Source organism: Pristis pectinata, chromosome 15, assembly GCF_009764475.1.
Source record: "Pristis pectinata isolate sPriPec2 chromosome 15, sPriPec2.1.pri, whole genome shotgun sequence".
In the NCBI taxonomy this organism is placed as follows: Eukaryota; Metazoa; Chordata; class Chondrichthyes; order Rhinopristiformes; family Pristidae; genus Pristis; species Pristis pectinata.
This window is the reverse complement of record NC_067419.1, coordinates 40294320-40576927: the sequence shown is the minus strand read 5'-3', so window position 1 is coordinate 40576927 and position 282608 is coordinate 40294320. Positions and strand designations below refer to the sequence as shown.

The 282608-nt window shown below is 42.2% G+C and overlaps 1 protein-coding gene across 1 annotated transcript; it reads left to right on the top strand.

Moving 5' to 3' along the window:
- Positions 1 to 80831: 80831 nt before the first annotated feature.
- LOC127578419 (chemokine-like protein TAFA-2) lies at positions 80832 to 273038 on the top strand. Its single transcript, XM_052030427.1, has 5 exons — positions 80832 to 80925; positions 154196 to 154278; positions 241061 to 241213; positions 242959 to 243083; positions 271772 to 273038. The coding sequence occupies exons 2-5, from the start codon at positions 154197 to 154199 to the stop codon at positions 271781 to 271783; spliced, it is 372 nt and encodes a 123-aa protein (XP_051886387.1). The 5' UTR covers positions 80832 to 80925; position 154196; the 3' UTR covers positions 271784 to 273038.
- Positions 273039 to 282608: the final 9570 nt, after the last annotated feature.

Below are 282608 nucleotides of genomic sequence, written 5' to 3'. Positions count from 1 at the left end.
GGACTTGGAACTTGGAGCATTGGTCCCATAGGAAGTAAGTATGGAGGATTAATAAAAAGATGCATTTCACTGTGTGTTCCAATCGTACATGTGACTAATAAATAAATATCTTTTATCTTATAAATAAGGAGATGGCAGATGAATTAAACATGTATTTTGCGCCAGTCTCTACTTCAGGGGAGGCAAGTAACAGCCCAAAAGTGGCTATAAATTGGGAATTGGAAGGGAGGGAGGAACCCCTGGAAAGTTACAGTCACAGCAGTGGCACTGAGCAAATAGTTGGAGCTGGGGGCAGATGTTCTTAGGTCTTCATAGACTTCATCCTAGGGTCTTGAAAGAAAAGACTAGTGAGACATGGTTTTAATTTTCCTAGATTTAGCGAAGATTCAATTAGATTGGAAAATAGCAAACGTAACCCCCTTACTCAAAATGGAGGACAGAAAACTGTAGACTACAGACCCTGCTGGGAATGTCTTCCTGCTCTGTGTGTTGCAACCGTCACACTCTTTTTGTCTCTGTTCTCACTCCCTAACTGCTCCTAGTCACTCGCTGACCAGATAACCTTGTTTACAGCTGGTCACCCTAGTGTTACCCTCCCCCCTCCCTGCAGCTTAACAAGCTTTTTTTGCTTTTTTAGTTTTTTTTGTTTTAATTGTTTTTTTCTTGTAAAAATTGTGGATAATTTATGTTTTTCTTGTGAATGCTGCTCATATGATGCTACGTACCTGTGATGCTGCTGCAAGTAAGTTTTTTCATTGCACCTGTGCACACATGTACTTGACAAGACAGTAAACTCGACTTTGACTTTGGTTACAATATATAGAAAATATTGCTGATCATGGGATGAAGTTATATGAGCATGTATAAATGTTATGTAGCAAGTGGCCTTGCCAAATGTATAAGCAGCTTCAAGCTACTTAATGACTATGTTCAATGCAAGATCATCAAATTAGTCAAGGAAGGGGTGAAGGAGGCTGATGTGGTCGAGTTGATTGAATCACATGGGGAAGAATGTTGAATGAATATTTACAGCAACCAGAAATACTACAAGTTGAGGAAGAAAAAAAAAGTTGAAACAACACCATGTTAACAATAAGCACTGTACTGCTGCTGCAAAACAACAAATTTCACATCATCTAAGTCAGTGATAAAAAAATCTGATTCTGATTCTATTTCTGAATAAAAGATTGTCCAAAGCTTTTCAATGTATTGAAGAAGCAATGGAAATCTTCATCAAGGACAATCTGAACAGATAATGCAGTTCCAAAGTGAACAGGACAATCAATTATGGCATTAACTGTGACAAGGAGCTGTACCAGAGAAATGAAAATCTGTCCAATAGTCTTTTGATAATTCTTTAAGGTCACTGTATGGTAGTGTAGCAGTTAGTGTAAAGCTTTTACAGCGCCAGCGACCCAGGTTTAATTCCGAGCACTGTCTGTAAGGAGTTTGTACGTTCTCCCTGTGTCTGCGAGGGTTTCCTCCTGGTGCTCCGGTTTCCTCCCGCATTCCAAAGATGTACGGGTTAGGAAGTTGTGGGCGTGCTATGTTGGTGCCGGAAGCGTGGCGACACTTGTGGGCTGCCCCCAGAACACTCTACGCAAAAGATGCATTTCACTGTATGTTTCGATCTAAATGTGACTAATAAAGATACCTTATCTAGAAGCAGGAAAAGAGGCCGATGTGGCTGTAGTTTCAACTTAAGATGAAATGAACATAGAACATAGAGCATGGAACAGTACAGCGCAGATGTAGACCCTTTCAGCCCACGGTGTCTGAGCCGACCATGATGCCAATCCGAACTAATCCCATCTGCCTGCGCGTGGTCTATATCCCTCCACTCCCTGCCTGTTCATGTGCCTGTGTAAATGCCTTTTAAACATTGCTGTCGTATCTGCTTCCACCGCTTCCTCTGGCAGCGCGTTCCAGACACCTACCTCTCTCTGTGTAAAAAAAACTTGCCTCATAATCTGTCCCCCTCTCACCTTAAAACTACGTCCTCTAGTATTTGACATTTGCACCCTGGGAAAAAGGCTCTATCTCCCCTATCTATGCTGTCATAATTTTATATACTAATATCAGGTTGACAACCTACCTCTGATGCTGCAGGAAAAACATCCAAGTTTGTCCAACCTCACCTTATAACTGATACTTTCTAATCCAGGCAACATCCTGGTGAACCTCTTCTGCACCCTCTCCAAAGCCTCCACATTCTTCCTATAATGCGGCAACCAGAACTACACACAATACCCCAAATATGGCCTCCCCAAAGTTTTATACAACTGCAACGTGACTTCCCAATTTCTATATTCAACATCCTATCCAATGAAGACAAGTATGTTGTATACATTCTTTACCACCGTATCTACTTGTGTTGCTACTCTCAGGGAGCTATGGACTTGTACCCCACCTTGAACCTCTGTACTTCAATATTCCTAAGGCTCCTGCCATTTACTGTATACTTTCCTGTCGTATTTGATCTCCCGAAGTGTAACACCTTACACGTGTTGATTAAACTTCATCTGCCATTTCTCTGCCCACATTTCCAACTGGTTTATATCCTGCCAAATCCTTTAACAACCTTCTTCACTGTCCACAGCTCTGCCAACTTTTGTGTCGTCTGCAAAAAGGCAGATGATCCAGTAAGCATGGAAGTGTAGCGGTTAGCGTGACGCTATTACAGCGCCAGCGACCCAGGTTCAATTCCGGCTGCTGTCTGTAAGAAGTTTATACATTCTCCCCGTGTATCTGCGTGGGTTTCCTCTGGGTGCTCCGGTTTCCTCCCACATTCCAGAGGCATACAGGGTAGGAAGTTGTGGGCATGCTATGTTGGCGCCTGAAGCGAGGCGACACTTGCGGGCTGCCCCCAGAACACGACGCAAAAGATGCATTTCACTATGTGTTTGGATGTACCTGTGACTAATAAAGATATTTTATCTTAACCCCATCACTCACCCCACTATCCCACCTCACCTTTACAAACAAACTCCGCAATCATTACTGCTGAGTGGTATTCTATTTAAATTTGTATTTGGGAACTTATTTTTCTTAGAAGTCTTTTCATTTGGGAATGTTCTGTACTATATAGTATTTCAACTTATTATGTCTATTTTTCTGATGAGGACGATCCAAAGGAACCAAACCGCAGTTAATGCATTCACTCTTAGGGAAAAAATAGATTTGCTTAACATTGTTTCACTTAAAGTTGAAGTTTTCAAGAAAGCAATTACAACATTAAGTGAGGAATTGTTGTAAAGTGTGTTGCAGGAGAACAATGCAGTCTGATTGCAGAAATGGCAAGTCCAATGAATGAAACATGCATAGCATCCTAAACACCACCACTTAAAACAAGGAAGGAGGTGGCTGAGAATTGGATAATATACAGATGGAGCTAAAACATACTTGTTGCTTTAGTAGACACCAAGGCTGCGATCGAGCCTCTCAGGTGGATGGATATAAAAGATAACACACCACTTATTTTGAAGAGCTGGGGGTTGTCAATGACAATCTGGCCAATATTTATCGCCCAACCACAGCTAAAACAGATGAGTCTTTGTTTGCTGTGCATAAATTGGCTTACACGTTTCTTCTACATTATAGCAATAACTACAGTTAAAAAGACATTCACTGATTGTACTCAGGTCACTCAAGGTGCTATTGGAATCATGTGCTCAGTGGTTCCACCAGCCAGGAATGGAGTGGTACTGCAGTTCTAAAAGAAAAGCAGGTGACAAGTAGAAATGTCTCCATTGAATAGTTTATTTATTATCCAACAATAAATTCTTCCTTGCTCCAAATCTAATTGATCGTAATAGACTTCACTCGTGGTACTTATCACTTATTTACAATCATTCTATTTGACAATATTTGTACAGTTTAAACAACTCAGCAACCTTTGTGTTCTATAGAATATTTGGTCACTCTTTTGCCCGCTTGCATTTACAATTTAATCATGTCCTGGAAGTCAGCTTAAGGGCTTCTGATTACAAGCCAAAATAAAGCAGTCTAAGCTTGCATAGATTGCTGGTGAAATCCAATTTGGACTAATGTGCATACTTTTCTCTACCTTCTGAAGGGTATTTATGGATGTAACAGAGTAGCTTCAATGGGGAGCAGCAAAATGTTTCTGGGTCTATAATCAATTCAGCCTGAAAGAAATGGACTTGTTTCTAATAAGTAGTAAGTCAGAGATGGAGCACTTTAGAGGGGAAGAGAACAGAAGCAGAGGCTCTCCAGCCTTATATACTTCTTGTAATCTTGAGGTCATCCAAAACTCATAACAAATACCGTGACTTGCACCCTACTCCCTCAACCTGTCCACCACATGTCACCTACACTGGTCGCCAGTTTAACAATGCCTCAGTTTTAACTTTGTCACCTTTGTATTCATGTCCCGCCATGGCCTTGTCCTTCCTTTTCTCTGCAATCTTCTCTAGCCGTTTTACGCAGTGAGATATCATCACTCTTCAAATTCTAGTCTCTTGACTATCCCCAAATCGTGCTACCTTCATCCACCAATCCATCAACTCTGACGTTTCCTCTCTAAACCTCTCCAACTTTGTAGCTCGCTCTCCACCTTTAGAATGCTGTATGAAATCTAAATCCCTGATTAATCTTTTGATCATCTGCCTTAGTATCTCCTAATATAGCTCTGTGTAAGTTTTTCTTTGACCTCTTTCTAGGACTTGAGATGTTCAGCTCCATTGAAGTTTCTCAGTAAACGGAGTGGTAGAGATGGAATTTTTTAATTTGGGTTTTTTTTGTTGTGTGCATTAACCTTTTCATGCAACTGACACAACAAAAGCAGCAGCCTTTTGAGTGGTTTATCTATTGAAAGTGAATGGAGCAGATCTGCTGTTGACCTAAAGTTTGGGCCATGATGTTTCTTCCAGTATGGATCCAACCCCCTCTTCCATTGGGAGACCAGCTCTCTAATTTCCTTCAGGGAGAGAAAACTGCCGTCCTTACCTGGTCTGACTTATCTGTACCTCCAGTTCTGCTGCAATGTGGTTGACTCTTAAGTTCCCTTGCAAACAATTCAGTTGTACAATGACTGCTACACAAATGCAGGAAAAAAAATAACACCAGCCGCTACCTGGCATCGACCAAGTCACTGAATTTAGTCATAGTAAAGTTGCTCCCAGCCCAGTCAACTTTACAAAATCTTGCTAACAAATATCTGGGGACAGATGTCTAAATTGAGAGCCCTGTTCCACAGGCTAATCAACCAACCTAGTTGCACTGAGAATCAACTGCCACGCTCATCCATTACATCCCTGGGTTCCTCCAGTTCCACCAGCAGTACGTCCAATATTGGTGCAGCGCAGTGAAAGGAGCAACCCTGAAAGGAGTAGCCTTTGGAGTACTTATTAGTGGCTCCGTACCAATGAAGTCACAGGGCTTCAGGGTCAAAGATGGGTAAGGAAGCCTCCTCCTATTTTCCCTTAGGAAACGCTGAGTTTAACCTTGATGAAGCCGGCTTTTAACCTGGAGATCCAGGCCACCATATTGTACCATGATAAAATCCCATCGTTAAATAAATGAAGCAGACACAATTGCGATGGGTTCCATGAGATTTTCCTTTCTTGTTATAATCATGCTTTTGTAAAGCAATTGGCAGAAAGTGTGATGAGGAGAAATGATCTTATGCAGTGAGTTGTGATCTGTGACACAGATTGGTGGAACTAGCTTCACCAGAAACTGGTAAAAAATAAGGTACTTGCAGCAGAATTATCTGTAGAAGGATGGGGAAAGAGAAAGAATGGGGCGGCATGGTAGCATAGTGGTTAACGTAATGCTATTACAATGCCAGTGACCTGGGTTCAATTCCCACTGCTGTCTGTAAGGAGTCTGTACGTTCTCCCCGTGTCTGCGTGGGTTTCCTCCATATGCTCCGGTTTCCTCCCACATTCCAAAGACGTATGGGTTAGGAAGTTGTGGGCATGCTATGCTGGCACCGGAAGAGCGGCGACACTTGCGGGCTGCCCCCAGCACATTCTTAGCAACGCAGGAAGATGTATTTCACTGTGTGTTTTGATGTACATGTGACTAATACATAAATATCTAATTGGATTGGCTTTTCAAAGAGCGGACATGGGTAAGAAAGGCCAAGTGTCCTTCTCTGCTCTGTCATTCATAGTCATAGCACCATACAGCACAGAAAGAGGTCCTTCAGCCCATCAAGACTGTGCTGACTATCAACCACAAATTTACACTATCCTCTGTTAATCCCATTTTTTTTAATATTCTCCCTGCATTCTTCCTCAAATTCTTCTGCAAATTCTTTACCACTCACCAATACACTAGGGGCAATTTACAATGGCCAGTTAACCTACTAATGGACATGTGTTTGGGATCTGGGAGGAAACTGAAGCATCTGGAAGAAATGCACACAATCACAGGGAGAATGTAAGATATAAGATATCTTTATCAGTCACATGTACATCGAAACACACAGTGGAATGCATCTTTTGCGTAGAGTGTTCTGGGGGCAGCCCGCAAGTGTCGCCACGCTTCCGGTGCCAGCATAGCATGCCCACAACTTCCTAACCCGTACGTCTTTGGAATGTGGGAGGAAACCGGAGCACCCGGAGGAAACCCATGCAGTCACAGGGAGAACGTACAAACTCCTTACAGACAGTGGCTGGAATTGAACCCAGGTCACTGGCACTGTAATAGCATTACGCTAACCACTACACTACCATGCCTGCCCACACAGTGTGCAAACTCCACACAGACAGTACCCGAGGTTAGGATTGAATCTGGGTCTCTTGTACTGTAAGGCTCTAGTAGTTGCATCCTAAAATCATTTCATGATTCTATCTAATTTTTATTCTAATTTCTATCCTAATTTCAGATTCTGCTCTAACTCCATTTACAAGTTTGCAGATGACACCACCATAGTGGGCCGGATCCCAAATATTAATGAGTCGGAGTACAGGAAGTAGATAGAGAGCCTAGTGACATGGTGTCATGACAACGACCTTTCCCTCAATGTCAGCAAAACAAAAGAGCTGGTCATTGACTTCAGGAAAGGGGGCGGTACACACGCTCCTGTTTACATCAACGGCACTGAGGTCGAGAGGGTTGAGAGCTTCAAGTTCCTAGAAGTGAACATCACCAATAGCCTGTCCTGGTCCAACCATGTAGATGCCACAGCCAAGAAAGCTCACCAGCACCTTTACATCCTCAGGAGGCCAAAGCAACTTGGCATGTTCCCTTTGACCCTCACCAATTTTTATTGATGCACCATAGCAAGTGTCCTATCCGGATGGATCACAGCTTGGTATGGCAGCTGCTCCGCCCAGGACCACAAGAAACTGCAGAGAGTTGTGGACACAGCCCAGTGCGTCACAGAAACCAGCCTCCCCTCCATGGTCTCTGCTTCTCATTGCTTCGGTAAAACAGCCAACATAATGAAAGACCCCACCCACCCAGGACATTCTCTCTTCTCCCCTCTCCCATCGGGCAGAAGATACAAAAGCCTGAAAGCATGTGCCACCAGGCTCAAGGACAGTTTCTATCCCGCTGTTGTAAGACTACTGAATGGCCCCCTAGTACGATAAGGTGGACTCTTGACCTCACAATCTACGTTATGACCTTGCACCTTATTGTCTGCCTTCACTGCACTTTCTCTGCAGCTGTTACACTTTATTTTGCATTCTGTTATTGTTTTCCCTTGTACTACCTCAATGCACTGATGTGATGGAACGACCTGTATGGTTGGCATGCAAAACAAAGTTTTTCACTGTTGCTCGGTACATGTGACAATAATAAACTAATTTACCTATTGTTTTCATCTTGAGCATTAAAATCATATTCATTCCTTCCTAATGGTCCCTACATTCATCTTGCTGGGTCATATTTTTCTTTGTGTCACTTTTGTGTTAACATGTAATTTTTCAGTATCTCGACACGATGTTTCCTGCTTTCAAATGACATTTACAGACCTTAACATTGTCCGTGGTGAATCCCTTTCCTGAACCCTTTTTAACCTATCTCCCTGCTACCCAGTCTCCACTTGTTAGTCACAGTTCTGCAGAGTGCTCAGAGTCGGACATGAGCAGCACTCTGGTATAATGCATGTTTATTACATTTAAGAGCTGTATTCCTGCAGAAATAAAAATAAAACGTTTCAATGCAAATCAGTCCCTTCTGCTCTAATGCGCGCATGCAAATGAGCTGATCTGTGGTTTGACACTTCCTCAGCAACTCAAACTGGAGGACATACACAATCCTTTAACTAAATTTGCAGTGGCATAAGTGATATTTGCATTGCAAATGAAAGCAGTCAGACTTCATTTGTATTTTCAAATTAACTTAATTGTAACTGCAGTATCTTGAAGGTGGAATTGGACGGGACCTACTTCTCAATCAGGGAGCTATTAAATATACTGATTGGTGCTGAGGCACAGATGAAGTCATTTTGAAGCCTTCACTGAAACCAATGGCAGTCAAATATGCCCTTAATATTGAAATGTCTTCCCAGATGCATTGAGGCACAGAATATACATTCAATATATGTTCTAACGAGTAATGATTTATTTGTAAGATAGCACATCTTAGCTATTTACATGCGGAGACTGCAAGCTATCGGAGTGAATGTTACAATACTGCAAGGAAGCACACTGCATAACTCTGCTGTCCAATAAGATCTGACTGCAAATACTCAAGTGAATGCAGAGAGGACACCATGTTCATGTTTAATGATACATTACACATATTGAAACTTTAGGCTGCAAATATTTGTGAGTAATACACACAAAGTGCTGGAGGAACTCAGCAGGTCAGGCAGCATCCATGGAGGGAAATAAACAGTCGACGTTTTGGGCCGAGACCCTTCATCAGGACTGGAAAGGAAGAGGGCAGAAGCCAGAATAAGAAGGTGGGGGGAGGGGGAGGAGCACACGCAGGAAGGGGATAGGTGAGTCCAGGTGATAGGGAGATGGTAGGTGGGTGGGGGAGGGGGAGAAGATGTAAGAAGCTGAGAGGTGATAGGTAGAAGAGGCAAAGGGCTGAAGAAGAAGGAATCCAGTAGGAGAGGGCAGTGGACCATGGAATAAAGGATGGGGGAGGGGAGGAGAGGAGTTGGGCAGATCATCAAGGTGGGGGAAGGGAGCCACAGGAATAAGGGAGGACAAAGGAGTTGGGGGGGGGGGAGAAAAAGAAAGCGGGGGGTTACCGGAAGTTCGAGAAATCGATGTTGAGGCCATCAGGTTGGAGACTCCCAAGGCGGAATATGAGGTGTTGTTCCTCCAACCTGTGTCTGGCCTCAACGTGGCAGTAGAGGAGGCCGTGGACGGACATGTCAGTGTGGGAGTGGGATGTGGAGTCTTCCTTCCCCCGCCATGATGACCTGCCCATCTCTTCTCCCCTCCCCCATCCTTTATTCCATGGTCCACTGCCCTCCCCTACTGGATTCCTTCTCCTTCAGCCCTTTGCCTCTTCTACCTGTCACCTCAGCTTATTACATCTTCTCCCCCTCCCCCACCCACCTACCATCCCCCTCTCACCTGGACTCACCTGCCCCTGCCTGCGTGTGCTCCTCCCCCTCCCCCTCACCTTCTTATTCCGGCTTCTGCCCTCTTCCTTTCCAGTCCTGACAAAGGGTCTCGGCCCGAAACGTCAACTGTTTATTTCCCTCCAAGGATGTTGCCCGACCTGCTGAGTTCCTCCAGCATTTTCTGTATATTGCTCCAGATTCCAGCATCTACAGAACATTTTGTGTCAAATATTTGTGAGTACTGGTTTGAACAACCTTGAAGAATAATAACATCAAGGTAATGGATATAGAATCTGCCTTAAATTCCTTTTCAAGTCACATGTTATTATAATTTGCACATAAATCATTACCCCGCCACTGATGATAGGTTGAAATCCTAGAATGCCTTATCTCAATCCCAGAGGGAATGTCGGCATCAGTCAGACTGCAGTTGTCCGAAAAGGTTCAGCATTTCCACCTGGGGTGGATCAAGAGGAGGATGATAAAAACGATCATAGTCAGAACATCCAAGTACCAAGAGCATTGTGTAAAAATGGTATTGGCATTGGCATTGGTTTATTATTGTCACATGTACTGAGATACAGTGAAAAAATTTAGTTTTGCAAGCTATCCATACAGATCATTTCAAAACACGTACATTGAGGTAGTACAAGTGTAAAGCATAAATGGAATGTTGAATACAGAGTTACAGTTACAGAGAAAGTGCAGTGCAGGTAGACAATAAGGAGCAAAGGCAATTGTGAGGTCAAGAGTTCATCTTTAACATACAAGAAGTCCGTTCAAGAGTCTTATAACAGCGGGATGGAAGCTGTCCTTGGTCCTGGTGGTACATGTTTTCAAGCTTTTGAATCTACTGCCCAATGGAAGGGGAGGGGAAGAGAGAATGTCCAGGTTGGGTGGGGTCTTTGATGCTGTTGGCTGGTTTACCGAGGCAGCAAGAAGTGTAGACAGAGTCCATGGAGTGGAGGCTGGTTTTCGTGATGTGCTGAGCTGTGTCCACAACTCCCTGCAGTTTCTTGCAGTCTTGGACAAAGCAGTTGCCGTACCAAACAGTGATGCATCAGGATCGGATGCCTTCTATGCTGCATCTATAAAGATTGTTGAGGGTCAATGGGAACACACCGAATCTCCCTAGCCTTCCAAGGAGGTAGAGGCGCTGGGGTGCTTCTTGGCCACAGTTAGGAAGTAAGTACGTTATCTTCACTCTCAGCAGTGAATAGGAAGAGCAATTGGTCACCGGCAGTGGAAACTGTTTGATTTTCACTTTGAAAATCAACTCTGGCAATTAATCTGCTCCAACAGTTGACAGCAACTTATAGCACACCATTTAAATTAGTTGAATATCCTAGAGCACTGATGCTGAAAAATACCCCACCACATACACGTTTGCTAATCAGCTGTATTCTTCCATAGATCCAGTACGCCTTTTCTAAAACCACCAACAAAGAGATAGAGAGTTGCCTTAATTGAAAGTCATCTGACAGCTTGACAAATGAAAGGAGACATGGCAAACCTGGAGCAGAAGGAGATCTGGTTGCATGAGCAACAAAATTCTTCCCACAGTGGCTACTGGGCCACTAGCCAGATGGAGGATAACGAATACTCAACCTCCTGGCTCACACCCGAGCCTCATCCTGAGCTCCCTGGTAGATGCCTGTAGTGACAACACCAGCCTGCATCAGACTTCTCCATACTGAGCAATTGTGAGCAGGTTTGTCAGTGAGATTATTGAACCCTTTGACTCTTTGCTTCACCTTGTTACTGCCTCAAAGCTTTGACACCTTTTGTTCCTCAAGTCAATTAAACAAATATGTCCCTTTCTGTAAAGGAGCACAGCTAATAAAATTGCAACATCTGGAAAGTGTGGTAGATATCTGAGTATTTATTTAATTTCCTTAGTTCCCTTTTCCCTTTAGAATTCTTCACCTCGTGCAGATGTTTTGAGAGGTACTTGTCATATTGCTGTGGGAGATCATTTTTGCTGATTTATTGTGCAACAGCTGGGTGGCTTTCTATCTGGATGTACCACAGCTGCAGAGAAAATTGTGACAATCTTAGAGCGTCCCAAAGGCCAATAAAACATATTTTAGATTTCTCAAAGAGAAGCAGGTAAATGAATTCCAAAGAATATTGGAATAAGTTAACGGGTCAAAAGGTGCAAGTTGACGTTTCTGGTTAACACCCTGCTGAGAGGGAAGAGGGAACATTTCCAGGATAAAGTAGGTACGAGGTTGGCAGGGGAGAGGTGGTGGTACAGATGCCAGTTGGTGATAGGTGGAACCAGACTGGGGGGGCGGGGGGGGGTGTGGTGGGGCTGATGGGCAGGTGGCCCAGGTGGGGGCGAAGGAGGTGGAAAAGGTAAATAAAGGGAGAAGAACACTAGGTGGACAGATGAGTGTGTGTGGAAACAGAACACCCAGAAGTGTGGGTTACCTGAAATTGGATGAAAATTCAACGTTCATCGCATTGGTTTGTAAGCCACCCAAGTGCAATACGAGACATTATTTTTCTAACCTGTGCTTGGCCTCTCCGTAGCAACGGACAAGGGCGGAGGACAGATAGGCCGGTGTGGGAGTGGGAAAGCCCACACCTCCGGTGTTCTCTTCCTGTACACACTCACCTGCTCACCTAGTTTTCTTCTTCCTTTATTCACCTTTTCCCCCACCTGGCTCCATCTACCCATCATACCCATCCCATCTGGTTCCACCTATCACCTACCAGCTTCTATTCTACCTCCCCCATCCCCCCCCCACCTTGTACCGCTATACACCGTCAATCTTTCCTCTTCTCTCTCAGCCCTGATGCACGGTCTTGTCCCGAAACGAAAACTTACATCTTTTGCCTCCACAGGTGCTGCTTGACCTGCTGAGTTCTTCCGGCGTTCTTTTTGTTCCAGCTTCAGCAGTATCTTTTGTCTTCTTGGAATAAATTCGATCAGATTGTTTTCAATTCCCGATAATACTGGGTAAAAATTAAAACTGTCACTCCCATAATGACTCAGTGAATCAGTGCAAACATGCAGTGTCTCATCACGTCTTCTTTATCTGGCATGTCCTAAGGCGAGCAACCTGATTCAAACCTGATGTCATGTACACGTGCTGAAGTCAATCAATCCATTCCTTCCACCCTCTATGTTTGACTGAGGATTATCATGAAAAATACTCCCCTTGGGAACCAGATTGGAAATTATTCGCAAATAATGGCTGTGCACTGAAAATGTCAAACGTGTTGTTCCCAATGATTGTTTTAACATTTGATCAATGATATTTGCATCCAAAATGTAGATTAACTCCCTGTCTTGCTGTTCAGGCTTTTGCAAACACATTGCTAACTGCAGGTTATCATAAACAGTCACAGAAAATTCCTGAAAAAATGTCACATTGCTTCAGTAATGAAAAGGACTGAGTAACTTGAAATGGAAGTGAACAGCCACCTATTCCTACCTTCTATGAAGAGCAATTTCTGCATCCTTAAAAATGGCTTTCATTGACAATACTTTATTCAAAAACCAACCAATATAAAAGTTACTAGTAAGTTCAATTTACTTTTTTCCCCTGTATTACAATTGATTTTTTTTTAGAATGTATTTATTTTGATGGTGAGTAGTGATGACAAAGGGAGAAGAATTGACTTGGAGGAGTTACTGAGTCTGACAGCTTAAGAAACCTGAATTAATGCCGGCAGATAGAGTCATTAATCCAGATGTCCTCTGTGATATTGGCATTTCAACTTTGCATGTGGATACAGTTCCACCACATTTTCAGGCTCAGCAGTTCTTCCCAGACAGTGATCTTCCCATGCAGTGACTTCTCACCGTAACATATCGCATGCAGCTGGCAATAACGTATATTCTGATAAGTTCTGTAGGACAGTGAAATGTGTCAAGGTGCCTTCACAGTTGGTGGCCAGACTTCAGTGCCAGCAGAAAGGAATCAAGCCAATACAAACTGGACCTTTGTTTTTATTTCAGCATTGCAGTTCCTTTTCTTTATGTTCCTTCAGCTGTGAATTCCTCGGCATCATTGCTGAATTAAAGCGAACATTTTACTTATTGACCAGATAACATCAGCCTATGAATTGGTGGGATGTGCGACTCATAGCAAGCGGTCTATTACAGGGTATACCATCTTCAATTGACTCAGAAAATTAAAGACCAGAGGGGACAGAAACCATGGCAACTTCCCACAGTGGAAACAGGGGGATTTCTCCAGAAAATTAGTACTATGCCTGCTTGTATGCCCACCTGAGAGGGCAAGAGTCCTCAGTTTAACATCTTATCAAAAAAAGATGGCATCTCTGACAGTGCAAAATTCCCTCAATGCTGCACTGCGGTGACATTTTAGATCTTTGTGCTCAGAGTTCAATCCACAGCCTTTTGGCTCATTTGGGAGAGAGCTGCACTTTGAATCACAGTTGACACCAACACACACTGCAGATTAATCATAAAATCATGGACATTTATGCCACAGTAGAAAGCCAGTTGACCCATCTTGCTCTTGGCAGCCATAAAAGTGCTATTGTGACTAATCCCAGCCTTCAGTCCATAACCATGTAGAATAGCTCTTCAAGTGTTTATCCAGGTACCTTTTGAGTGTTAGAAAGGCTTCACCTCCATCAGTGAGTTCCAGCCTCCCACCGCTCTTGGGCATGCTCTTTTGTCTTCAACCCCTCTCAAACCTGGCTACCTGTTATCTTAAATCTAAGTCGTCTAACTTGTATTGCACACTACCTTTGTCCTCAATAGTTTTCTTTCTTTCTTTTTCAATCTTTTTATTAGTTTTCAAATTAATACAGATTAATATATCAATGTTTATACATGTAATACAAAGAGATCAGGAGAGCAATCATGACATGGATAATCATAAAGAACAATAAAGTATAAAAAAATTCTGTAGATCCAACAATCTGTTAGTGAATGAATATAATATAAAAGAAAAAGATTTATTATAAAATTTAAAAGAGAGATAAAAAATCCCCAAAACAATAAGAACAATTATAAACAATATATCAAACCAAACTAAGCTAAAGAAAAAAAAAATTAAAAAACAGAAAAAAAACAGGACTAAAATTTCTCAATAGAAACAGAGCAATATTATGTCGTCAACTCCGTTCCTCTAAATTGAAAGGTTATTATAAGGGGATCTATATCATGTGAAAATATTGAAGAAATGGACTCCAAACTTCCTCAAATTTAAGCGAAGGATCAACAGTACCACTCCTAATTTTTTCCAAGTTTAAACATGATATAGTTTGAGAGAACCATTGAAAAGTAGTAGGGGGTATTGGATCCTTCCATTTAAGCAAAATGGATCATTTGGCCATTAATGTAACAAAGGCCATCGTACGGTTAGCGGAGGCAGATAGATGGCCAGATTCTATCCTTGGTAAACCAAAAATTGCAGCGATAGGATGAGGTTGTAAATCAATCTTCAATACATTTGAAATAATGTTAAAAATATCTTTCCAATATTTTTCCAAAAGAGGACAGGACCAAAATATATGTGTCAAAGAAACCACATTCGACTTACATCTGTCACATATAGGATTTATATGTTGATAAAAATGAGCTAGCTTATCTTCTGACATATGGGTCCTGTGAACTACCTTAAACTGTATCAAAGAATGTCTGGCACACATTGAAGATGTATTAACTAAATGAAGAATTTTCTTCCAAGGTCAATAGTTTTGATGGATGGTAGAATACTGTAATAATGCACCATGTTAAACCCCTCATTGCTTATAGTGGGCAAATGATGTTTGTACAAATGGTCCCACTAGATGCGGCAGGATCCTGGATCAGATCTCCTAAGCCAATACTAAACAACAGTCACAGTGCACTGTTAATCTTGACTGCCACTTTAAGACCACTGTTACCGATAGGTAAATCCACATAATTGCAGTTACTTGTATTTGGGATCAGTTGTAATTGTTGGAAACTAAACCAAAGCTGTTATTAAAGCAGATATGTACTCAATGTTAGTTCAGGCAGTGGCACAGAGAGCAGAGCCAATATAATTATTATTCAATTTTGTTTTCCAGGAAGCATTCACAAAATACTTAATATTGATAATGATTGTTTGGGTGTGTACCACTGCCATCCTGGGACCCTTACCTCACAAGACTGGTCTGACCCTTCCCTCCAAGAACAGGGTTTCAACAGAGGGTGGTGAGTATATGGAACGAGCTGCCAGGGGAAGTGGTTGAGGCAGGTACAATAGTGTCATTTAAGAAGGACTTGAATAGGCACATGGAGGGGTGGGGCTTCGAATGCAAGAAATTGGGACTAGCTGGGTGGGCACCAGGGTCGGCATGGACTGGTTGGGCCGAAGGGCCTGTATCTGTGCTGTATTGCTCTATGACTCTAACCAAACCTCACCTTTAAATTCTCAGTTCTGCCAAGCTTTACTTCTTCCTCCAGTGGCCTCCCGGGCCACAGCCCACCATCACACCCCTCACCTCTTCCCACCAGTCATTGCCATCAGACTTTCACTCTTCAATGGTCCAGAATGGGTGACAATGGAAGGGCAGCACTATGGCGTAACAGGTAGTGCTACTACCTCACAGCTCCAGCGACCCAGGTTTTGATCCTGACCTTGGATGCCGTCCATGTGGAGTTTGCACTGCTTTGGTTTTCTCCTGGCCCACTCACGTTCCACATACCTACTGCTTGACAGATTGGTCGGCTGGTGTGAAGTACCCCTGGTGCAGGTGGATGGTGGATGGGAGGAGAATCAGGGCGGTGTTGACGAGCATGTGAGAGAGAATAAATTACAGGAAAATAATTGGGGGAGTAGGATTGATCTGAGAGCTGGCATAGACTTGATCAGTCGAATGTCCTTCTATGTCATGAGAAAACATTACACATGATAAACCTTGGACTGCTAGAACTTAGTTCTGCTACATTGAAGGACCAGCTAGGTAGTGTGACCTGTGGTGCCATACATTCTACCTTCAGTTCACAATAAAAGTAAGGGTGAATAATTTAAACAAAAGGTAATTATAATATATGGATTGTCAATAAAGTTTGTTCTTTAATAAATTTCACAATATATCAGACAGTTATTGAACTTATGTCAATGAAACTGAAATTTGACTAATAATTCTGAAAATAAGATATCTTTATTAGTCACATGTACATCGAAACACACAGTGAAATGCATCTTTTGCGTAGAGTGTTCTGGGGACAGCCCGCAAGTGTTGCCACACTTCCGGCGCCAACATAGCATGCCCACAACTTCCTAACCTGTACGTCTTTGGAATGTGGGAGGAAACCGGAGCACCCGGAGGAAACCCACACAGTCACGGGGAGAACGTACAAACTCCTTACAGACAGTGGCCGGCTCTTTTGCAATACATGTTATAGCAGTTTAAGCAATGAGTTTAACCATTCTATCTACTCAGTCTTCTGTCCCTTCCCCCCACCAACCCCCCCCAACAGCTGTTTGCATCTGCCCAGCATCCCTCTCCTATCTGGTTTGACTCATCACCTTCCTTTCTCATCAGATTCCATAATCTGCAGCCCTTTGTTGTCTCCACTGATCACCTCTGTTGCCACCTCCACCTCTCCTTGCCCCATCTGCCCATCAACCCCTCCTCACCTGGATCCACCTATCACTTGCCCACTCCTGCCTCACCCCTCTCCCTCACCTCTTTATACTGGCTATCTTCCCTTTACATTCTCAGCCCTTATACAAGGTCTTGACCCAAAACGTCGACTATCCCTTTGCCTCCACAGATACTGTTTGACCTGCTGAGTTCCTCCAGAAGTAGTTTTTTTGGTCCAGATCCCAGCATCTGCAGTCTCTTGTGTCTCCTGTAAGCAATGAGTGCTATAGAACAGCCTATACTGTGATATATCATAAGATAAGATATCTTTATTAGGCACATATACATCGAAACACACAGTGAAATGCATCCTTTTGTGTAGAGTGTTCTGGGGGCAGCCCGCAAGTATCACCACGCTTCCGGCGCCAACATAGCACGCCCACAACTTCCTAACCCGTACGTCTTTGGAATGTGGGAGGAAACCGGACCACCCGGAGGAAACCCACGCAGACACGGGTAGAACGTACAAACTCCTTACAGACAGTGGCCGGAATTGAAGCCGGGTGACTGATGCTGTAATAGTGTTACGCTAACCACTACACTACCGTGCCTGCCTCTACACATGCTCATCGTCCACACCATGGGAAATATTGAACATGTATTTACATATAACTGGGATACAGGATCTACTATTGTCTTGATGAGTTAAACACCCTCTTTACCTGAATGACTGGAATAAATGACCTAATTATACATTATATAGCATAGATAGGTTGAATGCACAGTCTTTTTTCCCAGGGAAAGGGAATCAAAAACTAGAGGGCACAGGTTTAAGGTGAGAGGGGAGAGATTTAAAAGGGATCTGAGGGGCAATTTCTTCACACAGAGGGTGGTGCAGATATGGAATGAGCTGCCGGGGAAGTGGTTGATGCAGATAAAATAATAATATTTAAAAGACATTTGGACAGGTACATGGATAGGGGTCTAGAGGGAAGTGGGCCAAACATGGGCAAATGGGGCTAGCTTAGAAGGGCATTTTGGTCAGCAAGGACGAGTTGAGCCTGTTTCCATGCTGTATTACTCTATTATGCCAGAGGGTGTCTGTAAATGGCTGAATCAGTTAGTCTGGGTCCCCTTTGTTCACTGTCTCTTCAGTTTCTGTTCCCTAATACATCTTGTCTGTAGTTAAAGTGTTCTCCAATTTACCTGCTGAAATGTCCACACCTTGAAATTACTGGCACCTTTACACACTGTGAGTTTACCTTCTCTAGTTTTCACCTGACATACTAATATAAAGGAACTGATCGACATTATTCAAAACCTGATCAGATCTGTTTAATGAAGCTTGCCTGACTTGATGGCATCTTTCACATGCGTTGCTCTGAATAACTGACAGTACCAGCAGTCTCTCAATTACTGATGAGATCCTAACATTCGATCACAAAAATATAATAAATCACATCATAGGATCTGTGTGGTAGACTACATCCTTTGTATGCAGGTCAGATACCCATGATGACTGCCAAAAATTGGATGTTGCCAGGATTAAATTCTGAACCACAATTTAATACACTTTAAGAATCTAAGAGCTTTCATATACCATCACCAAGAGGACTCAAGATTCTCCAGACTTGAAGTTCAATTGCCCCAAATCATTGATCACGCTCCTCAAAAGTCCTCTTCAATTTTTCTTTTACAATAATTAATTTATCCTTTATTCATGAGCCAGGTCAGGCACAACGTTAACAGTGATTCCACCCATTTTATTGTGTTTCAACGTCACGCGCACAATTGAATAGGAAGCATTTTAACTCAAAAGATCTATTTTTTACGATCACTTGCGTGATCAGAAAGCCTTTTCATCGACTAGTTGGAGATTGGAACTCAGCACACTCTATTTATTGGTTGTTTAGATGGATATTTAAGGCTGGGATTTATGCTGCAGCTCTTCTTCCTCTCAGGCAGCCTCTGGTATTACTTCGTGTTATGCAGAGTAGTCAGCACAATAACCAGTCTGCCCAATTTGGTCAATGCATCTAACCTCATCATCATATCTTTCTGTTTCTTTCCCCCTCATGAGCTTGTTCAACTTGCCTTTAAATATCTGGTGGAAATGCACTCTTTATTTTATTATTTTTTGTGTAAAAATCTTTCTCCTAAATTCCCTTTTGGATTTATTGGTGACTATCATTTTGTTATGACTTCTAGTTTTGTATTATCTACAAATGGATACATTTCTCCATACGTTCACCTCTCAGCCTTCTATTTTCCATAGAAAAGCAGCCTTTTCAAATGTTCTTTTCAAAAGTTCTGTTATCAAGAATTCTTTCAGCATTTTGTTGAGTATTTAGTGCATCAGCCAACTGAGTTGGAGGTAGGGCAATAACTAAGATTAAGCAACTTATGTTGCAGTAAACAAATTCAATTTACAGCACAGACAAAGTCTATTAAAGATCAGAGATAACAGAAACTGCAGCAACTTCTCCCAGTAAAAGCAGGGCAATTTCTTCACAGAAGTGCTGAGAGTGGAGAATAGGTCCATTCAGATTAAATGCTGTAAATCAGCCTCAGTATCCACATCAATGTAAGATAAGATAAGATAAGATTTCTTTATTAGCCACATGTACATTGAAACACACAGTGAAATGCATCTTTTGTGTTGAGTGTTCTGAGGGCAGCCCACAAGTGTTGCCACGCTTCCAGCGCCAACATAACATGCCCACAGCTTCCTAACCCATAGGTCTTTGGAATGTGGGAGGAGACTGGAGCACCCAGAGGAAACCCACGCAGTCACGGGGAGAACGTACAAACTCCTTACAGACAGTGGCCAGAATTGAATCCGGGTCACTGGCACTGTAATAGCATTACGCTAACTGCTACACTACCGTGCCTGTGGTTGACAAGTTTTACAACTTGGAAATTACTAATCCTTTCCACTTTAGCTGGGTATAATTTTATTACTGTATGCTGCTTTTCATAATACAGATATCAGAACGAAGCACAACATTCAGGGACGTGACATCCAGATTCAGGATCTCGACCCGAAATGTCCACCATCCCATTGCCTGCAGAGATGCTGTCTGACCTGCTGAGTCCTTCCAGCAGTTTACTTTTGGCTCTTCAGATGCCAGCATCAACAGTCTCTTGTGTCTCCAGCATGAAGTCTGAAGCAGCTTCATTTAACGTTATAAGATGTGTGAGTAGGGAATCAGCACCTAACTTGACCCCAGTATGAAGTAAGGGTGAACTATATCCTCTGGTCAGTCTTAGTCTTAATGCCAAACATAATGTTAATGTTTGAACTTAAGATGAACTGCTTCACACTAAATCTGTTCCTGAACATCTAATTAGTTATGAAGACTCAGCCCTTTTGCTGTTAGTACCAAACATCATAGGTATCGAAGCACTGCTCACTTAAGCCAATGCGCAGGATCGCAATGGACAGGATTGCAAGAAGCTGCAGAGGGTTGTAGACTCAGCCAGCTCCACAGTGGACACAACTCTCCCCACCATCGAGGACATCTTCAGGAGGCCGTGCCTCAAGAAGGCAGCATCCATCATTAAGGACCCTCACCATCTGGGATATGCCCTTGTTACTACTGTCAGGGAGGAAGTACAGGAGCCTGAAGACCCACACTCAACGATTCAGGAACAGCCTCTTCCCCTCCGCCATCAGATTTCTGAATGGTCCATGAACTCATGAACCTCATTATTCCTTTTTTTTACTCTATTTATTTATTTTGTAATTTATAGTAATTTTATGTCTTTGCACTGTACTGCTGCTGCAAAACAACAAACTTCATGTCATATAGCAAGTGAACTACAGGCCAGTGAGCCTAACCTCAGTGGTGGGTAAGTTACTGGAAGGGATTCTGTGAGACAGGATCTATCTGCATTTGGAAGAGCAAGGATTGATTAGAATTAGTCAGCATGGCTTTGTGTGTGGGAAATCACGTCTCATGAATTTAATTGTGTTTTTTGAAGTGGCGACCAAGAGGGTTGAAAAGGGCAGGGTTGTAGACATTGTCTACATGGTCTTTAACAAGGCTCTTGAAAAGGTCCCGCATGGTAGACTAGGCTGGAAGGTGAGGTCACCTGGGAGCCACGGTGAGCGAGCCAATTGGTTACAAAATTGGCTTGGTGGAAGGAATTAGAGGGTGGTAGTGGATGGTCATTTTTCAGATTGGAGGCCTGTGACCTGTGGTGTGCTGCAGAGATCGCTGCTGGGTCCCCTGTTGTTTGTCATCTGTATTAGTGGCTTGGCCTCAACAACACTTTGTGGTAGCAAAAATCTTTTTTTATTATGTTTTAATATCACGTGCATAACTGAGTGATGAAGTATCTCCTTATCCCAGTCCTAAATTTCTTATCCTAGATCCCCCAGCCAGCAGAAACATCTGTCTGTCTAGCCCCATCAGAATTTTGTGGGTATCAATTAGATCACCTCTCATTCACATGAGACCACAAGAAAATAGGTGCAGGAGTAGGCCACTTGGCTCCTCAAGCCTGCTCTGCCATTCAGTATGATCATGGCTGATCTATGCTGGCCTCAATTCCTCTTTTGTGTCGGTTCCCCTTAATCCTCCATCTTTCAAATAGTTATCTATCTGATCTCCACTGCCTTTGGATGCAGTGAGTTCCAAGCTTCACAACCCTTTTCTAAACTTAGTAATATAAACCTAGAGGACCTAATTACTCGTCATATGACAGTTCCACCAGCTCAGGAACCAGTCTGGTATTTTTTTCTAGTGTTCCTATGGTGGACCAGCGCATGAAAAATGACAACTCAACCATTGTAGTCACTGCACTACTGGAATGAGGTTAAAGTATTAAAAAAAGTGCAGTGGATAATTACTGGAATTTTATCATTGAATTCTAGCTATGAGGGGAGGTTGTCTGCACTTGGGTTGTTTTCTTTGGAATGAATAGACTTAAGGGAGATTTAATTGAGGGGTATAATATCATGATAGGCTTAGACATGGTAAACTGAATTGATGGATTTCCTTTGGCAGAAAGGTCAGTGATTAGTGAGTGTAACTTGAAACTAAATGGTAGGATTAGAGAGAAGCTGAAAGAAAAAAAAGCAGGTGGTAGAGGTCTTGAAAGAATGGCAGAGGTATAAACTTTTCATCATATGTTAGAAGAAGATTAAAGAGCCATGAACTGCAGGGCTGTGTATTCAAAATGGATACACAGCCCTGCAGTCTAGATGAGGGATGTGGGAGATAGGATTAAACTAAAATCTATTTATGGCCAACATTGATGTAGAGGGCAGATTGGCCTTCTTCTAGGCTGTAATGTTCTGTGATTCTCTAATTCTAACCAAGGCTGGGGTCTGGAGGGTGAGAACAGTCTACATGTGTGAACCTACCATTTTGCTTAATATTCATTCTCGTGGGGAGGAGAGATAACGTAATTATAATTGAAGACAAAAATAAAAAAATAATTCTTCTTCAACTGAGTAAATCAAAAGAGAAAGTGTTTGGACCTGTGTTTATTTAAAAATGGTATCTATAAGAACATTTTAATAAGTTCCTCTTGATTTCAGACTTAAAAATGCACAAAACTAAAATGAGTAAAGAATTAAAGGCAATTATGTTGGAATAAGCAACTGTAATCAAGTTTTAAGTATGGCTTATTACATGTAGATTATAACAATCCCTCTGTTAACTATTTTTATTCTCGGGGTATATTCATTAAGGTTTCATACTGGTTCAGAAATACTTTTGTTCATTTAGTTTTTGTGCTGCTATAAAATTTAATTTGAACTATGGGGCCAACTCTGATTTGTTAAAAAGAGGAAATGTTAGAAATGTCTTTAATGTAGATTTAATGAATATGAAAGAAATTTTCAAGAAAGGATAACAAGTGATAGCTAGTGGGAACATAAGGTTGATAAAAGAGAGGCTTGAACAGTTTTAATCATTCTATTTTCAGTGTTCCTCCATTATAAAGGAGAAAAAGGAAAAGATGATTACAATGCAATGAAACTGGTCTTTATCACTGATACATTCACTGACTTATTCTTTATTCTGTTAGTGACTTCTCTGCAAATGAATGTTGGGTTTGAAGATTTATTCTTGGTCCTTTAAATGAACAGAAAGCTCAGAAGATTCACATGGATGGGATTATTACAGGAAAAATTGTGTGCATGGATAAACTAATTATCTGGGATGAGAGGTATGAAACATTCTTTCTTATATACACTTAAGTTTCAATTTCCCTTTAATTGATGAACCTGTGAGAATTAATTTGGCAGTTTGGGAGAGAGCGAATTGGAGCCTAAACAGGGTAAAGAAGGTGAAATAAAATGTCTGCGAATAACTAAATACATTTAATATTTGTACATCACATTAATCCCTCTGTTAAATATTTATGCACTGTCATCATCTCCGTTAAGATGCTGTATTTTAATTGCTTGTAGAATAATTGTGCCAATAGCAGGTAAATCAAAAATGGGTGAATGTACAGATAAAGACTCTTAGGATAATAAATTATAAACAAGAAATTCTGGAAACATTCAGCAGGTCAGGCAGCATCTATGGAAAGAGAAACAGAGTTATCATTTCAGATGCTGCCTGACCTGCTGAGTCTTTTCAGCAGTTTTATTTCAAATTTCCAACATCTGGGGTTTTAAAAAAATTTTCATTCACCGTTTAGTGTGCTAATTGTACCAGAATAATATCAGAACCAATGGGTCTGGAGAGCTCAGGATGGATTGAACAGATTGGCCAACTATTTTTCAAGAAAGGATTAATGGCTGACCTGTCAGAGGCCTTCAAGATTATGAAAGGGCTTGATAGGGTGGATATATAGAAAATATTTTACTTTTGGTTGAGGCCAAAAGAAAAAGCAATAAATAGTACACGATCACTCATAAATTCAATTGGGATTTCAAGAGAAACTTCTGCACCCAGACGGTGGTTTGAAGGTGAAACCCACTCCCATAGGGATCAACTGGGGTGAATGGTATAGATATATTCAAGAGGAAACTGGCAAAGCACATGATAAAGGAAATGATGGGGTTAGATCAGAACCAGAATCAAATTGATCATCACTGCCTTAAATGATGTGAAATTGGTTGTTTTACGTAGCAATACAGATGCTGGAGGCACATGAAGAGGGTATCGACACTGACACACACTTGATCTGAATGATCTGCTCCTGTTCTGTAAATATTTTGTCAATTCAACATTTGGAGCAATTGCCTCAGCTAACTTCAGAGAGCAGTTCTGATGAAAGATCACTAGCCTGAGATATCAACCCCATTACTCTTTCCATAGATAGCATCTTCCATTTGCACAAAAGAAGTCTAAGTCAAACACGGCCCATTCTAATGTGGTTGATGGCTGTTCAGAACCTCCATGAGAGAGAAACCTGGGAGCTTGGTCACAAGGCAGATAGAGCACAAACAAAGGGAAGTCTTGTCACAGCTGGGAAGGGTGTTGGATGAGATTACAGCTGGAATAATACATACAGCATTGTTCTCCTTGTTAAAGAAGGGATATATTTGTAAAGGAAGCAGTTTAGAGAAGATTCACTGGATTGACTCCTGGGATGAGGGACAATTCAGTAGTTTGGGTCTTTACTCACTGGAGTTTAGAAGAATAAGAGGTGATCTTATTTTATTGTTTCTTTATTCATCTTATGGGACCTGGATAACACTGGCAAGGCCAGCGTTTATTGCCCATCCCTGAATGCTCTTGAAGTTGATTGGCTTACCAGGACATTTCAAAGAGCATTTCAGAGTCACCATGATGGTGGGTCTGAAGTCACATTTAGGCCAGATCAAGTAAGGATGGCAGTTCTGCTTCCTTGAAGGACATCTTATTAAAATGTGTAAATTTGAGAAGGGGCTTTGCATAAGAACATAAAAACATAATAAACAGGAGCAGCTGTAGGCGATCTGGTCCTCTGAGCCTGCTCTGCCATTCATTAAGATCACAGCTGATCTTCTACCTCTTGTGCCATTTTCCAGCACTATTCCCATAATCCTTGATTCCAGGCTATTTCCCTTCATGGTGGAACCTAGAATCAGGAGACAGTTTCAGAGTAACGGATTGCCCATTTAAACTGGAGATAAGGAAGCAATTCTCCCAGCAGAACATGAATTCTCAGAATTCTCTACTCCAGAGAGCTGAGGAGGCCAAGTCATTGAATACATTCAAGGCCAAGACAGATTTTTGGATCGTTAAGGCATTAAGAGTTATGGGGAACAGATAGTAGAGTTGAAGTCAAAATGAGATCAATCTTGATCTTTCTGAATAGCCAAGCAGCTTGAATGGTCTCCTTCTGCTCCTATTTCTAATGTTCTTGTTTTCTTGGCTTGGTTACTGGTCTGCATTTGAGATATGTCTCTCGTCCAACCACTCCTTCCTTCCTTTGTCTGTTGGGATAAGATCTTGAGTCAACAGTGATGAAGACACTAAGTTAGACACAGGGATTTTTACAAAGGCTTGGTCATGACATGCATTGATCTATCTGGTGGTCGCCAAACATGGGATTAAGGATACAAAGATTATAAAGTAACCAATTTCTATATGGCTTACTTTTTTAAATGGCATTACCGAGTCAGGCCAGCTTATCATTACATAGTATGAACATCGGGAGTACTGATTTTATTGAAATTGGAACAATTGCAAGGTTTTACAGAATGCTTTCCCTTCTTTTGTAATCAAAGTCACGAACACAAAATAACAAGGAAATGCTACATGAGATTAAAAAAAGATTGCAGTGAGCCCTCTCTCATGAGATGCTATACCATGTTTTTTGCCCCTTGTCTTTCTTTGTTCTTATTACAAATTGCTGCCTTATTTTCAGAGTATCCCTTCCCATTCTATCAACTGGAATATTTACTTTCTCATTTAGTCTCTAAGCTTTCTCTGTATTTCTTTAATTTCTGAAGAAAATGTCTCATTTTCTCTGTCTCCCTTGTTATGCTTCCCTTTTGAAAATGTTGGTATCTCGTCGAAGGAGCTAGCACCTTTGGCTGGCAAAGGGTAAGCAGATTTAGAATGATATAGAGTTTAATATATTTTTATGTGTATAAACCACCTATAAACCTCAATATTTATTTTTATTGTGTGATATATCAGGCTAGAAATTGCTACATGCTATTCTGAGCTACGTGATGCGTGACTAACGATTTTTGAGAGTGCTTGAGAGCCTTAGACTTCTGATGCTACTATTGAGAGTCACAGAGTCATACAGCATGGAAACAGGCCCTTTGGCCCAACTCGTCCATGCCGACTGTGTTGTTCAGCGAGCTAGTCAAATCTGCCCACATTTGGCCCGTAGCCCTCTAAAGCTCTCCCAACCATGTACTCATCTAGATGGCTTTTAAAATGTTCTAATGTGCCCACTTCAACCATTATTTCTGGCAGCTGGTTCCAAATACGTACCACCCTTTGCATGAAGAAACTTCCCCTGACGTCCCTTTTAAATCTCTCACCTCTGATCTTAAGTCTATGCCTTGTTATTTTTAGCACCCCCTCCCTGGGAAAAAGTCTGTGTGCTTTCACCCTGTCTATGCCCCTCATGATGTTATATACACCTGTCAGGTCACCGCTCAATCTTCTACGTTCCATGGAATAAAGTCCTAGTCTACACAACTTATAACTCAGGCCCCAAAGTCCAGGCAACATGTCCTGGTAAATCTTTTCTGCACTCTTTCTAGTTTAATAACATCTTTCCTATAATAGGGTGACCAAAACCATAGATAATACTCCAAGTGCGGCCTTACCCATGTCTTATATAACTACAACATAACTTCCCAACTCCTATACTCAGTGCCCCGATTGATGAAGGCCAGCGTGCCAAATGCCTTCTTCACCACCCTATCTACCTGTGACCCTGCTTTCAACGAACTATGCACTTGCACTATGCATTTTGAGAAGCATGTAAAATCTACATGAGTTCTGCTCCACAATATGATGGCCAGTGGATGTCTGTACCAATTAGATAAACAAGAAGCAATTAAATTGCTTAGCAACCATTTTAATTTTGCCACAAGGCAAGTGAATGCTGACCATAATTTGCACAAAATACCCTATACATTCCAGGTTAGAATGAGTGGCCCACCAGCTGTATCTGTACGATTATGGTTGAATGATTGTCTGTGGTATTGTGTAACATTTACCATATGATCATTTCAAAGATTTGTCCACCAGTGACCTTGACGATACAAGATTATTTTTTGAAAATGCTTGGACTAAATTTTATACAGAATTACATGAAGTACACAACAAAGAAGAAGGTCATCTGACCCACTCACCCCATGGCACTGTTTATGCTTCACTTCCATCCTTTCACACCTAACGTGACCAGATTAACTGTCCATTACTCTCTCCCTCATGTGTTTATCAAGCCTCCCCCTAAATGCATCCAGACATGGGATTATACTTGGTTTGCATGTCTCAGTTTCCTCCCTCAACTTAAGTTTAGTTATATAATTTCTACACTCGCCTTCCAATGTTATATTGTTAGGTCCAACTGAACTACAGCCTGAAAAAATAATGAAGCAAGCTATTGCTACACAAAATATGCTCGAGGAACTCAACGGGTCAGGCAGCATCTATGGAGGAAAATGGACAGTGGATGTTTTGGGTCAAGACACTTTGTCTGGACTAGATGAAGGTCTCAACCTGAAACATTGACTGTCCATTTCCCCCCACAGATGCTGCCTGACCTGCTGAGTCCCTCCAGTGCTGTGTTGCTCCAGATTCCAATGTGTGTGCAGTCTCTCGTGTCTCCGTTAAGCAAACTACCTCTGCATTTTTGTCTGTGATTCAATCCTTTAGTGGTCCTGTTCCCTTATATTTTGTGCCTAATAGAATATCCTACCATCTTGGTTTATCTGGAAAATTTAGTCTTTTAGTTGGAGACACAAAAGTTCAAGTTTATTGTTATGGGCATACATACCCAGGGTATAGATCCCATGAAAATTAGCTTTTTTTTTGCAGCAGCAGCACAGGACAATACAAACAAGACAGATATAAATTACACAAACTTAAATTAACATAAAATTATACATAACTTACAAGACAAAGTAAAGAAAAATAAACATAACATTAGTGCAAGTTGAAGGAAATATAGTCCAAGGTAGAATTAGGGATTTTCAGGTCGGTTCAAGAACCTGATGGGAGTGGGGAAGAAGCTGTTGTTGAACTGTAAGGTATGGGTCTTCAGGCTCCTGTACCTCCTGCCTGACGGCAGCATCGAGAAGAGGGCATGGCCCGGATGGTGGGGGTCCATAATGATGGATGTCGCCTTCCTGAGACATCACCTCTTGTACATGTCCTCGATAGTGGGGAGAGTCGTACCTGTGATGGCACTGGCTGAGTCCCGCCACTCTCTGTAGTCTCTTGCATTCCTGTGCATTGGAGTTTCCATACTGGACCAAAAGACTGCAGATACTAGAGTGTGGAACAGCAAACAATCTGCTGGAGGAACTCAACGGGTCGAGCAGCATCTATGGAGGCAAGGTGGGGAAGGAATTGTCGACATTTTGGGTTGAAGCCCTGCATCAAGACTTTGCCTCCTTAATGATATTTTGACTTTGCTTCCAGTTTCTTTGGCTTTCTCCTTGACATACTCTCTCCCAATGTTATAGAGATGTTGGACTCGATCCACAAGATAGAGAGGGATTGGATTAAGCGGGTGTTTCAGATGGGGTTAAATTTTGAAGTTACTGCTTCCCTGAAGGCAACTCAATGATCTGCCTTATGGCATTTCTTCTTAATTCAATCACAGAATGCAGGCATCACAGGCAAAGTCAATACTTGTTGCCTGTTCAATAATTACCTCTGAACTGTCCAGGTCATACAAGAATTGATCATGTTGTTAGGGCCTAGAGTCACCCAAAGAATGATACAGTTCCGTTCCTGAGGATACTCAGATGTTAGCGAACCAAAGGATTTTTAAACATAGCTTCGCCACCTCCATTACTAATACTAGCTGTCTAATTCTATATTTAGCTCTTGAATTTACACGACAGGATTTGAATTTGTCTCTCTGAACCGATAGTCCGTATGTAAGTCCTGTAACTTGATCACTTTGTTACCATCCCCTATAAATGGGTTGAGGCTTGTTTTCCTCTTGAGATCCTGTGACCCTCTATCTCCTGTGCAAGTGACAGGAGATGGGAAGGAAAATGTGGAGGACCAGTCGTTCATGGTGGCAGGAGACATGGCTGAATCATCCACCGTCGCCACCTCAGGAATAGCAAACAATTACAGCATCATTCAGATCCCAACAGGCTTTGACCGAATCCTGCCGCCAGTCATAACACTTCATCCTTTCATGAGGGAACTGCTCAGTAGGAGTCGCAAGATAACGATTAGATGCACATCATGGAGCAGTATCATGCTGCTGTCGTCTATATTTCACTCACTGAAGACTGTAGATGAGATGCAATGTACAAGAGTTTTGCAGGGACATAGTAACAATATGTTAAGTTGGGGCATAAGTATCCGGAGTCTTGGATTTGAATTTGACCAATAAACTGGCAGATTTAAATCCAAGTACTTAAATAAAATGCAGTGGTGGCCATCAAACTTGCAGATGGAGTAAAAGTCTATCTTATTCACTAATGTCTTACATGGAAAGAAATCTACCATTTGTACCTGGCACATGTGACTTACTGTTTATTCTTTACTGTTCTTTGTAATGGCTTTGTAAGTCTCTCAGTTCAGAGTACAACTAGGAGGCACAGTAAATATTGGCCTTGCCAATGCTGTCCATGTGCTGTGCCTGAGTAAATTGAAAGGATTAATAAATTTGTGGAATGAAGTATCAACACAGCATTAAGTGGACATTGATGGTGTAAAGAACAATGTTGGATAACACTTTAAAACTACCTTTTTGACTGAGGTTTTCATCACTTGTGCTAATATCTCATGTGGGACAGACTCATATTTGATTGCTGTTTGAAGCTCTTGGGAAGCTTTACTATAGTAAGGGTGCTACATTAATGCAAGTTGATATTTGTTGTGTATTCTGCAGGGCCCTTTCCCTATTATTTTCTGTCAGTTCCTATTTTCTTTAAAAATGTCCACGTAAAAGAATAGCTGGGAGTTTGCCCGGTGTCCTTCATTCTCAGAACATGGGTGACTCTGACACAGATGCAGACAGAGTGAATTCCTGGCTTTGTAGGCAGGCACGGTAGAGTAGCGGTTAGTTTAACGCTATTACAGCCAGCGACCCGGGTTCAATTCCCGCTGCTGTCTGTAAGGAGTTTGTACGTTCTCCCCGTGTCTGCGTGGGTTTCCTCCGGGTGCTCCGGCTTCCTCCCCCATTCCAAAGATGTACGGGTTAGGAAGTTGTGGGCATGCTATGTTGGCGCCGGAAGCGTGGCGACACTTGCGGGCTGCCCCCAGAACACTACGCAAAAGATGCATTTCACTGTGTTTCGATGTACATGTGACTAATAAAGATATCTTATCTTATGAAAAAAAGATTAAACCATAAGAAGTGGGTGCAGAAATTGGCCAAGCAGTCCCTCGTCACTGCTCCGTCATTCAATAAGGTGTAGTTGACCCCAAAGCCCTTACTGTTTGTTTAATATATACATATATACTAATGACTTAGATGCTAATGGATGAGGTATGATTAATAAGTTTGCAGATGTCATGAAAATTGGCGGTGTTGTTGATAGTGCGGAGGGTAGTCTTAGACTACAGAATGATATTGATCAGCTAGTAAGTTGGCCAGATGAAAAGTAACCTTGACACGTGTGAGGTGACGCTCTCACACAATGTAAGAACCATCTGGATGAGGTTTTGAATCACCAAGGCATGACAGGCTACAGAACAAGTGCTGGTGGATGGGATTCATATGGTGGGGTACTTGATAGCTAGCACAGACATGATGGACTGAAGGGCCTGTTTCTGTGCTGTATGACTTTAACTCTAAAACTTTTCTTCAGACATCATTTCTCAATTTTCTTATTTTAACCTAAGTCCCTTTATTCTTGTATCCCAGCGTGTCGTGGGGTAGTGCTAAACTTTATTTATGGCTTTTTAAAAATATTAAGATTCTTATGCTTGTTTTCAAATCCTTACTTTGTCTCATCTCTCCCTGTCTCTAAACTCCCTCCAACTCTACAGTCGTGCAAGACCTCTGTACTCCTCCATTTCTAAACTTAATCACTACTGGAGGCCACACTTTAACCTGCTTGTTCCCTGGAATCCCTTCCCTAAATCTTTCTACTTCTAAACCCCTCTCTTCCTTTAAAACACTATTTTAAACTACCTTCTTGACTGAGATTTCTATCACTTGTGTTAATATCTCTTGTGCAACAGACTCAAATTTTGATTGATCGTGGGAAGTTTTACTACAGGTGCAGGTAATTAATGCAATTTGGTACGTTGTCTATTCTGCAGGGCCCTTCCCTTTTGTTTTCTGCCACATCCGAGTTTATTTAAACATTTCTTTATAAACGAACAGCTGGGAGTTTACATGGTATCCCAGCCCATATTCCCCCCCCCAAAAAAAAGCTATAGAAACAGATTAACTGACATTTGTAGAATAATTATCATTTATGGGATCTTTCTGTGTACAAAGTGGATGAACATGTGCAAACAACAATAGTTCCTGCACTTCACTGTGTGTGAAAACCTTTGAGGTGTTTCACAGAATCAGAATAAGGGACCTCATAAATGTAAATGTTCCTTCTTCATTCCTTGCTTGTGTTCAAAGTAATCTGTGGATCTTGGTGAGATTCCAGTATTTACAATGTGATCTAACCTTTCCCATCTCACCAATTTTCTCTGCTTTTTAAAAATTCTATTTTCTCTGCCCTTATGGCTGCCCTCATGCTGAGCTTATTAGCTTCTTTCTATGCCCCTCTTTTATGTAAGAGAGGATTACATCAGCTGACTCAGTGGTTCCAGTCCCTTCTGTGCACTCTCGGTACATTAAGTGCAAGTGAGCTTCTTTGCTTGTGCTTAATCCATTTGCAAGACTGTGTGACTTCATTGATCTTGGATACATTATAAATGAAGCTCGTCAGAATGCCTCATAATAACACCACTGAAGCATCCATTAACCATCACTATAGGCATGTGAACATAACAACTAATGTATCAATCTAATGACAGCATTTGTTTGAGTGTTCACATACAGGGCAAGATGTTTTCTCCTCCGTAGAGAATCTTACGATTGTTATGGATGGTGTGAGGTGTTGGTGAAGTGCCCCATCTACACAGAAGTTCAAGCCCTCAGTAAAGTGAAGGCCCAGCAAGTGGCATGTCGGAAGGTGTTGAACATTGTCATACACTAGCTGCATTTGCAAGATTGCGAGCAGAAAATAGTCAATCAGAAAGGTCCTAAAATAAGCAGGAAAGATGAAGGTCAGCTATCTTAACAGTAAGATTTCCAGTTGTCAAGAATTCAATGATATAGGACAGCAAAAAAATCACTTGGCTCATCCCCTCTCGTTGTTAGAACTTTTCAGTTAATTCCACTTTAATTTTCTTTTTCCATGGCCCTATGTTTTTTTTATATCAAGTATTGATCCGATTCTCTATTGAATGTTACTAGAGTTAAAATGCTTTGACCGTTCAGGAAGTGCATTGGAGAATACAAGTTCTCATTGCATTATGAAATGTTTAGCCTGGATTTCATTGGCTTATGTCAATGGTTCTAAACAGCGCTGATCACGTTTAGACATTTAAAAGTCCATAAGTCTGGGACTTCCTGTCAAGTGTGAAAATGCCAGACTTACGGACAGATTCAGAACACCAAAAGCTAGGGGATTTTGCTCTCAGAATTGTGTCATGTTAGGTGCTGAATCCAACAGCCTATTGATTTCAGTGAAGATTTGGAGGCAAAGTAGAAGGTCAGTTTTTAAAATTCTATTGACTTAGCTTAACATTAATTATTTTTAAATATTTGGGGTGATTTTAGTTAGCTCTTTAAAATTAAAAAAAGTTGTTTAATAATTTACCTCAAAGATATTTTACATGTCTTTGAATGTCATTAAATTAAATTAATAGATTAATAGGTACCAATAAATTACCCTCAGATCTTCGACAGTTGGCAAAGCTGGGGATGGGGCTTTGCTGGCCTTCAAAGCTTTCAGGGGTGTTTTGTGGTTAATACCTCCTCATTGCACCACTGTAGAACTTACCACAAAGGAGCTTGGATGAACAGGACCGGACTTCTATATCTGGACAAGGTAAGTACATGCATGGGAAGACTACAGGTAAGAATTCCAGATTGGGAAAGTGAACTCACGTCAAATCTCCTCAGATTCTTTTTCCAGTCACTTCAAATCTGCGTTGTTTGATTGTAGCCTCTTCTGCTATTGGGAACTGTCTATATTTATTTATTCTCATCAAAAGAATGTCCTCTTAAGCTTCACCCCACCAAGAATTTTTCTAATGACTGCCAACATATACTGGAGTCAGCAAGTTCCCTCTTTTCAGCAAACTTCCTTTCCATATAACCAACACTTCTTTCCAGAAAAATATCCTGTCGCCAAAAGATGCCTTAAGGTGAGAGTAGCAGATTTAAAAGGGGCAGACACTGAGGGGCAATTTTTTTTTACACAGAGTGGTTGACATCTAGAACATGCTGCCAGAAGAGGTGGTGAAATTGGATACAAATGCTATGTTTAAGAGACACTTAGACAGACACTTAAATAGATAAGGCCAGAAGGAAAATGGTTCAAATGCAGGTCAATGGAATTAGTGTAGATGGGCAAAAAGGAGACACAAGAGACTGCAGATGCTGGAATCTGGAGCAATACATGAGATACTGGAGGAACTCAATGGGTCAGGCAGCATCTATGGAGGGAAATGGAAAGCTGGTATTGACATGGTGGGCTGAAGAGCCTGTTTCTGTGCTGTACGACCCCATAACACGGAGGAACTCATGTGCTCTCAACAGTTAGGATTTCCTGCTCACGGAGCAAAGCTGGAAAATTATCCTTCACGTGCTGGCTTCCATTTATCCATAAGAAGTTGATAAACTTAGCATCTAGAAATGACTACTGTTGGATTCAAGATCTCACTGGATTATTCTCCATAACCCCTGCCACTTGGAGAAAATCAGATGCAGACTCTTCAAAGGATGTTTGTGAGTTTGAGGAAAGAACATGTATTGGGACAGTGATTACCAGTCAAGAAAGAACTGAAGTAGGGGTGAAGGAGGTTTGATCCTATTGCATCAAATGAGTTCAGTTGCTTTCGTCATTGCTGGACTACAGATGAAATAGAACACACCTTATGGAATTGAACTGATCTGGAGACTGTTGCCAATCTCCCCACCTGTTTGATCAAGATACCTCAGTAAATTATTTGCCCTGTGTGCTACTAGTAGCCCATAAGACTATAAGATATAGGAGCAGAATTAGGCCATTCAGCCCATCCAGTCTGCTCCACCATACAATCATGGCTGATTTTCTTTTTCAACCCCATTCTCCTGCCTTCTCCCTGTAACTCTTAACCCCTTTACCAATCAAGAACTTTAAATACAGCCAATGACTTGGCCTCCACAGCTCTCTGTGGCAATGAATTCCACAGATTCACCACCCTCAGGCTGAAGAAGTTCCTCCTCGTCTAAGTTTTAAAGGGGCGTCCCTTTGTTCTGAGGCTGTGCCCTCGGATCCGAGACTCTCCCACTACTGGAAACATCCTCTCTATGCCCACTCTATCCAGACCATTCAGTATCCAGTAGTTTTCAATGAGATCCCCCCTCATCCTTCTGAACTCGATCGAGTATAGGCCCAGAAACAGTAATTTAATATTTAAATTTTCATATTTTCTTATGAAATTGAAAACCCATTTGATCCTATCGAGTCTATGTTGACTCTCAGAGCATTTCCATCAGTCCCGTTCCCCCACTTACTTCCCTGTAACCCTTTCTCTCTCACTTGTCTACCTACTGCCCCCTGTTCTCCTGCCAGCCAATAATATCAATGGAGACCCTTCAGGACACCAAAGGAACTGGATGGAAGCAAGACATTGCCAGCCAGTAAGGGTATCTCCAGCTTACTGCCCAACAACTGGTGACTGAAAAAGATATAGTTGCTTTTTGGATAATGGACTCTTTAACTTCAGTATGAATATTTATGAAAGAAATTCATGGGACAAGCCCATCGATATTATTTGATGATAAGATATCACAATGTGAATTTAATAAAGGCAAAAAGAAATTGAAAGCTAGGATTCATTTGTCTATTTCCAATAATGTAAACACTCACTTCATTGCATTATAAAGCCAACTTGTACTCATACTGTGCTTTTAATGTTGCAAAACCTCCCAAGACACTTCACAGGAGTGCTAACAAACAATACTTGATGAAGAGATGTTACTGCGGATGAGTTTAAGTTGATCAAAGAGGAATTCAGTGAAGAGGCATGTAAAAGGAAAAAACAATGGTAAATATATAATATAATAATATAATATATCTTTATTAGTCACATGCACATCGAAACACACAGTGAAATGCATCTTTTGTGTAGAGTGTTCTGGGGGCAGCCCACAAGTGTCGCCACGCTTCCGGCACCAACACAGCATGTCCACAACTTCCTAACCCGTACATCTTTGGAATGTGGGAGGAAACCGGAGCACCTGAAGGAAACCCACACAGACACAGGGAGAACGTACAAACTCCTTACAGACAACGGCGGGAATCGAACCCAGGTTGCTGGCGCTGTAAAGTGTTACACTAACCGCTGCACTATGGGACTTCAGGAGGGAATTCCAGAGATTAGGAAGGCATGACTGATAATGGAGGAACAATTACATTTGGAGATGATCGACAGATCAAAGTTGGAGGAGCACAGACATCTCAAGGTCATAGGCTTAAAGGAGATGGTGGAGATGGGGAGAGGACAAGGCTGTGGGAGAATGTGAAAGCAAGGATGACAATTTTGAAATCAAGGTAATGATAAAGTAGGAGTCAGTGTGGGCCAGTGAGAACAGAGGTGTTGGATGAAAGAAACTTGGTTTGAATTAGGACATGGGCAACAGGGTTTGGATGACCTTGGGTTTATTGCAGGTAAAATGGGTGAAGTCAGCCAGGACTGTATTAGAGTTGACAAGTATTGAGATAACCAAGGCATGGATGAGGGATTCAATAGCATCCATGGCAGGGCAAAATCGGGGGAAATAGGCAGTCTTATTCATGGCATGGATATGTGGATAAGAAGGTCAGGTTTGGCACTCTCTTTGAAAATTGTTTAGCAGGGAGAAACTTTGGAATCTGAGGGTAGGGAATGGCAGTATTGGTATTGGTTTATTACCATGGATACCATGGGTAAGTGGTTTTGATCCTTCTGCTATGTGGTTAATAGCCTTAGCGAAACACATCCTGGAATAAAGTGCATATAATATTGTAAACTAAGTGTATTGACAATGACAAACAGAAAAATTTGAACTTATTTGATTGAATTGTCATATCTCAAGGTAGCTGAACCTTGGCCTGGAAACATTATTGATCATGAGCCTGAATCGACTGATAAATTTGAGATGCCAGGTGTAATATTTTTCCTTGTAATTCACTGAAGGACCTGTTCTGCTAAATAGGAAGAGGGGTTGTCAAACTCCCCGCTCAGCAAGACTTTTACACATTGTTCCTTTGGAGAAGAGGGAGCTTACATTACTGTGGTTACAATGGATACATTCCCTCCACAGAAAATATCTCATTGAGACAGCCAAGAATCTGAGAAGGATTAGTAAAATAGTGAGAGGCTGTTTCCTCTCATGGTGAGTCTAGAATTAACAGGCATCGAATAAGGGACACGTGAGTGAGATTGGAGACATTTCTTTCTGCAGAGAGTTGTGAATCTTTGGAATATTCAAGGACCATGGATAGGCAATCACTGGATATACTCAAGATGGAGATATAGTGAATTTTGAACTACTGAAATCGAGAACATGGGGAAAGTACGAAGCATAGGATTAGGAAATTCGGCATGTCCCCGTTGACCCTCACCAATTTTTACAGATGCACCAGAGAAGGCATCCTATCCAGATGCATCACGGCTTGCTATGGCAACTGTTCTGCCTAAGACTGCAAGAAACTGCAGAGAGTTGCGGACACAGCTCAGTTCATCATGGAAACAACTCTCCCCTCCATGGGCTCTGTCTACACTTGCCGCTGCCACGGAAAAGCAACCAGCACAGTCAAAAACCCCTCCCACCCCTGTCATTCTCTCTTCTCCCCCTTCCATCCGACAGATGATACAAAAGCTTGAGAACATGTACCACCAGGCTCAAGGACAGCCTCTATCCACTGTTATAAGACTCTTGAATGGACCTCTTGTATAATAAAGATGAACTCTTGACCTCACAATCTACCTTGTCATGGCTCTAGCACTTTATTGTCTCCCTGCAATGCACTTTCTCTGTAATCTTAACACTATATTCTGCATTTTGTCATTGCTCTTCCCTTTGTATATTCTCTATGTCCAGATATTCTGAAACGATCTGTACGGATGGCATGCAAGACAAAGTTTTTCACTTTATTTTGGTACCTGTGACAATAATAAACCAATTACCAATAATGAATGATGGAGAAAGCTCAAGGGTGAACCTAACCTACTCCTGCTTCTATTTCTCATGGTCCTACATCCTTATGTTGCTATTCAGTGTGTGAGGTAAAATTGTGACAAAATTGGTTCTCAATGGCTAAGAAATGCAGAGCTTGGTGTTATAGGGGAGGGTGATTTCCCCATCAGCCGACGCCATGCAATTCCTATTGGCAAATTTCACTGCCACTGATCTTTATATTGAGTGAAACAAATGGCCCATCCAAGCTGTTCTTTTTCCAAGTAATGCACCAAGAATTCAAAACATCTTTTACTTTGGTACTCAAAAAAAAACATCTTTTACTTTGGTACTCTGCAACGGGAGTTGTTGACGATATCAAGCGACACAAGCCCATTGATTAATCCAATAGATATAAATCTGGCCGCTTGCCTTCTGTCAGTCAGTCCAATTACATTTTTTGCTTTGTCTGTGTTTGCACATCATGGACATGTTGTCTTCTCCAGAAGAAATTCTCATTTTCCTCCTATCCTTGTATAATTTGGGGAATTGATGATTGTGTGATATTAATATTTAAGCATTTTAAAGAAAAATAGACAGAGAAATCTGAATTGTTAAGTTTTGAATATTCATTTTATTGTTTTGTAGTACATAAAAGAACTGCCAAGGAAGGCAAACAAAAATGTCTCCAACATAACAACTGTTAACAAGTACATGAGATTTCTGTAAGTGCCGACACAGGCAGACAAAGTCGTGGAGAAGGTAAATGACACGCGTGCCTCTATTGGACGAGGCACTGAATGCAAGAGTTGGGGTGTCATGTTACAGCTGTATAGGATGTTGGTGAGACTACATCTGGAATATTTCATGCAGTTCTGGTTGCCATACTATAGGAAGGATGTGATTAGGATAGAGAGGGTGCTGAGAAGATTCACAAGGATGTTCTCAGGACTGGAGGGCTTGAGTTATGAGGAGAGACTGGAAAGGCTGGGGCTGTTTGCCCTGGGGCAAAGGAGGCTGAGTGGTGACCTTATGGAGGTATATCAAATCATGAGGGGCATTGATAAGGTGGCTGGTTGCAGTCTTTTCCCCAGGCTAGTGGTATTTAGAGGGCATAGGTTTAAGATGAGAGGGGAAAGATTTAAAGGGGACCTGAGAGGCAAGTTCTTCACACAGAGGGTGGTGAGTATATGGAACGAGCTGCCAGAGGAAGTGGTAGAGGCAGGGACAATTACAACTTTTAATAGACATTTGGACAAGTACATGGATAGGAAAAATTCGGGGGGATATGGGCCAAACTCAGCCAGGTGGGACTATCTCAGGTAGACAGCTTGGTCAGCATGGGCTGAAGGGCCTGTTTCTGTGCTGTATAACTCTATGACTCTAATTAGTACTCAGCACCCGTCAATGCACGGCACAAATATTTCCACTCTCTGAGTTAATGAGAGATCTCGTGTTGTGCTTGAATGGTTTGCTCACAAGAGAATGAAAACTTCAGCAGGTCTCTAAGAGAAATGAGGTGGCTCTTGGGTAACCAAAACTCTGAAAATGAAGAGCTGAAGAAATATGCTGTATCTGACAAAAAGCTACTGGTGCTGTGTCTGTGGAGGTTAATCCTTTCATGTTGTCAAGCATCATTATTGATTGTGTAAGAACTATATAACCACAGTTGACAGCAGTCCTTCAAAGGTGAGAGGACCTTAAATTCAATGACCCCATCTCCAGGGTGGGATAGTTCAAATGTGACATACGTTCTGGTCTGAAGTTGCAAGCATTGCTGTTTGTTCTGCAATACATCTCCAGATTTAAGCCCAGTAAGGAGAACGTTATTCGTCCAAGGTCTCCTTTCTTCTCTGCGGCATGCCCTAGGTCAGTAACTTCTACCTTGCTGTTGCTGCATTGTTGTTTTGTTTTTCTCCTTCAGCCAATATCAAGGTCCAGTCCTGTGCTTCAATATCGTTCAAATTATGTTGTCAGTGAGAATGTCCTTCCCTTCCGCAAGATTCGGTGTTGAATGGTCTCTCCTCCACATGTAATTGGTTTATTATTGTCACATGTACCGAGATACAGTGAAAAGCATTTGTTTGCGTGCCCTCCAGACAGATCATTCCACACAGAAGTATATTGAGGTAGTACAAAAGGAAAACAAAACAGAGTTCAGAATATAGTGTTACCGAAAAAGCGCAGTGAAGGTAGGCAAATAAAGTGCAAGGGCCATGAAGAGCTAGATTCAGAGATCAAGAGTTCACCTTTATTGTATATTGGGATAGAAGCTGTCTTTGGGTCTGCTGGTATGTGTTCTCAAGCTTTTGTATCTTCTGCCTGATAAACGGAGGGGAGAAGAGAGAACAACTGGGGTAGGAGGGGTCCTTGAATATGTTGGCTGCTTTCCCAAAGCAGTGGGAAGTGCAGACAGAATCAATAGAGGGGAGGCTGGTTTTCATGATGGACCGAGCTGTGTCCACAACTCTGCAATTTCTTGCAGTCTTGAGCATTTGCCATACCAAGCTGTGAGACATCCGATAGGATGTTTTCTATGGTACATCTGGAAAGATTGGTGAGGGGCATCGGGGACATGCGGAGTTTCCTTAGCCTTCTGAGGAACTAGAGGTGTTGGTGTGCGTTCTTGACCACAGTGTCCATGTGGCTGGACCAGTTGTTGGTCATGTTTGTACCTCGGAACTTGAAGCTTTCAACCATCTCAGCAAGTACATGGGCAACCTCTCTCTCTTACACACCCATAGAACTCCATAACCCAGTCCAATGTACATATATGCATTGCCTCTCTCTCTTCCAAATGCCCTGCCCTTGCCTTCCAGCTCTCGAGAAAATACAGTTTTGTAAATGTTTAATTAATATTGCTTCACAGAATATTGAAACATTCCTGCTCCAGAACATGGTCTCCAGAGCATGCCCTCTTCTCGTTACTACCATAGGGAAGGAGGTACAGGAGCCTGAAGACCCACATTCAACAATTTAGGAACAGCTTCTTCCCCTCCGCCATCAGATTTCTGACTGGTCCATGAACCCATGAACACTACCTCGTTATTCTTCTTTTGCACTATTTATTTATTTTTGTAATTTATAGTAATTTTATGCCTTTGCACTGTACTGCTGTTGCAAACCAACAAATTTCACATCATCTAACTCAGTGATAATAAATCTGATTCTGATTCTGATTCGCTACATCAAGGAGATTGATCGAGGTGTAGCCTACAAGCATCAAGTAAACAAGCTTGCTGTTAGTCATAAAAAATATCAAAATGCTACTTCAGATAAACGTGGCAAGATTCATGCATGTGCATTGACCTCAATCGAAATAAAATTCATGGGAGATGTAATTTATGTCCATTTTACACAACGGTGCAAAGTTAAAATTATCTCCATTGATTGATAGCTCTGGGTCAAAATAGCAACACTGAGCCTGGCTTCTGAAGGAGACTAAAACACTCTAATAAAAAAAACATTAATGGATCTACAGATTAACAAAAAGAAAACATAATAGCTTAATTATGCTGTTTGAAAATATGATTATTTTATTGTTTTATTACAAACCTCATTCTGCATTAAAGAGGCAGGCAGCAGAAAAAATACCTATTAAATCACTTTCAAAAAAATATATGCACAATATTCCTGCACATTTATTTTCCATTCAGATATTTACAGATGATTGAATTACAAGCAATCACTCTCAATGAATTCAAATCATATAGCTTTGTATTTCAGCCAATTGGATGAAAGGCATACAACTTAAATATTAATAAAATAATGTGTTTTCATGTGATCTTTTCTGATGGAGGATATTTAATTGTGGTAGAAGAAATTACAAATATAACCTAAGAATTTAGTGTAGAAGGTTGTTGTTGTTACAACAGGATCTTGACAGGATGCAGAGTTGGGTGGAGAAGTGGCAGATGGAGTTCAGTCGGAAAAGTATGAAGTGATACACTTTGGAAGAACGAACATGAAGGCAGAGTACAAAGTTAATGGCAGGACTCTTGAGCAGTGTGGAGGAAACAGAGGGATCTTGGGGTCCAAGTCTATAGATCCCTCAAAGTTGCCGCACAAGTTGATAGGGTGGTTAAGGCAGTGTATGGTGTGCTGGCCTTCATTAGTCAGGGGATTGAGCTCAAGAGCCATGAGGTAATGTTGCAGCTCTATAAAACTCTGGTTAGACCACACTTAGAGTATTATGTTCATTATTGGTCACCTCATTATAGGAAGGATGTGGAAGCAGAGGAGATTTACCAGGATACTGCCTGGATTGGAGAACATGTCTTATGAGGAAAGGTTGAGCAAGCTAGGGTTTTTCTCTTTAGGGCGATGCAGGATGAGAGGCGACTTTATAGAGGTGTTTAAAATTATGAGGGGCATAGACAGAGTGGACACCCAGCACCTTTTCCCCAGGGCGGCAATGGCCAATACCAGAGGACATCAGTTTAAGGTCAGAGGACGAAAGTTCAGGTGAGATGTCAGAGGTAGGTTTTTTACACAGAGAGTGGTGGGTGCCTGGAACACACTGCCGGGGGTGGTTGTATTGGTATTGGTTTATTATTGTCACTTGTACCGAGGTACAGTGAAAAACTTCTCTTGCCACAATACAATACAATTTGCTGATACAATAAGGACATTTAAAAGGCTCTTAGATAGGCACATGGAAGTAAGAAAAATGGAAGGTTACAGGCTGTGCGGGAGGGAATGGTTAGATTGATCATGGAGGAGGTGTTCAGCACAACATTGTGGGCTGAAGGGCCCGTACTGTGCTGTACTGCCCTGTGTTCTATGTTCTATGAATGTGTATGACACTAAAGGACAAGTGTGGTGTCTGAATTATGGTGAACAGTAATTGCATGCCTGATATACTGGTTTACATACGTACACTGGTACCTTGCATAGGGCTACCTTGCAGAGCACTGATTTGGAATAGGGCTCCAGGTCTTCCTGTCTGGAACGTTCACAAGGTACGAACACCCTGTGCTTTAGAAGGACACCTGCTTGGGTTGCTGGCAGCAGTGTCAGCTGGCTGGCCTGAACCCCTGCCTTGTGCTGGTACTCTTGCAGCAATGAATTGCCCGCGGTTCAGTGCACGAAGGCTGGTGCTGGGTGGGCTGAGGTGAGTGGCTTGGTATTGGTATCGGTATTGGTTTATTACTGTCACTTGTACCGAGGTACAGTGAAAAGCTTGTCTTACAAACCGATCGTACAGGTCAATTCATTACACAGTGTAGTTACAGTTGGTACAGAGTGCATTGAGGTAGTACAGGTAAAAACAATAACAGTACAGAGTAAAGTGTCACAGCTACAGAGAAAGTGCAGTGCAATAAGGTGCAAGGCCACAACAAGGTAGATCGTGAAGTCATAGTCCATCTCATCATATAAAGGAACCGTTCAATAGTCTTATCACAGTGGGGTAGCCATAGAGTGCCGAGATGCAACACGGGGAGCTCATCAGGTCAGGCAGCATCTGCAGATGGAAATGGACAGTTCACATTTCTGATCAAGACCCTGCATCAGGACTGAAAGAAAGAGGGGAGGTAGCCAGCATAAAAAGGGTGAAGGGAAGGAGTGGAGCAAGAGCTGGCAGGTGACAGGTGGATCCAGGTGAAGGGGTGGGGGTGGTAGGCGAGTGAGGGAGGGGGGAGAGTGGGAATGATGTCAGAAGCTGGGAGGTGATAGGTGGAAGTGACAAAGGGCTGAAGAAGGTGGATCAAGGAATAACGGGTGGGATGGGGAACCGGCGGGAGGAGTGTGTGGGCAATGGGCAGATGCAGAGGGTGGGGGGGAGGAAAGAGAGAGGGTGATGGGGACCAGGTGGGTCAGGAGGAGAGAGAAGAGAGAAAGGGGATAAAAGGCAGAGGGGGGGGAGCAGTTACCGGATGTTTGAGAATTCGATGTTCATGCCGTCAGGTCGGAGGCTGCCCAGGAGGAATACGAGGTGCTGTTCCTCTAATTTGCGTTTAGCTTCGACCTGGCAGTGGAGGAGGCTGTGGACAGATGTGTGGGTGTGGGAACAGGACGTGGAATTAAAATGGCTGGCCACCGGGAGATGGCGGCTCACGGGACATGGAGCAAAGGTGCTCGGCGTCCGGTCTCGCCGACATAGAGGAGGCCGCAGTGGGAGCGCCGGATGCAATAGATAACACCATGGGATTCGCGTGTGAAAGGCTGCCTCGCATGGAAGGACTGCTTAGGGCCCTGGATGGTGGGGAGGGAGGAGGGGCAGGGGCAGGTACAACGCTTCTTGCAGTTATCAGGGAGAATACCTGGGGAGGGACGGGGATCGGTGGGGAGGCATGAACGGACAAGAGAGTCACAGAGAGAGTGATCCCTGTGGAAAGCAGAGAGGAGAGGGGAGGGTAAGATAAGATTTCTTTATTAGTCACATGTACATCAAAACACACAGTGAAATGCATCTGTTGCGTAGAGTGTTCTGGGGGCAGCCCGCAAGTGTCGCCACGCTTCCGGCACCAACACAGCACGCCCACAACTTCCTGACCCGTACATCTTTGGAATGTGGGAGGAAACCAGAGCAACTGGAGGAGACCCACGCAGATACGGGGAGAACGTACAAACTCCTTACAGACGGCGGCCGGAATTGACCCCAGGTCACTGGCGCTGTAAAACGTTACGCTAACCGTGACACTAGCCTGCGCCTGGTGGTGGGATCCCATTGTAGATGGTGGTAGTTGTGAAGAATGATGTGTAGGCTGGTGGGGTGGTAGGTGAGGACAAGGGGAACTCTATCCCTGTTCTACCTCGGGAGGGGGGGGATTGATCTGTTCTACCTCGGGAGGGGGGGGAATGATCTGTTCTACCTCGGGAGGGGGGGCTTTGATCTGTTCTACCTTGGGAGGGGGGGAATGATGAGGCAAAAGCAGAGAGATCAGAGGAGATGCAGGTGAGGTCTCCATCGATAGCACTGGGGGAGGGAGACACCCGTTTTCTGAAAAAGGAGTACGCCTCGGATATCCTGAAGTGGAAGGACTCATCATGAGAAGAGATGCAGCGGAGACAGAGGAAATGAGAAAAGGGGATGGCGTCCTTACAAGTGACAGGGTGGGAGGAGGTGTAGTTGGGGTAGCAGTGGGAGTCAGTGGGTTTTTTAGTGGACGTCAGTGGATAACCTGAGATGGAGACGGAGAGATCAAGAAAGGGAGGGAGGTGTTGGAGACGGACCAAGTGAATCTGAGGGCAGGGTAGAAATGCTCAGCAGTGCTGAAGTGCAGCCCATTGCCGGGGTTATGCAGCAGCAGTTCCATCTGTTGACGGACCTGCTGGATCTTACAGTGACTGTTGGATATAACGGCTTCTCCCACATCAAGCTGTGGGTGATTCATTGCTGGATTTGGATCAGCACTAAGTTTCCCAGCACAGCGCTGAGCAGATGCCAGGAGGGCAGGGGTTCAAGTCAGTTCCCAGCAGAGCTATGGGATGGCCAAGAGTTTTGGTCATGTTCCCAAAACAGCAGCATCGTCAACAACACAACTCTGTATGTAAAATGCTATAAGGATCACATTTAGTGACAATTCCATTAGCACTCCTGTTCCTGGGAATGCATCCTACACAAGGCAAGTGTAGAATTGAAACATCTAAACAAAATGCGGAATCTGAATCAGATTTATCATCACTGACGTGACGTGAAATTTGTTGTTTTGCGGCAACAGTATGGTGCAAGACATAAAATTGCCATAAATTACGAAGATAAATAAACAGTACAAACAAAAGAAGAATAATGAGGTAGTGTTCATGGGTTCATGGACCGTTCAGAAATCTGATGGTGGAGGGGAGGAAGCTATTTCTGAATCGTTTAGTGTGTGTCTTCAGGCTCCTGTACCTCCTCACCGGTGCTAGTAACGAGAAGAAGGCATGCATATTCAAAAACAATGCATGTGTATTGGCTAGCATAGAATTAGGACTTTATGAATACCTTGCATTACAGAGGGCACATTTGAGATCTGGATACTCAAGAATGCTTGAGTAATAAATTAATTTGGAATATCTGAACCAGTTATCTTTACCTACTGATTTATGAAAGCTAGTGATTCCACTGCACTTTTACTCTCTTGCTGCAAGACACAAATCCCATCACAAAAAGAATCACATCACAGGATTCAAACTCTGCTAACCTGTTGTAAGGATTCCTGAGTCCAGAGTAATGTTAGAACTAAAATATCTTATCCAAGATCCATCAAAAAAGGATCCTGGCTTTGACCACACAGAGGGACAGCCTTAAATCGTTCTCACACTGGGCAATTGAGAAAAGCAAACGTAGCACACAACTGTTTTTTCATTTATTCATATTTTTGGGGATTTGCCAAGGCTCTCATTTATTGGTATTCCCCAAATTCCTGTCCAGAAAGTTGTGATGACAACTGTGGAGACATTCTAGGAGGCAAACCACATGGAGTGGGTATGTGGTCATATGGAAGCCAGACTAAGTAAGGATGGTAGATTTGAAGGCCATTAGTGAACAAGCTTGACTTTGACTACAATCCAGTGGTTTTTGTCATCATTGTTACTAACTGCTGCTATTTCTCCCCTCCGCAGATTCTAGGAGAGACTTGAGAGGCTAGGTCTGTTTCCCCTGGAGTGGAGGAGATTTAGGAGGGGATATCTGTCAGAATCGGATTTATTATCACTGTCTTAGATGATGTGAAATTTGTTGTTTTGCAGCAGCAGTATAGTGCCAAGACATAAAATTACTATAAATTACAAAATAAATAAATGGTGCAAAAAAAAAAGGAATAATGAGGTAGTGTTCATGGGTTCATGGATTGTTCAGAAATCTGATGGCAGAGGGGAAGAAGCTGTTTCTGAATTGTTGAGTGTGGGTCTTCAGGCTCCTGTACCTTCTCCTTGATGGTAGTAATGAGAAGAGGGCATGTCCTGGGTGGTGAGGGTCCTTAACGATGGATGCCGCCTTCTTGAGGCACCGCCTCTTGAAGATGTCCTCGATGGTGGGGAGGGTTGTGCCCATGATGAAGCTGGCTGAGTCTACAACCCTCCGCAGCCTCTTGCGATACTGTGCATTGGAGCCTCCATACCAGGCTGTGATGCAGCCAGTCAGTATGCTCTCCACCGTACATCTACAGAAATTTGCAAGACTCTTTGGTGACATACCAAATCTCCTCAAACTCCTAATGAAGCAGAGCCACTGGCATGCCTTATTTGTGATGGAATCAATGTGTTGAGCCCAGGACAGATTCTCCAAGATGTTGAGGTACATAAAATAACAAGGGGTGTGGAGAGGGTAGACTGCAGGAAACTTTACCCCATAGCAGAGGAGAACAAAACTAGAGGACACAGATTTAGGGTAAGGGGCAAGAGATTTAGAAGGATCTTTTCCCACCCAGGGAATGGTGAGTACTTGGAATGCTGCGGGAGAGAGTGGTGGAAACAGAGTGGCTGACTGCAGTAGTGTCCAGACAAGTCAAAGGAGGCCAGAGGCCAAGTGTTGGAAAATGGGATTAACATAAATGGGTGCCCAATGATCAGCATGGACGTCGTGGGCCGAATGGCCTGTTCCCCTGGTGTATTTTGCTATGACTCCAGTTCCAGAGCTGTGGTATGGGATTTGAATCTGGGTCTCAGGGTTACCAGTTGAGATAATTTAATTGCTTCACCACAACTGTAGGTAAAGGGAAAACGGCCCCACCCCATGTGACTGTTGAATCCAACACCAACAAATGCCTCTCGTTTGGAGCTTCCTTCATCTGGTGGCTCCCTGCACCATCAATTGGATCTCAAACCACCATGCCCGAATCGGATTTGCACTGTTAATAGCTCATAAAAGAACATACACAACACATTCCACTGCATTGTAATGGTTGTGAGGTGAGATAGTCCACCTGAGGAGGTAGTTGTGTCGAGGGGAAGTCTTCCTGAGTGCACAGAATTCCAACAATTTCAATAAAGGACTGTGACTCCGCGCTTGTCCTCTTGAGGGAGACAGAGACCTTGTTTTAGTTTCACCAACCTCCCGTCTCACCGTAAACCCTTTCACCCACCTTGTCACCTCGACTCGCCGATACCTGGCCGCATTGTTAACAATACAGAACTAAAAAAAATGCAAGATGACAAAATAATGGTGAGAACATTGGTCATTGTTCTTGCCTTGTGACTGTGTTGCAGAAGTCCAGTGTCCGAAACACGGCTCCAATTTTTACATAGGGAATCTGATCAGATAATTAAATCTAGAAAAATAAAATCAGAAAGCACTCCCGTATTGAAAAAAAGAATCAGGTTTATTATATGGACCGATATCTCAATATATATTTTTCACGCCCAGTCACTTTTGGGAACGGGCGCAGTAGTCTGTTCGTGTTGTATAGTTTTGTTCGGACTAGGTTTAGTTTCACGCGTTTACTTCTGAACCGGTGTTAAACTGTGAGGCTGGGATACGACACCTCCCCCATTAACATCCCTAAGGCGGGGTGACAAGCCGGTGAAGCGCGAGTGACACCCACCAGGACCCCGGTGTATTCAGAAAGGTATCACCTTAATTAATTGATCCACTGTAGATAAGAAACGGGGAGGTGTGACGGCGGGGAGATCAGCCACTGTACAGTTCCTGACCAACCTACACACACACGCGGCAGAGAGAAACTGGCCACATTACTTGTAACCACCGTATCACAGTTGATAGAAGACCTCCACATCGCTGTGACAGGACAGTTGGAAATTGGTGAGCGAGAGGAGGAGGACGCGATATTTCGCGTTGGCTGTCCTTTCACACAAAAAAAAGAATTGAGATCTACATGGATACAGATTTTCTGGAGGTGAATCGATCTGCCCAATCGGCTTTCCCAAGAGAGAGAGCGGGGGTGGGGGGGGGGGGGGGTGGGGGGGTGTGGGTGGGGGAAACTACAGCAAGAAAGCAAACACATCAGATATGGAATGCGATAGGTAATAGCTGCGACATGTACTTGATTTCAGATGTTGGGGCCAAGACTCCTCCATGCGTTCGCTGAAATCTCAGTAAGAATTGGCTGTTCGGGGACTGGTTGTGGGGGGGGGGGGGGGGGATATTGACCAGGGTTTGTGTGTGTGTGTGTGTGTGTGTGTGTGTGTGTGTGTGTGTGTGTGTGACAGAGAGAGAGAGAGAGAGAGAGTGTTCTTCCTCAGTTTGTGTGCAGAAGCAAAGGAGGATTAGAGAGAGAGAGAGGGAGGCAGGAGTGAGGCGAAACAGACAGCGCTGGAGTGAGGCGTTTTTGGAAAACGGTTTGCACTTTGGTGATATTGGAACGGAGGAGATTTCCCCCTCCTTTTCTTCCTTTCCAGAATGCAGCGAGGAGCTGAGACTTCTTTAACGTAAAGGTGGATGATAGGTAACTCTCCAGGAAGGAGAGGCTGCAGGTAGGTGAACACAGTGATGTTGTATTGAGAAGGGATTGTTGAGCCATTTTCTTTTAACTGCATTTTACTAAGCCGTCACGGGAGCACGGATAGCTTCATGCAACGTAACCGTAGTCATCAAATTGAAAAAAAATCCAAGACATTGTGCTCACACCGAAGGAAAACTGGTTGAACGGAAGGAACGGTGAAAAGACAGGACTGAAATCGACATTGCATTAAGTCAGAAAGCTGACAATGTGAAGCTCGTCACCGTTTGACGTTCCCCCTTAACACCTGGGAAATGTTTCTTGCGATTCAATTTTAAACAGGATTTATCTTGTTCCCCCCCCCCTGGATTATTGGGATTTATGTGGTTAACTAATTCCTGAGACCCGGCAGCCAGTGTCCCGTGTGAGGTTTGATATGTGTGAGCGCTTTTGCGTTTGGCTCTATGTTGGCGGGACAAGTAGAGGGAACTGTGTGTGTGCTGGTGAAAATGTTTGCGGGCGATCGTTATTTTTTTGGGTCCATGGGAAAGTACAGGAGTGTACATTTGTGAAAGGTGTACGTGTGTGTGAGTGAGAGAGGCTATCTTGGATTATGTGGTGTTTGTTGGTGAGAGAGAGACTGTCTTGGATTATGTGGTGTTTGTGTGTGTGAGAGAGAGACTGTCTGGGTTATGTGGTGTGTGTGTGAGAGAGAGACTGTCTTGGATTATGTGGTGTTTGTGTGTGTGTGAGAGAGACTGTCTTGGGTTCTGTGGTGTGCGTATGTGCGCGCGAATGAGTATCCCGACTGTTTGAAGGGTTTACACCATTCTGCCGGTATCTGCAGCAAAATGCGAGCTTTTGATGATCATGCGTGCACTTGTGTGTGCTATACATGTGTGTGACAATACGCGAATGTTTAGTTCTATGAATGTGTGAATGGTTTTGTGTGTATAAGCAAGAAGTGTGCAAGGTATGTCTGGAGCTGTGTTTGCAGAGGGGTGTTTGTATCAGTGTGCTTTAGTGTGTGAGACCGTGTACATGTTAGAAAGTGCGTATAAGGGCGTGTGTAGAAAGCTCGTGTGTGTGTGTGTGTGTGAGAGAGAGAGTTTACAAGATTGTTAGATGTTTGGGAGTGAATGAGTCTGTGTGTGAGAGCGAGTTAACGAGCAGTCAGATTCAAGCAGAAGATATTCACTTGCACATTGCACCGTCGCGCTCCGGCGGTTTGGTATCAGCGGGGCGAGTAGTTGTGAATCAAATCTTCAGATTCCTGCTCACTCATCTTGCTCGAGCGCATTGCTGGATTCATTCAGAAGCAACAATCACCTAAAGCCCGCCGGCCCTTCTGCATGTGGGAGGTAGATGATCTGGGTGGGGGGGGGGGGGGGGGGGGGGTGGAAACGGAAGCAACGAGCTGAAAAGTAATAAACGTTTGCTAAAAAAAAGCGCGTTACCCTCTACAGAGAACTGGACGATTTCACCACGTTCCTCCTCAAGCCACTCTTTTGTTTATTCACTTGGTATCTTACTTCATTGAATCTTTTATTTTTATAAAGGAAAAGGCCGTTTGACCCGTAATGTTGGCACTGGTTCCTTGAAAGGGTTGTTCAGTTAAACTGCTCCCCATCTCCTTAATCATTGCCCCGAAGTTAACGTTTTGCCTCTTGTCTAATTCCGGGGCATTTTTCGAATGGGCAACATGCTTGGGTCAAACCGGCGCCTCCCACACACACCATCGCCTCAACCCCTTAAGAACGAGGCTCCTACAGGTTTTATATTTCTTAGAGACCAGGATCAAGAGCTCTGGCAGTCCAGGGGCGGAATGTGGGGGATGTTTCAGGTCTGACCTGACCAGATTGACTTGATGCATTGGCCTTCAGTTGTAACTTTGCGGTGCACTCTCACTCCCATCGTCTTTGCCCCTGTTTTGCTGTTCATTCGCCGGGATACAGCTTTGGATCCTTTCCCTCCTCCCCCCAGCTCTTACCCCTTTCCCCGAGTGATATTCCTTTGTTCCCCCACGGCACTTAGGGGGGAAAACCGAAAAAGGAAAATATGTGGAAATATGAAGAATGCTTGCATCTTATCTCCCTTGGTTTCAGCTGGCGATGTCCTCTATGTTAGCACCTTCCTGTCGAACAGATCGTGTGGCTCCGGAGTTCACACTGTTGTCTGGTAAAAAGCCTTTCCGTTCAGGGATTAATATTTCCCTACTTTCGTTCCAAGGCAACCTACCTTCAATAATTTGGGTTATTTTGCACTATTGATCTGTACATTCCCATGCAAGAGGTTCACTGCCGAGAGGGAGGGAGGGAGAGAGAGGGAGAGACAGAGAGAGAGAGAGACAGAGAGAGAATGAGGGTCGGCAATCGAATTGAATCTGAATCCCAGCAAGAAGTCGGGGGTCCTTTGAGCAGGGGTATGACTCCTTGCTTCGTGAGAAGCCAGTTCCAGATCTTACCCCGCGCTCGATCGTGGCTTAGAAATCAACTTTAATGTACAACCAACTTTAGAATTATCAGCGAAATCCGGGAGAGTAAATATCGCCCACGACAAGGGGAGACTCACGGATTTCATTTTAGAATCAGCGGGTAAATTAGTTCCTTACTATTTATTTTCAAGTTTAAATTATATATTTTGTCAACGTCAATAATGCGATTAAAGCGGTTTTAAAGTGTAGGCAGCGACCCATTGATTAGGAAAGCTGACAGTTTAGAAAGCAATTTTAACGTCTCGCTAAAATTGAATCGCTTTGAGGCGAGTATCTCCCTGATCCTTTACAAGGAATAACTTTTAGAATTGGCTTTGACTACACAGCAACTGACGCCCGCGCTTCATTCATCCAGTTTATCTATTTGTGCTCTAACCGGCGTGAGTTGTTAGTTTTGAACTTGGGTCGCGTTTGGAATGCGTGCTTGGAACTGCGTTGTGTCGCATTGAAGGATGCGATTGACCACAGGAATTCATCATACGTGGAGGCGCTGCCTTTGCAGATGTTGCCGCTGACATTGGAAATCATGGACCTAACATCAGAAAGTCTATGTTGTTGTTGTTGTTGTTGTTGTTGTTGCACTTTTGGCTTTGAATATGGCAAGATTCTGTGATGGTGTGAGATTCACCAAGTAGTGAGGGAGTCGTCAACACCACGATAACTCGTCTCCGCTTGGCGTCTTGTCACACCGGGCCCTTCTCCGAGAATAAATCTCGCCAGATATGAATCGATTATATCTGCTTAAAGTCTTCCCACTTTACCCTCGAACCCTCCCACGCCACCAGCCGTTTGTCCGACTTTACATTGCAGACCCATTGCTTCCAATTGAAGGTGGTCAGTAGAACGCGAATGCAGTTGTCAAATGGATAACGCAGACCAGTCTTGGCAAAAAACAAATCGTTGGGGCAAAATGTATATTAAAGGCGCATCGTGCCTTTACGGCATCTAACTCTGGTCCCCTTTAGAACCGATTCTAGTTTATCTAATCGCCAAATGAAAACGTCACAGGTAAGGCCGGTTCTCTGCAGTAGCGGATAGCATTTACGTTTGTAAGATCCCAGCAATTCTAATTCTTTATTCTTAAAGTTACTAAAATCATTATTTTCCACGTTTCACATTTCAATCCCTCATTTACAAGCTGGTGAGGATTCACTGCTTCCCTGCCCCGGCTCCAAGGTTGTTCCCCTGATTGATTGGGTATTGATGCTTCAGGACACTTTATGGATCACCTTTACGTTCTCTGGCTGACTCAGAAAGTATTCTTGGGAGCGGGTCCAAAGTACGTAGGCGCTGCCTGGGTGGATGATTGGGTTAATTTGGTACAATGCCGAGATGATTTGGGTTAATTCTTCAGCAAGAAACATAGAACATAGAACAGTACAGCGCAGGAACAGGCCCTTTGGCCCACAATGTCTGTGCCAAACATGATGCCAAATTAAGCTAAATCCCTCCAGCCTGTGCATGACCCATGTCCCAGCACATTCACCTATCTATCCAATAGCCTCTCAAAGTCAAAGTCGAGTTTATCGTCATATACACAAGTACATGTGTGCACAGGTGCAATGAAAAACTTATTAACGGCAGCATCACAGGCACAGAACATCATATAAGCAGCATTCACAAGAAAAGCATAAATTAAACAACTTTTACAAGAATAACGCAATTAGAACAACAAAAAAGTCCATTTTAGTGCAAAGTAGTCAAATGGTCATAGTGTTGCTAAACTGTAGTGATTGGGGTTGTGTCGGTTGGTTTAAGAACCAAATGGTTGAAGGGACGTCACTGTTCTTGAACCTGGTGGTGTGGGACTTCAGGCTTCTGTACCTCCTGCCCGATGGTAGCTGCGAGAAGATGGCGTAGCCCGGATGATGATAAGTGCCACTATCGTATCTGCTTCCACCTCTACCCCTGGCAGCTCATTCCAGGCACCCAACACACTCCGTGTAAAAAAACCTGCCCTGCAAATCTCCTTTAAACTTTCCCCCTCTCACCTTAAATGCATGTTCTCTAGCATTTGACATTTCCACCCTGGGAAAAAGATTCTGACTGTCTATCCTATCTATGCCCCAAACACTTGCAGTTGAGAGTTTCCACCCAGGTGCCAGGCACAGGCCATTGTGAAAGTGAAGGCAGTTTCCTGATTGTGAACAAAGAGTTTGAGCTAAGTTGCTAAACAGGCAGGACATGTAATGTCTCTATGCACCGTCACCCTATTACTTCTCCCCCTTATTTCACCTTCCAGACCTCTCTGGCCTTTAGGCTGAAATCTTCTAAGGTCATGTCAAAAGGCCACTGCCAGGCCTTGTGGTGGAGGCACTTTTTGTCTGCAGCTGCTGGGAGAGAATTGAAGCCTCTTAATACTGTCTGGCTGGAGGTTCAGTTAGGCTGCTGAAGAGAAAGCTCTGCACACAGTATTAGATCGTAGCTCTCAGCACTACTCTCATTCCAGGCAGCGGCATGCTCTGTCAGTGTGGCCAAAACATCAGAGTCAGAGTCAGATTTATTATCACCGATTTATATCATGTGAAATGTGTTGTTTTGTGGCAGCAGTAGAGTGCAATTGTGTTATTCTTGTAAAAATTACTATAAATTACAAAAATCAACAAATAGTGCAAATAAAAGGAATAACAAGATCGTGTTCATGGGTTCATGGACTCTCTTTGTAAGGGCACTCTGGGAAGACTATCAATAGAAGGACTGCAGCGGTTCAAGGAGGTAGTTCACCATCGCCATCTGGGGCAATGGAAGATGGGCAATAAATGCTGTGTCAGTAATATTCACTTTCCAGAAAAATAGAATTAATTTTTTTTCTATGTAGGTTTTAGAATTATCCAGGAATTATCTGAAAGGCACCTTTTACACCAAGGTTACCAACATGAGGGGCTAACACACTTTTTGGTTTTAAACCAAAGGGGCTGGAAGATTCCTTATCTTGGAATCTCACTCCATTTCACCGACAGGGCATTGATTACACTGCAACTTCAGTGTTGTTTGGTAGAGGAAACCACTTTACTTAGACGCTGATGTGTAAGAATATGCCAATTCTCCATTTAACATTGATAATTATGACGCACTGTATATATCTCATATTCATATTTCCTTAGGACATAGAAGGACATCATTCAGCCCATCAAGTCTATGCCAGCTCTCAGAGCAATCATGTCAAACCCCATTCCCCAATTAATTCCTGCAACCTGTTCTCCTTCATGTGTCCATCATCTTGCCACCCACCTGCACTTGGGTAATTTTTTAACAGTAGTCTATTAACCTACTAGTATGGCTTTGGGATGTGGGAGGAAATCGGAGCACCCAGCAGAAATCCAAGCGGTCACGGGGAGAATGTGCAAACTCTGTGCAGACACATTCAAGGTCAGGATCGAACCCGAATCACTGGAGTGTGAGGCAGTAGCATTACTTGCTATACCACTGTACTGCTGGTATTGTAAGAAAAAATACAATCAATCTTTGGTGTATAATAAACACTAGCTTTAAATACACTGAGTATAATGTAGTTATATGAATATAAATATAAAGACACAGTAGTTAAATGAATAGATTAATAATCTAGAGGCTGAACAAATGATCTTGAGACAGGCGTTCACGTAAAACCTAGTTTCAGCAAAGGTGACCAAAGCAGGGAAGAAATTTGAATTGTGAGAACACTCCTGGACTAAAATGTGCATCTCAGAAATGTTGGGGTTACTAGGTCATTGATACCCAGAAACCACTCAAGGGTGAAGCTTACACCAGTTTATAGTGAGTCTGAAATGTTAAATTCGTGATATTTATGAAACAGAATGATAACATCTTAAAACCCTTTGAAAAGTGAATGGTCAGAAAAATCAGTCTTGACTTTTGAGGTGCACATTGATTTATTTTGCAGCAATTTAAGGTTCATTGAAAGAATATAATGACTCACGACAAATGTATTCAATTTCCAAATGGTGCATGAAGTTTAAGAAGTGCCAGTGGTGGATGAGGATTTACTTCAGATTTGAAAGGAGTTAGTTAGACGTCAGTCCATAAATGAAGCTAATGGTGCAACCTTTGCTCATTGTAATCCAATAATGATGTAGCAAATAGCAGATAGCTCGGAGTGAATTAAGTCTTACGGGCTGGGTGCCTGATCATGTACTGTCTATGAATTCAGATCCAAAGTATATATTCATAGTAAGTTGGGAGATCATGTGAGACTTAGCCTTGAACTATTCTAATAAAGCTATAAACTCAGAGGGCAGTGAGAATATGGGGAAGCAAGAAATGTACAGAACATTTCTATTGTTTTATTGAAAGGGTGAAATGATTTGGGGATGGGAGAAAGCCAATGGCTGAGTTGTCTTTTCTTGTGCTAGATGCAGTGTTTTTCTAAGCATTACAATATTATAAAAATTACACGTTTGTAATGTACATGTATGAAATCCATCCATTCAAAGTTTTCTTCTGATTGTAAATTTATGAATGCTCTAAGTTTATTAAATGGTTGTGTAACTGATCCGCATCCGCATGTGTCTGTGTCTGATGTGCCAAAGGCTGGAAAGCTGACATCGGTGTTGTGCATGCCTATAACAGACTTTTGCTCTAGACATTTGGATATTTCCTGTAGATGGTTGCAAATTAAGCAATTAATCAGCAGTTTCTTTAATACAAAAGTTTATTTTAAGTGCATACTGCAATGCTTCAACTGAAATGGTAATGATAGGTGAGCATCACTTTGCCAAAATTGCAAATCTGATTGACAGTGATTTATTAATTACTTACTGTCATGTAATGTAAAGGATGTACTGTGAAGTTTTCAGGGGCAGGTTCTCTTTTGAGCTTAGTTGTACATAATTGTGTGGGTGAAGTGGAGGAAAATCATCTGGATAGAACTTCATACATGTATCATCAGCTTTCATTTGTTAAGCATATTTAGCATATAAAGGTCCTTCACAGGAGTGTTGTAAGAAGAAGGATGACAATTCAAATGATTAGAAACTTGGACAGATTCTGACATTGACATGCCAACTTTTCCTCTCTGCAATATACCCGGAGGTTATTCACAGCCAAGTTGTTGGTATGCTTTGTGGGCTGATGTGAATTAGCTGGCTTACTAACTTTATTGTGTATATATATATATGTGTGTGTGTGTGTGTGTGTGTGTGTGTGTGTGTGTGTGTGTGTGTGTGTGTGTGTGTGTGTGTGTGTGTGTGTGTGTGTGTGTGTGTGTGTGTGTGTGTGTGAGAGAGAGAGAGATGGGTGTAGGGATGGTAGAGAGAGTTATTTTATTCTGTCATACTCTAAGTAGTTACCAAATATAGGAACAGAATTGTGGAAGCACTCAGCTGAAGAAAGGTCATCAATCTGAAGTCTTAACTCTGGTTCTTTTTCCACAAATGTTGCCTGACCCACTGAGTATTTCTTGCATTTTTATGTTAGGAAATGCAGTTCTTGGCTTTTAGACTCCAAGTACTACTGGTGTTAGAGAGATTGCTGATTGCTGAGAGAATATTGGATGATACTTTTAATACTGGAGTATAAAACATTGATTTGTTTTCATTAATCTGAATGTTCCCTTTAACAATGTTATTTTAATATATGTTAATTGTGATATTGCATTATTGCATGAATAATGAAGGGCATAGAATCCTAAAACATTACACTGTAACCAAAGGTTGACTATTTACGGTATTTTTCAGAAAAGTCCATGCAGCATTTCTCCTGTGCACAAGTCATTTAATTATCAGACACAAGAAAACAGGAGCAGGAGTAGGCCACCAGGATCCTCAAGCCTGCCCCCTCATTCAATATGACTATGGCTGATCTACACTGGCCTCCTCTCCTCTTCTGTGCCGGTTCCCCACTGTCCTTAATTCCCTGATCTTTAAAAAATGTATCTACCTCTGCCTTAAGTACCTCTAAGGATCCAGCCTCCATAATCCTCTGGGGCAGAGAATTCCGGATATTCACCACATTCTGAGAGAAGACATTTCGACACACCTCCATTTTAAATGACCAGCCCCTTATCTTGTAACTACGTCCCCTTGTTCAAGACTCTCCCACTAGTAAAAAATCTCAACATCTACCCTGCCAAACACCCTCAGGTGTCTCAATAAGGTCGCCCGTCATTCTCCTAAACTCCAAAGAACACAGATCCAAACTCTTTAGCCCCCTTGAGAGGGCAACCCTCTCATCCCAGGAACTAGCCCAGTCAATCTCCCTTGGACTGCCTCCAATGCTACTGTAGTAACACACGCAAAATGCTGGAGTACCTGATGAAGGATTTCGACCTGAAATGTCGACTGTTTATTTCCCTCCAATAGATGCTGCCTGACCTGCTGAGTTCCTCCAGCATTTTGTGTGTGTTACTCCAGATTCCAGCATCTGCAGAATCTCTTGTGTCTCCAACACTCGTGTATCCTCTTTAAGAGAAGGGGATACAGACTGTGTGCAGTGCACAACACATATTCTTGAATTTTTAATTTTTTTTTTAATTAAAGAAAATTTAAAAGTTATCTAAATTCATTTAAAAGTTGACACCGAGCAGCTAAATAAGTAATTTAAACTAACACAATGTATTATGACCTCATAAACCTGGTCAATATTAGTACTTGATATTTACCTCTTTCCCAGTGTTATCATAAGGAGCCTTAGACAAGTATATTCATATTATATATTTTGTGGCACTCATACATAATAACGCAGAAGGAAGCCATTCAGCCCCTCTGCTTACTTCCTGTACCTCTGCAACTTTTTCTCACACATGTGCCCATCAACTCCCCTTTGATTCTTTTTTGCCACTAACTTACACTGAGGGGTAATTTAACCTGCTGCCATATCTTAGGGATGTGGGAGGAAACTGGAGCCTCCAGAAGGAAACCCCATGTGGTTGCAGTGAAAGGGTATGAAGTCTGCACAGACAGTACCTCTTACCAGGATTGAACCCAGGACCCTGGAGACTTGAGGTAGTAGCAGCACTAACTACTGCTCCGCCCTGCTTCCGTTATACATTGTGAATTATTTTGCATAAGATTATAAAATACTTGCAGGAGGACGTATAAACCATATATGTTTACTACTAGAGGGCATGCATTTAAGGTGGGGGGGGGCAAGTTCAAAAGAGATGTGCAGGGCAGGATTTTCACAGAGAGAGGTGGGTGCCTGGAATGCTCTGCCTGGGGTGGAGGTGGAGGCAGATACGATAGAGGTGTTTAAGGAGCTTGTAGACAGGCACATGAATTTGCAGAGAATGGCAAGATATGGACCATGAGACTGAGGGCATGTACCACCAGCCTCAAGGACAGCTTCTATCCCATCATTATAAGACTATTGAATGGTTCCCTTATACGATGAGATGGACTTTTGACCTCACAATCTACCTTGTTATGGCCTTGCACCTTATTGTCTACCTGCAATGCACTTCCCTGTAGCTGTAACACTTTACTCTGTATTCTGTTATTGTTTTTACCTGTACTACCTCAATGCACGTGTAATGAATTGATCTGTACGAACGGTATGCGAGACAAGTTTTTCACTGTACCTTGGTATAATTGACAATAATAAACCAATAACAATACCAATGTGCAGGCAGAAGGGATTAGGTATCATTAACTTAATTAGTTCAGCAAAACATCATGGGCCGAAGGGCCTGTTCCTGTGCTGTAGTGTTCTTTTCTATGTTCTAAACCAAATCGGTGTTAATATATCTCAAATTGGGCTATTATAAGTTTCATTGTAAAAGGCTTAATTAGGTCCCACTGTAACAATTATGGAATATGATGGGGGAAGTCTAGTGATGCACATGTCCAGTAGCATGAACATGATTTCCATGGCTCCAAAGCACCATATTGCATATGAATCAATGAGTTTTTGCCACCTACAGCTTTAACCAAATCAATATAACTTGACAGAAGTATTGCACTCTGACCAGCCTGCTGATTTATTTGGGAGAATCCATCTAGTGTGTGCCCTTTCTCAGTAAGATGAAAATGTGAGTTAATGGTGTGAGAATATTTGTTCACTCCCAGGTGGAACATCATATACATGTGGCCGAGTAGTTGTGTACATGTTGGATCATGAATAAAATCATGCCTTGTTCTAAGCTTTATTGGTCAAGGTAGTACATCTTGTGATAGCTAGTGTCCTGGTGAAAATATATCCACACCAGTTCTGAGAATTCAAGGGGTAAAGATATGGAATAAAAAATTATAGGATTATGGCAATAATGCTCTTGTTAATCCCTTGATAGACTAATGGAGCTTCCTAGCAGTCTTACTTGGAGTGAGCCAGTATTGGGTATACTGCAGGAGTTTACATTCAGATGATCAATGGAACAGGATTCAAAATTATGGCAGATACCAGATTCAGATTTTCCTTCTTCAGTATTTAATTTTTATACTTTCAAAGAGACTTTGAACCTAAAGTTACGTAGATCCTACATCACAAAACATGTTGTTCATTTCATTTAGTCTTTGCCAGTATTTGAGTACCACATATGCCTCTCCCACTTTAATCACCCTTCCCATCATGTCTGCATCCCCCCCTCTCTTCCCTTCCCTAGAAAGTAAGCTTCAGCTCCATGAAGATACATCAATGTTACCAGCTTCATGTGACACCAACAATGCAAAGAAATTCCTCCTAAAATTTTTATTTGTTCTGTTAATGGATTTAATATATATTTATGCCCTGTCTCGTCCCCATTCTGGATTCAATAAATAGGCGGAAACATTCTCCGTAGCCACTCTATTGAAGTTTAACCAGGCCTTCCCTTATTCTTTTCAATAGAGAAAATTCTTGATAATTCAGTTGTAGTTCTTGAAAAAACATTTGCATGTTTCCTAGTTTACCAATATTTTCATAATACGGGAAACAAAACCACTCACAGGACTCAAAGTGTAGTGCGAAGATGTTTCTACATAAATTTAATGTTCCCTCCCTGTGTTTCTATTCTATTCTTTGTGTTTTATTCTGCTTTGTTTCATTCCTTCTGCCCTTAACAACTTGTGTTCCCATATTCTTGGATTTCAACATTCTTCTATTTATTCTTTTTATTCTCTTTATACCTTCTGCCAGAATTAACACAGAACTGTACTGTATTTCATTTGCTGTGCATCCTGTTTGGAAAATTGAATTCTCCTAATCGCTTGTGACATTTACAATAGCTTATTACTGAGGACCCAGGATATAGCAAGATTACCACTGGTGTGATATGCATTTCTGCCCTGTTCCTCATCTTCCTCCTCTGTGTGGTAATAAAACCCTCCTTGGCAACTTCCTTTATCACTGGCATCAAACGCGAATGAGGGAAGGGGATTCTGAACCTTGTCCCATCACGGCATATAAAGGAAGGAAGTTATGTCTAGTGAATGTGTCAAGATGTGTTGCTTTAAAAGATGCATGCTTGACTTGGGCTGTGCATTCAATTTGAAGCTAAATGTTGAGAAATAAGAAAGCAAACTTATTCCATTCTGTGCTTTATATTGGTATTGGTATTGGTTTATTATTGTCACTTGTACCGAGGTACAGTGAAAAACTTGTCTGGCATACCGATCGTACAGGTCAATTCATTACACAGTGCAGTTACATTGAGTTAGTACAGAGTGCATTGAGGTAGTACAGGTAAAAACAATAACAGTACAGAGTAAAGTGTCACAGCTACAGAGATAGTGTAGTGCAATAAGGTGCAAGGTCACAACACGGTAGATCGTGAGGTCATAGTCCATCTCATTGTATAAGGGAACGTTCAATAGTCTTATCACAGTTGGGTAGAAGCTGTCCTTAAGTCTGGTGGTACGTGCCCTCAGGCTCCTATATCTTCTACCCGATGGGAGAGGAGAGAAGAGAGAATGACCCGTGTGGGTGGGGTCTTTGATTATGCTGGCTGCTTCACCAAGGCAACGAGAGGTAAAGACAGATATGAGCATCTTAAAAAGCAATAGGCTAGAGGTTCCCAAGCCATGGTATGGTTTATCCTGGAGGCATACAGGAGAAACTGTGCAATGATTAGTGGAAGGGTTGATGGGTGTGTTGGAGACACTGGTTTGGGGGTGGGGGTTTCACAGAAAGGATCAGAGGATTAGGGAAAATGGTCAGGTAGATGACAGAGGGAGGTGTTGGGCAGCTGGTTGGAGAGGTGTCGGGCAGATAGTCAAAGAGTTGGTTATGTCGTTAATCGGAGGAAGGTGTCAGGTTGTTATGGGATTGTACGGGATGATCAGGGGATAGAACAGATATTTTTGGGGGTTAGACAGGTGCTGGGGAAAGGGTGTGGATAAATGATCAGAGGGCTTGTCGGCAAGTGATTGGAAGTGGGATTCAGGCAGATGCTTGTTTGGATTGAGGAAATGATCTGGGATGTCAGAAAATGGTCGCAAGGAGGGTTCAGAAGGAAGTTCAGGCAAATGGATGGAAGGTCATGAAGATAATAATAGGCATTTAAGGGGTTAACATGTAAACCACTGGTTGGTGGTGGTATACCAACCACTGGTAATTCTGGTGGGAGGTACACAATAGTGAAATGTTGCGATCCTTGCAACAGGCAATCATCCAGTCTTTCATTGTATGACCACTTAAACTGACTCATATTGATCTGTACCTTGCTGAATTCCCTGGTAATATAATCAGTGGTTACGGGTGAAGGGTAATCCTTCTGTTGCTAGTCAGGGGATTAGATTTTCTAGCTAGAGTTTAACAGTGATTTGGCAAACTGGATTTGGCTGAGTGGTTCTGAAGAATGCATTGGTTGCTACCAATTAAAAAAAGGTCAATAAATTCTAAAATTGCTCTTTTCAATCTCCTTCGCTGATAGGCTTTCATGGTTGGTGCTCTCTTTGATCTGATGCTCAGAATGTAATGTTCAAATACATCAATGGTCATTTAAAAAAATAATCACATCACTCATATCTTATGCAGTTAACTGTAGATTTGTCCCAGCCTTTGTAAGCTTACTAATCTCTCCTTCTATGAAACTGATCCTAACCATAAAGCCCAGTTTTTAAGTAAACCCATCGAAACAGATTGTCATGATCAAGGTCAATAAATTATCCACTTGGAACATATGTGGACTTAAAAATGATGATTCGGATAGATTTCACTTTTGCCTCTTGTGTCATTGAAGCAGGATGCTGTGTCTGATAGCTGCTTGAGAAAGGGAAATATCAAAGAGGATGGGGAGCGTGCTGGAGACAGAGATCAGATTAGTTGGGTTATATACAGGGAAACACCAATGCTGATTTGATGAGATAAAACAGTTTGCTCTGCAGTTGTAACGTTCTAGGATGTTTAGGGCAGAATGTCCCCAATGGCTGGCAGTCACATTGCCTAAGGCTTAACTTACAAAAGGAACATGACTGCACCTGGTCATATTGATATTGGTATTGGTATTGGTTTATTATTGTCACTTGTACCGAGGTACAGTGAAAAACTTGTCTTGCATACCGATCATACAGGTCAATTCATTACACAGTGCAGTTACATTGAGTTAGTACAGAGTGCATTGAGGTGGTACAGGTAAAAACAATAACAGTGCCGAGTAAAGTGTCACAGCTACAGAGGAAGTGCATTGCAGGTAGACAATGAGGTGCAAGGTCACAGCAAGGTAGATTGTGAGGTCAAAAGTCCATCTCATCGTATAAGGGTTCAATAGTCTTATCATCGTGGGATAGAAGCTGTCCTTGAGCCTGGTGGTACGTGCCCTCAGGCTCCTGTATCTTCTGCCTGATGGGGGAGGAGAGAAGAGAGAATGACCCGGGTGGGTGGGGTCTTTGATTATGATATATTAACCCATCACCCACATTTCTCCTGGCCTATATTGTCTCCTGGTCCAGCAATACCTCAGGTTTAAAGTTCTTGCCCTTCCTCTTAAATCTCTTCAATGGCCTTGCCTCTCCTGTACTTCATAAACTCCCACAGGCTTCATAGGTCGCTGGCCTCCTTTGCTTCTGGCCTCATATGTGCCCCCACATGTAACTGGTGCACCATTGAAAGGGACCTCTGCTCTGGGACTGCTTCCCTAATTCTCTCTGCCTCCTTCCTCCCAGTCCTTCCAATCTAAGTCTCCTTTGAATTTCTAGTTTATTGGTCAACATTGTCCAAATTTTGTTTGATAATGTTCCTGTGAAGTGCCTCAGGACATTTTATTATGTTAAAAATGATATGTAAATCACCTTTGTTATTAAGAGCTGTTCAGCACATGCCTTTGTGACCTGCTGTCCTACATGATTTGATGATTAATTTATATAAGAACTGTCTTGCTCTCACAGTCTCACAGCCAATGAAGTGCTTCTGAGTAAAAACAAAGCAAGAAAACTGCAGATGCCGGAAATCTGAAATAAAAACAAAAAATGCTGGAACCTGCAGAGTTTCTCCATAATTTTCCATTTTTACTTCAGTGGTTCTGAGATTGTCTGGAAAAGCACATTAAGGCTTAACAAAGAGTGAGTGCTTTTAGCTGCTATTTATGGAGGCAGGGGCTTTCAAAGAAGGATGTAGGCTGGTGTTTTGGGTTCCATGTGCCGCCTCATACATTTTCAGAGAGCTCATTTAAACATGAGTTAAAATTTCTGAGTCAGTGTTACACCACCATGAGCAATGGTTGGAGGCTGTGTATTCATCTGTGAATATAAGATGTGCCAACACACTGCTAGTGGAATGAATTCCTCATCGCAGCATCTTAACAACAAGCATAAACATTCACAGAAGCTCCCCAGGTTACTGGCTTGATACAAAAAATGTGTAAAGTCTTTTGAATATTAATATGTGCTTAATCTGGTTCAGAAAGCTTGACCCCTTTTCTGAAATTAACAGGATTTGTTACAGGGATCTGGGTTGAACAGAAAATGCAGGAAATATATATATAAGGTCTATTGGCATCCAAAGAGATGCAGCAGGTTAATGTTTTGTGTCATTACCTTTAAAATGTCAGGCGCTCTTTTATCATCTTAGGTGCTGTGTCTTTCCTGCATTTGCGTCTTTTGCAGTGTTAAATTTTGTTGGTGAAGCATAGAGTGATGTTTTACCACGTTACAGGTGTTATATAAATGCAAATTATTATTGTTGTCGTCACCACCTTCAGAGGCATTGCATAACTTTTCTATATTGTAGAAGTAAATTTGACAAACACTGAATAGAATTCAGAAAACTGGTGGTATTAAACAGCAGATGATATTTATCTCAATTTCCGATAAATGCTAATGCAGGATGATTATGGCAGTAGATGCTGACACATCAGGAAAATACTGACAAGTATTGAGATACAGGTAAAGCTGTATTGCATTTTGTGTTACATTGTAATTCTGAGTATTGCTTGTAATGTAACCAAAATGCCCATTCAGAAGGTGACATCCCTGAAGATGTGATTGCAGTTAAAAGCAGCACTCGGTTGAGGGTCGGATAAGTAGTTTAATAGAATGGTTAACATAATTACATTTATCTACAAAGAACTAAAAGTCAAATATTTGCAGTGTTGCAGAGGGTGGGAATGAAAGACCATTCCAGTTTGGGCCATTGATAGTGGGTGTAGAATGAGGTCAACTGAAAATATTAACAGAAACCTTTTGATATGGAAGGTAAGCTTGCAGAAAGGGAACACTAGTTGTCTCTTATTCACCCAGAGTTGCCTTTTCCTGTATGAAAAATTAGTCTTTTGATGTGATTTTATGTCACGATTATTCCAAGAGACAAGTCAGGGTTTGTATGAGTATGTCCCTGTGCACTTATTAATAGATTATATTGACTGAAGTGCAGTTTCAGTTTGTGATCCCTTGGCCTCACCAGAAATAACCTTGCCATTAATAATCCTTCTTGATGATCCAGTGCATTAATTTCAGGTAATTTTGGCTGTTCATGCCACACTTCAAATAACCTATTAAGCTGAGGCCCCTGTCTGTTTGAGTGGAAGTTGAAGAGCCCACGGTGTTACTTCAAGTATAACAAAGTAATTCTCCCAGTGTCCTTTTCTAGTGTTTTAAGCAGTAGTCATGTAAGAGGAATAGATTAAAGGGATGAGCTTTACAACGCGCTCTTTGGTGTAACGCCTCGCTTATTCCCAGAGCACATCGAGAATCCCAGGAGACCTACCCCATGACTTTACACCATCGCAACACCGTGAGAAGTGTGCTGTGATTTCCTCCTATAAGCTCCCAGCTGGTACAGTTCCCCATCTCAAGGATGGTTTTAGGCACATTATATTCAGTCCTTCACTTGCCACTCATCCCATTGCTGCCTGCGGAATCTTGCCACGAGCAAAACGTTATTACCTCCACCCACGCAGCGATGGTTGGTGCATTTCATTAACTTGGAGGGCTATGAGTGGCAACTGTAATGCAAGGTTCTAGTTTGAAAAAAAAGTATTTGAGGGAGTGCTTCACAGCATCTAAATTGTCAAAACACTTCTCTGGCAACCAGCAGTAGAAATTTCCTTCAAGATTGAAGCCATTCCTTTGGTTCCCAGCACAACCTCAGTTCCCTACCACAGCCTCCATTCCTCTCCCAGGCAACTGTCAGAGGATGGACCTGATGGTTCTCAATCTTCATGATGTATTTGACCCCCCCCCCCCCACCCATATAAGCCACTGACCACAAACTTGTGCTATTACTATGTAGTGTTACCTGATTATGCCCCTGTCTTTGCTGCTGAGATCCTCAGCATCCATTGTCCTTATGAACTGAGCAGCTTGGAGACCATTTAAGAGGGCAATTAAGAGGCATCCATATTGCCGTGGATAAGGGGTGGGGGAGTCACATGTATGAACCAGACAAGGCAAAGATGTCAAGTTTTCTTTCCTGGAAGACTTCACTGAACTGGTGTCGCTGATTCACACTGGCACAAGGCCTCCGATTCTGAAATTCTAATTCTTGTGTTCAAATCCCTCTACAGCCTTGCCCATCACTATGTCTGTAACTTCCTCCTGTTCTATGTTCCTCAGAGGTCCCTGATCTCCCATGGTTAATGGCCTTTTGCACATTAACAGTGTTAATTACTCATCACTGGTGGCCATACCTTCACTTGCTAAGGTCCTAAGCTCTGGAATTCCCTCCATTAACCTCGCTGCGTCATCACCTCTCTCTCTTCCTTTAAGACATACCACTTTGGCCCTGGTTTTTGTGATTTGCCCTGGTATCTCCTTCTGTGATTTGGTGTCAAATTTTATTTGATGATGGTCCTGTGAAACAACTTGGGGTATTTTACTATGTTAAATGAACCGAGCAGATTGGAGACCATTTAAGAGTGCAACTAAGAGGCATCCATATTGCTGTGGACAAGGGGTGGGGAAGTCACAGAGATGAACCAGACAAGGCAAGGATGGCAAGTTTTCTTTTTTCCTGGAAGACTTCACTGAACCGGTGTCGCTAATTCACACCGGCACACGGCCTCCGATTCTGAAATTCTAATTCTTGTGTTCAAATCCCTCTGCAGCCTTGCCTGTCACTATGTCTGTAATGTTAAAGGTACAATGTAAATGTTGTTGAAATGTTGTTGTAAAATGTAAATGTAAATGTAAAAGGTACATGTTGTTGCTATTGTGATGAGGATTATGTAAGTGAATCAGAGGAGGGAAAAACTGGGTCAGCACATTTTTGTCCCATCAGAAGGAACGAGAGAAACATTACGAGCCATCAACCCTGGGGCAAGATGGATTTCTGTGACAAAAACTCAAACATGTTTCCACTTATTTTGTGGACAAATGCATAGTGCCCTTCACCTCTGCATTAATCACAGATTTTGTCATGGGCTTTGTTACTTGAGTTCTATTAGAACCAATACATGAAGATTCCTGCATATTTACAGTGGGGTGGACTTGCACTCCAGAAATAGCACAGAAATGTTTAGGATTTCAATAGAAAATGTGCAAAGGTTGCTTTGCAAGCACTTGTGAAGAAATGCATAAATTCTCTGTGTTTGCTGTATTGGTAATGGCTCACAATCCATTGTGTCATTTAGACTGTGCAATTCGGGTGATCGTTGGCTTCCTTGATAAGATCTACTTGCTGCAGTAATGCATGTGCAATGCAATGAAAATGTAACACAGAAAATAGGAGCAGGAGTAGACCATTCAACCCTTTAAGCCTACTCCACCACTCAATAGGATCATGTTTGATCATCCAGGTTCAGGGTCCTGATCCAGCTTGCTCCCCATATCCCTTGATCCCTCTAGCTCCACCTTCAATGTAAGCGCCCACTTTCTGTCCTCCTTGAGAAGGCAGGGCACTTACATCGAAAGGGGATCTCCCGAGGCTGTGAGGTGTAAGTTAAGATCTGGGGCCAAATCAAAGTGACTGACAGCTAATGGTTCCAGGTAAAGTCTGAGACGGAGACACAAGAGACTACGGATGGTGGAATCTGGAGCAAAGAGCAAACTGCTGGAGGAACTCAGTGGGTTAGGCAGCATCTGTAGAGGGAAATGGACTGTTGATGTTTCGGGTCAAGACCTTTCATCTGGATTTAGTCTGAGATGAACTGGAGGTCAGATACTGTCACATGTGATCTCCCACTCTATCACTGGACTCAATATAGAGCCCAATGGAGCAGCACTAATGTATTGAGGAGATGTGCGGATCAATTTTGGATCTGGTCCTGAAGTGCGGATGGAAGGGATATAAATGGGGTCTGTAGAGAAAAGTAAGTGTAGGTAAGTGTTTACAGTAGTTTACTTTAATCTTTTAATATTTGTTAGTATTTTACAGAGTTTTTAAAATATTTGTTTAGGTTGAGTCGAATAGTTTTAAATATCTCAATTAGACACATTGAAAACAGTTCAAGTACCTTTGACAATGGATACACTGTCAAAGGCTGTCAGGATGTTCTGTGGATCCAACACCTGAGGCCTACTCACCTCTTGGAGATCATTCCACCTCACCCTTGGGTGTGGAAGGTGAGATCCTTCACGAATGGAGAAAGCAATCAGGATGGACAGACAGCATGGTAAGGACACCCCAGAGTGACCCTCATGAATTGACAGAGGAGTTATAATGTCTGGAATTGGTAATAGTAATATCCTTAGGCCTTAAGTTGCATGAATTAGTGAGGCTATGAAGAACTAAAGGGCATACTGATCAGACACATTGGGTTTGAAGATCTAATGCAGCCATCATCTAATTGATGAATGGAAGAAGCTTGAGAGGCTTTCAAATCTGAATTGGAAAATTAGTGTGAATTAAACACAACATTGAACCTTTAACATGTTGCTCAGGTCATGTCAGTGAACAGCTAATATTTCAGAGGTTTTACTAGATTCTAGCCTTTTTATCCATTTAAGAAAACATGTGATGTTCGGTGATCCAAATTAATTCTGCTTGTACCATCACCATAACTGCCTGGTATCCATTGGATTTTCCTCAATACACCTGCCTCCAGTTGATACTTGATCTCGTTCCTGACCTTTCTGTCAGCTCTCAGCAGACTGGATTTCATTCCTGCACATTTTCAGTGAGTCTTGTGGATTAAGCTAGGATTAGCTCTAATGTTAAGAACTACCACTAAGCCCTCTCTTTTAACATTATGCTATACTATATAAAAATGAAAATCCATGAGTGTAAAGAACAAACCAAAGAGGTATCACAAGATCACAAGACAAGGGAGCAGAAGCAGGCCATTCGGCCCATCGAGTCTGCTCCAAGGAAAGGGAAATAGAAATGAGAAATGGGGAATGGGGGAAGAAGAAGAAGAAAAAAACTATTCTAATCCCAATTACCGGCCTTATCCCCATATCCCTTGATATCCTGACTATTTAGATATCTATCTATCTCCTCCTTGAACACCCCCACTGATCTGGCTTCCACTGCTGTACGTGGCAAGGAGTTCCACAAATTCACCACCCTCTGGCTAAAGAAATTTTTCCTCATCTCTGTTTTGAAACTGTACCCTCTAATTCTAAGATTGTGCCCTCTGGTCCTGGACTCACCCACCAAGGGAAACAGCCTAGCCACATCTACTCTGTCCTTTCCTATCAATATTTTAAATGTCGCTATGAGGTCCCCTCTCATTCTTCTGTACTCCAGCGAGTACAGTCCAAGAGCCGACAAACGCTCCTCATACTTAAGCCCTTTCATTCCTGGAATCATCCTCGTAAATCTCCTCTGAACCCTCTCCAACGTCAACACATCCTTCCTAAAATGTGGGGCCCAAAACGGCGCACAATATGGAGGGGTACCAGGAATTTAGGACCAAGAAGGAGATAACATGGATGAGAAGCAAGGGTAGCAGGAAAGACAGTGGGAAAATTTACTAGATGTAAGCTAATTTTAATGATATAGTTGACTGTTTCTGCCACTTAATTGCAAACATTGAGTTTATAATCTCAATGGAAAAATAGATCATGTACATATTGAATAGAATAAGAGATGGCTTCACTGCATCAAAGAATAAACTGGTGAGAGGGAGGGGTTGTGACTCACAGCAAAGAGCCTATTGTGCAGCAAGTATTGCTAATTTACTCAAAAACAAAAGACTATTTAAAGAGGGGAGTTAATGGAAACTGCAGCAACTTCTCTCAATAACAGCAGAGTAATTGATCTGAAAAAGTGCAGTGAGTAGAGCCTTTGACATTACATATAAATTATGTGCATAAAATCAATCTCAATCACCAAGCATGATTGACAAGGAAATTTCCCAATCATCTCCGCACATAGCCTATATTAAGATACTTGCCTTACTACATGGACAAACACATTTTCTGCTTTTGCTATCTCTTGAGCCTCTCATGTCTTCACTCATTCATCTTTTACTAATCCGAAAGCAAAATAATGCTGAATCTGAGAAATAAAAGTAACTGTTGGAAATACTCAGCAGGTCAGGCAGTGCTTTTGGAGAGAGATGTTTCAGGCTAATGACCTTTTATCAGAACTGTCTGTCTTCTGGTGAAAGGCCACAGACCTGAAATACTAATTCTGTTTCTCTCTTCACAGATGCCCTCTCACTATTTTCAGCATTTTCTGTTATTTTATATCTTTTCCCAAGGTTCAGAGACAGTGAGTGTCTGCAGGCTGTTTGATTTCTTGGGACTTAATGCCAGAGCGTGATTCAGTACTCAGTGGCTATCTTTACAATGGAGAGGATATACTTGATGCTGGATAGAGTAGGTTGTGTATTGAAGGGTGGGGGTTGGGGGGGGGGCTGCAGTGTTGGGTGGGGAGGTGTTGGAAGGTTGCAGATCCTCATTAGTTTGGCCATCTTTGTCCATGGGCTGACTTTTAATGCCCCTTTTAGCTCGGGTAAAATCACTTAACTCTGGACAGAATATAACTTGCTCAGTCTTAAGATTGATTCATTTATCTATGCAGCCTTCTAAGGAGCTACTAAAACAATATCACTGAATTGTCAAAGGCTATGGTCCAAATGAGGGTAAATGGTTCCAGCATAAATAAGTACAATGGTCAGCATCGACATGATGGGTTGAAGGGCCTGTGCCGTTGCTATACAATTCTATGACTATCTATGACTCTACATCACTTACATTGTCATCATTTAACATTCGCTCAGGTATATTCTTTGCACGCAGACTTTCCTTTAAGTGGGGTTAAAGATAACCCTGGTTAGTGGGTATACTGAAGATATCTATACCACAGCAGTCTCCTTGACTAAAACTGAGAAAAGAAAGCTTTTGTTCTCCTGAAGGTGGGGTATAAACAAGTGATGGAATACTGATATGTACAGATTTGTTTTCTAATGACAAGCATCTGGTTCAATTCCACTATCGAATCAGTAGGAGCGTAACAGCTATTATGGCTAATGTGCTTCAAAAGGTGACCATGCCAACTTCTCAGTGCTGATGTCCTCTTACAATGGTGCCATCTGCTTACAGGGGTGTGATAATTCTTTCCATCAATTTTGGGGGAGTCAAGAGGAATATTTTACAGTGAGCATGGACTTTATTTGACAAATCACTTAAGATTTTTCCGTCGAATATTCTGACTTGGAGGACGAATCACATGTCTAACTGTGGCAAGCAGATAGCGTTTCCCAGCTCCAGCAAGTTGGATTTGATCCGGTCTTCTGCTGTTGTCTGTGTGGAGTTTACAAGTTCTCGCTGTGACTGCATGGCTTTCCCTCCTGCATCCCAAAGACATGCTGGTTGGTGGGTTAATTGGCTGCTGTAACTTATCCCTACTGTAAGTGGTTGGTGGGAAATGAGGAGGGGGGCTGGGAGTTGGTGCGCATGTGAGAGAGAGTAGGTTATCAGGATATAGTGGGGGAATGGGGTTGATGGGCATGCTTTGAGAGCTGGCATAGCCTCAAAGGACTGAATGGTCTCCTTCTATGTTGTAAGAAAATATAAAATATAAGCTGGAGAACTTGACTAGAACCCTATCCACAGAAGAAAGACTCACTATTTTTACCGATGGCACAGTAGTGTAGCGGTTAGCGTAACACTATTACAGCGCCATCGACCCGGGTTCAATTCTGGCCACCGCCTGTAAGGAGTTTGTACGTTCTCCCCGTGTGTCCGCGTGGGTTTCCTCCGGGTGCTCCGGCTTCCTCCCACATTCCAAAGACGTACGGGTTAGGAAGCTGTGGCCATGCTACGTTGGCGCCGGAAGCGTGGCGACACTTGCAGGCTGCCCCCAGAACACTCTACGCAGAAGATGCATTTCACTGTGTGTTTCGATATTCATGTGACTAATAAAGAAATCTTAAAATCTTAATGGCTGAAGACTAACAAGGCTTATTGACTTAAAAAAGGCACAAATAGAGATTAGCACTGACATAAGCAAGATTCTAATTAAGAGCAACAATAACAACAGAAAATGCTGGAAGCACTCAGCATATGAGTTAGCCTCTGTGGAAAGAGAACCAGGGTTGATGGTTCAGATCTGATGATAGGTCTTTGACCTAAAACGTTGACTCTCTTTCTCTTCACAGATGCTGCTTGACCTGCTGAGTGTTTTCAGCATTTTCCACTTTTATTACAGACTTCCAGCATTTGTAGTTTTCTTTTTGACTTTCATTTAATTAACAGCAACTTAGACATTAATGGAAGTATTAAAGATGAATAGCTGGAAGCTGGACTCCACCATTGGCTCAGATGGAATAAGAGATTCTTTTTAACACTGTTGACAAGAGGAATCTTCCATAGTTTGCCCATGTCACGAGGACCAGCAGCTTCTTAAAAGCAGTAATGCAGCAAGTTGTTGAAAGGTTTGGAGGGATATGGGCCAAATGCAGGCAAATGGGATTATCTTCAATGGAAATCTTGGTCAGCATGGACCAGTGGGGCTGAAGGGCCTGTTTCCATGCTGTATGAATCTATGACTCTAAAAGAGGCATTGGTTAGAAAATATCAAACAGTGTGGACTGGAGGTCCAAGAACCAATCAGGTTGGATGCTACTAATGTAAGAGGCAGCTCAACAATCAAATTGGTCATGGGAATAGTCGCAATCAATGCCTTTCATACTGCAGAGTGCTTAACCAGTTCATTAGTGTGACACAGATTATATTTTCAACTTTCTTGGCTTTAATTTGAGTAAATGATTGACATGATTGCTTTAGGTTAAAGAAAGAATATTGTGTTAATATTGTACCTTTCAAATCACTTTCAGGGTGTCCCCAAAGGGGTTTACAGCCAATGATCTGTCTAAAGCTCAGTCACCTAAGGAATGTAGGAAACGTGGGTGCCAATTTTTGTCCAGCAAGTTCCGTTAATAGCAGCTTGATAATGACCAGATCATTAGTTTTATTCATCTGTCTATAGCTGCTCAATATTCTCTCCATCCCCTCTGTCCAAGATAGTTTTATGTACCTAACTGTATCTACCCAATCCTTAATACCATTGATCTTTACTATCTATTTATATATCTGTGCCTCTTTGCATCAATCTACTTGTTGAAACTACATCTCTGGTTACCTCTATTGAATTATCTAGTTTCCAATCTATATCACAATCTATCTATATTACTATTTGTCTGTTTATATCTATGTCTATGCTTCAGTGTGGCTAATTCTATCTCTATTTATATCCTCACCTCACTGCCTACATTTCCAATTCATTTTTCCCTCTGCCTAATTCAATTTATCTATGTATATGGCTACAATGGATTGCTTGCTGTCTGGCATTTGCTTTAACCATTCTATGCAGAGAGAGAAATTCAGGTTGGTTTGTGCAATTCTCAGTGCACTGAGGAAACCTCCCTAATATCTACCCTCATGTAATACAGATGGATACACATAAAACCTGTTGCAGAGTCTTACAATCCATAAATCCAGGTTGTGAAAGAATACTTTATCTATGCATGAATTTTTATTCTGTCTGAAGTAAACATAAAATCTAAAAACAAACACATGCATTGGTGTAACATCATCCCCCACTTTCTGAACATTTCAAAATCGAGGTGAAGGGTCTCGACCTGAGACATCGACCATCCATTTCCCTCCACAAATACTGAGTTCCTCCAGCAGTTTGTTTATTGCTCCGGATTCCAGTATCTGAAGCCTCTTGTGTCTCCATCTCAAGAGTAGTTTTGAAATGTAGTCATTTTTGTGGAGTAGGCTGCATTGCAGCTGGTGTTTGCTCTCACAGATCAGATTATGAGCAGATAATCTGTTTAAAGAATGTTGGGTGAGGGATAATTAGTGGCAAGGATGCTAAGGCTAACTCCCCTGATTTTCTTTTTAATAATGCCATCGGATATTTTGCATCCATTGGAAAGAATGCCTGTTCTCTTACCTTAACATATGCTTTAACATCCAGCTCTTCGGACAGTCTACAGCACTCTCTCACTGCTATGAATGGAAATATAGAAAAATGAGTAAAACCACTGATCTGAGTTGCTACTAATGGAATTTGGGGGACAATAATTGGCTGCCATGTTTTGCACATTCCATAGGTGACTGCATTCCAATGGGATCATTGACTGTAAAAGACTTTGAAACATCCTGAAAGGGACATGAAAGGTGCTATAGTTTGCTGCATGTCGTTAGATGCAGTTTTTTGTTGGTGTACAGAATGTGCACAGAGGCAAATCTTCTACTGTGATCTGCTTCTGATCATTTCTACAAGTAGAGCACAATGAATGTGGTGTCGTGTTCAGATCTGCCACCGGATATGCCAGTAAATGGGCAACTCTGGATTGTAGACTATGACACACCCACCAGCACCACAGAATCCTGGGTCTGGGACATCTGTGCTATCTGACTGGAGAGAAATACAGCACGGATACTGGCCTTTTGGCCCAATGAGTCTATGCTGACCATCAACTCTCCCCCCACTTTCATTTTCACTAATCCTACAAGAATCCCATTTATTTATTCTCCCATATTCTCATTAATCACCTACCTAAGATAAGATATTTATTTATTAGTCACATGTACATCGAAGCACACAGTGAAATGCATCTTTTTGCGTTACTGAGAATGTGCTGGGGGCAGCCCGCAAGTGTCGCCACTCTTCCGGCGCCAACATAGCATGTCCACAGCTCCTAACCCGTACATCTTTGGAAGGTGGGAGGAAACCGGAACACCCGGAGGAAACCCACGCAGACACACGGGCAGAGCGCACAAACTCCTTACAGACAGCACAGTGGCTAATTAACTTACCAACCTGCGCACTTCTGGGACATGGGAAGAAACCAGATCACTCTGTCACAGGGAGAACGTGCAAACTCCACATAGACAGTACCCGAGGTTAGGACTGAACCTGGGTCTCTGGCGCTGCGAGGCAGGAGCTCTACTAGCTGTGTCACCGTGTGGACAGTTGGACTCCTTATGGAATTAAATTTAGATGATGGCAAAACTCACATCCTGATAGTTACTAACAAAATACAACACACATTGACAAAATATCCTGTGGCGATATTAAAGAACAAAATAGTTTACATTTTAGCTGATAACGTATGAGCAAATTCCTGAATATATGTTTGCTAAATAGACAATTTTTGTAAGTGCAATTTAAATTATTTGCAACTGGTTATCTTTCAGCAGTCTATTTTCACAAGCCTGAATTTTGTTGTCCGGATTTCACACCATGCAACATTTTGGTTTCCAGTCATTGCTTGTCTAACACTTCATGATAACTTCTCAGCTGCTGGCACATTGATCACTTAAATAGCTGGTGAATGTAAATGTGTTTTGAAAGTCTGAAAGTGACTAAGAACATTCTGTTATAGAGTTAGTGATGTTTTTTGCTGACCAGTTTAAGAAGTATCTTTTTAATTTTTCAAGGTGCAGCCTATTGTGGTAAGGCCAGCATTGATTCCTCATGTCTACTTCCCTGAGCAGAGTGACTTGCTTGGCCATTTAAGAGTCAATCTTATTAGTGTGGGGTCACATATAGAGCAGATTTCCTCCCCTGAAGGGAATAAAAGAGCCAGGTAGGTGTTTACACCCACTTAGTAGAGTTATGGTCAACACTTTAAATACCAGATAAGCAATTTGCATTAAGAGGCCACAGATGTTCTTATGGGATTTGAACTCAGGTCACTGGATCACTTGCCATTATCATTGTGGCTTTACCATACCCCACTAGAATGTTGGAGGCAAAGTAAGATCAAGGCAATAACTAATTTTCTTAACCCAATTTTCTCTGAATCTCAATTATAACATTTTAGCTACTAATTTCCAATGTGTATTTTGTTCCTTATGTTGCTTAATTCAAGTGACTGGATGGTTGAAAAAAAAAGCACTCAAAATGCTAAAATAAGTTAAGTAATTTATTAATAAATATATTGGTTGGACCACTTTAAGAATTGTAGCATGTAATGTAGCTGCTGTCTGTTGTTGGTACATTGGTTTAATGAAGAATATGACAGAAACTAGCACACTACAGAAGTCTTGTCCCAGCTCTCTGCAAGTTCCATTGTTCATTAAGTTCTTTATTAGTTTAATTTACAGACTATACTCTGTTATCTTAGCAAGTGAATGAGAGAAGAATACTAAGACATGATATCTGGATTCCTGGTTGATGAAACCATAAAAATTTATACTCTGCGTTTAAATCAGAACACCAAATACCAGGCTCGATTCCTTCCCAACTGAGCTAACACATGGATGTGGGCTGGGAAATGATGAGCTCTGGGTTCCATTGGGATGATGCATAATGGAACGAGTACAGATATCTGAGCTCTGGACTTCTAAGCATGTATAAAGAATGCAGGCAAAGGAGAGAAGAGTTAACACTCCATATTTAAAGTTTATTATGGCAGATAAACCAGAATAGATGAAAGTATGCTGCTTTTGTATCTCATTGGTCACACGCAGAGGAAATTTTATCAGACCATAAATCCCTTAAATGAGATCCTGGAGAATATTAGAAATATTTCAAATGCATCATACCCTACCTAGAAATGAAATATTTCACTGTAACCAATTCTTCACACACCATCAGGAGCAGGGAGCATCCTTTGACACTTTCTTAAACAAAGCTAAGTTTATTAGCGAATACAGTAAAATTCTGTTAATCCACTTGCTTGGGTCTTTGTACTCTGGACTAGTAGATTTTCTGGACTATTGGATATTATTCTTACCAATGCTCCAACACACTTCAAATTCACTTTTTTAGAGGTAGACAGTGCAATTTACCAGTGAATCCAGTAAGTTTAAAAGGAGTGTGGGAAACAAGTTCCCATTTAGTTACAAGGGAACGTGGAAAACAGGATCAGGTGTGTTTCAAGGGAATGCGGGAACCAGGGTCGTGATGAGTTTAAAGGGGCAGTGGGAATCAGGGGACCTGGTCAGTTAAAGGGAGCACTGGGAACCTGGCCCCAGTGTGAGGGAACAGGTTGCTATGGGTGAATATCCCTTTAAGACATAGTACAGTAGTGTGTGTGTGTGTGTGTGTGTGTGTGTGTGTGTGTGTGTGTGGCATCATTACAACAACAGGAGATAACGACGTGCTGACGTTTTGATTTAGTCAGGAAAGAGAGAGAGGAAGAGACACACTGCTTGCTGGTCTCTGTACGGATGGATGAAAAACAGTAACTGTGTCTGTCACTACAATCCACGTATGGATTTTTGGAATAATCCAGTGGAGTCCACTTTGTCGTTAACCTGTAGAAGGAAACAGGTATTTGTGTGGACGGCCATGTCTTGAATGCCTTTCGGGGTGGCAGATACTTCGGAACAAAGCAGTGGAGATCATCAGTGATTGAGGTGTCGTATGGGTTCCATCGTGGAACATTTGGATTTTGTAACTTCTCTCTATTCTCTCTTTACATTTTCTCTTCAGTCAACAGTGGTTTTGCAGAAGCTTTTGCTCATGTTTCACCTTATGGCTTGCTGAACTGAACTTTGAGAACTATTCCTGGACTTGGAGTTTGGGAATTTGCCACACACACACACACAACTCGAGTTTAGATTTTGGGGGTTAATGTTTAATATCTAACATTTTTATTTTTCTTATTATCATAAGTAGTTATTAATAACATAGTTTCTAACACTTATACATGACTTGGTGTGTTTCTTTTGTTGCTGCTACGTAATAACAGCAAGTGAAAGGAAATACAGGAACTGAGGCCCCGATGTGTTAAAGGGAGTATTGGAACCAGCACCCGATGAGCTGATGTTGAACCATTGGAATTTCCAAGCAGTTTGAATAGCAGATTGTCAGAGTTTATTGCAATTGAATTTTGCCATACTGGAAGGACTTGCTGGTCAACGATCGGACAGTGACGGCATGAAAACAAATTCTTGAGAAATGCATACAGACAGGCATACTTACAAAGCTACACCAAAAGAAATGTTGATGACAAAAGGAAGATGTGCATGTAGGATGCATGGGACAAAAAGCTGACCAGGCAGGGTATAGCCAAGGTGGTATAGATGATTCAAGTATTTTGGACAACAGGTGGCTGAGGAAGAAATATCTTGCTTTTGGGGAAAAAAGTGTGTGCAAAGTGGATTGAGAATCATTTTGACAATTAGTGTATAATGAAGTGGACATTGAAAGTCAATGGGATGAGCAGTGAGAGGAGCAGATTCAGAGAATCAGTTGAATGTAATGTACCTGGTGTGTTATTATGTAGTTATAATAAGGAACTACAATTCCCAGTAGGCAATGCAAGGGGTCACATGGGGAACAGGAAGTGGCTGTAAAAAGAGAGGGAAAGTAAGCCAGGCTGGTGTTGGTTAATAAAAATGTTCAGATGTTAAACCCATGCGAAGTTTGTCTCTTAATGAAGAAGAAACATAAAACCTGGTGCCAAATAAAATCAATTTTGTGGTGGGGGGTATTCACTAGATGAATGTATGTCAGGATGATGGTACAAAGGAAGCCAATGAAATCTTAACAATGCAGGAGCACCTATAATGTCCTCCCAAAGCCATGAATCTCAGAAAGCAGCAGTTAAAACCAATGAGTCGTGAACAACAAGCTTACACCAAAGCTGGCTGGGAGATTCTCTCTAAAGTGGTGAACCTAATGAAGAAAGAGAGCTATGATGTTGATTTCATTGCAGTAGCTCAGGAAGGTGTTCACCTATGCTTGGAAATATTACTGTACAGTAGGTGAGACTGATAATGGTGCACCATGACAAGATCATGAAGACTACTTCATATATGCATATATACTTCATATGTGCAGCTCATAGATGTAACCGGAGATGTTCATGGAACAGGGAAACCAGAAGTGTAAAGAGCACAGAAAGACAAATTCACAGGCACACCACTTCCACAATGGTGGCAATGGTATCATGGCAACAGATACTACTGATGGAGACACAGTGGAGATGAAGACCATATCAGAAAGCGGTGGTGACTTATCATACACCTACACCCCAGATGATATGAGGTTGTGATGGAGGAGAGTGCCTCAAATCAAAGAAACAGGCCTAGGGCTGGATCTGAAATGTGTGGAGGTAGTTGTGCTTAACTTTTGATCTGTAGAGAACTATCAGTGACACAACATGCTTCAACAGTAGTGAGACTAAACAGTAAGATCAAACTGTATGAATAAATAACAACACTCAAAACGCTGGAGGAACTCAGCGGGTCAGGCAGCATCTACGGAGGGAAATGGTCAGGAGATGTTTTGTGTCCAGATGAAGGGTTTCGACTATACGAATAAGTGCTGTGCTTTACACAGATAGTAAGGATGTTTGATTTATTCATTCACCTTCATGAAGATTTTGTAAAGATCGGAAAATGAAACATTCCTAACAGGCCACAGAAAGACCTGGATTCAAACTGGAATGACATAAAACTGCAGAGAATATTTTTATATAGAATCATTCATGGGGTGTGGTCTTTGCTGGTAAAGCCAGCATTTAATACTTGTCAGTGATTCCCTTGTAAAGGTGCCTTCTTGAATCACCTTGGGCCATATGATGATGATGATTGTCCTGCACTGTTTTCAACTAGGGAATGCGAGGATTTTAGCTTAACAATGATGAAAGAATGGCAATATTTTTCCAAGTTAGGATGACGTACGAGTTAGAACAAAACTACACATGGTGATGTTCCTATTCACCTGAATGAAAAACACTCTGGTGTTGGAGGAACTCAGCAGGTCAGGCAGCATCCATGGAGAAAAGCAGGTGGTCAACGTTTCAGCTCAGGGCCCTTCTTCAGGACTGAAGATAGGAAATGGGGAAGCCCACTATATAGGAGGGAAAAGCAGAGCAGAGATAGGTGGACAAAAGAGGGGAGGCAGGATGGGCACAAAGTGGCTTCCCCTTTTCCTATCTTTTTTCTGCAGTCACAGTGGTAGAGAGAGTGAATGTTTGGGATGGTGGATAAGTTGTGTGGAGCACTAAAGTGGTATTGGGCAAAATTCATGCTGCTTGGAACCTCCTGTCCGTCCTTTATCTAACTCTCCAATTATGTCTCAAGTTTAAGAGTCGGGAAATTATGTTGCAGCTTTATAAAACTCCAGTGAGGCTGCATCTGGAGTATTGCACTCAATTCTGGTCAGCCCATTATAGGAAGGATGTGGAGGCTTTGGAGAGGGTGCAGAAGAGGTTTATCAGGATTAGAGGGCTTGTGCTATACGGGGAGGTTGGACAAACTTGGTTTGTTTTCTCTGGAGCGGTGGAGGCTGAGGGGAGACCTGATAGAGGTTATAAAATTATGAGAGGCATAGATAGGGTAGACTGTCGGTATCATTTTCTCAGGGTTGAAATGTCTAGTACTAGAGGGCATGCATTTAAGGTGAGGGGGTAAGTTCAAAGGAGATGTGTGGGGCAAGTTTTTTTTACACACAGAGTGGTGGGTGCCTGGAATGAGCTGCCAGGGATGGTGGTGGAGACAAATACAATAGACGTGTTTTAGAGGCTATTAGATAGGCACATGAATGTGCAGAGAATGGAGGGACATGCACGTTGTGTAGGCAGAAGGGATTTGTTTAGTTAAGTGTTTAATTAAAAATTTAAAATGCACAACATGGTGGGCCGAAGGGCCTGTTCCTGTGCTGTACTATTCTATGTTCTATGTCTCCCTCATATAGTCTCCCCTTAAATGCAGCAATGCTATTTACCTCAACAACTCAAACTCTTGTATTTTCCACACTCTCTGAATTACATGGGAAAAGTGATCTAGAAAAGAACACTCTCTAAATTTATTTTTATTTTTCTCATAGATGCATCATGCTGCCTCTTTCTTCTGTCTGGTAGAGAATTCTATGGAGAGCGGCTAATGAACATAAGAATCCTACCGAAATCTGAACAAAAGGTACCATAAGTTTCTTTGTATTACACAGCTCTCAAATAAATGTCAAGGAACTGCAGAAGTTAGAATCATTGGCTTTGGTCGGCTCTTGCAACGCTGATCAGAAATTATTGTTAAATTGAAATATATGCTTGAAGCAGAATTCACTTAAGAGTTAAGAAATAAGAGATAATCTACCGCAGACTCAACCAAACATTTCAGAGCTTTTTGGACTAAAAATGTTTCTTTTTATTTCTGCACTAGCTGGGAAGAAGCTAACAGTTTTTATGTCTTTCTGCGGGGGAAAATTACTAGTGTTTTAGTCGCCCTGTGCAAATATTAAAATACTGAATGGTTCTGTCAGAGCAAGTGTGTGGGCCAACAGATTGGTATATTGTTGTTTTAACTTTGGCAGTATGAAATAAGATGGTATTAAAGCAGGTGTATTAAAAACCTCAGCAATACACATGGCAATATTAAACATGACAGTAGTAAATGCAACAGTACCAAATAGGGGAGTATTAAATGCCTTAATATTAAATGCAGCAGTATTACTAAGAACATTATTAAGCAGAGCAGTATTAGTTAAAGGCAGCAGTATTAAACACAGCAGAACTAAAGGCTATACTATTAAATGAAGCATAACAAATGCAGCAATTTTCAATATGTAAGTGTAAATATTATATCATTACAATCTTTAATATATTATTATAGTAATGTGCCAGTATTAAGTAAGGTAGTCTGCCATAGTACGAGACAGGGCAGAATAAATATGGCTGTATTAAATGCAACAGTATTAATTGTGCAGAATAGATTAAGTGTTAAATATGGTGTTAAGATTATATGAGGCAGTATTGAATAAACAGTGTTAAATAAGGCAGAGTAAATGCACAATGTTAAATGCAGCAGTATATAGTAAATGTGGCATTAAATGCAGCAGAATAAATGCAGCAGTATTAAATGCCTCCTTTTGATTGCATTCATAATAGCATTAATTTTAATATGACAATATTGAGAAAAATATTGAAAACCAACTGCAATCTGTTCATCTGAAAATGTTTAAGCAGAGGTGTTGCAAACAGGCTAAGTAATGAATATTTAATAAGATAACATTCCAGAAATTTATTCATATCATGGCCCAGAAATTTTGCTGAAGGCTCATGTGTAATTGACATCTGGAAAATAGGATGGATCCCCACATTGATGGTATTGAATGTGTTGTTGTGCAAATTCAGAATTGATGAATGTTCCAAGTATTCTCCTTAATGCAAGTGGATTGTATCCACGGGAGTTCCTGGACCATCCCACATTTTTCCTTGGTAGGCCTCCATAGAACTCTTACCAGCTGACTAGTTCTCTTCAGAAGATCCAGAGGTGTCTGTGAAAAATCACTCCCTAATGGAATTGATTACAGTTGGATAAGGCTTCTCTCCATCTTTTACTGCGTGTCAGAAGAGTGTACGATGGCTTACTGCTTTATAGGTGATCAACATCAAAGTGCCATCACTGACACTAGCTACCCTTTTGGAATAGGAAGCTAATGCCTGCATTAGTGGAGCTGCCATTTTTCGTTTGAGGCATCAAGTGGCCATAAACATTCAGCGCAATGTTGAGGAAGACCTGGGAGTACTCTGTGAAGTCCTGCCAGAAATGCATTCCTCAATTCAAAATCTAAATATCTGGTTGTTATCACCTTTTAGTTATCATGACTAGCTTTGGGCAACTTGTCTTCCACGCTAATGAATTCACAACTGTGACTCTACTTCAAAAGTACTTCATTTGCGGTAAAACGCATTGGGATATTCTGAAAGATGCTATATAAATTCTATTTTTCTATTCTGCAAAATGAAACAGGTCAATGACTTCTTTTGCTGTTGGCTTATGACCTGTTCTGACCACTGAAGTATTAATGACAATTAAGTTTCAGCCTTTTTGGTTCCTCCTGTCATTAAGCAGGAAAGAGTGCAGAAAGATTCACAAGGATGTTACTGGGACTGGAGGGCTTGAGTTATAAGGAGAGACTGGATAGGCTGGGGCTTTTTTCCCTGGAGCGTGGCCAGATTCTGCTCGAACTCCATCTACAAGTTTGCAGATGATACCACCTTTGTAGGCCGTATCTCAAACAGTGATGAGGTGGAGTACAGGAAGGAGATAGAGAGCTTAGTGGAATGATGTCATGACAACAACCTTTCCCTCAATGTTAATAAAACAAAGAAGCTGGTCATTGACTTCAGGAAAGGGGGCAGTGTACATGCACCTGTCTACATCAATGGTGCTGAGGTCAAGAGGGCTGAGAGCTTCAAGTTCCTGGGAGTGAACTTCAGCAACAGCCTGCCCTGGTCAAATCATGTAGATGCCATGGCCAAGAAAGCTCACCAGTGCCTCTACTTCCCCAGGAGGCTAAAGAAATTTGGTTTGTCCCCTTTGACTCTCACTAACTTTTACCGATGCACCATAGAAAGCATCCTATCTGGATGTATCACGGCTTGGTACGGCAACTGCTCTGCCCAGGACCGCAAGAAGCTGCAGAGAGTTGTGGACACAGCCCAGCACATCACAGACACCAGCTTCCCCTCCTTAGACTCTGTCTTTACTTCTCGTTGTCTTGGCGAAGCAGCCAGCATAATCAAAGACCCCACCCACCCAGGACATTCTCTCTTCTCTGCTCTTCCATTGGGTAGAAGATACAGGAGCCTGAGGGCATGTACCACCAGACTTAAGGACAGCTTCTACTCCACTGTGATAACACTATTGAATGGTTCCCTTATACAATGAGATGGACTATGATTTCATGATCTACCTTGTTGTGACCTTGCACCTTATTGCCCTGCACTTTCTCTGTAGCTATGACACTTTACTCTGTACTGTTATTGTTTTTACCTGTACTACCTCAATGCACTCTGTACTAACTCAATATAACTGCACTGTGTAATGAATTGACCTGTACGATCGGTATGATGGACAAGTTTTACACTGTACCTCGGTTCAAGTGATAATAATAAACCAATACCAATACCTTCTGGATGTACGTAAAATCATGAAGGGCATAGATAAGGTGGATGGTCACAGTCTTTCTCCCAGGGGAGGGGGGTCTGAAACTAGGGAGCATAGGTTTAAGATGAGAGGGGAAAGATTTCAAAGTGACTTGAGGGGCAACTGTTTCACACAGAGGGCAGTGTGTATGACTCCTAACTGGTAGGAATGCTACTGAATATTGTAGCGAGACATCACTTCCAGTCATAGTACTGTGAACTTGGGGAGTCTAGAACAAGGGGCACGCTGTCTAAAAATTAGAGCCAGACTTTTCAGAAGTGGTTTGGAAATGATTCTACACGGAAAGCTTGATAAACTATTGTTACTCTCCTCCAATTTGAGACTGGTAGATTTTAGTCAACTAAAGGTATGAAAGGATGTTGGACAAAACTGGGTGTGCAGAATTAGGTCACAGATTAGCCACGATTGTATTGAACGGCAGAACATGCTGGGCTTGGGTGGGGAGTTCCTGCTGATATATCCCCGGATTTATCCACTGAAGCAAGACTTCTAATGTTCTGGAGAGGGGGAACTGTGATGAGGGAATTCCCAGGATATGTCTTGGTGACAGAGCATTACTAATCAAGAAGCAAGATACAAAGACAGCCCATTGACCAAGTCCATCCAACACCTGAGACTCCTAGGACAGATCTTGACTGTGTAAGATGGGTAATAGTGAAATAACAATGGCTTTTGTGTAAATCTAAAATGCTAGAAATCTGAAATAAAAATGGAAAATGCTGGAAACACTCACCAGGTCAAGCAGCTTCAGTGGAAAGAGAAGTTAACATTTCAGGTCTGTGATTCTTCAACAGAACTCATGAAGAACCCTGGACCTGATATCTCTCTGCTGATTTTCCTTTCCATTGAAGTCAATGAGAGATCTGTTAGATGGTCTGCTGACTCACTATCACCCATTTTGCGTGGTCACACAAACTTAAAATGCACCCTTTGTGAAGAGTTTGTACTGATAGATAAGCCATGGGTTATTTTTAATACCTGGCTGCCTATTGACAAGATCAACTAACTTTGAAAATCAGAAGTACTGCAGATAAGATATCTTTATTAGTCATATGTACATCGAAACACACAGTGAGATGCATCTTTTGCATAGAGTGCTCTTGGGGCAGCCCGCAAGTGTCGCCATGCATGCCCACAACTTCCTAACCCGTACGTCTTTGGAATGTGGGAGGAAACCAGAGCACTTGGAGGAAACCCACACAGACAAGGGGAGAACATATAAACTCCTTACAGACAGTGGCCAGAATTGAACCCGGGTCGCTGGCGCTATAATAGCATTATGCTAATTGCTACACTGCCATGCCTGACCTGGATACTGGAAGTCTGGGATAAAAACAAAAAATGCTGGAAAATCTCAGCAGGTCAGGCAGCATCAGTGGAAAGAGAAGCAGTTAATATTTTAGGTCTGGGACCCTTCATTAGAAGATTCTGATCATTCTGATGAAAGGTTACAAACCTGAAACGTTATCTGTTTCCCCGACATCTCTACCTGAGTAGTGGTGGGAAGGCAGAGCACACTGCCGCACAAAGTAGTTGAGGCAAATAATGTAGATACTTTTAAGGGGAGGCTGGACAGCAGGAGGGAGAAGGGAATAGAGGGTGAGAGTGATAGGTTTGGATAGGAGGAGGCTTAAATGTAGAATGAATGACAGCGTGGGCTGGTTTGGTCAAATGGCCTGTGCCTGTACCCTATATAATCCTATATAACTTCTCTGTTTTATCAAAGCTGTTGAGACAATTGCAGCTCTGAAACTTTTTTCCTCCTTTCTTCTGAGCTCTTTGACTGCTCTTCTACACAATGCTCCTCCCTTGAAAAACTTCATGTAGGTTCCTCACACTACCTCCTACTCAAAACTGTTGTAACTCCTTGCTTCCCATCCTCTCTCCAGTCCTTCTGGTTTTCTGCACCTTGACTTTTCCATGGATCACAAAGTGCTTGTGTCACTGGATGAGTAACCAAGAGGCCTCAACTGATGATATTAAGGTATGGGTTCAGCTCCCACCATGACAGTTACAGAAGTTAATTAAATAAACCTGGCATTAAAAAGCTAGCATCAGTGACAGTAAGCATGCAGCTATGGGTTGTTGTTCAAACCCTTCTGGTTCCCAAGGGTCCTTTAAATGAAGGAAATCTTCTGGATGTGACCTTTATGTGACCCCAGACCAAAAGTAATGTTGTTGACTCTTAACAGACTTCTGGAATTGCTGAGCAAGCAACTCAGTTCAAGGGCAACCAATGCTGGCCTTGACAATGATGCCACATCCCGTGAATGAATTAAAAATAAAACAACTTGGCATCCTTTCCTCAGCTGACCCCAGCTCACCTTTAATCTTCTCCCCCTCCGTGATGTTCTACACTGGTGCCCATAGCTACTGACACCATGATTTTTTTTTAAATAGGGAAAGGTCCCCTTTAACATTCTGAATTAACAGTCCTTTTGATGCCTCTCTGCGCTGAGCAATTTGTCTGCATAAGGAATTAGAGTTTATGAATAATTTAAATCCCAGTCACCAAGTGGGTCTAATAATCATGTGTCCCATCGAGCTTTAAATGCATTCTGTTACATGTATTGTTGGAGAGACTGCTTGTTCCTCAGTGGCAACTCTGTTATTACGGCATGAATTGTGGTTTTAATTTGCCATCATATTTGAAAGAACATCCAATTACATTTAACAAAAAGCTTTTTAAATTATGCTCTTTAAATCCTTATTTGAAGAACATTTCAGTGTTGCCACTGCTGATTAAATATATTGTTATTCACTGCACTTGGCTCCTTTGCTCCCAACCTGGATCCAAATTTCCATGTTTTAAAAACGAACAGCTGGCCGGCCTCTGCTGCAAGTTGCAGCTCAGCCCGAACGCCCGATGGTCTCCGTATTAAGACGGACAACCAGAATGTGACCTTCATTGAGCCGTTTATCCAAACAATTTACCTAAATCTATCAAGTTGTGCTACCCTTATCGGCCGTGTGTCTTGTTAAATGTGCTGCAGAACCAACCTTGGAGTGTAGTATTAGTTTCAGCTGCTGAGCTAGACATAAATAAAAGAGAAAGGGATGGAATCATGCCACCTTTTTGGGAGCGTAATATTCAGTGTAATGTTCCATTAGGATATTTACCACCTCTATTGCTAACTATGTCTGCATCACTGACTCTATTTTTATTGATCTTTGCATGAGCTTATTTTTAACACAAACATTTTTAATACAAACATAGAAAAGGTCGGTAGTGGATATGGATAGTAAGAAACTTTTCCTCATAGTAGAGGTGTCTAAAACTAGGCTTAGGGTAAGAGGTAAGAGAGGATTGGAGGTACCCTCACAATATTTACATATCATTTGAAAGAGCACTTGAATTGCCATGGCCTAGAAGGCTGTGGACCAAGTGCTGGTGTATGGGATTAGTATAGATGAGTACTTGATGGTCTGTATGGACATGGTGGGTTGAGAGGCCAGTTTCTGTGATGTATGTCTCTCTGTGACTCTATTGTGTGTATGCCAGCATGTGAGAAGTGAAAGAGATGGTTAAATGTCGCATTGGGATCTTGAGAGGAGAAATTTGTCACCATTGTGTCTCTGGGCAGACACGCAGGCAAACACTTCCCAATCTGTCCTGGAGGTGTGCCAGGTGCCAGACTCAGAGCAGGAGCAGGTGTTAGGTACACAATCACAAATCAGAATCCTGATGCCATCTGTAGGACCCAGTCACAGTGAAACTGCTCTCATGAATTATATCAAAGATCTCCCATTTTGTCGGATTGGATGCGGTACCATCCAGTGCTATGCAAGTGAGGTAATTGAAGACCTGATTTTATCAAGCAATTCTCCAGAGATACTTTAAGTATTAACCAGCAGCACCAGCAGAGTTAGCTGTCATTTTTCTACATTAGTAGTTTCTTAGTTCATTGTCTGAGTTTTGCTATTTGTGTGCCTACCATCAATTTTGAGTAAACGTCTATAGGAAGGACTATAACTGCATTATCTCACGTCCTTTGACAGAAGATGGCAATGTTCCGAGAGTCGAACTGGCAAGGGTAGCGGAATGTTACTGCTGTTCTAAAGAACATTGCTTGTTTGTGACAGTAGGAAGATAGGACATAAAGTCATAGAAGAATACAGCACAGAAAGAATGGACAGAATGGCCTCTTTCTTTAGAGCAATACAGTTGGTTTCATTCCATATCTTTTTCTCCATCTCCCTTCAATACTTTTTTCTTTCAATTATTTATCCAATTCTCTTTTAAAAGCAACACCTGAATCTACAGCTTCCATCCTTTCAGTCATTGGATTCCAAAACCCTAACATTTGTTGCAGAATGAAGATTTTACTACTGTTGTCTCTGATTTTTTTTTGAGTCACCTTAGATATTTGCCCTCTGGTTATCAACCCTTCAGTCAGTGGAAACAGTTTTTTCCTCTCTATTTATTCTACATAAAAGCTTTGTGATTATGAATGATGCTATTGAAACTCCTGCAGGCTTTCTGTGCTGCAGGGAAAAGCCTTCCAGCCTCTCCAGTCTATCCATTTAACTGCAACTGCACGTCCCCAGAACCATTCTGGTCACGTTGCTCTGCATCCGTTCAACAATCTTCACATCCTTCTGGGTGTGATGCCCAGGAGTGGACAACATGGGTGGAATTTTAATATTGGCATGTATATGGGTGTGACTCCAGGTTGTGGTGGGGGGATGGTGAAATTCAGGATAGTTCTAATGCTCTACTGATAGGATAAGATTTCCTTATTAGTCACATGTACATTGAAACACACAGTGAAATACATCTTTTGCGTAGAGTGTTCTGAGGGAAGCCCACAAGTGTCGTCACACTCCTGGCACCAACATAGCATGCCGACAACTTCCTAACCCGTACGTCTCTGGAATGTGGGAGGAAACTGTCGCACCCAGAGGAAACCCACGCAGACACGGGGAGAACGTACAGACTCCTTACAGACAGCAGCCGGAATTGAACCTGGGTTGCTGGCGCTGTAAAGCGTTACGCTAACCGCTACACTACCCAATGAGATCCACTGATTTCCACAATTCAGTCCATCCATTAGGCTGTGTATGTGTTGCCCCTTGGGGGAGGTGTGCGATTTCCATGTTCAAATAGTCACTGCAAAGTTAGATTATTATTAATGTGTATCTTTCCTCTACTTTTGCTCCCACATTTTCTGGAACTTGTTAATGAAAGGGGAGACAAGTAGATGATGGGTTACGACCCCCAACAAGCAAATATACCAAAGTACTGAATAACCTCTCAGTTGATTTCTGACTCACTGTGTGAAAGGGCTTGTTCACAATACGTGTGCAGAGACATTACTTTGTACATGACTTCCTCAAAGCTGACAATGCTTTGGAAGTCTGATATTCTTGGTATTGGTTTATTATTGTCACTTGTACCAAGGTACAGTGAAAAACTTGTCTTGCATACCATTCGTACAGATCAATTCATTACACAGGGCAGATATATTGAGTTAGTACAGAGTGCATTGAGGTAGTACAGGGTAAAAACAATAACAGAGTACAGAGTAAAGTGTCACAGCTACAGGGAAGTGCATTGCAGGTAGACAATAAGGTGCAAGGTCACAACAAGATAGATTGTGAGTTCAAGAGTCCATCTCATCGTATAAGGGAACCATTCAATAGTCTTATCACAGTGGGATAGAAGCTGTCCTTGAGCCTGGTGGTATGTGCCCTCAGGCTCCTGAATCTTCTGCCTGATGGGAGAGAGGAGAAGAGAGAATGACCCGGGTGGGTGGGGTCTTTGTTTATGCTGGCTGCTTCACCAAGGCAGCGAGAGATATAGACAGAGTCTATGGAGGGGAGTCTAGTTTCTGTGATGCGCTGGGCTGTGTCCACAACTCTCTGCAGTTTTTTGCAGTCCCAGGCAGAGCAGTTGCCATACCAGGCCATGATGCATCCGTGGTGTATCGATGAAAGTTGGTGAGTGTCAAGGGGGATATGCCCCGATTCTGATTTGGAATTTGGTATGTCTACCCATTAGATCGGTGTGGGTACCATTTTGCTGCTTTGCCTGAGTTCTCAGGTGAGGACCTAAAGCAGCAGATGCAGCCACAGTAGGAATTATGATGAGATGTATTCCTTGATGGCAAAGTCCTTGAACGAATCACTTGAGTACTAATCCAATCCAGAGGGCAATAAAGGCTCTACCACATTGTTTTGGGTCTGAGATTTCCTTCAGACCAGATGGGATCTGGAAGTCTGACTTTCTTGATGCAAGGTCTCGATAGGAAACATTGACAATCCTTTCCCCCAGTAGATGTTGCTTAACCTGCTGAGTTCCTCCAGCAGATTGTTTGTTGAGTCAGACTTTTCATACTTGAAGGAGATTAGTGAGTGAGAATCAGGTTTCTAAACAATCAATCTTCTGGATTCAGGAACATCATTAGCATGACTGATTTTGAAATTTCATGTTTATTTAATTAGCTGATCAGTTATTTAGTTAGTTACAGTGGTTGGAATCTCATTCACGTCTCTGAATTAAAAGCCGGGTCCTTGGACCGAGAATCAACCATTATGTCCCAATCCACATGCTTCTCAGTGGTCTGTAGCTTCACGTAAGCAGAAACATCTACAGAGTGGTGGCCACAAGACTTGCCTAGGACATAGGGGTCTGCAGTCAGTGGATAAGCTTTCCCACCAGGCCAGAGGAAACTCTTTTAAGTTGCTACTCACAGTCAATTCTGGCAGGCTACCTCTGCAGACCAGAGTGGCAACTATCTTTTCCTGTGTTTCTATGTCTATTGTAGAATCTCTTGAGGTTCACTGACCTTTGTGAGTGCGGAACAGTGGGCAGCAAAGACATCCAGGAGTCAGGACTCCTGCTCTTGATATGTGTTGACCCATGTTCGGAGTACTCAGGGGAGTGTTGGATGAGGGCAGGCTTGGCTTGAGCCCTGGTGCCCTCTGCAGCAGGATAACCTCTGAGCTCTTTAGGGTCGTGGCTCAAACATGGTGAATAGGCGCTTGAAAGATCTACCGGGCCTGTGGGTCAAATCACAATAAAGGAGTCGAGAGAGAAGAGAAGATGAGGGGTAAATTAGGGAGAATATAAAATAAATAACACAACCTCAGAATATTCTAAAGTGCCTTAAAGCCAATGAATTACTTTTGAGGAGAGGCCACTGTTGTAGAAATGCAAAAAAAGGTAAACTAAATCTCATTAATTTCCTCTTGTTTGAATCTACAATTTAATCTAAACTTAACATTGCAAGTCTACACTCTCACTGTAGACACAAGAGACTGCAGCTGCTGGAAATCTGGAGCAACACACAAAAGAGCTGGAGGAACTCAGCGGGTCAGGCAGCATCTGTGGAGGGAAATGGACAGTTGAATTTGCCCAGATGAAGGGTCTTGACCCGAAACATACAGTGTGCATTGTTTCTCTGGTGTAGCTCTTACTCTTTAGAATCAAGTGCCTACAAATTCATCCCTGGTTTCAAGCCTCTTAAAAATGCTGTACCATGGTGGCGCCATGCTCTGCTCCATTTTGAAATTTTATTCCATTGGAAGCATGGAACTGAACTTAGGAAATATAAACCAACACAATGTATATTGCACATGTTGGATGTCTTTCTGAGCAAAGCTGACTGTGTGGTCAGACATATCACCTGGAATGAAGGGGTTATCTTTGAAGAAAGATAGAGCAGGTTGAGCCTTTACTCTTTGTAGCTCAGAAGAATGAGACATGATCTTATATGAAGTGTATAAGAATCCAAGAGGACTTGTCAGGGTGGATGTTGAGAGGATGGCTCCCCTTCTGCGGAAATCTAGAACATGGGGCATTGTCTCAGAATGAGGGACTGCCTACTTAAAATGGCGATGAGGAAGAACATCTTCTCTCAGAGCGTGGTGAATCTTCAGAATTTGTTATCCCAGAGACCTGTGTAGGCTGAATCAATAAGTACATTTAAAGCTGAGAAAGATAGATTTTTGGTCAATAGAGGAGTCAAAGGTTATGGAGAACAGGCAGGAAAATGTAGTTGAAGCTAAGATCAGATCTTTATGAATGGTGAAGCAGGCTCAGGGGCTTGTATGTTCTATTCCTATTTCTTATGTACTTATGAATGGCTGTGACCTATAGCAACATTGACCAAGCTGGGAAGTGGGATTACTCTTCTTTAGCCATTCATTAAAATGATTAGATTCTGTTCCATAAATTTCTAAGATTCTAAATGCAAGAAATCACCATTTTAACAGACAACCATTAACTCTACAAAAGCACGTTATTAACCCCTTTGATGGAAAAGAGGGAAATATACCAAATGCTCTCCAAAATAGTGGCCAAAGTTGTTAATGTTGTCATCTCCCTGGAAACACACAAACAACATCGCACTTGGAATATATAAATACGCTCAAGTGCATACTTCATTTAAAAAAAGAGTAAGCTCTTTTTGATAGTGAAGTAACTCTCATTTGGCATAACAGCTCTCTAAAAGTTGACTTATGACTGAATAGATCACTTTAAATGAAGGCCATTTAAAGTGTAGATGGTGAAAAAAAGCAACAGATAAATAATATTTGGGATAATTAAAACTGACTTCAAGCCTAGTGATAAGTAAATATAGAGCATGTGTTTCCAAGATTAAATTACAATTTAAAACTTATTGCTAGTATTTATCAGCTTTATAATGTACTCTGAAGCATCAATAAAATTAAAACATTGCTAATATATTTGTGAAGCTCTGAGATTTTCTGGAGATTACTCTATGTGAGAATCAAACAGGATTTTGTCACTCAAACACAGGATATATTACCTCTCCAATACCAACCCTCTAATCACCTGGAAAGCAAAAAAAAAGTCTATATATGACAGTCTTCAGAACAAGACGTTCCAAAGTGATTTAAACTCAGCAAATAACTTTTGGGTTGTGACGACTTTTGCAGATAAGACAGTCATAATAAGGTCCCAGGATTAACAAGGAGATGGTGACCAGTTTAACTTCTTTTTTAATAACATTGAATGAGGGATAAGATTAATCAGGTGTAACACTCTATTTCTACCCCACAGCTCTACTTCATATTATTGTCATGGGATCTTTTATATCCACCTGTCAGTGTAGACGAGGCACCAGTTTAAACCCTTGTTATTTCTTTGTTGCCTCATATTTATCTCTGCTTTACTGCTGTATTTTTCTCTTAAAAGACTTCAAACATTGCAAACTTCAGTAGGTGATTGTGTAAAGATTTTTGTTCCTAATCTGTTGCCTTAGTCTCTGCTGCTATTTTAAAATGGTGATGTCCAGTCAGTGATTGGCTAACCAGAGAAAACAGCTTATCCCTGCTCTTCCACTCAAAATCATAGTCTTAAAAACCTTAAATAAATCTTCTGTATTAACTCTGGCCCCAGGTTCCTGGTCCTAGTATTGCAGGTCTCTCTTTATAAACAGGTCTCACCAGGACATAAGTTACAGTAGCATAAAACATTGGTCAGACTGCACAGGGAATAATGTATGCATTTCTGGTCACCACACGATGGCAAGGATGGGAATGAGCTGGAAAGGGTGCAGAAAACATTCGCAAGGATGTTGCCTGGATTGGGGGGCTTGAGTTATCAGGAGAGATTCAATAGACTGGGTCAGGTTTCCCTGGAGTGAAGGAGGCTGAGAGGTGACATGATAGAGGTATGTAAGATTATGAGAGGCATAGAAGGAGTAGATAGCCAGTGTCTGTTTCCCATGGTAGGGGTGTCTAAAACTTGAGGGCATAGGTTTAAGGTGAGATGCAGGAGGTTTAAAGCGGATCTGAAGGGGTAATTTTTTTTTACAAAAGAATAGTTTTTCACAAAAGGAGTAGATCTGGAATGAGCTGCCAGAGGAGGTGGTGGAGGCAGGAACAGTAACAACATTTAAGAGGCATCTGGACAGGTACTTGAACGAGAAGGGCATAGTGGGATATGGAATTAATGCAGGCAAGTAAGATTAGTACAGATAGACCGATGATCAGCGTAGATGTGGTGGGCCGAAGGGCGTGTTTCTATACTGTACAACTCTGTGACGCTATGGGTTAATACGATGAGATCTCTGGCAGACTGTGGAAGTGTCTGTGAGGCAGTGGAGGGATTTAAAATCGAGGTGTTATCGAACCAGCACACAACTAAAGAGCACGGGGGTGATGGTTCACTGATACTCAGTGAGAGTTAGGGTCTGCAGTAAATTATTCTTTGGCATTCAATTTAAGGAGGGGATATCGACAGGCGCTGGCTGCGGGTGTACTGAGATTGGTAACTTGCACACTTTGAAAATTTGAAAAAGGTAACGGGGGGGATGTTGAGAATTGGACCCACATTCAGATTGTTTACACTATAATTGCAGAGCGTTACATCTTGAAATGTTGACATATAAAAATGAAATTACTCCTTCAGACTCCTTTTTAATGAATTTTTACACAATTTGTTGGTTGTAGATAAATATCAGTGACTACTCTCGCACTTATGGATTTTTTTCATTAAGCATAATAAATTAAAAAAAGCATGTCTTTCTTATGTACTAAATGCATCTCAATTTGAGTTTCGACTACATATCTACACTATCAGTAAGCTGTTTCCACCTCAGCTACATCACTCAACTTAGCTGCTACTTCATTTCATCCATTGTTAAAACCCTCATCTGTACTTTTGTTACCACTGGACTTGACAATCTCAACACAGTCCTGACCAGTATTTCTCAATTTCCCCTCCATAAACTTAAGGCCATATAAAATTTTGCTGTGTGTGTTCTTTTACTGGCTCATCACCCCCGTGTCTGCTTGTTGGACGCTGGTGAGGCAACACTTAGACTTTAACCTTTTCATCTTTAATTTTAGATCCCTCCACTGCCTCACCAACCCCTCTTATCATCTGTTCGTAGTGCCTCAGCTGAGATCTGATCTTATTAATTGATGTTAAAGTTGAATTAGGATAACTGCACAATAAGTCTGTTAAATCAAACCCTGTGATGTTTTCTCCCTAATGTAGGTTATGAATAATAACGTTTATAGAACTTGGTTAACCAGACTTACACTCTACTCACCCCAGTGACCAACTGAGCTAGGCTTTCATGTATTTAGGCAATTGGCTCTGTCTGTGTCCTTTTGTAAGTGGTAACCTCATCCCCTAAACAAGCATCATGCACACTCCTAAAAATGGTCCATTTCTTCATTTCTTCATCCAATCATATACAGGTACATCCCATGCCTTCTTCTAGATTGTCCACATATAGAACATAGAACAGTACAGCACAGGAATAGGCCCTTTGGCCCATAATGTCTGCATTGAATACAATGCCAAATTAAACTAAATCTCTTCTGCCTGTACATGATCCATATCCCTGCATTTTCATGTGTCTATCTAAAAGCCTCTTAAAAGTCATTATCATATCTGCTTCCATCACTATGCCTGGCAGCCCGTTCCAGGCACCCACCACTCTGTGTGTAAAAAAAATTGTCCTGCACATCTCCTTTAAACCTTCCCCTTCTCACAAATGCATATCCTCTAGTATTAGACATTTCAACTCTGGGTAAAAGATTCTGTCTATGCCCCTCATAATTTTCGGAACTTCTATCAGGTCTGCCCTCAGCCTCCGATACTCCACAGAAAACAACCCAAGTTTGTCCAACCTCTCGTTATAGCTCATACCCTCTAATCCAGGCAGTATCCTGGTAAATCTCTTTTGCACCCTCTCCAAAGTGTCTACATCCTTCCTGTAATGGGGCAAACAGAACTGAACACAGTACTCCAAGTGTGGCCTAAGCAAAGTTTTATACAGCTGCAACATGACTCCCTTACTCTGAAACTCAGTGCCCTGACTAATGAAGGCAAGCATGCCATACACCTTTGCTACCACCCTCTCCACTTGTATGACTGCTATCAGTGAGCTATGGACTTGGACCCCAAGATCCCTCTGCACATCAACGCTGTTAAGGGTTCTGCCATCAAATGCATACTTTCCCTTACATTTGGCCTCCGAAAAGTGTAACACCCCGCACTTGCTTGGATTAAACTCCATCTGCCATTTCTCTGCCCATATCTGTAAGTGATCTATATGTCACTGTATTCTTTGACATCCCTCTACACTGTCCACAACCCCACCAACCTTAGTCTGCATCCATCTACATTTTTGTCCACAAACAACAGATGTCCCAGCACTGATCTCTGAGGAACACCACCAGTCACAGGCTTCCAGCCAGAATAACAACCTTCTACCACTACCTGTGGTTAGGGGTGGAACATTACCAGATAATCACACGATGGTTCACAACTGCTGAGCTGCTGAATGGTCCTTTGGTCCTCCTTTGTCAATACTTTTGACTCCTTTTGGTGCCTGGGCTGCCAAATCACATGTCCTTTCGAGGTTCAGGTAGCTGTGTGAAGTTGCTCTGTCCTTTGTTCAGGCAATAACCTCCAAGGTGTATCAGCTGTGTTTTATCTGTAAGGGGGAAAAAAAACATGCTTGCAGCAGCAGGAATGTAAATATTGAGCAGTAATGTTCATTTTAAAACCTGCTTGGCTTTACAAAGCATTTCGGTCAACTTACAGAAATCCCATTTTACTGGCTTTGCAGCCGTATGTTCCAACGGTCTCAGAATCTTAGGCTTTTGGCTAATTAAGTCACAGCAGGCTGGCAGAGAGAGGTTTTCAATTACAACAGCTTTCTACTGAAGTGTAATGTGTTTCTTTCTGCTGGTTTGGGGACGGTCTGTAATCTGCCCCAGTGCTGTAAACCTCTGGAAATATTCACACTCCTCCAATCCTGTTTTATTTTTATTATCCCTAACTTAATCCCACCCCCCCCCCCCCCCGACTTCTGTCAGCCTTGTTATCGTCCACCATGGTACTATCTGGAATTCCATCCTTAAAGTAGTGTTGTTTCTTTGCCACTTAGAACCCGTCTCTCTGACCAAGCCAAAGCAAAATGTTGCAGGTGCTGGGAGTCTGAGATAAAAAAACGGAGAGTGCTGAAAACACACAGCAGGACAGACAGCATCTGCGAAGAAGGAAACAGAGTTGCCATTTAATGTTGACTGTTTCAGCTTGACCTGACATGTTGGCTCTATTTCTCTCTCCACAGATGCTGCCAGGCCTGCTAAGTATTTTCAGCATTTTCTGTTTTTATTCCTCTGACCAAGTCTCTGGCCATCTGCCTCCATATCTCCTCCTTTGGCTCAGTGTCAAACTTTGCTGGATAACACTTCTGTGATTCACCTTGCGGCATTCTGTCATGTTAAGGGTGCAATATAAATACAAGATGATGTTAAATATAGGCTCGCCTTGTAGAAAATAACAGATGCAAGTCAAGATGTAAGATGTGTTACATTTTGTTTCTGAGTAATTAACATCTGTTCTAATTGCCAATGATGCGTTCCAGTTTCAGCAGTGAGATCTGCACCCTTGTCTGCTAACAGGACAGAGTTCCATTGCTGAACCAAGGCTACAGCTTGTGGTGAGACAGAAAATCTTAGCAACTCCAGAACATGCAGAGTCACAGAGCTGTAACGAACAGATATAAACCCTTTGACCAACCAAGTCCACACCAACCATCAAGCACCAATCCACACTGATCCCATTTTATTCTCCCTACATTCCCATCAGCTCTTTCAAGGTTCTACCACTCCCCCTCCACACTAAATGCAATTTACTGTGGCTGATTAACCTACCGACCTGTACGCCTTTGGGATGTGGGTGGAAACCAGAGCACCCAGAGACAACCCATGAATTCACAGGGAGAACATGCAAACTCTGCTCAGGCAGCACTGGAGGTCAGGATTGAAGCCAGCTGAGAGGCAGCAGCTCTGCTAACTCTGCCACCATGCCACACCATCATTAAAAGTGGAAAGTCAAGTTGATAAAGCTATAAAAAAGGAATGTGTGATGTTATAAATGGAGCCATTCAGTAGAAGACCAAAGAGGTAACTATTTAGGTTGTCATTCTCTTCCATGGTGTTGGCACCTCTGGCATGATCAACATTGGTAGCCCAGCATTAAATGGCCGAGAGAGGGAGCATCTTAAACTGAATCAGAATCAGGTTTATTATCACTGACATATGTTGTGAAATTTGTTGTTTTGTGGCAGCAGTACAGTGCAAGGCATAAAAATTGCTATAACCACAAAATAAATAAATAGATCGTGCAAAAGACCTGCAGTTTGTATGCTGAAGGTCACAGCAATGTGGCATGACTGAGTAACTTGCCAAGCCATTTCAGAGGACGTCTGACAATCAATCACTTTGCAGTGGATCAGGGTTTGCATGCAGGGCAGATCAGGTGAGGGGAGCAGATTTCCTTCCCGACTTGAGAATCTGGCAGCTTCGTGATCATTCTTTCTGATACCAGCTATTTAATGCCAGGTTTATTTAATTAGCTGAATTTAAAGTTCTTAAACTGCCTTGGTGGGATTTGGTCTAGGATTAGTAGCCTGGCGATTTAACCATCATGCTAATATATCCTTTATGTACATGTGCGTGGGTGTATGGTGTGTGTGTGGGGGAGGTGGGAGGTAATGTGTGTGTTTGTGTGTGGGTGCAGGCACGGCAGTGTAGTGGTTAGCGTAACGCTATTACAGCACCAGCAACCCGGGTACAATTTCCGCCGCTGCCTGTAATGAGTTTGCATATTCTCCCCGTGTCTGCGTGGGTTTCTTCCAGGTGCTCCGGTTTCCTCCCACATTCCAAAGACGTACAGGTTAGGAGCTGTGGGCATGCTATGTTGGCGCCGGAGGCGTGGCGACACTTGCGGGCTGCCCCCAGAACACTCTATGCAAAAGGTGCATTTCACTGTGTGTTTCGATGTACATGTGACTAATAAAGATTTCTTGTCTTGTGTTGTATGGTGTGTGTCTATGTGTGTGGGTATGATGTGTGTGAGCATGTGTGTGGTGTGTATGTGGCTGTGAGTGTGTGTGTGCATGCATACATATTTTTAGAAAGCAGTTGGAATATTGTCCTTAGTTTTGAGTATATTGGGGTGGATAACACTTGACCCGGCCTTCACCTTATGTTAGCCTTTCATGGGTTGACTGTGTGCAGTTGCACCTAACTTTAGTGGCTGCAGGGATCCCAGTATCCTGGAGGTGTTGCTATGGTGATTGTCTAGAGAAGGGGAGTAGTCCATGACTGAAGAGTAGGCCTCCTGCAGCCTGTGCCGATGGCCCTCCAACAGTCCATGCCCAGAGGACATTTACCACTATTTTTAATCTTTCAATAATTAAATAATTAAAATTTCATCAATAATTAAATATTCATGAATTTATTTTAAATGCCTCATGTAAATTAAATCATCAATTTTAATTTACCCAAGGAAATGACAAAGCACTTACCTTCACCATCTCAAATCCCTGCCTCATCTTCACCATAGACGTCCATTCCCCATCAGGAAGGCCTCAGGGCCCCCTGTTTCTTTCTAGAACTTAGATTCAAGCAGTTCCCCTCGACTAACACTCTCCTCCACCTGACTCAACTTGTTTTTGCCCTGAACGACTGCTCTTTTGATTCCTCTCACTTTCTACAATTCCCTCTCTCACTTACTTTCGCTTGCTTGTTCTAATGAAGGTTGGCAACCCGATTCAAATAAGTGGTACCACGTTAAATGTGCCAGGCATCTGGCATTAAACTGGTTCCAGTGGAAGAGCAGGAGGTCAGGTGAACAGTCACCTGATCTCTGGTATATTCTTTATCTATTGTTGGAGTGCTAAAAATCAGCACGGTCTGGCCCATTACTTTAGAAATCATGTCGAGGCAATGGGAAATATAGCCAAGAGGATGTGAAGTTTTAGTGATAAAGAGAAAATAGAAAACTGGAATACTTCGGCACAACATAGAAGGTTGCCAGGATATCTGGAGGTGTTTAAATAATATTTGCATGGGGAATTCAAATTGTAAAATAAATCTGGAATGAAAGAGCTAGCATTGATAATGGCGACCATGAAACCACCAGACTGCTGTAAAAAGCCATCTGGTTTACTAATAACCTTCACCGAAGGAAATCTTCCTGTCTGTTCTTAGTGTGTCTCCAGTCCCAAGCCGCATAGTTAATCCTTTCAAGCCAGTTCAGTCCTATTAGAGATGATCTTGCCTGCGACATCCACGGATAAATGGAAAACACCTCCTTTTGTGGTTCCCAGTCAAACTTTGTCAGGTGATTCTTCTATAAAGTGCTTTGGGATGTTTGTAAACATGCTATATAAATGCATGTTGTCCTGTAGCATGGGAATAATTGGATAGCTCTTACATGGAACTTCCATGCCTATAAAGACTCCCGTGATTAAGAAGTATTATGAATTTACAAACCTTAGACCAAATACTTAAGTCTTAGTGCACACGGCATAATCATTATGATGTTCACTTTTTATCAAAGCTTGACGGCATCTGTGCAAAATTTGGAACAAATATTCCCTGGAAATCAATGACAACGATTATGCTGCGTGTTTTGTCCTGCTCATTAGACATTATTATAATATCAGTTTGATAATAGTTTGACAAACTTACTGGAGTTCTTTGAGGATATAATGAGCACAGTGGATAGAGGGGAACAGGTGGATGTTGTATACTTGGATTTCCAGAAGGCGTTCGATAAGGTGCCGCATAAAATACTTATCCATAAGATAAGGATGCATGGAGATGGGGCTAATGTATTGGCATGGATAGAGGATTGGTTAACCAATAGAAGACAGAGAGTTGGGATAAATGGGTGTTTCTCTGGTTGGTAATCAGTGGTGAGCGGGGTGCCGCAGGGGTCGGTGCTGGGCCCACAACTGTTCACGATATACATTAACAATTTGGAAGAGGGGACTGGGTGTAGCGTATCTAAGTTTCCTGATGACACTAAATTGAGTAGAAAAGCAAATGTGCAGAGGATGCAGAGAGTCTGCAGAGAGATATAGATAGGTTAAGTGATTGGGCAAGGGTCTGGCAGATGGAGTACAATGTTGATAAATGTGAGGTCATCCACTTTGGAAGGAAAACTAGAAGATCAGATTATTATTTAAATGGTGAAAGATTGCAGCATGCTGTTGTGCAGAGGGACTTGGGAGTGCTTGTGCATGAATCACAAAAGGTTGGTTTGCAGGTCCAACAGGTTATCAAGAAGGCAAATGGAATGTTAGCTAGAGGAATTGAATTTAAGAGCAGGGAGATTATGTTGCAACTGTACAGGGTACTGGTGAGGCCTCACCTGGAGTACTGCATGCACTTCTGGTCTCCTTACTTGAGGAAAGATATCCTGACTATGGAGGCGGTGCAGAGAAGGTTCACCAGGTTGATTCTGGAGATGAGGGGGTTAGCCTATGAGGAGAGATTGAGTCGCCTGCGACTATACTCGCTTGAATTCAGAAGAGTGAGAGAGGATCTTATAGAAATATAAAATTATGAAAGGGATAGATAAGATAGAGGCAGGAAGGTTGTTTCCACTGGTAGGTGAGACTAGAACTAGGGGATATAGGCTCAATATTTGGGGGAATAGATTTAGGACGGAGATGAGGAGAAACTGCTTTTCCCAGAGAGTAGTGAATCTGTGGAATTCTCTGCCCACAGAAGCAGTGGACGCTGCCTCATTAAATGTATCTAAGACACAGTTAGATTGATTTTTGCATAGTAGGGGAATTAAGGGTTATGGGAAAAAGACAGATAGGTGGATCTGAGTCCACGGCCAGATCAGCCATGATCTTATTGAACGGTGGAACAGGCTCGACGGGCTAGATGGCTGACTCCTGCTCCCATTTCTTATGTTTATTATCAGTTGCATTAAATTGCAGATTTGATAGAGTGCTGCGTGTAGTAATGTAAAATTAAGGTAAACTAGTGCTTAGCAGCATGCAGCTGCCTACCTTTTCAGAAGTATGTATGTAAATAGTTTGTGTATTTTACAAGAGCATAAAGCAAAGTGAAGCACTAAACATACAATGAAATTCATCTTTAGTTATCTTCACTGCTTCATAAGATATCAAAATGCCTCTGTTCTGGGACCATGTTTCCAGGACACTAGGCCTTTGATTTTATGTTGGGTGTTGATATCTCAGGGTAGATTTTCTGCTCCTGATCCAGTGGATGATGCAGGCACAAAATTGCAGACCTGAGCTTTCTGAAGCTTCTTGATTTATTCCAACAAAGATAAGAATATGTGTGCTCTCTACTGGGAATGGGGTTTGTCTTCTGTGCTTGTACCTTCTGAGTTTTAAATATTCAGACATTAAAAGGGATCTTATGTATTATTCTGAACTGGGAATGAATGGCACGTCTTCAAGAGAAAGGCATGCATGTTGTTTTTTCCTTTCCACAGTGGACTAGAGTTTGGCTTGCTTGTTCTTCTGCTTACAGAGTAAGTCCTTTAACATTGGCAAAACTGATGGGAAGAAGTCACCTATGTTTCAGACTCGCATTGAGTTCATTTTCAGCGCAACCTGGGGCTTCATGAACTTTTGTACTGGTGGCTCCTCCCACCATACTGGTGGAGCTCTCAGGAGGAATTAATTGCTATTGGAAACTTATAACGTTTTAAAACATTTGCAAGTTAATGCAAGGGATTCAAAAACTATCTTGCAACTTTTGGGCTTAGGAAAATTACACAAGGAGATATTAGTGCAGATGACTTAAATTTTTTTTAAATTATGAGAGGCATAGATAGGGTAGACAGTCAGAATCTTTTCCCCAGGGTAGAAATGTCAAACACCAGAGGACATGCTTTTAAGATTAGAGGGGGGAAGTTTAAAGGCAACGTGAGGGGCAAGTTTTTTACGCAGATAGTGATAGGTGCTTGGAATGGGTTACCAGGGGTAGAAGTGGAAGCAGGCAGTTTGGTGGAGTTTAAGGTTTTTGTATAGACACATGAATATGAAGGGAATGGAGGGATATGGATGAAAAGGACATTTAGTGTAAATTGGCATCAAGATTGGCACAACATCTTGGGCAGAATGGCCTGTCCAGTGCTGTACTGTTCTATGTTCTAAAGCTTGATCAAAGTAGATTTTAAGGACTAAAATCAAGGAGACAAGAAAGAAGCATAGGAAGGAAATTCTTGAGCTTATGGTGTTGGCAGTAGAAGGCTAAAAAGTACTTCTGGATATTTTTAAAAAGTTATTTCCAGTAATTAAAAATGGGTTTACTTACAGGTGTCGATTAAATATGATTAAAAATACATATGTTTTTGAACTAAACCAATTTTCAGCAGTTTTAGATAAATCACAGCGAGGTCTCAGTTATAAATATATGGATACATTCAGAAGCAAAATTCTTAAATAAAGTGCTTTAAAATTATTGTATTGGCTCAAGGCAGGTTTTGCAATTGGCAATATGCTGATGAGTTTGAGCAGAAACCAATTTTTTAAAAAAATACTTTTAACTTTCTGGCAATTTTGCCCAGAGTAGAAAGGCAGTCATGAAATATCAGCACCAACCCTAACACCAAAATGTCAGCATACCGTAAATGAAAATCAAAAGAAAAACTACAGATGCTGGAACTTTGAAACAGTAGGTATAAAATGCTGGAAAAACTCAGCAGGTCAGGCTGCAATAGTGGAAAGGGAAACAGTCAATGTTTCAGGTCTGCGAACTGAGAGAGAGATACAGGTAAGTTTACTCAAGGAGAGAAGGTGGGGAGGCATGTGCAGAACAAAGGGAATGTCTATGATAGGATGAGACTAAATGGCATAATAGCAGTAGATATCGGCACATTACTCGTTTTGGTCTGTGTAATGAGTTGTTAATAGTCACACGGCGGGACCTGCTCAGCAGGCCAGACTTATAGGAAAAAAGATAAGAAAAACTGAGCCAACATAATATGAAAAAAGAATATGAATTTGCCATTTTGTTACTGGAATAACAGTTGCATCAACTGAGTCAAGAACTTTTATTTGTGAAGTACCTAAAGAGATTTTGGGAATTCATAAGAAAATGAAGCTGAATGCTGTTTTGTAACGGATCAGAGTTGGATGTGTTGGGGGCTCCAGCAGTGTTAACTAATTAGTTCAACTTGTGCTTGCATCTTTCAACTTAAAGTTGCCGATAATGGCACAATGAGCGAATCAGAGCACTATACAAGTGACTAGGGCAGTCATGAACTATCCCCTTGACCTATGAGAATTAGGAAATAAGCACAGAAGGACTGAGGAGAAGAATGAATTAAAGGTTGTGCGTTCACTTTCAAATCAGGTAAAGGAAGAGAAGTAAGCGGAGAGAAAGATGGACAGATATAATAGAGAGAAATGAGCGATATTAAAGAAAATATACCAAAATAATTGGCCCAGTATAATGGAAATTTGAAGGGATATGGAGCAGAAGACATTTGACCAATCACGCCTGTTCCAATAACTTGAATAAGCTAGCTAGTCCAATGTCCTGTCTCCAAATTGTAACAATGTTTTTCACTTCAGTTATAAAGCTTCCCAAAAAAGGTATCAAAACGTGAAGCAATGAGACTCCACGCTTGTAATAGTTAATTTTGGGTGCTAGGGCAGATGATTGACAGTTGCTCATGCTCATCTTATCATTAAAAGGGTACTTGCATGCAAAGGACAAGACTTAACATTTCTGTGGCATGGTAAACAGCCAATTAGTGGACATTAGACAATAAAGAGAGTTGCCACTTAACAATGCAGCTTTTGGATATTCACATTAATGTAAGTACCTGCTATGTGCTTTTAACCCATACATAAAGAAGGGTACCATTATCCTGTTGATATCTTGGCTGCAAATGCTAGTTGAATTTAGATTCTAATACAGACAGATTAATAATGAATTGATCCAGTCAGAAAAATATTCCAGATTAATTATCCATAAGAACCCTATAGATTGCTAACATTAAATAGATCAGAGACCTTAGAAAAGTCTTCCATCATGAAAATGGATTCAGGCTGTTGGGAACATCAACACATTTTTTTGAATTTTATTGTACATATTCAATGCTTCTTTAAGCTCTATTGAATCATTATGCTTTTATGCAAACTGAATTTATATATTTATGAATCATTTGACATTCAGCAGTAATAAATTGCCCTTACTTTTGTCTGTCGTCAGTTGATACATTACTTTTTTTAACATACAAGATCGTAATTCAATTGGGTCAGAATCCTTAGAACCTAATACCAAGGTGCTGCCCAGTGTTCAGACCCTGCACTAGAATGTGACTGTTGACATAGCAAAATTGTGTAGCTAATGCAGAAATGATAGTTTAGATATTGTGGTGAAGGGGAGTGAGGAGAATTCCTTTGCAAACAACACTTGATGCCAGATTAATTTCTCCTTTTACATTTGACATTTATAGATTTTTGTCAACAGAAGGATTAAGAAATAGAAAGAAAAGAGATATTTCACAATGAGCCTGGATGTTATTGAAAGGCACTGCAGGGTCCTGAGGCTAAATGATCTCCTATTCATTCATTCATTCATTCCCATAATACGGGACTGCAATGAAGATATCTGAAATAATGTATACAATATGTGGATATGTAATCTTTATCCTATACCATTTTATAGATGATATTATAAATATAATTCTTTGTTGTTTCTGTCAGCATTATTAGTTTTGATTATTTTAGACACTGTTAAATGTTCCGATATTTTAGACACTAGACCTTATGTGTTTGAACCAACTCTCAAGCCTAAGCAATTATCACCAAATTCATGTATCCTTTTTGCTCTCCTAATTCTAAATTTATACTTAAACAAGAGCATAACATTTTGACAATAATGTTATATCATTAAGTGAAATTAAAACCAGCTCTGTAGTATAACAGAGCTAATTTAATGCTGACCTCTTAAAGGGCAAGGAATTGGTGAATCATTAACAAAGCACTAATGAGGGCGTTACTTGAACTTCGTACTATTATTGAAATATAAACTGTGGCTCTGCAAGACTCTGGCAAAGTCATATAAAGGAGGAAACTTCATCTTGCACAAGGTCTCGAAGAACAAGTTAGGAAGCAGCAGGGGTGAAAGAAAGGTACATTTCTTTCCAGCATGGTCGTATTGTAAACATAATGTTGGCTACTTTCTTATCAGTAAGCTGTATTAACCTTTTCTGATTTGCTTTCAGCACTGGGAAGCAGAGATTTGTATTTTTGAAAGAGACAACCAAATCATTAAAGTAGGAGGCAATGTTGGGGAGAAAATACAGATAATAAAACAGGCTTGCATTGAATGCTATCTTTCATATCCCCTTTGGCATGTTTCAAAGCTCTTTACATCCAATGAAATACTTTTGATGAGTTGTCATTTCTGCAGTGTGTGAAATCAGACAGCCAATGTGTACACAGCAAACTCCCACATTCAGCAATGTGATACAGACCAGGTAAAGGTGAACAAAGGGAAAATATGAACTGAACATTTTGGAAAAGACAGAGGAGCCTTCAAGAAATAAAGCATGGAAACAGGCCCTTTGGCCCAACTTGTCCATTCTGATCAAGATGCCCATCTGAGCTTGTCCCATTTGGCTCATATCCCCGTAAACCTTTTCTATCCATGTACTTGTCCAAGTGTCTTTTAAGTGTTGACATTGTACCTGCCTCAACCACTTCCTCTGGCAGCTCGTTCCATATATGCACCACCCTCTGCATGAAGAAGTTTCTCCTCTGGTCCCTTTCAAATCTATCACCTCTCACTTTAAACCTATGCCTTCTAGTTTTTGATTCCCTTTCCTTGGGGAACAGACTGTGTGCAGTCACCCTATCTATGCCCCTCATGATTTTATGCACCTCTGTAAGATCACCCCTCGGTCTCATACACTCCAAGGAATGAGGTCCTAGCCTACCCAACCTCTCCCTATAATTCAGGCCCTCAAGTCCTGACAACATTCTCATAAATCTTCTTTGCACTCTTTCCAGCTTAATGATGTCTTTCCTGTAACAGGGTAACCAAAATTGTACACAGTCTGCTAGATAATTGTCTGTCAGTTATATAAACCTCAGTCCTGTCTGATTCAGTCTGGACTGAGGTTATATAACCTACCTGAGTTTCTTTCAATTGATAAGGGACACATAACCTTCTTCACCAGGTGATCAAGATTAAAATGTATTTCATAAATTCCTGCTAACATTGAATTTGGCTAAGCTCATGTCTGTAGGGCAGGCAAAGAAAGCATTGCCTTTTCTTTGAAAACATCTAAACCAGTCTTCTCTTTAGTGGCCAAGAGCCTGGGTGCAATAATTCCCTCTGTTAATCTCTCTATCTCTCCTTTCTCCTTACACACCACTCTTAAAATCCACCTGTTTGATCACTCACCAGAATAGTTTCTTCTACAGCTCAGCTGATGGGTGAATGGGACTTGGTGTTACTTAGGACATTGGCAGGTGAGAAGGATTTTGGGCATAACCTTCAAGCAAATACAGGGGATTGGAAAGACCCTGGATGTTGGGATTGATCTGGAACATAAGATGCAAGAGGGTGACAAGGAGTCCCTCGACTCTGCTCCATCATTCAGGAATATCTTGGCTGATCCAGTCTTGGCCTCAATACCATTTTTCCATTTTCTCCTCATACCCATTGACCCTCTTACAGCTTAGATGATTGTCAGAATCTGCTATGCATATATTCAATGAATCTGGTTTTACAGCGGTGTGGGGTAGAGCATTCCATAGATATCCCACCCTCCACAGAAGGAATTCCTTCTCAATGGGTGACTGCCTATTCCAAAACAAATCCCTTAATTCTGGATACCCACACTAGCATCCATCTTAGCATCCACCCTATTAAAAGTCTTCAGAATCTTAAATGTTCTGATAAGATCACCTCTCATTTTTCTGAACTCCAATGAGCACAGGCCCAATCTGCTCAACTTTTCTTCATATGTAATCCACATCATCTGACGAATCAACTCAGTGAATCTTCTCTATCATATCTTCAATGCGAGTATGTTCGTCCTGAAATATGCAGACTGAAACTAGATGTGGTATTTCATGTGACTTCATCAATACCCTGTAAAGTTGCATCAAAGCTTCTCTACTTTTATACTCTATACTCTTGTAATAAAGGCCAACATTTCATTAACCTTCCTAATTAATTGCCCTAAAGCTCTTGTTACTCATCACACTGGGAAACTTCACTGTTCTGTAACACCGTTCCAGCTGGAGTCGGGTTGTCCTCTTTAACGAGAAACGATCTCTCGGAGCAAAGAGCTGCGGATGTGGGAAATCTGAAACTGAAATCGAAAATGCTAGAAGTGTTCAGCAGGTCAAGTAGCATCAGTGAGAAGAGAAAGAGATGGCATTTCAGGTCAAGGATCCTTCACTGCAGCTGGAAAAGAGAAAAAAAACAAGTAGAGAATGGAGCGGTAAAGACAACAGAAGGATTGAGGGACCTGACCTAAGTTGTTGAGTTAACAACTACTTTAAAAATGCATGTTTGGAAGCAGGAGAGAAAAGAAATGTGCAGTCATATCTGTGGAGTGAGAGAAGAGAGGGAGAAAAAGTGGTGTTATCTTCAATCATTAAATTCAGTATTAAGTCCCAAGGGTATACTATCTCCAGATGGAAGATGAAATACTGTTCCTTAGGCTTACACTGGAGAATTTTGGAGCAATGTATGAGGCAGAAATCGGTGAGATCAGTGTGGGAGTGGGACAGAGAGTCGAAGCGACAGGTAACTGGAAGCTCAGGGTCACTCCTGTGGGCTGAACGCAGGTGTTCTGCAAAGTGGTCACCCAATCTGCGTTCGGTTTCTCCGATGTAGAAGAGATCACGGTCTCTTGGACCTACACTTAGCCTGACTCAGAGCTTGGTGAGGAAGCACTGTGGCAAAATGTACACTGTAAAGCTGCAGCTGGTCTTCATGCCCGAAACAAAATATGACACTGGCGCTGATTGTTTCTGGTTCTTTCTGTGATGGGTGAGGTGCTAGTACCTGTGAAGCTGCCCTCCGAACTTCAAAGCAAATCAAGCAACTTCCACAAAACCGTCAATGAAGCATCGCACTCTATCTCCTGTACTGGTGGAACTCTCTCCTAATGGCATTGCCTGCTACTGTATCTATAACATAGGTGGGAAGTGCCAGCAAAACAGCTCGTCATCTGGGACAGAACCAGGGTTAATCTTTCAGGTCTCAGAGGCTTTCAACACCTTGATGTTACAACCCATTCCAACTCTCTGCAGATGTCACCTGGACTACTGAGTTATTTTCAGCATCTTATTTCAGTTTTGCAACATTCACAGTATCATCTACTTGTTTGACAGCAATCAGTTCAAATTTAGTTAGCTGTCAGCTTCTGAATCAGAGATATTATTGGAATACTCCACAGAGCTGGTACAATTTTGCCACAAGCAAGCAGCAAAAGTCTTTCCTACCTTTGTGCTTTTATTGCTAACAAATTTATGAGGTACTTACAATGTAATCATAGACAGGGCAGTTGTCCCCAATGTTATGGCCAATGATTATCTACCAATCAACATAACAAAAAAACAACGTTCTGGTGATTATCATATTGCTGGCTGTGGGAGCTTGCTGTGCACAAACTGGCCTCCACATTTCTCACACTGCAACTGTTTTCTGAACTGATGCCACAAAGACAACCATATACATGCAAATCTTTTTTTTGGAGACACAAGACTGGAATCTGAAGATGAGGGGTCTTGACCTGAAACGTTGACTGTCCGTTTCACTCTGCAGATGCTCCCTGACCTGCTGAGCTCCTCTAGCAGTTTGTTTTGTGCTCAAGTCTTTCTTTTTTTGAGTTCCACTTTGTTAAGTGTATCTAAGTGTATAAAATGAAACAGGCTCTGTTAGCTTCTATTTGATAACTCCACTCCCTTTGCTGAAACTATACAGACAGGACAATTTTCTATTTGCCAGTGCAATATCCTAACTTGATTCTAATTAAATTTTAAATGAGAGAAAGCAAATAACTGTCAAAGGAAAAATAACTGAATGATTTAGCTCAGAATGACTGAAGCTATTATTAAGGCAAAATTAATCAGAAATGCATTGCACAAAATGAGGACGTTCAGCTGATTGTGACCATACTGGCTGATAAAGGATGATTCACCCTAATGCTGCTTCCTATCTCTTGGCCCATAGCCCTGTAGGATATGGCACATCAAATGTGCAAGGATTGTATAAATCTGGTGAGTTTCTCCCCCTTGTTTGCTATTACCAATTGACAATGTTACCCCCAACCTCCAGTAAATCTACCATTTTTTAAAATTTCCTGACCGCAGAGTGGTACTGCCGGTCGATCTGCTGTCTCACAGCTCCAGAGACCCGGGTTCGATCCTGACCTCGGGTGCCGTTTGTGTGGAGCTTGCACACTTTCCCCGAGACTGTGTGAGTTTCCTTCGGGTGCTCCAGTTTCCCCCCACTTCCAAAAAAAAGGCTGGTTTATTTGTCTGATGTAAACATAGAACATAGAACACGACAGCACAGTACAGGCCCTTCGGCCCACAATGTTGTGCTGACATTTTATTCTGCTCTAAGATCTATCTAACCCTTCCCTCCCACATAGCCCCCTACTTCTCTTTCATTCATGTGTCGATCTAAGAGTCTCTTAAATGTTCCTAATGTATCTGCCCCCAAACCTCTGCAGGCAGTGCGTTCCATGCAAATACCACTCTCTGTGTAAAAAACTTACCCCTGACGTCCCCCTTATACCTTCCTCCAATCAGCTTAAAATTATGTCCCCTCATGTTAGCCATTGTCACCCTGGGAAAAAGTCTCTGACTGTCCACTCGATCTATGCCTCTTATCATCTTGTACACCTCTATCAAGTCACCTCTCATCCTCCTCCTCTCCAAAGAGAACAGCCCTCGCTATGCGAGCTATGCCTTAGTGTAGGTGAATGGCAGAAAGGTGATGTCTGAGGGAGGGGAGTTGATGAGCACATGAAGTTACAAGGTATTATGGGGAAATAGGACTGATGGGATTGTTCTGAGAACCAGCATAGACCTAATGGGCCAAATAGCCTTCCATGTCAAACAAAGTATGAAAACTATGCCTTTAGATACCGATCTCTCTCATAATGAAAATATGTTTATTCTACCTAGACCTTTCATAACTTTATACATCATCATTAATTCTTGACTCAAAGGGTGCCAAATATAGAAAGAAAGAATGGATCAGAAGAGGAGCGAATGGCCAGAGTAGAATCATCTGGTGTGGTGGAACTGTTAGCTTTATTTCATTTGCAGGACTGAAAGATGTCATAGAGAATGTGATTTATAGTCATGTGGAATGTTTGGCCATTCTGTGGGCGATTCTAGTGTGGCTTCAGGAGATGAAGCACATGCCTCAATAATCTAATTGGCAACCTTAAGGCAGTGATGCATTTCTCCCCAGACATTCTTAATAGTTGTAAGAATCTCGGTTGTGAGGCTTTCGAGGGTGATTCTGTCTTGGACTCAGATTTGATATTCCAGGACCTTGAAAAGGAGGATATGGAACAAGTGGAGACACCAGAATGAAGATATTCCTCCTCCGTGTGATCGCCCTGTCTTAAGGTGACGCAGAACGATTCTTAGTCAGTATTGTGGAAGGCACAAATATATCCTTCCACAAACAATGTGCAGTTAATAAGCCCATTGACTCTATAAAACATCCATTTGATTGAAAGCTCTTAAAAGAACTTAATTGAAAAGAGATCTGGATTAAACCATCAACTTGTTTGGAAAATTTGTTTGCATTATTGAAAACCATCTGTGTCCCATTTTTGCCTTTTTATTCTTTTAACTGGAAACTACTGGCAAATATAACAGTAGTGTTAAATCATTAGATCATTGATGAGGATTCTAGATTCAATCACTTTAATGCAGGTTCCTGTAACAAGAGCAGCAGATGCTGTGAAAACCCATAAGAAACTATGGGGGTAACTGTGGATTCATTAGGGACCATAGATCAGAGAATTGCAGTATATTTTGCGGAATGCATTCTTTAGCTTAGTCTCTCTTTGAAGGCAGTGAGTGTAGATCTTGACCTTGAATAACTTGATTTCGAATTCAATGGAAATAAAATTTGTGATCAATGGAAAATAGATTGCTGGTCTGCTATCTCCCATATTACATCATCACACCAAGTTAGGATCTGCCTTGGGATTTCAGAATTACTCATTGAGAGCTTGCAGGATGCAATACATCCCCAAATCCTTCAGAAGATGGATGGTGTCTCCGTTAAAGTTTATAAGAGCTCATTCAGTATCAGAACTCCACTTGAGAATTTGGAAATGGGAAAAAAATACACCAGTATTCATTGTAAAAGGAAATGAAATGTGGAATTATCAAGAGAGTAGCCAAAGTGGTGGAGAGGTGTTGACTGGTATTTTCAGAACAGGAGAAGGGATTTAGAAGCAACGTATTTTGCATGTTGGCCCTTTCTGAGGAGGGCACAAAGTTAGTAGTGTAGGTTATCCAGAGGATTATTGCTAATTTTAATTTTCACTAGGCATTAGGTGAAAGTTCTCCACATAAGGCTTTCAAACAACCTTCTTGGTTTAGCTGTTGGGATTGAAATAGGTCCTGAAAATAGAAAGCAGAAGTTGTTGCTAAGTGGGAAGCAGTGAAGAGGAAGGTTCGGTGGGGATCTGTTCTGTTCTTTATGTTTACACAAGCAGTGAATGATATGTAAGTGGAGTAATGAGTTAACGTTGGTGAATGTAGATTGTGTGAAAATGGTTTTATGTGTCCAAATGCAGTCTTACTGTTTGTGACTGGAAAGGGATATTAATTTTTCTTTTGCAGAATGTGTAAGTATTTCGTAATCTTGCATTACAGTTGCTTCTTCCTTTTTACTACCTCGATGTACTTATGTATGGAATGATCTGTCTGGATGGCATGCAAGCAAAAGCTTGTCACTGTATCTCGGTACATGTGACAAATTAAACCAATTCCATTTCCAAGATGCTGCAAAGCACCCTTTCCATGCTGTTGATTTCACAGGGAAATGTTATAAATCTTCCTCTGAATGACACGCTGAACTGAACAAGTTCCTGTTTTATCTCTTCTTCCTTATAACAAGGAGAGGTCCGAGACTCTAGTTCCAAATTTTTGCAAGAGCTTTTTTACTTGGATGCTGCACTCAGCCCTTGCTTTGACTTGCAAAGCAGAGATAAGGTTATGAGTAGTTTCTCATTTGGCACAGTAGATGGTGCTGATGTTGGAACCAATATGGAACATTGTTATTCCTGTATATTACCATTCATGTTGTACATGAAGCAAAGAATATTAGCATGCAGATAAGGAACACAAATAGAATGTTGCCTTTATTGGAAGGAGATTGTGTATAAAAATAGGGGAGTCTTGTTGCAGCTGAACAGGGCTCCAGTGAGACCACACCTAGAATAATGCATACAGTTTTATTTAAGGAGGGATATATTTGCATTAGAGACAGCTCCGAGAAGTCTCACTGGGTTGAACGGATTATCTTATGAAGAAAGGTTGAGCAAGACTGTGTTTTAAAGAAAGATTGAAACATAAGATTCTGAGGGAGCTTGAAAGGGGAGGTGCTGAGAGAAGGTGTCCCTTGTGGGATAATCTAGAACGAAGGCACATAGTTTCAGAATAAGGAGCAGAAATGGGGAAGAATTTGATCTCTCAGGGGGTTGTGACTCTTTGGACTGCAGAGAGCGTGGTGGTTGACTCAATGAACATATTCAAGACAGAGACAGACAGGAATTTTGGTCTGCAGATATGAAAGGTTATGGAGAACATGCAGGAGAGCAGATGGGGGCGAAGATCAGATCAGCTCTGAGTATATTGAATGTTGGAGTGGGCTCGAGGGGCCACCAGCCTACTCCTGCTCCTTTTTCTTCTGTTCTTATATTCATTACCAAACCGTTTTCAGAAACTTCAGCTTGGCAAGTCATCCTTATTATTTTGTGTGTGTTTCTTAGTAAACCATTGCTGTTTTAAAGTTAGGCTTGACTGATTCAAATCCCTTAGCCTGACAGGGGTTGTTGACCTTGAATGAAATATGAAAAGAGCAAAAGTAAGACATATATTCAGACAACATTTTCACTTTTAGGATTTCCCAAAATGCTTTAAGGCTATTGAAGTACTTTGAAGGATAGTTGCTGGTACATATTTCCATATGATATCGAAGGAAGCTAATTTGGCCCATTAGGTCTATACCATCTCATAGACTAATCCTATTCCCCACAAATTTTCCCTGTAACCTATTCCCTTCACATTCTCAATTCCCGCACCAACCCCCCCCCCCAGATTCTACCACTCCCCTCCACACCAGGAGCAACTTGCAGGGGCCAATTAACCTACCGACCCACACGTCTTTGAGATGCAGGAGGAAACAGGAGCACCCATGCAGTCACAGGGAGAATGTGCAAAATCCACATTGGCAGCGATGAAGAATGTGGATCGCTGGAGCTGTGAGGCAGCTGCTCTACGAGCTGCGCTCCTGCACTGCCCCAGATGAGGCAGTCAATTCGAGCATAGCGGGGAGCTACCAAAAGCCTTGTTATTAATGAATGAAACAGCAAAAGAAAAACTGTAGTTGCTGGAAACCTGAAATAAGAATGGAAGATACTGGAGGTGCTTGGCAGGTCAGTCAGCATCTGTGGAGATAGAAGCAAGGTTTCACTGACCTGAAACATTAGCTCTGTTTCTCTCCCCACAGATGTTCCCTGACCTAATCTGCTTTAGTATCCAACAAGCAAAAACCTGCAGATTCTGGACATCTAAAATAAAAACAGAAAATGTTTTATTAAAAACAAGGCTTCTGGTGGGTGCTTGCTGTGCCCAAATTGGCTGTCTCATCTGGGGTAGCTGGGTGGCACAGTTAGCAGAACAGCTTCCTCACAGCTTCAGTGATCCAGGTTCAATCCTGACCTTAGGTGCTGCCAATGAAGAGTTTGTACATCCTCCCTGTGACTGTGTGGGTGTTTTGATTTCCCCACATATCCCAAGCATGTGCAAGTTTCCAGGTACATTTTGGTATTGGTTTATTATTGTCACTTGTACCGAGGTACAGTGAAAAACTTGTCGCATACCGATCGTACAGATCAATTCATTACACAGTGCAGTTACATTGAGTTAGTACAGAATGCATTGATGTAGTACAGGTAAAAACAATAACAGTACAGAGTAAAGTGTCACAGCTACAGAGAAAGTGTAGTGCAATAAGGCGCAAGGTCACAACAAGGTAGATCGTGAAGTCGTAGTCCATCTCATTGTATAAGGGAACTGTTCAATAGTCTTATCACAGTGGGGTAGAAGCTGTCCTTAAGTCTGTTGTTACGTGCCCTCAGGCACTGTAAATTCTCATTTTGGAGTCATAGAGTCATACAGCATGGAAACAGGCCCTTCGGCCCAACTCCTCACCTGGATCCACCTATCTCTTGCCTGCTCCTGCTCCACCCCTTCCCCTCACCTCTTTATACTGGCTATCTCCCCTCCATTCTATCAGTCCAGATGAAGGGTCTCGACCTGAAACATCGACTGTCCATTTCTCTTCACAGATGCTGCTCGACCTGCTGAGTTCCTCCAGCTTCTTGTTTGTTGCTCCAGATTCCAGCATCTGCAGTCTCTTGTGTCTCCCACAGTGTTGGGTGGGAAGTTCCAGGATGTAGACCCAGCAGTGATGAAAGACTAGTGATATATTTCTCAGTCAGGCTGGTGTGCGACTTGGTGGGGAACATGCACATGGGGGTGGCCCCCTGCATCTGCTGCCCTTGGTCTTCCTGGTGGTAGCAGTGGCTAGTCTCGGAGGTGCTGTTGGAATAGCCTGGGCAAGTAACTGAAGTGTATTTTGTAGGTGGTACACACTGCCGTCATTGTGGGTTGTGGTGAAGGAAGTGAATGTTTAGAGTGGTTGATCGGATACCAGTCTTAATGATCGTCCTCATTTTATCATGGTTCTGGAAAAGGGTTCTTGTTTCCTCTACACTTTTCTGTTTCTCTACTTGATAAGATGAAGAGCGTGGGACCTCAGTTGATTCCTAACAGAAAACTCATACTGGGTGCTGTGGGAATTGTTGGGTTTATACCATTTTGCTACACATAATGGTCCACAGTACCTCACCTGCAGGAGACGTCTTGGTTTAACATCACCAAGACTGCAGCATTCCCTCACTATTGCATTGAAGTGTCAGCCCTGGTGTTGGATCTGAATCTAATCAAAACCTCTGGATTTTGACTTGAATGTGGAAGGTCCTGATTCTGAGGGAAGGTCCTGGCACTGAACAACACTTTAAATTTTTTAGTGTTATTTCCAAACTCTTAGCAGTGTGGAGGAACATAGGGATCTTAGGGTCCACGTCCATAGATCTCTCAAGGTTACTGCGCAGGTCAATAGGGATGTTAAGAAGACGTATGGAGCGTTGGTCTTCATTAGTCGGGGTATTGAGTTCAAGAGCCACGAGGTAATGTTGCAGCTCTATAGAACTCTGGTTAGACCACACTTGGAGTATTGTGTTCAGTTCTGGTCGCCTCATTATAGCAAGGATGTGGAAGCTTTGGAGAGGGTGCAGAGGAGATTTACCAGGATGTTGCCTGGGTTGGAGAGCATACAGTATCTTATGAGGATAGGTTGAGCGAGCTGGGGCTTTTCTCTTTGGAGAGAAGGAGGATGAGAGGTGACTTGATAGAGTTGTACAAGATGATAAGAGGCATAGATCGAGTGGACAGTCAGGGACTTTTTCCCAGGGTGACAATGGCTAACACAAGGGGACATAATTTTAAGGTGATTGGAGGAAGGTATAAGGGGGATGTCAGGAGCAAGTTTTTTACACAGAGATTGGTGGGTGTGTGGAACGCACTGCCTGGAGAGGTTGTGGGGGGGCAGATACATTAGGGATGTTCAAGAGACTCTTAGATAGACACATGAATGATGGAGAAATGGGGAGCTATGTGGGAGGGAAGGGTTAGATAGATCTTAGAGCAGGATAAAATGTCAGCACAACATTGTGGGCCGAAGGGCCTGTACCGTGCTGTAGTGTTCTATGTGTTTAAACAGAGTTTGAACAACTTATCAGACTGAAGTTTGGCTGTAGCAATAGCATATCTGTCATATTTGTACATTTAGTTCCATGAGCTGAACAAACTGGGTAACAATGTCTGAACAATTTGTGACAGAAAAATACAATCTGATGATAGGTAAAAGAATGGAATTCTGTGAAGGCATAACAGGTAGTGTTTATCTTCTTTGCTGGAGCTAATGGAGGTGTTTGATTGATAAAAAAAGAAGAAAAATGCATTCATGTAGGAGCTGGTCATTGACTTCAGGAAGTGTGGTGGAGTACATTCCCCTGTCTGTCTCAATGGTGCTGAGGTGGAGATGGTTGAGAGCTTCAGGTTCCAAGGTGTGGATATCCCCAACAATTTGTTCTGGCTCAGCCACATGGATGCTATGGCCAAGAAAGCACACCAGTGCCTCTACCACTCAGAACGCTAAGGAAATCTGGCTTGTCCCCATTGACTCTTGCCAATATTTATAGATGCACCACAGAAAACATCCTATCCTAATGCATCACAGCTTGGTACGGCAACTGCTCTGCTCAAGATGGCAAGAAACTGCGGAGAGTTGTGAACTCAGCCCAGTCCATCACGCAAGCCAGCCTCCCCTCCATTGACTACATCTACTCTTCCCGCTGCCTCAGGGAAGCAGCCAACATAATCAAGGACCCCTCCCACCCTGGTCATTCTCTCATCTCCTGTCTCCTGTTGGGCAGAAAATGCAAAAACCTGAGAGCATGAACCATCAGACTCAAGGACAGCTTCTGTCTCACTGTCGTCAGACTCTTGAACAGATCTCTCATACATTAAAAGTTGAACTCTTGAACTTTTGATCTCCCAATCTACTTGTCTTGCCCCTTGCACTTTATTTGTCTATCTGCACTGCACTTTTGCTGTAACTGCAACACTATATTCTGCATTCTGTTTTCTTTTCACTACCTCGATGTAATTATTTATGGCATGAGCTGTCTGGATGACACACAAAACAAAAGCTTTTCACTGTATCTCAGTGCATGTGACAATAATAAACCTATACCAGTACCAATTCAAGACATTTTACAGCCTTTAGATACATAGTCACTCATGTCATGTAAGTAATACAGAAGCCAATTTTACACACTATGATCGCCTTGGATCAGCAATGTTAGAATTGCCAGATGATCTCTTTTAGGAATGTTGATTGAGAGGTAAATATTGTTCATGGCACAAGGTAAATTGGTAAATTAGTTTATTATTATCACATGTACAGAGGTACAGTGAAAAACTTCGTTTTGCATGCCATCCATACAGATCATTTCATTGTATCAGTACATCGAGGTAGTACAAGAGTAAAGCAATAACAGAATGCAGAATATAGTGTTACAGTTACAGAGAAAGTGCATTGCAGGCAGACAATACCATGATGAGGTAGATTGTGAAGTCAAGAGTCCATCTTATTGTACTAGGGAACCATTCAATAGTCTTATAACAGCAGGATAGAAGCTGTCCTTGAGCCTGGTGGTATGTGTTTTCAGGCTTTTGTATCTTCTGCCTGATGGAAGGGGAGAGAAGAGAGAATGACCCGGGTGGGTGGGGTCTTTGATTATGCTGGCTGCTTTACCAAAGCAGTGTTTTCTGTGATGTGTTGATCTGTGTCCGCAACTCTCTGCAGTTTCTTGTGGTCTCAGGCGGAGCAGGTATTATCTGAAACAAAAATAGAAAGAGGCTGGAAGTGGTCAGCAGGTCAAGCAGCATCACTGGGGAGAGAAACAGATTTGACATTTTAGGACCTTAAATATCAGTGATTCCTCTCCCCACAGATGCTGCTTGACCAGCTGTGCTTTTACAGCCTCCTCCATTTCTCTCTGGATTTCCAGCATCTGCAGTTTCTTGCCTCAACAGGTGATAAATTGCCCTCCTCTGAAATAGTGCCACAGGATCTTTTACATCTAACTGACTGTACAGGTGGAGCTTCAGTTTATAAATGACTTGGATGAGGATGTGGAAGGGTGGGTTAGTAAGTTTTCTGATGATACAAAGGTTGGTGGTGTTGTGGATAGTATAGAAGGTTGCTGTAGATTACAACAGGACATTGACAGAATGCAGAGCTGGGCTGAGAAGTGGCAGATGGAGTTCAACCCGGATAAGTGTGAAGTGATACATTTCAGGAGATCGAATTCGAAGGCAGAATACGAGGTTAATGGTAGGACTCTTAGTAGTGTGGAGGAACAGAAGGATCTTGGGGTCCACGTCCATAGATCCCTCAAGGTTGCCACGCAGGTCGATAGGGTTGTTAAGAAGGCGTATGGAGTGTTGGCCTTCATCAGTCGGGGTATTGAGTTAAGGGTCCGCGAGGTGATGTTGCAGCTTTATAGAACTCTAGTTAGACCACACTTGGAGTATTGTGTTCAGTTCTGGTTGCCTCATTATAGAAAGGATGTGGAAGCTTTAGAGAGGGTGCAGAGGAGATTTACCAGGATGTTGCCTGGATTGGAGAGCATGTCTTATGAGCATAGGTTGAGTGAGCTCGGGCTTTATCTTTGGAGAGAAGGAGGATGAGAGGTGACTTGATAGAGGTGTACAAGATGATAAGAGGCATAGATCGAGTGGACAGTCAGAGACTTTTTCCCAGGGTGACAATGGCTAACATGAGGGGACATAATTTTAAGGTGACTGGAGGAAGTTTTAAGGGGAATGTCAGGGGAAAGTTTTTTACACAGAGAGTGGTGGGTGCATGGAACGCACTGCTGGCAGAGGTTGTGGGCGCAGATACATTAGGGACATTTAGCAGACTCTAAGATAGGCACATGAATGATAGAAAAATAGGGGGCTATGTGGGAGGGAAGGGTTAGATAGATCTTAGAGCAGGATAAAATGTCAGCGCAACGTCGTGGGCCAAAGGGCCTGGATTGTGCTGTAGTGTTCTATGTTCAACTTAACACCTCATCTGAGGCAGTGCTGCACTCCCTCAGATCCCCACGACAGCCTTGAAGTCTCTAGGAGAAGTGAACAACAGCTGGCGTGTAAATAGAAGGAAGTTTTTTGAATTACCAAACCTTGGTGATGAAATGAATGTGGACTTGGGGAGGAAAGTTGGCAGCTTCCAATCCATATAACAAATAAAATGAATATTTAATTGCAAGGAAAGAAAAATGAGTCTTCACATCTGCAGGTCTTATGCATTCTGCATAAGTTAACTTGGTCCATGATGAAAGTGCAAAAATGCAATTATTTTATGTCCCACGGCTAAATGTTACGCAAACCATGAATATTTCCCACATTTTCATACTGACACATTTTGCATTGAGCTCTGGCTGCATATAATATATTAGCATGAATTTCCAGTTGACATGTACGATTTATAAAGAAACCGTGTGCTTATGTTTCGGAATGGATTTTGCAATGCTGAGCAATGGATTGGTCAACCATGTCAGAATGGCGTTAGGTTAGCAATTCCAGGCTAACTGCTAGAAGTCAGTCTCTTTAATAGACAAGCAGGCTGCTTGCTGGAATGTGCTGGGGTTGAAGAGAGGGAGTGTTGTAAGAGACCGTAACGAATTCCTCAGGTGTAAAGCCAAGAGCAGTGGCGGATTGCTGCGTCGCATATAAATGCAATATTAGTTTGATATGCTGTGCTGGAGTGTTAAACAAATGGTGTGCTGCTTCCAGAGTACTGTGGGAGAGAATGGCAGAACAGGGACTCGTGTTTCAATGATGCCACGACCTCACACACAGACGCAGACACACAGACACACACTTAAGATAAGATAAGGTATCTTTATTAGTCACATGCATCTTTTGCGTAGTGTTCTGGGGGCAGCCCGCAAGTGTCGCCACGCTTCCGGCACCAACATAGCACGCCCACAACTTCCTAACCCGTACGTCTTTTGGAATGTGGGAGGAAACCGGAGCACCCGGAGGAAACCCACGCAGACACAGGGAGAACGTACAAGCTCCTTACAGACAACGGCCGGAATTGAACCTGGGTCGCTGGCGCTGTAAAACGTTACACTGACCGCTACATTGCCGTGCCTACACTTAATTGGTAAAGGGGTTAAGGGTTATGGGCAGAAGGTGGGAGAACGGGGTTGAGAGAAAAAAATTCAGCCATGATTGAATGGTGGACAAGACTTGATGGGCCGAATGGCCTAATTCTGCTCCTATATCTTATGGTTATGGTCTCTTTCTCTTGCTCACACACAACTTACTCCACTTGATCTTACCCACCTGGCTATATATTTCACAGGGTGAGAACGTCACTGGAAAGGCTGACATTTATTGTCCATCCCTAAGGAGCTCCACCCCACCCCACCCCACCCCATTCTGAATGCTTGACTGGCTATTTCGGAAGATAGCTAAGAGTCGACCTCATTGGTGTTTGTGGAGTCACATGCAAGGCAGGATAGGTAACGATCTTAGATTTATTTTCCCAGATGGGTTCTAAAACAATTGTCTGTAGCATTATACCCACTACTTCTTTATTCCAGAATTGTTTAATTATGTTTCCCTGCTGCCATGCTATGATTTGGAATCATGCTTCTTGATCAATAGTCCTACTAATTCCTTTACTCCCAAATACCCATAGGTAGCCCTCACAGCCCTTTTCATTTGGGGGATATAAGTATTGCTGGAAAAGGTAACATTTATTGTGCAATCTTGAGAAACTGTTGGTGAGCCACCTTCTTGAACAACAAGGAGTCCCTCTGATGAAGATGCTCCCATAATGTTGTTGGCTGTGGAGTGACAGGACTTAGACCCAGCGACAATGAAGGTATCCTGAAATAATTTCAGATCACGACAGTGTGTGACTTGGAGGGGACCTTGCAGGATTTTGCACTAAGAAAGACAGGGCAATGGGTGTCCATTCACCCATTGGCCTTGTCGTTCTTAGTGGTGGAGGTCACAGGTTTGGGAGATGGATGCAGCTGTGGCAAATCTTGGCACCATCCAGGACAAAGCAGTTGACTTGACTGATATCTCATTTCAGCAGCTGATGCATGCACTTTCTCCACCTCCAGCTCACCGTGGCTCCAATGTGAACCATTTACTGGACATCTGTAGCTCATTTTTAGAAGCATCTCCTATACCAGAGATCATCACCAGCTACAAAGACAAAGGCAACATTGGAATGCTATTGCCTACCAAATCACAGACCATTTTGACATGTTAACATGTTGCCGTTCCATCATCATGTTTGGGTCAAAATCCCATAATCCCTAAATACTGTAGGTGCTTCATTAACATAGCGACTGCAGAAGTTCTGGAGGACGACCAAACCACACTTTCTCAAGGGGAATTAAGGGTTGAAATAAATTCTTGACTTGTCAGGGATGCTCACATCCTGATGTGGAAAATGGACAGCAACTCAGCAAATGGTTCTGGCAAATGTTTATGGGCGCAGAACAGAGTGGGCGCAGAACAGAGTGGGCGCAGAACAGAGTGGGCGCTCACTGGTTGAACCTAACCAAGGGCTCGCATGAATCATAACAGCCCAGGAGGACATCATCTGGCTCTTCAAGCCCAGTCCGTCCCATTTTCCTGTAGCCCTGCAAATAACTATATCTCAAGGGGATATCTAACTTTCACTTCAAAGTGATAAATGACTCTGTTTCCTTGCAATGAGCTAGGAGTAAGTTCCAAATAACAACTACTCCTTGCAATAAAAAACACTTTTCCTCACATTTCCCATGAATCTTTTGCTCCTCTCCTTAAGCTTGATCCTTGAAGCATCTACTGTCTGATCTAAACTGATCATGATCTTGTTTGTCTATCAAATTTGCTTGGTCCAAGGCATCCAGTTTCTCCTCCTAACCCTGTAGGTGAAATCACTTGATCCTTGAACTATATTAGTAATCTTTTTCTGAACCCTCTCTGGAATGTTTCCAAAGGTGTTCAGACCAGAATTGGACTCAGTGCTCCAAAATGACCTTCACCACAAGGTTCAACATAACCTCCCCCACTTGTGCTGAATTCAGGGCTCAGGCCCATGATAATAAGCAATACAAGCCACGTCTCTGAATTTTCTTGGCATTGAACCTTTAACTGCATCTAAACTAAGCTGTAATGTAAATCCACCTTCAATTCCTTGAGGTTTACAATGCTGTGATAACCATTTGCAGCACTGATATTATTGCCACAGTGATATAATTCTGTTTGCTACACACAGAAGTGATAAGATGCTAAACATTCAGGTTAGATTGCAACTGACTGAAAAATGATTACTGGAAAAAAGAATAACCTGCACATTGTCCTTCATTCAACCTTTCCCTCGCATTTTAAAAATCAACAACTGATGAAGAATGATTTCTTTGGTCATCGTAAAGCGATGTTTTACAAAATATCATACAAAATAAAGCAGGTCCCTAATCTTATTTTTAAAACACATTAATTTTAAATGTGGGCTTTATAAGAGGCATTGTTTCTAATACATTTTTTTGCAGGCAAAATACAGCAAACTTTTTGTATAACATAATCGGTGAAGGTTGAGTGTCATGAACCGTTCGGGAACGTGAAATTTGCTCTGGACAATTTAGGTAAGAGAACGATAGAAAAAGCTTCATGTAAAATACAATAATGTTTATATTAAAGCAAGATAGCATTTTATTATCACCAAAACAGAAGCTCAGATAAACTAGTTGGTTGTTCCAAAGAGAAAAGCCCTAGCTTGCTCAACCTATCCTCATAAGGCATGCTCTCCAATCCAGCCAGCATCCTGCTAAATCTCCTCTGCACCCTCTTTAAAAATTCCACATCCTTCCTATAATGAGATGACCAGAACTGGACACAATACTCCAAATGTGGTCTAACCAGAGCTCTATAGAACTGCAACATCACTTCGTGGCTCTTGAACTCAATACTCTGACAAATGAAGGCCAACACACCATACACCTTCTTAACAACCCTATCTACCTGCGCAGCAACCTTGAGGGATCTATGGATGTGGACCCCAAGATCCCTCTGTTCCTCCACACTGCTAAGTGTCCTGCCGTTAACCTTGTATTCTGCCTTCAAATTCAATCTCCCGAGGTGTATCACTTCACACTTTTCTGGGTTGAATTATGTTAGATTGGGTATGGATTATGTTAGATTGGAAGAGGTCCAAGTGAATTGTTGCTCCATGTATTTGGGTCTCTGGATGGTGGGAAGGGACAAGATAAAAGAGTTGTTGCATCTCCTGTGGTTGCACGGGAAAGTGGAGGGAGAAGGGGAAGTGGGTGGTGGAAATGAAGGACCAGACCAGGGAGTCACAAAGATGAGAGTTCCTTTGGACTGCTGAAAAGGAAAGGAAAGGAAGAGGTAAGATGTATCTGGTGGTGGTATCTCATTGAATGTGGCAGAAATTGCGAAGGATGTTCCACTGAACGTGAAGGGTGGAAGGTGAGGAGCCGGGAAGCTTGCTGTGGTCAGAATGAAAGCATAGGTGTGGGCCATGTGATCAAGGATTCTGTCAACTATATGGAGGGAAAGCCATTATTAAGGAAAAAGGAAGATATTTCAGGGAAGCCTTGTCACTGAAACAGGTACAATGGAGATAGGAGAACCAGGAGAATGCAATGGACTCCTAAGAGGCAGGGTGGGAGAAAGTATAGTGATGGGAATTGGTGAGTTTGTAATGGATGTTTGTCATTAACTTATCCCCTGAGAAGAGACAGAGAGGTCCAGAAAGGGAAGAGTCAGAGATGGTCCATCTGAAGATGTGAGCAGGATGGAAACAGGTAGGAAAAGTGACGACACTTATGCGCCATATGAGTCCTGGAAACAGCAACAAAGCAGCTGTCAACATACCAGAAAAAGAGCTAAGGGAGGATGCCCAAGTAGGACTGAATCAAGGACTATTCCATGTACCCTACAAAAAGCTGGGTGTAACATGGGCCCCCGTGAGTTCCTATGGCTACACCTCTGATCTGGACAAAATAAGTGGAATTGGAGCAAAAATTGTTTAATGTGAGAACGAGTTTTCCAGCTTCTGCAGTTTTCTTCATTTTCAACAGCTGAAGTTCTAGAGCCGCAGCGATATCCCAGTAAATCTCCCCAGAGCAAGTCTCTGGTATCATCACATCTTCCCCGTAATGTGTTGGTCAGAACTGTACACAGCAGATTAGCTGTTTCCCAACTATAATTCTAGAGTGACCTCCCTGCCCTAGTATTCTATATTTGGCTGGTTATCCCATATAACATCTTACTTACCTTATCTGCCATGGCTTTCCCACTCACCTCCATCCTCATGTTGGGGTGAATGTAGTTCAGACACTCCAAGATGCCTCTATTCCTCTTTTTTTAATATCCTATCATTTGTTGTGATTTTCTTTGCCTTGTTTGTCCCCCAAATGCATAATCTCACATAGACTGGCATTTAACAGAGGGTTGTGTACGGAGCCAGATCAACTATGACTTGATTGATCAGCAGAGCAGGCTGAAAGGGTTCGTGTTGTATCAAGTCAGTGATTGTGTGCTGACTGCAGAGAGAGAAACTGTACACCTTATGATAGATCAGGGAATTGCTGAGAGCAACCTCTGGATTTCTGAGTTTAACCGGAAGATCGCTGCAGTTATGTAATAATAGCAAAATGCTGCCAGTTTTGCTGTCCTTACAGTTTTAAAATTCTGATCCTGTGTTGTTCACCTGTAGGTTTTATCCAGTAAACAAGTGTGCCTGAAAGGGATGCAATCCAACAGATAATAAACAACAACAAAGGAGAATGTTAAAATGGCATAGCACCAGAATTGTGCCTTTAATTAGCAGATAGAACGGTGGCAGGAGATAAACTGTAACATCAAGGAGGAAGGACAGAGGAAGAAGTGGAAATGCAGAGAGGAGGAGAGAAAGGAGAAAGCGGGTAACATGGAAAGAAGGAGTATAAAATGACTGACTGTTTGCTTTGTCTTGGAATAATGGGATGTGGCTTTGAACGCATGATTTCCCAGGGGTAAATTTCTGAGCCTGGCCACACTTCCAACACTGGAAAAGCTGACAGCAGAAGCCAGTTACTTCCCCACAGGGAGAAGGGCAAGGTGAGTCAGCCTATACATCCCCACTCACCTCTCAGCATGAGCCTTAATTGAGCAGACGAGATGATCGCCCTTCAGTATGTGAACACATGGCAGTCGGTGATCTGGAACAGAGTGCGTTGCCTATGATACACATTAAAGGGTAATCAGGCTGACTGTGATCCTCAATCAAACGTAGCATGGCGTCGAATGACAGACAGCTTCTGTAGTGTTTGAGCTTCTCAGCAACAGATTGCCGGGCTCATTTGGGACACACAGGCACATCAAGTATTTGGATGAGAAACGTTCAGTAGTTTATCAGTGTGAGCTCAAGCCTGAGGTTTGATTTTGCTTGAAGTGCACTCCAGACGATGCTTGTCCAGATCGTACATGAGGATAAAGAAAACAGCCTTCATTCAGTTTTCAGATAAATGCAGTTGATTGAATTCAGATGGTCAGACCTGTAACAACACTTCACCATGTATTTGAACCAGCAAAGATCACAAGATCACAAGACAAAGGAGCAGAAGTAGGCCGTTCGACCCATCGAGTTTGCTCCGCCACTTCACCATGAACTAAACTATTCTCCCATCTTGCCCCAATTCCCGGCCTTTACCCCATTTCCCTTGATACCCTATCAATCACCTCCTCACTTTCCCTTATTAACTGAAGGTCATCACCATTGAACAAAAACAACAGATACTCTTCCCTCCTGGATGTTGTGCCCCACTTTGGAAACCTCTGCTCATTTGCTAAAGAACGGTGAAATACTATGGATGCTGGAAATCCAAAAACAACAGAAATTGGTAGAAATATTTAGTGCATAAGACAACATCTGTGAGGAGAGAACCAGAGTTAATGCTTCAAATTGATGTCTTTTCATCAGAACTTTTCATCAGCCCGAAACAATCCCATTTCTCTCTCCTGAGCTGGTGAACATCTCCTATGTTTCTTTGATCTCATGACCGCAAACCATTTTTGTGCCTGCCCTGTCTTCAGGGAGGAGATTTTGCATTCGATTCTGGCTGCCCCATTACAGGAAGGATATGGAGACTATGGAGAAGGGGCAGAAGAGGTTCACCAGGATACTGCCTGGATTAGAGGACATGTGATATAGGAGAGGTTGGACAAACTTGGGTTGTTTTCTCTGGAGTGGTGGATGCTGAGGGGAGACCTGATAGAAGTTTATAAAATTTATGAGAGGCGTCGATAGGGTAGACAGTTAGTATCTTTTCCTCAGGGTCAAAATGTCTAATCAGAGGGCATGCTGTGCAGGGCAAGTTTTTTTACACAGAGTTGTGGGTGCCTGGAGTGGGCTGCCAGGGGTGGTGGTGGAGGCAGAACAGTAGAGGTGTTCAAGATGCTCTTAGATAGGCACAAGAATATGCAGAAAATGGAGGGATAGGGACCATGTGTAGGCAGAAGGGATTAGTTTAGTTAAGCATTTAATTACTAGTTTAATTAGTTTAACACAACATCATGAGCTGAAGGGCCTGTTCCTGTGCTGTATTATTCTATGTTCTATTTTAATTCCTGGGTGGAGAATCCAAGATTACCATCAGGGAGCTGTCTGCAGGAGATAAAGTAACCTCAGCTGCAACCTTCACATTCAGCTTGATTCTCACGTTGTGGTATATGTAGCTTCTGATCTTGTATTGAACAGTTAGCAACGCAAGTAACCATGGGGGCAGCGGGAGACGCCACACCCTGCACATGGTCTTTCAAACTTCAGTCCCATGAGGATGAAGCCGCCATAATAAGTCATGATCACTTGTCCTTAAACCTTCTAAGATTAGGAGGCCAGTTAGACCATTGTAGATTTTTTGTAAGAACTATCAGGGTAGTCCCATTCATTGGAACCTTCCCCAGAGCCCTACAATATAGTTTTCCTTCTGGTACTTATTTACTCCTCTAGTTCATAGAACTTAGAACAGTAGAGCACAGGAACAGGCCTTATGACCCATCATGTCTGCGCTGCCTATGATGCCAATCTACACTAATGCCTCGTGTGTCTGTCTAAATGCCTCTTAAATGTTGCTATCATATCTGCTTCCACCACCTCCCCTGGCAACCTGTTCCAGGAACTTACCACTCTCTATGTGGGGATAAAAAAAATTGCCTCACACATTTCCTTTAAACTTTCCCCCTCTCACCTTAAAGTATGCCCTCTAATATTTGACATTTCCACCCTGGGAAAAAGACTATCGACCCTATCTATGCCTCTCATAATTTTACATACTTCCATAAGGCCTCCCATCAGCTTCTGAAGCTCTAGCGAAAGCAATTCAAGTTTGTCTAATGTCCCCTTACAGTCCAATTCAGGCAACATCAGGTGAACCTCTTCTGTGCCCTTTCCAGAGCCCACACATCCTTCCTATAGTGTGGTGGCCAGAAGATAAGATATCTTAGTCACATGTACATCAAAACACACAGTGAAATGCATCTTTTGCGTAGAGTGTTCTGGGAGCAGCCCGCAAGTGTCGCCACACTTCTGACGCCAACATAGCATGCCCACAACTTCCTAACCTGTATGTCTTTGGAATGTGGGAGGAAACCGGAACACCCAGAGGAAACCCACGCAGACACGGGGATAATGTACAAACTCCTTACAGACAGCGGCTGGAATTGAACCCGGGCCATTAACGCTGTAAAGCATTACGCTAACCGCTACACTACCATGTCCACAATATTCCAAATATGGCCCAACCAAAGTTTTATACAGCTGGAACATGAGTTGCCAAATTTTACACTCAATACTCAACTGATAAAGGCATGTATGCCATATGCCTTCTTTACCACCCTATCCCCTTGTGTTGCCACTTTCAGACACCTGTTTTGTATAGCAATGCTCCGAAGGATCCTGCCATTTATAGTACACTTCTGTCTTGAATTTGACCTCTCAAAATAGATGACCTCACACTGGTCCGAATGCCTTTCCTCTGCCCAAATCTCCAACTGATCTGTATCCTGCTGTATCATTTGACAACCACCTTCACGATTCACAACTCCACCAATTTTCATTTAAACTGAAAACTTATGAATCAGACCACCTATATTTTCATCCAGGTCATTTATATATATCACAAACAACAGAGGTCCAAGCACTGATCCTTTTTGGAAGATTTGACTGGTTCTGTTTGCGTCACTGCTCTAGGCAGTGTATTCTGGATTGTGCCTACTTGCTATTGCAAACAAATTTTCCTCATTTCCTGTTTGGTTCTTTTGTCAAACATTTTAATTGTGTTCATAGGTGCATCACCACTCCATCAAGGGCAATACATAGTCACTTTGTCTGTGGCTGCTTCATGCTTTTGAACATTTCTACCAAATCAGCGACAATTGTGCAGGCTATTTAAATACTGAGAAATGAAATAGCCTCCCCTCTGGATGTAGCAATAGTTCAGGGGCTTTCTTTCTTAGTCCTTCTCTCATAGATTTCTAGATAGGTCATGGGGTTGTATAGAACAGAAATGGCCTTTGACCCAATGTGCCTCTGCTGACCTTTTTACCAATCCAATACCATCTCATTTACATAGCTAACATAAGACATTTTTATTTAGTCACACGTACATTGAAACACACAGTGAAATGCATCTTTTGCATACAGTGTTCTGGGGGCAGCCCGCAAGTGTTGCCACGCTTCCGGTGCCAACATAGCATGCCCACAATTTCCTAACCCGTACGTCTTTGGAATGTGGGAGGAAACCGGAGCACCCGGAGGAAACCCATGCAGACATGGGGAGAACGTATTGGTATTGTTTTATTATTGTCACTTGTACCGAGGTACAGTGAAAAACTTGTCTTGCAAACCGATCATACAGGTCAATTTATTACACAGTGCACTTACATTGAGTTAGTACAGAGTGCATTCAAGTAGTACAGGTAAAAACAATAACAGTAGAGAGTAAAGTGTCACAGCTACAGAGAAAGTGCAGTGCAATAAGGTGCAAGGTCACAACAAGCTAGATCATGAGGTCATAGTCCATCTCATTGTATAAGGGAACCGTTCAATAGTCTTATCACAGTGGGGTAGAAGCTGTCCTTAAGTCTGGTGATACATGCCCTCAGGCTACTGTATCTTCTACCCGATGGAAGAGGAGAGAAGAGAGAATGTCCTGGGTGGGTGGGGTCTTTGATTATGCTGGCCTCTTCACCAAGACAACGAGAGGTAAAGACAGAGTTCAAGGAGGGGATGCTGGTGTCCGTGATGCGCTGGGCTGTGTCCACAACTCTCTGCAGTTTCTTGCGGTCCTGGGCAGAGCAGTTGCCGTACCAAGCCGTGATACATCCAGATAGGATGCTCTCTATGGTGCATCGGTAGAAGTTGGTGAGAGCCAAAGGGGACAAACCAAATTTCTTTAGCCTCCTGAGGAAGTAGAGGCACTGGTGAGCTTTCTTGGCCGTGGCATCTACATGATTTGACCAGGACAGGCTGTTGCTGAAGTTCACTCCCAGGAACTTGAAGCTCTCAACCCTCTCAACCTCAGCACCATTGATGTAGACAGGTGCATGTACACCGCCCCCTTTCCTGAAGTCAATGACCAGCTCTTTTGTTTTGTTGACATTGAGGGAAAGGTTGTTATCATGACACCATTCCACTAAGCTCTCTATCTCCTTCCTGTACAACTCATCGCTGTTTGAGATACGGCCTACAACGGTGGTATCATCTGCAAACTTGTAGATGGAGTTCGAGCAGATCCACCTATGTCTTGTCTATCCAAGTGTCTGTCTAAATGTCTCTTAAATGTAGTGACTGGATCTGATTGCATCACTTCCTCTGGCAGTGTGCTCCAGATATCTATACCCTCTGTGTAAAAAAAATCCCTCAGATCCTCTTTAAAATTCTTCCTTTCAAATTAAACCTTTGCCTTTTGTTTTTGATGCCCCTGCCAATAGAAAAAAGGACTTTGACTATCTACCCAATTTCTATGTGTCTCATAATCTTAAATACTGGTATCAGGTCACCCCTCAGCCACCTTCACTCCAGGGACAACAAGCCCAGCCTATCCAATCTCTCCTCATAACTCCAGGAAACATCACAGTGAAGACACAAGAGACTGCAGATGCTGGAGTCTGGAGCAAAAGCAAAATGCTGGAGGAACTCGGCAGGTCGGGCAGCATCTGTGGAGGGAAATGGCCAGTCGACATTTCAGGTCAAGACCCTTCATCTGGACTTGATGAAGGGTTTCGACCTGAAACGTTGACTGTCCATTTCCCTCCACAGGTGCTGCCTGACCCACTGAGTTCCTCCAGCAGTTTTAACATCCTGGTGAATCTCCTCTGACTCTCTCTAGCGCAATCTTCCTATAGTCTGGTGATGAACAAAATACTCCAAGTGTGGCTTAACAAGTGTTTTGTAACGTTGCAATATCATGTCCTGATTCTTACATTCTAATCCTGGACCTATGAAAGCAAGCATGCCATTTGCTTTCTTCACCACTCTAGCAACCTGTTTTACCACTTTCAGAGAACTAGGGACTTGGACCCCAATGTTCATCAATGTTCCCTAATGCCTTATCATAGAACATAAAACACGACAGCACAGTACAGGCCCTTCGGCCCACAATGTTGTGCCGACATTTTACCCTGCTCTAAGATCTATCTAACCCTCCCCTCCCACATAGCCCCCTACTTTTCTATCATTCATGTGTCTAAGAGTCTCTTAAATGTCCTTAATGTATCTGCCCCCACAGCCTCTGCCAGCAGTGTGTTCCACGCACCCACCACTCTCTGTGTAAAAAACTTACCCCTTATACCTTCCTCCAATCACCTTAAAATTATGTCCCCTCATGTTAGCCATTGTCGCCCTGGGAAAAAGTCTCTGACTGTCCACTCGATCTATGCCTCTTATCATCTTGTACACCTCTATCAAGTCACCTCTCATCCTCCTTCTCTCCAAAGAGAAAAGCCCTAACTCACTCAACCTATCCTCATAAGACACGCTTTCCAATCCAGGCAGCATCCTGGTAAATCTCCTCTGCACCTTCTCTAAAGCTTCCACATCCTTCTTATAATGAGGCGACCAGAACGGAACACAATACTGTATATTTACTGTATATGTCCTACTCCTATTTGACTTCCCAAACTTCATCACTTCACACTTGTCGGGATTAAGTTCTATCTGCCAACGTTCTGCCCAACCTTCCATCAGTAGGCAATCGTCCAGGACTTGGCAGGAAAAGTGGCAGGACCAGCAATTCAAACCTCAGGGAATTCCAGGTGCAAATCTGCATCTCACCCTCTGCAGGAAGGAATTCAGTGAGAGGCCAGACCTAACCTGCAGGATGGGAAGGGGAAGAATTTGAGGTGGCAGAGATGCAGACTTTTCTCGTTGTAACTGCAGGATCATTTGTACTCTTCCTGTTCCGTCCTCACAAAGGAACATTCTTAAATGACTGCTGGGTGCTCAGCAGGTTTTTACTGTTCCATATGCTCAGCAGGCTATTAACACTCCATCTGGTTCCAGAATGAGTGACAGGGTTCCAACTAGGACACGGTAATGAGGTGCTCTGCTGACTTGAATAGTTGTCCAGTTCCTAAGATAGTGCTGGTGGCATTACAACTGTAAAAGAGCCTTTTGATTTTAACCCTCCCTCTGCCCTTCCAAGTGGAGGGAGTTAAAGCAGTCCTTTCATGCTAGGTGTGACAATAGAACTGTCCGTTTCCTATATGACCATGAAGATCAGTTCAGCTGAGCTGTTTGCTGTTCCATTCCCTTTCTTCACTCATGCAGAGAAAGAATAATTGGATAACGTCCAAAAGCAAGAACCCCGACTGCACATTTCCTCTTCTCCCAGCTTGGATACATTGAGGTTAATTGTACAATCCTTGCTACTGCCTTCCTGACTTCAATCAAATTGTGGAAATTCATCCGGGGTTCTTCCTGATCTCTTATGACCCATTACTGTGCTGTATGGTTCACTTATCCATTCTAAACATCTTCTCCTCTCAATATTAAACATCATCTAGGAAACAGTAGAATTTTAGTGCCAGTTTTTGGAATCATAAACACTGCACGTTTCACAGTGAGATGCTATTTAGCTAATTCATACAGAAGAAGTACTCTTTTGGATGATTTATGGCTCACTATTCCCAGTGCCAATTGGTATTGGTATTGGTATTGGTTTATTATTGTCACTTGTACCGAGGTACAGTGAAAAACTTGTCTTACAGACTGATCTTACAGATCAATTCATTACACAGTGCAGTTACATCAAGTTAGTACAGAGTGCATTGATGTAGTACAGGTAAAAAAAACAGTACAAAGTAAAGTGTCACAGCTACAGAGAAAGCGCAGTGCAATAAGATGCAAGGTCACAACAAGGTAGATCGTGAGGTCATGAGGTCATAGGTCATAGTCCATCTCATTACTCTGCACAGGGGTGGTGGGGCAGGAGGGATTTTCCCTCACACGTAGCAGATTTTAAATATTTTCAGACACACATAGCAGCTGAAGACTTATACAATTATCCTGCACAAAAGAAGGATTTTCAGCCTAACAGGCCAGTGTCAACTGTTTGAAAGATCCATTAGTTCAGATATTGGAAGTGCACAATCAAACAAAAAATATTGGGCTAAAAGCAAACTGCTGGCGGAACTTAGTGGGCCAGGCAGCATCTGTGGAGGGAAATGGACAGTTGACATTTCGGGTCGAGATCCTTCATCTGGACTAAATGTCCAAACGTCCAAAAAAAATATTGGGAATACTCAGCAGGTTCGACAGCATCTATTAGGAAGGAAACGGGGCTAATCTCTTCTACTCCCTCCTGCCGGGCAGAAGATACAAATGCTTGAGAAAACATTCCATCAGGCTCAAGGGCAGCTTCTATGCTGCTGTTATAAGATTCTTGAACGTATCTCTTATATGCCAAAGACGAACTCTTGATCTCTCAATCTTCCTTGTCATACCCCTTGCACCTTATTGTCTACCTACATTGCACTTCCTCTGTAACTATATTCTGCATTCTGTTTTTCCTTCTTTTGTACTACCTCAATGTATTTATCTATGGAATGATCTGTCTGGATGGAATGCAGACAGAAGTTTTTCAATGTATCCCAGTGCATGTGTCAATAATAAACCAATTATCAATTACTAATTTCATCAGAATGGGGAAAAGTTAAAAGTAAAGCAAGTTTTAGAAAGCAGAGAAAGGAGGGGTGGAGAGAACATGAGGAACAGTCTGTATGTAGAGTGAAGACAGAAGAGATTAAATGACAAAAGGGGTGATGAAACTGGATGAAAGAAACTAGGGCTAGGGAAGGTGTAAATAGCAGGTTAAAATGACAAGGAGAAAAAAAAATGAATGCTGGGAATCTGGGATCTAAAAGTTGGGAAAGCGGTTGAATGTGGAAGGCTGTAATGTACTCAGTCCCTGCTATAAAACCCTGTGCATGTTGCCATTTTAAAATTGCAATCCAATTCTCCTTTGCAAGTTATTACTGAAAATGTTTGCTTCATCCCTTTCTGGTATTCCTGTCCATAACAGTAAGGAAACTGAACTATACACTTGGGGAGCCAACCATTATGTATTTTAGTCATCTTTCATTAAGTGGTAAGGTGCTTGTGCTAAGAAGCATGGTTGCTAGAGGCTGTTAAAATAGGTTTGCGACTTCAGCAGTAATGCAATGTAATACATTCAGCAGTAATGCAATGTAGCTCAAGAGTTGTTACGACAATAGAATATTTGTTCACTCTTGGTAGTTTAGAATTCGATTAGTAACCGTCAGGATGAAATTTCTATTACAGGTTCTCTGGAGGTAAGTAATGGGGTGCAATTTATTTTAATGCAGGCAAATGTTCCTTCACTAGTTGATGGACAACTAGGAAAAGAAATTATAGCTCATTATCTGAGACGGCACGGCATTTAGGATTTTCTTCCAATGGGTCTTTGATAATGCATATCACACTTTAAATAAAATGAGGATTAAAGTAATGACATTTAAAAGTAAGTACACCGAACTAAAACAGAAAATGCTAGAAATATTCATCAGATCAGTGAGCATTGGTGGAGAAATAATGTTAACGATTTAGGTCAATGTTTTCATTGTTTCTCCCACAACAGATGCTACCTGACCTGCTGAGAGTTTCCAGCATTTTCTGTTTTATTTCAGATTTCCAGCAGCTGCAGGATTTTGCTTTTGCTTAAGAATACAGAATCATCACTTTATAAGATTATTGGGAGGTTATTGAAGGAATGAATAAAGGATTTTTGGGGTGCAGGGGTATAAATTACTGGATTGGTTTAGAAAGATATTGAATTATTGATCTGGACGCCTCAGTTTGAATTCCACCTCAGCAGCTGGGGAATTTAAATTCAAGTATTCTGGAATAAAAAAGTTATTTTCTTCAACAGTGACCATGAAGCTATGTTGTAAAAAGCCATTTGGTTTGCAATAGTTCTTCAGGGAAATGAAATCTGCTGTTCATGCCCGTTCTTATCACTGAGACACAAGAGACTATAGATGTTGGAATCTAGAGCAACACACAAGATGCTGGAGGAACTTGTTCATCTAGATCCACCTATCACTTGCTAACACCTGGATCCATCTATCATCTGCCAGCTCTTGCTCCACCTCTTTATAATGGCTATCTCCCCTCTATCCTTCAGTCCAGATGAAGGGTCCCAACCCAAAATATCGACTGTCCATTTCCCTCCACAGATGCTGCCTGACCTGCTGAGTTCCTCCAGCATCCTGTGTATTGCTCTGTTCTCATCACTGTCTGGCTCCAGATTTACATCAACATGCTTCATTCTTAATTGCCCAGATCAGGGGAGGAGGAGGGGGGTGCTGGGGGTAGAATTATGGATGGGGATTATTTGCTGCCTGTTGCTGGGATTGGAGGACTTTAGTAATGGGGATAGATTTGATATGATGGGATTGTTTTCCCTGATGTAAAGGAAGCTGAGGGGTGACCTAATAGAAGTATATGAAATTATAAGAGGCATAGATAGTCAGAATCTTTCTCCCATGTAGGAGTATCAAAAACAAGAGGGCATGGGTTTAAGGTAGGAGGAAGGAGCTTTAAAGGGGATTTGTGGGGAAAGTTTTGAACCCAGAGTAGCAGATATCTGGAGCACACTGCCAGAGGAGGTGGTGAAATCAGATAAAATCAGTACAATCAGTACTACCAGGCAGGCACGGTAGTGTAGTGGTTAGCATAACGCTATTACAGCGCCAGCGACCCAGGTTCAATTCTGGCCGCTGTCTGTAAGGAGTTTGTACATTCTCCCTGTGACTGCATGGGTTTCTTCTGGGTGCTCTGATTTCCTCCCACATTCCAAAGACGTACGGATTAGGAGTTGTGGGCATGCTATATGATGAGATGGACTCTGACCTCACGATCTACTTTGTTGTGACCTTGCACCTTATTGCACTGCACTTTCTCTGTAGCTGTGACACTCTACTCTACTGTTATTGTTTTTACCCATACTACTTTAATGCACTTTGTACTAACTCAATGTAACTGTACTGTGTAATGAATTGACCTGTATGATCGGTATGCAAGACAAGTTTTTCACTGTACCTTGGTACAAGTGACAATAATAAACCAATATCAATACCAATGCTATGTTGGCTCCAGAACTGTGGCGACACTTGCGGGCTGCCCCCAGAACACTCTACGCAAAAGATGCATTTCACTGTGTGTTTCGATGTACATGTGACTAATAGAGACAGCTTATCTTGTTTAAGAGATTTTTTTACAGGCACTTGAATGGGCAAGGTTATTGTCTGAATACAGACAAATGCAGATGGTCAAAAAGGTCAGCATGGACATGGTGGACCGAATGGCCTGTTTCTGTGTTGTCTAACTCTATGACTTTATGACTCTACCCATAGACAATGGAAGGGAGGAGATTTGATTGAAACAAGAAGATCCTGAGAGGCCTTGATAGGGTGGCTGTGATGTTTCCTCTTGTGGGAGAATTTAAAATTGTTTAAAAACCAAGAGTCGCTATTTTAAAACTGAGATAAGGTGAAATCTTTGCTTGGAAGGTCAAGAGTCACCACCCATTTATAGAAGGTGGAAACAGAATCTCTGAATATTTTTAAGGCAGGTGATAAGTGATGGGTTGTTGAATTACCATGAGTAGATGGGGCTGCACAGCTGCGGTTGCAATCAGATTAGACATGATCTCATTAAATGGTAGAGCAGTCTCGATGGGCTGAGTGCCCTACTTTTACTCCGAATTCATATGTTATAATGTGATCATATCCTGTGAATTAATGTATTAAAACAAATCTAGAATTTAGATCGTCTTGTATCATGGATCTTAGAAGAGAGTTAAGCTGCTTCTCATAAAATGGGAACTGAATGTTTTGTTGTGTAATGTGGCAGCTGTCTTGTGCAGAAGTGTTGCATATAATAATAGGCTGGTTAAGAGATGACCCGATGCTAATTACTTGGAATCGGGGACGGGTGCAGGAATTTAAAGTTGGCTGCTTTTGGAGGAGCATAGACATTGTTATACATTTTAAGAGAGAAACAAAGGACTGCAGATGCTGGAATCTAGATGAAAAACACTATGATGCTGGAGGAACTCAGCAGGCCAGGCAGCATCCGCGGAGAAGAGCAGGCGGTCAACGTTTCGGGTCAGGACCCTTCCTCAGGACTGAAGACAGGAAAAGGGGAAGCCCAATATAGAGGAGGGATTTTAATCCATTTAAAACACGCACATGGATAAAATGTGAAAGCAGCAGTTCACTCACCATTTCAATAAAATACCCACGTACAGTGGAACCTCCTGGATAAAGGTATCCACAACATGTTCTCTGATAACTGTAACCTGGATAAGGCCATGGGGGGGGGGGGGGGTGAAATTTAGTCTGAATCTGCAAACTTTCTGGCAAATAGCAGTGACCTTATACACACATGGGAATGTCCAGCCATCATATTTGACCTGCTTGATCTCCCACCAGCCTGTCTTGGTGAAGTGCATAAATGGCCAGTTGGTGCCCATAGAGCAGTGACCCTGCTGCTGACTATGTTGGGCAGCACACTCTCTTCTTGATAGTCATTGTTTAACATGTAAAACTCAAGGGAATAATTGCTGGGAGCAACCCCTGCTTCTCCCCACCACCCCAACCTTCCATTCCCCTGTGTGTAAACTCTCTGCTTGCTCAGACCAGGATCCTGGGAAGACCCCTTGCACTCCTTCAGATACCAATATGGAATCTTTAACATACCCTCAGACCACTAAAATAGAGAAGAGATTAACTCAATCCAATGCGAGAAGGTATCTCTGACAGTGCAACGCTCCTCTGGTGTTTCATTGAAATGATGTCCAATTCAAGTTTTTGGGCAATTCAGTGGAGAGACATTTTTAGTTCAGCAAAGCAGAATAATATAGAACATAGAACAGTATAGCACAGATAAGATAAGATATCGTTATTAGTCACATGTACATCAAAACACACAGTGAAATACATCTTTTTGAGTAGTGTTCTGAGGGTAGCCTGCAAGTGTCGCCATGCTTCCGGCGCCAACATAGCACGCCCACAACTTCCTAACCTGTACGTCTTTGGAATGTGGGAGGAAACCAGAGCACCCGGAGGAAACCCACGCAGTCACGGGGAGAACGAACAAACTCCTTACAGATGGTGGCCGGATTTGAACCTGGGTCGCTGGCACTGTAAAGCGTTATGCTAACCGCTACACTACCGTGCCTGCCCTTTGGCCCACAGTGTTTTGCTGACATAGCTAATCCCTTCTACCTACAGAATGCCCATATCCCTCCATCTTCCTCTCATTCATGTGCCCATCCAAGCCCCTCTTAAAAGCCCCCACTGAATTTGCCTCCACCAACCTATCAGGCAACTCGTTCCACGCATCCAAAACGTACCCCTGTCGCCTGTTCTGATCTTACCCCCTCTCATCTTAAATGCATGCCCTTTGGTATTGGATCACTCAATTTTGGGAAAAAGATATTGCTTGTCCACCCTATCTATGCTCCTCATAATTTTATACACTTTCAACAGATCACCCCTCAGCCTCTGCTGCTGAGCACAAGGTTATCACCTTATAACATGGACAGTCACAGGAAGTGATTTTTTTTGTTTCTGTTGTTTTTCGACCCAGCACCTGCGCTATAAATTTAGCTTGGATGCCAAGAGCCTCCATGTAGCTAAGCTAAGAGTGTCCTCATGAAGAAGTCTGTTTATCGCCTGACTTTGTACCAGAAACTGAATTTAGTTCACTCAGTTCATTGTTATTAGGCCTTGTTATTGACAAGTGATTACATAACTGGCACAGTAGCTTTCTGACTTTAGGCTCTCCAGCCACTGAGAATATTAGTCTTAACCTGGAGAACACTCTCCTGTATTGCTTCATAAATCAAATGATTCAATGAGTGGACAAAATCCTTGCAAGACGAATTGCTGTTTCCAGGAGGGAGATATTTGGAAACAAACCTTTGTGCCTTTGCTAGTATCACCATCTCATTAAATAAAAACGTGGGCAGGAGGCAATTTGGAAGAAAATGGCTGACTTGCATGTAATTCATTGCATCAGCAGCATAAAGCTTTGTTGACAGTGTGAATTTAGACTACATTTATGGCACTTGATGAGCTGCTGCTTACAAGGATATAGACCAGTCATTGAGAAGTGGGTTTAGGCTGGATACATTTGCTTGACTAGCATTACCTTGATGGGCCAAATGGCATCCTACATCCTAAGTTTCAATGATCATTTGTCTGCACTCACTCTTCTCCAGTGTTCTCTCTCTGTGCCATAAAATCCCTTTCAAAATCTATTTTGTTTTTATCTAAGTAAATGCACTCGGTCTTTTTCCCAGGGTTGGGGAATCAAGAACTAGGGGGCATAGGTTTGAGGTGAGAGAGGAAAGATTTAATAGGAACTTGAGGGGCAACCTCTTACACAGAGGGTACTATGTATGTGGAATGAGCTGCCAGAGGAAGTGGTTGAGGCAGGTACAATAACAAGTTTTAAAAGACAGTTGAACAGGTACGTACATGGATAGGAAAGGTTTAGAAGGTTATGGGCCAAAAGGGATTAGCTTGGATAGGCATCTTGTTTGGCATGGACCAATTGGGCTGAAGGGCCTGTTTCCGTGCTGTATGTCTCCATGACTCTATAACTCCAAGTCCTCAATTGCTCCCCCCTTGATCATTTTCTATTACTGCAATTCAGAAATGTCTTTGAATGCTTTGTACATCAGTGGCACTATAGAAAGCTTGTTGTTCTTATTGCCTTGCTTAAGTAAAAATCCCCACCGTTTCGAGGATAACCAACAAATGTGCTTGAATGGTTAATCTTGATTCTTTTCACCCATGGCAATTTTCTATACATGAAACCATTCATCCACCTCGCTATGCCAGCAGAAGTGATCCTATTTGCTATTCTATCCTGTTGGCTTTGAAGAGCAAACAAAAGCAACTTAACAACTAGAACCTATTTCTCAAACAGAACTACAGTACCTTCTACCAATAACAGCAGGATCATTTCTTCAGAACAATAGAGTGAGAGGAGAATGTTTGTATACAAAGTTTTCTTACTGTACCTCAGTACATGTGACAATAACAAACCAATTTACCAATTATATATTATTAATTTCAGTTACCTACAGTGGTGTGGTCAATAAGCTTGATTGACAGGGAAATTACCAAATCATCTCCACTTTGCTAATGGCATTATCATTATACATGCAGCCATTTAGAACAGCTCTGATTAAATGTCTTTAGAACTATTGTTTCACATTCCTGCCACCAATCTAGTCAATGTGCTGTACGCTTTATATGGCTTAAAGTTGTAGGAGTAGAAAATCTGTTTTAAATAGCCTGAATGAAGGAAACACAGTTGATGTGGTGAATATGGACTTTCAAAAGGCCTCTTGATAAAATGTTCTGTAATAAGCTCGCCAGCAAGATTGAAGTCTATGTCACAGCATGGAATGAAAATTGACTGTGAAACAGGAAACAGAATCAGAATCAGGTTTATTATCACCTGACATATGTCGGGAAATTTGTTATTTTGTGGCAGCAGTACAGTACAAGACATAAAGGCATAAAAATTACTATAAGTTACAAAAATGAATAAATAGTGCAGAAGACGAATAATGAGGTAGTGTTCATGGATTCTTGCATCGTTCAGAAATCTGATGGTGGAGGGGAAGAAGCTGTTCCTGAATCATTGAGTCTTCAGGCTCCTGTACCTCCTCCCCGATGGTAGTAACGTGAAGATGGCATGTCCCGGGTGGTGAGGGTCCTTAATGATGGATGCCGCCTTCTTGAGGCAATGCCTCTTGAAGATGTCCTCGATGGCAGGGAGGGTTGTGTCCGTGATGGAGCTAGCTGAGTCAATGACCCTCTGCAGCCTCTTTCGATCCTGCACATTGGAGCCTCCATAGCAGGTGGTGATGCAACCAGTCAGAATGCTCTCCACTATAAATCTATGGAAATTTGCAAGAGTCTTTGGTGACGTACCAAATCTCCTCAAAATCCTATTGAAGTAAAGCCATTGGTGTCTCTTCTTCAGAATGCATCAATGCTTTGGGCCCAAGATAGATCCTCTGAGATGTTGACACCCAGGAACTTGAAGCTGCTCACCCTTTCCACCGCTGACCCCTCAATGAGTGTGTTCTCCCGACTTCCCCTTCCTGAAGTCCACAATCAATCCCCTGGTCTTGCTGACGCTAAGTAGGAGAGAATAATTTCTCAGACTGGAGTTCCCCAAAGCTGGTACTGGGACCACAACCTTTAATATTTATTGATGCCTTAGACTTTGGTGCACTGGGCAGATGTCCCAAATCTATAGATAACACAAAACTTTGAAGAAAAGTGAACAGTGAGGAAGATTGTAATTGCCGTCAAGAGATATAACTAGGCAGGTGGAATGGGCCAAGACATGGCAATGTAAACTGGAGGGCACGATTCAAAAAAAGGGTACAGATACAAAAGAGCTTATCTGTACATAAATATTTGAAAGGGCAGGATGAAAAAGTGGTCAATAATGGATGCAGGATCCTAGGCTTTATAAGTGGGGAGGTAGAGCGCAAAGCAAGGAAGTCATCATAACACCCTATGGACTATGCAGACTGCGTTGGGTAGTGGTTCCAGGGGGATTGCCTGGATGTACAGCTGGTGCAGACTTGATGGGCTGAATGGCCTCCTTCCATGGTGTAACCTTTGTGTGATTGTGTGAACATCCAGTGGAATTGAATGGTACTGAATTTGGGAAGCAAAGTGGAATGTACAGCCATGACCACATGGAACATATAGTGATAGTGACCGAGAACTTTGTACCCTATGGTACTGACTCTCACTCAATGAGTGACATGAAAACCAAGGTTAAATCTCCACCATCCCCCTCCAGTGGAGTGGTAAGATTCCATGCTGTATTTTGAAGAAGACCAGAGCTTCTTCCCTCAATGTACCAGACAATCCTGACCTTTCAACCAACATCACAAAAGAAAGTGATTGGACATCATCTCACTGGTGTTTATGGAGTCTTGCTGTGGAAAAGTAGATTTCTGTTTTCCCTACTGTACTCTCATAATATCAGCCAAAAATACCTAGTTTGTAGAATGACTTGGACATTCTGTGGTGAGGGAAGTCTATATGTTAATGCATATGTTTCATTCTTAACAAAGACAGGATTGCTTGAACATGCCAAGGCAGTCATTTTTTATTTTGGATAGAATCCCAACATAGTTGAAAGCATATCTAACTACACACACGTCAAACCATACAAGCAATTTATCATCAGTGTTTCATTACTGTTTCATTCTCAGTGTCTCAACATTACACTTTTTACCACTGTGTATTGTTCCTGCAGACATCCAAAATATCAATCCAACATTACTCTGAAAGCTTTCTTTGCAGACTGTCATCAGCAGATATCATTGTAATCTACATCAGCAGTTTCCTCAGCATTTTCGCTTGTTCACTCTCTAAGATACTGGAGAACTGAACTAACACGCAAAGGCAATTTATTTATAAAAGAACTTATGTTATACGAAGCAGCATTTCTCTGCCATGTTCCCACCATGACGGAGGTTGGCATCTCCTCTCTGGAGACAGACAGTCACTGGAAACCTCTACACTAAAATATAGTTAGAGTACTTGGTCACACGCTAACGTTCTTAAAGTTGCAGCAACCAATATTACATTTATTGAATCCTTCCTTTAATATTAATAAAAGTACCTGGAATAAAAATTCAGTCCCAATAATCATAACTGTGAACATAGAACAGTACAGCACAGGAACAGGCCATTTGGCCCACAGTGTCTGTGCTGAACATGATGCCAAATTAAACTACTCCCTTCTGCCTCCATGTGATCTGTATCCCTCCATGTGCCTATCTAAAAGCCCCTTGAATGCCACTATTGTATTTGTTTCCACCACCATCCCTGGCAGCTCGTTCCAGGCACCCACCACTCTCTGTGAAAGAAACTTGCCCCGCACATTCCCTTAAAACTTTCCCCCTCTCATCTTAATGGATTATCTTGGGATGTTAGCTTTCATAAATCATGGGATTGAGTTTAAGAGCTGCGAAGTGATGATGCAGCTTTACAAAACTCTTAGTTAGACCACACTTAGAGTACTGTGTTCAGTTCTGGTCGCTGCATTATAGGAAGGATGTGGAGGCGTTGGAGAGGGTGCAGAGGAGATTTACCAGGATGCTGCCTGGATTAGAGCGTATGGAATATGACCACAGGCTTAAGGTGCTAGGGCTTTATTCACTGGAAAGGAGGAAGATGAGAGGAGACATGATAGAGGTATATAAAATATTGAGAGGAATAGATAGAATAGACAGTCAGTGCCTCCTTCCCAGGGCACCAATGCTCAAGACAAGAGGGCATGGCTTTAAGTTTATGGGTGGGAGGTTCAAGGGAGATGTCAAGGGGAGGTTTTTCACCCAGAGAGTGGTTGGTGCGTGGAATGCACTGCCTGGGGTGGTGGTGGAGGCAGATACATTGGACAGGTTTTCAAGAGTTTGTTGGATAGTCACATGGAGGAATGTGAGATAGAGGGATATGTGGGAGGAAAGGGTTAGATAGTGTGAGGGTGGTTTGATGGATGGCACAACATGGTGGGCCGAAGGGCCTGTTTTGTGCTGTATGGTTCTATGGTTAAAGCTATGCCCTCTAGTATGTGACATTTCTACCCTGGGAAAAATATTCTGTCTACCCTATCAACACCTTTCATAATTTTATAGACTTCTCCCCTCAGCTTCTGATACTACAGAGAAAACAACCCAAGTTTGAAACTACCAGATTATTGTAAAAAGCCAAATGGATCACTAATGAGATCTAAATTGTCTGCTCTCCATGTTGCTCCAGACTCACCAATGCAGTTGAATCTTAAATGCCCTCTGATCTGCCCATACAAGCTATTCTGTAGAAGCACAGTTAGGAATCAGAGGTAAATGATGTCCTTGCCAATATCACAGAAAGGAATAGAAAAAAAAATCGGTGGCAATTTTCCCAAAGAGATCTACTCCAGGCAAATCAGCCAGATTGTGGAATCAACTCTGACATTCATTCTTTAGTGAGAAAAATGTCTACTGAGGGAGTTATTTTAGGATGGGTCACCAAGGATCTTTATTGGGGAGCTGATCTACACTGGGTCTGGTGGGAAGAATGGCCCAACTCGTACCTTGGGATCCTAGGCATTTTAACTCCCAGCCTTATTTAAATAATACGGAGAGATCTCCATCTTGGCTCCAATAGAAAGTTGCCAGTGGGGATTGGCGTGGAACCAGTGAGCCAAAGAAAGGATCTATGACATAACACAGGCATCAAGTGTGAGCAAGGGGTCAGGGATGCAGGGAAAGAAGGTGGAGAATCTCTTGTTCTCCTGGTCTACAAGGATTTCCAGCTATATGGCATCTCCTATGGTTTTGAGTAGGTTTTACACCAGCCAGATCCTGTATTGACTTCTCATGAAGGTCACTTCAATTTGTTTGTGATATTAATGGGCTGTGACCTTTGAACTTATGCCAGGCCTGGCCACTTGCCTATAACAGTGGGCCTGGACCAGCTTGGAAAGTGAAACAGCGGTGGGTGGGAATGGAATAACCTCAGAGAAGTAAATGTACTCAGCCTAACCTTTGGGCGGTACACACACCTATCAAGGTGCTAGATAAGTGAGGCAGGGGGAATGCGGGGCAGAGCGTTAAAATCAAACCTCAGCAGTCTCAAACATTGGGGCAATATCAGCCGTAAGACCAATGATCAGTAAACGACGGCTTCTATATTATGGAAGATTTGAGAGTAGAATTAAGATGAAATATGTAGTCTTGCATGATAAAAAAATTGCTGCTTGGGTACTGTCACAATAATCCAACATGAGGATTCACCAAAGCTTAGAAGGCTGTGGACCAAGTGCTGGTAAATGGGATTAGTATAGATGGTCGGCATGGACAAGGTGGGCCGAAGGGCCTGTAAATGTCCTACATGAATCCATGACTCTTCGAAGGAAAGGCAATATGGTTTTGAGATGGAGCTACGGGGGAAAAGAAGAAGACAATTGTCAGAAATGGTTTTGCAATGGTTTGGATTTTTGTGATAAATGATCACAGTAGTTAATAATACATGGGGGTAATTTTTTTTTGTCTCCACTGCAGAGACAATGATTGGACAGCCCAATTAATATTAATTTCATTGATCTAAAGGTAATTAGTACATGTTTCACAATGTTGAGGGTCATTCTAGAAAGGCTCATTGTATCTGTCCCAATATATTAGTCTTACTATCAGCTACAAAGGCCTTAAGCTCCAGAATTCCCTTTCTAAGCCCTTCTAGCTGGCAGACTCTTTAAAACCTACCTCTCTGACCAAGCATTGAAGGAAATCATCCATCATTATGCAGTCTGGTTCAGAAGGATGAGGGAGGATCTCATTGAAACCTACTGGATACTGAAAGGCCTGGATAGAATGAACATGAGGAGGATGTTTCCTTTGGCAGGAAAGTCTAGAATCTGAGGGAACAGCCTCAGAAATAAAGTAACATCCTTTTAGAACTGAGATGAGGAGGAATTTCTTCAGCCAGAGAGTGGCAAATCCCTGGAATTTATTGCCACAGAGGGCTGTGGAGGCCAAGTCATTGGGTGTATTTAAGGCAGAGATTGATAGGTTCTTGATTGGTAAGGGGGTTAAGGGTTACAGTGAGAAGGCAAGAAAGTGAGGCTGAAAAAAATCAGCCATGATTGAATGATGGAGCAGACTCGATGGGCTGAATGGCCTAATTCTGCTCCTATATCTTATGGTCTTATGAATATGTAGGGAATTCTCAGTTCCAGTTTCGCAGTAAGGCAGCTGACTCTTAACTGCTGTCTAAAATGGCATAGCAAGGCATTCAGTTTGAAGGCATTTAGGGGATGGGCAATAATTGCAGGTTTTGAAAGCAACTCCCAAATCATGAGAGAGAAGGTCAGCTGTCCTAACCTCTTGGCTTGGCAGTTGTTCACTGAGGCTACTCTGACGGTACCTCCAAATATTTGTCCTCTCCACCATCAAAAAGGTCAATGGGAATACCACCAATCGCAGGTTCCCCTCCAAATGGAACATCATCCAGTTGGAAGTATATCGCCAGTTCTCCATCGACACTTGGAGAGCACCTTCACTGGAATGACAGTTCAAGAAGGCAGCTTGCCAGCATCTTTTCAAGAACAATTGTCAGAAATGGTTCTTCATTGCTTCGGATTTTTGTACTGAGGATGGGCAGCAAATGCCAATGATGCCTAAATCCCAATAAACGAGACAAGCAATGCTGCAGAGCAGCACTTTAGGACATTTTAATGCATTAAAAGTGCATCATTAATGCAAGTTATAAGCAAAGTGCACAAATTTTAAGAACTAGACAACTGTTTGAAAAGAAATAGCTAAAATCCTGAAACAGGGGCTATTAGAATATCAACTCAAGGGGTCAATGATTTGCCATGGAGAAAATTCTATAGTTTTGGTAATACATGAAATCATTTCAATGTAATTTTTAAAATTTTTAAAAATGTTTTAAAATTTTACTTACAGCGTGGTAACAGGCCCTTCCGGCCCAACGAGTCCACGCTGCCCATTTTAAACCCAAATTGACCTACCCGTACGTCCTTTAGAATGTGGGAGGAAACTGGAACACCCGGAGGAAACCCACGCAGACACGGGAAAATGTACAATCTCCTTACAGACAGCGATGGGAATCGAACCCCGATCGCTGGCGCTGTAATAGCGTCGCACTAACCGCTACGCTACCATGCCGCACCCTAAACCAAGTTTAACAAATTTATCTCAGATAATGAAGTATATCCAAAGTCACAAGGAATAAAACCCTCAAGGCATGACTTGGTTCAACGCAAAATATTGCAGCACTGTTTGCATGACACAGAGGCTATTTTATATTCTGTCCAAAAGGAAGATACTTGTTTCTGTCCATTAACAATGATGCAGTATTTTTTCCAGTGTGTCACAATGCTGCTGCCCAGGATGAGAAGCACTGCTTCAGGGTTGTGACACAGCTGCTAACAATGATACCAAGCTTTTATCCCAGAAATGTACAGGTTGAATCTTAGACTTTTACTCACATAAAGGTGACAACGTTGGCAATGCGGTAGTGGTCACACGTGGGCAGGAGTCGAGAGCTGACATTTAGGCCACTTTCATCCCTATGTTTTGCAGAGACCAATACCATATTGGGAGGTGCCCTTAAATTCCAACACTTTTTCTTCCCTTCACTCTGGGAAGACTGGGAAAAGAAGCTGAGCAAATGAACAAAGATGCAACGGAGAGTTGAGAAATCCTCTAAGCATTCATTCATTGGCATATAATCCTCATTTTATTCTGGTCCTGAGAATCAATATTGACATAGACATGTAATTCCATGGAGAATTACTTTGAACTTTTAATACAGAAGAGTCATTGGGCCCAATTGTGCTATGCTGGAGGTGATACTTCCAGCATCTTTCCACCTATTTATTTTCACTTCCCCGAATCTGTGTTATTTGCTCCGAGCTTCTTCAGACTCCAACTTTTTACAAAGTGCAAGTTCTCCTGAATTCCCTCTTGAGAAAAGATTGAGAGGAGGTTTGGTAGAAATGTCCAAGATTCTGACTGGTTTATATAGGGTAAATAGGGAGATGCCTGCTTAGTGGAATAGAGGCCTGCCCAGTGCATTAGAGAGTGGGTCAAGGACCTGGGGGCACATCTTTAGAGGTTTAAGCCAAAGGTGTGAGGGAGATGTATGGAAAAAAACTACCTTGCTCAAACAGTAGTTGATCTAGAAGTCATTATCTAAAGGGGCGATGGAAAAAGAATCAATTGGCAACTTCTAAAGGAAATTGGATAGGACGAAAGTAATTTGCAGCCTATACAGAAAGAGCATAGGAGTGGGACTGATTTTTTTTCTACTAGTAGTCGTCGAACAAAGAATAGTACAGCACAGGAACAGGCCCTTCAGCCCACGATTTCCGTGCCAAGCATGACGCCACATTAAACTAATCCCTTCTGCCTGCACGTTATCCATATTCCTCCATTCCTTACATATTCATAAAGACCATAAGATATAGGAGCAGAATTAGGCCATTCAGCCCATCGAGTCTGCTCCACCATTCAATCATGGCTGATTTTTTTTCAACCTTACTCTCTTGCCTTAACCCCCCCTAACCAATCAAGAACCTCTCAATCTCTGCCTTTACTACACCCAATGACTTGTCCTCCACAGCCCTCTGTGGCAATGAATTCCACAGATTCGCCACTCTCTGGCTGAAGAAATTTCTCCTCATCTCAGTTCTAAAAGGATGTTCCTTTATTTCTGAGGCTGTGCCCTTGGATCCTAGACTTTCCTACTGAAGGAAACATCCTCCTCATGTCCACTCTATCCAGGCCTTTCAGTATCCAGTAGGTTTCAATGAGATCCTCCCTCATCCTTCTGAATTCCATTGAGTACAGGCCCAGAGACATCAAACGTTCCTCATACATTAAGCCTTCCATTCCTGGGATCATTTTTGTGAACCTCCTCTGGATCTTCTCCAAGGCCAGCACATCTTTTCTTAGACATGGGGCCCAACATTAGTCACAATATTTCAAATGCGGTCTGACCAATGCCTTATAAAGCCTCAGCTGTTCATCCTTGCTTTCAGGTGTCTATCTAAAAGTCTTTTGAATGCCACTATTGTATATGTTCCACAAGTCAGCATAAGGTTGATAGGCTGAATGTGCTGTTAAGTTCTTTAATTCTGGAGTTATAGAGTCATAGAGCAATACAGCACAGATACAGGCCCTTTGGCCAATGTATCCACATCGAACACGGTGGCCACCCAATTTCCTGCATTTGGCCCATATCCCTCCAAGCCCCGCCCCTCCATGTACCTATCCAAATGCTTCTTAAATGATACTATTGTACCTGCCTCAACCACTTCCTCTGGCAGCTCGTTCCATATACTCACCACCCTCTGTGTGAAAAAGTTGCCCCTAAGGTCCCTTTTAAATCTTTCCCCTCTCATCCTAAATCTATGCTCCCTAGTTTTGGGCTCCCCTCCCCTGGGGAAAAGACTGTTACCGTCCACCTTATCTATGCTTCTCATAATTTTAAACACTTCTACAAGGTTGCTCCTCATTCTCCTACGTTCCAAAAAATAAAGACCTAGCCTGGCCAACCTCTCCCTATAACTCAGGCCCTCTAATCCTGGCAACGTTCCTGTAAATCTTTTCTGCACTCTTTCCAGTTTAGCCATGTCTTTCCTAAAACAGGGTGAACAAAACTGTACACAGTACTCCAAGTGCAGCCTCACCAATGACTTACACAACAGCAACATAATGTCCCAGCTCCGATGCTCAATGCCCTGACAGATGAAGGCCAGTGTGCTAAACGTCTTTTTCACCACCTTGTCTACCTCTGACACCATTTTCAATGAACTATACACTTGTACTCCTGGGTCCTTCTACTCCATTATACCTTCAAGTGCCCTACCAATCATAGTATTAGCCCTATGGTGGTTTAACTTTCCAAAAGGCATCACCTCATGCTTATCTGTATTGAAATCCATTCACCACTCCTCGGCCCACTTCCCTAACTGATCAAGATCCCCCTGTAATCTACAATAACCTTCTTCACTATCAACACCACCTCCTAATTTCATGTCATCTGCAAACTTACTGATCAAGCCTTGTGCATTCACATCCAAATCATTTATATAAATAACGAATAGCCAGGGTCCCGACACTGACCCTTGCGGCACACCACTAATCACCAGCCTCAATTCTGAGAAATAACCTTCAATCACCACCCTCTGCTTCCTACCTCCGAGCCAATTTTGAATCCACCTTACTAGCTCCCCCTGGGTTCCATAATTCTATAATTTATCACCTGTAGTTTTGGACTCACCCACAGATTTGAGCATAATTTCTATACTTTTTCAAATACGCTCATTGTTTTAAAGACTTCTGTTAGCTCACCCCCAAAACTATTCTCAAGACCCTCCCTGCCTCCCTTGCCTATAGTATCTCAAGACATATTAGTGTTAACATCTTGCAGAACTCTCCCTTTGGTCACTGGTGAGATTATTGAAGTGTGTTGTATTTTATTCCCTCCTGACACATTTGTGAATTTTGGTAGATTCTTTTTGTCTTTTTATGAGAAATAGTAAGGTGTCCCCATCCCAAAAGGCCTGAGCAAAATACAGAACGAGACGTATTGGGTTTCTTTTGAAAGGAAATTGCACAAAACTGGGGATATTTATTAAAAGCCAATGGCATCAAGCATGCTTTGCTAATTGGGTTGCCTTTCCCCAGAGTATAAAGTCAATATTTTCGGTGCATTAGTGCTTAATACCACTCATGCTCAAAGGAGCATAAAACAAGTTTTTGGAAAAAATATGCCCTAGTGGTATCATGTTGCTTGTACATTAAAAATTTGCAGGGATCTTATAAAAATATCATTTAACTGCCCTCCCATGTTACACAATTTTATTTTGAGAAATCAGAGATCGATGCAGTTGAGTGATCTCCAAACTCTCCATGGGCTATGTTGAGGGAAGCTCCTTTTCTTGGGAAGAAGGCTGGAGACAGAGAGCATAGCCGAAAAATTAAAAATATCAACAGAAAATGCTGGAACATAAAATGCTCAGTAGGTCAGGCAGCATCTACGAAAGAAAAGGCGGAGTTTCAGGTTGAAGACCTTACATTGGAAATTTGGTTTTACCTTCTACAGATGCTGGCTGATGAGTGTCTCCAGTATTTTCTGTTTTTTGTTTCAGACTTCCAGCATCTGCAGCTTTTTTTTGATTTTCCAAGTCTAAAAATTAGGCTGAAGTTAGAACATAGAACATAGAACGTTACAGCACAGTACAGGCCCTTCGGCCCACAATGTTGTGCCGATGTTTTATCCTGCTCCAAGATCTATCTAACCCCTCCCTCCCACATAGCCCCCTATTTTTCTATCATTCATGTGTCAGGAAACATGACTACACTGAAACCATGGTAAAGTTTGGAACACTCTTTCACAGACAGCAATTAATGCATGGTAAATTATTCTTTTTTAACTAAAGGATATGAATCACTGGAGATACAAGTCTGTAATTGGTCCAGATGCAGGGCTCTGACCCCAAATCTCAACAGTTTCTTCCCTCCCCACAGATGCTGCTTGACGCACTGATTTCCTCCAGCAGATAGTAGATATGAATCAAAGGTGGAGTTGACAATTGAATGCGTTCATGGCTGGATGGGTTAAATGAATCAGTCCCCATACTTACTGTCCAGCCTAATAGGTAAGGTTTGAAGGATGAGGGATTTCAGTGACAAGGTTAGAACGGAGATGCTGGCTTAGTTCTCCTTGGTGCAAAGAAGGTTGAGAGATGATTTGACAGAAGTGTGCTGGTTTAAGTAAGGTGCAGGCACGGTAGTGTAGCGGTTAGCGTAATGCTTTACAGCGCCAGCGACCCGGGTTTAATTTCGGCCGCTCTCTGTAAGGAGTTTGTACATTCTCCCCGTGTCTGCGTGGGTTTCCTCCGGGTGCTCTGGATTCCTCCCACATTCCAAAGATGTACAGGTTAGGAAGTTGTGGGCATGCTATGTTAGCGATGGAAGCGTGGCGACACTTGCAGGCTGCCCCCAGAACACTATGCAAAAAATGTATTTTACTGTGTGTTTTGATATACAGTGACTAATAAAGTTATCTTATCCCCTCCCCGCCATTGGAAATATCTACATGAGGTGCTGCCTTCAAGAAGGCAAAAATCTACATCAAAGGTCCCACCAGCGGGGCCATGCCACCTTCTCACAGCTACCATTGGGCAGGAGGTACAGAAGCCTGAAGTCCAACACCACCAGGTTCAAGAACAGCTACTTCCCTTCAACCATTCAGTTCTTGAACAAACCCTCACAACCCTAATCACTAACTCAGTATAGCAACATTATGATAACTTTGCACTATAATGGACTTTGAGTTTTTTATTCTAATTATGTTCTTCCTTGTGTTATTTCGTATAATTTATATTTAATTTATGTTGCTGCTGCAAGTAAGTTTTTCATCGCACCTGTGCATGTATGTACTTGTGCATATGACAATAAACTTGACTTTTACTTTGATGTGGACAAAGAGAAAACAAATTTACATTCATGAGTCACATTTCACAATCTCAGATTGATCTAAAACCAACGTAATCACTTTTGCAGTATTGCCCTCAGTTGGTGTACAATTAGGTCCCACAATCGGAAATGATTTAAACAGCCATTTAATCTTTTTTTCTTTAGTGACATGGTTAAGGTATTAATGTTGGCCTGAATACTGTGAGTGATTTCCTGCTCTTCTTCCAATAATACCCTGAGACCCTTCTGCCCACCTGAGAGAACAGAGGAAGATCTTGATTCCATGCCACACCTGAAACCCAGTGTAGCATTCCTCAATGCCATACGAAAACGCCAGCCAGATTTAGCTGAAAAAAAGGTTGTTGACAGCACATAGTATTCCAACTTCCCTATGAAGTGATGTAATGCTAGAAGAAAATTAAGCATTCAACGATTTAAATATCTGAAGTTTCAGACATCAGAGGACAAATTTTAATTGATGTCTTTGCAGTGATATTGGCTTAGGAATATGATACATTTTCATTTGTAAGCTCTTTTAACATGGGAGATCTGCTGCAGAGCCATTATTTTGTATGTAATTAATCTGAATAGAAAAAGTGACTGGAGTTTCATTTTGGATAACAAAGGGCTGATTAATATGTTTCTCTGGTGCTGTAGGTGTTATGTATTTGGGGAAGATTGAAATCACTTCTGTTAGGTTTCTTAGCTTAAAGATGCCAGCTTATTCCTCAGCTACAAACAAGATTTGATTAATGAAAAATGCTGTGTTTTCCCTTGAGTTTCTTTCCCATTAAGTTCCGGGTTTCAATTCTCACCTGCAGCAGTATGTGCTAGATGGTGTGTTATTCAAAGGAAGAGGGATCAAATTTATGTCAAGATGATTCAATGGGACCAATCACAAGTTTCTTTAAACCTCCTGCTGTTTAGTTGCACACAAATTCTGAATTGTGTCAATCTGATAGTTTTAAATAATAAAAAAAACAGTAGTTACTTTAGCAACACTTTATTTCAAAAGCTGATGACTGAACGTTCATGGTATTACCATTGAAAAGAAGTATTGCAATGTTGTAACCAACATTTATATAGTGCCTTTAAAGCATTAACATATGCCAGGATGCTTCGCAGGAAGGGTATCAAACTATATTTGATATCAAACAACATGAAGGAGATATAGGCAGAAAACACTGGAAGCACTCAGCAGACCAGGCAGCATCTGTGGAGAGAGAAACAGCAAACATTTCAAGTCTGAACTCCTTTGTCAGAACAGGGAAAAGCAAATTAAAAAAAGTAATTTAAACTTCGGAGAAGACGATGAAAGGGATGGATAGAACAAAGGGAATATATGCGATGGGGTGAGACCAGATCAAATGGGTTAATGGGCATTTAGAGGTAGATTAAGCTTCTCTGCCTGTGTTATGTATTGCTAATAGCAGGGCATGCCAAAGAAAGCCAGGCTGTGCAAATGGAGGGAGAGAAACTAAAACAGATGGATAAAGCAATAGATTTTAAAGAAAATCCAAAAGAAGGAAAGAGTGGTAGAGGGTGGTGAGATTGAGAGCAGAAGTTCAGAGCTTTGCGCTTTTGCAGTAATGGTCATCAACAATTAAAACTGGAGAATTAAGAATTAAAGAGGAATTAAAACTGGAGGTGTGCCAGGGTCCAGAATTAGAACCGTACAGTTATCTTCAAAGCTAGAGGAGGTTACAGAGTCGGGGAAGGATAAGACACTGAGGGATTTGAAAACATAGATGAGAATTTTAAAACTGAGATGTTAAATATGCATTTATTGCTATTGCTGAATTATTTATTAGTAATCAATTAATTGTTACAGGAGATAAAACAATCTGTTAAACAATAATCTCTCTCTTTTTTTTGAAGGATGGTTAAAGGGACACTGATACTTATCATATGTGTGATAACCCTCTGGGGAAAATTGATATCAGCTGCAAACCCTCATAAAGGTACGGAATATTTCACATTGTCAACTTTTTTTGATTTCAATTATTTTGCCTGCCTTTGCTCACTGGCTTCATTAGCTGGTATCCTATCCATGAAAAAATCATGTACACAAACCGATAACTTACCCAGCTATTTGAAAAAAAATGAAAGGTTCAGTTTGCTTTTGACAAGATTGAAGTATGTTAGGCCTTTAATGATGTCTATTGAAGCCCAATATAATCTTGAATGTGTTGACCAGAGTGCAGTCGCCTTATTCATGTTAATTAACTTGTTTCCCTCTATAATCTTCAGCCTGGGTGCTGAGAATGTGGAAGCAGTAGAAACATGACTATAGCTATTGGTTCAACTCTGAAAGTTGTACTGAAAGATTTTATTTTAAGTTACTTTCGTAGTTTCTAAATCACAAATGCACTTTAACATTAATTAATATAAAGGAAAATAGGCAAGTCAATGTATTTGACAGATATTTGTTTTGAAGGATTAGACAACAGGAATCAGGAAATGTATGCTTCCTACATTCTAATAGTGAGTGCACTTCAGAATTCACTTTATTAGCTGTGCAACACTTCCAGACGTCCTGAGGTTGTGAAAGGTCCGGCAGGCACACAAGCCTTTCCTTTTACAGCTGTGGGAAGGGGAGGAGACTAATGTCAAACAGGAATGCAAAACTAAAGTGTGGCAGATGCTGGAAATCTGTGGTAAAAGCAGAAAATGCCAGAGATACTCCAGAAGTTGGCCAAAATCTTTGGAGAGGCACAGAACTAACAGAGAACAGAGACTGACAAGAACTCTTCACCTTGAAGCATTAACTCTGTTTCTTTCTCCTTAGACACTGTCTAACCTGCTGAGTATTTCCACCATTCTCTGTCTCATCTTGTTGGTTATTTTACCCTGGTTTTGTGTCACTTGTTCTTTATATCCAACTGCTCAATCAGTCCTACCTTGAGTTTCTGTCGACATCGTCATTTTGACTGGAACAAGAGACCAAATCTCTTTCCTTTCAATCTGCTGCTTCCCAGAGTGTCAGTTTCTCTGCGGGAAGAGGTGATGTCAGGGTGATTAGTAAAATTGGTAACGTGGTACCATCTGATGCCAGGAGAGCCTCTTTTAACCCCAGGCCCCAACATCCACAACTTTCTATTCAGGTGGCAGGATGCCACTGATCTGGTACCAGAGGGAACCAGATCTGGAAGTTGGGGATATGATTCAGACGAGCTGCTTAGCAATATTGCCCGTAGGCAGAGGAGATGCCAAAGGCATGGAAGGGCCAGGGTTTTCTTAAATGATAATCCTGATCCACAGCAAATTAAATTGTAGAGCTGCTGCCTCACAGCTCCAGTGATCCGGGGTCATTTCTGACCTCCAGTGCTGTCTGTGTGGTTTACATGTATTCCCTGTGACCGCATGTGTTTTTCTCTGGTTTCCTCAGACCTCCCAAAGGATGTGCAGGTTGGTAGGTTAATTGGCCAGTGTAAATTGCACCTAGTGTGTAAGTGAGTGCTAGAGTCTGCGGGGAGCCTAGGTACAGGGAACATTCATGGGGAATGGGATCATTCTGGGTGCCAGCATAGATACAACAGGTGGAATTGGCCTCCTTCCATAGAAGCACAGGGATATGTAGCATGGAAACCGGTCCTTCGGCCCAACTCATCCATGCTGACCAAAGTGCCTGAGTTAGTCCCATTTCCCCTGTGGTTTTAGCCTATAGCCCTATCCATGAACCTGTCCATAATATCTTTTAATGTCATAATTGTACCTGCCTCTACCATGTCCCTGTCTTTAAAACATTGTGATTATACCTGCCTCTAACATTTCCTCTGGCAGATCATTCCCTATACTATCCTCTGTGTGGAAAAAAATTTGTCCCTCAGATGTCCTTTACATTTTCCCCCTCTCACCTTAACCCGATGCCCTCCAGTTTTAGACTCCCCTACCCTGGGAGAAAAGGCTATGACTATCTTACTTCAGAACTGCCAGTTCTGACAAAAACTGGAAGGCTTGATATCTGAAATTGTTGAATTCATTGTTGGGTCTCAAAGGATGCAACATGACTAGACAGAAGATGCTATTCCCACTCTCCCCTCCCCCAGCTACCTATCACCACCCCCCCCCCCCCTCAGCTGGATCCACCTATCCCCTGCCAGCTCTTGCTCCAGCCCTTCCCTCCACCTTTTCATACTGCCTATCTCCCCTCTATCTTTCAGTTCAGACAAACTGTCTCAACCCGAAACGTCCCTCCATAGATGCTGTCTGACCCGCTGAGTTCCTCCAGTGTTTTGTGTGTCTCTCCATCTGCAGTCTCTTGTGTCTCAATTAAATCTTCCTTCAGTTTGCTCTGTTCCAAAAAAAACCAGCTCATTCTAGCTGGTCTCTCCTCATAACTATAACTCTCTAACCCAGACATCAACCTTGTAAGTCTCCGATGCGCCTTCTCTAGGACTTCTACATGATGCCGGTGACAAAACATACAGAGTACTGTCACAGTAGGTCTTTCAAATCTGTTTATTTACGATCCCTGATAACGAGAAATTGGGAAGGGTCTGTTGTTCGAAGAAAGGGTCTTAATGTCTGATGATCAAGAATGTATATTGCTGAAGGTATTGTGTGGTTCAACAGCAACAAACAATCTGGTGGAGGAACTCAATGGGTCGAGTAGCATCTGTGTGGGGGAAGGGAATTGTCGACGTTCTGGGTCGAAACCCTGCATCAGGACTGAGAGTGGAGAGGGGAGATGGCTGGTATAAAGAGGAGAAAGGGAGAGGTGAGAACACTGCTTATCTCCCTCCAGCAGTTGTCTCCAACCTTCACCCTCCCCTCTCCCCATCTGTTTTTTATCCCCTTTTTCCTCTTTACTACATCCATCGTTCACCTGCCACTGTCTCCCACCTCCACCCTCGCTCCCGTCCCCTACCTGGCACAACCTGCCTGTCATCTTACACCCCTCCTCAGTCCACCAATCACCTTGGACTCCTTTCTCGCCACTCCCCCTCTCCTCTTTTATACTGGACACCTCGCCTCTCCACTCTCAGTCCTGATGCAGGGATGCGACCCACAGAGCAACAAACACAAAGCGCTGGTGGAACTCAGCAGGTCAGGCACCTTCTATGGAGGGACATGAACATTCAATGTTTCAGGTCGAGAACCTTCATCAGGATGAAGGTCTCTGATCAGGATGAACGTCCAAATGAAGTGTCTTGAGCGGAAACATCGACTGTTCATTTCTCTCCATCGATGTTGCCTGACCCGCTGAGTTCCTCCAGCAGTTTGTGTTGATGGCTCCAGATTTCCAGCATCTGCAGTCTCTCTTAACCCACATATGCTGCTTGACTTGCTGGGTGCTTCCAGCAGACTGTTTGTTGCTCCAGATTCCAGCATCTTCAGTCTCTTGAGTCTGTATTGTGTGGTTGTACTCACTGACGGAATGTAGGTGTCGTTGGCCGGGCCAGAGTTTAATGATCAACCAGAGTAGTCCATGAGATGATGAGCTGCTTCCCTGAATTGCAGCAGTCATTTTGGCGAAGGTATATTCACGTTGCTGTTAGGTAGTGAGTACCACACTGGGATCCATCAGCGGTGACGTGTTCCCAAATGTGACCGGGGATAAAATTGTAAGTACCTGCTACCCCTGACCCAGGTGGTTGCATGTTTGGGAGATGTTGTTGAAAATACATTAGGGACATTTAAGAGACTCTTAGATAGACACATGAATGATAGAAAAATAGGGGGCTATGTGGGAGGGAAGGGTTAGATAGATCTTAGAAGCAAGGATAGAATGTTGGCACAACATTGTGGCCGAAGGGTCTGTACTATGCTGTAGTGTTCTAGTTCTAAGTGTAGTGAGCTTGCTGCAAAGCATTGTTGGTGGTGGGGAGTGAATGGTTACGCTGTTGTATAAAGTGCCAATCATTCAGGCTGCTGTTCCAGGGTGGGTTGAGCTTTCTTGAGTGTTGTTGGAGCTGTATTCAGCCAGACAAGTGGAGAGTATCCCATCAACAACTTGAGCCTTGAGATGATTTTCTATTATTTGCTGTATAATACTGGACATCTGAGCTGGTCGTGTAGGCACAGAATAGATTGTGACCAATCTAATTAAACCTGGATTATGATAAAAACCCCTCACACTCCCCACTCCCCAACCTCATCCCCCTTCTCCAAACTCCCAGAATGTTAAATGTGGGGGATTCACACATACGAGAGCATTACATGTCAAGGGAAGGTGATTAGAGCCCTACCTTTGTGAGATATGATTGTGTTGACTACCCCAAATGCAACGATGATGAAAAGTGACAACATTGTAGATAATTTCACAAAAACATAGTTATTCCATTACCTGGAATTGGTGACAGAATCTTCTGAAGGCAATTTTGTTTGAAGGGAAAAGGCCTGACAAGCTTGAAGTTTAATATTACACTTAGTGATCAGAGAAATGTGAGAAAACTGTCAAGTAAATTAGTGGAATATTCTTTGGACCCACTGGTTATAAATGACAGACTAGATACTTGGCTTCTGATGAGATAGAGCAAGTCACAGTCCATATAATGCAATCAGAGAAGGAACTGAAGAAGGATAAAACTAGATTTCCTTTTATTGGGTGTCCAGGCAAGTTATATCAGCTCATGCAGGCCAGCTTAATTCTAATTTCCTCAGTTGGATAAACTTCTTTATGATAGTGTATGGGGCATAACTCAAAGGCTGCTTAAGCAAGTTTCCAAATGAACTCAGAGCAAAAAATGACAGCTGTAACCAACTGGAAAGTAGAAAAGAACATCCTTAGAAGCATTTACTAATTTAATATTGGAAAAGGAAGTGTCTTCCAGACTTCATTTTCAACTTTCTAACAAGTTTTGCTCCACTCCTTTGCAAGCACGGTAGTGTAGCGGTTAGTGTAACGCTATTACAGCGCCAGCGACCTGGGTTCAATTCTGGCCGCTGTCTGTAAGGAGTTTGTACGTTCTCCCCGTGTGACTGCGTGGGTTTCCTCCGGGTGCTCCGGTTTCCTCCCACATTCCAAAGACGTATGGGTTAGGAAGTTGTGGGCATGCTATGTTGGTGCTGGAAGTGTGGCAACACTTGCGGGCTGCCCCCAGAACACTTTACGCAAAAGACGAATTTCACTGTGTGTTTCGATGTACACGTGACTAATAAAGATATCTTATCACATATCATATCTCATCATATCTCATATCTCTATTAGGTCACCACTCAGCCTCCCTTGCTCCAGAGAAAGCAAGCCTAACCTACCCAATCTCTCCACATAGTTAAAGTCCTTCAATCCAGGCAACAGGATTGTATAACATTTAGTGCTGTCCACCAGGATAACTCTGTAAAGTCATACAGCATGGAAACAGGCCCTTTGGCCCAACTCATCCATGCCAACTGTATTACCAAGCAAGCTAGTCCCATCTGCCTGCATTTGGCCCATAGCTCTCTGAACCTCTCCTAACCATGTACTTATCTAGATGGCTTTTAAATGTTGCTAATGTGCCCTCCTCAGCCACTACTTCTGGGAGCTCACTCCAATTACGCCCCACCCTTTGTGTGAAGAAGCTACCCCTGATGCCTCTTTTAAATCTCTTGCCTCTGATCTTAAACCTATACCTTTTGTTTTTAACACCCCCTCCGTGGGAAAAAGATAATGTACTTTCACCCTGTCCATGCCCCTCAGGATCTTATATACATCCATCAGGTCACCCCTCAATCTCCTACGTTCCAGGGAATAAAGTCCTAGTCTATGCATTTGAGGCTACGTCTGTAGCCTCATTTTCAAGGCAAGTCGTTTTAGAGGTGGCTTGAAAAATTGAAAATGTGATATTGCTCCTTTAAAGCTGCTCGAATTACTTTGATTTAAATCTTCCTGTTCGAGATTTTCTTTTGGTTATTACCTTGGCAAAAAAATGAGTGTTTTTGGTTATTAAATAAAACCTTTAGGCAAATGCATCAACTTTTGGTTTCAATAATTAATTGCAATAAGTTGGGAATGACAATAAGTATTACGTTCCACAGTCAATGCCATTGCCACCTGCATTTTAGTAATCCGGATTCTCCCCTCCCCTCTAATTACTCTGTCCCAGCACTGACTAATATATTCCATTATGTGACCACAGCCAAAAATGATTGGATGCTAAGCCACACTCTGAAAGCAAAATGCATGGCTGATCTCAGTAAATATAATTTTAATACAGTGTTTTATCATTGTAAAAATAAAAAAGACAATCTTTTAGGATAGGGTTTCTGTGTGTCGTTATCTTTGGTTGTTAGTGATCAAACTTGAAAATTTTAAGTCCATCATAAATTATATTTTAGTTTAATAACTTTTTTTGAGGAAAAACACAGTTGTCCTTGGAAGGAATGCAAGGCTAATTCACAGGAATGTGACTAAATATGCAGCTTATTTAGATTACATCCTTATTTGTATGTAAAAATACAAGGTTTGTACATTCCCACATGCGGACACTAGGGGATGGTTTTATTCGATTGAGCTCTTTAGGTTTTTAAAGGAATTAATTGCACAAGTATTGAGAAACTACTCTCTGCTTGTAGGGGAGTCTCAGACAAAGGGACAGGAACTTGGAATCAGACCAAGGCGAGAAGTATAGAAACTGCTCCCATAAAAAGCTGTAACTGTTAATTAATTGGTAATTGGTTTATTATTGTCACATGTACCGAGATACAGTTTAAAGCTTTTGTTTGCATGCCATCCAGATAGATCATATCATACATAAATACATTGAGGTAGTACAAAAGTAAAAGCAATAACAGAATGCAGAATACAGTGTTATAGTTACAGAGAAAATGCAGTACAGGTAGACAACTAAAGTGTAAGGACCACAATGAGGTAGATTGAGAGATCAAGTGATCATCTTTGGCATATAAGAGGTCCATTCAAGAGTCTGATAAGAGCGGGATAGAAGCGGTCCTTGACCCTGGTGGTACGTGCTCTCAAACTTTTGTATCTTCTGCTCCATGGGAGGGAGGAGAAGAGAGAATGACTGGGGTGGGAGGGGACCCTGATTATGTTGGCTGCTTTCCTGAGGCAATGGGATGTGTAGGCGGAGTCAATGAAGGTTTGCATGATGGACTGCAATTTCTTGTGGTTTTGGGCAGAGCAGTTGCCATACCAAGCTGTGATACATCCGCATAGGACACTTTCTATTGTGCATCTGTAAAAATTGGTGGGATTATTGGGGGAATGCCGAATTTCCTTAGCCTTCTGAGTAGTAGAGGCGCTGGTGTGCTTTCTTAGCCATAGCGTCCACGTGGCTGGACCAGGACAAATTGTTGGGGATACTTACACCTAGGAGCTTGAAGCTCTGAACCATCTCCACCTCAGCACCATTGATCCAGACGGGAGCACGTACTCCATCACGCTTGACATCAGACCGAATCTGTTTCTATATTCCTTATGCCACATGCATAAGGGACATGGAAACTAAGTAGGTGGATAAATTTGCTCTTGATGGTGGAATGGTTGAATGGCCTGTTATTCCTATGAACTTAGGTTTTGTTATATTTCTACTTTGCATTGTTTAAACCTATTCTTTGGAAAAGAGCCTTGCATTTAAAATGAAGATTGTTGATCTACACGTGAAGACATCCATATTTATGTCGACTTTATTGAAGTGTCTCCAAAATACTATTCCTCATAATAAAGGTTTTGGTGATGTATTCAGGCAACACCTGATGTGAACAAGTAAACAAAAGACCATTTCCAATCGAGTTCATGTGATGTTGCTGTTTGATAGGATTACCCACAGGGGGTGCTGTTGTTAGTTTTATTAATGCTGTTGCAGGGAATTTGCAATTGTATTGGCTGGAGGAAAATTTAACGTGTCACTTGCCCCCAAATTCCACATGAACAAGTTTGCATCGAGGTGGACAAAGAAGCTCCTTTGGCATTTTGACAATTAATGAACCTTTAAACCCTCCACTCTCAGTCCTGATGCAGGGTTTCGACCTGAAATGTCGATAATTCCATTCCTCCCACAGATGTTGCTCAACCCACTGAGTTCCTCCAGCAGATTGCTCGTTGCTTCAGATTCCAGCATCTGCAGTCTCTTGTGTCTCCAGTGAATCTTTAAATATTGATGAGTGATGATGGTGAGTGGGAGACCTTGGCTGTAACCTGGATGAGGAATACTAAATCTACTACACTGCACCTGATCTGATATCCTGCATGCAAACAAATGCTTTACACTGTATCTCGGTACACACGACATTTATAAACAAATTATCAATTACATATGATCCTTGTCCTATATACTTCTGAGATCTGGATAACCTACAGTAGAGACCTCAAGGCGTTGGAAAAATACCACCAAAGCTCTCCCTGCAGAATCCCTCTGATCCACTGGAGGGATAAGTGAACCAGTATCTGTGTCCTCTCCCTGGCCAACATTTGGAATATTGGGCCCTATCTTTCGTCTGTCAGCTCTGTTGGACAGGCAACGTCATATGCATGCATGAGATCAGACACTCGATCTTGAGCTTCATACCGGGCAGATAGAGGAAAAGATTCAAGGACGTGTTGAAGATGCAACATCACCATCGTCTTCTGGGAATCTCTGAATCATGACCACTCAAAGTGGAGAAGCATTCATAATAGGATTGAGAAACTTGAGTTTACTACATCAGGAACACACTGAAGCCCTGCCAAAGCAGCAGAAAGAATGGACCACCTCACAAACCATCCATCCACCCATCCCATTGGGTATCTCCTATCCCATCTGCCAGAGTCTGCCATTCCCACATTGGCCTCATCAGTCACCTTAGATCCCACAAAACCAGAGTGGAAGCAAGTCATCCTCAATCCTCAGGGATGGCCACAGAAGAAGAATGCAGACAGACCTCATTTTGTTCCTGGGTCAGTCCTTGGACTGCGAGTTCATTGTGTTGATTACATTCTTCCTGATACTTGTGTTTTCAAACTTAGTCAGTTTTGAAAGCAGAGTGGCTGTGACTATATAGAGATTTTAGTGCTACCTCTTGGAGTGAATTTCTGGGCAACAAGCTTCTGAAAGGGTTTGACAAGATAGAGACTGAGAGGGTGATTTCTCCAGCCGCAGAGTCTTATCTCAAGATAAGTACCATTTAGGACTGAGATGTGGAGAAATTTCATTACTCATAGGGTTATAAATTTTTGCAATTCTCCATCCCAGAGTACTGTGGATAGTCAGGCATTGAGTTTATTCAAGACTTGGACAGATTTTTGGACATTAAAGGAATCAAGGGATACTGGGATCAGGTGGGAAAGTGGACTTAATGTACAGAATTGGCCACAATCTGATTGAGTGGCTGAACAGACCTGACAGACATGTGGCCTACAACTGTACTTGTTTCTAATGTTATGTTGTTTTGAGTGACAACTCTTTCCAGTTTTGCACTAGATCAACTGATGAACTATGCACAACTACTGAGGAAATTGTGAGGAACAACAAGGCAGTGTCCGCTTTGGCCTGCCTCCTTTGACCCTCACCAATTTTTATCGATGCACCTATCCAGATGCATCAGGCTTGGTATGGCAAGTGTTCTGCACGAGACCACAAGAAACTGCAGTGAGTTGTGGATACAGCTCAGCACAGCACAGAAACCAGCTTCCACTCCATGGACTCTGTCTTCACTTCTCGCTGCTTCAGTAAAGCAGCCAATATAATCAAAGACCCACCCACCCTGGACATTCTCTCTTTTCCCCCCTCCCATCGGGCAGAAGATACAAAAGCCTGAAAGCGTGTACCACCAGGCTCAAAGACAGCTTCTATTCTGCTGTTATAAGACTATTAAATGGTCCCCTAGTACAATAGGATGGACTCTTGACCTCACAATCTACCTCGTTATGGCATGGCACTTTATTGTCTGCCTGAACTGCACTTTTTCTGTAATTATAACACTTTATTCTGCATTGTGTTATTGTTTTCCCTTGTATTACCTCAATGCACTGTGTAATGAAATGATCTGTATGGATGGCATGCAAGACAAATATTTTCACTGTACCTTGGTACATGTGACAATAATAAACCAATTTACCAACAGTGGGGTTCACTAACTCTAGATATACACAATGTTATTCCAGTCTAAATTATGCTCTGAGCAGCAATTAGTTTTATATGTAGTTTAATGCTGAGGCTTGGGTTGAGGTTCCTTTTCACATGCAACATTGAAGTGCTTCCATCCCCTTCATAAATAATGTGTCACTAACAAAATTGCATTCTCACAAGTGCATAGTTTAAGAACTGCTTATTTCCACAATCTCAGCAGCAGAACATTAATTACAAGGAGAAATGAGGCAATCTCCCACTTTTCATTAAAAGCTGAATTTCAGCCCATTGATCAGTTCTTATGCTGGTGGTGATTCAGCATGTGCAACGACCTTTGGCTCAGTCCACATAGTTACAACGTGGGGATGTTCACAATGGGACTTTAGCCGTAATTAGCAGCTACCAAATGGGAAGCTATCAAGAAAATCTGAGCCCAGTGTGTAAAAGGTCTCAATAATTTTCATCCACGAACATCACTGACATTACAGGACACTGTCAAGACTTACTGCCTGTGGTCCAAGGCTAATATAACTGATGACTCTAAAAGTAGATTGTATTGGCAGAGAAGTATTCAGTAATTCTGTGGATTCACACTTTCTTCTCAAAATTAAGCCTATTTTGGGAAAGTGCTCTACATTTTAAGCAACCTGATAGTCTTGGATTTTTAGACGAGATCTTTGTCATGGTAATGTGTTTTTTTTCTCGAGTCTGTTTTCTGATCTATGTTTCCTGTTGGGATTAATGCAATGCGTTTGGGGATCTGGAAACTGTAAGGCAGACCATTGATTTACCAGCACGGAGTCTCTACTTATTTCACCAGCTGCTGGCCTGTTGCTTATGGTCTTTCTTACATACAGGCTGTCTCTTGGTAACGAATGGGTTCTGTTTTCACAGATGTCCATAAGTCGATTTTGTCCATAAATTGGAAACTACTCAAAAATCACTTGATATGGTAATTATACCTCTACAGTATTGTAATGAATGACATTTGAAGTACATAAGACTGATAAGAAAGGACAATTACTAAAAGTGGAGAGAGAGAGAGAGAGAGGAAACTAGTTCTGCCATTCGTAGGATGTCCGTACATTCATCAGACCTCTGAATTTAATAATATTTTGGGAGCACTTTCGTATGTAGGGGAGTCCATAGGTTGGGTGTTCATAACCCAGGGATAGCCTGTGTATGATATTTTCATTTCTCTACTGCTAAGCACTAGTTGAATACTTCGGGGACTGCACATAAACAAATAGGATAATGGATGAAATATTTGTCTCCAATTTGATTTGTGCATATATATAAACAAAGATTTGTAAATACTTACCAGGTTAGGCAGCATCTGTGGAAAGAAAAACTGAGTGAATGTTTCAGGTTGAAAACCCCTTGGTTAGTATCAAGCTTCAGCAGGGTAGCGGAGGGATGGTTAGAACAAAGGGACTAACACTGATTGGGTGAGGCCAGGGTTGGCTTGGGGGGTAAACTATAAGCAACAGTCATGTGGTCACTGGATTAAATTTTAAATTTTTTAAGTTTTATTTACAACGTGGTAACCGGCCCTTCCAGTCCAATGAGTCCGTGCCGCCCATTTTAAACCCAAATTAGAGAGATTGTAGTCCATTGTTCATCAAACAATGAAATGAGGGCAGAGAGGGTGAGAACACAGACAAAGGAATGTAAATGTTGTGAAATGCAGGGCTACAAGACCGGTCTGGCCGTGCTAATGGAGACAGAAAATCTGAACCAATATAACAGCTGGATGATCTGGCCAGTTCTGACAGAGAACAGAGAAAGAGAATGACTTGAAGTTGTAGATTTGAGTATTGAAGCCGGAGAGCCGCAGTGTGCCCAGATAGAAGATGAGGTGCTGTTCTGCAAGCTTACATTGGACTCCATTATAACCATGTAGGAAACTACAGGCAGGTAGGTCAGAGTGTGAGTGGGATGGAGAGCTAAAGTGGCAGACAAGAGGAAGCTTAGGTTGCCCCAGTGGACTGAAACAGGTGCTCCATACAACAGTCACCCAATCTGTGTTTGGTTTCTCCAGTACAGAGATCACTGTGAACAGCAGATGTAGCACACTAATTCCAATCTCTCTGGAGCACCTGTGTTCCATGGGGTGACTCTAGGCTTCCTGTTACCTGCCTCTTTAATTATTCATCCCTCTCCCACTCTGGCTCTGACCCATCTGTCTGTGGCTTTCTGGAATGTTATAACAAGGCTCAATACACGCTTGAGGAACAACACCTCATTTTCTGTCTGGGTACACTGCAGCCTTCCCATTTTTAGATTGAAATCTACACCTTCAAGTGGCTCACACCCTCTGTCTGTGTCAGAATTGACTGGGTCATCCCTAACTGCCCCCTTTCACCAATCAACCAGATGTTCTTGTTTACAGCTCATTTCCCGGCCAACCCTGCCCTCATTGTCTCAGAGACAGTCCCTGTGTCCTATCCACCTTTCCGTCACCTTCCCTGCAGTTTAATACCTATGTATTTGTCTCACTCCCAGTGTGAAAGTTGACCCGCGCTGTAATAAATCAGACAACAGCAGAACCAAAGAGTGTACAATTAATGCTTTATTATTTTAACGCTAGCGTGAGTGAGGGATACAGAGAAAAAGTAAACAGTGTAACCCGAGCTCTGTACTGATCCCCACTCAGAGATTTACAGGTTAGTGTCCCTCCTTTTATACTTAATCTAAAGAAACCTATGTGGGAAACTGCACATACTAGGGCAGTTGCTCACAGCAAACTTCTGGCAAAATAAGATGTGCCCTAAGCACTTCTTTGTTTCTCGCCAGCACCTGCACACCTTGCAGTCATAACTATAGTCACACCATGGTTGAAGCAATATCACACCATGGTTGAAGGAACAATAGCTACACACCATTAACCCTTACATTTCCAGTTGAACCCTTATACTTCCAGTTGCCTTTTACATCAGCTCTGTTTCTCTTTCCACAGATCCTGCCTGACTTACTGAGTAATTACTGCATTATCTGTTTTTATTTCAGATTCCATCATCTGTAGTTCTTTGATTTTTTTGCCTTGTATTGAAACTGGAAAAGCATAATTCATTATTTAAGAAAATGAACTGTAATTTCAATGACTAATGTATATTTTGAAACTGGAGCAACATAATTTATATATAACAAGACTGGCATTCAAATGTAACAAAGCTAAACTTTCACCTATAATACGACTAAATTTATTCATAAAAGGACTCAAATTCATATATAAGATTCACATTTATGGAGAACAAGTTGACATTTATGTGTAATGTGACCTGTTGCATACCATGCTATTTTCAGTGACAGCAGGATATAATGAAACCACGTAACATTAGCAAATAATTTTGGGGTTAATATCACATATTATCTCTTCTAAGTCCAAAACTATCATTTTTGTACCCACTGGGCAAATATTTATTCCTTCTTCATTTTACCACAAACAAGCCAGACTGTGTGTGTGTTTGAAAGGTGTTTAAAATTTGCAAGGCTATGCTGGTTATCATTTAGATACAACTTGAAGTCTCGTCGATTGAAGATTTACTAAGTGTTCCAATTAGTTGCACCACAGGAGGGCTTTTTTATTCAGAGAGGTCAGTAATTGGTGTGGTCTGGGACAGTTCATTTGCTGCAATTTGCAGGCGAGAGGAAAAATTTCCAGTTAATAGCCACATGTGTGAACCTGAAGGTTCTTAAAACGAACAACAAGAGAAAGAAACAGAAGAATTAATTACTTCTGTAAGCAGATTGCTATCCGACAGCAAGGACTTATGTTTCTCAGCATTAGCAGGGAAATATTTGACAATCAGCCACTGTTGCTGACATGATTATGCAATGCACTTGTTACTGGGGCGGTAAATTAGTGGCAACTGCAGAATATTCAACACCATTTTACAAAACCATGCACAGATAAACAAGAGGGCACCACCATTGGCTGTTATCCTGCCTGACACTTCAAGATACCAAAGAAAAACCATGCTCTAAGATCCATTCTCCTTGAAGCTGCCACAGAGTGACATCTTAAGCTTAATTGAGAAAATACAATTTGAAGCTTTTCTTCAGGGAAGGAAATATACTATCCTCTCCCATATGTGATCCCAGAACTACAGGAAGCGGTGTATTCGTAACTACCCCTCGAAATGGCTTAACGGTTCAAAGGCAATTGGGAATTGACAATAAGTGTTTGCCTAGCCAATGACTCTGACATCCCTTGGAAGAACAAATAAAATACTCCAGAACATGAGACTCTACTATTTTAATTATTTTATATTTTTAAAACTATTCTCTCTTCTACCTGACTTGATTAAGAAATTTTATGCAAACAAGCGACCACTATTCAGTAGTCAAACTGTATATAGGCTAAAAGAAGGGGCATTCAAATAGCAATTCCTGGCAACACAAGAATAAAGAAACCAGCTGTAGCCAAATGACTCTGCATGGTGGCTAAGAGGTTAAGATATGTCTTTCAACTCTTCTTAGAGTGAAGAGGGTTTCTGCAATTTGTTCATTGTGAGGTTGTTCACTGTTATTTTGTTTTATTACAATAGCATTATAAGAAGTTATTATTAACACTAGTGTTAGAAGGTAATTAATCGATTGCTCTTCCCTCAGCCAACTGTTAAATGGAATGAATAACTTGACGTAAACAGTTTAATTGTTAAAATTTGATTTAACCCTTAAAAGGAAAGAAATGACAAGACTTTTTGGAGCCATTTGTCAATGCTTTCTGTTGTCAGAATGAACTGTTTCATTGACAACTTTACACGATTGATGGCACAAGTACCCTGACACAAAAGGTTATGACCTCCTTTGGTGACTAGTGCCCAGAGGTTTGCACTATTGATCTGCAGACAAGTTCCAACCTCATCATGGCAGCTGGGGAATTTAAATCTATGTTATGGATCTGGAATAAAGAGCTATTACCAATAATGGAGACCTTGAAAATACTGAATTGTTGTAAATATTCATCTGCTTTTCTAATCTTTTGAATGGCTGATTTGGAACATCACTTGGAACTACAGCTTAAGGTTCCTAAGCAATTTAATGCACTTGGAGTGTATCGCTGTTAAAGCAACATCAGTTTTATGTAGACGGCAGTGTGTTGTTTTACATTCACTGATGTCCTATGGGGAAGGAAGTCTGTAGTGGTAAGTGTAACGCTATTACAGCACCAGCAACCCGGTTCAATTCCGGCCCCTGTCTGTAAGGAGTTTGTACGTTCCCCCTGTGTCTGCGTGGGTTTCCACTAGATGCTCTGGTTTATCTCCCATATTCCAAAGATGTACAGGTTAGGAAGTTGTGGACATGCTATGTTGGCGCCGGAAGCGTGGCGACACTTGAGGGCTGCCCCCAGAACACTCGACGCAAAAGATGCATTTCACTGTGTGTTTCGATGTACATGTGACTAATAAAGATATCTTACCTTACCCAGTCTAGTCCATGTATGACCACAGAACCAAAGCAAATGCTGCATTCTTAACTGCCCTCTGAAGTGGCTTAACTGTTCAGAGGCAATTTGAGCTGGACAATAAATGTTAGTCCACTGAGTGATGCCCAGATCCCGTGGAAGAACAATAGAATACTCCAGGTCATGAGCTCCTAATTTCTGAAGAATGCTGCAGGATGGAGGAAATGCTGTATCATTGGGAGGTGCCTTACTCTATTTAAATAAAAGAGGTCTTGCAGCTGTTTAAAATAGATGTTAAAGTATTCATGGCATTATCTGTAGATCAGGGAGGGTTCCTGATGGTCTGACTCATTGAACTCAACCAAAGAAAGAAAGCATGTCCTTTTTCTTTTCAATGTTTATTGGATTTTCCCTGGAATTCTAATGGATTCTTCAGGGAGATAACAGTAAGGGGCAAGTCCTTGCTTGTTTTTTTGCCAAGTCTTGTTTACACTTCCAAAGTTTCTTGATGTCCATTATCAGCACTGATTTCTGACAAGGAACGGCCTTTGTTTGGTTAAAACTGCCATTTGAGTACCAAGATTGTCTCCATGGTAACAATGCATAGCTGTTTGGTGGGTCGCACTGGGAGCCATGTTGATAAGGGCAAAAGCATTCAGGAATGAATGGCTGCTCAGTATGGGTACAGTAGGCAGTACGTGATGTCAATCATTGGCAATGCTGACTGACACTAACACTCCTGTATCGGACCTGAATGCTCCAGCATCTTTGAAACACTCACAGCTGCATGTGTTCACCTGCTTGGGTACAGATGATGCACGTAATTTGGAAGTTAGCTTAGATGCAGGATCTGAGTCACCAGCCAAGAGGACTAGCGCCAGGGAAAAAAGGCACTCTTTAGAGGGATAATTCACCCCTAAGTAATCATAATTATTTATGAATAATCCTATCAAACCAAATGTATACATCAGAGCATGCCATGTCCCAGATGATGGTGAATTGATCTGCCCAGTGCCTTCACCTGAGTTGTTGGTGCCTCAGGGCTCTAGTATGGAAGCTGGCTAACGTAGAATCATAGAGAGATACAGCACGGAAACAGGCCTTTCTGCCCACAGAGTCTGTGCTGACCATCAACCACTCATCAACACTCATCCTACAATAATCCTATTTTTTAATTCTACCCACATTCCTATCAATTCACCCCCCCCGCCCAGATTTAAGTTCAAGTTCTAGTTTATTGTTGTCATAGGCAGAAAAACACAGGGTATAAATGCCATGAGGTTTAGCTTTTCGCAGCAGCAGCACAGTACGTTACAAACACCGCAGTTGCTGGAAATCTGAAATAAAAGAGAATGCTGGAAATACTCAGCAGGTCAGGCAGCACCTGTAGAGAGAGAAAAATAATGTGCCTAGTAGGAAGATGCTGTTCCTTGAGATAACATTAGGCTTCATCGGAACGCTTTAGCTATTTACCACATGAATTCTCCATCCCACTCCCACTCTGACCTATTTAACTTTGGCCTCTTACACTGTTCCGATAAAATTCCAGTACAGCTCTTATTCTTTGCCAGCTCTCTGTAGTTGCGGAAAGAGTGCTAGTTTATCAAGGTGTGCCAATTTATGGGCTACTTCCTGAGGTTATAGCTGTGAGAGAAGGTGTTACTAATATGGAAAAGTTGACTCCCAATGGCCACTATCCCTGAGGCACTTTGCATTTTTTGGAGCTTTCTAAAACAGCATAAGTGGAACTGCTTAAATTATTTTAACATTGCTAAAATAGCGCATTAAACTTCTAGGCTATAGGTCCAGTGTAAGCAAATAGTAGACAATATCTTTCTGTGAACTTTGAGATGATGTATGCATAGTTTTAACTCAACAATCAGCCCAGACTGAAGAACATTTCATGATTCAGAGTATGTGTGGATAACTTCACTGAGTGTTTGAGTTATTGTTTATAGAAGTATTGTTCTTTATTTTGACATGTGGCAGGGATTTAAAAAGAACATTGTTTTATGATGTTCCATCACTGAATGATACAGTGGAGATGTGAGGGGCAGTATTCAGTCCTGAACTGTGTGTTTGTGGCTCCTCTCCAGATGATGTGATTCTCATTTCAGCCATTGTATCTAAGTTTAGGACATTCCTTATCCCTAAACCCCTTCTTTCCCCCACCCCCCCACTCCTTTGTCTTCTGTTATTCCTGTGGCTCCCTTCCCCTGCCTTGATGACCTGCCCATCTCCTCTCCTCCCCTCCGCCATCCTTTATTCCATGGTCCACTGCGGTCTCCTACCGGCTTCCTCCTTCTTCAGCCCTTTGCCTCTTCTACCTATCACGTCTCAGCTTCCCCCCTTCCCCCCTCCCCCACCCACCTACCATCCCCCTCTCACCTGGACTCACTTATCCCCTTCCTGTGTGTGCTCCTCACCCTCCCCCCACCTTCTTATTCTGGCTCTGCCCTCTTCCTTTCCAGTCCTGATGAAGGGTCTTGGCCCGAAACATCGACTGTTTATTTCCCTCCATGGATGCTGCCTGACCTGCTGAGTTCCTCCAGCACTTTTTGTGTATTGCTCCAGATTCCAGCATCTGCAGAATTTTTTGTCTCCTTATCCCAAGGCAGTGGAGTCTCCCTGTCCCTCACCCCCCCAATTTGGTTCCATCTGCCATTCATCTCTCCCCTAATGGTTCCCATTCTCACCTTCTTTACATCAGAATCCAGCTCTGGTAGCCCTTTGTGTTCCTGCTTATCTCCCTCCAGCAGCTGTCCCCCATCTTCACACTCCCCCCATCCCCCCAACCTCGCTCCATCTTTTTTAAAATCCTTTTTCCTCTCTCTCTCTCTGCCTCCATCTATCATTCACCTGCCACTGTCCCCCAACTCTACCCCCTCCCTGCTCCCCTCCCCAACCTGGCACAACCTGCCTGTCTTCTTACACCCCTCCTCAGTCCACCAATCACCTCAGACTCCTTTCTCGCCACTCCCCTTTTCCCCTTTGTACTGGCCATCTCTCCTCTCCACTCTCAGTCCTGATGCAGGATTTCGAACCGAAACGTTGACAATTCCTTTCCTCCCACAGATGCTGCTTGACCTGCTGAGTTCTTCCAGCAGATTGTTTGTTGCTTCAGATTCCAGCATCTGCATTGTCTTGTTCTCTGTAGTGTTTAACTTTGGGAGAGACACTATTGGCAGTATTCTCATATCTCTTATCGGGCACTCAGAGAGCCACACACATAGGAAAATGGAAACACTAGTTTCTTGAGCGTATTGGTTCTGTAAGTGACTCAAAAGGAAGAAGTTAATAACCTGGTGTATTTTGCTCTCCATGTATATAATGCTATAAACTTCAATTCTTCTAAAATATCTTTTAAATTGCTTTTTATAAATCTTCAAGTGCAGGTATACCCAGGATTCTAGTACCATGGAACACTATTTACAGTGTAATAATTAACATTTCTCAATCTGTAACTTCTAACGAAGTTCATCCAAAATCAGTAAGCTTCATAAACAAAAACTCCTGGGCGTTTTATACCAGTAAATTATCCAGTGGATTAAAGCCAACACATTCACAGAAGTTTCTCTGAAATGTCCACTAACCCAAAAGACTACCATGCATAATTTCTCATTTACCCGATTGTTTTGGTGAAAGTGAATTAGTGAAGATTATTTTATAAATGACTTCATTTTATCCTGGAACAGAGATAAGATCTCTTTATTAGTCACATGTACATCGAAACACACAGTGAAATGCATCTCTTTGTGTAGAGTGCTCTGGGGGCAGCCCGCAAGTGTCACCACGCTTCTGGCGCCGACATAGCATGCCTACAACTTCCTAATTTGTACGTCTTTGCAATGTGGGAGGAAACCAGAGCACCCGGAGGAAACCCACGCAGACACACGGGGAGAACGTACAAACTCCTTACAGCCAGTGGCTGGAATTGAACCCGGGTCACTGGCGCTGTAATAGCGTCATGCTAACTGCTACACTACCGTGCCTGCCCAATCTCCTGGTTAGAAACAGGTCTGTTATCAAATGCGGGCAAATGGTACTAGCTTAGATGGGAATCTTGTTCGGCATGGACCTGTTGGGCAGAAGGACCTGTTTCTGTGCTGTATGACTCTATGACTCTCTGCCCCTTTATATTTAGGAACTCATTTGTGCCTGAAAAAAGGAAACAAGTACTCATTAGGGATTCTGTTCATATTCATGCCTTTGATGACTTAAACAGAAAGTCTACATTCCTGCCACAGAAAGATTTCTCCTTCACTTTCCCTTCTTTGTCCTTGTCACTTTGTATCTTAAATGTGTGTTGTGCCAACTCCTTTGGTTGAGTTATTTTCAAACTTAGCTAGCCTGGGATTTTTGCTGCTAATAACCCAGTAGAATGGGCCAGTAGTTGACAGCTTGCAGCTTTTCTTCTGAATAAAATCATTATGTGACAGCAAATTTCCAGCAATATCTGATTGATGAAGGCCTGCGGTGATTCTGTTTTTCTGTTGACATTTGGTTAAATGGGGACATTTGTCACCAATGGTGCAATTTGTGCTCTCCCCCTCTGATACTGGTGAGTTTTATTTATACATTCATCATTTTCATGGAAGGTAAATAAAGACTAAAGATATAAGCACTATATTTGTCAAGGCTTTGCATATGTGAAACAATAGCATTCTTATAGTAAATCCACCAAAATGACAGATTTAATATTATGTTTCTTTTCCCAATCTGATTTTTGCTAACCTTTTTATTAACTTTGCATTTTCTTTGACAAGTTCGAGCATGGAGAAGAAATACCTTCATTCTTTGTTAAGAATAAGAATGGCCATTCTCTTAGTTATTTTGATCTCTCCATCATTGACTAATACGTGTCATCTGAGCTTGGTGGTGGCTCTCTTTTTGGTTTGGCCTACTTACTATGGTACAGATTGAGGCCACTAAGACCCTTGGGTCCGGGCCAGCTCCCAGCAAAGCAGTTCCAATAGTCCCATTCCCCTTCCCCCAGTAGCCTATTCTCTCTCACTTGCCCATCAACACCCCATGGGTTCTTTTGCCAATAACCTACACTAAAGGTTAATTTATATCAGCCAACTAACTTACCTTTGGTATTGGTATTGGTTTATTATTGTCACTTGTACCGAGGTACAGTGAAAATCTTGTCTTGCATACCGATCGTACAGGTCAATTCATTACACAGTGCAGTTACATTGAGTTAGTACAGAGTGCATTGAGGTAGTACAGGTAAAAAGAATAACATTACAGAGTAAAGTGTCACAGCTGCACAGGAAGTGTGGTGCAATAAGGTGCAAGGTCACAACAAGGTAGATTGTGAGGTCATAGTCTATCTCATTGTATAAGGGAACTGTTCAATAGTCTTATAACAGTGGGATAGAAGCTGTCCTTGAGCCTGGTGGTACGTGCCCTCAGGCTCCTGTATCTTGTGATCTGGAAGGAAACCAGAGTGTCTGTCAGTAACAGAGGAACATGCAAACTCCACGCAGACAGCACCTGAGGTCAAGATCGAACCTTGGCCCCTGGAGCTTTGAGGCAGCAGCACTAACTGTGGACTTGAGCACAACAGTAAAGCCTAGAGTTCAGTACTCAGGGACAGCTGAATTGTTAAAACTTCTCTTTGCCAGATAAGATATTAAACCAGTCTAAGATGTAAGACAAATAGCAGACCAAAGAGTGCCCCTGGTTCATTCATCCCTCAACCAACATTGAGTAATTACACCAACTGAAATTTGCTGGAAGCACCTTGCCTTCCGCACTCATTGTTGAGGTTGGATTTGTAACTGATTTGTATTCGAAAGGCTGATCTTTCTGGCCAGAAGCATTCAGAACTCATTCAGTGAGATCCTGCTTGGTTGCAGAAACATTATAATTAGGCCACAAAGGTGGACCACAGCAAATAACGTCTACAATAGCTGTGAAAAAAGATACCCTCAGCTTTGCCATCTGTCAGATTTCTCAATTGCCCGATATCTAGAAGCATTTGAATACAATTAAAAATGAAATAAACACGTTAAAGGTAATTAAAATTTAGAAAAAAAGGCACCTAAAATACAAAAGACACTTTCAACATTAAGATAAACTCAAATAATTAAAAAGGTGTAATTTACATTCTTATCTTCCTCCCTCAATGCTATAAAATCTCCATTCACATGACTGAGCTTCTGGGTGCCAATCTAACCTGCCGCAGGTTCTGTGAACTGACTATAGAACATACTGTGACTGTAAAAACAGGTAAATAAAGAAAAATGTTTTCTTGACTCTCTTACCAGTTGACAATACAATCTATGGTGGAGCAAGGTATTGGTGGGAGAGCTTAAAACCACTGAATGTTTAGTTTACTGACTAGTCGTTGGAAAGAATTTTAAAAGCAATATTATGCAGGCAGTGTTCTGTCTCCTGACGTAGCCTCAGCACTAGTTGGTTTTTCCATTTTACTCTCCTTTAAGAAGATAAAAAAAGCAAAATTCTGTAAAAATGAGAAAAGCATGATAAACACATTAAAGAAATGATATCAAAAAGGTTAAAAAAAACCTTATGTTTCTGAGAGCGATTGAGAAGGTCAATGCAGAGGGACTATTTTCTTTAGTTGGAGAGCCTAGAAGGGTTAGGAAGTTGCGGGCATGCTATGTTGGCGCCGGAAGCGTGGCGACACTTGCGGGCTGCCCCCCAGAACATTCTGCGCAAAAGATGCATTTCACTGTCTGTTTCGATGTACATGTGACTAATAAAGATACCTTGTAAAAAAAGAGTTGTCTCGAGCTACAATAGATTGAGATGAGGAGACTTTTCTTTACATAGATGTATGCAGGTCATTGAAGTCCTCTACAACAAAAACTCAGCAAATCAGGCCTCATCCGTGGGAAGAGAAACAGAGTCCACATTTCAGGTCAGAGACCCTTCATCAGAAATCCTCTATCTTGGAGGGCTGTGAAGGTCTGGCTGGACACTCAAATCTGAAACTGATAATCACTAAAACAAAAATTTAAGGATATAGAGACCAGGCAGAAAAGTGGATGTAAGACACTGGATCAGCCATGATATTGAATAAAAGTACAGACTTGAGGAGCCCAATGGCCTACTTCTGCTTCTATCTCTTCATGGAACAAGAAAGTAAAACAAAAAAAAAAGAAGGTTGTGGTCTTAGTAATGTAGAATAGGAACAAAAATGGATTAAAATTTTCAGGAAGAATGGATCAAAGGAAAAAGTGAAGGAAAATTGGTTAGGGTTTGGCTAGAGAAAGAAAGGCAATGAAAGTACAAAGAACAGGAGGATAAAAAAATGTCACATTGTCCAACCAGCCTAGTTATAGATCAAGTCACTTTCAGGATGTCTCACCTTGATTGTTCTCTCTCTGGCAATACTGATTGTGAAGTGCTTTGGGAGCTCCAGAGGAAATGATGAGGTACTACCTCAATGCAATTTCCTCTCTCTTTTGTGATACATATGACACTTCACCGATCTTTCTCTGAACTCATTCCACAACCCATTACCCTTTGCATGAAAAGGTTTCAGTTGAATTACCTTCTTATTGCTAACTTACTAATATTCAAAAAAAATTGAAACCTTCAGTGAGCAATTTCCCTGGATCAGTTTTGTGATTTCCCTGTACAGTCTTAGAAAAAGTCAATTAAATCACCCAGAAGTCTCCTCTTACCCTCAAATGGCTCCACATTAATGTTGGATATGTTTAAATGCAATTTGATTTGTCTTGGATAACAATGAGCGATATAAGAACAGAAAAATATATTGAGAAAAATCTTTTCTGGAATTAATTATGGTGCCAAATGAGAAAGGAAGGTGAGAAGGAGATTCTTGTACACTACACTTCTCAAATTAGGGTCTCAGCAGGACCTTAAATCTGCCGGTTCTTGGAGGGGTACGTGTGTTATTCTGTAATGTAATTTCACAATTCTGTGTGTGTGCATCCATAATCTCACCAGGTTATTAGGGTAGGTGAGAGGCAGGTTGGACCTGTACCTACACAAATCCTGGCTTCCAATGAATTGTTTGGAAGTTCCGTGCATGCATTTATATAAACACTTGTGGCAGTCATTATCATGATTGTGGAATCATAGGATGGTAACATAGGCTGAATGAGGCCATTCAGCCCTTTGAGTCCATTCTGATTCTTTGTGTTTGATTGCAGGTCATCTCACTCCACTGCCCTTCCCTTATAGCCCTGGCAATTTTCTTTCTTTCAATCTTCAAGAATTGCCTCAATGCCCATTTGAAAACCATGATTGATTCTGCCCCCACCAACACATTCCAGACTCTGTCCAGTTGCAATTTAATTTTTTTTTCCTTGTCTTCTGTCTTTATTGTTTGCCTTCTACCAATCACCTGAAATATCCATCCACTTGTTCTCGATCCTTCCTACAATGGGAACAGACTCCTCAAAACTACTTTTCCTGGTATTTTATACCAAAATATACAGAAAAGGTGCACCAAGCCAGAAAAAAATAAATGCACATGGGGAAAAGAAAAGAAAAAGAAGAGGAAGTAGTTGAGACAAGTACATTAACAACATTTAAAAGACATTTGGATAAGCACAGGAAAGGTTAGCGGGATATTGGCCAAATACAGGCAATGGAACTATCTTAGGTGGGCACCTTGGTCGGCATGGATGAGTTGTGCTGAAGGGCTTGTTTCCGTGCTGTACAGCACTATAAAAGGAAATTAAAGAAATAGTAAGGAAATATAAAGGGGAATAATTGAAAAGTCACAAGGAGCTGAGAAGAATATCATCATACCATTCCCTTTAAGACTTCTGCCCAGATATTCGACTCCAGTATGTAGCACTAAATAGGTAGCACAGGAGAAACAGCATATTTTACTCTGCATTGCATGAACTCAGTGGGTTGAATTCTGAGAGCTGTGTACAAGCTACTGGCACTATTACAGAACAAATTTACTTCTACTGACTGGGCAGCTATCATTTCAAATATGATTTTATCACACATTAGGTTGGTGGCTTTGGTATAAGATTCCCTCTGTGTTATAAGACTCTTGAGCGGACCTTTTGTAGGATAAATGAACTCTTGATCTCTCAGTCTACACAGTCCTCACAATCTACCTCGTTATGACCTTGCACTTTATTGTCTGCCTGCACTGCACTTTCTCTGTAGCTGTAACACTTTATTCTGCATTCTGTTATTGTTTTACCTTATACTACCTCAATGCACTGTGTAATGAATTGATCTATATGAATGGTATGCAAAACAAGATTTTCACTGTACCTTGGTCCATGTGACAATAATAAACCAATTTACGATAAGATATCTTTATGATTCACATGTACATTGAAACACACAGTAAAATGCATCTTTTGCGTAGAGTGTTCTGGGAGCAGCCTTGTCATGGCTCTTGCACCTTATTTGTCAATCTGCACTGTGCTTTCTCTGTAACTGTTACATTATATTCTGCATTCTTTTCCTTTTGTACCATCCCAATGTACTTAGGTAGGGAATGATTTGTCTGGATGGCATACAAACAAAGCTTTTCACTGTATCTTGGTACATTTGACAATAATAAACCAATTACCAATTACAACTGTAATGCAGGATCATTCAGGATTGTTGTGACGCTATTATTGTCCATGCACAACCAACGAAATTCTGTGTGCATTGTGTGAATGTTTATAGTGAAATCTGTGCAAATCGTGGGGGCAAATGCCAATTATATAAAGACACCAGGGTGTCATGAGAGCTCTGAAAAATGCCAGTGTGCTGTGATTTGTTGTCCAATATAAAAGCACAATTGCTTAGATACTTGTGTATCCCGATGATACACGGTGACATCATCACGGTGACCTTTTTCATGGGACAGAATTAAAAATCTTTTCCCTGTTTGATTTGTAGGGTTTTATGTTCCAATGAATGATACTTGTCTTGGTCCTTTAGTGCAGTGAAATCCTTACCTTAATTGCAAAAGCTCCTGAGGATGAACCGACATCAAACCAACATTAATATGAGCAGCAAATATAAAATCTGCCATTGCATTTAAAAATTTCAAAGCAAGTAAGCTGCTCAAATGCAGGTTAAAACATTTATGTAAATGTTAAAAAGCATATGTATATATTCAGCACTTGAGTGATAGATGAAACACCTACAAGGTCAAGCCAACCACACTTATAAAATTAAGAATGATAAAAATACCCTCATACTTTTCAGAACTTGCATTATGATATTGTTCAGGAAATGCCACTTCTAGGTGTATATTTTTCTTGTGCCAATATTTCATTGAGCTTCTTTTTGTCAAATGCCACCTTGAACAGGTTGCTATGTTACTGATGGTAATGCATAATGAACCAGTTAATATAGCCTCTGGTATTTTAGCTGCTTCCTTTGCTGTACATTTATGTGAATTTTTTTCTGTAAAGTATTAAAGCTATTTGATTTATGTTGCCTGATCTTTAATATAACAGAAATAGATAGGAATTGCTGTCATAGGAAGAAAATTCATAAAAAAAATGAGAAAAAGAAACAGATATAAATTTGCATGCTGAGTCCCTCAAATGCCTCAAATTAATTTTATGCACAGTACCTCTTATGTAGGGAAACACAGAAGATGTTTTTCACACGATAAGATTTCACAAAAGATAATGAGATGATTAAACAATTCATTTGTTGGTATTGATCAAAGGAGTAAAGTTTGCTAGGAGACAAAACACATTTCTGATTTTCTTTGAAAACCATTTTGGGGTCTTAAACATCCATTTGGACAGGTAAGATTTAGTTGGTTTCATATTGAACCTGAAGGAATGCAGACAACTTTCCTAAATATCTTCTCTCAACAGCTTCTCTTTTGGCTCCTCCCACTTTCTCCAGACCAAAGGTGTAGCCATGGGCCCCAGTTGTTCCTGCCTTTTTGCTGGCTATGTGGAGCAATCCATGTTCCAAACTTACACTGACAACACTCACTAACTCTTTCTCCGTTACATTGATGACTGCATTGGGGCTGCTTCCTGCACCCATGCGGAGCTCATCAATTTCATCAACTTTGCCACCAATTTCCACCTTGCCTTCAAATTCACTTGGTCTATCTCCGACACCTCTGTCCCCTTTCTTGGTCTCTCTGTCTCTGTCTCCGGAGACAGATTATCCACTGACATCTTCTACAAACCCACTGACACCCACAGTTACTTCAACCAGACCTCTTCCCGCCCTGTCACTCACAAGGATGCAATTCCCTTCTCTCAGTTCCTCTGCCTCTGCCATATCTGTTCTTGTGATGAGGCTTTCCACTCCAGGACATCTGAGAAGTTCTCTTTTTCCAGAAAACGGTGTTTCCCCACAAGTGCTATTGATGTAGCCTTCACCCGCATCTCATCTGTTTCCTGCATATCAGCCCTCACCCTATCTCCCCCAAGACATAACAGGGATAGAGTTTCCCGTGTCCTCACCTACCACCCCATGAGCCTACAGATCCAACATATCATTCTCCGCAACTTCTGCCATCTCTAATGGGATCCCATCACCAGGCACATCTTCCCTCCCCTCCCCTCTCCGCTTTCCACAGCGATTGCTCTCTCTGTGGCTCCCTTGATCTGCTCACCCATCCTCACCGATCCCTCTCCAGGCGCTTATCCCTGCAACTGCGTTAAGTGTTACACCTGCCCCTACACCTCCTCCCTTACCACCATTGAGGGCCCCAAACAGTCCTTCCGGGTAAGGCAGTACTTCACATGTGAATTCATCGGTGTCATTTATTGCACCTGGTGCTCCTGGTGCGGCCTCCTCTACATCGGTGAGACCCGATGCAGATAGGGTGACCACTTCGTCGAGCACCTTCGCTCCGTCTGCCGTAACAGCCAGGATCTCCCGGTGGCCAGCCATTTTAATTCCACTTCGCATTCCCACACCGACACGTCTGTCCACGGCCTCCTCTTGTTGAGGCTAGACGCAGATTAAAGGGACAGCACCTCGTATTCCTCCTGGTTGTCTCCAACCTGACAGAATGAGCATCGATTTCTCTAACTTCCGGTAACCATTCCCCTCTGTCCCCACTCTTTTTTCCCCTACTTTTATTTCCCTTATCCTACCAGATCCATCACCCCCTCTCTGTCCCCTCCCCCACCCTGTCAATCTGCCCATCACCCTCACATTCCTCCCTCCAGTTCCCCTCCTCACCTCCCTTTATTTCACGGTCCACTGTCCTCTCCGATCAGATTCCATCTTCTCTAGCCCTTTGTCCCTTCCACCCATCACCTCCCAGCTTCGTACATCATTCCCACTCTCCCCCTTCCTCACCTGCCAATCATCCCCCCCTCACCTGGATCCACCTATCACCTGCCAGCTCTTGCTCCCACCCCTTCCCCCCACCTTCTTATACTGGCTCTCTCCCCTCTTTCTTTCCAGTCCTGATTGAAGGGTCTCGACCTGAAATGTCGACTGTCCATTTCCCTCCATAGATGCTGCCCGACCCACTGAGTTTCTCCAGCATTTTGTGTGTTCCTAAATGTATAATTGGGAAATTGTGGTACAGCAAATGATTAGCTATGATCCCTTTATGAAGTTCAAATTTTGAGTTAGGGTGGCTTTTGAGGTGTTAAGTAAAATTTTTCTAATGGTGTTCCACATGGATATGTAGAGCTGCAGATGTTCTAATGGGGCTAAAATAAAAAAAGTCATTGCGTTCTTGCCAGTGATGCCACTTATTTTATTGGAGAGGGTTCTGAAGAGGTTTACCAGGATGCTGCCTGTATTAGAGGGTACGTGCTATAAGGAAAGGTTGGACAAACTAGGGTTCTTTTCTCTGGAGTGGAGGAGGGTGAGAGGAGACCTGACAGAAGTTTATAAAATTATGAGAGGCATAGATAGATAGCCAATAACTTTATCCCAGGGTCAAAATGTCTAATACTAGAAGGCATGCATTTAAGGTGAGAGGGGGAAAGTTTAAAGGAGATGTGTGGGGCAAGGTTTTTTACACAGAAAGTGGTGGGTGCCTGGAATGCATTGCCATGGGTGGTAGAAGCAGACATGGTAGGAACATTTACGAGTCTCTTAGATAGGCACATGCATATGCAGAGAATGGAGGGATATGGACCATGTGCAGGCAGAAAGGATTAGTATAATTAGGCTTCATTAGCTTAATTAGTTCAGCACAACATTGTGGGCCGAAGGGCCTGTTCCTGTGCTGTACTGTTCTATGTTGTATGTTCCTCCCAACAAAATACTGGGAAGACCAAAGTCATTGTTTTCCTCACTGTCCACAAGCTCCTTTCTTTTTTTTTCAATCTTTTTATTAGTTTTCAAATTAATACAGATTAATATATCAATGTTTATACGTGTAATACAAAGAGATCAGGAGAACAATCATGACATGGATAATCATAAAGAACAATAAAGTATAAAAAAAACTGTAGATCCAACGCTATGTTAGTGAATGAATATAATATAAAAGAAAAAGATTTATTATAAAATATAAAAGAAAGAAAAAAAATCCCCAAAACAATAAGAAAAAATATAAGCAATATATCAAACCAAACTAAGCTAATGAAAAAAAATACAAAAAAAAAACAGAAAAAAAAAACTGGACTAAAATTTCTCAATAGAAACAGAGCAATATTATGTTGTCAACTCCGTTCCTCTAAATTGAAAGGTTATTATAAGGGGATCTATATCATGTGAAAATATTGAATAAATGGACTCCAAACTTCCTCAAATTTAAGCAAAGGATTAACACTACCACTCATAATTTTTTCCAGGTTTAAACATAATATAGTTTGAAAGAATGATTGAAAAGTAGTAGGGGGTATTGGATCCTTCCATTTAAGCAAAATGGATCGTTTGGCCAAACAAGCTCCATTTCCTAGCGTTGCCTCCAGTTGCCTGAAAGTGTACCAAACATTAATGCCATAGTTTGAAATAAGCTTCACACCACATTTTACGATAAGATATCTTTATTAGTCACATGTACATCGAAACACACAGTGAAATGCATCTTTGCGTAGAGTATTCTGGGGGCAGCCCCCAAGTGTCGCCATGCTTCCGTCGCCAACAACTTCCTAACCTGTACGTCTTTGGAATGTGAGAGGAAACCCACGCAGACACGGGGAGAACGCACAAACTCCTTACAGACAGCAGCGGGCATTGAACCTGGGTCACTGGCACTGTAATAGTGTTACGCTAACCGCTACACTACTGTACCTGCATCCTTCTTACATTACAACAGCAACTACACTTCAAAAATGCTCCAATTTGGGACATTCTGAGGACTTAAAAGGCACTATTTAAATGCAATTTTAGCCACTTCTGCCTGTTTTTCAGTCAGTACCTTCCAGATCCTCAGAACTTGGTGCATAGATCAAAAACCCTCTTCTCACTTCTGGCTATCAAGCAATTACTTTAAATTTGAGCCTATTGGTTACTAACCCATCTGCCAATGAAATTTAGAATCCCTTTTCTCCATCAAACCCTTCAAGATTTTAAATGTCTTTATTTCATCTTCCAATAATCTTTTCTGCTTTCGGCATAGGCATTACTAGATGCCTCTTCATCGTGTCTCTTTATATTCTTCAAAAAAATCATTCACTAGTCCTCTAGCTAGGTTACAAGATGTTGGTTTCACCTTAACATGTCCTGCTGTAACAGAATTGTTTGATTCATCAACATTTGAACACCTTTCCATGGGAAAAAATATTACATTTAATTTGGTTTGACGTTGTCAGAAGTCTAGCTATGATAGTTGGTTAACGATGATGATATTGTCCCTCAGGAACATCTTGTATTTTGCTCACACAATGTTATTTCAATGACTCAGTTTCAATTAGGTTTGTTTTCTTATGGTAATGCTATGGTCATAATTATACAATTATGAGATTGCATAGGTGTCATATGTATATTGTTTGAGCATCCTCAAACTGCGCTGGGGCAGATCATGCTGACAGCTAGATGGTGGATCTATAGAGAACTAATTGTTCCATAATGCCAGTAGGACAGAGAACATAGGATAGTACAGCACAGGAATAGGCCCTTTGACCCACAATACCTGCTTTATTCTTTCCCCTTGTACTACCTCAATGCACTGTTGTAATGAAATGATTTGTATGGATGGCATGTAAAACAAGTTTTTCACTGTACTTCGATACATGTAACAATAATAAACCAATTCCAATTTCATTTCCACTGTCTGTGCCGACCATGATGCCAAATTAAACTAATTCCATCTGCCTGCACGTGATCCATATCCCTCCTTTTCCTGCATATTCATGTGCCTGTTTAAGTGCCTCTTAAGCATTGCTCTCATCTCTGCTTCCACCACCACCTCTGGCAGCCCATTCCAGGCATCTACCACTCTTTGTGTAATAAAAAAGCTTGCCTCACACACCTCCTTTAAACACTCCCCTGTCATCTTAAATCTATGCCCTCTAGTATTTGACATTTCTGCCCTGGGAAAAAGACTCTATCTACCCTATCTATGCCTCTCATAATTTTATGAACTTCTATTAGGTCTCCCCTCAGCCTCTGACACTTCAGAGAAAGCAGTCCAAGTTTGTCCAACCTCTCCTTATTGCTAATACTCTCTAATCCAGGCAGCACCCTGGTGAACCTCTTCTGCACTCTCTCCAAAGCCTCCAGATCCTTCCTGAATTGTGGCGACTAGAACTGCACACAATATATGGCCTAACCAGTTTTATACAGTTGCAACATGACTTCCTGACTTTTATACTCAACACTCCAGCTGAAGAAGTCAAGCATGCCGTATGCCTTCCTTACCACCCTTTCTACTTGTGTTGCCACTTCCAGGGAGCAATGGACTTGGACCCCAAGATCCCTCTGTATGTTGGGAGCTGCACTGATGCTGATATATGGAGTGCCCTGGTGGTTATATATGGCACATCTGACCTCTTGCTAACTCCCAGTACTCATCGGCAGTCCTGTACTGGAGCTGAGGGGTCAGGTGCACTTCACATTTGCCCCCTTAGCTTTTATCCATTGCTAGAGAATCTAGAGGGACCCCAATTCATTTATACGGGATCACTGGCCTTCAATAGCAATATCAGTAAGATAATTATTTTTAGTTTAATTAATATTAATGTTTTAAAATAATTTATGTCAGCTGTGTGTTTAAATGAATTTATTACTTTTTTGAAAATTACCTAATAGTTTTACAACAATTTCTAAATTTCTCTGATCATCTGCGGAAAAAGTCCTTTCAATAGCACAAGTTGCCAAAGACCTTCAGGATGGTCTGTGGCCAAGGACTTAGTTTCCACTACCTGTGGCCCAGTCGCTACTCACAAGTCACTCAGCCTTGTGGAACAGCCACAACAATGAGGCCAGCCGGACACTGGGAACCAAGCCACTGTGGATTCAGTGTACCCATGGACATCTTGCAAGAGAGGAGCGTGAGGCATGGCCAGTTGAATGTGAATTGGCCCAATGCATGACACAGCTCTCACACTCTTGAAGAGTCACCCACCTATAGGAAGGACGTCATTAAGCTGGAAAGGGTGTGGAAAAGAATCTGGAGGACGTTACCAGGACTGGAGGGCTTGAGTTAAAAGGAGAGGCTGGAGAGGCTGGAATGTTTTCTCCCTGGAGCGTAGGAGGCTGTGGGGTGACCTTATAGAGGTAAAAAACATGATGACGCTGGAGGAACTCAGCAGGCCAGGCAGCATCTGTGGAGAAAAGCAGGCAGTCAACGTTTCGGGTCAGGACCCTTTTCTGCTAGGTCTTTGAAGAAGGGTCTTGACCCAAAACGTTGACCACCTGCTTTTCTCCACGGATGCTGCCTGGCCTGCTGAGTTCCTCCAGCATCACTGTGTTTTTCGTCTGGATTCCAGCATCTGCAGTCCTTTGTTTCTCTACCTTATAGAGGTATGTAAGGTCATGAGGGGCATAGATAAGGTGGATGGTCACAGTCTTTTTCCCAGGATGGGGGTGCCTAGATTTAAGGTAAGAGGGGAAAGATTTAAATGGGACTTGAGGGGAAACTTTTTCATACAGAGGTTGGTGGGTGGATGGAATGAGCTGCCAGAGGAAATGGTGGAGGCAGGTACACTGACAAAATTTAAAAGACATTTAGACAGGTACATGGATAGAAAAGGTTTAGAGGGATATGGGCCAAACGTGGGCAAGTGGGACTAGTTTAGATAGACATCTTGGTTGCCATGGAATAGTTGGGCTGAAAGGCCTGTTCCCATAACTCGATGACTCTCAGAAACAAGCTGGTGATTAAAATTCTTCAATTATCATAGACTAGCTTTGAAAGTGAAGTCATTGGTGTTTAGGGAATGTTCATAGAACATGGAAGTTTTGCTGTTTTTATGGGCCCCAGAAGGATGAATTAGATTCCTTGTCGTCTTCTTCTGAGGCAATGTCTTGGGATTGAGGGTGGCTTGCTTTCATTCTGGTTTTATGGGTTCTGAGGTGACTGAGGAAAGCAATGTGGGAACTGCAGACTCTTCCACAGATGGAGCAGGAGGCAGTTGAGAGAGCAGGCACATGTGTAGATTGTGTCTGTTACTTCTGCCACATACCCAGTGCCTCTGTGTGCTCCTGCTGCATGGCCTTGTGGTTCTCAACACCATCCCAAACACCCTTTCTCCACCTTGAATGGTCATGGAACAGAGATTCCCTGGAGTCTGTTGTGCTTCTTCGAGGAGGGTTTGAGAACACCCTTGAATCTTTTCCTCTGTCCACCTAGTTATCTCTTCCCAATGTAGAACTTGAAAAGCAGTGTCAGTTTTTGGATACTGGTATTGAGCATGTAAATCAAGTGACCTAGCTTGAGAGGCAACTGAATATAATAAACACCTCAGTACTGAGGATGTTGGCTTAGGAGAGGACACTGGCTATGGTTTACTTATCTTCCCAGATAATTAGGAGAATTTTGTGGATACAGTATTGGTGGCATTTTTCCATTGCTTTTAGATGCCCACTATTAGTAGTCCAGCTCTCTAAAGCATATAGGAGGGCAAGAATCACTGCGGCCTGGTTGAGGAGGAGTTTTCTGCTAGGTCTGAGGTCTTGATCTTCAAATAACCTTTCCCTCAATCAGCCAAATGGTAGGCTGGCGCATTGAAGGCTATCGTGAATTTCGTCATTGCTGAGAGGTGGCCTCTGAGATTTGGGAAATGATCTGTGATTTTATCGGGTCTCTCACAGTCAATGTTAATTGTTGTAGGGCAGTGTGGTGTAACTAGGACACGTTGGTAGTTGGCCTTTGTCTTGTGGATGTAGAGTCCCCTCCTTCTTAGTAAATCCACAGCAATACTATCATAGTCTAGAGTCAAAGTCGAGTTTATTGTCATATGCACAAGTACATGTATGCACAGGTGCAATGAAAATCTTGCAGCAGCATCACAGGCACATAGCATCATATAAGCAGCCTTCACAAGGAAAACATAAATTAAACATAAATTATACACAATTTTTACAAGAAAGAATACAATTAGAACAAAAAACACGAAGGCCATTTTAGTACAAAGTGAACAATGTGTTCATAAATACACACAATGATTTGCTCTACTGATGTAGTAATTAGAGTTGTGCTGGTTGGTTCAAGAACTGAATGGTTGAAGGGAAGTAGCTGTTCTTGAGTCTGGTGGTGTGGGACTTCAGGCTTCTGTACCTTCTGCCCAATGGTAGCTGCGAGAAGATGGCATGGCCCGGATGGTGAGGATATTTGACGATGGATAGTGCCTTCTTATGGTAGAGCCTCCTGTAGATACTACCAATGGTGGGAAGGGATGTGCTCGTGATGTATTTGGCTGAGTCCACTACTCTCTGCAGCATCTTACAGTCCTGCGCATTCGAATTGCCGTACCAGAGCATGATGCCACCAGTCAGGATACTTTCAACAGTACACCTATAGAAGTTTGTTAGAGTGTTCAGTGACAAGCTGAACCTCCTCAAGCTCCTAAGAAAGTAAAGATACTGGCGCGCCTTCCTTGTGATTGCATTTAAGTGCGATGTCTTCAATAACGCATATGGGTACTTGAAATCTGCATTGAGAAATGTTTCTGGAATAAAACAGTTCCAAAGGCAGAACCCCTGTGCAAAATTACAGAAATATCCTCTTGTATGCTTCAGTGAAAGCCTTGACGATGGCTTCGAGCCCAGCCTCAGAGCATGTGCAAATGCAAGCATCATCTGCGAGATGACTGAGGAGGTTTGGGTGACCTTGATTCTGTGCCTGCAGGTGTAACTAACCTATTGATTCTCCCCTGGATTCAACTTTGATTGTCTTGAATTGAGGTGTTGGAGCAGCCCCATTCATTTGTATTGACATTCATTAAAAAGGTAAGTGAAGCTAAATCATTTGTCTTTTATCCTTTATAGTAATCAATATGACCTGTTAAATTAATGTACACTTCAAATGCATATTTAAAGAAATCTATTTTTATAAATGTTTAAAAATTTTAAATTATTTATTATATTTTAAAAACATTAATTATTTAAGCACTTTTCAACTGTTTATAAATGCCACTGGTCATAAGAGACATGTAGAGACAGTCAGAAGGCAGCAGGACTATCTTGGGGAAGGGCCTCAGATTCAACCACCTAAGTCCTTGCCTCCACTCACAAACTGTAGCACTTTGTGGGACAACTGCGGCACCTCTTCCTCCAGGGATAGAATGGACGTGGAGAGGATTGTTTCCATTAGTAGGAGAGTCTAGGATCCGAGGGCACAGCCTCAGATTAAAGGGCCGTCCCTTTAAAACTGAGATGAGGAGGAATTTCTTCAGCTAGAAGGTCGGGAATCTGTGGAATTTGTTGCCATGTAGGGATGTGGAGGCCAAGTCACTGGGTGTATTTAAGGCAGAGATTGATAGGTTCCTAATTTGTAAGGGCGTTAAGGGTTATGGGAAGAAGATGGGAAAATAAGGTTGAAGAAAAAAATCAGCCATGATCGAATGATGGAGCAGACTCGATAGGCCGAGTGGCCTAATTCTGCTCCAATATTTTATGGTCTTCCTTGGCTTCAAAAGGTAATTGCAACTAGAATAGGCATACATGAAGTGCACACCATCTTGGTTATGATTCAGAATGTGAAAGGTGGCATCTCCCTCAGTATTGCACTAGAGTGTCAGCCGAGAGTTTTGTGCGCAAGACTCTGGAGATAGATTTAAATCCACAAGCCTTTCAAGACAAGAGGCGAGAGTGTTATCCAATGAGCCACAAAGAGACACTGTCTAAGCAAGCTTTTGTACTGCAACTGTTCACCAATCCAATCGTTGTTCCTTGTGAGGAGTTGGAATAAAGAAGAACGCAGAACAGGAAGGGGCCATATTTCCAGACTACTTGTAATTAGGTTTTTGCCAAAAATTGCTTGAGGTATTTTAATTTTTAGTATGATTAATATTATGGGTTACTTTTGCTCAACTATAGTGTTGAGTGTTCTGTGACAGCTAGGAGCTGACCAACTTTTTGACGCTCCCTTCATTGTCAACAACTGTGATGCTTCACAGAGCAGGTTTGGAAAATAATTTGCTTATCGTTGGCCTGAAAGTAAACCGACTGTATTGTGTCGCAAAACAGCCTTGTAACTGTGCCATATGCTGTAACATTGGAAAAATCTAATCTGGGTCACCTAACCCCTGGGATCGGACCGCAGTCTGAAAAATCATTCTCGTATCCGTAACTATATCAGTATTTAAATGTTGCATGGGGATCTTCCTTTGGATCCATTTTATTCCAGCAGCATCTCTCAATGCAGATTCATGTATCTGTATGCTTTATTGGTATTGGTATTGGCATTGGTTTATTATTGTCACTTGTACTGAGGTACAGTGAAAAACTTGTCTTGCATACCGTTCGTACAGATCAATTCATTACACAGTGCAGAGAGGTAGTACAGGGTAAAAACAATAATAGAATACAGAGTAAAGTGTCACAACTACAGGGAAGTGCATTGCAGGTAGACAACAAGGTGCAAAGTCATAACAAGTTAGATTGTGAGGTCAAGAGTCCATCTCATCGTATAAGGGAGCCATTCAATAGTCTTATAACAGTGGGGTAGAAGCTATCCTTGAGTCTGTTGTTATGTGCACTCAGGCTCCTGTATCTTCTGCCTGATGGGAGAGGAGAGAAGAGAGAATGACCCAGGTGGTTGGGTCTTTGATTATGCTGGCTGCTTCACCAAGGCAGCGAGAGGTATAGACAGAGTCCATGCAGGGAAGGCTGGATTCCATGATGCGCTGGGCTGTGTCCACAACTCTCTACAGTTTCTTGCGGTCCTGGGCAGAGTAGTTGCCATACCAAGCCGTGATGCATTCAGATAGGATGCTTTCTCTGGTGGATCGATAAAAGTTGGTGAGTGTTAAAGGGGACTTGCCAAATTTCTTTAGCCTCCTGAGGAAGTAGAGGTGCTGGTGAGCTTTCTTGGCCATGGCGTCTACATGGTTGGACCGGGACAGGCTATTGGTGATGTTCACTCCGAGAACTTGAAGGTGTCAACCCTCTCGACCTCAGCACCATTGATGTAGACAGATGCATGTACACCACCCCCTTTCCTGAAGTTAATGACCAGCTCTTTTGTTTCGCTGACATTGAGGGAAAGGTTGTCGTCATGACACCATGTCACGAAGCTCTCTATCTACTTCCTGTCCTCCGACTCATTGTTATTTGAGATACGGCCTACTAGTGTAGGGCCAGGGAGATGGCATCCACCGTAGACCTGTTTAGGCGGTAGGTGAATTGCAGTGGGTCAAGGTTTTCTGGGAGGCTGGAATTAATGCGTGCTTTGACCAGCCTCTCGAAGCACTTCATGATGGTGGATGTCAGAGCCACTGGTCGGTAGTCATTAAGGCATGTTACCTTGTTTTTCTTAGGTACCGGGATGATAGTGGCCTTCTTAAAACCAGGTGGGAACCTCAGATTAAAGCAGGGAGAGGCTGCTTGAAGCAGGGAGCAGCACCTTGAAGAAGGTGGGAACCTCAGATTGAAGCAGGGAGTTGCATCAGAGGCTGTCAGGGTGGGTGGTGACAAACCACTTCCCTTCTGTTCAAAACGTGCATAGAATGCATTAAGCTCATCAGGAAGGAATGCGCTGTTGTTGACTATGCAGCCCGACTTCATTTTGTAGCCCATTATAGCATGTAAGCCCTGCCACAACTGACGGCTGGTCTGGGACTATTTGGAACTGATATTGTCTCTTGGCATGCCTGATAGCTTTACGGAGGTCGTATCTCGATTTCTTGTAAAGGTCAGGGTCACCTGATTGGAATGCAGCAGTCCTCGACTTCAGTAAGGAATGGATCTCCTGGTTCATCCATGGTTTCTGGTTTGGGAACACCTGTGTTGTCCTCTTTGGTGCACAGTCCTCCACACACTTGCTGATAAAGTCCATGATGGTGGTGACATAGTCATCTAGGCTGGTGGCTGAGTCCTTGAACATTGACCAGTCCACTGACTCAAAGCAGTCACCTAGAAGCTCATCTATTTCCTCAGACCAGCACTGCATGACTCTCTGTACTGGATCCTCCCGTTTCAGTTTCTGTTTGTATGTAGGGAGAAGGAGCACAGCCTGGTGGTCTGATTTACCAAAATGAGGGTGAGGGGTGGCTCGGAAGGCATCTTTGATGGTTGTATAGCAATGGTCATGGGTGTTAGGGCCCCTGGTGGGACAGGAGACGTGCTGGTAGTACTTTGGTAACACACTCTTGAGGTTGGCCTGATTAAAGTCTGTGATACCAGTGCTGTGGGATTAGTAAGAAAGAAGGACTGCTGGTTATGCTTGGCAGTTCTGAAAGGAAGGCTCAGTGTTTAGCCATACTGATGGAACTAAATCATAGACCTCTGTGGACCTTCTATAGTTTTGGACTGACCTTGTGACTGAACCATTACTTCTACTCCTTGGCTCTGTTACTGAAATCCAATTGCAAGGAGGCCATTCAATCCACTGAGTTCATGTTGGTTCCCATTCTCTCTCTTATCCCACAACCATCAGGTTCATGAACTGACCTACACAACCCTAATCCTCCCTCAGCAATGGAACACTACAGACCACCTCTTGCACTACTATAGACTTGCATCTGATTGTGGTTCTTTTTGCACTAATGTCTTGTTTTGCACAGTCTTTTCCTTCCCTGTCTTGTATAATTTGTGTATGATTTAGGTTCTGTGTGTTGTCTGAATCTACATGCCTGTGATGCTGCTGCAAGCAAGTTTTTCATTGTATCTGTACCTCACTGCACTTATGCAGATGACAATAAACTCCGACTTGACCTGACTTATCATCCTGTAGGCCTGCAATATATTTTCACTCACATGTCCCTTTGGTTCTTTTGCCACATTTTACTCTAGAGGTAACGTACAGCAGCCAATTAGCCAAGCAGCATGTATTGGTGTTGGTTTATTATTGTCACTTGTACCGAGGTACAGTGAAAAACTTGTCTTGCATACCATTCGTACAGATCAATTCATTACACAGTGCATTGAGATAGTACAGGGTAAAACAATAACAGAATACAGAGTAAAGTGTCACAGCTACAGGGAACATGTCTTCGGAATGTGGGAGGAATTTGGAGCATCCAGTACAAACCAACACGATCAGGGGGAGAAGATGCAAACACCAGACAGACAGCACCCAAGGTCAGGATCGAATCCGGGTCACGGGAGCTGTGAGGCAACAGCACAACCTGCCCCACAACTGTGCCAGTCACCTCACCTCCCCCATCCCAAACCCTCCATTTATTTGGAATCCAATGGTGGAGTCTGGGCTTGCGCTAGGCATAGTTACTCCAGTTCTGTACCAGCTCAGACCTTACCTAGGATCTGAGATCACATTTACTTCAAAGCCTAAAAAGGTAATTTATTTTAAAGTAATTTTTGCTAATTTAATGTTTTTAAGGGACTTCTAATTTTTAAAACACTAAAACAATTAACATTATAATTATTGACATTCATTTTAATGATTTTTAAATCCAAATATGAGAAACATTTCAAATCTGTTAAAAAGCCTCACAAGGCATAGAAAGGGGTGGCCCCTAGATTTACCTACTGGCAAAGCCCATTGGGGGTGTCTGTGCAGGGCAACTGCAGGCCGTCACCTGAAGGCTGTCGGTACCTTGCGCCTGACTTCAGTATATGGAGGGCCAGCGAGAACGGCCCTCCCACGTCTGGCCCAGGTAACTTAGGGCAGCGGACGGGTTCTAGCAAAATCTGGCTGAAAACAGCCACCAACCAGTGCAATTCCTTTAAAATTCTCCACTCCGGAGTGTTCCTTTTCCAGTTGCTATTTCTGTTTGTGAAGCTGTTGCATTGACCAAAGAATTATTTTGCAGTGATTGCATCGGGTGAAATGAAAAGGATAAATGAAGAGGAAATTGTAATTTCATGGTTGCAATTTCTATTACCTTTAATTTCTTCCATTTTAGACTTTATAATAGTCCATTTTGGTGATTAATAGTACCGTGCTGTTTTTCATCCACAATTTTATTAATGTTTTAATGACTTCAATTTAACTGGATGATTGATAGTAAATCCTTTTTTACTTTCTTAATTTGTGTAACTTTAAAGATTTCAATTCTGGGGTTTATAAAGTAAGATATAATTACATGCTAATTTTGCATCTTGGAACATGTGTCAAATAAGGAAAGAGTAGATCAATAAAAAGTAAAACACTGCGGATGCTGGAAATCCGAGCTGAAAGCATCGGCTGGAAATATGCAGCAGGTCAAACAGCAATTGCAGAGGAAGGAGGAGAGTAAATGGTTCGGGGTGATGCCCCTTTTAGAAATTTGGTGCTGAAAGGTTTTTGAGTAGAAGCCATTGGCGGATGGTGCTCTGCAGCCTCAAGAGAATTGGCTGCCGGTTCCCTTCACTCACTATTAAGTTCCATTGACCACAATGGGTCCAAAATGCAGGGAGGTGAATACAGATGTTGGCTGAAACTTCTACAGCTGTTTAATGCTTCCAATCGAAGCTCCACTGACAGTTTTATGCACTGATGCTGCCTGATCCCAGTATTTTCTCTTTTATGGCTGATAATCTTTGCCCATAAATTTCCAAACTACTCTTTGATTTGGACAAGGTAGATGCATTGCCATATTAGTCTTTGTAAGAAACTTTGAGGGGAGGACCTGTTTTAGCCAGATAGTAAGGAAACAGCTGCCAGTTTACAGAGCATAGAAGCATAGAAAATAGGAGCAGGAGAAGGCCATTCGGCCCTTAAGGCTGCTGCACCATTCAATGGCTGATCATCCAGAGTCCGCCTGATATTCTTTGCATTGATTTCCATTAGAGGATGGTGGGAATGGGGTTGGGGGTGATGAAAAATGGCTTACTGGTTTGCTGTTGTCCATTTGCCTCATCACTGAAGGGCATTATCTCCCCATTGCAGTTACCATTCTCTTACCATATTTCAATACTCTCTTTGAATTCACTGGCATTTACACTTAGACATATTCACTGCATGGTCTGCAGTATTCACAACCACTCATTTAGCTTTTAAATATCCTGTTACTGTGATGGATATTTGATTGGCTGTGGGATGACTCTTGTTGTCAACGTTAAGAGAGAGATCCTGCAATTAGTGGAGAATAGTGAAAGCTGAGAGGTCTTTAAAAATGCAGAGGGTATTGTTGGGGTAATATATAGAGAAGTTGTTTCCTTTATTTGGGAATCCAAACTAGATTCTATCAACATTAGACAGTCATTATTAAATCCAGTAAAGCCTGAACACCCAAGTTCAATGATTCAGGAACAGCTTCTTCCCCTCCGCTGTCAGATTTCTGAACGGTCCATGAACCCACGAACGTTACCTCATTCTTCCTTTGTTTTTAGCATAACGCTATTACAGTGCCAGCGGCCCAGGTTCAATTCCGGCCACTGTCTGTAAAGAGTTTATACGTTCTCCCTGTGTCTGCGTGGGTTTCCTCCAGGTGCTCTGGTTTCCTTCCACATTCCAAAGACGTATGGGTTAGGAAGTTGTGGGTATGCTATGTTGGCACTGGAAGCGTGGCGACACTTGTGGGCTGCCCCCAGAACACTCTACGCAAAAGATGCATTTCAATGTGTGTTTTGATGTACATGTGACTAACAAGGATATCTTATCTTTTTGCACTATTTATTTATTTTGTAATTTATAGATTTTTATGTTTTTGCAATGTAGTTCTGCCTCAAAACAACAAATTTCACGTCATATGTCAGTGATAATAAGTCTGATTCTGATTCTGAGGAGAAATCTCTCTACTCAGAGTGTTTAGATTGTGGAAGTCGCTCCATGCGAGGTATATCAGCATGCATTTTCACAGAAACTGGGAAGTATGTGTGAGGGATGGGATTAGAAGGATAGCTCTAAAGGGTGAGGAGGACAGAAAAGACGTGCAGACCATGAGGACTGGTGTAGACCAGTGTTGAACTAGCGACCTGTTTCTGTGCTTAAACTGCTGTGCGACGATATATGTGTGTGATTAAAAAAACGGACCTATAGTTTGACCTCTATTGGTGGGTGTATGGAACGAGCTGCCAGATGTAGTGGTAGAAGTGGGTACAATTACAACATTTAAAATACATTTAGCAAGGTACATTGATAGAAAAGGTTCAGAGGGATCTGGGCCAAACGCAGGCAAATGGGACTGGTTCAGGTCGGCACTTTGGACGGCATGGACGAGTTGGGCCAAAGGGCCTGTTTCTGTGCTTTGTAAATCTGAGCCTCAACAGGCAGGACCTCCCGGTGGCCACCCACTTCGATTCCACATCCCACTCCCATACTGACATGTCTATCCATGGCCTCCTCTACTGCCACGTTGAGGCCAGATGCAGGTTGGAGGAACAACACCTCATATTCCGCCTTGGGAGTCTCCAACCTGATGGCCTCAACGTTGATTTCTCGAACTTCCGGTAACCCCCTCCCCTTCTTTTTCTTCCCCCCTCCCCCTTTGTCTTCCCTTATTCCCATGGCTCCCTTCTTCCACCTTGATGACCTGCCCAACTCCTCTCCTCCCCGCCCCCATCCTTTATTCCATGGTCCACTGCCCTCTCCTACTGGATTCCTTCTTCTTCAGCCCTTTGCCTCTTCTACCTATCACCTCTCAGCTTATTACATCTTTTCCCCATCCCCACCCACCTACCATCCCCCTCTCACCTGGACTCACCTATCCCCTGGACTCACCTGTCCCCTGCCTGCGTGTGCTCCTCACCCTCCCCCCACCTTCTTATTCTGGCCTCTGCCCTCTTCCCTTCCAGTCCTGATGAAGGGTCTCGGCCTGAAACGTCGACTGTTTATTTCCCTCCATGGATGCTGCCTGACCTGTTGAGTTCCTCCAGCACTTCTTGTGTATTGCTCCAGATTCTAGCATCTGCAGAATCTTTTGTGATTCTATGAATCTATTATTTTGTGTCTTAAGATTGTGTTGTCAGTTGGTCTGTTTTTTGCTTGCAATTAAGACCTGATTAAACACCTTGACAATGTATATGGGGACCATTGATGTTGATCTTTAGGCATCTTACACAGCTGTGATGATGTATCTTTTCACTTACTTCCTTAAGGTGCACTTCTCAGCGGCTAAAGTGCTGAGGCATTTTATGAACCATCTTGTGCTGTACATCGATTAGTTGTTCAAGGGAGGTTTACAAGGAGAGAATAAAGAACAGGTGGGGGCCATGGCTGGTGTTACAGGAAAAGCACAGGGTACAGTGAACTAGTAACAGGCAGTTGACAGAAACGTGCATTTGGAAAGAATGAGAGAGGCACTGGTAGAAACGTAGCTGGGGAGACCATCATTTCAAGTTTTATCAGAGGAAACAACAATTTAATCTTTATTAAAATAAACAAAAATTGAAACTTCAGCTCTAAGGAGGCGCAGTAGTTTATACATGTGGACACATACCATAGACATGGATACGTAAATGTGGACATGCATTTACACCTACATACACATACATACAGATATGGTTCACATGTGTATCAAAACAGTGAGTAGATGCATACATGCGCAATGCCTGTGGTTAAGGATTAAGATTAAGATCTTTATTAGTCACATGTACATCAAAACACACAGTGAAGTGCAGCTTCTGTGTAGAGTGTTCTGGGGGCAGCCCGCAAGTGTCGCCACGCTTCCGTCGCCAACATAGCATGCCCACAACTTCCTAACCCGTACGCCTTTGGAGTGTGGGAGGAAACCGGAGCACCTGGAGGAAACCCAAGCAGTCACAGGGCGAACGAACAAACTCCTTACAGACAGTGGCCGGAATTGAACCGGGGTCGCTGGTGCTGTTATAGCATTACGCTAACCGCTACACTACTGTGCCTGCCCCTACATGTAGTTGTAGTGCAATTGTGATTAAGTTGCTGGACTAATGTACAGAGGCCTAGACTATTGGTCTGTGGACATGAGTTTGAATCCCATTATAATAGATGGGAACTTAAATTAAAGTAATGAAATAAATCAAGGTCAGAGGAGAATAAAATCCCTTCTTTGTAGTAGTATTAGGGGGCCTTTTCCTTTAAACTGAGACAGTAGACAGGCACTTGATGTAAGATTTCTCCTAAAAGATGGCACCACTGACCGTGCAGTCCTCCCTTTGTACTGCACTGGAGGGAGAAACTGGTTTTTCAAACTCATGTGGAGCTTGAACCCATACCCTTTGACTCGGAGACGTGTGTGTTATATCATCGAGCCGCAGCTGAAGCCACTTAGCCAGAAAACTATCTTTAAAAAAAAACTCATGACATAGTGGTTCCCACCATTACAAGTAAAATACTGGATGCATAGTTAAATTTTTCCAACCCATAAAGAATGGCACTATTTCCTGAGAACTGAAAGAGCCACAAAAATCTTATTAGGAGTTATTGAGATTCTTTCAATGTAATATTACCTGCACGATGGGAGCGTATATCTTTTATGAAGAGTGGTGGTTTGGTTTGTGTGTTGCGTTTGAATGTTTAATGAGATATATTGATGTCTTATGGTGATATTGCAAAACCCCACTAAGTATAATTGCTTTGTTGGAACCAAACTGAAATGAGTGGTGAACATTATATAATACTGAAAATAAACACTTTTGAAGTGAAAATATAGTGTTTCTGCAGAATGAAGACAGGAAAACTCAATCATCTCTTGTTACCTAAGTTATCTGAGAAGTTCCATATTTCTTTTTGACATAGAAGGAAGCCATTTGGCCTATTGAGTCTATGCCAGCTCTCAAAACAATCCCATTCCCACTCCCCCCACCTAATTTTTCCAGTAAACTATTCTCCCCCACCCTCCTCCACCCCCTACCATTCATTTACACACTAGGGACAACCTACAGGGGTCAACTAACCTACCATCCTTCACTTCTTTGGGATGTGAGAGGAAACTCATGAGGTCACAGGGAGAGCATGCAACCTCCGCACAGCACTGGAGGTCAGGATTGAACTGGGTCGCTGGCATTGTGAGGCAGCAGCTTTACTAGCTGCACTTCTGCGCTACAGTGTGTTTCCATATCAAGTCCAGAGTAAAGCAAAATATGTCACACTGGGTCAACTGGATTAAATTGTTGAACTTCTGAAAGATGTATTTGGGTTATGAAGATAATGATAATGAATAATTTCCTGCTTCCAGAGAAATTGTATCCTAGTGACCTGTAACTTTATTCCAAATGTTGTAAAAGGAAAGATCTACAGTTATAAATACCTTGGATATTGGAGACAGATATTTTACATGTAGTTTTAATGGGTCAATCAATAGCTGCTCCAATGACAGTGTGAATGGAAATGGCAGCTGTGGCTGAAGAAATCAATATAATGTTTACTAATATGAAGCAGAGGAGCTTGGCTTGGAAGCAATATAGAAGCCATGGTGGCTATAACTATTCTCTTCCTCGTATCTTGGAGTAGATTAGGATGTGACGACACGGTAGTGTAGCGGTTAGCGTAATGCTATTACAGTGCCAGCGACCCGGGTTCAATTCCGGCCACTGTCTGTAAGGAGTTTGTATGTTCTCCCTGTGACTGCTTGGGTTTCCTCCGGGTGCTCCGGTTTCCTCCCACACTCCAAAGGCGTACGGGTTAGGAAGTTGTGGGCATGCTATGTTGGTGACGGAAATGTGGCGACACTTGCGGGCTGCCCCCAGAACACTCTACGCAGAAGATGCATTTCACTGTGTGTTTCGATGTACATGTGACTAATAAAGATATCTTACAAAAAATTGGAAAAGAGGTTGAGAAATGATACTTAGATATTTTAAGTTTATTGTTTGCCCATCTGAGCCGTGACAATTGTAAACTACCAACAAAACTAAAAGAGAATGGAACAATGCAGCAAATGGTCAAGGAGGAAAAGAAACAAAAAATTTGGGCAAAGACAGAATATTGAAGACAACTTTTGAACAGAAAATACATAATATAACATGATGTAACAAGAGGAAAGTCACACTACTTTGCCCTTAGAATCTGGCTTAACCATTTTAGACCGTACATCTCCATAGTTAAAATGCCAAAGAAATTTTTGTTCCACTTTAAGTTATTTCACCATTGTGCACTTTTGAAGAGTTAATGCACAATTGGATCAAGAACTAAAAATGTCATATTGCAGCTGTTTAGAGTCAAAGCCAGGATATTATGCTCACACTTACATGCCCCAGTGAGTGAAGAAGACAGATGCATTTTGTGAACTATTGTAAGGAAAAGCACAAGCCTCAAATACTTCAAAGTAAAATAAAAATTATCCGAATACTTCAACCAATGTAATCAGAGACATTCTAGTGAATAGCTGCTTGGATATTTGGGACTTAAAATGCTCACAAATAGATTTGTGGGATTACTGATTTTACAGGCACTTCTGTAGGGAAGCACTGGCAATCAATAAACTTGCCACCACTTTGTGTAATATGTTTGAAAACTTCATAGATTCATGATAGAAGAATGTAAAATTATACTCTTCATTCATTTTAGAGTCGGTACAAAGGACATTCAGCATCCTGCAAAGGGTAACATTCAGAGGACTGTTTCATCCAGATCACTGAAGAGTCAGATCATAGAGTCATAAAGCACAGAAAAAGGCCCTTCAACCCACCATGTCAATGCTGACCATCAAGCACCATCCCATTTACCATCACTTGATCTGTAGCCTACTATGCCTTGGTGATTCAAGTGCTCATAGAGATACTTCTTAAATGTTATTAGAGTACCTGCCTCCACCACCTTTTCAAGCAATGCATTCCAGATTGCAACCACCTTCAGGGTGAACAAATGTTTCCTCGGATTCCCCCTAATCCTCTTACTCCTCACCTTAAAACTATAGCCTCCAGTTTCAAGTATCTCCATTATAGGGAAAATGTTTCTCACTATCCATCACATCTATAGAGTCACAGAGTCATTGTCATAGAATTGTACAGCATTGACACAGGCACCTTGGCCCACTCTGTCTACGCACACCATCACCTGTCAATACCAATGCCATTTGCCTGCATTAATTCCTCATCCCTCTGTGCCCTGCTCCTTCAAGTACCTGTTCAGCTGCCTCTTAAATGTTTTTATTGTTCCTGCCTCCACCACCTCCTCAAGCAGCTCATTCCAGATACTAATTGGCTAGCTCACTCTAAATCCCATGTGAGTGAACCTTCTGGACCAGCCTTCCATGTGGGACCATGTCAAAAGCCTTGAGAAAATCCATGCCGGCAATGTCTACTGCCTTACCTTCGTAAATCCCCTTGGTCACCTCTTCAAAAAGCTCAATTAAATTCTTGAGACATGATTTCCCACACACAAGGCCATGCTGAGCATCCTTAATCAGACCTTGCCTTTCCAAATGCAAATAATTCCTGTCCTTCAGAATCCCTTCCAATAATTTTTCCACCATTGGTGTAAGGCTCACAAGCCTGTAGTTTCCTGGCTGATCCGTGTTCCCCTATTGAAATAAAGGCACACATTTGCCATCCTCCAGTCTTCTGGTACCTTACTTGTGACTAATGAAGGTACAGAAATCTCTGCCAAGGCCCCAGCAATCTTCTCCCTTGCTTCTCATAACATTCTAGGACCTGGTCAGACCCTAGGGATTTATCCACCTTCAGGACCTCCATCAGCACCTCCTTCATAATGTTGATATGCTCCAGGCTATCACTATTCCCTCCCCTGAACTCACTAGCTTCCACGTCCTACTCCATGATAAATGCAGATGACAAATATTCATCTAAGAACTTACCTGTTTAAATGGCTCCATACATCAATTACCACGCTGATCCTTCAGGGGAACTACTCTCTCCCTATCTACCCTTTTGCCTTAATATACTTGTAGAATCTTTTAGGATTCTCCTCTATCTTGTCTGCCAGAGATATGTCATGGTCAGTTTTTGCTCTCTTAACTTCTTGCTTAAATATACTCCTACATCCTTATACTCCTTAAGGGGGTCACTTGATCCCAGCTGCCTGTACCTGACATATGCTTCCTTCTTTTTCCTGATCTGACCCCTAATATCCCTTGTCAACCAATCTTCCCGGCCTTGCTCTTCACTCTAACAGGAACAGGTTTCACTTTTAAAAGCCTCCCACCTGTTAGACATCCCTTTACAGCCTCTCCCAATCAACTTTTGCAATTTCTGTCTGACACCATCAAAATTAGCCTTCCCCCAATTTATGACAAAGTTGAGGACTATTCCTATCTTTTTCCATAACTATCTTGAAACTAATAGAATTATGGTCACTGGTCCCAAAATGCTTCCCCAATGACACATCGACTACTTTCCCAGAGTGTAACCCTTTTGGGCCATCCACATATTGCTTCAGAAAAATTTCCTGGACACACTTTATAAATTCTGCCCCAACTAATCTCTTAACCATAAGGCAACCCCAGTCAATATTAGGGAAGTTAATATCACCTACTATTACAATGCTATAATTCTTAAACTTAGGTGTGATTTCTTTATATATTTGCTCCTCTAAATTTCCGCTGGCTATTGGGGGACCTATAGTATAATATCATCAAATGGACCACTCCTTTCTTATTTCTAAGTTCTACCCACAGGTCCTTTCTGAGTACTGCTGCGATGTTCCATTAATCTCCTCCTCTCTTACCTCCACAGCTGTATCACTAGAAATATCAATAGCCACCAGTCCTGCCCATCTCTCAATCATGTTTCTGCAATAGTTATATCACAATCCCAAGTGTTGATCCATGCCCTGAGTTCATCCTGCCTTACCTATAGGGCTTGTTGCATTAAATTAAATGGAGTTTAGCCCATCAGACTTCATAAATCTTTGTGCTCCAACAGCTAGCCTATTTTACTTTATGAAATATGGATTGAGAGCTGATTTTTTTTGTTATTCATTCAATGTGGGCTTCGCAGGCTGAGTCAGCATTTAATTGCCCATCCTTAACTGCCCTTGAGAAGGTGCCTTCTTGAACTGCTGTAGTCCTTGAGGTGTGGGTACACCCACAATGCTGGTAGGGAGAGAGTTGCAGGATTTTGACCCAGTGACGGTGAAGGACCGGTGATATATTTCCAAGCTGGGATGGTGTGAGGCTTGGAGGGGAACTTCCAAGTGGTGGGGTTCCCATCCTTTAGTTGCTTTTGTCCTTCTAGCTGGTAGACATCATGGGTTTGGAAAGTGATGTAAAAGGAGTCTTGTGTTGCTGCCGTCCTTCCGGAGGATAGTTCAAACTCCCGCTACCGTGCGTCAGTGGTGGAGTGAATGAATGGTTGTGGATGGGCTGCTATGGCGTCAAGCTTCTTGAGTGTTGTTGAAGCTGCACTCATCCAGGCAAGTAGACAAGTTTCTATCGTACTCTTGTCTTGAGCCTTGGAGATTGTGGATAAGCTTTGGGAGGTTAGGAGGTGAGTTACTCACCACAGCAGCCACTGACCTGCTCTTGTAGCCAAGTTATGTATATGGCTACTCCAGTTCAGTTTCTGGTCAGTGGTAACCCCCTGGATATTGATAGTGGAGGATTCAGTGATGGTAATGCCATTGAATGTCAGGGCTGGCTTTTCTCTTGCTAGATATCATCATTGCAAGACCTGTTCTTCAAAAGGCACGGTAGTGTAGCGGTTAGTGTAACACTATTACAGTGCCAGTGACCCAGGTTCAAATCCAGCCACTGTCTGTAAGGAGTTTGTACATTCTCCCTGTGTCTGCCTGGATTTCCTCCGGGTGCTCCGGTTTCCTCCCACATTCCAAAGACGTACGGGTTAGGAAGTTGTGGGCATGCTATGTTGGCGCCGGAAACGTGGCGACACTTGCGGGCTGTCCCCAGAACACTCCATGCAAAAAGATGTATTTCACTGTGTGTTTCAATGTACATGTGACTAATAAAGGTATCTTATCTTTGAAATAAAGAATAGCCACCGGTCCTTGTGTATCTTCAGAGGGTCAGTAGCTTGAGGAGACAGGGAATAAATTGTATAATTTTAAACTGGATGTAGACATGTACTAGAATCTGTAGCAGAGCAATTTACTTGATGTTAATAAACCTTCACTGGCTGTTTAATTACTCTGAGATTGTGTTGCAGTTCTAAGCATATTCCGGTTGTTTATTATATTATCAGTGGAAGAGCATTGCAGTGAAGCTGAGGCAAATGAGCTTGATTGATGGATGAGATTGCTGTTCCAGCCCATCAATCATGTTACCTGTCCTCAATAATAACCTGGTGTATGAATGTGAATGTATTATTGCGATTTGAACATGCTCTAGTTTTTAAAGGCGATTCAAATATATTCCAGCAAATTAATAAAAGCATATTTTGCTTTGATATCTGTGGGAGTGCTGTTCTGGATGGGGAAGGGTTATGGAGGAGACAAGCGTGTAAGGCAGTGACTTTCTCTGCCAAAACACTGCCTCTTGGGTTTTTAACAGGCTGTGAGCATTAATAAACTTAACAATCTACTCTGTTGTCTTCAACCCCCACATATCCTGCAATGGGTACTCAGTTTGCTGTGGGAATTTCAAATGACGGGTCTGTGTTTGTGGAAATATGTCTGAGTGGCATAATTAAACATTTGAGATTTGTTGCATCTTTTCAGCTGTGAATATTTCTGTCAATGATCCTCTTCTAATCCATACCATCTCCATGAAGGCCTTGCACAACATTTCTCAAAGAAATCGCTCCAATTACTAAATAGAACCTCAACTTAGGGTTTGATTGCATTTGCAAAGTAGTTAAGATTGTGAATTACTAAATAGCTTTAAATGGTTTTTAAAGTCTTTCTCTCTCCAGTCTCTTGTTTCATGAGAAGATAGTCTCACACAGGGCAGGAGTACAGTCCTGTTTTGGCCAGAGGAAATGGGCTACTGAATCAGAACTTTAACTCACTGACCCGTAGAATGCCAACATGTAATCAACTATCTGCACCTGCCAACATAACATGATACAGTTTGAATCAGCTCTTGTCATTTTGAAGCTCATTTGAATTTGCCAGATGAAATATGCAGTGTGCTGCACAGTTCACTAGATAGAAGCCTGGAGACTGGACGAGAGATAAGATGGAGGGGTAGTGGTTTGTGATTACTGTGTCAGACATTCTTGTTATTCCGAAACAGAGGACGAGAATGCTGGATAAACTCAACAAGTCAAGCCTTGGTGACTCAAGTTCTTGTTTAGTTGCTTCTTAAAGTTGTACAGCACAATTCATCCATGCCGAACATGATGCCTATATACGTATGCTAGTCACATGTGCTTGCATTAGACCCATATCATTCTACTCCTTTCCTCTCCAAGTACCTGTCCAAATGGTCAAATGGTCAATGGGGTGATGGTGAGCTGGCAGAGTCTTTAGGTTTTAGTTTGTCCCCATTTGGATTTATGGGTTAAAGCATAATCATCTGCCAACCTAGCAGTTTCTTGTAAAGTTGCCACTTCCTTTTCATTTAGATATGTTGTTATTTCAGCTGGGACACACCTTTTAAAGTCTTCCACTAAAATCAATTCTTTCAATTTATCAAAATCCCCATCTACATTTTTAGCCATGCACCATCGTTCAAAACATATTCTCTTTCCTTTGCAGCCTCATGGCACAGAAGCAGGCCCTAAGGTCCACCCTATCTATGTCGACCATCAAGTACCCAAGTAGGTGATGAGGACTGTTAATGTTAATCTGACTTACAATTTTCACTTGTTATGATTATTAATTCACTTCCATTTTGAAAGTTAATGCACCTCCCAATTGATGTTTTTCTAGTAACCAAAAGTAACTGATTTTTGCCAAATACTGATAAAATCAAGCAAACAACTCCCATTAACCAAAGTGAAACCATAACATTCAAGTCCTGCCCACAGCTGAACATCCAGTTAATGTTTGGCTGAGACTACTTTGGTTCAGTACCTGTCACAATAACACAATGTCATTCTTTATACTGATATTTTTCGTATTTCTATGAAATATAAGGCAGAGAGTTGCCCATGTTGTCTGTTGCACCATCAGGGCCCACCAAACTGAAACCCAATTCGATCCACCCGATTGTAAGAAAGATGATCTCTCTGTGAGCTTCATGTGAGCAAGGAATTTCATTGCACCCAGGTGTATGTGACAATAAACCAATCTGAATCTGAGTTGATTAAACACAAATTAAAAAAAAATTCCAAGGTTGTCTCCAGTGAAACTTTATTTGTACAAGCATCTCACGTCACAAATCTTCTAACCATAACAAACCACTTCCTCAGCACTAATTGTATCTTCATTCTTGACAAGTGGAGGAGCATTAGATCTTGGATGGCAGCTAATTTATTTGTTGCTATAAAATTGTAACAACATGTTTCAGTGTTAATTCTCAATGGAATGGAGTTTATTTTGTTTAAAATGGGGCTGATCTGCTGCCGATGTCTGTAACTGGGCTTTTCCTGAGTGGAGGCGGGAAGGTGACTTCCATTCAGCAGAGAGTGCACGGAATACTCTGGCAGACTTAAATCCAATAAGGGCAGTGGCAATTTACTCAGATCTCCCAACTTACATACTGGGAGATCAGTTTGCTGTACCTGTGCCTTGTTAACCTGGAACTTGTACGGTGAGATTGAAATCAAGGGGAGAAGTCAGACGCTGGCAAGAAGGTATGTAGGTCTCTTTATCTGATTTAATTGTTAGTCCCATAGTTTATAATTGCCTAAATATTTTTAGTCCTTCAACTTAATTTTTTTTAGAAATTTGTTTTAAGCTTTCTTTAACATTAGTTTAACAAGTTTTGAGTGATTTTGAATGACAAGTTTTGAATAACAGTAAATTAAAATTAAAAATAAACGACAGATGCTGGAAATCTGAAAAAAAAACCAGGAAAACGCTGGGAAGACTGTAGCTCAGGCAGCAACTACAGTGGCCTGAAGGGCAGGAGAGATTAAATTCTCCTCCCCCACTCCCACCCCTCCCCTGTGCTTCTCTCTCCATAGGTGCTGCCTGACCTGCTGAGTGTTCCCAGCATTTTCTATCTTTATTTAATAACAGTGAGAGCCGTGATTAACTGTGATAGCCCTAAGGGTCTGAGTAGTGGAACCTCGACAGCTTTCAAAGGCTTCCTGTTGATGCTGCTGGCCACTTGCTCTGGGAAAGCCCCTGCACTTCCCTGGGGCTCTCTGATGAGCTGGGAACCAGAACCCTATTACAAGCCTGTGCTCTGGACTATGATGGAGGAACCAGCATATTCAGGCAACTTGTGATCTCAGGGCAGGGAAAAAAGCTGCCCCAATATATAAGCGCATCATGACTAGAGTGAGGTGAGTAGGTAACTGGTGAAGACTCTGGCAAAGGTACATCAGTGTTGACCACTGGACCTAAAATGTCTAGAACAGAATATGTTTGAAATAGTGAAGGTCTGGTAACAGTGATCGGCCAAAGAGATAATTGGTGGTGGAATATGGGCTCCATGGTAAAGTATTATGGGTGGATGAAGAATATAATCAAGATGTCTAATTGAAGGCTGGCTTTTATATCTGGAGGCTGGGAGTACAAGGGGTAGAAGTTATAGACCAGCCAAACAAAGTCTTTATTAGATCACATCCAGGATCCCAGAAGCAGCACTGGACACCACCTTAAGGAGGATTTGTTGGCCTTGGAGAGATTTCATTGCAGATCTCCCAGACTGATACCTGACTCCAAACGCTAAACTAATAGGAGGGGGTAACACAAACTAAGGCCATATCACCTGGAATTTAGGAAGTTAATTGGTGATTTGAGTGAAGTTTTCAAGATATTACAGGGATCCCAAAGGCTAGATAACTGGTGAGCCAGAATCAGGAGGCATAATCTTACAAACCAAATCCAAGGCTTTCAGAAGTGAAATTAGGAAACATTTATATACAGTACATAGAGGTGGTAGAAGTTGGGAACTTGCCTCTGTGGATGCCATTTGATCCTCAGTTAGTTGTTAATTTTAAATCAGAGATTGATCAATTTTTGTTCAAAGATAGTAAGAAATGTGGGAAAATGGAATTGGGTCACAGATCAGCCACGTTTACATTGAACGTAGGAAAACGTTTGAGCAGCTTATTAGTCTACTCCTGAAGTTATGTTTTTATGGTTCTATTAAAAAATAAAGCCACATGTTTCAGCTGTACTCTGAAGCCACAAATAAAACAAAGGTCCTCGAAGGAAGATTTGTGTACATTGGAAATTTTAAGGTGCAGAAGGAGATCACTAGCTTCACCATGCCCATGGGAGTTTTGTCCATTGAAAGAGTGGTGCTGCTACCTCATAGCTCCAGGGATCTGGGTTCATTCCTGACCTCCAGTCCTATCAATGTGGAGTTCGCTTGATTTCCCTGTGACCATGTGAGCTTCTGATTTCTGCCCACATCCCAAATGTGTGCTGCTAGGTTAATTGTTGGTTGAAAATTACCCATTTATATATGTAAGTGGCAAAATAATCAAAGGAAAGTTAATGGGCATGTGAGAGAGAATAGGTTGCAAGGGTACAAGGAAATAAGGAAAGAGGGAATGGGATTGGTGGGATTACTCGGTTTGGGGGATGGGATTCAATAGGCTGAATGTCCTCCTTCTGTGACATAACCATAATACCCATTCTCCTACAGTCCTGCAAAGCTTTCCTTTCAGATGCAGTCTTTCCCATTGGTTCCAGGTTGCAGTAAGTTATGATGTGTTGGTGTACAGCATTGGATTGTCCTCTGATAAATTGTATGTAGTCTACAACATCTGCCCAGATAGGTGTGCAGTGCAGAACCCTAAACTTCTGAAGTGAGAACAATCCACATTTACTACTTTTGAAAACATACTTACTGTCTTTGAAAATAGAAGAATTATGCAGAAAGGTACCTTACTTATTTCCATTCCAGAGCAAAAACAGTTTGGAAAAGTTTTATCACACTGCAGTGAACACTGTCCAGATTAACAAATCAGTAATGTATCCCATAAACAATGAAATATGTTATAATGGTTGCAATTCTGAAGGCAGGTCTTAGAATTGCCTTAAGCAAGAGATGTCATTTGTGAGGGCAGAAAAGATCATCTGGTAATTGAGGCAAATTGGCCTGTACAAATGTTCCATATTGGGTTTGCAAACAGTCTTTCAAGACTACTTGCCGAGGGCAAGCATAATCTTCCTAATCTGGAATTCTGTACAGATCCTTGGTTATAAGGAGGAAGTAAGGAGCAAACAAGTCATCTATCATGTTGATATGTCAGTGGGTTATTGGTTTGAAGTGGTTATGTTATCGATGTTAGCTCTAAATTCTCCCAAAAACGGAAATATATCCCACAGGATGTTATATATTTAATTCAGGTCACTCTTCATACTTCTAAACCCTAGTGATGCAAACCAGGCCTATCCAACCTTTACCCTTAAAACTGCACCTATTCCAGGTTATCAGTCCAGAAAATCTTCTCTGAACTGCTTCCAGTGCTTTAATATTCTTCTTTAAATAAGGAGATCAATAGTGTAAATAGTATTCATGAAGTGGTTTCACCAATGTCCAATATGCAAAAGTGTAATGTCCTTACTTTTGTATTCATTTCCACTTGAAATAAAAAAATAACATTCTGTTAGCTTTTTCTAGATACCTGTTGTACCCGCTGTAGCTCTTCAATAGCCTTTTGTGAATTATGCACTAGGCACCAAGTGGGAAAATATTCTGTGATAGCACAAAAAGGGATGTAGATAGACAGTGTTAGTGGGTGAGCAAAAGAATCGCAGATGGTATAAAATGTGGGGAAGCATGAGATTATCCACTTTGGTAGGAAGATTGTGTGAGATTCTTTAAGTGTAGTACTCTGAGAAGTCAGGGAATTGGCATACTGGGAATATGGAAAGTCAGCCTGCAGGTACGAGAAGTAATTAGGAAGGCAAATTGAACTCAGGACTTTATTACAAGGGGGAAGAAGTATAGAAATAAAGATATAAAATGGTACTTTTCACTTGTCCTATCATTAACTTCCCAGTCTTTTGTTCTCAGTGCTTAATTTTTAAATCTTAATGGAGCTCCAGATCTTTAGTTCTTGTGATATTTGTTGCAGAACCTGGAGCAGTTCCTAGTCTTAACTATTTAGGAGGGTACCTCTGTAGAATTAGCAACCCACCTCCACCAAAACCAGCTTCTGCCCAATGCAGTTCAATCCATGTGATATCAGGAGAGCACAGGATACACTAAAGATCTGGTAAACAAAATTTATAACCCCAGACACTGACTGGGCAATAAATTTCAGATGGGTTCCTTGTTGAGAAGGACTAAAGAACATAAGAAACTAAAATCCTGTTCCTTTTATATATATGTGTCGAAACTTTAATAGGAAATGTCTATTTGGCACATCATGCCTGCTTTGTTATCCAATAAGGTCATGCTCCATCTTCTGCCTCAGTACCACTTTCCTGCATTAATCCGACTTCACTTGATAGCATTATTATTAAAAAATCTATCAGTTTCTGTCTTGAATACACTCAGTGACTGACCCTCCACTCTTCACTTCTGTCCTGAATGGCTCACCCTTTATGTTTTGACTGTTAATCCTCATCCTAGATTGGGAAAAGACGTTCTTGCATCCACCCTGTGGAGCAATGCAGGAATTTGTTTGTCTTCAAAGAAAATGTCACTCATTCTTCTAAATTCAAGGGGCCACACAGAGATAACACACCTGCACTTCATTGGACGAGTGTCATTGGAACTTTTACATCCAACCGAGAGAGCAGGCGGGGCTTTAGTTTAAAATGTTGAACCCAGAACACCCCTGGTTTGGAGACAAGAATACTTCCAACTGAACCACAGTGGATGCATCTCCTATGGCTTGACTAGGTGCACACACCTACAACTGCATAGCTTGCTTGGAGTTGAGCCAATTTAGTACCTCAGCATCTCTTTCTGGCACTAACCCCCAATTCCTTTCATATTCAAAAATCTATCAGTCTCTGTCTTGAATATACCAGCTACTTACACTTCACAGCTCAGTTGCATAGAGAATTGTAAAGGTTTACTAACCTCTTGGTGAAGAAATATTTTCTAAGTTCTGCCCTAAAATGTTGACCCTTCGTTTTAGACTGTTAACTCTCATTCTAAACTGGGAAATATCATCCCTGCATCTTATCCTTCAAGTGACATAAAAATTTGTTACATTTTGATGCGATCCTTTCCTAGTTTTCGAAACTCAATGGGACTAGACCCAATCTGCTTAATCCTTCCTCATACAACAACCCCTGTCACTTCACGAATCGATCAACTGAGCCTATGTTGTACTCTAGCACAAGTATCTGGTTCCTTCATTGGAAGAGTAGCCCTGTGGAATCAGCAGGACCAAAGATAATTGATGCAAGATGTCTCGACTTTAGTATCTAAATCCTCTTGCAATAAATACCAACATTTGCTACGCTAATTCCTTGTTGAACCTGCACGTTAACTTTCAGTGATTCATATCCCTCTGGACATCAACACCTTTCAATGTCTCACTATTTAAAAATATCAGCATTTTCCATATTCTATTCCATCTGCCGTGTTCTTGTGCCATTCATTCAACCTGTCTATATCCCTTTGGAACCTCTCAGTATATTCCCCACAACTCACATAATTATTTTCTAATAATACTATTACAGTACTTTACAGTTCTATAATTATTGCTAGGCAATCTGTTACCACTTCCTTTATAATAGATTCCAGCATTTTCCCTTCAATTGATGTCAGGCGACTGGTCACATGTTCCCTCATTCTGCCTCTCTCCTTTCTCAAGTAGTGGGGTTACGTATGTTACCTTCCAGTTTGCGGGAACCATTCTAGAATTTATGGAATTTTGGAAGATGAGGCCAAATGTGTCCATTATCTCCACCGCCAGCACCTTGAGAACCCTCAGATGCAGTCATCAGGTCCTGGAGATCTATTGCCTTTCACTCCCAAAACTTTCTTACAGCTCATGGGCTGTAAAAAAATCTTTACTGATATCAATTTCTTTTGGCTCCTTGGGCCTGTAGTTCTTCACTATTGCAGAGAGGTTTTCTGTGAAGACAGTTACAAAATACTGCCTTCATGTCTCTAGCATTCTCTATAATAATTTCCATTGTCTCAGTCTGGCAGAAACCCACATTAACTTTAACCCACATTAGCTAATCCATTCCTTTTACATTATGTATAGAAGCTTTAATAGTCTGTTTCTCTCTAACTTACACTCCTATTCTACTTTTTCTTATCAATGTCGTGGCTCTCCATTGCTAAATTCTGAAAATTTTCCAATCCTCAGGCTTACTGCTTTTTTTGGCAACATTATAAACCTTTTCCTTTGATCTAATACTATATTTAACTTCTTTTGATAGCCATGGCTGGACCACTTTTCCAGTTTCTTTTGCCTTAAAGGGATATATATGTTACTTGTAAACTATGAATCAGATTTTGACATATTTTTTCACATCACCATATTAAAGCCATTGAGTTTTTTTCCTATTATATTCTTTGTAGTCTGGCTCCATCCCTCTCCTTGGTCACTATCTGAATCTGAACCAATTAATTTGCAATCCCATTGTCCTCCTTAACCCTAAACTGAGGCACTGATGCAATATCCCCCCATCATTATGACCATCTTACCTGGACCCTATCCTGTTCCCCCCCCCCACCGGTCCAATCCTTTCCCACTTATGTCTGTGACACATCACATGCTGTCCAACTCTTCCATAGCTTTAAGTTCTCCGGTCCTTTGTTTCTTGACTACTTTGACATCCTCTGCCCTGACCTTGAATCCTCTGCTGCTGGAATCTTTTACTTTTGTTATCTCTAGTTAGAACTATTGCCAAGTTCTTCTCACCTCGCAGTCACCTTGCACCCTCCATAAACTTAAACTTACCTAAAACTCTGCTGCCAATGTTCACCTCACATCAAATCCCAATCACTCATCACGTTTCTTTTTATTTATGCATTGTTTTTGGCATATGGAGATCACCGGCAAAGCCAGCATTTATTGCACATCTCTAGTTGTCCTGTGCAGACTAACTTGTTTGGCCGATCTAGAATAAAGCACATTGCTGTAGTCTTGGAGTCAATATTGGCCTGAACACATAAGAATCGCAATTTTCACAAGAATGATCCCAGGCCTGGAAGGCTTAACATATGATGAACATCTCTGGGCCTGTTCTCGATGAAGTTCAGAAGAATGAGGGGAGATCTCATTGAAACCTGCCGCATACTGAAAGGCCTGGATAGAGTGGACGTGAAGAGGATGTCTCCATTTGTAAGAGAGTCTAGGATCTGACAACACAGCCTCAGAATAAAGGGACATCCCTTTAGAACAGAGATGAGGAAGAATCTCTTCAGTCAGATGGTGGTGAATCTGTGGAATTCATTGCCACAGAGGACTGTGGAGACCAAGTCATTGGGTGTATTTAAGGCAGAGATTGATAGGTTCTTGATTGGTCAGGGGTCTAAGGATTATGGGGAGAAGGCAGGATAATGGGGTTAAAAAAATCAGCTGTGATTGAATGGTGGAGTAGACTCGATGGGCTGAATGTTGGCCTATATCTTGTGGTCTTATGGTCTTTCTCCTCTTGAAGGGTGTTAATGAATCAGATGGGCTTTTGCAACCATCAAGTCGTCTCAACAATCGAGCTATATTTCACATAACATTTAGAAATATAGAACCTAGAGAAATAGGAACAGTGTAGGCCATTTGGGCCGTCTGGCCTGCTCTGTCATTCAATATGATCATGGCTGATCGCCCAAGTTCAATATCCTGTTCCAGATTTCTCCCCATATCCCCAGATCCCTCTAATAAAAATATCCAGCTCCTTCTGGAATATTTTTAATGATTTGGCTTCTAGTGCTTTCTGTGGTAGAGAATTCCTAAGGTTCTCCATTCTCCAGGAGAAGAAATTTTCCCTTATTTCAGTCGTAAATGGCTTATCCAATGTCTCAGGCTTAAAATGCAGACAATTGGAGGATTCTGTCACTTATAACCAATGAATTACAATTCCAGTTGAAAGTCAAAATACAAAGTTTAAAAAATCAATGCTGCTGGGTCCTGCGCTGTAATTCAATTCTTTCCTGCAAGTCCTTTTGGAATCAGGCTGAACTATGTGGTGGAGACAGTGGTCTGGCCATCCCTGAAGTGAAATGTCGACCTCCCTGGGGAGCTTGGGATCGGAGTGGAAACATCAACTTTCACAATACAGCTCGACAAATGAATTTTCAAAATTTACGATGGCCTTGTTCTGGAGACTGACAGAAAGCTGAAATATGAAGGAGGGCTCCAGTTTAGTGACAGATATATTGTTGGCTGAAGAAGATAAATTAGAATTTGGCAGACAGTCTGGTGATGATTCTTTCAGAACGACTATGTTAAAACTTTTCACATCAGGTAAGAGATGAGACTGAATTTCAGTGGTTTTGTTGCAAGGCCAACTTCATTAGAAGGGCTGTGTTCAACTGGTTGGTGAAATATATTTGTTTCAGGTAGGAACAAAGTAGTCATTTAAAATGGAACCATTGTCTTCTTAAAGTCTTAACTATTTCAAATCCATAGATGTATTTTGGTGATGGCAGAAGACAATGAGGTTTTGGGAATATCTTTCCAGTGCCAACATAGTATAAAATATTATGAATTTGAGGTGATGGAACACTAGTTTGGGCTTGAGGTCTCACCCATCTTAAAGGATATTGGGTGAGACCTCAAGCCCTTCTTCAGCCTTTTGCCTCTTCTACCTCTCAGCTTATTACATCTTCTCCCCCTCCCCCACTCACTACCTTCCCCCTCTCAGCTGGACTCGCCTATCACCTGAACTCACCTGTCCCCTGCCTGCGTGTGCTCCTCCCCCTCCCCCCACCTTCTTATTCTAGCTTCTGCCCTCTTCCTTTCCGGTTCCGATGAAGGGTCATGGTCCGAAACGTCGACTGTTTATTTCCCTCCATGGATGCTGCCCGACCCGCTGAGTTCCTCCAACACTTTTTGTGTATTACTCCAGATTCCAGCATTTTTTGTGTCTCTGGATATTGGGTGAGCTTGTTTTGGTTTTCCAATTCTTCATGTAATTTCAAAAGATGGTCAGGCCTCCAGGGGCAATGGGTGAACTCCAAGTTCAGTGTCCACCTTGGCCTCCTCTGTTTCAGGCAGAAAGCCCCCTGAGGCAGCAAGTGATTGCTGGTATGCTCTTGGCTTTCAAACGTGGGCACTAACCACCCTGTATCTGGGCCAGGCTATCTGATGTGAGCCTGACGATTCTTGGATGTAATCCAGTTGGTATTTTAACAATGACAGGAATTCCAAACAACACCTCCTTCCTTCAGTTGGTGCTTGAGGTTGTTTAATCTGAGGATGTTGAAGTCGCAGTATGCTGTTGCAATCACAATGCCCCATCCTGATCCTTCCCTAACTGCGCTTCTTTGTCAGTGTTGCTGCTGTGACAGAAACTGCTGATAAAGCCACTTCATCTACATTACAGTTAACACCTATCACTATGACTTGCGCTCTATAGTCTGAGGACTCTGCTATTAAATTTTTCAGTATCCAAACCTTAAGATAAAATAATCCAAAGTTCCTCCTCAAGTCAGATGCATACATAAATACAAATGCAAATAAATTTTTGAAATGTTTTGCCTGGAGTTCTGCAGAGCAGAAGATACTGAGAAACCCTACTAATCTTAAATGTTGAAGATTATTACAGTAAGCAAGGTCATAGATAGAGGATAAAATTCTTTTGAAATCAAGGAGAGAATTTAGCACTCAAAGTTGTGCATTTAACCCATTAGGTATGTACTGGTGCCAGCTTACGTCTAGGATACCCTTTAGAGAAATTGGAAATGGGAACTTTGTCCAGAAGCACAGACCCTATTCAGATCCGAATTTTTTTTGAAATCTAACTCTTTGCAACTGGACAACTCAGTTATAGAAAGTATCATAAGAAATAGCAGTAGTAGGCTGTTGGTAGTTTGAGCCTGCTCTGTCATTCAGAGATCTGAATTGATCCTATACCTTGTCCACTTTCCCACCTGATCTCTATATATATTCCCTGAGAATCCAAAGATCAGTCTACCGAAGATATGAACGTATGGGATGACAACCTGAGTAGAGATTCCCTAATTTAAAGTGATGTAAGTTGGAATCCTGGCAGGGAACTTAAGTTTGCATATAGGGTGTCCTCGAGTAACAAACAGGTTCCGCTTTTACAGATGTCCATAAGTCAATTTTGTCCATAAGTTGGAAAATCCACAAAATCACTTGATATGATAACCATACCTCCACAGTATTGTAATGAATGGCATCAAAAGCACATAAGACTGATCGGTAAGAACAATTGCCCAAAGTGGAGGGGGGGGGGGGGGGGGGAGGAAGGGAGAGAGAGAGAGAGAGAGAGAGAGAGGAAACTAGTTCTGCTGTTCATAGAAGCTATTGTATGTATGTACATTGGACTTCTGAAATTAATAATATTATGGGACCTTCTACATATGAATGAGTTATAAGATAAGATATCTTTATTAATCACATGTACATCGAAACACAGAGTGAAATGCATCTTTTGCGTAGCCCGCAAGCGTCGCCACGCTTCTGGTGCCAACATAGCACGCCCACAACTTCCTAACCCGTACGTCTTTGGAATGTGGGAGGAAACCGGAGCACCCAGAGGAAACCCACGCAGGCACAGGGAGAATGTACCAACTCTTTACAGACAGTGGCTGGAATTGAACCTGGGTCGCTGGCTACGTAAATTGTTACGCTAACTACTACTCTACTGTGTCCATAAGTTGGCCATTCATAACCCAAGATGGCTTGTAATTAAACAACTTTTTTTTCAACATGAAAGCTCTCGGTAACCATGAAAGTACTAAATTGTTGTAAAAATCCATCTGCTTCACTGATAACCATCAAGGCACGAGATTTGTAGTCCTAACCTACCCTAGCCTCTTTGTGACTTCTGCTCTATCAATGTGGTTGATTCTTAACTTCCTCCTCAGTTCAGGGGCAATTAAGAGTGAACAATAAATATTGGCATTGGGAATGAAAAAAATAAACAAAATTTCTCCTCAGTTCTCTCTTTATTGACTTTGTCAATCCACTTCAGAATCTTACACCTCTCAATGGCTTCTGTTCGAAATTTTAGCGTGCTGGTTATATTCTGAAGTTACTAATGGTGGTCCTAAGCCAAACATTGCAGAAAAACAGAAAAAAAATTGTGATCATGCAATCAGGTGTTGCAAATTCACCTGGTATTAGAGATTGACAAATTGAAAGATAGAAAAATAGGGGGTTATGTGGGCGGGAAGGTTTAGATAGATTTCAGAGCATGATAAAATGTCGGCACAACATTGTGTGCCAAAGTGCCTGTACTGTGCTATAGTGTTCTATGTTCTATGAATCAACTGTGATTACACATAGCCCCAGTAAAATAGCAGCTGGAATATTGTGTATGGCTCTAGTCTCATTACCTAAGAAAGGATATACGTGATAGAGGGAGGGCAGTGAAGAACATAAAAATATGGGAGCAGGAGTAGGCCACTCGTCCTCTCAAGCCTGTCCCACCATTCAATACGATCATGGTCCACCAGATTGATTCTGATGATCTTGTGCAATTAAGAGAAATTCAGTGGACAAGGCTTACATGCATTGGAAATTATAAAAATGAGAGCTGACCTCATTGAGTCATACAAAATTCTTGCAGGGCTTGACTGAGTAGATGCAGATGAGAACCAGCAGCTACAATCCCACTCAGGACTGAGATCAGAGAAATTTCTTCACCCAGGGTGAATCTTTGGAATTCTCTACCCAAGAAAGGCCCTGTCGCTGACCATATCAACACAGAGCTCGATAGATGTTTAGATATTAACCCCATGTGGGGTTATTGTAGAAGAGTGGAACTGAGGAAAAAGATCAGCTATTATCTTACTGAATAGCCTACTACTAAATCTATTTCTTATGAGGGGACAAATTGATGACACAAAATGGACAAGTATAAAATCACCCACTTCGGATACACAAAACAAAAACCGAAGTGGACTGTTTTCTCAGGGGTGAAATATTCCGGTCTGTGAAGGAGTAGAGGCCTACTCAGAGACAAAAACCACTGAAAACTTGCCAACAGATTCGACCTGTAATCAGAAAGGTTAATGGAACGTGGGTTTTAGCTTAAGTGGCTTAGAACGCTGAGGGGAGGAAGAAACTTGATCTGTGTAAAAAACTTGGTCAAGCATATTCATGAAAAAAAACATTAGCTCTAGAAGGGGTAGAGCATAAATTCACCAAGATGAAACATTGACTTAATGGGGGTCATGTTCCATCAACTTGGTCTGCATTTTTTTGAATTTAGAATATTGAGGGTAGTCTAATTGATATCATGGAGTGCTTCAATGAGATAAATACAGGGAAACTATTTCCTTTGGAAGGAATATCAGAATAAGGAGGATTTGGTTGTGAAATCCAGAAGGACTTATTTACAGTATGTTTTTGCCCAAAAAGTCGATGGTTGCTGGGTAAATAGAAACTTTCACAAAAAAAAATTGATGAACATTTTGTTTCATAAGATTGTCAAAGAATACAGAGGAAGGATGGGTAAATGAAATTGAGGCCACAATGCAGGTGAATGGTGGAGTAATCTTGATGAGTTGATTGGCTCAATAAATATTCATTAAATATTTATTTATTTGTCACATGTACATCGAAACACACAGTGAAATGCGTCTTTTTGCGTTATTGGTCCCATGCTTCAGAATCAGAATCAGGTTTATTATCACTGTCTTTTGACGTGAAATGTGTTGTTTTGTGGCAGCAGTACAGTGCAAAGACATAAAATTACTATAAATTACAAAATAAATAAATAGAGCAACAAAAGTAATAAAGAGATAGTGTTTATGGGTTCATAGACAGTTCAGAAATCTGATGGTTGAGGGGAAGAAGCTGTTTCTGAATTATTGAGACTCCTGTACCTCCTCCCTGATGGTGGTGATGAGAACTGGGCATATCCCGGGTAGTGAGGATCCTTGGTGATGGATGCCGCCTTCTTGAGGCACCGCCTCTTGAAGATGTCCTCGATTATGTTGTAAGCTCATCCCCCAGATGAATTCTCTCAATTCTCCTTTGAATTCTTTATTTTCTCTTGACACCTTTAGAACTTGTTTTCACTTATCAAACATGAGCGCAGTGGGGAGAAGAGGAAAGAGCGAGCTGGTGCTGTTGGAGATGTTGTGTGGAAGAATGATGCAATTAAAATTGCCTGACAAATATTTCGCAATGCCAGATTTGTAATAGTATCAGGGATATAATCAGTGCTGCGGAAATGCATTGTCACCAAATGAAAAGTCATCTCTGTACCTTAATAGTTGATATCAGCACTTTCTTAAAAACTATTTCTTATTCTTTTTATAATGAGTCCTAAAGCAGCATGTAAGGTTTTGGTGTGATTTATTGGGTTTGCAGTTCCACAGAGCATTCAACTGACACACAAACAGTGAAGTTCATATTAAAAATGAAGAAAACTCTTAGGACACTAAAAGGCATACCGATTGTTTTCTATCAGCACAGAGGTCACTTTAAGTTTAGTTCCACACTGAATTGCTCTGTTGACAGGGAGCTGATGCTGCAGTTGCTATGTTAACCAGGAGGGGTGTAGATTGCCAACTGGGCTGAAAAAAGGTAGCTAACTCTGGGCCCTAAGGCTGCTGAGGTAAGGTTGTCAGTGTAAAAATACCAGGGCATCAGTCAAGCCAAGGACTCTGAAAATTCACCATACATGAGAACATGTTTTTGACCTGACCTCATTTTTCTGGGTTTTAAATTTGTCACTGCCAAGCGAATGCCAGGAATACTCCCTTTGCCTTCCTAAAGATACGGCATTCGTTACATAGTTCTCTGGCCTAAGTAGCTCAAGTAGACATAGTGAGTGAAGTCATATTAATTGTCTTTAGTTATTGTTGTAGAATGCAATTAAAATAACAAGAAATTGGTGCAGATTAATTTTGTTTCTTGGCTTTTAATGATCAGCTCAACAATTCACATTATTTATTAATTCTCTCATATCAGGATTTTGCGATGTCTCAAAAGACTTCAAATAAAACAAATGACATTTTTAAAGGCAGCTGCCAGTGCTGTTCTGAATGGCTCAGGAGTTGATTTGTGTGCAGTATGATTTCACAGACTCTAATGACACAAATGAGCTGCTGTTCTCTTACTTGACTGAAGGACATAGGTTGTCCAGGAAACCAAGAGGACTCCCTATGCTTCTTTCATTACTGCCAGGGGACTGGTTGCTCAGAGAAGAGAAGACTGCCAACTGAGTCAACTTTTAATTAAAGGTTCCAAAGCTGAATAAGTGCTGGCACGAATTTTCGTCATGCTCACTCAGTCTGTACGTTATAGCGTCTATACTGTTTAATAAATTGCTTTCAACTTCAAACAGGGAATGTCATTCAAAGAGTAGCTTTGCTTCTTTCTGATTAAGTTGTAAGCCAATGATTTTCTATGTGCTTAATTACTTCTTGGCCCTAGGCTTTGATTTCAAAGCATCTCATAGCATAGGTTGAGGCCATTTAGCCCATCATCCCTGCCTTCACGTTATAAAAATGTAATACAAATAGGCACCCTCAATAGCTCCTTCCCTCCAACCATGAACAGAAATTCAATTATACTTCCAATTCCTCTTTGAACGTTCCTATTGAAGCTGTTTTCACTGCTCTTTCAGCCTGCGTATTTCTGATCATGGTGGAGTCATTGTTACAACTGATTAACGGAACTAAATATTGGCCCAGAGTTTCTTGATAACAATGTGCCAACCATTTTCACCACTCCATCAACCAGCTTTGCCTACACTTTAACTTGTTTGTATCTCACACTGTCAATCCTTGTTGTTATTGTGCTCTGCGGGCGTTGGGGTCGGGCACCCTAGGAGAATTCTGGGATCGGTGGACCTCCCCCTCCCAGGGGATTGAGTGTGTTGCAGACAGTGTTAACGGTATTTTAATCTGACATTGTACGTGGTGTGCTGTAGTTTATATCTGCACAGCTTTTGATGTAGTTATGCATATGTATAGTTCTTTTTGTTGTAGTGATTATTGTAAGAGTTGATGTAGTTATGCATATATATGTCTTTTTGTGGTGCTTTTAGTTGAATACACTTTTGTATTGTTTGTACAAATAAAAGAGGGGGTTGGGGTAGGGCAAGGAAGGCTGTTTCAGGGAAAAAAAACCCTGCTAGTGAAACAATGAAATCAGTTTGACCTGATGCAGGTTTAGCAGGAAGGTTTCACAGTGTAGGTGCTGGGGAATTGCAGGAGATTTGTGCTTCACTGCTGGAATTTATGAGGAGTCCAACGTCAGGGTGCAGTTGGTGAGTACCTGTCAGTGCCTTTGGGATTTCTACATTTAAGGAGTCCCAAGCTTCCTAACAGTTACGGGAGCAAATGCTGACGTTTTCCACAATAAAGACACAAAAGTGGCCGAAAAGTGCTCTTGTCAAACATGAGTTTTTACAATGCAGCACAGTGGCAGAGCTACTGCCTCACAGCCGCACTGATTCGGGTACAACCCTGACCTACGGTGCTGTCTGCAGGGAGTTTACACGGTTACCCTGTGAGTTTCTGCTGGGTGCTCTTGACAAAGACGTACGGGTTTGTAGGTTAAATGGCCGCTGTAAATTCCCCTTAGTTTGGAGGTTCGTGGCAGGATCTGGAGCAAGTTGAGGGGAATGCAGGGATTAGTGTAGGATTAGTATAAATGAGTGCTTGATGATTAGCATAGATTTACTGGACAGAAGGGTCAGTTTCCACTCTGACCCTGTGACTCCACACTACAATATATTCTTTACCAATTGATAGTACAACTAATAAATGCTGGTTATTCTAGAAGTATTCTACACCCTTCTTCCTCTGTAAAGTATCACATGGCATTTCCCGTATTAAAGTCACAGTACAGGCACTGATAGTTGTTGTGATGTTAATATGTATGGAGCTGAGTGCTAGATAAATCAGTGAAGGAATAAGATGAGATTTATTACGATGGAAAGAAATTTGCATTTATTGACTTGTATACCAAGCTTGCAAACATTATCCTGGAGACTGAACATTAGGACATGAGGAATGTTGCATTCAATTCTGGTCCTCCCATTATTGGGAGACTTTGGAGAGGATGCAGAAGAGGTTTACCAAGATGCTGACTGGATTGGAGGGCATGTACTATAAGGAGTGGTTGGACAAACTTGTGATGTTTTCTCTGGAACGACAGAAGCTGAGGGGAGACTTGATAGAAGTTTATAAAATTATGAGAGGCATAGATAGACAATCGGTATCTTTTTCCTAGGGTCGAAATGTCTAATACTAGAGGGCATGCGTTTAAGGTGAGGGAGGTAATTTCAAAAGAGATGTACGGGGCTCGTTTTTTACACAAAGAGTGGTGGGTGCCTGGAATGCACTGCCAGGGGTGGTGTTGGAGGCACGTATGATAGAGTTTAGTTAAGCGTTTATTTACTAATACGTCACAACATTGTGGACTGAAGGGCCTGTTCCTGTGCTGTACTGTTCTATGTTCTATGAATAGAAATAGATGTAGGCCATTTAGCCCCTCATACCTACTCTGCAAGTCATGATCTGCGCTGCGCTTTCTTGCTCTAATTCCGCATCTGTTTGCCTTGATATCTATTGATTTAATATACAAAGAGTTACAACCTCTTGAGCAGATAGCCCCCTAGACTTACTACCTTCTGAATGAAGAAATCGCATATCATCTCTGTCGTCAATGACTGACCTGCTGTTTTGAGACTATGAGCCCCTGGTTCTAGATATCTCAGCCAGGGGAAACATGGCAAAATATTTAGCCCTGTTAACTTGTCTTATGAACTGCCAAAAGATTGTACTTTTGTAACTCCAGTTCAGTTTCTGTAAGGCAAATTTTGCAGATTTCCCACGTTTAAATAAAAGGGACAGAAATAGAGTGGTGAAAGAATGGCCAACTTTGGAGTATCTTATTTATTGATTTTTTTAACAAAAAAATGCAAAATCTCTTGTGATTAATCAGTTGGGAAGTGATGGGGTATAAAATAAACCATAATATTGATTTTAATGAAATCAAACGTAGATAACTCAAATCCTGTTTACGCTGGGAGTACAAGCTATTAAGCTGCACCAGTATAAATCTTGAGTGTAAATAATGCCGACTTGTTAATATCATTCTGAACTTTCTCTCCAGTGCTGCTCTCAGACTTCTAATAGCAATGCTAGTGAGCAACTCATAGCAGGACTACTTCACTTGTGCTTGCAGCATTATACTTGCTAATGTTGTGTAAACTCATAGTGGGTATGGAGGTGGACCCTATACCAGAACCTCAGATGCCCTCAGATTTCAAGGGAAATCTTGGAAAGTTCTACGTTTCTGAAGTATATATACATAGAACATACAGCACAGTACAGGCCCTTCGGCCCACAATGTTGTGCCAACATTTTATCCTGCTCTAAGATCTATCTAACCCTTCCCTCCCAAATGTTAACCCTTCCCTCCCATTTCTCTATCATTCATGAGTCTATCTAAGTGTCTCTTAAATGTCCCTAATGTATCTGCCCCCACCTCTGACATCCCCCTTATACCTTCCTCCAATCACCTTAAAATTACGCCCTGTGAAAAAGTCTTTGACTGTCCACTCGATCTATGCCTCTTATCATCCTGTACACCTCTATAAAGTCACCTCTCATCCTCCTCTCCAAAGAGAAAAGCCCTAACTCACTTAACCTATCCTCATAAGACATGCTCTCCAATCCAGGCAACATCCTGGTAAATCTCCTCTGCACCCTCTCTAAAGCTTCCACATCCTTCCTATGATGAGGCGACCAGAAGTGAACACAATACCCCAAGTGAGGTCTAACCAGAGTTCTACAGAGCTGCAACATTACCTCGTAGCTCTTGAACTCAATACCCCGACTAATGAAGGCCAACACACCGTACGCATACAAGAAGATCTATTGGCTCAAGGCAGGACTTGGTTTTGTATCAGTCAAGATTTTGTTTCAAAGGGATATTCATGCTTTTGTAGACATCGTGTTTGCTCCTGCATTACACTGCAGCCAGCTCAGGACAGGAAGAAGTACAGTCATTTGAAACGGTGGTGCCTAGAAATTTCATTTTTGCAGAGGATGTGAATCTCTGGAGGATAGTGAAGGCTAGAGCATTCCAAGTATTTAAAGTGGAGGTAGATAAACTTCTGAAAGATCAGCGAATTGAAGGCCGTGGGGAACTAGCACAGAAGCGGAGTAACACACAAGTTGCTGGAGGAACTCAGTGAGTCAGACAGCATCCGTGGAGGGAAACGGACAGTTGACGTATGGGGTTGAGACCCTTCATCTGGACTGAGAAATAGAGGAGAGGTAGCCAGTATAAAGAGGTGAGGGGGAGGAGTGGAGGAAGAGTTGGCACTTGATAAGTGGATCCAGGTGGGGGTGGGGTGGGGCACAGAGGTTGATAGGCAGCTGGGGGAGGGGAGAGTGGGACTGGCGCCAGAATCTGGAAGGAGATAGGTGGAAATGACAAAGGGCTGAAGATGATGCAGTCTCATAGGAGAGGAAGATGGAGCACGGAATAAGGGGAGGGAGGTGGGGGAGGGGAACCAGTGGGAGGAGTGTGTGGGCGATGGGCAGATGGACAGGGTGAGGGAGGGGAAAGAGATATGGTGATTCTTGTGCTCTCTACTGTGACACAAAGGCTTGAGGTTGTATGGTGGCACCAAGTATTTCATTCATGAGTTTAATGTTATACAGCTACAGGCACGGTAGTGTAGTGGTTAGCATAATGCTATTACAGCACCAGCGACCTGGGTTCAATTCCCGCCGCTGTCTGTAAGGAGATTGCACATTCTCCCCATTCTGCGTGGGTTTCCTCCGGGTGCTCCGGTTTCCTCCCACATTCCAAAGGCGTATGGGTTAGGAAGTTGTGCGCATGCTATGTTGGTGCCGGAAGCGTGGCGACACTTGCGGGCTGCCCACGGAACACTCTACGCAAAAGATGTATTTCACTGTGTGTTTCGATGTACATGTGACTAATAAAGATATCTTATCTTATATTGATGGGCTTGAACTATTGGAAGCACACTGGCTCAGAACTTACAGCTCAACTGTAGCCGTATCATGCTGGTATTTAGATACAACACAAGTGTAACGTCAGTCACAAACACAACAGCCATCAATGTTTACTGAGGTTACCAGTAATGACCTCATGATCTCTGTGGCTGCCCCACCAGCCCACTCGTGAATGGCAGCCCATTTGCGTTGCTGTCAAATAATTAAACTACAGGGAATGAGGCCAATGTGTTCTTTTAGGCTGACACTAATATTGGTATTGGTATTGGTTTATTATTGTCACTTGTACCGAGGTACAGTGAAAAACTTGTCTTGCATACCGATGGTACAGGTCAATTCATTACACAGTGCAGTTACATTGAGTTAGTACAGAGTGCATTGAGGTAGTACAGGTAAAAACAATAACAGTACAGAGTAAAGTGTCACAGCGACAGAGAAAGTGCAGTGCAATCAGGTGCAAGGTCACAACAAGGTAGATCATGAGGTCATGGTCCATCTCATCGTATAAGGGAACCATTCAATAGTCTTATCACAGTGGGGTAGAAGTTGTCCTTAAGCCTGGTGGTATGTGCCCTCAGGCTCCTGTATCTTCTACCTGATGGGAGAGGAGAGAAGAGAGAATGACCCGGGTGGGTGGGGTCTTTGATTATGCTGGCTGCTACACCAAGGCAGCGAGAGGTATAGACAGAGTCCATGGAGGGGAGGCTGGTGTCTGTGACGTGCTGGGCTGTGTCCACAACTCTCTGCAGTTTCTTGCGGTCCTGGGCAGAGCAGTTGCTGTACCAAGCTGTGATGCATCCAGATAGGATGCTTTCTATGGATGTGCAATGATGCAAGTGGTACAGCCCCATTGCTTTTGAGAGCCATCTTGCTGCTTGTAGTGCAAGTGCAGCCCAGCTCTTGACTTCGGTGGCTTCTGGAGTGTGATGTGACAGGGCAATGTTACAGCAGCTGGTTTTAACTTTCATGAGGAGATGTGGAGAAGCAAAAGCAGGAAGCCATGTTGTTACTTACAACAGAGAGAGAGGCCGCTCAGTCCTCCAGGTCCACACTGGCTCCCAGCAGAGCAATCCCATCAGACCTATCCCCTTTCTTCTTATTTCCCTGAATCCCTGCTACCTATTCTCTCCCCCTGACATTCCCATCGCATCTCCTTCTAAATTATTTTGCCACTTACCTACACTAAGGGGTAATTTATAGGTTCCAGTTAATCTCCCAGTTTGTCTTTTGGGATGTGGGCACAACCTGGAAGAAACCCTCGAGGTCACAGGGAAAGCGTGCAAACTCTGCACAGACAGCACTGGTGGTCAGGATTGAAGCTGCGTCCCTGTAGCTGTGAAGCAGTGGTGCTAACTGCTGGGTAACTGTTCTACTTTTGCCAGGGAGAAGTCAGGAATTGGGGGGGGGGGATGGTGGGGGGATCCTATTTAGGGAGGTGGATAAACCATGACAAGGGAGCTTAAACTTGCATGAGCAGTGCTTTAGGAGACAAGAAAGAAGCCAGAAGGTATGATTTGGGAAGGAAATGAAGTGAGAGCTTGAATTGAGTGCTTGTGACTGGAGAGTGACAGCTTGAATGTAGAAGTTTTGTGTCTTCAACACTTGTCACTTTTTTTAATGCTTTTTTGTATTTGTATTTTCTCTCCTAAAATACAAAAGAGTGAGTGGGAACACTCTGCCACACAAGCTTGACTGCCATTCAGTTAGATGTTTGCTGGTGTGCATTATAAAATCCTTCGATGCAAAACCTATTCAAAAATTTCAATGACCCACCTACAGAGTTCCAAATCTCTAATTTTTATGTGGAACAATGCTTATCGGGTTCGTTGCTAACTGACCTCGCTTTAATTTGACATTTCTTTTCTTGTTTCGACTCATCCGCCTCCCCCAGCAAGAAATCATTTCTCAGCGTTTACCCTTCTGAATCTCCTCATCGACACTTTGATCGGATCATTAAGTCATAAAGTTGTACAGCGCAGAAACAGGCCCTTTGGCCCATCACATCTATGCTGACTTTTTTGCCTATCTACACTAATCACATTTGATTTGGTCCACATCCTTCTTTGTTTCGCCTGTTTAAGTGCCTGTCTAAATGTCTCTTAAATGGTGTGATTGTGTATGACTCCACCACCTCCTCTGTCAGTGAGCTTCAGATATCAACCACTCTTGATGTAAAAACTTTCTTCTCAAATCCCTTTAAGACTCCTTCCTCTCACCTTAAACTTACGACTTACGACTTACATTAAAATTTTTTTTGATACCCCATACTATGGGGACAATATTCTGACTATCTACTCGATCTATACCTCATATTTTTAGCTACCTTTATCAGGTCACCCCTCAGCCTCCTTCGCTCCAGGGAAAACAAATCCAGTCTATCCAAACTTTCCTTATAACTAAAGTCCGCCAATCCCGCTACATCCTAGTGAATCTCCTCTGCACTTTCTCCAGCATAACTGCATCCTTCTTACAATGTGGTGACCAGAACTGCACAAAGTACTCCAAGTGCAGTCTTAGCAATATTTTGTAAAGTTGAAACGTAATGTCCTGACCTATGAAGGCAAGCATGCCATATGCCTTCTTTACCATCCTATCTATTTGTGTTGCCACTTTCAGAGAACTATGGATTTGAACTCCAAGGTCCCTCTGTTCATCAACATTCCTCAGCACCCCGGCATTTGTCCTACTCCTGTTTGACTTCTCAAAATGCATCACCTCACACCTGTTGGGATTAAATTCCATCTGCCAATGCTCTGTCCAACCGTCCATCTGATCTATATCCTGCTGTAGCCTTGGACAACCTTCCTCACTTTCCACAACATCACCAACTTTCATTTCATCTGCAGACTTACTAGTTATACTTCCAACATTCATATCCAGGTTGTTAATATATACCCAAACAATAAAGGTCCCAGCACTGATGCCTGTGGTATACCACTGGTCACAGACTTGCAACCAGAGAAGCATCCACCCACCACTACCCTTTGCTTTCTATCACCAAGCCAATTTTGGATCCAATTCATCAGCTCACATTGGATCCCATGTTACCTTCTGGGCTAGCCTACCATGCAGAGACTTGTCAAATGCCTTACAAAACTCCATATAGACAGCAACTACCACCCTGCCATCATCAATCTGCTTCATTACCTCCTCAAAACTCAATCAAATTGAGGTAGGATCTCCCCCACACAAAGCCATGCTGGCTATTTCTGACTAGCCCCTGCCTTTCCAAATGTACATTAATCCTATTCCTTAGGATATTCTCCACTAAATTCCCTACCACTGATGTAAGGCTTGCTGGCTTGTGGTTACTTGGTTTATCACTGCTTAAATAAAGGATTAACATTAGCTATCCTCCAGTCTTCTGGCACCTCTCCTGTGGCTAGTGAAGATGCCAAACCTCCTGTCAAGGACCCAGCTACCTCTTCCCTTGCTTCCCATAACAAACTGGGATAAATCAAATCCCAGCCAGGGGATTTATCAACCATTATGCATCCCATGACATAAAACACCTCCTCCTTCTTAACACTGACCTGCTTCAGATTATCTATGTACTTCTCCCTGAACTCACTTTCTTGCATGGCCTTCTCGCTGGTGAGTGTAGATCATCAATCAGCCTCCAAATCCCAAGGAAATAAAGTGGCAAGCACTCGTAATTTAACCCTTCAAGCTCTGGTATTATTCTGGTAGATCTGTGCTTCATCCTATGAAGGGAACTTTGTATTTCCTGAAGTCTCACGCATAAAACTGAATGCTAGACTCTAGCTGAGACTGACCAGTCTATGTACAGCAGAAACTTGACAGTGTGTTACCCTTTTTCCTTGCGTATTCTGTTTTGAATACATGGACATCTTTTCTCCTTGTCAGGTCCTGGTCTCTCATGATTCAGAAAGTGTTCTGATTTAGCTTTAGAGAAAGTGGCTGATCTCTCATTTTCCGCACGGGGCTCTATCTGTCACAGTTTGTTCCCTCACTTATTCTGCCCTTAGCCCTTTAGAACTTCTAGGACCCATGTGGACAACTAACTCTGCCATCTACAATTGTCATCTGCAAGCTTATTTCTTCCATCTTGCCAGGAACGTTTATGGTGAGTGATCTGTGCGTACAGATCTCTGGGAAACATTATTGCAAATCAGAGAACATTCCCTTTACCAATGAACAAAGCATGGTGTGTATTGCCTCCAATTAGGTGCTACTTCATTTTTGGTAATAATCACCTTTTTGGACCATATCAAATGCTTTCGGGAAGTCCATAAAGATAACATCTATAAGTCAAAGAGTAATGCAGTTCTGAAACATGACCTTTGGCCCACTGAGTGCACCAGCCACCAATTTTTACACTAATCCTACATTAATCCCATTTTACCCTCCCACATTCCTATCAATTTTCCCTTCAGACTCTAACACTCACCGATACACTGGGGGCAATTTACAGTGGACAATTAACCTACAAACCATACATTTTTGCGATGCGGGAGGGAACTGGAGCACCTAAAGGAAACCCATGCAGTCTCAAGGAGAACATGCAAACTCCACACAGACAGAAGCAGAGGTCAGGATCGAGCCTGGCTTGCCGGAGCAGTGAGGCAGCAACTTGTCTCGTTGTGCCGTTGTGTCACCCCTTCCCCTATCTCTGTCTATTATGCTAGAGAGGTCCTCAAATGTTTGACCAAATCAGTCACGTATGAGTCATCCTTCACAAATTCAAGGGTAGAATTCATCTTCTATTGCTTGGGCTAGGTGTGTAACTGGGTACGGATTGAAACTCTCTAGTCCAGCATTCTGTGGTCCTGAAGCTCTCATGGTCCAGCATGTTTTAAACCTGAAGTACAGATCCATACTGTTTAACATTCTAACTGAGATCTAAGATTAATTAAGATCTGCACTAATCTGTGTAACTTTTGCAGTCTTAGCCAACAACATTCATCACTTGCAGAAACTTTGTGACAGACAGTTCCCGGGACCTTTACGTGATCCTGGAAGTGTCTATACTTCAAAAGAACAGTTCTCCTGCTCAGAAGAAGATGACTGGGGGCAATTATTATTGGTTTATTATTGTCACTTGTACCGAGGTACAGTGAAAAACTTGTCTTGCACACTGTTCATACAGATCAATTCATTACACAGTGCATTTAGGTAGTACAAGGTAAAGCAATAACGGAATGCAGAATGAAGTGTTCCAGTTACAAAGAAAGTGCAGTGCAGGTAGACAATAAGGTGCAAGGCCATAATGAGGTAGATTGTGAGGTCAAGAGTCCATCTTATCCTACTAGGGGACCGTTCAATAGTCTTATAACAGCGGGATAGAAGTTGTCCTTGAGGCTGGTGGTATGTCCTTTCAGGCTTTTGTATCTTCTGCCCGATAGGAGGGGGAAGAAGAGAGTATGTCCCGGGTGGGTGGGGTCTTTGATTATGCTGGCTGCTTTACCGACGCAGCGAGAGGTATAAACAGAATCCATGGAGGGGAGGCTGGTTTCCGTGATGCGCCGAGCTGTGTCCACAACTCTCTGCAGTTTCTTGCGGTCCTGGGCAGAGCAGTTGCCATACCAAGCCGTGATGCATCCAGATAGGATGCTTTCTATGGTGTATCAATAAAAATTGATGAGTGTCAAAGGGGACATGCCAAATTTCTTTAGCCTCCTGAGGAAGTAGAGGCGCTAGTGAGCTTTCTTGGCTGTGGCATCTATGTGGTTGGACCAGGACAGACTATTGGTGATGTTAACTCCTATGAACTTGAAGCTCTCAACCCTCTCGACCTTAGCACCGTTGATCTAGACAGGAGCATGTACACTGCCCCCTTTCCCGAAGTCAATGACCCGCTCTTTTGTTTTGCTGACATTGAGGGAAAGGTTGTTGTCATGACACCACATCAGTAGGCTCTCTATCTCCTTCCTGTACTCCGACTCATTGTTATTTGAGATACGGCCTATTACGGCAGTATCATCTGCAAACTTGTAGATGGAGTTAGAGCAGAATCTGACCACGTAGTCGTGCGTGTAGGGAATAGAGTTGGTGGTTGAGGACACAGCCTTGTGGGGCACCAGTGTTGAGAATAATCACGGCGGAGGTGTTGCTGCCTATTCTTACTGTTTGTGGTCTGTTGGTCAGGAAGTCAAGGATCCAGTTACAGAGGGAGGTGTTGAGTCCCAGGTCTCTGAGTTTGGAGATAAGTTGCTTTGAATTATAGTATTGAAGGCGGAGCTGTAGTCAATAAACAATAGTCTAACAATTGTCTTTACTGTCCAGATGCTCCAGAGATGAGTGTAGGGCCAGGGAGATGGCTTCCACCGTAGATCTGTTTAGGATGTAGGCAAATTGCAGTAGGTCGAGATTGTCTGGGAGGCTGGAGTTAATGTGTTCCATGACCAGCGTCTCGAAGCATTTCGTGATGGTGGAAGTCAGAGCCACTGGGCGGCAGTCATTAAGGCACGTTGCCTTGTTTTTCTTAGGTACGGGGATGATAGTAGTCTTCTTAAAGCAGGTGGGAACCTCTTTCAAACACAGAACCAACTTCTGTGGTCTGAATTTTCAGTAGTCCATTACCAGTCACTAGAGAGTTTCCATCTGTAGCTGCAAAATAAGGGGCTGATCATTTAAAACTGAGGTGCGTAGAGGGTAGTGAATCTTTGCAATTCTCTGCCTTCAGAGGTGGTGGAGGCCAGATTATTAATATGTGGAGATAGATAAATATTTGAATGATCGAGGAATTGAGGGCTATGGGGAACTGGCATAGAAGAGGAGTTGAGGTAAGCATAGATCAGCCATTATCATATTGAATGGTGGGAACAGGCTTGAGGGGCCGAGTGACCTACTTCTGCACCTATTTTCTTGTGTTCCTGTATTTGCTGATTTCCTCGGCTAAATTGCATGTAATTTAGTTATAAATTAGAAGCAACCACTCATTCTGTCATCCAGCAAGAAATGCATCATTTCAAGTTATATATTTTGACCAGGTTTTGCTGCGATTACTAAATTAAGATCAACTTATATGTCTTGGCCATCAACATGCTATTTATAGGGTGAATCTAAGTTTTGAGTTTGTTTGTGCATAATGTAACATAAACAGAATCTGCATAATCTCACTCACCATGTGGGAGCTGAATTACTTACAAAATCCCAGATTTCATAAATTACTTTCACACACAGTCAACTTCGCTCATCATTATGACTTGTGTTGGGCTTGGATCTACTCGAGTTCTGTTTCTGCTCATCTCCATACCGTTCTGAAGGTAAAAGTCAGTGGTTCTGCTGCTGAGTGGAGGTGATTGGTGTTGGTTTATTATTGTCACTTGTACCGAGGTACAGTGAAAAACTTGTCTTGCATACTGATCGTACAGATCACTTCATTACTCAGTGCATTAAGGTAGTACAGGGTAAAAACAATAACGGAATACAGAGTAAAGTGTAACGATGATAATAAAAGTAATGAGTAGCTCTGCAGAGAGCAGCTTGCAATGAGTCGCCACGCTCCAGCGCCATCTTACTTCAATGGGCTTTTAAGTGGGAAGTGGTCGTGGAGACCATTGTAGCCGGCAACTTTTGTTATTGAAACGATGGATCAGAATCAGGTTTATGACACTGACATGGGCAGGCACGGTAGTGTAGCAGTTAGTGTAACACTTTACAGTGCCAGCGACCCGGGTTCAATTCCAGCCACTGTCTGTAAGGAGTTTGTACGTTCTCCCCGTGTCTGCATGGGTTTCCTCCGGGTGCTCCGGTTTCCTCCCACATTCCAAAGATGTATGGGTTAGGAAGTTGTGGGCATGCTATGTTGGCGTCGGAAGTGTTGGGACACTTGTGGGCTGCCCCCAGAACACCGCGCAAAAAGATGCATTTCACTGTGTGTTTCGATATACATGTCGTGAAATTTGTTGTTTTGCGGCAGCAGTACAGTGCAAGACATAAAAATTACTATAAGTTACAAAAATAAATAAATAGTGCAAAAGAGGAATAATGAGGTAATGTTGATGGACCATTCAGAAATTGCACGGCGGAGGGGAAGAAGCTGTTCCTGAAACGTTGAGTGTGGGTCTTATTTAGACCACTAATCAAAAGTGTTTTGCTTGGTATTAATGATAGTAAAGAATGCCAGTCTCAGACTGAAAAATCTGTGGGTGCCATCGATTCCCTGCAGGACAAATATTTCCCTAGTTATTTCTGGGCTTCAAGTGGCTACAGCAGTGGTTAGTTGGGCTTCCCATGTACCACCAAGAATGTGCATTGTTTAATAACAACGGTGGGGATGAAATTGAAATTTATAGAAATAACAGTTTTTGGAGTCATAGCACGGAAACAGGCCCTTTGGCCCAACTGATCCATGCCAACCAAGATTCCCATTTGCCCCCTGTTTGGATTATATCCTTCTAAACCTTTCCTGTTCATGTTCCTGTCCAAGTACCTTTTAAACGTTGTTAATGTACCTGCCTCTGGCAGCTCATTCCATACACTAACCACCCTCTGGGTGAAAAAGTTGCCCCTCAGGTTCCTATTAAATCTCTCCCCTCTCACCTCAAAGCTATGCCCTCTAGTTCTTGATTCCCCAACCCTGGGGAAAAAGACTGAGTGCATTCACCCTATCTATGCCCCTCATGATTTTATGCACCTCTAACTAATCACCCCTCATTCTCCTTCTCCTATGATCCAATAAAAAAAGTCCCAATCTGCTCGACCTCTTATCTTTTTGCTGCATGATTTTCAGGTGCAATAAGGTCATCAAATGTATATTAGATGGAGCATATCAGGGGTGACCAATGCTGTAGTGCTGGTTTTGTGGATTTGTCCCCTTATGATATTAACATACCATCACTAAAATGCTCCCCTCGTCCCACTCTATAGAAATTGTGTGCAATTCTGGTTGAGGAAGAATGTGGAGGCTTTGGAGAGGGTACAGAAGAGGTTAACCAGGATGCCACCTAGATCAGAGGGTATGAGCTATAAGGAGAAATTGGACAAACCGGGGTTGTTTTCTCTGAAGTGTTGGAGACTGGGGGCAGACCTGGTAGAAGTTTATAAAATTATGAGAGTCAGAATCTTTTCCCCAGGGTAGAAATGTCAAATACTAGAGGACATACATTTAAGGTGAGAGGGGGAAAGCTTAAAGGAGATGTGTGGGACAAGTTTTTTTGACAGAGTGGTAGGTGCCTGGAGTGGGTTGCCAGGGGTGGTGGTGGATTCAGATAGGATAGTGGTGTTTATGAGGCTTTTGGATAGACACGTGAAAACACAGGGAATGGAGGGATATAGATCATGTACAGGCAGAAGAGATTTGGGTTAATTCAGATATCGTGTGCTGAAGGGACTGTTCCTGTGATGTTCTACGTAGAACAGGACAATCCCTTCCTTCAACTGTTAGTCGCTGGAGATTCTCTACATAATGTGGATATTATAACTCTTTATGGATCTCTCTTAATATTTTTATTTTAGAGCAAAATGCCAGATGGTTCACGAAGTTTATCCATTTTAGAACTCTTCCAAACACGCTTTCAACTGATGCCGTCAACACTTGTGCTTTAGTTTATTTGTTGTTGGGACGTGGGCTGCAGTGGCAAGCCCAGTACTTATTGCCCACAAGAAAGTAGTGGCGTGTGGCCTCCTTGAACTGCTGCTGGGGAAAGTGCTCCCACGTTGCTGCTAGGGCAGGTGCTCCAGGTTTTAGACGGTGGAATTGGTCTATTTCCAATTGGTCAGGTTGATGTGCTACTTGAAGGGGAACTCGTGGGTGGTGGTGTTCCCATGTGCCTACTGTCCTTGTCCTGCTTGAGGTTGTGGGATTGAGACTATAGTGGGAGTATCTGTGGTAGATGGTAGCTCTCTGTGCTAATAATGGAGGATTGGCAGAGGATTGGGATTGGTCGCGTGTACCGAGATACAGTGAAAAATTTAGCTTCGCAAGCCATCCATGCTGATCATTTCAAAACATAAGTGCATTGAGGTAGTACAAGGGAAAAGCAATAACAGAATACAGAATCTGGTGTTGCAGTTACTGAAAAAGTGCAGTGCAGGTAGACAGTAAGATGCAAGGGCCATAACGAGGGACAGTAGTGTAGTGGTTAGTGTAACGCTATTACAGCGCCAGCGACCCGGGTTCAATTCCTGCCGCTGTCCGTAAGGAGTTTGTACGTTCTCCCTGTGTCTGCGTGGGTTTCCTTCAGGTGAACCAACCAAAAACCATAGAACCACACAGCACAAAACAGGCCCTTCGGCCCACCATGTTGTGCCATCCATCAAACCACCCTCACACTATCTAACCCTTTCCTCCCGCATATCCCTCTATCTCACCTTCCTCCATGTGCCTATCCAACGAACTCTTGAACCTGTCCAATGTATCTGCCTCCACCGCCAACCCAGGCAGTGCATTCCATGCACCAACCACTCTCTGGGTGAAAAACCTCCCCCTGACATCTCCCCTGAACCTCCCACCCATAACCTTAAAGCCATGCCCTCTTGTCTTGAGCATTGGTGCCCTGGGAAGGAGGTGCTCCGGTTTCCTCCCACATTCCAAAGACGTACAGGTTAGGAAGTTGTGGGCATGCTATGTTGGTGCCAGAAGCGAGGCGACAGTTGCGGGCTGCCCCTAGAACACTCTACGCAAAAGGATGTATTTCACTGTGTGTCTCGATGTGACTAATAAAGAAATCTTATCTTGTCTTGTCTTATTGTGAGGTTAAGAGTTTATCTTTAATGTACAGGAGGTCTGTTCAAGAGTCTTATAACAGCGGGGTAGAAGCTGTCCTTGAGCCTAGTGGAACATGCTTTCAGGCTTTTGTATCTTCTGCCCAATGGGAGGGGGGAGAAGAGAGAATGTCTGGGGTGGGTGGGGTCTTTGATTATGTTGGCTGCTTTACTAAAGCAGTCAGAAGTGTAGACAGAGCCCATGGAGGGGAGGCTGGTTTTTGTGATGGACTGGGTTGTGTTCGCAATTCTGTGTAATTTCTTGCGGTCTTGAGCAGAGCAGTTGCCACAACATGCTGTGATGCAACTGGATAGGATGCTTTCTGTGGTGCATCTGTAAAAGTTGGTGAGGGTCAATGGGGGACATGCTGAATTTCCTTAGCCTCCTGAGGAAGTAGAAGGGCTGGTGAGCTTTCTTGAATGTTCAGAGTTGTTCATGGGCTCCCAAGATAGGGAAATATTTTCTCTTGGCAGGACTGAGAACATCTAAAGCAATTGTGATTTTGTACACCCTTACCAAACACCCTCTTTTCTCCAAGAAGAAGAAACTCAGCTTCTTGTAGCTGAAATCCCTCTTCCGGTAACTATTCCAGTCAATTTTCTACACTCTCTTAGGAGCTGAATGGGTTTGGATGGTTTGAGTTATAAAGAGAGACCGGGTAGGCTGTGGCTATTTTTCCTGGAGCATAGGAGGCTGAAGGGTGATCATAGAGGTATATAAATTCATCAGGGGCATAGATAAGGTGAATGGTCACAGCCTCTTTCCCAGGGTAGGGAAGTCTAAAACTGGACGGCATAGGTTTAAGGGGAGAGGGAAAGCCTTAAAGGGCACTTAAGGGGCAAGTTTTTCACACAGAAACAAGCTGCCAGAGGAAGTGGTAGAGGCAGGTACATTTACAATCTTTGAAAGACATTTAGACATCTACCTGGGTAGGAAAGGTTTAGAGGGATATGGGCCAAATGCAGGCAAATTGGTCTAGTTCAGGTCGGCACCTTGGTCAGCATGGACGAGTTGGGCTGAAGGGCCTGTTTCCTTGCTGAATGACTTCATGATTCTATGACCATCCTAAAGAATGGCAGTCATAAAATGCACCTTGGACCTTTCCCTCTCACAAACATTAAACATTGGTTATAGCTGTAGCTAATGTTATGATGTGATGTTCCACAGCCTCTCCTTGTATTTTACGTTGGAGGTCTTTGCATTTTAATTCTGACAGTAAAATGAACTGAATTATAGAATGTGAGGCCAAGACATTAATAAAAATACTTAGGTTCCATCCTACTGTATGGAATTAAAGTGACTCACTCCTTGTAAAGAGGTGCCGTCGGTCAGGGATGTTTCTCAGTTCCATGTTGTTTAGCAGATTGTCATTTATTTTTGATTAGTTTTGCTAGCTTTTGCAAGTTTTTGTAGGACGTGTCTGTACGAGATCTATTAGCTTAAGGATGGCAATTCAATGGTACAGTTTAATTGTCTGACAGTAACAACACTTGTTACACCAGAATCACTTGTTAAATAATTTACAGCAGACTGCTTGTGTCGGGAAAGGATCATATTGATTAAGTAATTTTCTTTGAATCTCTGTATATCTTCCATATTTTATCACAGCTGTATTGGAAGTGCCTGAAAGTTACTGTGGCTGGGGTGGATCTGTCGGTGATACCATGTCAGGCATGGACATGTTCCTGCTGGATTGGTGTTGGTTCACTAGCCTCAGTTGTGATGTAATGTTAGAAGAGAGGAAGAAAGGGAACTGACTGCTGTGCATCTCTAAAACACCTTTCACAACCTCAGGGTGCCAGTGAGGTGTCACAGTATCAATTGTGTGATGGAAGAAATGAGTGTGTACTTGCTAATTGGAACCTAGGGAGACTCCATTATAAGTCACAAAAAGAACCATGATTAGATTATTACTTTCACATGAATCCTGAGATCAGGAAGCAGGATTCCAACTATATATTACATCACTGGTCATTCTAGACATCTTTTTCTCAAACAAAAAGCTTCCTCATAGTCTGCCTGGTGTTTTGTTGTGGCAGCATGTCAGGTTTATCTGGGATAAAAGTCAAAGACATATATTGGAACAAATATTGGTCAAACTCTGAAATCCGACCTTATTCAAACATTGGATTTAGTCTCATCCTGGTGAGATTTTGGTTTTGCTCAGATTTATTTCATGAATCTCATTAAAAGAATTGTTCCATTCTTGAAATATTGAAATGCTAACAACATTTAGATTCACAATTTAATCTCATAAGGTTCATCTTCTTGTGTGAGCTAGTGCATATAAAAGCTGAGCCAGTTATTTTCATTTGTTTTCTGACCCCTCGGCAAACATTCTTTGGTTAAAGACTAACTGAACACACAGACAACACAAATCTGATTATCAGCCTGTACACATGCCTACACTGGCTGGTAATCACAATTTCACTTCACCAAAGACTTCATGCTTCTTGGGGGATTGTTTTAATAATAAACATAAACTGAGTAAACTCTGACATGAGGCTCATAGATCAACTTCAGTACTGAAGTATTGAAGTTGACGTTGGGGAGGATTTTCTTGTTCAATGTGCAAGTTCCCAAATAAATATTGTTCAATACTGCTCTCTATATGCAGATTTTTACAATCTTCCTCTAATACAAACACATCCATCTTTCCATTTGTCTAACAAGCAATCTGTGAGTTGACCCAAAATGCCAACAATTCCTTTCCCCCACAGATGCTGCTCAACCTGCTGAGTTCCTCCAGCAGATTGTTTGTCGCTCCAGAATCCAGCGTCTGCAGTCTCTTGTGTTTTCATTTGTCTGACTTGATTTCATTCATCGAGCTACACTAATAGCAGCTAGTAAGATATTAATCTATGTAAGCTTTGCTGGTTACAACATGGTACCAAGGAAGTGTTGTCTCTAAGCTGAATTGTTCAATAGAGGCCCCTGTATGATAGCTGTGAATGATCCCTTGCCACAATTCCAAAGAAGTCTAGGGGAATTATGCTCAGTATCCTTTCATTACCAAAATGGATGGCACAATGGTGCAGCTAATGGAACTGATCCTGAACAGCTCCATCACCCAAGTTCGATCCTGACCTCCAGTGCTGTCTGTGTGGAGTTTGCAAGTCCTCTCTGTGACCATGTGGGTTCCCTCTGGGTCCTCCAACATCCTCCCCCATTCCAAAGCTATGTGGGTGTGTAGATTACTAGGTCACTGTGATAGTGTAAGTGGGTGGCTGGTGTAGGGAGAATAGTTTACAAGGAAAGTAGGTTACAAGGAAAATTAGTGGGGGAATGGGATTGCTCTGTAAGCCAGCATGGACTTGATGGACTGAATGGTCTCCTATATCATAGAATCATATAATCATACAGCACAGAAACAGACCATTCAGCCCACCACGTCCATGCTGACCAGTGGGCACCCATTCATTTTAATCCCATTTTCTAGCACTTGGCCCATACCCTTCAATGTCTTGGTGATTTAAATGCTTGTCTAGACACTTCTTAAATGCTGTTGGCAGCTCTGCTTCCACCACTCTCTCTGGCAGTGTATTCTATGTACTCTCTGGGTGAAGGTCCTCTTCAGATTCCCTCTAAATCTGTTATGCCTTACCCTAAATAGTTTTATTCGTTATTGATAAGGGGAAAGGTTTGCTGCAGTCTGCCCTATCGTTACCGCCTCATAATTTTATATTCCTCAATCATGAACCCTTTTCACCTCCTCTGCTCCAGGGAAAACAAACCTAGTCTTTCAATCTCATAAGTGAAACACGGCATCCCAGGCGACATCCTAATGAATCTCCTCTACACCCTCTCCAGTATCTTAAGGAAATAGGCAAAAATATGGAAAACAGATTATCTATTACATTGTTGTCCTGAACTTGTACACAAATTGGTTGGTCAACTTCAGACATTGCAACAATGTCACTTCATAAGATATCTCATTGACTGTAAAGAAATTGGACAGCTAGAAGCTGTGAAATGCTCCATAAAAATTAAATCTTTCTTTTACTTACCTGTATTGGATGTCCAGGTGTGACCCAGAATTGGTTCCCCAGGACCTCTTTTCATCATTTACCTAAGAATAGTGTTAAATCAACACTGTATTTGAGATTAGTCAATGCCGTCCAAAGAATGAACTTGCTTGGCCAGTCTTGCCCACATCACCTCATCTAAATTAGCTGGACTTCTGCCTGAGACTGGGAAGTAGGATAGAGGAAGACCAGATGGCTGGATTAGAAGGGGTGGATATTCCGGAAAATTTGTAAAGGCACCGAGAAAGTTCATGCCACCTCCTAGTAAAGCAGTCACAATTATTTCCCCTCAGTCTCTGTGTAATTCCTTGTTGAAAGCCCTGGTTGATTCTGTGCCACTAACCTTGTGGACAATGAGTTCAAGGTCATCACTCCCCTTCCGTGTAAAAAAATGTTTTCCACAAATCCACTTTGCATCTTTTGCCAAAGCATTTTAAATTTGTCTCCCTTGGTCCTTTACCGTTTTATCCAAACAAGTCACAGACCCAGACTAGTTGCTGCAGTAGTGAGATGAAGTGTGGTATCGTTTCACATGTGGCCACCTTATGAGGTGACCCGGCGGAATCATGTGAAGAATCATGATAGGAAGATCCATTTCCCTATGTAAGCACCGACAGTGCTGTAGGTCAAATTCTCCCCAACAGGGGCGGCAGATATTTCAGAGGTCATGGGGTGTGAACATAGAACATAGAACAGTACAGCACAGGAACAGGCCCTTTGACCCATGAAGTCTGTGCCGACCATGATACCAAATTAAACTAATCCCTTCTGCCTGCATGTGACCCATATCCCTCCATTCCCTGCATATTCATATGCCTGTCTGTTATCCTCTTGAATGCCTCTATCATATCTGCTTCCACAGTATGTTCTCGGCACCTTACCACTCTCGGTGTAAAAAAACTTGCCCCGCACATCTCCTTTAAACTTACCCTTTTTCACCTTAAAGCTAGTATTTGGCTTTTCTACCTGAGGAGAAAGACTCCATTATCTACCCTATTTATGCCTCTCATAATTTTATAAACTTCTGTCATGTCTCCCCTCAGCCTCAGTCCAACCTTTGCTTGTAGCTAATACCCTCTAGTCCAGGCAACATCCCAGTAAGCCTCTTCTGCTCCCTCTCCAAAGCCTCCACATCCTTCCTGTAATGGGGTGACAAGAACTGCATGCAATACTCCAAGTGCGGTCTAACTAAAGTTTTATACAACAGTATCATGGCTTTGTGACTCTTATACTCTATGCCCTTGTGATGAAGGCAAGCATGCCATATGCTTGCTTCAGCATGTGTCTACATGGTGCTTTCCGCTGACCTGCTCTGATTATCATTGCACAGCTCACCATGTTAAGACTGGCACCTGCGAGGTAGTGGCTCTGCACCGATGCTGCAACAAGAACAAAATTGAAGAGCGGTCCCAGACTGTGAAGTGCTCCTGTTTTCCGGGTCAAGTAGCAGGAACGACACGCGCCGCTCCTTCTTGTGTGGATGGTAGGTTTGTTTCTGTCTTTTTAATGCCGAACCTCTTGGATGAGATCAGGGAAAATGGTCAAATCCCTTGTGGCTTTGTTCCCTTAGAACGAATGTCAAACCGTATTCCGTCTAATTTATAATCTTGCATTCCCGTACAATTAGTTGGATTGGAATCATCAATCGCACTCACCAGGATAATTAGTTCTGCAGTGAAAGAGATGTAATGAAAATGAGTCCAATAATAACATTCAGATGGAATGCCCATTGAACAATTTTTAAAAGGAATTATTCCCTTATCTTTTGAGGGTTCTGGATTCTTAACATTGAATCTAACCACGTATTGGATTGATAACATGACAGTTGATTGTTGCTTAGTACTGCCATTTATTTACATCATGACTAGACTGCATTTCAAGTCCATTTCTCAATGACTAGACTGCATTTCAAGTCCATTTCTCACGTTGGTCCCTTATCCCATAATCTCCTCACCCAATAAAAACTTACATTCGATTGTACTCCCATCTCAGTGTTGTTAAAGGAGAGAGCTCCTGATATGTACTATCTTTTGTGTGGAGGGGTGTCTCCTGACATCAGTTCTCAACAGCCCAACTCCAGTTTTAAGGTAATATGCTGGTCTCATCCAGCAGTGGAAATATTTCCTCTATACCTGATTTGTCATTTCCTTTAATCATCCAAGACAGCTCCTTGATCACACCTTAATCTTCTGTACTCAACAGAATGGGAGTGAGAAATGATACGTCAAGGACATATTGGGCACAAGAGTAGGTCATAAGATCCCTTGAATCTACTTCATCATGTTCTGCCTGAACTTTTACATTAACTCCAACTTTTCTGACCTTGATTCAGTGACTCAAAATCTCTTGATCTCAGTCTTGAATTCATAGCTCTCTGTGAAGAAATTGCTCCTGATTTCGTACTAAGTGGCCAACCCCACATTTGAAAACAATGGTCCCCAGTTCTTGACTCATTAACCAAGTCAACAAACTCTCAACATCTACTCTGTGAAACGCTTCAAAACTTAATTTTTCAGTGAGATTGTCTCTCAATTTAAAGAGCCCCAAAAATGTCAGCCCATTCTACTCAATCTCTCATCAGATATGGCTCTCTCAATCCAGTGATCAGTCTAAGAATCATTGTTGCATTCTTTTTAAGACAATTGGTAAATTGGTTTATTATTATCACATGTACTGAGGTACAGTGAAAAACTTGTCTTGCACACTGTTCATACAGATCAATTCATTACACAGTGCATTGAGGTAGTACAGGGTAAAATAATAACAGAACGCGGAATAAAGTGTTACAGAGAAAGTGCAGTGCAGGTAGACAATAAGGTGCAAGGTCATAACGAGGTAGATTGTGAGGTCATTCCTTAGTACCATTATCGTACTAAGGAATCATTCAGTAGTCTTCTAACAGCGGGATAGAAGCTGTCCTTGAGCCTGGTTGTACGTGCTTTCAGGCTTTTGTATCTTCTGCACGACGGGAGAGGGGAGAAAAGTGAATGTGCGGGGTGGGTGGGGTCTTTGATTATGCTGGCTGCTTCACCGAGGCAGCAAGAAGTGTAGAGTCCCTGGAGAGCAGGCTGGTTTCGTGATGCTCTGAGCTGTTGATAGGGACACCAAAGAAAAGGGAGTATATAGGAAGGAAAATTAATGTAATGTAATAATGATGTGCTTTAGACTTTTATTTGGCTCCCAAGGGAAAAATAAGTTAATAAACTTTTACTTTTTTTGTTGAACTAGCCTCAATAGTTTTACAGAAATGGTGGTGTCAAATGCAGCCATGCCTTGATGGAGAGGAATGCAAAGTACTGCCGGATCGCACTGGCTGGAGTTGTGCCTCTGGAAATAAAGTCAAGACAACCAAGGTAATTCAGACATCCGCTTCCTTCCCAACCAGAGAGTATTTAAACTTCAGTGTGTGGCTATCATAAAAGGTGATATTTTTCGATTGCCTGTTTCACTATGCAACTGAACTTTAACCTGAACTGCATTTATACCACAGCTGCTGGTTGGAGATTGGTAGGGGTTCCAGCCAGGTAATGCTCCATTTACACCACCTCGCTGGAACTCCGATTCTCCTGCCCAGGAGAGGCATCCGCAGGGTGGCAGTTCGGACAACTATCTGAACTAAGTGAACTCCAGGTAGGTTTGCAAAGTGTCTGAGCTCAATCAGGTGGTGCGTTGTGAGTGCTGTTGGTCTTTCGACTCTGAGTCCTGGATTCAAAGCCAGTCCAAATGGATTGGATGAAAGCTTCCTCTGTCTACTGAACATGTGGAATTGATTTGCACTGTTTGAATCCACGTCCTAGAGGATGTAAAGATCTATTACTGTTGCTCTTTTTATTTGAAGATGAATAAGATAATTTGTAGATGTCCAGGCCAACATTTCTCAGAACGGACAGCGTCAGAACTGATTAACTTGTCCATAAGACCGTAAGATATAGGAGCAGAATTAGGCCATACGGCCCATCGAGTCTGCTCTGCCATTCAATCATGGTTGATTTTTTTTCCAACCCCGTTCTCCCGCATTCTCCCTGTAACCCTTAACCCTCTTACCAATCATAAACCTATCAATCTCTACCTTAAATACGCCCAATGACTTGGCCTCCACAGCCCTCTGTGGCAACGAATTCCACAGATTCACCACCCTCTGGCTGAAGAAATTCCTCCTCATCTCAGTTTTAAAGGGACGTCCTTTTATTCTGAGGCTGTGCTATCACAATAGTGATTTTACAATAACACAATAATAGTATACAATAGTCAGCTATCTCACTGCTATTTGTAGGATTTTGCTGTACACCGGTTGACTGATCTTTTGTATACACAACAGTGATGGCATTGCAGTATTGACCATGTAGGACTTGTGAAGAGAAGATCATATTTGATGAACTTGATTGAATTCTTTGAGGAGAACACAAGAAAGCACTGTAGCGCAAACAGTAGAGCTACTGCCTCATAGCTTTATTGATCTGGGTTCAATCCTGACCTCCAGTGCTGTTTGTGTGGAGTTTGTATGTTCTTACTGTGACTCTTTGGGTTTCCTCCAGGTGCTCCAGTTTACTCCCATATCACCAAAATAAAACATGCGGTTGTAGTTTCATTGACCACTGTAAATTGCCCCTGATATGCCGATGAGTAGGAGAATCTTAGCTGTTGGGGGCTGGGGCCGTGTGGTTGATGGGAACATGGGGAGAATAGAATGGGTGGCTGAAGAGCCAGCATCTGTGCTGCATCTCTCTATGACTCTTAAGAGTTGATGAGGCCACTGTGCTTGACGTAGTCCATGTGAATTGTGACAGAGCTTTTGACCAAATCATACATGGAAGGCTAATTGAAACCGTAAGGCCACATGGTATCCAAGAGAGAGTAACAAATTGGATCCAAAGCTGGCTCATTGTCAAGAAGTTAAGAATAATGGTTGGCAGGTGGATTAGTGACTGGAAGGCTGTGACCTGAAGTGTTTCATAGGGCTCAGTAATCTGATCCTTGCAGTACATCCTTAAATGTAGGAGCAGAACAAAAAGATTTGCAGATGATACAAAAATTGGCTATGTGGGTGACAGTGAGGAGGAGTGGTTAGCTTGCAGGAAGAGACAGTGGTATGATCAGTTGGGCAGAAAAATAGCAAATGGAATGGAATTGAGGGAAATGTAAGGACTTTGAGGGGTTGCAACAAAGCAAATTCATATACAATGCATGGAAGGATACTGGGTGGTGTATGGAGGGATTTTGGAATGTATCTCCAGAGATTCCTAAAGGTAGCAGGACAGACAGATGAGGTGATTAACCAGGCATATGGAATACTTTCCTTTATTAACCGAAGCATAAAATAAAAGAGCAGGAAGGTTATGCCGGGATTGTACACACTGTTTAGCAGGCCACATATTGTATTGTATACAGTTCTGGTCACCACATTAAAGGAAAGATATGATGTTGAGTGGGTGCTGAAGGCATGACTTAAAATGTTCCGGTATGAGGAAAGGTTAAGTAGACTGGTATTGTTTTCTTTGTAAAAGGGAGGTGGAAGGAAAACTTATTTGATGTATATAAGATTGTGACAGACCCACGTGGAGTATATAGGGAGGATTTAGTCAAGACATTAACAATCATGGGCATAGATGTAAAGGAATTGTTGGAAGGATTAGAGGGGCGATGAGAAAGAAGTCTTTGAGTTGGGTGTCGAAAATTCACCATCTGAAAAGGTGGTGGAGGCCGAAACCCTTATCATATTAACAGTACTTACTCATGTGCTTGTTGAGCTGTGGCCTGACTAGGATAGGCTGAATATTCTCCTTCTGTGTTGCAAATTTTCTTTGATTCTATGAAGCACTTATACACGTTAAAACTTGCTGTATAAAAATCTGTAATGGTTTGTCAATGCACAAGTTCACCCTCTGCTGCATACATTAAACACAAAAAAATATTGACGATGGACCCCATTTTTGAAATTCAGATCTGTTAAAGTCAATAGAACCAAATTTCAGAATCAGATTGTCACACACAAAATGACGGAGGAACTCAGGGGGTCAGGCAGCATCTATGGAGGGAAATGAACAGTTGACGTTTCCGGCCAAGATCCCTCATCGGGACTGCAGAATATCACTGACTTCTATGTAGTGAAATTTGTTGCTTTGTGGTAGCAGTACAGTACAAAGATATAAAATTACTCTAAATTACAAAATTAAATAAATAGTGCAAAACAGGAATAATGAGGTAGTGTTCATGGGTTTCATGGACCGTTCAGAAATCTGAAATTTCAGAAACAAATTTCAGAAATAGGTCAGTTTTTTATAATGGGATGTTGTTGTCACCAAATAGCCTGAAACTCTTGTCCATTTATAACATCCCTCTGAATTGAATAACATTGCCAGACACTTCAGACAACAGTTAAGAATCAATTGCATCTCTGGGAACTGAGTTACACATGGACCGGACTAGGTGAAGATGTCAGATTTCCTTCACGAAAGGACGTGAGTGAAACAGATAAGCTTTTACAACAATTCAGTAATTTTACTGTTACAATTACTGAAATAAATTAGTCATTCCAGATTATTTCAATACTTAAATTTAAATTGCCCAGATGATCCAGTAGCTTAACCATTGTGCTATTATACCTCTTCTCTATTGCAGTACTGTGTACTTAGTACATACAACAGAGGGAATTTCTACCCCCTATACTTTAACAATTATTTTGCCACACAGGGTGCTGTGTAGGAATATGTTGAACAGCTGCAGTGCTGTGAATATGTTTTGAAGTTGGTAGAACAGAAAGGGTTTTACTCTGCAACTGTATGTGACATACATATTACTGTGTCCCTGAAATGGAATACAGGCCACTTCTCAGCCCAAGCACTCCTCTCCTTAACAATTTGCAAAAGTTAAAATAATCCAAGACCCCTCACTAGATACTGCGCTGGTTAAACTCTATGTCTGCCTAAAAAAGTGTGGCTAATTCCTCCAATTCAATTTTATCTCTCTACAGTAAGATCTGCTTTAATAATACCAATTTGACATTGTTGTAAAACAGATTTTTTTTCACTGTGACCCATAAGGGAAAATTCACCAATTCCATTCTCCCAGTGGCAGATTCCTGATTCCAGGTCAGAGAATCAGCCCGGCAATACTTCAGTCCAGTGAGATGCAGGATGGATAAAGTTGCTTTAAAGCATGCACTGTGAATAAAGTTAAGACAATTTGTGTGGAGTTCTTTGCTACTTTTGCCTTGAGTGGCTTTCTGTTTCATCTTTCTGCTTCTTACTGCAAAAGTCCAGTGGTTTGTCTGTGCACTGTTGCCACACAGTCTTGCTGCAGCAGTCCAGGGCTTTGCTGAAAACACATCTGGATCACTGTGTACTGTTTGGTCTCTTTATTCAAGAAAGACTGTACATGCCAGTGCAGAATAGGTGTTCTAAGTCAATTCCTAGAATTAAAGTATTGTTATAGAGCCATGGAGTTGTGGAGCGTAGGAACAGATCCTTCGGCCCACCATGTTCACGGTGACCATCAAGTACCTACTTATACCAATCATATTAACCAGCACTTAGTCCATAAGCTTCTATGCGTTGGCGATTCAAGTACTCATCCAACTACCGCTTCAATGCTGTGAGAGCATCTGCCTCCACCATCCACTCAGGCAGTGTGTTTCAGATTCCAACCACCCCCTGAGTGTAAACAGGTCTTCCTCTGATCCCCTTCTAAACCTCTTATGCCTTACTCTAAACTGCAACCCTTTAGTTTTAGATGCAGGATAAAGTTTCTTACTATCTCCGCTGCCTCTGTCCCTCATTGTTTTGTGCACCTCTATCAGGTTCCCCCTCAGCCTCCAAGTAAAACAAACCCAACCTGCCCAATTTCTCCTCACAACTGAAATTCTCCATCCTAGGCAACGTCCTGGTGAACCTCCTCTTCACGCTCTCCAGTGCCATCACATCTTTTGATCTTTTGTGTGTTACCTTATAAGGATTTGCCTTGTACTCTCAGGAGTTGGAAAGAATCAGAGATGACCTTTTTGAAACAAGAGGGCATGGAAAGCAAAAAAAATACTGCCTGTGCTGGAAATTTGGTGAAAGACCATAATACCATAAGGTATAGGAACAGAATTAGGCCATTCGATCCATCGAGTCTGCTCGGCCATTCAATCATGGCTGATTTTCTTTAACCCCAATCTCCTGCCTTCTCCCCTTATCCCTTAATCCCCTTTACCGATCAAGAACCTATCAATCTCTGCCTTAAATACACCCAATAACTTGGCCTCCACAGCTATCTGTGGCAACAAATTCCACAGATTCACCACTCTCTGGCTGAAGAAATTCTGCCTCATCTCAGTTTTTCCCTTTACGGGGAGAAGATGGGAGATTGGGGTTAAAGAACGTCAGCCATGATTGGATGGCAGAGCAGACTCGATAGCTCGAATGGCCTAATTCTGCTCCTATATCTTATGGTATATCTCAGTTCATCCCTTTATTCTGAGGCAGTGACCTCGGATCCTACACTCTCCCACTAATGGAAGCATCCTCTCCATGTCCACTCTATCCAGGCCTTTCAAGATCCGATGGGTTTCAATGAGATCCCACCGTCCTAAGGTCTTTGACTGAAGCATTACCCCAATTTGTCTTTCCACAGATGCAGCCCTGCTGCTCAGTATTTGCAGCATTTTCTGTTTTTATTTAAAGTTTTGAGAAGATTTAAGAGTATGAATGTGGTCAGGATGTTTTCTCCCAATGAGGGAACCAAGGACTACAGAACATAGACTAATAGGATAAATGGTCAACCATTTAAGACTGTGTAAGGAGCAATTTCTTTGTGAATCTCTCTGCTCCAGAGAACTGTGGATGTTGAGTCACTGAGTATATTTTAAGATGAAGGGTTCTTGGATTATAAGGGAATCAAGGATTAGGTGACATCTGAAATATGGGAGTATTGTAAAGGCCAGTTGATTAGAGTTCAGAACCAGCCTGTTCCTGTGAGGACAAAAGATAAGGATGGCAAGGCTCGGGAACTTTGAGCTTGGTGTCATGGTTGGTGCAGATACGGTGCGCTGAAGGGCCTGTTCCTGTGTTGTCCTGTTCTATGTTCCATGTTCCATGTTCCATGTTCTATGTTTTATGACATAGGCAGGAAAGTAGAGTTGAGGCCAAGATCAGATCAGCCATGATCCTCCAGCACTTTTTGTGTACCACTTCAATTCCACATCCCATTCCCATACTGACATCTATCCATTGCATCCTCTACTGCCACGTTGAGGCCAGATGCAGGTTGAAGGAACAACCTTTGGCCTTGGGAGTCTCCAACCTGATGGCCTCAACATCGATTTCTCTAACTTCCGGTAGCCCTGCCCCTTCTTTTTCTCGCCCTCCCCCCCCAACTCCTTTGTCTTCCCTTATTCCTGTGGCTCCTTTCCCCCGTCTTTATGACCTGCCCACCTCTTCTCCTCCTCTCCCCCATCCTTTATTCCATGGTCCACTGCCCTCTCCTACCGGATTCCTCCTTCTTCAGCCCTTTGCCTCTCCTACCTATCACCTCTCAGCTTCTTACATCTTCTCCCCCTCCCCCACTCACCTACCTTCCCCCTCTCACCTGGACTCGCCTATCTCCTGAACTCACCTCTCCCCTGCCTGCGTGTGCTCCTCCCCCTCCCCCCACCTTCTTATTCTGGCTTCTGTCCTCTTCCTTTCCAGTCCTGATAAAGGGTGTCGGCTCAAAAAGTTTATTTCCCTCCAATGGATGCTGCCTGACCTGCTGAGTTCCTCCAGCACTTTGTGTGTATTGCAGCCATGATCTTATTAAGTGGTGGAGCTGATTTGAGGAGCTATTTTCCTTTGCTCTGCTCCTACTTATTAAATTCTCATTTTCTTTTGTCTGACTTCTAAACCATAAAATACTTACGGCAGTGTCTGCTTCCCCTGCAGATGCAAAGTTTGCATTGGACCAAAGGGACCCTCTAGTATATTTTTCACAGAAGCATGCACAATGCAATCACCTCTGTGCCCCAACGCACACAGACCACATCAGTGCCCGAATAGGGCAGCTGATGCAGTTGCTTTTCATTGTGCACTGTTGCTATTCTTGCTTCAGCTAAATGCATTACCTCAGCACTCGAGCAGTCAGGCAGGCTAAATTTCATGGCGTTTGACAAATGATCCTGCTTCCATGTGCATAGCACTCTCACCAGTCAGGATGTATCCTCGGTGGGATTCCAGAGTAATTAACAGTTCACTGAATGATCCCTTATTCACAAACCCCATTTCAGGACAACCAACTGCATCAGTGAATTTTACACAGAGATATTTCCTGAATGATTATTTTTTGTTAACTGTAAATAAGCACTTGCTATCATTACTTATCACATTTATCTACAATTGCCTCAACATAGAATTAATGAAATAAATCACTTTTGATTTAAGTGTTAAGGGGTGTGTAATAGCTTTTGGGGGTCAAGGGTTTCTTGGACAGAGTCAAAGAGGAAAGTCAGACAAGGAGGACGGACATTTCAGTCACAGAATGGATATTGAGGATGATGTGTGGGTGACTGGGTACATTACTGATGTGAAAACTACTTTGACCTATTACGCTCTCAGCAATCTGCGACTCGGTGACGTCTGAAACCTCACCAAAGGCAAACTGCAGATAAAGTTAAATGTTGTAAGAAGACATTGGTGAACACACTTAGGCTAATTTTTGCTCTGCGCTGCTGCAAGATATTACTATCAGAAAGCTCGTGTCTTCCATCCCCTGGAACTTAATAATGGTTTGGCTGGGGCATGACATACTTGGCATCAGAAGGGAGTTATACTTCATCCATTGTCAGAAGTATTGGCTCCTGCTCTGCATGTTTCCTAAGATTTATTGGGCCTTTAGGAGAGCGTCAATTGCAGAATCTGGAACAAAAAACACAATGTTGGAAGAACTCAGTGGGTTGAGCAGCAACTAGAACATAGAACATAGAACAGTACAGCACAGGAACAGGCTCTTTGGCCCACAATGTTGAGCTAAAACTAACTAAACTAGTAATTAAGTACCTAATTAAACTAATCCCTTCTGCCTACACAATGTCCACATCCCTCCATTCTCTGCACATTCATGTGCCTATCTAAGAGCCTCTTAAACCCCTCTATTGTATTTGCCTCCACCATCACCCCTAGCAGTGCATTCCAGGCACCCGCCACTCTCTGTGTAAGACCCTGCACATCTCCTTTGAACTTACTCCCTCTCACCTTAAATGCATGCCCTCTAGTCTTAGATATTTCGACCCTGGGAAAAAAATACCGGCTGTCTATGCCTCTCATAATCTTATAAACTTCTATCAGATCTCCCCTCAACTTTTGCTGCTCCAGAGAAAAAACCTAAGTTTGTCCAACCTCTCCTTATAGCATATGCCTTCTAGTCCAGGTGGCGTCCTTGTAAACCTCTTCTGCACCCTTTTTCTAAGCCTCCACATCCTTCCTATAATGGGGCGACCAGAATTGAATGCGGCCTAACCTGAGTTTTATAAAGCTGCAACATCCTAACTCTTGAACTCAATGCCTCGACTAATAAAGGCAAGCATGCCATATGCCTTCTTTACCACCCTGTCAACCTGTGCAGCCACTTTCAGGGAGCTATGGATTTGGACACCGAAATCCCTCTGTACATCAACACTTTTAGGGGTCCTAACATTAACTGTGTACTTTCCCTTTACATGTGACCTCCCAAAGTGCAGCATCTCACACTTGGCCAGATTAAACTCCATCTGCCATTTCTCCGCCCGCATCTGCAACTATCTAATCCAACATTTCAGGATCGATGCAGGGTTTCAACGTCCAATGTCGACTTGCACCTTTCACCTCCGCAGGTGCTGCTTCACCTGCTGAGTTCTTCCAGCGTTCTGCATCTCCTTCTAGATTCTGCAGTTGACGCTCTCCTAAAGGGCCAATAATTCTTTAATGTGCATCGTAAGAGCCAATACTTCTGACAATGGATGATGAAGTATAATTCTCACTTTGATGCCATTACATTGTGCCCAAATTCCATCAACTGTTTCCATGCTGTATGACTCTAAGACTCTCTATGCCCAGTGCAGGTGTCTAGCCTGAATTGCCATCGCCCTGGTCTTTTTCAGTAGGACTTTAGAAATTTCGGTCTTTGCTTGGTAAGACCTCGAATTAATTGAAAACGCAAATTGTTCAATTGAAATATAATTGTACAAAAGAAACATAATTAAACCAGAGTTACTTGTCATTTCACACTGGTGCCTCTAGTTCTATAGAGTGATCTGCAATTGTTGATAAGACTTTGAATGGAAAACATTGTAGTCACACAAATAAACATTATTTATGTAATGTGAGACAACTTTATTATCCTTGACATTTTCTGGAAGTGTATTGCATCGCATCATTTGCATATTGCTGTGGGAGCACTGTTCTTTAACCCACTCCGCACCCACTACCCCCCACTATAGCTCTGATGCAGATCTATGAAATCCCCTAAAAATAAAAAGCAAATGGGCAATGTAACATTAAAGGAATTGTTGTTCCCCTGAAGGGAGGCTTTCACTCTGGTACTCAATGTAAATATGAAATAAATGTAACACACTTTCAATGTCTGCACATGTAATCTATTGAACACAGAGCTCATTAGTACCAGTTTAGTACTCATTTGTTACTCACAGAACTTATTAGTATGATACCTTTCACAAGCTGGGGATCACAAATTTACCTTTCTCATGTGTATTTATGCCCAGACCTTAAAAGGTCTGTCTAAGGAAAATTATTTCTCCCTCTGAGGAATTTCCATTTAGGTGCAGCTGGATGACCTGCTCAATTTGAACGCTTCTACCTTGACACAAAGTTAGAATCGTGGAATCTAGTACAGCACAGAAAGGGGTCATTCAACTCATTGAATCTGTGCTAGCTCTTGAGGACCTTTCCAATTACAGGCCATCCCTGGTTTTGAACACCTGACTTATGGACATCCCCTACATATAAATGAACTCCAGTAATGTTATTAAATTTAAAAGTCTGATGTTCTTACTTACATTCCTTCTCAAGATTGGCAGAATTAGTTTCCTCTCTTTCTCCACTTTTAGTAATTGTTCTTTCTCATCAGCCTTATGAGCTTTGGATGCCATTCATTACAACACTGTTGAGGTACAGTTACCATATCGAGTGATTTTTGCATGCTTTCTGACTTCTGGACAAAATCGACGTATGACGTCTGTAAAAATGGATTCCGTTCATATCGAGAGACAACCTTTACTCCCATTCCCCCATTCCCATTGAATCTATTTCCATGATCCTTTCAGAACAGCACATTCCAAATCAAACCTACTCGTTGTGGAAAGAAATGTTTCCTTATGTTGCCTTTGCGTCTTTTGCCAATCACCTTAAATTTGTGCACCCTGGTTATTGCCCCTTCAGTACTTGAAACAATGGATAAGAAATTCCATTATTTGTTTCAGCACTTTGTGTGATTCATATTTTAGAATTATACAGTCATACAGCATAGAAACAGAGCCTTTGGACTATTGAGTCTATATTAACTATCAAGCATCCATCTTTATACAAATCGTGCCCTAACCCATTTCATTCTCCCACATTTCCATTAGCTTGAGGGACTGAGAGGTTGATCAGGTTGGGACTGTTTTCATTAGAGTTTAGGAGAATTAGGGGTGATCTTATAGAGGTGTATAAAATCATGAGGGGCATAGATAGGTTCAATGTGCACAGTCTTTTTACCAGGGTTGGGGAATCAAGAACTAGACGGGTGTAGGTTTAAAGTGAGAGGGGAGAGATTTAATAGGAACCTGAGCGGCAACTTTTTCACCCTGAGGGTGGTCAGTACATGGAACGAGCTGCCAGAGGAAATGGTTGAGGCAGGTACATTAACAATATTTAAACGGTACTTGGACAGTTAGATGGATAGGAAAGGTTTAGAGGGATGTGGACCAAACACGGGCAAATGCGACTAGCTTAGACGGGAATCTTGGCCGGCATGGACCAGATGGGCTGAAGGGCCTGTTTTCGTGCTGTATGACTCTATCTATGACTCTACTCCCCCAAATTCTGCCACTTATCTGCAGACTGAGGACAATTACAATGGGCAATTAATCTACTAACCTGTACATCTTTAGGATATGGGGGAAACTGGAGTACCTGGGTGAAACCCACACAGTCACAGGGAGAGCGTGCAATCTCCACATGGACAGAACCGGAGATCAGGATTGAACCGGGGTTGCTGGAGCTGTAAGGCAGCAGCTCCACTTGCTACACTACTGTGCCACCTGTGTTGAAGTGTGATTAATATAATTTCTGGGTCATTTTGTTCCATTCTAGAAATTGGACCAGGCACTTGCCTGCAGGAGGAAATTGAACAATATTGTTCCAGGAGCAAATGGCATTGTTTACTTTGGGAACATCCATATTTTCATAGTGGAGACACAAGAGATTTCGCTGATGCTGGAATCTGGAGCAACACACACAAAATGCCGGAGGAACTCAGCAGGTCAGGGAGCATCTATGGAGGGTCGAGACCCTTCATCAGGACTGGAGAGGAAGAGGGCAGAGGCCAGAATAAGAAGGTGGGGGGAGGGGGAGGAGCGCAGGCTGGCAGGTGACAGGTGAGCCCAGGTGAGGGGGGGAAGGAAGGTGGGTGGAGGAATGATGATGAAAGGGAGGTGGTGTAAGAAGCTGAGAGGTGACAGGTAGAAGAGGCAAAGGGCTGAAGAAGAAGGAATCCGGTAGGAGAGGACAGCAGACCATGGATAAAAGGGAAGGAGGTGGGGAATAGATGGGCAGATCATGAAGGCAGGGGAGGGAAAAGAGAAGGGTCTACCTCAAGTCCACCAGTATAGTCTACTGCAACCCGCTCTCCTGATTCCCAGGCATACCTGTTATTCTGTGCCCATAGTACCTACCACCCACCTCCACCAATCAACTCCTCCTATTGCCAGAAGGCCAAGTCCCTGGATCCTCCGATGCTCCCACTCTCCGATGCTCCATGAGGATATAGCGTGGTAACACACGAAACAGGAGCTGGAAAGTGACCATTTGATCCTTTAAGCAATGCACAAAGAGCTGGAGGAACTCAGCAGGTTAGGCAGCATGTGTGGAGGGAAATGGACAGACAATGTTTCAGGTTGAGACCCTTCATCTGAACTCCTCCATAGGTGCTTCCTGACCTGCTGAGTCTCTCCAGCTCTTTGTGTGTTACTCCATTTGGTCCTTTGAACCTGCTGTGCCATTCACTGAGATCATGGCTGATTTTCCTCCACAGCACTCGTTTCCAGTAGAATCCCCATTTCCCTGATTTCATTAATAATCCAGAAATTGATCTTTTCAGTGAACCCAATAACTGAGCCTCCAAAGTCCTTCTGGGTAGATAATTCCAAAGATTCAGCTTATTTGCATGAAGAATTTCTCCTCATATCAGTCCTAAATAGTTTACCCCTTATACTGAGGCTGTAAACTCTAATTCTGGACTCCTCGGCGAGAGGAAACATCCTCCCTACATCCAACCTGTTGAGCCCTTCAAGAGTTTTGTACATTTCAATGAAATCTCCTCTCATTCTTCTAATTTTTTGTCCCATCAACCCCGAATCAGTTTAGTGAATCTTTCCTGCTATCCCTTTAAGGCAAGTACACGGTACTCCCGGTGTGATCTTACCAGGTCCTATATAATTGCAGTAAGACACCATTAATCTTGTATTCAAATTCTTTCAGAATGAAGTCCAACATAATATCAGCCTTTCAAACTGCTTGCTTCACCTGTATGTTGGCTTTCAGTGTACAAAGACACCTAGGCCCCTTGGAACATCAACATTACCCCAATCTCTCACCATTTCCCTTGTGCACTGGACTGGATAAGAACACATTTTCCGCGTTACATTGCATCTATCATGTTCCTTTCCGCACACTCAATTTAAATGTGGCCTCCTCTACATTGGCGAGACCAAACGTAGACTAGGTGACCGTTTCACAGAACACCTGCACTCTGTCCGTAACCGCAACCTGCATCTCCCTGTGGCCAGTCATTTTAACTCCCCTTCCCACACTATCACTGATGTCAGTCCTCGGCCTCCTCCACTGCCAGGAGAATTCCAAGCGCCAACCGGAGGAACAGCACCTCATTTTCCGTCTTGGAACCTTGCAGCCTAATGGCACGAACATTGAATTCTCCCACTTTAAGTAATCCCCCCACACTTCCCCCCCCCAACCATGCCTCTCCTTTTCTTCCCTTTCCTAGCCTATCTCTTTTTTCTACCTTTTTCTCCTCCCCCAGTGGATCTTCTCTCCCTGCCCATCACTATCTCTTACCTGCATCTACCTATCACCACCCTGTGTCCACCCCGCCTCCCCTCTTCTGTTCACCTATCACTGCTCTGCTTTTCCCTCCTGTAATTGGGCTTCCCCTTTTCCTATCTTCAGTCCTGAAGAAGGGTCCTGACCCGAAACGTTGACCGCCTGCTTTTCTCCACAGATGCTGCCTGGCCTGCTGAGTTCCTCCAGCATCATGGTGTTTTTCATCTAGATTCCAGCATCTGCAGTCCTTTGTTTCTCTCATAATCCCACCTCGTTTTGTATCATCAGCAAAATTGGAACTGTGACATCTGGCCGTCTCAGCCAAAACATTGACGCAGATTGTGAATAGCTGGGCCCAAGACTAATCTCTGCAGTACCCCATTATTCACAGCCTGCCACCCTGAGAAAGATCCATTACTTGCTGCTCGATGAAAAACACTAGAGGAACTTAGCAGGCCAGGCAGCATCCGTGGAGAAAAGCAGGCGGTCAACGTTTCGGGTCAGGACCCTTCTTCAGGACTGAAGATAGGAAAAGGGGAAGCCCAACATATAGGAGGGAAAAGCAGAGCAGTGATAGGTGGACAAAAGAGGGGAAGTTGGGGGGGGCACAAGGTGGTGATAGGTAGATGCAGGTAAGAGATAGTGATAGGCAGGTGTGGGGGAGGAGGGGAGAGCAGATCCACCGGGGGATGGGTCAAAAGTATGGAGGAAAAAAGAGGGTAGAAAAAAGAGAGATCAGCTAGGAAAGGGAAGCAGAAAAGAGGCATGGTTGGGGGGGGGGCGGGGTGTGGGGGGGTGTTGTTGGGATTACTTAAAGCGGGAGAATTCAATGTTGATGCCGTTAGGCTGCAAGGTTCCAAGATGGAAAATGAGGTGCTGTTCCTCTAGTTAGCGCTTGGAATTCTCCCGGCAGTGGAGGAGGCTGAGGACTGACATCAGTGATAGTGTAGGCGGGGGAGTTGAAGTAACTGGCAACGGGGAGATGCAGATCACGGTTACGGACAGAACGCAGGTGTTCTGCGAAACGGTCACCTAGTCTGCATTTGGTCTCACCAATGTAGAGGAGGCCACACTTGGAGCACCGAAGGCAACAGATGATATTAAGGGAGGTGCAGGTGAATGTCTGACTCACCTGAAAGGACTGTTTGGGTCCCTGGATGGAGGTGATGGAGGTGGTGTTGGGGCAGGTGTTGCACCTATGGCGGGGGCAGTGGCAAGTTCCCGGGGTGGGAACTCAATGGGTGGGGAGGGAGGAGTGAACTAGAGAGTTGCAGAGAAAGCATCTCCTTAGCTCCCTAATTCCAGCATCTGTAGTCCTTTGTTTCTCTACTTCCTGCTCTTTGCTTTCTGTCTCATAACCAATTGTCAATCCATGTTGATATATAATCCTTGTTGCATGTGTTCTGACCTTGCTGACCAAGTTCCTGTGGTGGACCTTATCAAAAGCCTTCTGAAAATCCAAATACACCACACTCCCTTATCTATTCTATCAGTTACATCCTGAGGGAACTCCAGTAGATTAGTCAAAGATGTTTTTCCTTTCCTAAATCCATGCCGACTCTGCTCAAGCCTTTCTTTAATGATATCCTTCATTATAGGTTCCAGCACTTTCCTGGCTTCTTTCTCTTAGGCAATCCCTTGATTTGGAGATGACTTGCTTCCACTCCAAGGTTTGTGGGTTCTGGGGTAACTGGTGTGTCCAATGTAGAAACCACAGACTCTTCCACAGATGAGGCAGGAGGTGGCTGATGGGTTGGGTTGTTTGTGAGGTAGTGCACTCCTTCCATAGTTTACACAAGGCTTCTAAATGCTTCAGATTCCTAGATCTGAAGTTCTCAATACCACTCTCCCAATGCTCCTTCTCCACTTTGAGTAGTCATGGGCCAGAGGTTCCTAAGAGTAGTTGGGGATGTTGCATTTTTTTAAAGAGGATCTGGGCACATCCTTGAATATTTTTCACTGATAATCTCCTCCCATGGCAGAACTTATAATGTAGTGTTTGCTTCAGGAGTCTTGTATTAGTCAGGTGAACAAAGTGGCTGGTCTGACATGGCCAACTGGGGCCTAATTGCTGGGAATGTTGGCCTTGGGGAGATGACATTGGCTTGCTTATTTTTCTTGTGCATTTGCAGGATTTTGCAGAGACAACTTTGGTGGCATTTTCCCAGTGCCTCGTGATATCTGCTGTTTGTGTTCCAGATCTCGGAAACATTAGGAGGACAAGGGTCATCGTTGCCCAGTAGACAATGAGCTTTGTGCCAGATCCAAGGTCTTGATCTTCAAACACCTTTCAACCAAAGGGTGGGCTGGTGCATTGAAGGTGGTGGCAATGTCTGCCTTTGCCCAGAGATAGTTCCCAAGAACTTTATTGTCAGAGGGCAGTGGAGGAAGGTTGCTCAAGGACCTTGTTCTTGTGGATGTTGTGCAAGGCCCATCCTCTCGTACGCTTCAGAAAATGGATCAATGATGTCTTGGAGCTCGGCCTCCAAGCATGCACTATACAAGCATGGTCTGCATACTGCAGGTCAGCTACTGAGATTCTGGGATGTAGTCACTGTAGGTTGAAGAGTTTTCCATTAGTTCTGAAGATTAGCTCCATTCTCACAGGAGGTGGGGTGTAACATTGCAGCGACAAGGATTGAGAAAAGCATAGGGGCAATGACATAGCCTTGGATGACTCCAGTCTTCACTGAGATTGGCTCTGTTGCAGACCCATTGCTTATTATTGTGGCGTGTGTGCCATTGTAAAGCAAACGTAACATAAAATCAAATTTCTGTGGGCAGTTGAATTTGAGGTAGGTGTTCCATAGTGTTTCCTGACTGATGAAGAAAGCTGCATGTGGTGTCTGGTGCTGCTCCCTGCATTTTCCTTGGTGCTGTTGTGTGGTGGAGATCATGTCCATGATGCTTCCAGATGGATGGAAGCTGTACTGTGATTTGGGGTGGTGGGGGAGCTCCTTGGCACTGGAGGAGTGGATGGAGGAGGGCCTTGGTGATGACATTTTCTGTTGCAGACTGTTATAGTCACCACAGTCACATTTGCCCCCTTTCTTGAAGATGTTCATGATCAAAGCGTCTTTGACGCTCCCTGATACGTTTTGCTCTTCCCAGATTGTGGATTTATGATGAAAGCTCTTTGCTGCTGAGTTTTAGAGCTGATGACATTGCTAACAGATCTGTAGTTCCCTATTTCTCTCTGCTTCCTTTCTTAAGTAGCTTGATCATATAGTCCAATGTCCATTGATACACTCACCTAACAAATAGCTGTCCAAAATTCCAGATATCATAGCACTAGGTCTTCATTGGATGGAGAATCTCACATTTGCACTGCCCTTTTATTGTTCATTGTAACAGTCATGGTATAAAACCAATAATCAATGGAGAACTATGAAACAGGAATTATTCTGCAGTTCCCATTGAATTACATCCTACTCAATGAAATATAATTGAACAGCAATAATAAATGCCCAGTCATTAGCGTAACTATAACTGAGGACAGACAGGATGATTGAAGGACAGGATACCTAATTACAACCCACTATATTCCTGCACATCCCTTATTACTGAAGTCTTGCATAAGCCAAGATAAATTAGTCAGAGAGACATTTAAAAAAATGTAGATATTCTTAAGTAGATCTCATAGAAGAGTAGACTCATATAGTTGAGCAGGCCGTTTGCAATCAGCAGCTTTTATATAAGAACCCCGATGAAATACAATGTCTGCAGTAAACTATAATGTTCAAATATTCTTTATTGTAAGCAGACTGGACAAGTTTCTAGAGTATAAGGCTGTGAATTATTTGCGAGTGCATTCATTGCAAGAAATGCTGGCTGAGCTGGAGAAACCAGAACTTCTGGAGTAAAAGCAAAGAGTGGATAGGACCTTGAAAATAAGGCAGGGGTTCTTGCTGCAGGGTTTCGACATGAAACGCCGACAATTCCTTTCCTCCCACAGATGCTGCTCAATCCGCTGAGTTCCTTCAGCAGGTTGTTCGTTGCTTTGAATGGCGCAATTCCACAGCAGAGCAAAGATCTCCTGGCCATTTTATTTCTCCTTGCAATTTTTAGGTATTCACATTTTTGAATAAGTGACTCCAAAGTTTAATTCCACAACCGTAAGGCCAACTTGGGTGCCATTAGAGTTTACAGTGTCTAGTTAAAGGAAGGTCACTCGTCCTGTATAGATATTGGTCCTAATAATGTTCAGCCCTCATGAGAGCAGATTTTAATCAGACCAAAGCTGATGGCCTTGCCTTCTGCTTCCCGGATCCTGGCTTATTGAATTCCCTGCTTCCATACCACATTCCCCTCCTTTCGTTCACTCATTAAAACCTACCACGTTGACCAAGATTCTGATCACTCGGCCTAAAATTTCTTCATGTGGCTGAGTGTCAAAATCTGTTTCACGATGTCATCACAGGTAGACAGGGTGGTGAAGGAGGCTTTTGGCACTCTGGCCTTCATCAGTCAGGGCACTGAGTATAGAAGTTGGGATGTTATGTTGCAGTTGTACAAGACATTGGTGAGGCTGCATTTGGAATATTGTGTTCAGTTTTGCGCACCCTACTACAGGAAAGATGCCATGAAGAAAAGATTTTTACGAAGATGTTGCCAGGACTTAAGGGACTGAGTTATAAGGAGAGGTTGGGCAGGCTCGGACTTTATTCCTTGGAGCGTAGAAGACTGAGGGGTGTTACTGTCGAGGTACATAACACCATGAGGGGCATAGATAAGGTGAATGGTCACAGACTTTTTCCCGGTGTCGTGGAATCAAGAATTAGAGGGCACAAGTTCAAGGTGAGAGGGGAAAGATTTAATAGGAACCTGAGGGGCAACTTTCTCACATTGTGGGTGCTGCATATATGGAATGAGCTGCCAGGACTCCATGAACCCATTAACATGACTTCATTATTTCTTTTTTTTGCACTATTTATTTATTTATTTATTTAGTAATTTATAGTAATTTTATGTCTTACACTGTACTGCAAAACCAACAAATTTCATGACATTTCAATTGGTGATAATAAACCTGATTCTGAGGAAGTGGTTGAGGCAGGTACAATAACAACTTTCAAAAGCTACTTGGACAGGTATATGGATAGGAAAGGTTGAGCCAAACGCAGTCAAATGCATTGTGACTGACTAAACTGAGCCACACGATGCTGTAACTGGGAGATTTATTCAACACAGCAGATCTTCTGGGGAGAATCAAGTTCTCTCCTGACACAATGTTTTATACTTTTTAAACACAAAGACAACAATAAACGATTAACTACAGTTTCAATGGCTATAATCACCTACTTTAATATTTTGAATGTAAATAGGTAGCTGCAGAAATGCATATTTACAATGGTAAATATGCATTTCTGCAGCTACCTATCTACATCCCAACCAATAGAACAAATATTCAGTACTGTGGCTGGTCCAAAAGCTTCTAAGCACAAACTCCAGACACCGAAAATATACCCCTATTGTTACAGAGTTGAGAGATGGCTCCCTGAAAATATAAATAGCCAGAATATTAAGTGAGAAAACAGACCTGTCCTGAACTGCACATTAATTGGCAGGGATATGCCTTTAACAATGTGTTAATACAGGAGATGACCACTTACTGCCTTCCCTGATCTCATCCTGAAGTTTTCAATGACCCCCCAATTAACATGAACATTCATCTTTTGTCTTCCCCTGCAGAGTTTCAATGGTACAGAATCAGAGTGTCCCCCAACTACAATTGGCTTCAATAGCCTTAATGTATCAGTTGAAGTTAAATTGTGAACAGATTTTATTTCCTGAAGGCTGTTTCTCATTTTAATTAATCCATAATTATGCTATCCATAATTTCATAACCCCAGAATAATCCCTAACAAAATGGGACTAGTTTAGATGGATATCTTGTTTGGCATGGACGAGTTGGGCCGTATAACACCATGACTCTATAACCTGGTGCTCATTTCAGGACATGGCAAACATCACAGCTTGCAAGTCTGCAGTTTCCCCAAGATCTATTGCCTGAGAGAACTTCACCCAGCTGTCAACACAGGATTGTGCGATCTCCCACCTCCTGCATTTGTTACCCAAAGGAACAAAATGGTCCCTAATTGCTATCTGCATAACATTGACTGCCCTTCAAAGCAATTTATTGTGAAGCTTTTGGGGAATTCTGAGAGATGGGACAAGAACACATTTTTAGAAAGAAAATTAAAAGTGCTAGGTCAGGGAATAGGAAAGGAAAGCCTTTGTGTAGATCAGCACTAGGTTACATTTTGTTTCATTCTACTCAGGACTGGCTCTTCGCCCATTCTCCACTGCCTCATTGAATGGGAATCTTGAAGCTGTTTCTGGTCAATCACCCCTTCTTATGTAAACTCAGGGGTACTTCCATTGGTGAATAAAGTGGTCATCAAAATTTCAGCGCTCAAATCTTTTTAGGGGACTGTTGAGTTCCTTCAGTTCTGTTTGACTGTGCACTGACAATGCACTCAAATAAAAATTAATATTAACAATTAAGTCATTGAGGTGCAAAAGATTTTTAATAAATATGCAGACCTTCATCCAAGTCCCATTATAAAACATGGGTGTTCTAAAATTATCTCACGTGCCATTCTCCTTTATTTTTTCTAATTGTAGCGGTTAGCGTAACGCTATTACAGTGCCAGTGACGCAGGTTCAATTCCACTACTGTCTGCGAGGAGTTTGTACGTTCTCCCCACGTCTGCGTGGGATTCCTCCAGGTGCTCTGGTTTCCTCCCACATTCCAAAGATGTTGGAGCTGTGGGCATGTTATGTTGGCGCCGGAAGAGTGGCGACACTTGCAGGCTGCCCCCCAGCACATTCTTGGTAACGCAAAAAGACGCATTTCACTGTGTGTTTCGATGTACATGTGACTAATAAATAAATATCTTATCCTTCATTACTAATGAACTGGGATGTGGCGATGTTGTTGCCCAGAGTCTTCTGATACCTGACCCAACTGCATTGGTTACATGAGATTATCTGCAGGCTAGGTATTGGGATGGTTGAGAGTTGGGGAGGTTGGTGTGGACACAGGGCAGCCTGGATGTTCTTTTTTGGATAGTGATAGGCTGCACACTTTCTTATGTTAATCCATTGTAACATCCTCAGGAATCCGCTCAGATTCTGTTGTACAGCACCTTATAATCCTGACTGGTGAGGTGTAAACTGCTCATTTTCACGTTTGAAGCATAAAAACCTGACTTCTGACCCTGTAGTGTAAATAATTATTGACCAGAACTCAGGCTACAACCCCACTTGCACTTTGTGCTGTCTGCCTTTCAAAACACTCTGCAAAATCAATAACCTATATGACAGTTCAAATACATTACATCAGTGGTCATGTAATTGAAAACAAGATATCCCATCCCATCAGTTGTAGGCTGTTGAGTTCTTTCAGTTAAGATATCATTGAGCTCACGTTATGGTGCTTTAATATCTCACCACAGACTTGTAAAGAAAATTCCCCATACCAGAAGAGTTGCCTTCCATTCTCTGTATCCTTTTTAATATAAAACCGTTTAGACCATGCTCTGCTGCTGGGATATATCCCTACCTTCAATTACAAGAGAGCTTAATCATTCAAATGGATTTAATTTAGCATTGTACAGGTTGGTTCCCAGATGGCAGCTGTTGTATAAACTTGGAATGATCCATTAAATGCAGGCATAATAACTAACATTTCATCTGCTACATAACCCTCACTTAGCTTCAAGCCTCACTGAGTATATGTTTTGGAAGATGACTAGTCAATAATGCGTAGGGTGAATGGAATAAATGGCAGAAAAATGTTAATACTGAATCTACTTATATCCTGCTATATGCCTCCTTGCAGTTGTATAGAAACTTTCTGCCAATAGGTGTTGCTAGAGCACCTATGAGATTTTAAGTACTATTTCAGTGTTTTGTCTATATATAACAATAGGATGGAACTTGGAGTTGGCATTCAGAGTATTACCTCACCTCAAGCAAAGCCATTAAGCCATCCTAGCCAAGTACAATGTGGTTCTTAGCAATGCATATTTATTTTATTTATCACTAGCATATTTTCCAAGCCAAGCATATATAACCCCATTAAGTTTGGTCAGCAGGAGCCCATCCACATTATGTGCTGTTGTTTGGTTTGCTTGGCTCAGTCAGGTTCAGTTATCTCACTACCGCAATTTTTGTTTAATTTTTTCAGTTACAGAATTTCTATGTTGCGAGCAAGGCCAGCACGTAATTCCCATCCCTAATTGCGCATGAGAAGAAGGTGGTGAACCGCTGTTTGAAAGGCTGCAGTTTTTCTGGTGAAGGTGCTCCCACAGTGCTGTTGGGCTGGGAGTTCCAGCGTTCAACAATGAAGGTCCAGTGATTTCCAGTAATTCCAAACTGAGATAGGCTTTGACTTGATAGGGAACCTGGAGGCGATTGAGCTCCTTTGCATCAGTTGTACTTGAAGCTTTGCCAGTTGGGACATGGTTAAGGAGGACCCAGCAATAAAATAGCAGGTTGAATATGAATAGGCAGACCGAGTTGGTGGCTGATGCCAGATGCTAGTCTGCCTGGGACATGTTCTCAAGTGGCAGCCCCAGCCTCAAAGTGATGCTGGTGGGCTGTATAGGTCATTTAGCTGATGCAGGCTTGGGCTCACACACAACCCCAATCCCTAACCACAGTTTGCCTGTTCCTAAATTCAAGCCTCCAGACTAAATTCCTGTCACATTACTGCTGCACTTCACTCCCTGTGTTGGAAATAGATGGTTGGATAGTGTGTTCGTTCTACTCATCTTTCTACTCTTTCCCCATTTCTTCCTCTTGTCACAGGAATCACTGCCCCCTCACCCCAGCCCCCCAGACTTAACCTGTACAATTATCACTGGGTCCTTTTAACCATTTCCTGACTGGCAAATGTTCTGTGCAGCCAGCAGTCACCTTTGGGACTTACAGAAGGGAGTCAGGGAGTGACCTGTATATTCCCCAAATCAAGCAACATCCAGACTTGGAAAGGTATTGCCATTTTCCTGCGTTGTCACTCTTTGGCTGGGAACAGATGCACCCTTGAGTGAATCTGACAATCTTATGCCCCTGTGTTTCTAACTCACTTTGTCCCATTCACCTGAGATTGCAGGTGGGGATGCACAAAGAATTGTTGTTCTACATGGCCATAAGAGAAATGCCTAACCCCAATCTTGATAAGACAAAGATAAGATCTCTTTATTAGTCACATGTACATCGAAACACACAGTGAAATGCATCTTTTGTGTAGAGTGTTCCGGGAGCAGCCCGCAAGTGTCGCCACGCTTCCGGCGCCAACATAACATGCCCACAACTTCCTCATCCATACGTCTTTGGAATGTGGGAGGAAATTGGAGCACCCGGAGGAAACCCACGCAGACACATGGGGAGAACATACAAACTCCTTACAGACAGCGGCGGGAATTGAACCTGGGTCGCTGGCACTGTAATAGTGTTATGCTAACTGCTACACTAAAAAAGCACCTCCAATTCCACCATTTCCAAACAGAAGGCATGTAAAATTATATCATAAAAACTATAATTATATAATAAGATATAAAAACTGATAAAAATCTGATTTTAATTTCACCAGTTCAATCTCCTGTTTGAACCATTATTTCCAGGTACCATACATTATGTTGAAACTCACTGAAGTGTGAGTTGGAGGCCTGTTCCCAGATCAATGTTGGTGTTAGTGTCCTGGAATATATGGTTCGATAGCCTGCTCATTCTGTTCCCTCAGTTTCCCAGCCTTAACTTACTTTCTTCTCCTACCACATGACCAATCAGCTTTAAATTTGCCCAGGAACTCAATAGCATTGGGAATCATGAGGGAGAAATCCAGACTTCTGATTCCTGCTGTGGATGTACATTGCCACCCTAGCCATCTCATCTTGCCAAACAACAGTGGTGAAAGCTTTTTAATGACAATGTTACTTTATGATGTAAAGTACCCCATTGCTCCGATGGAAATGTTAACCCTTTGAAGAACTTGCTTGCTCTTTCTGGTGACGTTCCCTCCCTGTCCAGCCATTGCAATATTTCTATTCTGTTCCAAAAGGTAGAGGTGCCAATAATTCCTTATTCTGCTCACCTGTCAGTCCTTGGATTCTGAAGATAGAAGGGACTGAAGATCTTGGAATCTGGAACAGAAAGCAGAACGCTGGGAGAACTCAATGGGTTAAACAGCATCTGTGGAGGAAAAAAAGTGCAAGTCGGTCCTGATGCAGGGTCTTGACCTGAAACGTCAACTTATACCTTTTGGCTCCATAGATGCTGCTTGACCTGTTGAGTTTTTCCAGCATTCTGTTTTTAGTTCTCGGATTATGACTGGTTATGTGTGGCCGCTTTATAGTCTCAGTGAAACTCATGCCACTTGCTGATTAGTAATATCACATAAAATATTTGTAGACTTAGACAGTAATCTTTAATCATGACTCAAATAATCAATAAGGAAAATTTTTTTTTGTTGTCTTTATACAGCAATATAACAAGTGGGGTGGTTTTCAGAATCTGTGGTAGATTATTGAGCTTTGATGAAGCATTTATTAGTTTTTCAAATTATTGCAAATTTAATGAGTAGCATTACCCACTGTCCCAGATTTTATTCCAGACAACCAAGCTGCATTAGGATCATAGAGTCAAAGAGCATGGAAGAAGGGCCTTCAGCTCATTGAGTGTGTGCTAACTACCAAGCAACCATTTACACTAATTTTGTATTAATCCAATTTAATTCTTCTCACATACCTATCAACTAAACACTATGAACAATTTACAGTACTGATTAACCTGCATGTCTGTAGGACAGGTCACATCTATGGATAAAGAGATAGAGTATGATGTTTCAGAATCAGAATCAGGTTTATTATCACTGAGGTATGACTTGAAATTTGTTGTTTTTCAGCAGCAGTGCAGTGTAAGACATAAAAATTACCATAAGTTACAAAAATAAATAGTGCAAAAGAGGAACAATGAGGTAGTGTTCATGGATTCATGGACCGTTAAGAAATCTGATGGTGCTGGGGAAGAAGGAGCTGTTCCTGAAACATTGAGTGTGGGTCTTCAGGCTCCTGTACCTCCCCCCTAATGGTAGTAACGTGAAGAGGGCATGTTACGGATGGTGAGGGTCCTTAATGATGGATGCTGCCTTCTTGAGGTGCCGCCTCTTGAAAATGTCCTTGATGGTGGAGAGGATTGAGCCTGTATTGGAGCTGGCTGAGTCTACAACCCTCAGCAGCATCTTGCAATCCTGCACATTGGAGCCTCCATACCAGGCGGTGATGCAACCAGTCAGAATGCTCTCCACTGTACATCTGTAGAAATCTGCAAGAGTCTTTGGTGACATACCAAATCTCCTCAAACACCAAATGAAGTAGAGCTGCTGGTGTGCCTTCTTCACGATTGCATTAATGTGTTGGGCCAGGATAGGTCCTCTGAGATGTTGATGCCCAGGAACTTGAAGCCACTCACCCTTTCCACCACTGACCCCTCAATGAAGACTGGTGTGTGTTCTCCTGACTTCTGCTTCCTGAAGTTCAAAATCAATCAGGTTGAAGACACCCTGTCAGAACTGGGAAGGAGACAAAAGAAGCTTGTTAAATCGTAGGAAATCTGTTGCGGGTTTGATGGTGAGGTTTGGATTAGTATGCAGTGCGTTCAGAGGGGGTGAGGTTGGAATAGGTGAGGCGAGTGGTTATGTCCCGTTGACAATTAGAGAAGAAAAGGTCCAGAATGGGCAGAAAACCAGAGCAGGGTGTCCAAGAGCAGCAGGAGGAGGAGGCCTTAAGGTGGGAGGGGGAGTCATCAGTGGGGGGTGGGGAATCCTTGCCAAAGAAGTAGGCTTGGAGACTGTATGTAGGGTGGGTGGGGAAGGGAGGCTGACTCTGATGGGGTAAAACATGGGGATAAGCTGTAAACAAAGTTATTTGGCCAACGAGTGACTGGGGCGTGGTTCGAGAGTGAGAACATAGACAAAAGAATGTGGACAAAAGTAGGTAGGAGATGCAAAATGCAGAGCAGGAAGACATGCCGTACAGGTCAGCCCTTCACACCCAGAGAACAAAGAAAGAAAGGAGAAGAAAAAAAACAAGCAAGCTGAGACAATATCACAGACGGATGACTGGTTTTCAGTTAAATAGTTCTGGGTACAGTATTAATAGGATTCGTGTAGATGGGCTGAAAGGTCAGCGGGGACTTGGTGGGTCATAGGCCCTGTTTCTGTGCTGTACAACACAATGATTCTAAAACCAATGCTACGCAATCAAATTCCTAGACATTGAAATGTAGGTCTCCAATGTGGTTGTGTTTAAGGAAGATAGATTAATCCATGTGGAAGGTTGCTGTAGAATAGTGTAGAAGGTTGCTGTAGATTGCAACAGGATATTGATAGAATGCAGAGCTGGGCTGAGAAGTGGCAGATGGAGTTCAACCCAGATAAGTGTGAAGTGTTGCACTTCGGGAGATCGAAATTGAAGGCAGATTACAAGGTTAATGGCAGGACTCTTAGCAGTGTGGAGGAACAGAAGGATCTTGGGGTCCACGTCCATAGATCCCTCAAGGTTGCGGCTTAGGTCAATAGAGTCGTTAAGAAGGCATATGGTGTGTTGGCCTTCATTAGTTGGAGTATTGAGTTCAAGAGCTGCGAGGTGATGTTGTGGCTCTATAGAACTTTGGTTAGACCACACTTGGAGTATTGTGTTCAGTTCTGGTCGCCTCATTATAGAAAGGGTGTGGAAGCTTTCGAGAGGGTGCAGAGGAGATTTACCAGGATATTCCCTGTATTGGAGAGCACGTCTTAGGCTGAGTGAGCTAAGGCTTTTCTCTTTGGAGAGAAGGAGGATGAGAGGTGACTTGATAGAGGTGTACAAGATAATAAGAGGCATAGATCAAGTGGACAGTCAGAGACTTTTTCCAAGGGCAACAATGGCTAACACAAGGGGGCATAATTTTAAGGTGATTGGAGGAAGGTATAAGGGGGATGTCAGGGGTAAGTTTTTCACACCGAGAGTGGTGGGTGCATGGAACGCACTGCTGTCGGAGGTTGTGGGGGCAGATACATCAGGGACATTTAAGAGACTCTTAGATAGCCACATGAATGATAGAGAAATGGGGGGCTATGTGGGAGGGAAGGGTTAGATGGATATTAGAGCAGGATAAAATGTCGGCACAACATTGTGGGCCAAAGGGCCTGTACTGTGCTGTAATGTTCTATGTTCTATGTTACTGAATGGGGTTAACAACCTTTTGCCATTGACGGCACTCCTACAGTTACAGTGCCTTCTTTTCAAATTAGTTGCTATGGTATGCCGCCATGCACAAACTGCCATTAATACCCATTCGCTTACTGAAAGCAGACAGCGATGACTGTGGAGAGATCGTTAGCAGCTTGTTTTTGTCACCAGAACATGTTGTTACACTGCATGTAGTTGTTTGAAACTATGCCGAGATCTAACAGCATATTTACTGCGTCCTGAAATCCTGAAGCTGGCTTCTAAAGCAGCTCCTATTCCTGCTGCAGTTGAAAGCAATCAGGTTTTCATTAGATAATTTGGAAAATAAAAGACTGAGCATGGGCAACCTGATCAGTTATTATCTTAAAGAGGATTTACAGGTTAATGAATTGGGACAGAAGCTCCATCACAGCCTAGTATCCATTGCTGGCTAGGTGATTATACTCCAGGATGGTCTGTGTAATAGATTGTCTTGCAGTCCTGATGAACTTTTAAGTAGACCTGTGACTTTTCCAATTGGCTGATGAATTCTAGGCTCTTAAACCCACAAAAGTTTGGCCAGTCCACTCCATAGGTGGCTGTACATTTTTTCTCAGGATGTGTTGGCACAGGAGGCTGTTTGAGGCAATGCTTGAGGAATGTTCATCTCTGCAGTCTCTGTGTGAACCACAGGCAGTGCAATGTCTATACAAAGATGCCTAGAAATTCACCTGATCAGTAATGTTAAACATGTGCTCATTTAGCATGGGTGCAGTGTGCTATGATCCAGCAAGTTCACCTCTACCAGTCAGGGGTGAATTTCTACCAAAAACGTATTTTTCAAGCCTTCAGGGAAAAAAAACAGGTGTTTCAGCGACATAGAACAACCTTGGAGAAATATTGCAGAGGGGAGGGCTTGAGCGAGAAAGAAATCTTGGAACATTTTTATTCATTAACTGTAAACCTTCTTGACATGGTTAAAATAAAAACTTGTTTTTAAGGGCAGTCAGGAGTTATCCAGTGAGGTAACAAAGAATCCGTTTGCTTTCTCATTGGTCCTAGCAAGTATGACAGGCGATCAAAGGCAGAAGTATGAAGAGGGGACATTTGGAAGCGGGACATCCTCCCGGAAAATACCCAGTCATAGTTGGAAACCCTAGCCAGCAGTAAATACTGCTGCATTGGTGGCAGACAGACCTGAATCTGTATGGATTGGAAGCCTCATGGATTAATTGATTGACACGAGAGCAGAATAGCTATTTATGGTGATAAATATGAACCCACTGGTTTGATCGATAGTTAAAAGTTCATTTTCTTAAAAATACAAACTCCTAATTAAAAGCAAGAAGCTGCCCTGTGTTGACATTTATAGTTTCCCTATGTATTTTAGCCAGCAGTGTGACATCATCATCTGGTGACAAAGACAGCTGCCGATCTCTCCAAAGCAGTAAATGGTTGTCCTCAGTAAATGGAAAATATTCACTCTGATACTTCCTTCATGCACAGGTAATATGATTTAAAACAAAAAGATTAAAGTCAGGGAAAAATATTGGAAAGGTGTTTGCTTTGATGTAAGAGGGTTGTACGTTGACTGTTACAATGATGCACGGCCAATCCAGAGACTTCAGTCGAACCAATGGCAGGTTTTAAATTCAATAAATCCAGTCAACTGTGGTCTAATACCCAATTAAGAATGATCATAAAGGTTGCTGAAATTTTGCAAAAACCCACTGTTTTATTAGTGTCCTTTGGGTAATGACAGTAACTACCCCTACTCATGCCTGGCCTTCATACAACTTCATTTGCACACTGTGAGGTTGACTTTTAATGCTTTGTTCTATGGCCCGGGAAGTTATTATACTGGCCTTGAAATGCAGGCAATGGAGCCATATCTGTGCAAGTAATATTTCTTATTTTTTAGGTCTGCCCCATTTGAGTGCTGTGGATCTTTAATTTTACAGAACATCTGCTCTTAGCACATTACCTTGAAATTGGCAGAAGTACATATTGTCAGTGGCAAATTGATATGGATATAAGTAACCATTATATGCTGCCTTTAAGACTCCATAACACACATTCAAATATCCCAAAGGGATTTCATCTGGATCCATGTCTTCGTTTTGGACACACCAATCTAAAGAGTACAGATAAAGGGACACAGCAAGTCACAGATAATGTCCTGTCTGCACACATGTCCACAGGTCAATGCAGGTCCTTTAGGTGGTGTTAGTAGTCTTGTTTCCTTATTCATTGGAAATTGAAAACAACTTGGCCATCCCATGATTGGTCTCCACAGAGACTAAATACCTACACACCAAATCAGAAGGGCACAAAACTCAGTACGAAGCTCAGCTTTACCTGTACTTGTCGAATGAAATTCAATTTGTGTTGCTTTACTGATCCTTTATGTCTCCTCTGCTGGAACTTCTCTACAAAGCAGCCTTCTCTTTTCAAATATACACTAACATTCCAAAATCTAATTTAAGAAATGCCTTTTTGGTGTTCTACAGGTAGACTGGTTCTTCAAATGGATTCTAACCTCCTGTTGATGTTTGTTCTCAGGTGACACGATAGTTGACGAGGAAGGCCGGCTGCTTTTTGAAGATACCTTATCTCAATTGTTGGGTCCTCGTCTTCATTCATCACCCTGTTGCAGGTTCCCAGACAGGATGACCTGGGAATCATTCACTTGAGCTTAGATATGGTGATACACAGAGCTCTCAATGATAGGAGAAAGAAAATCAAGCAATTAAGAAATCTCCAGGGATCTGGAATCTGACAAGCTGGATTTTCCCAGTCTGCTATTTCTCAATGGGAGGCACAAAGGAGGAAGGCTCACTACTCCACATCTATTGAGCTCTGCTGCTAATTTCCAGAATGTTAGTCACAACAAGCAGGTCTCCCTCACTTAGTCTTTATACTGTGGCCACTTCGGTCTTCAACACATCTGAACAGATGGTCCATATTTTCGTGTAGGAGCAAGCAAGTGGATTCCTTGGACCAGCGGGGTAAAATGGAGATGTCCTAAATTTCATTGCTACTAGACTGTGCGCTTCCGCACTCCCCAAGACTTTGATGCAGCCTCAGGCCTCTTGCGATGTGCAAGTTGAGACGTTCTGCTGAACTTTAAAAATTTCGAATCGCAGGGAAGCTTTAGGTTTTCACGGTTCGGATTTTTCTTTTGTTATAGAGGCAATTACTAATGGTAAATGTGTATAAACTGCAGTCTGCTATTGAGAGTAAATGCTTTTCCATATACATGAATTGTACAAAACAGGTATTGCAGCAACTTCTGATGCAACTGCACTACTACTGTTCTTTGGCAAATGAACAAATACAGTTCCAAACTATTTTAATAACTTCAGTGTACTGAAATATGTGCTCTACCACTAAAGTACATCTTTTAATTTGGTTTAAGTTGTTAAATGGAGGTACCATTCTGAAACTGTTGGAGACTTTTTACATTATCAACATAATATTGACAACCCAAGACATGCTTGTTGTAACATCAGTTCTGCTTGTATACAAGTTACTTAGCAATTATGTTTGTCATTGTACCCTCATCTTTATTTGGAATATTCAGCGTTATGATTTGATGTGACAAAATCCTCAAAAGATCTTATTTAATGATGAAGATTTCTGTGTACTCTGCAAAGCGAAAAGAGATTCACCACCCAGGTGAGGCAAGATGTGGAGCAGGTGTTAAACTCAGTGATGCTGTAACATGTAGCACAGTTTCTGAAACTTTTTTAAAATTTGGTTTTGTTTCTGGAATTGTGTATATCTTTGTTTTCAATGTAAGCAGTAAATAAAATACAAGTAGCAACAATGCAGTTAATTTTGAACATTAATAACAATATGGTTCACAATGAGAGTTTAAAAACTTATTTTAAAAAAATGATTCTATTTTATTGGCTGCTTGATTAGTGGACATAGTCTTGAAGATTAACATTATTTCAAAATTGTAAAGGTTCTATAATTTGTTCTTGAGGGAATTCTTTATTAATATTATATATTTACATTGGGATGGGCAAGAGGGATTGAGAGATGGTTATGGAACTGGTGAACTAAGATGGATTTCCCTGAACCCATTCACTCTCCACCTTCCTTAGAACCTGTCACTTCACAGGAGAAGCAATTAAACTAGGGAGCTGGAGAACTGTCACAGAAAGCAAATAGGACAAGCTGAATACCTCTCACGTAGAGTCAAATACTTCTGTGTGTGATCATTCTTTGATTCTTTGGGGTATAAATCCTGACCCAAGTGCAATAAAAAAAGTCTGGGAAATCTAATCTCAGGCATCCCTCTGGCCCCAAATTCTCTTCTGAAATTATCTTTTGGAAGAGGCGATCTATGGCCCACCAACAAACATCTCTTGCTTGACTGAATTCAGTGAATTGTCATTCACAGTTTCAGATGCCAGTCTGCTCTGAAGTTGCACCAATATAATTCAGCTCAGGCTATGACCCTCGGACTTGTACATGAACTCAGACTGTCCAAAAGCAAAAGTATAAAGCAAACAACAGAAATTGTCACTGATCTAGTCCACTTAGAAGAATAAAAATACTAGCTGGTGTTTAAGGTGGAATAAAATGGTAAGAAATACTTTCAGAATTAAGATCCACAGCATGACCAAAGCCTTGGCTCGATGGTTGGACTCATTCCTGAGTTGAAAGGAAATGGGTTCAAGTTGCTTCAGTACTTAACTTTACCTGGCCCTTAACTGTGGTACTGGAGGAGCACTGCACCGTGTGTCAGACGAGAAATAAAATGGAGAGGCTTGGGTTCACCCTGCTTGAATGGATACCAAAGGTTCTCTGGAATTATTAGAAGAATAGGAAAGATCCCCCTTAACCAAAACAATCTTAACTAGATATTGTTATGTAAATTAATAACTCTGGGTTTTTGCAACAGTGGCCATACATCATAATTACTATCATGGGATGTGCTGAGGATATAATAGGAATCACATTAAGGCAAGTTTCTACATCTAGCTAAGCTTTGTCTGAATCAGAAACATTGGATGAACCACTTGTCTCATCTTGTCTAAGATTTTGTATGTTGACTCTCCATAAGGAATGAAAAAATGCATAAAATTCTCACCACAGTAATTGGACAGTTGGACAGTGAGTCAATGTCAATGTTTCTGCTCCATAAAAGCCTCCCTTCACTCAATGACATTTAGACCTTTGAACATTTCCTTCTATCCTCCCTCAGACTTCTCTTCCCCAAATCCATCAATGCCATTTCCCTCAACCATATATGTGTTAACACGCTCCACATTCACCGCTCTTGCAGTATTGAGATTCTTCCTGTGATCTCTGTTGAATGTATTACAATTATGACTTCCAGTTGTGGACTCAGTGGGGTTATGTATTTAACATGTACACGTAGGAAGGATTCCCACACTTGATCCTCAGGTAGATACAGTACTAAATTTTTCCCACTTTTCATACTATATAGTATTGACTGCACATTGTATTCCAGAAATGCGGTGTTGGCTATGTAGCAGCCAGAATTCTGAACTATTGATTGAAAGAGTTTGAATTCCCCTGTGGCTGCTGAAGAATTTAAGTTCAAGTAATTAAATAAAACTGATCTTGGTAACAATCTATAAAACTGCAGAGGTTGTGGGGGCAGATACATTAGGGACATTTAAGAGACTCTTAGTTAGACACATGAATGATAGAGAAATGGAGGGCTATGTGGAAGGGAGGGGTTAGATAGATCTTAGTGCAGGATAAAATGTCAGCACAACATTGTGGGCCGAAGGGCCTGTACTGTGCTGTAGTGTTCTATGTTCTCTGCTGTAAAATCCCATTTGGTGTGTTAATGTCCTTTTAGGGAAGAGAATCTGCTGTTCCTGCCAAGTCTTGCTGATATATAACTTCAGATGCCATCACCGTAAGTCCCACCTCAGTACAGGGGCAATTAAGGATGGGTAATAAATGCTGGCATGGCAACTAAACAAGGACTTCTCAAACTCAGCTCAGTTGAAATTAAAAGAGTCAAATTTGGAGCTGGAGTGCAGCACACAGATTGTTAGGCTCAGTCTTGTTGTGTATTTAGTGCAAGCGTTTTGTTAAGCAATTTCCACCCAACCTTCTCAACATACACCTGAATGTTCACCTTCTTAAGATGAGCCTCCTCATTTCTAGAAAATGATATCTCAGCCTGTTCAGCTGTACAGTCTTTCCTTATAGTTGTAACTCCACGTGTAATACTATTGGCATGGATTGGCTGGTCAGTGAAATAAACGGAAGGGAATATTGGCCAGTCTGTAAGCGATGCCAATCTTATGACCAGTAGGCAGCTAAAAATCCGTCTGTCTCCAGACGATTTCCCCACATTCATATCCCTCGCTTTAATGAGTCAAAGGAATCCACAGACATTGGACTACTTGCTCCTCTGTGCCTGCCGGTTCTGTCAAGGACTGCTTGTGATGTCCTCATCGCTCAATGTCGCCACACCTGCCCCTTCCAAAGTGGAAGTCAGAGATGAACTGGAGGTCAGATGTCAGTGCAGCAGACTCCCGCTCTGAATCTGGACTCAAGTGCTGATCTGGTGATGGAGAATTGATGTGCTGAGGAGAGGGTCACTTCACACCTGGCCCCTCAGCATCACACTTGTGCAGAGAGAAGAATGACCCCTTTCATATGAATTTGGTCACACTGTAAGTAAGTAGGTAAATGCAGGTAAGTAGCTTGTTCATTTTATCTTTATCTTAATATTTTAATTAGCTAAGACTTTAAGTTTATTTAATAATTTTAAAATACTTCATCATTTAAGTATATTTGAATTGATTTTAAATGCCTCTGGCTATCTGAGACATTTAAAATAGTTCAAAGGCCTTTGACAGGAGCGAGCTGTCATAAGGGCATTCTGAGAGCAAGGCCTCACCTGAGGCCTTGTCACTATCTTGCATCCGCTCTTCTTTTCAGGGCAACTCTGTGTCAGGTTAGTGTGGAATGGTCGGTGATTTTTTGGCAATGATCAAAAAATTTCAGCCTTGACAAAAAAATTTCAAGACAACGATTTGTCTGCAAAGCATAGAAGTTTCATAAAATGTAGAACAGAACAGGCCCTTTGGCTCACAATGTCTGCACTGAACAATGCCGAATTAAACAAAATCTCTTCTGCCTGCACATGATCCATATCCCTCCATTCCTGAAATATCCATGTGTCTATCTAAAACACATCTTAAGCACCACTATCATATCTGCTTCCACCACTATCCATGGCAGTCAGTTCCAGGCACCTACCACTCCCTGTGTAAAAGAACTTGCCCTGAACATCTTTAAACTTTCTCCCTCACACATTAAATGCATGCCCTCTAGCTCTTGATACTTCTACCCTGGTAAAAGACTCTGACTACCTTTTCTGTGCCTCTCATAATTTTATAAGCTTCTATCAGGTCTCCCCTCAGCTTCCGATGCTCTGGAAAAAACAACCCCAGTTTCTCCAGCCTCTCCTTATAGCTCATACCTTCTAATCCTGGCAGCCTCCTGGTAAACCTCTTCTGCACCCTCATTCATCAATGTCCTCTTGACTTTATGTTTCCATCTGGCTGGCCTTCCTTCATGTCTGTAAACCTGAGTTGATTCATATCCTTGTGGTGTATGGCTGGACTCATGCATGGAGCTACACTAATCATGACTAAGGGGCCAGGTGGATTTGAGATCAAACCCACCAGACAAGGTGGGAATAAATTTACAATATCTGGTAGCATGAGAATTCTAAAGCCTCTTCTGTCATTGACATGACTGATTTGATCATCATGATACCTCTGGAGTCAATATCCTCCAATATATGTCATCCTGGGACCTTTGGAGTGTCTTCCGCACAGTGACTCCAGCCCACTGCTGATTGTTTTCTTACTTGGTTGCCTGCCCTCTTCCTCTCCCTTTGCATCCTGATTTTTTTATCTGTTCCTCTGAGGCTATTTCTCCTCATGATGCTCCTTAAGTTAGTTTCCTCTATTTCAGCACCAGAAAAAATATCCATGGCAACCATTGAATTGTTATGAATACACAATTTCAGGGAGGTGAACCTGGCTTCCAGTCAGGTAACACTGATTCCAGCCACACACTACATGGTTACCGCTTTCAAGATAACCAAAATAGGCAGGCGGAATTTAATCCTGAGAAATGTGAGGTGATGTGTTTTGGAAAGTTGAACAGGGGCAGATCATATACAGTAAATGGTAGATTGCTAAGGAATGATGATGAACAGAGGGACTTTGGGGGTCAAGTCCATAGTTCCCTGAAAGTAGCAACACAGGTAGATAGGGTAGCGAAGAAGGCATAAGGCACGCTTGCCTTCATAGGTCAGTACACAGAACATAAAAATTGGAACGTCATGATGCAACTTTACAAAACACTGGTTAGAGTGCACTTGGCGTGTTGTGTGCAGAACTGGTCGCCATACCATAGGAAGGACGTGGCTGCGCTGGAGAGTGTGCAGAGGGGAGTCAGCAGGATGTTGCCTGGACTGCAGGACTTTAGTTGTGGGGAGAGATTGGATAGGCTGGGCTTGTTTTCCCTGGAACGAAGGAGGCTGAGGGGTGACCTGATAGAGGTGCATAAAATTAAAAGGGGCATAGATAGGGTAGGTAGTCAGAATCCTTTTCCCATGGTAGGAGTATAGAAAACAAGAAGGCATAGGCTGAAGGTGGGAGGCAGGAGTTTTAAATGGGATTTAATGGGAAAGGTTTCTGCACAGAGTGTTGGTGATACAGCGCATCACGGAAACCAGCCTCCTCTCCTTGGACTCTGTTTTTACCTCTCGCTGCCCTGTCGAAGCAGCCAGCATAATCAAAGACCCCAGCCACCCGGGTCATTCTCTCTTCTCTCCTCTCTCATCAGGCAGAAGATATAGGAGCCTGAGGGCACGTACCACCAGGCTCAAGGACAGCTTCTATCCCACGGTGATAAGATTATTGAACCGTTCCCTTATATGATGAGATGGACTCTGATCTCATGATCTACCTTGTTGTGAGCTTGCACCTTATTGCACTGCACTTTCTCTGTAGCTGTGACACTTTACTCTGTACTGTTATTGTTCTTACCTGTACTACATCAATGCACTCTGTACTTACTCAATGTAACTGCACTGTGTAAAGAATTGACCTGTACGATCGGTATGCAAGACAAGTTTTTCACTGTGCCTCGGTACAAGTGACAATAATAAACCAATACCAATACTTGGAAACTGCCGCCAGAGGAGCTGGTGGAATCAGATACAATGACTAAGTTTAGGAGGCATTTAGACAGGCACTTAAATGGGCAACGCATAGAAGGATATTGTCATAATCCAGGCAAATGGGATTAGTGCAGCTAGGCAAAAAGGTTGGCATGGATATGGTGGGCTGAAGAGCCTGTTTCTGTGCTGAATGACTCTATGACTATGACCTAGCATGGCATTTAGGTCTTGTGTTATAGTGGACAATTGTCCTTTACCTTCTCAGCATGGTCATCGAATGTGACCCAGCCAGTGTCACCCATATCCTTGAAAATCTACATCGATATATAGCCTTGAATGGGAAACAACCTTCATTTCATTAACCTTGCTAACCTACAAAGTAGATGAGAATCACGGGGAAAAGTTGATAGGAATTAAACATTTGGACCCTGATCGGGTGCAAGAGTCAGTTAAGGATTTTCTCTCCCTTATTCAGTTATGGCTGATGAAATATTAAAGGAGTTTGATCCTGTTTTGTATAACTCGAATCTCATAGGATCTTATTTCTTGCTCATGAACAAATATTAATCCCCTTAGCTTTGACAAAAAGAAACATCAGGCACATTTGAGCCAATTTAGAAATGTGATGTAATTTAAGTATGTTGATATTAATTTTACTGGGGAAGAAATGAATGTCCTCTGGTTGAAACACACAATATATTGAAGATTGCTTTTGTCATTTCTGAGTACCTTTGATGAGAACTTGTAACATAGCTTTCAATTTATATAACTAGTAACATGAAAGAACTTGCTTTAACGACCAAGGATAGCTCCAAAGCGCTATACACCAATGAAGTACTTTTTTGAGTGTATTCACTATAAAAACATAGGCAACATAAGCTTACCATAAAGAATTGGTCTATAACAGACACCAGTGGATAAGTAATTCTCCCCTTTTGGTAACATCAATATTAAGAAAACACCTTTCTTCAGTTTAAAATACTTTAAGCTTTTCCATATAAATTATAGGTGGAAATAATGAAAGAAACATCAACTCAAATTTTGAAACCCTTCAATAAATACATTTTAAGTTTTGCAATTGTGTTAAAATATGGACAGGCATGAAAGTGCAGGCATTAGCAAGCAGTATTTTGAAAAATCAATGTTGAATTCTGTCAAACTGAATTTTATTGGATGAACACACTGGTGTATACATCACCCTCTGCATATCACCCCCAACCTCCACACTTTTAGGTCCTTTGAAAATCACCCAGAATTAAGCTTATGCACTGATTCTTTGTGACATAAAACAGGCCAATAGGGCTTCCAGCACAATTTTTGATCTCTCTCTCATCTCTCTGTCTCTCTCTCTCCCCCCCCCCCCCCCCTTATTAATCTATCAACCAGATGACTTCATCGGTAGCTTTTCACAACAGCAACCCTGTCAGAGATATTCCCTCTGTCCGATCCATCCCACTCCACCCCCTCAGAAACTTTAAAGCTAACTTCTTTCCCTCTTCCTCTGTTCTGGTGAAGGTTTTTCGGCCTGAGATATTTCTCTTTCCACAGTTGCCGCCAAATTTGCTGAGTGTTCCAGGATTTCCTGGTGTTATTTTACATATCCAGCATTTGCAATTTTTGGATAATCATTCTCCGTTCTGCATGGTCCGGAGAAGGTCCCGGAAAACTGTTGAGTCGGAGCGAAAGTGAATGAATCATGATGCCAAGTCATGATGGTGTGTGACTTTGAGGGAGACTTGCAAGTGGTGGTGTTTGCATGCAGCTGCTGTACTTATCCCTCTTGTTGATAAAGGTTATGAGCTTGAGAGGTACTGTTAGAGTAGCCAAGTTGTGTAACCACAGTACATTTCATAGATGGTACACATTTGCAGCCATTGTGTGACATTATAAGATATCTATTGTTACGTACCAGCAACAATAGAAACACAACGAGCCATGTATAAGTGTTAGAATCTATTTATTAATAACTACTTAAGAGAAACAAAAAATGTTAGATATTAAACATTGACCCCAAAAATAAACTCGAAGTGTGTGTGTGGCAAATTCCCAAACCCCCAAGTCTAGGAATAGTTCTCAAAGTTCAGTTCAGCAAGTCATAAGGGAGGACGATGAGCAAAGGCTTTTGCAAAACCACAGTAGATTGGAGAGAGAATGTAGAGAAAATTTACGAAATCCACATGTTCCACGGTGGAACCCATATGACACCTCAATCACCGATGATCTCCATTACTTTATTCCGAAGTATCTGTCACACCGAGGGCGTTCGATACACGGCCGCCCACAGAAATACCTGCTTTCCAGTACAGGTTAACGATAAAATGGACTCCACAGATTGCTCCAAAAATCCATACGTGGATTGTATAGTGACAGACACAGCTATTGTTCTTCATCCATCGATACAGAGACCAGCAGTGTGTGTGTCTGTGTGTGTGTGTGTGTCTCTCTCTCTCTCTCTTTCTCTCTCTTTCTCTCTCTCTCTCTCTCTCCCTGTCTCTCTCTCTCTCTCTCTTTCTCCCTGTCTCTTTGTCTTTCTGTGCATCAGCCAGTACGCTCCAGTTATAGTCTTGCAGTCCTCAGATAACACCACACACACTCCTACACTATTGTCCAGATGCCTTAAAAGGACATTCACCGAGTAGCAACCTGGCTCGTAATATTATTTATTAGTCACATGTACATCGAAACACATAGTGAAATGCGTCTTTTTGCGTTACTGAGAATGTGCTGTGGGCAGCCCTCAAATGTTGCCACTTCCAGCGCCAACATAGCATGCCCACAGCTCCTAACCTGTATGTCATTGAAATGTGGGAGAAAACCAGAGCACCAGGAGGAAACCCATGCAGACACAGGGGGGGAATGTACAAACTCCTTACAGACAGCAGTGGGAATTGAACCTGAGTTGCTGGCACTGTAACTGCACTACGCTAACCGCTACACTACCATTAATGAAGAGGATGCACATTTAGGATGGTGGATGGAGTACCAATCAAGTGGGATGCTTCGTCCTGGGTAGTTTTAAGCTACTTCAGTGTTGGATCTGTACTCGTTCAGGCAAGTGGGGTATGTTCAGTCATGTTCCTGAGTTGTGCGTTGTAGATGGTGGGAAGGATTTGGTGTGTGCAGAGGTGAGTCACATGTTGTTGGATACCCAATCTCTGTTGCCACAGTATTAACCCCCCCGACATCAACACCCTGGGGGGCTAGTTAATAGTACCTCCACCCCCCCACCCCCCAGGATGTTGTTGGGGAAATCAGCAATAGTGCTCTCATTGGCCATCAAAGGTGGATGGTTTGCTTCCCTCTTACCAGACATGGTCATTGTGTGGAACTTTTGTGATACCAATGTTATTTGCCACGATTACAACATTTAAAAGACATTCAGATAGTATATGAGTAGGAAATGTTTAGAGGGATATGGGCCAAACGCAGACAAATAGGCTAGCTCCGGTAGGTGGAGCCACAAGAGACTGCAGATACTGGAATCTGAAACAATAAGCAATCTGCTGGGGGAACTCAATAGATCGAGCAGTGGCTGTGAAAGGAATTGTTGACATTTTGGGTTGCAACCCTGCATCAGGATTGAGAGCAGAGAGGGAAGACAGTCAGTATAGAGAGGAGAAGAAGAGTGGTGAGACAGGAGCTTGAGGTGATTGGTGAACTCAGGGAGGGGTGATGGATGACAGGTAGGTCGAGCCAGGTAGTGGAGGGGGAGAGGTGGAGTTGGGAGACAGAGGCAAAAAAGGAAAGACAGGTGGAGTGAGGTGGGGGGAGGGAAGGGTGAAGGTGAACTCAGGTTGGCACCTTGATCAGTATGGATGCGTTAGGTTGAAGGACCTTATTCTGTACTGTATAACTCTATGAACCTTATCAGCCCATGTCTGATTGTAGTTAACGTCCTGCAGTATGCAGGTATGGTTTCTACATTGCTAAGGAAATCCAAATGAATTTAAACATTGTGCGATCATCAGCAATTATTCCTACTTCTGACCTTACGAAGGAAGGAAGATGATTGAAGAAACAGTTGATGATAGTTAGGCTTAGGACACTTCCTGAGGAACTTCTGCAGGGTTACTCTGGAGCTGGGATGATAGACCTCCAATTACCACAACCACCTTTACATGCGTGAGATATTGGAGTGTTTACCCCTTGATGCCCATTGACTTCAAAGACACCAGTGCTTCTTGATGCTGCACATGG

Bases quoted from the DNA above. Each gene is read 5' to 3' on its own strand.
- LOC127578419 (XM_052030427.1), top strand. From the start codon at position 154,197: ATGGTTAAAGGGACACTGATACTTATCATATGTGTGATAACCCTCTGG. The intron at 154,279-241,060 runs GTACGGAATATT...ATCATTGCACAG, and splicing joins AGCTGCAAACCCTCATAAAG to CTCACCATGTTAAGACTGGC. The intron at 241,214-242,958 runs GTAGGTTTGTTT...TTGTTGAACTAG, and splicing joins CGCTCCTTCTTGTGTGGATG to CCTCAATAGTTTTACAGAAA.